We start from the raw sequence: 273,761 nt of genomic DNA, 5'->3' as shown, positions 1-273,761 counted from the left end.
GGCTCTGTAGTGGCCCTGCCTCCATTTCCCCCTTCTAGAGGCTCCTTAAATAAAGTCCACACCGGCTTTTTTTGTCCACTAATGCCCTTTCTCCCGGGGTCTAATTTATTGGCATAAAACACAAAACAATGCTCAGTCCTGGGCCTTCTCTTCTCCCTGCTGAATCTGCTGTCCCTGGCTCTCAGCCTTCTTCAGCCCTCTGGCTCTGGCTTTCTGGACCAAACCCTTCCCCATGGTCAAAGGGTCTTCCAAGAGATGTATAACTCCCGCTCACCCCAGCGCTTCTAAAATCTCTGCTGCAGCTTCCTTTGGTTGTCTCTTCCTCAGGATCCCTCCCTCTCTGCAGCTTCCTGCTGCTTTTATAAGGGAGTCACCAGATCCCTACTCAGAGAGGCAACTCACCCTTTTACAAACCACCATATTTTAATACACTTAGAGATTGTCCTTTTTAGGTAAGGGTGAGCTGAAGGTGACTTTAAGCAGGCAGTTCTGTATTATTCCTAGATTCCAGATAAATGAGAGTGAACTTTAACGGTATCAGTGGAATTTGGTTTTAGCAATCACAGCTTATTGTCACCACATAGCTATCACCATCAATATCAAATAACAAAATCCAATTCTTATTGGAGCTGAGTTTGTTTACCCTCATTTGTACTGATCAGTGAGCATTTTGGGAACAGAGAAGAAGAAACACATTTTGATTACTTTTTCCTGTGATGTTTTTGAACATAGGAAAGGATATCACACATCTCTGAGCGAGACCCTGCAGCAGGAATCTTTCAGAACAAATTAGAGCAGGATGAAGTTGCCTTTGAAATGCTGAGATCACTGGACTTTCTACTGACTTATAAATGGGCTATTTATAGTTTGATAGATCTTATGGCCTATCAGGACTATTGTGATTCTCTAGGCTGGCCTTCTGCAGAAAACCATGCAAAAACATAAAAACATAAAAGGTTGTTACAAGGAGGAGGGAGAAGAATTGTTCTTCTTAACCTCTGAGGATAGGACAAGAAGTAATGGGCTTAAATTGCAGCAATGGACGGTTTAGGTTGGACATTAGGAAAAAATTCCTAACTGTCCGGGTGGTTAAGAACTGAAATAAATTGCCTATGGAGGTTGTGGAATCATTGGAGATTTTGAAGAGCAGGTTACACAAACATCTAGCTAATACTTAGTCCTGCCATGAGCGCAGGGGACTAGACTAAATGACCTCTTGAGGTCCTTTCCAGTCCTACGATTCCATGATTCTATGGCACAGGCCATAGAATCTCATCCATTCTTCTCTATTTAAGTACATTTAATACTGAAAAGTACAGCTAAATACTAAAAGCCAGATCTCGCAAAGATTTATGTACCTACTCCGCATTATGCACTATGTGTGGTCCTCTTGATTTCCATGGAACTACTGCTCCTGCTGCATAAAATTAAGCATGTGTATGTCTTTGCAGGACAGGGGCCTACGATTGTGGTATATGTTACTAGGAAACTCCAGCACTCAGAGGACCCCACTTTTTTCAAAACTTAGCTGTTGTGCAATTTTCCTCTAGGGATTGGCCCTTTCTGTCAGCATGTTCTAGAGAGTGAGAAGACGCACATACATCAGAAGCCCAGATCATGTAATGCTTATTTTGGAGAGATTAGTTTTCAAGCCTGAGTTAGTCTGTGCTCAGTTATTTCCTTCTCAATTGCCATTTTTTCACTCAAGTGGCTAAGCTAAAAAACATCCTGCAGCATTGCAAAAATTTCAAACAAAACATATGGGTCACCCACCTGGGGACTGCCTGATGTTTGAGCTCTTGAAGCCTCTGGATGGAATCTAAATCCATCTGCCACTTTAAAATAGGCACAGAATTTGGAATGCAACCTTGGGGTGATTATTACTTCCAGTGGAAGAAGAACAGCACTTAATTTATAATGACAGAGGTGCCGGGGCTCAAGCAATTAGGTGCTGGGGCTCAAGCAAGTTTTTTACATTCATAGCTGATGCAGCAAGCCCAGATGTGCCGGGGCTATGAACTGCCAAGCCTAGAGGTGCCAGGGCTCATCCCTGGCAAACCTTGGCACAAATTAAGCAGTTGGAGAAGAGGATTTTCTGCATCCCATCAGAACTACTGTCTCCATGGGTCCCAGTCTCAGTGGAAGTGGAAGGTTCACCCCAGAGGCCTTTCCCACTGAGGGTCTGTCTACATGAGGGATTACTGCATAGCAAGCCAGGGTTTGACACAGAGTAACTCATCGTGTGGACACTGCTGCAACTCACTGAACATCCTGGCGTGTGGCACACAGATACATTCATTGCAGGTAGCAGCATGGACCTGATTGAGTTACCACATGGCAAGCTACAGCATGGTAGAGTGATACCCTCACTTGCTATGCAGCAACTTGCCATGTAGACAAGTCCTAAGTTCCACTATGAATAACACAGCTCCTAAAGGTGTGAGCAGCATTTGCAGGGAAACTAAGAACTTCAGGAAATAAGTTAGAGACTATCAACAGGAATCAGCAGCCTCTTTCATAAAGACCAGAGAGGCCAATCTCATACTTCACAGATGACACTGGCAAAACTGGCTGAGAAGGCTGAGTAGGCAGAAGAGAGATTGGTGAGAGAGGATAGGGGAATAACCAGGGACCCTAATTTATCTCTTAGAAAAGAAAAATCAAACAAAGGGTTAGCTATGATGCCTTAAAAGAAAAGTGTGTGGAAAAATCAATATAAGGATATTGAGCAGGCATGGAAATACAGAGGGGGAAAAAACCCTGGATAGATTTATATATATTTAAATTAGTGAACAAATCTCTGGACTTGATAAAACATTATTTTAAACAAGGAAAGGGCCCAAAGAGATCTTCCACAAATGACGAGGGAGCCTGGTTGAATATATTCTCAGCAAACTGTTGATCTCTGAAAGATCCTCCACAAAGGAAATCATATGGTTCTAAGCTTGCCATTTCAAATGGAAATGAATATGGCAAAGGGTTAACAACTAAGAGCACTGTATTTTAAAATACTCTTCGGCTGTATCTTTTACCAGCCTCCTTGTCTGTATGTTGTTTACTTTGGCCTGCACAGGGAGCCACCGAAGCTCCCACTGGGATGTGCATCCCCACGTACCATGCGTTCTATCTGGATTGCCAAGCCCAAATGCTCAAAAATCATGAGATTGCCTTCAAAATCATGAGTTTAAAAACACTGATAACAAAAAGTGCAGTTGCTTTTCTTTGCCTTCTGGTTTCTGTGTCTTTAGGGCTTTTCTCTATGACTGTGAGCACTAGGAACTTTCTTTTTAAAAACTGAAAGCTGAGATTCTCATGTTATCTTCTGACTCCAAGAGATGGGGCTTTAAGAAAAACGCCAAATATTGCGGGACTCACATGGGCAACACTGCTTTGTCATGAGCAGTGTCTTATGTGGCCCATTCTTGCCTATAGTGTCTAGTGATAGGAAAATTCTCTCTTACTTGTTATTTAGATCTTGCCTGATGTTAAAAAACTAAACATGATGTTTCAGTAATTCATTCCTGTGAAACAGTTTGCAGCAATGGAAAGAGAAGGGTATTTGTTTCATAATGAGTTCCTGAATTGCAGATAGGGCTAAGATAGATGTGCTGTAGCCCCCCACTTCTCATTGTGGTTGATTGGAGAAAGGTTGTGCAGGAAGACATACCATAACCTCTGTATGTGTGATCATTGTGACTGACGATGAACGAGCAGGTGGTATGTGACATCTTGTGACACCACAAGGAAAAATACAATAGAGAATCAGTCATAAAAATCAGTTTAATCTACTCTGAGATTACAATCACTAACATGCTTTAATCATAAACTATTGCGTGGGGATACTACATTCATAGTAGTTGAATGTAAGGTTAGCCTATTAGGATGTAAGGTTGTTTAGCTGTCCTAATTTTGGACTTCTGTACCTTAACATGTATGGATTTCATTTGTTTAACATTGACTCAGAATACCCTGGGTTTATTTATCATGCTTGTTTCTGGGATTATTACAGCGTTATTATAACAAAGGTATTTTACCCTAAAATACTGATATACACTCTCAGCCATAACTCCACCTTTTTTCTTTGCGAGCAATAAAGGAGAACATAGATTCTAACATTACCATTGTAGCAGGGTCCTGTAAGTGCAGCTCAACACAGCTGTTACAAACAGGTGGACCCTTGAAGGGATTTTAAGACAGCAAACTCCAGATGGAACACATGCTGGAGAAGGGTCATGTGAGTGAGGATCATTTGACTACCTTCTGGGGATGCAAGGCAAAGCTCTTGATGCTATCAGAGAAATACAAAGGTGAGAGACAGAGACAGAGAGACTTTATAATAACTCTGGAAGTAAGTACTTGGCAAAAGTAGGTACTTATTCTGGGCAGAGGTCAACAGAGTCATGAGGTAGATACTGAGGCCTGACCACTTACTTGAAGGGAAAAGTTAATGTGAAGTCCTGGAGAAGAACCAAAAGAGTTATTGAGTCCTGGAATACTCTGCCTTTGAGTTGGTCTGTAAATTCACATCAATGAATCCAGACCCCAGAAAAGGAGATCTTGATTTGCAACCTGACTTGTGTGATTGCTAGAAGGAGAAAAGGAGGCAGCAGTGCACCCAGAGAGGGAAGGGATGGTGAGAGTTACAATGATCTTTAAAGCCTGCTAACCTGGCAGAATCCAGAAGGACTCATGTAAAAGATGTTGTTAGCCTTGGAGAACTTAAAACACATTAAAAAAGGATCAGTTTGGTAGTAACAAACTTAAATTATCTTATTCTTTAATGGAAAGCTCTATGAATCTGTGTTATGTGCTCAGTGGATGGAGAGAGCTGAGGTCATTGCACAGGGAGTGTTATTGCTTTCTGTGCCCTTTGAGCATTATGGAAAAGACTTCTGTAACAGTGTTAGATGCCTGAAAAGTATTTGAGAGGGTGTATTAATAGACCTTGCCTCAGATAAGGAGTAACAGTGGGCAGTTGAGTACATTCAGCGAAAGCTCTCAGTTAAGGACTTAGAATCCAAGAATAAACAAACTTGGTCAAGTGAAATGCCAAGAGTTAAAATAGCAGAAAGACTTGAATACTCTCTTTAAAGGAAAATAAGGAGGCAAGCAATACTGCTTATCAAACAGAGCTTACTATGAAACACAGCCAGTAGAGTGCTTTTCAATTAAGAAACAAGGATGATTTAACTGGGAATTGGTCCTGCTTCGAGCAGGGGGTTGGACTAGATGACCTTCTGGGGTCCCTTCCAACCCTTATATTCTATGATTCTATGATTCTATGAATCCTTTGCATGACCTAATAGGCTAATGAATAAAGCTGAAGTGAGCACTGAAGTTCTTATACACTATTGCCAAACATTCTGTAGTGGAACAGAAGTTACATGCAATGTGGGACATTGTGTTGGAAGGATTAGATTTTTATTGGTCAGTGTCGGTAAATGTTGATTTCACCATACACACACAAACCAACAAAATATTTCCATCAATAACAACTGAAATTTACAGGTAGGCATAGTAAGAAAAGTACTGCTTGAAAAATCCCTAGTGCTAGATTTAAGGATGTTTGCTTTGTATATTTTGACATGTAATTGTTGACAAGTTGTGTTTTAATGGTTATAAAGATTTAACTTTTTGAATCTTATCATCTACCGTCATTAAATAATTGTGTGACCCCCTCATAATTTCTCACAAGTGTGTAAATTTAAACAATAAAAATAGAAAAAATGCTTAAAATAAATATCAACATTGTCCATTGAAATTATATTATAAAAAAGAAAATTGAATTCTGCCAAGCGTAGACATACATTACAAAGAGAACAGGTCAGCAATCTTTTGCCAAAGGAGTTTTTCAATGGAAAATATCAGCTTTGACAGAACTTTGGTTGGGAAGATTTCTTAGGAGCAGGATGGAATCTCTGGGATACGAGACAAAGACTGAGCCAAACCAGGCAGAACAGCGACTTGAACCATGGTTTCCCACTCCCCAAGGAATGTTCTAACCAGTGGTTTACTGGCTATCCTTGATGGAGCTCTCTCTTTTTTTTTCTCCTCACCCCTCCTGTGGAAAAAAAAGTCAAAAGATCTTTATGTCGTCCTGTTGCAGAATAGGAACATTCTTAATCTTAATTTTCATGAGATGGGAAAACTATTCCACCAAAGCTCTAACTACAACATGCTAGGTAAAATTACCGGGCTGGTTTCTGAGCTTCTGAAGTCAGTGGGATCACTCATGAAGCAAAGTTCTAGTCAAGCCAAGTCAAGGTATTGGAATATGTCCCCAGTAATGAAGTCATAGGGCCCTGATCCTGTGAGGTATCACACATCTTGACTCCCAGTAGGAGCTGGGCCACTAATTGAAAGGCTGAAACATTGAAAGAAACCTCACAAAAGGAGAACAAGAGGAAGAAGTCAATTATTAAAACCAAATATGTCACTAGGCCCCAATGGGTTTGAGGCTGATTCTTAAAAATCATTTTCTCCTGAAAATGGATACCAGCTTCTGCAGCCATTTTTGTGTTTAACATAGATATGTTTACCACATCTGTGAGACCTTATTTTGATTTGACCCAAAGAGAGCAAAGCTAAATATTTATTCTTTCTCTTCTAGACACCGACTGACAGGTTAGGAGAAAAGTAGCTTGTGATTTCTCCGGCATACTTGGGCCAGCCCAAAAAAAAAGGCGCTGATCAAGAACACATGGGGCTCAGGTAACTATAAAAGGGAAATAAAACACTTTCAGAAGAAGGCCAGTTAGATGTTGACAAAGCCTTTGTCTGGGGAGGTGTCCCTAAATTGGCCAGAGTCTTAGAACATAGGAGCTTTAATGAAGAATGTCTGGATTTGATAACTCTGTCTGGGACTCTTAAAAGAAGCTAAGGAAGTTAAGTGCTCAGATCATTGAACTTCCTTACCCTCATTTGACAAACCCAGTCACTTTGGTCAAAGCTAAATGGGTCACAGTCTGCACCAAGGTGAATGCCTTCAGAAGTGTCCAGAGCAAGGCTCTTTAGCTCAGTGAAGTTCCAGTTAGAGGCTAGGAAAGGGGGTGATAGTAGAGTAGCTGTGCAAAGGGAGACTTAGTTCTCCCAGTTGCATGCTGCTGGGCAGAGGTGTTTGCTCATCATAGGCTGGCACAGAGCAATGTACTGGGGGCAGAATCCAATGGCTTGGACACATTTTGCAAGTGACATGGATAGGCTGCAGCCAGAACTCTAGCACACAGTTGGGACTAGTGGCATCTGTTTGCACTGCAGCCCTATGACCTGGCCACAGGTTGCAGATGCCATGGAACCAAGGTCTGGCTAGCCCACAAAGGGGCACAAATGGTGGCCTTACTCCCTCTGACTTCCCTGTGCAGGCATGTAACCTGAATCATGACACAAGGCTTATAAATCAGGATGGGGGCTCACCTTTGATTGAAGTCAACATGTTGCATAAAGATAAGGGCCTTTAAATTTACCCAAATGGCAAGGTTCCTCTCTATGATGCTGCTCTGGCTTTCAAAATCACAGCATTGCCTTCCAAAAGGTTTTGGCCTTCTCCTTCCTATATTCCCATCATGAGCCTTCAGCAGATGGTCTCCAGTGATATAATATGCAAAAGTCTCCCTTAAGTAGTACTTTGATTAGCTGTTCATTCAGAAGCACACCAGTGGTCACTCAAAACCTAATCCAGTAAGTGGCCTGCTGCATAATTAACACCAGGAAAGACAATATTTAGTCCACTAATTAATTTATTTTTAAAACACAGTAAAAGGGGCTATTGCTAATGGGCTAAATGGTGAAAGTCACACAAGGTGAAATTAAGCAGAGATGACATCAAGACACAGATGGTCCCTTTATTACTAGAAAGCTATTTCAGCAATACCATGAGTTGCTGATTGTGTTTTTCACTTGGAGATGCAAGATGAGTCTTTTTTTTTTTTTTTCATGAATGACTTGCTCTTACCTAATGTGAATAAATTACAAAAATCAAGTAATTTTCAGAGCTACAGACAACTAACTGTTTGCCACTCCAGTGAGCTTTGCTGAGCCATCTGGTGATAGCTGCTTTCAACTACCTGAAAGGGGCTTCCAAAGAGGATGGCTCTAGACAGTTCTCAGTGGTAGCAGATGACAGAACAAGGAGTAATGGTCTCAAGTTGCAGTGGGGGAGGTCTAGGTTGGATATTAGGAAAAACTTTTTCAGTAGGACGGTAGTGAAGCACTGGAATGCGTTACCTAGGGAGGTGGTGGAATCTCCTTCCTTTGAGGTTTTTAAGGTCAGGCTTGACAAAGCCCTGGCTGGGATGATTTAGTTGGGGATTGGTCCTGCTTTGAGCAGGGGGTTGGACTAGCTGACCTTCTGAGGTCCCTTCCAACCCTGTGATTCTATGATTCTATGAAAGCTTTACTTAAGGGTGGGATCCATAAGGGAATAAAGAATTGCAACACTGAGCATCATGGCCCCATACTATTATGCACCTGGAAAATCACAGGAACACACTGTGATCCACCAAACCAAGTTAGATGCCTTCAGGAGAGGAACCTAGGATTGTGATCCATAAAATCCAGCATGCTAGGCAGGGAGCTGCCTAAACTAGCCAATGAGAGATGCTGATTAGAGGGGCTTGTGCCAATCTCTGCTCTGCTCTTGGAGATAGGCACTTAAATCTAGGCTGCAGGGAGGCACCTATGCCAGTTTACAGATCCATGAAGAGAGAGAGAATAGAATGACTCTGCAGTTCAGGGGTTAGGACACCCTCTGGGAGGTGGGAGACCTTGGGTTCAGGGATGGTAAAATGGATGTTGTTTAGGGACTAGAGCTAGAGTAATAGCAAATATATGTCACTTCATCTATTTTTCTAGATAGGTAAGCTGGAGAAATGTGATGTTGGTTGAACTACCATTAATGATATGGTATGTAATCCATGGATATATAATTGGTTAAACAACTGCAAACAAAGAGTAGCTATTACTGAACAATGTCAGATTGGAGGGAGGTCTCAAGTGGGGTTCCCCAGGGATCCATTCGGGGCCCAGTGCTGTTTAACATCTTTATTAATGACCAGGTTGTAGGTATAGAGACGATATTGATAAAATTTGCAGATGACACAAAGCTAGAGGGGATTGCCAGCCCTTTGTAAGATAGAGCTAAAATTCAGAGGGATCTTGATAAATTGGAGAACTGGTCTATAATCAACAACATAAAAAGTAACAAAGACAAATGTAAGGTGCTACACTTAAGGAGGAAAAACCAAATGCACAAATACAGAATGGAGGATAACTGGCTTGGCAGCGTCATTGCTAAGAAAGATCTGGGAGTTGTGGATCACAATCTCAACATGAGCAGCTATGTGGTGCTGTTGCAAAACCCCCCAAATGCTGTTTTCGTTTGCAATAACAAAGGCATAGCATGCAAGTCACGGGAGGTGATAGTACCACTCTACTTGGTGCTGATTAGGCCTCAACTGGAGTACTGAATCCAATTTTGGTCACCAGTATGAAAGGATGTGGAGAAACTGGAAAGAATCCAGAAGCGAGCGACAAAGATGATCAAAGGGATGGAATAGAAGCCATATGAGCAAAGGCTGAAGGCATTGGATATGTTTAGTTTAGAAAAGAAGATATTAAGAGGGGACATGATAGCGGTCTTCAAATTCTTGAAAGGCTGTCATAAAAAAGATGGAGAAATATTTTCTCTTGCCACAGAGGGCAGGACAAGAGGCAATGGGTTCAAACTACAGCATAGCAGATTTAGATTAAGTCTCAGGAAAAACTTCCTAACAGTAAGAACAGCAGAACAATGGAACAACCTAGGGAGGTTGTGGAAGCTCCTTCGCTGGAGATTTTCAAAAGGAGGCCAGATAGCCATTTGTCTTGGATGATTTAGGCACAACAAATCCTGCAGCTTGGCAGGGGGTTAGACTAGATGACCCTTGCAGTCCCTTCTAACCCTGTAGTTCTCAATTAATAGATATTATATGCCTAATTCTCATCTACACTAAAGCCCCTTGACACCACTCTGGCAATATAAAGGGCCTTAAATGGCCACAGATTAGTTACATCCACTATGAGTCTCCTTTAAACTGTTGGAGTGGTGTAGAGAGGTCTTAGAGCTAGATTCACAAGGGGCAATTAGGCGTTTCAGTGTCTAACTTGTAGGTGCTCTGTTGCCTATTGGAATTCATAACCCCAAGTTAGGCACCCGGACTCCCCATTTAATGCGTGGTGAGAATTCGGTGCCCCTCCCCCCCAAAAAAAGGAAACCAGCGCCCTGAGTGAGAGTCATCTAAAATAACCAGTTGGAAATGCTGAGAAGGGTGTGATCTAAGCCCCACCCCTCAACAGTGGGCTGCAGGGAGACTCCTCCCTCCCCTTGGGATTCACAGCTGTGAACCCCTTCCTGAAGTTAGGCGCCAGGACCGGTCAGTCCTTTACCATGAAAAATAATGGTCGTGCTGCTGCCCCTTCACCCCCAGTGGCCAGACTATTAATATTAACATGGCATGTGGAAGGGCCAGGTTCAAATCGCCACTCTGCCTGCTTGGAGCAAGGACTTGAACCCAGGTCCCCCATGTGAGTGTCCCACCCACTGGCCTATAGAGTCATTCTCCCTCTTTCTCCAGCCGAATGAGTAAGTGTAGCAGGTTCAACAGGAAAGACCAGGAAAGTGCTTAGGGGATTCGCCTGGGAGGGGAGAGACACAAGTTGAAATCCCTGCCCCAAGTCAGACAGAATGGGGATTTAAACCTAGCTCTCCCACACTCCAGATGAGTGCTCTAATCACTGGGCTCCTGGATGTAAGTGTGTGTTTGTGTGGGGGACAGGCATCGCCACCAACTCCTACTCAGCAGCTGTCTTTTGTGTACGTTAAACATGCTCAGAGCACAGCTATCAGATCAGGCCCCGCAGCTGGGATAGGCAGGGAACACCTACCTTGTCAATCCTGCTGGAGCTTAGGCGTGAGTTAGGCACTGAGTAGCTCAGCAGTGTCAGGATTAGGTGGCTTTGCTCACTGGCAGAAATGTGGGCACCTAGTGGATGTTAGGTGCCCTCCGAGCTAGGCAGCAGCTGAGCAGTGCTTTTGTGAATGCCCAGTGGTGTTTAAATGTTGGACTTGTTCCTGTAGGCACTTTAGTCCCCTTTGTGAAACTAGCCTTTGGTGTAAATGAGAATTGGGCACGTAATATCCAGTAACTTGAAAAACAGTCAAGGTATCATAACCCTCAAGTCCTACCTTTATATAAATATTTGCTTGCTAATCATTTTAGCAATACAGAGAACCAATTTCCCTTACCCATATGAATCTTTTGTATTTTCATAAAACACGCCTATATGCAGTCTGTTCTAATCCTATTTTACCTCCCTGGTTACAGTTAGTAAATATTTTTCTTCATTGTCCATTTCACCTTACAGAGTTGTAGCTGGAAAACTTCACATGATTGTTTGAAATCAGATCCTGCTATATTCATTTTACACCCTCCCTTACACATATTTCTTTTGAGATTATTATTTGCCCATTAGCATCAGGATAAATATTGCAAGATCTTGTGTTTGTATTTCATTGCACATCAGTTAGATAGTAAATAAGACATGTGAATACATACTAATCTGCAGATCTTTTATCAATTTCTTTGGCAGGTGTCTCATATCTTCCAAGCATTGCGGGCCTTTTATTCTGCATTTGGGAGTCCTTTAGGAAGGATTTATATGTGATTAGCTAACTTTGATTTATTTAGTGAAAATACAGCAATAATGTGTCTAACACCAGCAGCTATTTGACAGAAAGCACTTTTGACGTTGTCTTCTCAGCAGCACCAAGTGTGGGATGTCACGTGGTCTGCCATTATGACCCATCAACAGACAGCTTCCAAGATTCTTTAGTTTTTGCCTGTGCTTTTATTTTGTCTAGTTATTACTGTAGTTTAAGGCAGTGGTTCTCAAAGCCGGTCCGCTGCTTGTTCAGGGAAAGCCCCCTGGCGGGCCGGGCTGTTTTGTTTATCTGCCGTGTCCACAGGTTCGGCCGATCGCGGCTCCCACTGGCCACGGTTTGCTGCTCCAAGCCAATGGGGGCAACGGGAAGGGCAGCCAGCATGTCCCTCGGCCTGCGCCGCTTTCTGCAGCCCCCATTGGCCTGGAGCAGCGAACTGCGGCCAGTGGGAGCCCGATTGGCCGAACCTGCGGATGTGGCTGGTAAACAAACTGGCCTGACCTGCCAGGGGCTTTCCCTGAACAAGCGGTGGACCGGCTTTGAGAACCACTGGTTTAAGGTATATTGGAATACCGTCTGAGTCAAGCTATCTATGGTAGAGACTGTCAGCAAATTTGCAGTGGGAGTTGGAAAGAAGTTATCCAGAATTAGAGAGCGGCATTGGAGCATGGATGAGGCACATTCTCATATAGAAAATTCCCTCTTCACACCCTGGTTTAAGGCTATCTCTTCACTGCCCCGCAGTTTAGACTATGGGGGTGCAAATAGCAGTGCGCCTGCCAAAGTGCTGTGATGTAACTCCCTCAGGTGGATACTGCAGGCACAAATTAAAAGGTTCCTAGTTCACATCAAACAGGACTATATTAATATGAACTAGGAAGCTTTCAGTTCATGCCCATAGCACACTGCTATTCGCTCGTTCGTGGTACTAACCGTGGGGCAGTGTAGACAAGCCCTAAGTGTTAATATTGGCACATTTGAAAGAGAAGTAGCAGTACTGTAGGCTGGCAATAAAAATTAGCAGAACTGGGTGAACTTATTCACTGTGAATAAATTATCCCATGAACTTAGTGCTTTCCTGTTCTCTAAGTCACCTTGATTTCTAGGAATGTATTGTTGTTAACTTCAGTGTGGGGGGGTTCATGGAAAACCATGAGTTGTTTTTTTCATGAACCGCTCAATCCGGATGTGCATTATTTGTGATGTGTGATTGGTTGCCTAACTTGCATAGTATTGTTCCTGCTCCATGATTGGATGATGGCAATTTTATAAATATTTCTTTATTGAAATGATCATGGGCTTGATATAAACGCTGCCCTTGGCCCCTGATCAGTGAAGTACTTGAGTGCTGAGTTATGCATGTGCTTAAGTACCTTGCTGAATTGGGGCCTAGTCAGGGGTGTTGCATAGCAGAAAATAAGCTAAACTCACTGAGTAAGGTACTGGCTGAAAATTATTCACTCAGTTCTAATTAAAGTGCAGCATCTGTTCTAGCCATTTGCTCTTAATAACCTCTGCTCCAAGTACTAGTTTAAAACAAGAAATGATGTAGCCAAGGGATGTCTAAATAAGGGTATGTTGGCAGAGTGTCTCTCCTTGAGGAGAACAAGCCTGCAGATGGTGCTAATGTCCTAGACACTGAACTCCTCTATCCTATCAAACAAGTTCTAGAAGCTGCCTTACAATTTGAACTAACCATGAGAGTCAGGCTCTTTGTATTGTTCTTAGACCTCTTTTTCCATAGCAAACTATATTCCACCTGCTGTTTCCCACTGTGGGAATACTGTAGACAGTGACCAACACACCTTCTTGATAAATGCTCATCTGGGAATCATGGCAATGAAATGTTACACGAACGGGAATGCAATATTGAGAAGCCAGCACATTTTTTTTTCTTTCATTAATACGGAAATAAAAAGACACATAAGAATAGCAGCAAAACATTCCAGCATATGCATTAGAATGGAAATGTTGTACTGCAGAGATATCTGCAGGTATCTTTCTTCCCTTCTGTTTCACTAAGGTAAATAATAAGTCCACTGTAACAAAGGGATTTTTGTTACTTCAGCAGAATCAGGAAGTGATGCATTTTGATTTCTGAGTTGAGCTTGCTTCTTAGTGACACAATTGTATTAGGGCTCTATTCCAACTGACGGATTTCAAACTTCATCTGTCGCTTATTATGTAATGTGGGGGAAAAAAAAGAAATGATGCAAAAATAGTGTATCTAAAATCCAAAAGGAAAAGTTATAGATCTGACATGGCTATCTGGGTCTTTACAGATGTGTATTTCAACTTGCTTTGTTATATTGATACATATGTTTTACAATAATACATTGACAAGTTGAGGCTAGTATTAATAAAGAGAAAATTTCTACTACTAAATGAACTTAGAATTGAAACGGAATAGAATTACCATATGTTTCCCTTTGTTTGTTTCTTTAGAGCATCTGTTTCTTTCACTGAATCTGTGCCATCCAAAGTTTGATAGCTGGATGGATAACATTCGCCCCATGCTGACTCCTGTCCCTGTTTTTCCAATGTCGCCCACTGCCTGAATCTTCAGAGATTCATGCAGATTATCAAGGAACTTTCACTTAAAATGAGTGATCTCCTAAAATAAACGATTAAGGCACTGGAGATCAGAGTTGAGTTTCCAGCTCTACCATAGGCTTCCTCTGGGATCTTGGGTAAGCCACTCTAGGGCTTAATTCAAAGCCTAATGAAATCAGTGTAAAAGGCAGCAATCGATCCAGTGGGGGTCGATTTATCGTGTCTAGTATAGGCGCAATAAATCAGCCTCTGATCACTCTAGCATAGACTCTGGTACTCCTCCTCAACGAGAAGCTCAAAGGGAATCGACGGGAGAGCGTCTCCTGTCAACACACCGCAGTGAAGACACCGCGATAAGTAGATCTAAGTATGTCGACTTCAGCAATGTTATTCACATTGCTGAAGTTGCGTAACCTAGATCGATCCCCCCATAGTGTAGACCAGCCCCTACTGCCTCTCAGAACAGAAGCTGTCCCACAATACCCCACACTGACAGTTAAATCGGTGCAAGCGCTCCTGGTGAGGACACATACCACCGACACAAGGAGTGTAGTATGGACATGCTAAAGCAGTTTAATTACTTAATTTTGTAGTGTAGACTTGCCCCTTGTCTCTGCCTTAGTTCCTCACATCATGTGAAAATGGGATAACAGTACTTGGGACTTTTCTTACAATAGTATGTATCTGTATAGTGCCTAGCACAATGGGGGCACGTGATCTCAGTTGGAGCCTCTGCGCACTATTACTAAGTTAACAGATAAATTATTTTTAGCCCTGAATAACATATTGTATTAGATATCTCTATGTTTACCGATGTACACTTACAGAGGCAAACCCCCTGTACATATCAGTGTCTCTCAATACATAAAATAGATATAGGGAGCTCACAATAGTGTGACACAAAGGTTTATTCCAATTTACACCAGCTGAGAGTTTGGCCCACATTTTGCTCAAGAACTCAAGGCCAATCAGACCCCACAGGAGAAAGGCAGGAAAGGTCATATGGGCAAAAAAGAGAAATGCCCTGGTGATAGAGGACTCTGCACCCAGTTAGTATGGGCTGAGGTGATTACCCAATCTGGGGCTTTTCTGTAAATCCCCTGAGCAATGGAAGCCTTCCAGGGGAGAACTTTGGCAGCCTGAAAGTGTCTGGTTTGGGATGTTACCCACTCTGACTCATTTTACCTGCTTACAGTCGTTGTTGCCTGGCATAGAGCCTTGAGGGAAAGGCTGTGCCTTAATTCCTTTTTGAGCACAGAAAGTGAAATATCGAACAATTAGCTAGAGCTGTGCTGCAAAACTGTCACCTATATTGATACTGTCTTAAAGTAGGAAACTGGAATTATGCTAAACATCTGCTGTTCACTGGTAATACGGCTTTGAGCAGGAAGCATCACCGAGTAGTGGTAAAGGATGACTGTCCTAACGGGCAGGGGAAAGGGTGTGTGTGTGTGGGGGGGATTAGGACTGAATGCTCCTCTCGTCAGAGTAACTCAGTCCTTAGAGATGTACTGGAAAGAGGGTGTGAAAGGAGAACTAGGCTTCTACAAAGGTTATAATTACAGTTGCCTGCAGATTAGCGTCTCCTCTGGTTGTTGAATTCCATGAAAAAGAAACAGAATATGGTGGCTGATAGTAAGGCACTGAGGTCACGAATTGGTAAAGTTGTTCTTACACACACAAAGGGGGGGCGGGGGCAGTGATAACTGTGACTTCTTGCCTCGAGCGTCTTACTGTGACCTTTGCTGTTCTACATCTTTGACGTCAGATCACAGGCTATTGCTAGGAGTTGAATCAGGAGCTGGAAAGGTGGTGACTTCTATGCTCTAACCACAAAATAAGCCCCAGGCACACATCACTAAACTGAGATGCAACTCACCATAGATTATGTAAATGTCCAAAATATGATCATGTGTGCTCACTGAGATCCTCTGGCTCCGCCTCACTGGGGCTTCAGTGTGCCCACGGGGTCTCCTAGGCTCCTTGGGCTTGGCTCCTTCTTGATTTGGGCTGGGGGAGGGGGAGGAGTGAGCAGTGGGATCTCCCAAATACCACCCGCTTGTGGCACCAAAACGGGACACCCCTCACAGTACACTGGGGAGGTCTGTGATCCTCACGCTCCTTGATTAGATGGGGAAGGAAATAGCTCATTTAAATGTCCATGCCGATATCACTGGGGCACCTGAGTCAACACTTCTTATTGAAATGGATGGGCTGGTCACACCTCTGACAGCTATTGTTCCAGGCTGCTGGCAGACTCCTGTAGACACTGCAACATTGCTTAACTTCAGAGGTGAGCTGAATATTTCACGTAACAGCTAGAGACTTTTTTTAGTGCAACCTGGAGAACAAGAGAATTACTTCTGAGAGGTGCCAGTCTGGCAGTTGGGTGCGTATTGGTTGTTTCCAAGCTCTGGCAATTTCTCAAACAATCTAATCTCACAAAACTCTTCCCTCCACAACCTTAAGTATTATAGCACTTCATAGTACTTCCTAGTCTGTGTATGCTACACAGTGTCCATTACAAACTTCTGTGGATTGTACACAAAACACTCCCCATTTGCTAGTATATTTGTGTTGGGTGCAGTATACACCACATCAATAGGTATTATGCACATGGTATTAATATATGTCGAGAAAGATATTGGAAAGATATGTTAACTGAATATATTATGCTCTTCCCACAATTCTATTTACCCATCTCACAACACTTTGCAAAGCTGAAGTCAACTTTGGCATGAGAAAATAGGAAGCCTACCTAAAACAAGATACAGGAATGGTGGGTCCTAGCACAGGTCCCTCTATGCCTGAATGGTTTGGTATCCAAAACGCAGATAAGAAAAGGTATGCCATGGTACCAGAAAAACAAGGTAAAAAGCTGACTGGTGAATTTTAACTCTGTGTGACATATACAGTGCTTTCTAGCTTATAAATGACCCTCTCCTAGATAGAGGAACTTTTGAGGCTGTATCTTTGAAGGACACCTACTGTATATGGTGAATATGCTGTGAGATAAGAATTGCTTCTCAAAAGGAGGCGTATGTCTTCTTTTCATATCGCACTGTTTTGTCCTGGGCAATAAATTGTCTAAGCTTGGTTATTTGGTCTCTTGAACATTTTTAATATTGAATTGCAAGTGTAATCAGTTAATCAGCTATACGTTGTAATCAATAACCCGAAAGCAAAGTAGACATCCAGTGCAAAAACACAGAAAACACTCGGCTCAGTGTGATAGAACATGCCCAATGCTTCACCTTCCTTGTGTCAATGAAGAGCCTCCTTGTTGGGCTCCAGTGCCGTCTTGCTCTTCCTGCTATGCACTTTGCAAGGACTTGGATTATAAAAGCCATGCTAGAGATTTCTGTTGGAGAAGCAGTTCCCCCATGCAATCACAGACTGCTCTGAGAGAAGTCAGAATATAAATTGTTTAAGAGCAGATCTATTGGCTTCTGCAGAGCCTTGCAAAAAGGACTCAACCCAACATCTGTTGGGCCTCTAGAATGGTGCAGGATTTAAGAATTGGCAATGTTGATATTCTCTTAGAAATGATGCCTGGGTTTTTGGGCTGACATTCCGCTTGTGTAAGAAGTGCAGGTTTCATCACCTGTTCAGCAGAATTACTTTCAGTCCAGTACCTATTTTATTTTTAGTCCTTTAGGAAACTGGGTTTGTGATAGGAATTGCAGAGTGGAGTGGGAAGAAGGAACTAGATCTAAGCTGAGAAACACACGTCAGGAATAAGTAGAGGTGACAACTCCTCACTTCATTTGAGTTGGAATTTATATTTGAGCTCCTATGGTAAGCAAAGCAGAAGTATATAGGTCTCAAAGCCTCAATGCAAATCAGATATAACAGGCAGCCTGAACTGAAAGAACTTGAGAATCAAAGGCCAAACTCTGCCCTCTTATATACATGTGCAGTTTCCACTGAAATAAAGGTTAAAATATGTTAAAAGAGGAGTGTAAGTTCATAAAGGGCTGGCCTAGTCAACCGTTAATCATAATGGTGAGCACTTGCTTTCATGAGTAGTTCCACTGGTGTCATCATTGCTCACCAATGTGCGCAAATGTTGCCCAAACTTGAAAGTCAGTGTTAACTCGCATTGAGATGTTACATGGTACAATGTGCCATCTCTCATGCCAAGGATGGGGCATGGAGAACAGGCAAGAGACAAGAAATACGCTTATCTGTAGAGTTATATAACTATCAAAGCCTGTAACCAGATCTGGCTGAATTATTAGTTATAATTTTTGGCTTTTTTGTCAAACTGAGTAAACATCTTCCTTATTGCCCCAATTGTGCCTATAATTATTCAAGCAAAATCTTCCCAGAGTGTTCCTTTTCCTTATGGCTATCTATACAAATGCCAACATAAACTTGAACACTGGGATAACTTAGAAAAACATGTAAGGAGGTGTGGAGGTATTTGAAATACCAAGTGTAGCTTCATGCACTCGAGAAGACTAAGATATTCCTTCATGTTATAATACTAAATAATCCTCTGTTTTAGGCTGGCCTCATCAGAGTATGTGAGCACCTCACTATCTTTAACATATTTATCCTCACAACTCCCCTGAGAGGTAGGGAAATGCTGTTATCCCCATTTTCCAGATGGGGACACTGAGGCATACGGACACTGGGTATGTATACACAGCAAAGAAAAACCCACTGGGACCCTTCCACCTCACAGAGTGCTAGAGCCTGGGCTTCAGCCCGAGCCCAGGAATCTACACAGCAATGAAACAGACACACAGCCCAAGCACCGCGAGCCCAAGTCAGCTGGCACGGGTATCTAGTTGCTGTGTAGACATATCCTAAGTGACTTGCCCAAGGTGACATGTGGAGTCTTGTCTCCAGATATATAAAATCAAACATTCAACTGCACTACATCATAACATTTTATCATCAGTTTTTCTTAAACCATTTTTGTCTTGCCACATCTTGGTTTTTGGTTTTCTTTTACTTCACTCCTAATTTTTTGTGACTGCTTGTTTCTCTTCCTTATTTTTAGCTTTCTCTTCTACTTGTTCTCTTCCCTTCAACATTTCTCTCTCCTTCCATTCAATCAGCATTTGGTTAGTGATAGTCTGAGTGGTAGCTACATTTCATAACAATATTTCTTTTTGGACTGGAAAAGATCTATTTGTTTGTTTCTTTGATGCCAATAGACTTTTCAGAAGTGTGTGCATGCAAATGGACATTTAGATTTGTAACTGGTCACTTGTGCATAGAAACATACAAGAGAACACACTTCAAGGTGTTGTAAAGCTGTTTTTCTCTCTATCCAGGTTAAAGTTCATTGGAACTGTTCAGATGAACTGGTGAAAGGCTATAAATAATGTTTAACAAATGTGCCAACAAATCTCGTTTTCCTTCCCAGCAGGGAGTAATAAAAGCATAGTTAGCTTCCCCATGATACACAACTTATTTCTTGAAAATAGGTTTGTATTTGGATCTGCACACAGTTAGGCTTCAATAACAGTGCCAATAGATTTTAAAGTCTCAGTAACTTACTTTTTTCCTATATATACAATATAATCTTTGGTTTGATCACTGTTTTCCCCATAGCCAATGTAATGTGTGTGTTAGGTCCTCATGATCATGTTAAGGTCTCTTACCATATATTGATTTTGCATATCTCTGAGCTGTGTAGGACTATGGTCTTGTGAGGGCACGTAAGAGCTGGCTGACAAACTTTGCATTAGCGGACATGCTTGAGGGGCAGTATAAACCTATCCCAGCAACTTTTGTTTAACTGAATTACTGGGGAAGATAACTTGATTCCTCCTCACTAATTTTCACTTAGGCACAGTTAGATTTACCAGTTTCTATGTTTGATTTCTCTTCACAAGCAGATGAGGACATTAGAATTTCCACTTTGCGCTACAAATTTGCCTCTTAAGGAAAGAGAACCCAAGAATGTGGGAAATCATTAGAACATGGCCTCCTTGACGGAACAGCAAAGGGACCACAAAGATCCCAAGGTTTCTTTCTTCAGCTCTGTTGGACCCCGTTCCACACTCAAAGCCTGCCAAAGTCAGTGCAAAGAGTTCAATTGAGCTCAATAGGCTTTGGGTCAGGCCAATATTCGGGAAGTTTTCATCTTCCGTTGGCAATGACTTGTGAAATCAGCCAGCCTGAATGGGCTTTGATCCACCTCCCCACTGTTTCATTCTAGCTAGACTGTATTTCCTTTCTCTCCATTATATAATCTTCTCTTCCTCCCTGCACATCATTATCAGGGGACACTCAGCAAAGAGCTGGCACTGAGGAGGACAGGCAGCCTCCTATGTGATTGCAGCCCTGCTCTCTGACCAGCTGTGTGATTTCTGCCTTTGAAAGGAAATAGGTTCCTTGATGTTTTGTTATCTGCTGCCTCAGTCTTTCAAAACTGGAGACAGCTTTATCCATCTGGGTCTCAGCTCCTGCTGTATTTCTCTGGGGTAAAATGGAACTTACTCCACAGAGGCACATCCCTGAACAATATTATATTGCATGTGGAACATTTCGGTAAGCTATGTGGGGTTGCTTGGTGGATCCCTGAAACAATAGAAATGAATTTTTTTTGTTTCTCTTCTACAACAGACCGGTTACAGGAGATTGCATGACTCTTTCCTTTTTGTTGCTTATAAATCTAAGACTGAAAACTTCAGACTGTCAACTGGGGAGTGGATTTCTGATGTCATCCTTCCCTCGCTTTTTCCAACTCTCATAGTCCCTTCTTTAAGGCCTGGGGCAGGACTGAGTGCAAGGTCTGCTTGAATCAAGTGGCACTGCTGGTGCTGAAGGGGGTCTGGCTCATAAAATCCATGGGGAGGCAACCATGGAAGCTGCCTGCTGATGTCTCTCAGAGGAGACTATCATGGCTTCATTAGACTCAAAAGGCCATCTCTTCTTACGTAGAACCCCTCCAAATTATTGCCCATTTCAAATCCCCATTTTGGGTAAGATTAATAAAGTTAACACAATAATAATGTTAACAAAACAACTCTAGCAATTAGCTGAACTCTTCAGGTCTCTCTTGCTCCTCAGTTTGCTCTATTGGTTTTGGTGCTTATTATCTCATCCCTGCAATGGAAAATAAAGGGGTGAAATTTGGCTCTACTGAAGTCAGTGGGCCAAGCGCAGATGATTAATATGATTCTTCTAGATTTATGCATTGATTTCACCACCAACAACACATCTATTAACTTTAACAGTGGTTGATAGGTCTGCTCTTGACTGAGTCTGTTTCTTTTGCTGTGAACTGCTGGCTGACTACATCTCAGTGTCTACACTAAGTTGGAAGTGTGCGCACCGACTATCTTCCTTTTTAATCTGAGGTACATAGGGGCCAGGCAATGCCTAAGTTAATGCACATTTTCAAAGCAAGGAGAGGATGCAATGAATATCCTTTCTTCTCACTGCATACCTTATGCTGGGGCAGGGCACAGATGCACTCCTTTCAAACTTATTTTCTTTTTCCTATGTTACCAATACCACCTTAGATTTTTAGAATAACAAATATTGCATCATGCGCTTCATCCACAGATCTCAGTGCTTCACCAGGCTGGGTAGATGATTGTTATTATGTTATAGATGGAGTTGGGGAGCTGAGGCAAAACAGATAAATGACTTGCCTCAAGTCACCCTGCCACTTCACAGCAGACCTGGGAAAAGAAGCCTGGTCTTCTGAGTCCCTGTCCGGTTCACTTGGCCACGCTCAAGTAAAGTAACTTAAAATCCAGCTAGTCACTATTTCTGATCTCTGCTTGCCTTTTTCCCTTCCCTGTTACAGTTAAGGTAGTTCAAGTACACGTAGTAATTAGGGCTGGGATATATACGTAGGTTTACAGCAACCTAAACAAACTAAACAAAATCTGGCCCTATTTCTCTTCTTGCTCTGATGACGCATCTAAGCTGCTGCCCTCCAGTCAATTGTGCTGAATGTATACCAACTTGAAGACTTATGCGTTTTATCTGTATCTCTTTCCTCGGGGAATTGTGGATTGGATGATGTGTTATGATTTTTGGATGATGTGTTATGCTACAGGGATGGGTTTCCTTTAGAAGTAACTTTATAACACATGAAACTGTACTCGTGCTGTTAAGGTGAATGCAAGGTAGGATGTGCTGTTCCTAGAGAACTGCAGTTTAAAAACATTCATATAGCCGCTTGAGCAGCTTTGTAAACTGGGGAGTGTGCTTCTCAGTGACCTATTCAACGTATTGGTAGAATGAGCTAGGGTGCTCACTATCCGAAAGAATTCAAACACTCTGGCATGTGTTCTAGTTCTTGTGAAATGTATTTGAACTAAAAGCCTCAAGGGAAGTTCCTGAGCTAGACTCAGAACAGTCAGTACAGGGAAAATCAGTAAATGTAAGCTTCCCGCACTGCCCTGTCCTGCAGAGGCCATCTCCAGGCTAATTTAGGGGTAGATACCCATGTGGGAGTAAAAGAATCTTCCTTTATGCCCTTATCTGGCCTATACAGAGCACTGGGACGGAAACATAGAATAAATGGGTGTGGTGTATCCAGGTGGTCCCTCCCTGCAGCAGGTGGGTGGGGAATGGGCAAGGAATTGACAGAAACTTGGTTCTACGTCTCCTGCTTGCCAAACAGCACAGCTAAGCTAGCACGGGAGTTATAAATTGCTACTGGTACATGGGATATTGGCAACCCCAAGCACTGAAAAGTCACAAATCCAGGCTTATTAACATCATGTGACTGGCTTAAATGTAATACAAGGCAGCCACCTCCCAAGCATCCCCTCCTAGGCAGAGGTCATTCTACAGTACTTACCTCTGTTTCCCCCCACCTCTTCAGGGACCTTTAAGAACTCACTCGGATTAAACAATCCCCTCCTGGGGTCCAGTTTGAATCCTCAGGTGCATTCTGACTCTCTAGGCCCCAACCCCAGTTCAGTTTCTCTCTCTCTCTCTCTCTCTCTCTCTCTCCAACTGGTCCAAAATAACAGTCTTTGAAACTAGAACACAAATTATCAGTCTTTATCCCAGTTTCAGCAGGGAACAGCCCCGCCTCCTGGATGGATGGTGGGTGCATCTGACTGTCTGCATCTCAGCCCCTTCTGCCTGGAGATGTTTCTTCTCTACAGCTTTTCTTAGTTGGTGCCTTCCCTCTTCTTACTACTGTCTACACATATAGCTTCCTAAGGGCTTTCTCCCTTCATTACAAGGTCCTGTTCCTTCTATATTGGAATCACCTGATTCCTTTCATGTGGGGCTCCTCCTGTAATCAGTTTGACTTAGGCCCAGGATCTCCAGCCCATGAGGCAAGCCTTCCTGTTACAATTAGTTATTTAAAAATCCAGTAATATTGGGTTCTTTTTCTCTGCCCTCCTGTTTGAGCATTTAGAGTGCACTTGGGTCAGATTTTCAAGTGTTTCTCCAACCACAGAGGCTAAAACATTCTTCTTTTGTTTTTTAGTTGAGATTCTCATACAATAACTTGATTCCAGAATCTGGGGCTTTAAGAAAAAACCCAAATATCACAAGAGCTGACAACATTATATAGGCCAGTAGCTAATTACTACCAGCAAGGAGGAAACGGGAGGAACTCTGATTTCAAGGGCTAATGGAATTCCTCCCAGAGCTACTTTTGGAGTGGTGTCATTCATACATCACCCTGAACTCAGGGCTGTGCCTAAAATCTCTCCAATGGATACTGCGCTCAGATGGTGTAGAGAGGGGTGGTCTGGGTGGCTCCTTGAGTCAGGGTCATCAGGTCATAGCACATTCACAATTTAAGACATTCACAATTTATAGGACCTTATTGCTAGTGGATGATGAGGTGTAGCAGAGCTCCGCCTTCCTGTGCTGTACCCCCCGCCTCTCCCGATGCTGCTCATGCCCTCCCACTAGAATGCCTCCTTTCTCTTACATGCCACAGGTGGTACCTGGTATAGATGTTGGCAGAGCCACCTTCACCAGTAAAAAATTCCCCAGTGCAAGGGGAACTTTGTACTGGCCTTCTCTGGCTGCTTTCAGGCCATGGATAATCCTGCCCTCTTCTGGCAAAAGGTCACTGCCTGGGATGGAACTAAAGAATGTGATACTGGATATCTCCAGTTGCAAGTGGCATGAAGTTGTATTGTAGTGGAAACATTCTGTTGCTTTATCCCTCCCATGTGATAAAAGGCTTGTGTCAAATAGCCCAGTAATCCATGGTTCTTTTGGGGATTGCTTCTGCTCCCACTGAAGTAGAGCTGCTCAAAATCTATTGAATGGGAAGCTCATGGCCAAAAAACCCCACTTTTCTAAAATTGGTTATTTTTTTCCTCAATAGTATCTCTTTTCTACTTAAAAAAAAAAACAAAAACAAAAATCTTAATACCTCTTTCCAGTGTTTTTAACAGAATATGATCCTGAATGAGTATCAACACTTGCTTACTGAAAACCTGATGATGTGTTTGGATTTTGTGGGAGAGGGAGAACTTCTAAAATTTCAACCCAAAAGAGAAATGGATTCTGAAGCTTCCATTTCAAATTTCTTAACTCTGAATTCCTTTCTCACTTTCAGAGAGACCCTTCAAGAGTGACTGCTAGAATATAGAGTTTTCTCTGCATTGCAAGCTGGCAAAATGGGTTTCATTCCAGCTTCTGTTTTTCCTCTGCAGTTTTCCTTGACTATTCTGGTAAATATCAGCCCTGGTCTACACTACGAGTTTAGGTCGAATTCAGCAACATTAGATCGATTTAACCCTGCACCTGTCCACACGATGAAGCCATTTTTATTGACTTAAAGGGATCTTAAAATCGATTTCTGTACTCCTCCCCGAAGAGGGGATTAGCACTGAAATCGACATCGCTGGGTCAAATTTGGGGTAGTGTGGATGCAATTAGACGATATTGGCCTCTGGGAGCTATCCCAGAGTGCTCCATTGTGACTGCTCTGGACAGCACTTTCAACTCAGATGCACTAGCCAGGTACACAGGAAAAGCCCCGGGAACTTTTGAAGTGGTATGTGAGCAGGGAAATGCAGTGCCCCTTCCAGCAAGTTGTCTTCCCTCATGTTTACCAGCAATGAAATCACATTGAACTTGTGACATCTCAGTCATTCCCATGGTAACAGACAGCCATGCCACCAGTACAGGATTAGGACTTTCCACTTCACTAGCAGCAGATGAACTAGCAGCAGATGAAGCTGGAGAGTCAATAGGGACTGAATACTTCAGACACCTTTCCTACTTTTCTGCTCTTCTGCTGTCTTTGAACTGGAAGAGGTTGTTGATGCATCACCAAGCTAGAATTTTTCCTTCTGCGGGAGAAACCCTATGGGATCATCTTGCCATTCCCTGCCCCCTCTAATATCAGGCCTCATAGCACAGTGACACTCTTTGGAAGAGAAGAGCTGGACAACCACAGTTTATCAAAGCCACTCTGAAAGGCTGGCAACGGAGGCTGCTTGTAAAGAAAAGTAAAGTGCTTCTCTTTTTTGGGGGGTTGGGGTTAAGTGTTTTTGGAGGGTTGCAGTATGACCCCAGGCTGGGGAGTGAGGGACAAAGTTGGGTCCCAAACTCTGACCATCTCAGTAGGCACCAGTTTGAGCTTAAATGGTTGGATATCTTAATAGCTGCAATTATATCTGTTCACTATGGATGAGTACTGTGCATAAGGCTAATAGGATTTGGCACCTCCAAGTGTATAGAGCTTGTAAAGTCCTTTGTGATTTTTCTGGATGAAAAGCACTATGCATAGAAGAGGATCTTAATAAAAAGAATACAAAAGATACCATAAATTTAATCTAAAAGTAACGCACAGTGGAGAGTGTAAGGAATACTTCTAGCAGCCTTGCTCACAAGGTATAATGGCAAATGATACAGCTGCATTTGGAGTTCACCCTGTTCTAATGCTTCCTTCCCACCCTTATTTTTTTTCCTTTTCCTGTAAAATATGCCATTGATCTTCCATCTGAGCTTTGTACTCATCCAGCAATTTCTGCATGTGGTGCCAACTGCTGGTAGAGCACATGAAGCTCAGTGTGCACTATACCTTTCCATGTAACGTCAGAGGTTTTCCTTTCAATCAATTATTAGCTAAAAATTGCCTTGTTTCCTCTCTGAGATAAAGAGAAGGTGAAAAACCTGTTCTATGTCGCAAGCACACTGGCCAAAATACATTTATGTTCAAGCACCTGACAAAGTGGCCTGACTGTCAAGAGTACATTTTACAATAAGGTTTTGTTTTTTTTTCAGAAAGAGACTAGCCCCAGTGATCTAAATATTCTATGGAGATTCTACTTGGGCAAAATCTGTGCCCATCAGCTGAAACTTCCCTAGGGGTCTTTCTTTGTATCCCTGTCATATCTGTGCCATCGCACATCACTGACAATCTTACCTTCTACTTGTGTATTCACTTGTGTATTGTACCCATATGGGAAATTTAGGTAGATTCTTAATGAGAGAGTTTCTGTCTTACTGGAACTGATACAATTAGCCTCTGTTAATTGACGCACAGGGAGAGACTCTTAATAGGCAACAGTAATACAAAGAAATCAATGCTTCCTTCCTACAAGGGTACCCTCCACTCATGTCTTCTACTTCAGTGCTGGCTTGTTTCTCCTAGGTGAGCTCAACCCTTCTGTAGAGGCTTGCCAAAAGCCAAAGTATTATAATTAGACTATGGGGAATGTGTAACTCAGCCAGGGTTATTCACTTCCTTCCTACCAGCTCATTACTATCTAGGATTACCCAAAGTTTTGACACACTCTGCTCAAGACTTTAAAAAATTAGTGCCTAAAACTAGGCATTGGCTATAGCTAAGCACCTTGGATAGGAGTCTCGCAAGAAAGGCCAACACTGAGCACAACTCCACTGCCATTACATTGGTGGTAAAACTCCCTTCACCTTCAATAGGAGTGGACCTCAGCCACCACTGAGCACTCCTGAAAAATCAGCAGTGGGGTTTTTCGAAAGTGCAGGACACCCAGCAAAGGCCGCAGACTTCAGGACAGAGTGGATCACACTGAAGTCAATGAATGCTGCATGCTTAACACTCAGACAGCTTGTTTAGGTGCATAGACATAGATTTAGGCACTGTGGGCACTTTTTTATATATATATCTTGGCCTTTTATTTTGCTAAACTGCACAGCTTTCAAAACACAGGTAGGCTGGTTTGCTCTACTGGATGGAGGAGAGGGGAGAGATTTGTGGAATTCTTTTCTTAATAAACAGACTAAAACGCTCGGATTACTGACTCTGCCAAAGCAACATGGACTACATTAACCAGTTGACTGCTGCTGACATTTCCAAATGCACCCAGGTAGAGTCTCCTGCTGTGCTGCACGATGTACTAGCTCCATCCTCACACGCCACTGATTTCGACAGGATGTTGATGGATTATAGCAATGCAGCCCATGGCTAGCTGAGGAGGAACGAGCAGGGTAGCAAATGGATTCCATCACAGGTATTTCAAACTACAGAGCAAGGATGGAGCTGGTCAAGCAGAAGATCATGCACAGCCTGCAAGTTAAAGGGTAAAAGGTGGGAGGAGGTTTCCCACAAATCAACCTTCTATGGGATGCTGTCATCTTATATTTGGCAAACCCCAGCAAATCAATGTTAGCAAGAATAAGGAGGAAGTAATCCACCTTAAATCCAGGATTCCTGATTATGATAAATCAGTGATGATAGCCGTGACATTGCTCACAGCAAATTATATTTATATTCTCTCTCTCTCTTTCTCTCTCTATTTTTATATAGGTAAAGGACAAAGGGTTTTACATATCTATATAATCTACAAATGGACAAAGGGCTCCCAATATTTGGCATGTAGATCACAGCCAATATGGAAAGAGTGTACAGTATTAATTGTACCTAACTGCTGCAAAAAGCTAATGGTCCTATTATATTTATGGTTGCAATTCTCCCTGCTCATCTCTCTTTATTCCAGAGAATGCCTATAAAATTCTGGAAAAAAACCATTAGCATTGGCATACAAAACTTTATGTCCCAGCTTATGTTGGAAGAGAGGTCAATACCCCAGAATGATTCACAAACCAGGGGATGATAGGTGTTCACTTACGCCATAAGTGCGGCCAGCTCCTGTAGATGTGCTCAAAGGTCCCCTACTGGAGCAGGCCTCTCAGGTGAGTTCACACAAAACAGCAAGAAGACGACTTCCCTCGTAACTTTAATCTAGAGTGCTCACCTGGGATGGAGAGACCCCTAGTTCAAAGTCCCCCTCCATCCATAGGTAATAAGGGTTTTGGACTAGGATCTTCTAGCTCTCAGGTGCATGCACTAGCCATTGGGCTAGAGAATATCCTGAGGTGCAGCTCCCTTAGTCTCTCCAGTAGAAGCTGTTCCATTGTGACAAAATAATTGACCATCATTGGAGCAGGGGGATTGGCTGGAGGAGATGGGGGGAAGCAGGCCCCTGAACCCTCCTGCCCCTGCCCCTGTCATTGCCCACCCACCCAAAGTCAGGGCCCACCCAAATGTCCCATGCTGCCTACACCACTGGCGTAAACCACCAGTCTATAAAGCAATTTTCATATGTGCGCACTCAAGCTCTGTCATTCTCTCTCTCTGACCCAAGTGACTGTAATTAGTGAACCAGAGTGGAACCCACTTCAGCAGGGGAGATCGAGAATATCCTATAGCCCAATAGTTGGAGCCTTCCCCTGAGTGCTGGGTAGATCCCTATTCAAATCCTGTCTCCCCACAGGCGGTGGTGGTGGGGCCTCCCCCACCCAGGTGAGTGCCCTAATCACTGGCTTGTGTGAATGGCAGTCTGAGGCACTATCTCCCCAGTCACTGTACAGGGAGCCTAGGCACCTAACTCAGGCTTTGTGAATTGCAGTGTGTTCTGGTGATTAGTCAGGTGCCTGAAAGGTAAGTGACAGCACCTAACTTCTTTGTGCTCCCAGGCCTAAAATTAGAAATCTTAAGTAAGCATCAGTGACACTAAAAATACAGTTCTGCTCTGGAAAGGAATGATGTAATAAAAGCCTCTTGTGCATGGGTCCTACTAGCTCTGTGTGTACAGCTTTCTGTCTGCTTACTGTAGAGACATTGGACCAGGGCAGTCTACCCCTTTCAGGGCCTGCAGAGCCAGGAAACAGCAAGCCCAGGCCTAAGGAGAAGCCCAACAGAGAGTTGTTGACACCAGCTGATCCAGCTGAGCAACAGCTAATGATTGGTTCTGATTCCCAGCTGGAAGATATAAGTAAGGACCCAGCTGGTGGGGGGTAGTGCTGTATTAGTCAGAGTAGGGATAACTCAGCCACTTTCACTGAGACAGGCAGGCTGTTGATCTCTTAGCTGCGAGGGGAGGGCTATGAACCTTGAGATAATGAGGGGTGGGGGGGAATGGAGGACCTGTGGTGCCCCTCAGGTCAGGGCTATGGTTTGTTACTTTTCAATATTTCTTGGGGTTTTGTGTGGTAGAGGACTAAAAGAGCCTGTGCTGAAGGCTAAAACAGAGTTGGGTGTGGCTGACTGTTTGTCCCTAAGCCTGTGGAGAGGCTCACCAGATTACAGACATAAATTGTAGTGCTTTCTTCTCCTATTAGCCCTGCTGAGCCAGCACAACTATGGGAAAGTGAGCTGGATTCTGGTCCTTCTTGAGCATCTGCAACAAAATTAATAACTTTTCAATCAGTTATATCTGTGCAAGCACACTGAGAACACTGTCTTGCACAAGTATAAATAAGGTCATAACTTGGCCTGCATCACCAGCAGTAATGGTTCTGCATAAGAATGAAAGAGTTCAGCTTGACTGTACAAATAGCCATATTGGGTCACCCCAAGGGTCCACGTAGCTCAGTATTCTGTCTCTGATGGTGGTCAGTGCCAGATACTTTAGAGGGAATGAACAAAGCAGGGTTTGAGGCTCTTCTTGCTGGCAGCTTGTTCCTGTTTCTTCTTCTTGTGCTCTAGAGATGGGTTCTGTATGCCTTGGAAGACTTGCTCTCAGAACCTATAAAGCTTCATACTGGCCACATGCCCTGCAGGTATGATGATGGAAGGTCCCAGCATTGTGTGTGAAAGCACTCTGCTGCTGAAGGTGCCATTTTTCAGATGAGAGAGAAAGCTGAGGTCCTGACTGCTTGTGGTTGTTACAAATCCTGTGGCACTAGGATCGTTAGCCTTTATGTCCCTGCCAGATTATTTGGGTAATTCAGTCTGCCCACATGTAACCCCTCCTGCATGTTCAGATAAGGTATTAATTACATCCTATTCTGTGATGTTGCTGTGTGCGGTTAAACTTGTCCAAATTTCATCCAGGCGGTGGCTGATGTGATAATCATGTATAATTTGTAAAGCACTTTGACATTCTTCCAGGTAGATTACTATAAATACAAACCCTTTTTTAAACAGCAACTACTGCAAGTGACAAAACACATACTGTGTACAAAATATTTTATTCAACATACAGTCTGTATGTACAGTCTATCCAATATTTTAAATAGCTTATATGTACAGGAGGACATATTGTCTACTTTCCGGTCCAGCAACTCCCATTTAGGCTATATATTACCTTCATTTGGGTGAGCAGAACTTCAGCTGTTTATCACTAGCATGTGTCTACATAAATCTAACGGTGATGTGGCCCTTTGTTTCTGCACTGATGCTAGCTATTAAATAATAAGAGGAGGTTAATACCAGATAAATAGTGACAAAGAAAGCATACTTTGGAGATCTTGCATATTGGACAAAATTCTATTCCCACTGACAAAAAATGGGCTCTGTTCTACTGCTTGTGCTTTCAAAGGGAGTAGGATCTAGTCATCACTTTAGCTGAATACGTGACGTTCAATGCATCTCTTATCTTGTAAGAAACACCAGTTATAAAGCTTTGAAAGGCTGCTGGGCTATCTTTCTAACGCCCATAAGCAGGAATAGAGCAACACAGATGAGCAAATTCAGCATTCCAGCTGCTGTGGCCCCAGGAGTCTGATATCCACATAGATGAAGCAGGCAGACTGCGGAAGTATTTAGGGATGACAACAGTTGTAGACTGGTGGGTTTTCCACTGGACACATTGACTGACATAGGAACAAGGAAACAGCAGCTCAGAGTCCACTGGGGCTGTCAGCAGCTGCCTTGGAGTGCATGTGTGTGGCAGAAGGGCTATCTGAAAAGATCCCCGGACCATATACCCTGAGTAATTGGGCTATCTTGGGGTGGGATTTTGCCCTAACTGTGTAGCTCTTGTTTATCAACCACAAAAATGTGCAGAACAGGCATTTCTCCAACTGTCTAACCACTGCCCAGTTTGCCAAGTAGACCCACACTCTGTTAATCCAGTGTATTTTGACTTTTATAGATCAGATGTGGTTACACATTAAAAATTGACTTAAATTGGACTTGAACATATGCTTAAAATCAAACTCATGCTTTCCTGAATTGAGACCTTATGTATGGGCACCCAGTGTGGCCTTCCATAGCTACATGCTTAATGAGTGTAATGCAAAAATTCTGTACAAGAGCATGGTTCATATTAAACTGACCTGGGCATGTGCAGTGTGACGTTCAAGGGGTCATATCCCACCAGATCAAAACCAGTCTTTGCTAGAAAACTTGGAGGTGTATCTCCTCCATAAAGATGATAGTGGGGACAAATGTCACCTTCCTATTCCTAAACCTACTTTCTGCTAGAGCTATTCAAAAATGGTCAAAGGTTTTGTTTTGTTTTTGTTTAGAATGGAGAGTGTATTTTTGGTCATCCTATACTCAACAACAGCTGCAATTTCCCCTTCCCCCCACCAGTTTGCAGAAATTCTCACCTATGAGCAGTGTATAACCTATGGACAAGTTATACTGGGGAGGAAGGTTCGTACATAAATGAGGCTGATCATAAAAAAAAAAAAAAGGTTTACTTGTAGTTTCAGAGTACTGGATCCCCCAAAGACATCACTTCCATCAGCCACTTGCTGCAGAATCTTTAGATATGCAACCTTTTGAAATGGCATATGGAATTCCCGGTGTACGTACAGTAAAGTTTGTCTAAATAGAAACATCAGCTGAGATGTTCCAGGGCTTTGGAACATCTTAACTTTAATGGGAACTAAGTCACTTCTGAAAATGGCATCCTAAGAGAGTTAGCCCAATTTTCAATGGGAGTTGAACCCTTTCGTTGTTTTATTAAAATCCTATCCCATATGTCCAAACGCATTACATGGTTCTGAAAATCTCAGCTGTCACTTTAAGTCTTAACAATTGCGTGAATTTGACATAGGATGAACAAATTTCCTGCTTAATTAGCAATTTCTGTTAAAAATTAAAACACAAGTTAACATTTTTAACAGCTCGAGAACATACACTGAAGCTGAACTGTCAGAATGCGAGAAGAAATGATGGAGTCACAGGAAGTACAGAGCTCATAGTCATATGTATGCAAAAGCCATCACGAGTATGGAATAACAAAGTCAATAGCTAAGTAGAAACACATTTGACACTTAATAAAAACCATTTATAGACAAAAGTTCACGCAAAGGAAAGAGGTGCATGGAAAACTTAATGAAGAGAATTGCAATTTAAAAAGGACAAAATACCATTTAAAACATGAGCAGTATTGGCAATTAACGTACAGTATTCATTATCAGTGTGCACACATATTAACTAACAGTTTGCTTTTGACGTTTTCCCCACTTAGACTTCTTCCACTTTAAGCTGCCTTATTTTGTTGGCTCCAATTCTGTTTAAAAATACCAGGCATCATTCAAATACTTACTGATATTCTGATCCAAGAACAATAAATTATAAAAGAAATGTAATTGCAGTTTGTGTCGTTATACACATAACAAGAAGGCTCGCAATAACAAGGGTAACAAGAATACACTTAAATAGTTACAATGAAACTTTAGTTTACGTTCTACCCTCAAGATCAGGAAAAATGTGATCTAACTTGAAAGGTGACTTTTGTACAGGCCTATATATTTAAATTGGTGAATAAAAAATGGAGGAATACAGATTAAACCATCTGAACTATAAAGTAACATTGTACTGTATTTTGTCCATGTTTAAAGCTCCCCAAATAATCAGCTGTTTGCTAATATTCTCAGAACTGTACTGACATGCTACTCCACACATCCATGCTGTATCACCTGTGACAGCATGAGCAATGGAACAAACCTGCTTCTGTGCGATATTCATTTTCTGTCAGAAGCTTGCTTACCCTGCCATCAACATTACACCATCAGGGTTTCACGATCTTATGCAGTTCAACATGTTTGCTGTATTTCTGACTTCCATCAGGAGCCTAAAACCTCATTACAAGTAACAGTCTGTTGCATTGTGTAGAGCGGGAGACTGAGGAAATCAATTGTGACGCTTATCCGATAGCTTGAAAAATTTGAAAATGCATTGAGAATTATGTCAGCCTAAAGGGTAGCGGGAGAAGGAGAAATTTGAAGCTGATTTTTTAACTCTCATGCCTCTTAATAATGAACCAAGCATAAGAAAAATGCAGGCTTCTATGATGAACTTTGTGCAAAAAACAACGGAACTGAAAAAACGTTATTTCTGCCTGGGAGAATGGTGGGCTCATGGCAAAGTTAACAAGGGATGAAGCCACTCCCTGCAGCTGAGGCTGATAGGGGCTGTAAGTCGTTGCTCTCTGCTGGCTGTTTGCTGGCCTGCCGTATTTGAATTGAGTTGACAGTTTCACTCAATTTCCTAGGAGGCAAGTGAGCACATCACAAAAAAATTACACTCGCAGTTGGTGCTGGTTGACTCACTTGTTGGCAGGCTCAGCAAAGAGGCCAACGATTAAATGGACTTAGAGAACAAACAACTTTTCCTCCCTGGAGTTGTTCCCTCTGTGTCAAGGCTGGAGGTGGTTTGGGGAAGTTGGCACTGATCTCCATGCCATGTATTTTAAATGAAATTCATTTTTCATTGTTTGTACTTTTCCCAAGTAGTACATTTAATATTTAAAATTATCTGAAAAAATAGTACTTGATTGTTATAATATTCTGGTGCTCAATGTCTATACTTCCAGGGCAGACATGAAGTGCATATTTAGTTTCTTTCTTCTAAGCAATAATTGAAATTTGATGGTAGAGGACCTCTTGGGTTTCTAGCCCAGCTAGGGATGGGTATACTGTTCTGGATAAAGAAAGATTTAAAATGGACAACTTGAAATGAACCCATCTTAACCACTTTTAAAGATCAAAAATGCGTGTAATTCTTTCCTAACATTACTTATTTCTGTGTTTCTTGGTACTTCCTGATTCTGTCTGGGATAATACATGGAATTTCTGAAGTACCATGAGAGATACTTCTCTTGAAAGTTTCTGCCAAGTTTTGCAGGATCAAGAAGCTTGGGATTGTCTGGATAAAGTTCAGATGAGTATCTGAAGGCCAGTGATGCATCTCCCATTGACTTCAAAGCGTGCAACTAATGGGATGATCAGGCCCATTAGATAGTTGCTTTCCAAAATGAATCCCTGAACCTTTTTGAGTAGAGCTGGACAGGAATTTTCCACTCATGTTTTTTCAACGGAAAATAGCTTCCAAAATCAAAACTTTCCACAAGAAAACTTCATTGGCTGTGAATTTTTTCAAACTTTTTATAGGAAAATAGAAACAAAATGTTTGGTTTTGGGTTGACCCAAATCTAAACACTTTGGTTTGGGACACTTCAGCATTGAACTGCCTGAGCTGTGATAGTGTCTCATGGGAGTTGTGGTTTAGGTGTTTCATTTTCCCCCACTCTCTATGGGCTGGGTTCCCTGGCTATACTATTACTTCCATGATGCATTGTCTCCCCTCTGGCTGAATTGCCATTGTGCATCCTGGGAGATGTAGTCTGGGCAATGCACGTGGAAACTGGCATTGATGCACTGAAGTTGGTATGGCCACACTGACTTACACCAGCTTCTGAATGCCACTTTCATCTGCCTGTAGAGTATGCCAGAGGTCAGTTACATTACAGAAAACGGATTAGGAGGAAGATCCACAACATGGTATTTCCTGCTTTTCTATAGGGTATGTCTACACTGCATACTAAGCCCAAGGTTTGATACAGGTTTAAGCCCAAATCCCTCTTCTGTCCACACACCAATTAGTCTGACTTGGGTCAGCAAGCACTTGGGATCTGGGTCCTAGGAACCTGCGAAGGTGAGTGGGTGGGTCAGCGCCTGAGTCCTGCTGTGACTCTGATCCAAGCCCTGTCACTTTGCAGTGTGGATGCAGCTCAAGCCACAGACCCCAAGTCAGAAGGTTTGCATAGTGCAGCATAGATGTGTTAGCACAGCTGTAAGACCTGGCTCCAGCAATTGTAAACCCAGGTTTATAATGCAGTGTGGATGCTCAAGCATGGGTTTGGAAATACCAAGTCTACAAGTATCATTTTACACCAGCTGATGCTCTAGCCTTTTGTGGGTCCTGAAATATTCATACAAATATATATCTTTTTAAAAGTGTACTGGTGACTCCCACTCTCTAACTTAACAGTGACAGTAACAGTGACAAAGTTGAGGATTTTTTTTCCAGTAGCATAAGTTTCCTGAAACTCATTCAAAATGTTAAGTGCCATTCATTTTCACTTTGAGAAAAAGAGCATTTTTGAGTGTCTGCACTTTCAAATCTTCACATTACAGTGAACGCTGGACTGTTTGTTCCTGATAAATACTGAGCAAACTCTTCTTTGTATGGCAATATGTTTTGAACACTTTCGACTTATAAAAATCCAAGCGTTTTGAAACTGCCAAAATGGGACACTTAAGTGTCCTGAAAGAAGTTCATTGGACAGTTTATGAAAAACCAGAAACCTCCAGGTAAAATAGAGGCATATGCCGACTTATATATTGATGACTTACAAGGAAACTCTTCAACGTATTTGTGACTGTGGACTGGGATGACTAACTTCTTCCACTGGAATATGTCAACACTTGTGCCTCTTTGTAGATCGAATTACACTGAATGGTTGAAGACATGGTTGGTGTGCATCCTTCTCCCATCCTGAAAAGCCAAGAATATGCTCTCCAAAAAAGAGCTTAATTTTTACAGATCCAGGCATCAGTGCAATGATCTGCTGGATCAATCATCTTCATGCTCTGAATAAGGATGCTCTTCTGAACTCGTGCTCAGTTACACTAGTTTGAATTTATTTATAGATCCATGGCTCTGGAAAGAGGCAAGATAGATCTCTTTGCTGCCTCGTTTGCTTAAGCAAGTGAATAGATCTCTACCAGCTATCCCCACAATAACTGTAGCTTAACTTTCCCTCTTCTCCCAAAATCAGAATCCTTCATGAATCCTACAAATGTGTATTATTTTTAATAGTTTATCTAGCAAGAATTAACCTTTGGCAAATGTCCAATATGTATAGCTTAATTTCTGAGTGGCTCAAGATATTAAAAATTTATTATAATGTATGCAGGCTTGTACTGAAGAGTTAAATGAGTTTAAGATACAGTATAATCCAAAGCACGTATTTACATAATTTGAGAAAAGGACAGGCTCTGTAATACTGCTGATGTTGCATGCCAGTGTAAAATAAGTTACTCATTTGCTGGGCTTCTATTCAGTGCTGAAATATTCTGACAAATTCCAGGATGGAACACCTGACACTTATAATGGGTACAATAAGAGGCATCAGACCTCTTTCTAGCATAACAAAAATCTTTAGAATGTGTTTAAGTGTTGTGGGTTTTTTAATTTACCCCTCAACACACACACATTTTAAGAGGAGACCCTTGTTTAATTAACCACCACCCAAAGATTCTGAAATTCCATTTACCAGGATCTTCAGGAATGACAGCAACAGCTTGTTGGTGGATTGAACATACATCACTTTAAGCGGTAGGCAAATTTTCAGCAGGTGCAACACTGTGACCTCAGCTTATTACACTAAGCTTTGTGTCCATCCTTACCTACGGATTTAAACTAACAAAACCAGTTGACAGTTGTTTCTCCTGTCCACCAACACCCTCCAAATCATGTAGTATAAGTCTGTGGTTGCCTTGATTAAGCGCTATAGTGAGCTATAAGTAGCACTTCTCGTTTTGCCCTTGGGCCATTGTCCATGGTTGGCTCTGGATTCTGCAAGCTAACAGTGGCCTCCTGCCGTTCTGAGGATGGTGGTCCTGCAGATGCAGCAACAAATGTGAAGTTGTTGTCCTGTACCCTTGGTGCAGTGCGGCACACTCGGGTGGACTTTGAAGAAAACTTGTTGCTGGTGGTAAAAGATGTCCTCTTATCGCATTTCAGAAGTGCACAAAAGCACCTGTAAAACTAAGACACAAAACATAAGCAATGAATGAGAATATTATTTACTCACACCATCCTATTCTGTGTAAAACATTTCACCCAATGGTACTCCTGGGCCCTCCTTTGGGTACAGCACTTAATTTCCTAGAACAATAATGCAAAACACATTGGGTGGGTGTGATTCAACTTGGTGGTTTTTCTTTCTTCTTCTTCTTCTTTTTTTTTTTTTTACAGTAGCCATCAGAGGCCCCAGCTGAGATCAGGACCCTATTATGCTAGGGATTGTACAAAACCATTTATTGCCTTGAACAGTTTACAATCTAGGGCACCCATCCCAGCATGTAGGTGGACGGCTGTGCCTATACAAAACCCCTAGACACCATGGGTTCTGCACAAGTGCAACCGTCGGTTGTGTGCAAGATGTTGTAGGATCAACTAAGCTATGATGCAGTAGTGAGTATAAGCAATACGAAGGATCAGAAGAGGGTGGATAAGGGAAGCAAGTAAAGAAAATGCTTAACTTAGGCCATCTATGTGCACAGCTAGATTGTTCGGAGTATCCTCTCTTCCAGAGCTCTGTAGTGTTCTAGGCTCTTAGTTATTTATAGAAAGATAGAGTCCTTACTCAAAGAGCTTCCAATTTAGTTTCAGAAGTAATGTAACAGGAGGGTGAGAAACATGGCAGAAGGCAAGGGAGGAACAAAGATAAGACCAAGATCATGCCATGACTTTGATAGGGAATTTGCACATAATGGGTTTCTATTAAATATAACTGATATTTTGCATGGTTCACTATTTTCTTGTTGACAAACAGCAGAAGTGATTTACAAGGAGGAGTTTAAATAAGGAGAGGGAAGTGGCTTGGCCAACATAGAATCATAGAAATGAAGGGCTGCAAGGGGCCTTGAGGTCATCAGGTCATACATGCTCCACACATATGCATGGGAAAAGGTGCAGGGGAGGATGCGGAAAGGGGCATCAAAGCTGGAGTTGCTGCAGTTGAGGGGTTGAAGTACGGAAGGAGATTACTACAACTCATTCCTTTGCTGACTATACAGACTATTCCATTGTTTTACCTCACAAAGACCTTTACATTACAATGTCCCGTTGTCCCATTAAGGTTTTGTTAGTTGTAAAAGCCTTCATTTTTTTCAGAAATGTTCATCATCTATTTAATTACAAGTCTGAGGAAGAGCGATCATGTTGAGTGAGACAGTCCACTCCAGTAGGCTTGTGCAGTGTAATAATCTAAAGGCATGTAGGAATGTCTGTACTGTCTATCTGCCTATTACAACCTAATTCATTTCATTACAACCTAATTCTGACTAAAGAGCTGTATTCCTCAGATGGGAGAACTCATGGCTGCTAGCTTAGTAGGCTTTATTATAATGACTGTGTAATCATAAGCAAAATGCATTAATTCAACCATGGTTTAAAAGGCTGCCAGAATCTGCTAATGGTATTGGCAAATCAATCGTACTAGCCTGTGGCTGGTTTATTGAAAATATGGTGGGGCTTCAGTTAACTGAACTTCAGAGCAAGATTGTCTGTCTAACTGAATCTATTGGGGGAATAAAAAGGAAATTAGGTAGGTTGCTGGAGTTAAGCCTTCCAGACAGACTTTTTGTTAATCAAGCATCTGTTATGGAGTGGATTTTTCAGATGTTCGGCAAAAAATGGAGTGCATGGGAGATTAGAATGTGTCTATGAAGTGAGAGCTGAGGCAGTTAGTACCTATTAATTAAACAAACAATTACTCAAAACATAGCACCAGTTTGTTGGAAAATGATCATTTTAATGGGATTTTTTAAAGTCTGTAGTTCTCTATGAAATTCTGGTTTTCATTTAAAAAAAAATCAGTTTCAACCAACAGGAAAATTTTGTTGGAGAATTTTCATTTGGTCAAAAGAGCCATTTTTCATCAGAGTGTTTTCATGCTGCATTACAGAGGTCAGCTCCAAATGCTGGCCTTCTCCGCAGTTTCTATAGTAATCCCTACTAATAGCACTCCAAAGTCTGCTCCCTATAAACTAGAGATGAGTGAATTCTGAAATAGTAAATTACCCTTACGCGCACTGAAAAACTCTCAGTTGCTTCACTGTGGAATATTTCCTGTTGTTGTCTTCTTCTCCTCCCCCACCAAGGTGGGGGACAGGGTGGAATGGTGCATTGCAACTGTCACAGGGTGATTGGCCCATTTAAGAGAGTTGGTCCAGCTCACCTGTGGCTAATTAGCTACCTGAAAAAAGGTACCTGGTGTCTGAAAACCTAAACTGTGTTAGGACAAGGAGGAAAAAGAGGCAGGAAGCTGGAGGTGAGAGTTCTCTGGAGCAAGCTGTATGAGCTTCTCTTGATTTCCCCTAAGAGAGTACAAGTTGGGAGTTTCTTGGAGGGGAAGAAGATCTGGCCCAGAAGAAGAATTGGGCAGAGTTGATAGTTCAGGACTGACCGGAGCTGGGGAACTCCACCAACTGGAAGTCTTATGAGGCATCTCTTAGGTAAAGGGGAATATCTGTTTCAGCCAGGGGCAGAGGATGATTCTGGAAGAGCTTAGTAGGGGTGAAGGAGGCCTGGGGAACAGAACACTGCAGGAGCCCTGAGGTCAGAGTTGCCATGGAAGAGTTGTAAGAAATTTGGAGACAGGTTAGTGGGGGTGCAGAAGTCATGGAGTAGGGATTGTTGTTTCAGGTAACTAGATGATTTGGAGGCGTGTGCGTGTGTGTTAGGACAGGCACAGGGACAACAGATTTGGTGAACTGCTGCCTCTTTAACTTTAGGGTTTGTGAATTGTTTCAGTTTGAGGGACCTGGGAGTTGAGGCACACATTAATAAACGATGTGCCAAAACAGAGGTCCTGTTAGACTGTGAGAAGAACTGCTTTCCTTTCCTGGGTGGGTGAGATGGCTGTTGGCCTTGTCTGTGAGGAAAGGAGGGGCAACTCAGTTGCCCCTTGGGACTGAAGAAGGGGAAACTGAGGCTGGATGCACATGTTGCACCAGGTCAGCCATTTGAGGGTGTCTTGGTGGGGATGGACCCTGTGACAGAAATAACTGTCATCTCTAGATTTTTCACAATTAACCTCTCCACTCTGGTTCTTAAGACTTGTAACTTATTCAGATTAAATTATGTATTTTCAGCTGTTATGACTACAGGTCATCCACCTTGAAGTTAGTGCAAGAATCTGTGGTGAATAAAGGGAATAACTGAAGAGTTTAAGGATGTTAGAGAAGCTAAATGACTTCTTTGTATTAGTCTCCACTGCAGAGGATAATGGGGAGATGCTTTCTTTTTTCAGATAGTAGATGAAGCACTGTCGGAGATTAAGGTGTCAAAAGAGGAGGTGGTGAAACAAATTGATGAATAAAGAACAACAAGTCACCAGGACCAGTATATAGTGGGACAATTCCTTCTACTTTTTTAGAGGTATTACTGGTTCCTGCAGCATTTCCCATCAAGTATAGGGAGTATGGTTCTTGTCTTCTACTTGTACTGTAAGCCCTATAGGATAGGGACCACATTTTGTTCTGTTTGTACAGTGCCTAGTACTAAGGAGTCCTCATCCATGACTCCTAGGTCCTCATCCATGACTCCTAGGTGCTATGGGGATACAAATAAAAAACCTTCTAAAACTGGACTGAATCTCTTCGTATTTCCACTGTACATCTAAGAGTTCCAAAGGAATTTTAAGAATGAAATGGCTGAGCATCTAAGAGAATGTACAATCCATCATTTAAAAATCAACTACTGTACCAGAACACTGGTAAGGAGAAAATGCCATAGTTATGCGTTTTGAAACTCTTAGAAGTGTTTCTAGAAATTACAGAGCAGTAAGATAACTTGATTGAAATGATCACATAGAGATAACCATGGTGTGATTATTTTTTTTCCCTTAAGTAAAAGACAATCATGCCTTCTAACCTACTATACTTTTTTGTCTATGATTTTGTTGTCATATTTAAAGGAGAACCAATGAATATAATTAATGAGGGAGATTTTTCCAAGCAATTTAGGCCCCAAACTTTCATTGAAAGTCAATGGAAATTGGGTGCTTAGCTGCCTTCAGTGGCCTTTGAAAATCTCCTGCTATAAGTCCCCGACGGGGCTCTTCAAGAAACGAAGTAGTCATGGGGTGAGAGGTAAAATACTGTAATGGATTAGAAATTAGCTCAGAGAAATCAGAGTAGAAATAAATGGTCAACTTTCAGCAGGACTAAAGTTAATAGTAGGGTGCCACAAAGGCTCTGCACTTGTACCAGCATTATTTAATCCGAAAAGGGGGATGAATAACGAGGTGGCAAAACTTGCAGAAGACGCAGTCACTTCTTACTGCAGCTAGAGCTGGCCTTGAGAAACTTCAGGGGGAGTTGTCAAAGCTGGGTGAGTGGGTATTATGCTAGTGCTGAAAAAGTCATCTTTGACAAATGCACATAGAATGGAATTCTTTGAACTACTCATGCACACTGCTGGATTCTAAATAACTGTGACCACTGCGGGGAGAAGGGGTGGAGGCATGGCTGTCACTGTGGACAGGTCAATGACAGCCTGTTCAATGCAGATGATAAATTGAGTTGTGGATGTGTAGGTCATGGGACAGAACTTAGTACTGAAAATATTTAATGCCATTCTTGGAACTGATGGCATACCCTCATTGGGAATAATTTATACAGTTCAGGACATTCTCTTAAAGTTACAACAGAACTAGAAAGGGTTCAGAGACATTAAATGGCCTTAAAAAGCAACACAATTTAAAAAAGGTAAATTGTATTATTCTAGGCATAGACCAGTGGAGCTTAGTGCCTCAAACTGCTATTGAGGCTCAGAGTTTAGCAGGGTTCAGAAAAGGATTAGAGATTTATGTTTTTATAATCCACATCTCCAGTTAGATTGGATGGGATAATGGGGTTTAAGAGAGGAAACCCTCATACTTCAGAGCATGAGCCAATCACTAACTGATGGGGTGTGGGGGGGGGGGGGGTTGGAAGAAACTTTCCTTATGGGCAAGTTATTCCATAGTTGTCCATGTTGGGGGTTTCTTGGATCTTCTCCTGAAGCAGCTGGTTCTGGCCACTGTCAGAGACAGGACATGGGATTAGATGAACACGTGTTCTGGCATTGCAATTCCTATCGTGTTCCTATGTAACCATCACACTTCGTGAATCTGAGTGTCCCTGAAAAGCTACCCCTGGTGGATTTCTCTTGAATAAGGATGGTATTTTCAATCTAAGATTTTTGTCAATGCCAGGAACACTCCAATTCCTTTTCTGCAGAAAAGACCAGTTACATCAGAGTGACACCTCTGCAGCCTTGTATCTTTGAATTTCTCAAAGAATAATGGAAAGTAGATGACAACAGGGCAAGATGACAGCTTGGTGAATAGTGAAATAGTATCTTTGTACATTCTACTGAATTCCTAATCAAGTGGATTTGAATAAGCTTGCAGCCCCTCTGTCTTTCTGGAAAGAGGCATATAAGCTACACTTATATTTGTACAACTGTTTAAGGGAAGCTTCTCTTTAACAGGTGTTTACAAGGGACAGTTTAGGGCATGTCAGCACACTCTTCAGAAACCGGTCCATGCACATACAGGTGTGCAAAATTAAGATCCGTGACTAGGGGAAAGAAATTGGACTAATAAATACAGCTTCATGGAAATGTCCAAGGCCATTCTTATTCCTGTAGAGGGGCAGATGTGCAGTGTTCCCCAAACCCTGGCTAGAAGTGAGTCCCAGGATCTGAGCCAAGCTCAAACCAAGGCCCTGCTTAGGATCCCAGCTGCTCGAGTCACAGAAGAGCAGTGTCTCTGCTTTCTTTAATAACTAACAAACCCAGGCCTGTAAGGATGCAAAAATAGGCTCAAAAATGTGACCCAAAACTAAGGCTTTGTAGGCAAAAGCATCAACCCCCTAGTACAGGCAGTTTAGCTTATTCCAGTTCAGCAAAAAAAGCTATAGTGTTATGAAGTGCCTTATACGGGTACAACTGCATCCTCACTGTGGCTTTGACTGGCATAGCTCTGTTGTCAGAAAATAACACCCCTTACTGACATAGTTATGCTAGTGAAACTTAAGTGTAAACGTAAGGTTTTTCCCTACAGTCTTGGCTAGAGCTCTGGGAAGGAAGCAAATTTCACAAGACAGGCAATATGTAGCTACACTTTTCATAATTAGGACTAGCTGGAGCCCTGACAAATAGTCGATTCAGTGACTCAGACAAGGATCTACTTCCCCTTGACAGTTGCCCACACCACATGCAATTTACTGTATGGTGAGGTGAGAAAACGAATTCTAAATCTTTGCCATGATAGTCATGGCAAAGGGAACTGAATCCTCCATTGTAGTGTGTTGGTCTTGCTGCAGAAATTGTGACAGAGCATAATAACTGAAGCCACTTAGAAAACGTTTGTTTTATAGTGTCCTAAATTGTCTCCCATTGTTTATTACCTAATTATTACAAATACATGAAATGTAGATCGCTCTAATCTCCAGAGGCAAAAGGGAGGCTCACTAATGTTGTTGAATAATATGCGGTCGTTAATTGCTCCTTTGAAGAGTTTTCACAACACAAGCACTTCAAGGTCATTACCAAAATGTATTTTTGAATACAGTGTGGCTGTGCTTGGGCTCAACCCACTTAAGGTGAAGGACTAGGCCAGTCTCTTCTCACTCTCAGGAAAAAGTACAATTAATCCTCAAACAGGGAACAAAGTACATTGTATTCAATGAAACCTAACACTAAACAACTCCTTTCTGTGCCCTGCTTTCCCATTCCCCCAGAGAATGGCACACAATCAGCAGAAAGAGACTTGTGTTTGAAGTTGAGCCCAATCCTGCTCCCTTTTATGACTGGGTGTTTGGCCATTGATTTAGATAGAAGCAGGATCAGAAAGACACTTTCAAAAGACATCTTAACTGCTGTACTGTTTATAAGTGTAACTGTTTCCATAGGGAAAAATCATAGAATCATAGAATATCAGGGTTGGAAGGGACCTCAGGAGGTCATCTAGTCCAACCCCCTGCTCAAAGCAGGACCAATCCCCAATTAAATCATCCCAGCCAGGGCTTTGTCAAGCCTGACCGTAAAAACTTCTAAGGAAGGAGATTCTACCACCTCCCTAGGTAATGCGTTCCAGTGTTTCACCACCCTCCTAGTGAAGAAGTTTTTCCTAATATCCAACCTAAACCTCCCCCACTGCAACTTGAGACCATTACTCCTTGTCCTGTCCTCTTCTACCACTGAGAATAGTCTAGAACCATCCTCTCTGGAACCACCTCTCAGGTAGTTGAAAGCAGCTATCAAATCCCCTGTCATTCTTCTCTTCTGCAGACAAAACAATCCCAGTTCCCTCAGCCTCTCCTCATAAGTCATGTGTTCCAGACCCCTAATCATTTTTGTTGCCCTTCGCTGGACTCTCTCCAATTTATCCACATCCTTCTTGTAGTGTGGGGCCCAAAACTGGACACAGTACTCCAGATGAGGCCTCACCAATGTCGAATAGAGGGGAACGATCACATCCCTCAATCTGCTGGCAATGCCCCTACTTATACATCCCAAAATGCCATTGGCCTTCTTGGCAACAAGGGCACACTGCTGACTCATATCCAGCTTCTCGTCCACTGTCACCCCTAGGTCCTTTTCTGCAGAACTGCTGCCTAGCCATTCGGTCCCTAGTCTGTAGCTGTGCATTGGGTTCTTCCGTCCTAAGTGCAGGACCCTGCACTTATCCTTAGTGAACCTCATCAGATTTCTTTTCGCCCAATCCTCCAATTTGTCTAGGTCCCTCTGTATCCTATCCCTGCCCTCCGGCGTATCAACCGCTCCTCCCAGTTTAGTATCATCCGCAAATTTGCTGAGAGTGCAATCCACACCATCCTCCAGATCATTTATGAAGATATTGAACAAAACCGGCCCCAGGACCGACCCCTGGGGCACTCCACTTGACACCGGCTGCCAACTAGACATGGAGCCATTGATCACTACCCGTTGAGCCCGACAATCTAGCCAACTTTCTACCCACCTTATAGTGCATTCATCCAGCCCGTACTTCTTTAACTTGCTGACAAGAATACTGTGGGAGACCATGTCAAAAGCTTTGCTAAAGTCAAGAAACAATACATCCACTGCTTTCCCTTCATCCACAGAACCAGTAATCTCATCATAGAAGGCGATTAGATTAGTCAGGCATGACCTTCCCTTGGTGAATCCATGCTGACTGTTCCTGATCACTTTCCTCTCATGTAAGTACTTCAGGAAAAAAAAAAAGCCCTAATTTAATTTGCAAATGAGCATTCCAGAGTGCAACTCAGGTGCACCTTTTGCACTTACAAACCAGAAACCTTTACATCTATTGTCGTTGCACTTGTGGATCTTTTAAAATCTGGTACACACTTGAAATTAAGGGTATATTTATAAATAGTTTATAAGAGGTTAATAAATGATCAGTAGAAGCTGTAATGAATGGTTAACCCTGAGCTGGTGTAAACTGGAATAGCTTCATGGGTATCAATGGAACTACTCACTGACAGAAATGTTTGGAACTTCAGTTCCAACTTTTGTATTCAACTCTTAATTCAGATATGCACAGCCAGATCACACGTTTTTCAGATGCACGTACAAGGGCATAATGAATGCATCTGAACGATAAAAACTTGTATTTGTGAATAATGTATTTGACTGAAAGTCACTGTCTGAGTTAATTGACAACCCTTATTTGTACATGCAATCAATCCTTTCCCACGCAAATAAGGGCTCGCAGGATTGGGCACTAAATAATGCTCCATAATGCAGTTTGGGGCGACACAAGCCAATGTACAATGCCAAATGAGATGCTAAGGGAACAACGAATGAGCACTTTTATGGAGATGCTGGACTCGCTTAGAGTTGGTATTAAGAATGTTTGTACATTGATAGATTCCAATATTCTCATCATGCTTATGTAGGTAGGAATAATTGTATTTCCCATATAAACTGTTACTTAGTGTAAACAGCCTTGAGAAACTAAAAACTTATTTATTGATTCTTGTGTCCTTGAGCCAGTGCCTTTTCTTTGCCCAATATTTCATAAAGGGAAACAGATCATGGAAGTGTTACTCCAGCAATTGCTTGAGGTTATTCAATTATGAAGCAAACTAATGAGTTTTCTTTTTTTCAGTCGCCTGGCCCAGTTTCACAAGTGAACAGCAATAACATTTCAACAGACTGGTCTCTCTACAGTGATGGAGCTTCAATTTATGATTTTTTCCCCCCTGAAATAAGCCAAGAATTCAGCATGGAGTTTCTAGCAGCAGTCTTGACTGGGGCTCAGCAAACTGAGATTTGCCTGTGCTGTTTTGAATCTGACACAGTATGAACTGTTTTTTCAATTTCTGATTAAAATTTCTGAGTATATCCCTACATGCTGGCTTAGCCTGCCTCAGAAGATGCTCAGATGCTAAGGTAATGAGTGCAGTACAGGCATCTGGATAGCATACATTGATAGAGCTCTCATCTGTGGTTAATGAGCACCTGATATATATCTTAATATAACTTCTTAGACACCTCACGTGGTCCCAGAGTATTCTGTGCTACAGAAACATACCATCTTCAGGACCAGATTATCTCACCTTTGTGCAGGTGCACTGAAAGGTTGGGAGACAAAGGGCTACAGCCCTATATGATCCACAAGAGTCAGGCACGGTTATGGTCCCTGTGTACACTCAGTCTTCCTTGCGGCACAAGCCACCTGCAGAGAGGCAGGGATGTTGCCCCATCTCTGACTGAAGCAGTGATGGAAGAGCTGGCCAGATATGCTAGATGGAACATGCCACTCCAATGTACAGGATGATGCTGGAGGCACACTTCCTCTGTGCTCCCTGGACCTCCATATGAGAATGTCTCCAGGTAGCACAATTCTTCTGATAGCTCCTCCAGGTCAAGCCAGAGTCTTCAAAGCACAATCTGCCCCGGGCCTCTCTTGTGCCATGCCACCAGCCCTTATTCAGGGATGGAAGTGAAACCAAGGGGGCAGTATCAAAGGGCATATTTTGAAAGTGACATAGTTCACCATGAAGAAGCAATCACATTTACATGGACATTACCTTGCATTATATACTAGTATCTTGAGATGCTGGCTTCAGCATGTGCTGCCACGGTGGAGGATTTTACTTTTTGGCAATATGAGCATATGGGACTACGTTCTTTCCTTTATAATGTTTAGTATGTCATGATTGCTATGGACCTGTGTCTGCAAACAATATCATTAGGAGTTTACCCATTGACTCCAGTGGAAACAGAACTAGTTTCCTTAGATAATCATTTTTATATCATTTGTGTCACTCTAATATTCATTGTCCATTTGATGCTATTCCCCCGGATTTCCCCTTGATAGCTCTCATTTTGTCATGATGGGGCCAGAGCAGTCTGATCTAGTGGTCAGAGCAGGAGTCTGTAGTCAGGCCGGGTCAGATACCAGGCAAGCCAGAAAGCCAGAGTCCAACGCAAGTCAGAGGGCAAAACTGAGAGTCGGGTGTCAGGAGGCAGGTAGGGTCAGGTGACCAGGAGAGCGGTAGCAAGGATCAGGTATTGCAGAGGAAGCAGTCCTAAGCAGGGAAATCCCAGTTGCATGGACAACTTCCTGGTCCTGTGCTGGGTTTATATGGAAGTGGTGAACTAATCAGGACCCTGACTCTTCTGCCGGTGGGATTCCAGGACTGGAATGCTCTGTCAGGGTTCAGCTTCTATTTTGGCAACTGTTAGCAGGGCCCTGGGTACCAGGTTGGAACTTGCTAGCTCCTAAGAGCTCTGTGGACCCCCAGTTCCTGACACATCTCCATTATTTCTCATTTTCACTTGCTTCTGTATAGTGGCTGTCACCTTCTTCCAGTGTGTGAGAGAACATGCTTTGTCTTATTTTTCTGTGTGCTCTTGCTGAGAGCTTTTGAAGCTACGGCCATCTAGGTGTAGAACCCTTTGAAATATGTGGTGTATTAACTCCAATGATGGAGAAAAATCTTTCTGCCAGACCACTTTGTGGAGATATGGTACTATTCCTCAGCCTAATCATTTCTAACTGTGGTTTGAGCTGCATGGATAGGTGTGGATATCTGACTTTTAATTTTGTATTAAACTTCATTGAAACTTTATGTAACTTCAATATGAATAATTGCCTTGGGAAATTCTGGGGCTGAACTGTTCACACATGTGGATTTGCCTAGCTAAATGTCTATCCAAGTATTGGAAGTCATTAGGGGAAACTGAGGCCTATCTCAAATGTGGTTTGGAGTTTTTTAAGACTAATGACTAGTCATGCAAGACTGGAAGGAGGTAATCGGTGAGGAAACTGTTTGTTGTCTCTTACCTGATATAAGCTGGGATGAAGGATGCAATCCACTATGCACAAAGACAAATGAATTTCTACTATACAAAGTAAGTGGTGTTCATATTAGGTTAGATCAAATCATCTAAATTCTGGGGCTGGCTTAGTGGCACTTTTTTTTGTAGAGAAGTGCTACATAAGTATCAATTTGATTAACCAACTTTTATGACTTTGGTTTCTACCCCTTGCCAAATAAACTTTGCTTTTAAATAATGTAACTGGAATGGGTTACTAACATAATAATACATACATAAATAATGTAACTGCAGTGAGTACTAACAGAGTGGTTTACTCATTGTTACTGGAAAGCCCCAGGAAAGGGAAAGGGAAACCAGATTTCTAGCCCTTAAGAGGCTGAGTCAAAAGAATACTATGGTGACTGGGCCCTTTAAGAGGGGTCAGGGCCAATGCACCTTTGACTGGTCAGCTGACCCAAATTAGGTTTAAAAGAGGGCACCTGGACCTATAGGGAAGGGAGATCTAGTGAGTCAGAGTACTGCAAGGGTGTGGTGGTGCCTCCAGGGAGAAAGCCCTGGGTGATAGTGCTCTGTGAACAGAACCCAGAAGATTTCTGCAAAGAGCTCCTGGGAGGTAAAGAGGAACATCCTCAGGAAACTGTAGCCCAGAGTGGACTGAGGAGATGGATTTTATTAATATTGCTTATTTTTGGAAAACAAAACTGCCTGGGAAAATACTCTGGGGCCTGTACTGGTGGGTTCTCTGTGAGCTGTGGAGAAGGCCTGCTTGTTTCATCTATCAGTGTGAGTATAAGGATTAAGATTTTCAAAAGTGACTAATTTATATTGGGTGTCCAATCTGAGACACCTTAAAAGGGCCTGATTTTCAGAGAGAAGGTGTTCAGCACTTTCTGGAAAGTAGGTCCTGTGATTGGGATCCTTGGAGTGCAGCCTGGGACTGTGCAGAGATCATTATCTTGGTCTATCAGTTTAACCATATCACTTCTTCCACACAAATATGAACTTCTTGTCTTTTAAGGCCCTTCTCTGGGTACCTCACCTTACCTATTGCCTTTGACATGCTGCTGAGATGTCAATTCCCTTCTTCGTTGTAAGAAAAGGAGTACTTGTGGCACCTTAGAGACTAACCAATTTATTTGAGCATAAGCTTTCGTACAGCCCACTTCATCCGATGAAGTGAGCTGTAGCTCACGAAAGCGTGCTGTGCTGATTTTCCACATCCGGGGCAGCGGAGAGGTGCAAACCATGTGGGGGAGCTCAAGATTATGCACACCACATGCCCATTGCACCAGCAGGAATGATGTGAACATTGTACCTTTAAGGAACATATATGCAGAACGGTAGTAATTAACATCCTCAGTGGCCTAATGGACAGAGTGCTGGACTGGGACTTGAAAGACCCTGGATTTTATTCCTGGCTCTGCCACTAGCCTGCTGGTGACCTTTGGTAAGTCCCTTCTCGTCTCTGAGATTCCATTTTCTTATCTGTAAAATGGGGTTAATGATCCTGACTGACCTCCTTTTGTACAGGGCTCTGGAACTGACTGATGAAAAGCGCTATATGAGAGCTAGATATTTATGCAGCAGAAGTTAGTGGGTGCTAGGTAAGGTCTCTTCACTCATGTGGTGGTTGAAATGTGGACCTATAGAACATGCTGAGATCTCCCAGCACATGAGAACTGGGGAGATGGAATGTCAGTATGAAAACTGAATACGAGTATAAAAACTGCAGTCACTAGCTTTCCTGTCAAGGACAGCATGTGTGTTTGGAACAGCTAAGAGAATGTATTGGCTCTTTCACAAGGGACTTCTGGATGCTTAAATTTGTAACAGTCTCATTAAAAGGTAAATGAACTCTCATATTTTAGAGGCTGCCTGAACTCTCAAGGGAAAGAGCAGCCCCTTTCCCCTAATACATTTCATAACTGGAATATATTCCAAGTGACCTTTAACACCTTCTACTAGGAGACTGCTGGCTCAAACAAATAGGAGGGATGTTTAAATAACTGGCTGTGAGAGAGAAATGTTTCTCACCTCTGGGTCCTGATTGGCAAGTCACTCGGGTCGTTCTTGTGAATTTGAGAGAGAAAGGTAATGGAGATGTGATGCATAAACACCTCGTTTAGAGTGAAAAGTAAGGAAGCAGCAGGGAATTCCTTTTGATCCAGACTAGCACTCATGAGATGAGAAGTTTCTATTCATAGCCCTGCACCAAGGGGGTAGCGGGGATTGCTCTCGCGCTTGAGGGAGAGAAACTGGACCAAGGATGGTTTGTCAAACTGTTTGTTTTGGTTCCCTCTTCTGGAAAGGAGGGAGTTTTGGTTTAGCTGGAGATCTCTGTTTGACTACCATTGAGGGAAACTGAGATGAAGACCACATCTATTGGGGGAGCAGTAATAAGCCTTGTCTCACTTAATTTGATTTCTTCTCAAATGCAATGAATAGCTGGGATGGTTTGTGAAAGGTACTAGTGCCATCAAAGTAGTAAGTGGCAGCCCTTTATATGCAGAACAACCCTTACTCTCCCGCAGTACATCTCTGGCTGTCACACCCAGAATTTTGTATGAAGAATAACACACCACATCCATGAAATCAGGAAATGCACTTGACTGGCATGTGACTTCCCTAAAAGGGAAACTTTAGAGGAAAAACAAATACATACTAGAAAATATGCTTTTGCATACTATTTTTAGAGTTGGACTGGTATAAAACTTAGTTGGTTGAAAGATAGTAAATAACACATGTTATCAAAGAATTGAACCGTTTTTTAATAAAATCTGTTCATAGCATTTATCCCAGACCCAGAAGATGAATTATGACAATAGTGTTAACACTGAGCATAAGCCTAGCATCTGTACTCGCAGTGAGTACTAACAATGACAGCAATAGGACTATGCATAGAATTTTAGGGCTGAAAGAAACCTCACGTGGTCATGTAGTCTATCCTCCTGTGCTGAGGCAGGTTTAAGCATATCTAGACCATCCCTGACAGGTTTCTGTCTAACTTGTTCTTAAGTCTCCAGTGATGGGGCTTTCACAACCTCCCTAGGTAACGTTAAACAGGTAAGGCCTGCTCTATTCACAGATTTGTACTGATGTAACTATTACAGGTACATGCATGCAGCAAAATAGCTATCCTGGTATAACCTGTAGTGTGGATGCAGTTCTACTGATACGAAGGAGCCTGACCAGAATAGGCTACAGTGGTATAAGTGCTTTTTATACCAGTGTAACTGTATCCAGACTAGCAGGTTGTACCGCTTTTAACTATACCGCTGTAGTACCACAAGCCATAAGAATGGCAGAATTGGGTTGACTGAAAACTTAGTGGTTCTAATTTGCATAGCTCCCCTATGATTGCATCTCCTACTGCAATTTACTCCCTGTTTAGCTAAGTAATCACAGGCCTGCCTGTTGTCTATGGGGGGGGAAATTTGCAAATTAATGTGAAATGTAACACATTTCAGTCTGACAAGCGTGTTAATACCATTGTGTTTCTGTAGATTTTTTCCATTGGTTCATTTGTTAGGAATTGTTTTGCTCTAGTTCATGTTTAGCTATCACTATACTGTATCCCATGGTAGGATTACAAATAAGAACCCTACGGTACTGGTTATAAAAGGAAGATGGATCCTGGCATTTATTATGCTGAGGCACTTAACTCATTTGTTATGAGTCAGGGAAAATGATGAGATTACGTAACTTCAGCAAAAACCTTTTTAAACAATGCTTAGCTGTTCAGTGAAAAGCTGTTTCTCATAGCTGGCAATTTTTGTTTTGTTACCTAGAACTCCGGAGTCATACGCTGTAAAGCCAGAAGGGATTTTATGATCACGTAGTCTGACCTTCTGTGTAACACAAGCCATAAAACTTCATCCATGGTTGCTGTATATAGCACAACTTGTGGTTGAACAAGAGCAGGGGATTCTCAACCTTTTTCTTTCTGAGGCCCCCCCAACATGCTATAAAAACTCCATGGCCCACCTGTGCCACAACAACTGGTTTCTGCATATAAAAGCCAGGGCCGGTGTTAAGGGGTAGCAAGCAGGGCAGTGGCCTGGGGCCCCATGCCACAGGGGCCCCTGTGAAGCTAAGTTGCTCAGGCGTCTGCTTCACCCCCGGGTGGCAGGGCTCAGGGCCCCAGGGTTCAGCCCTATGAGGCAGGGCTCAGGCTTTCTGCCCTGGGTCCCAGTGAGTCTAACACCGGTCCTGCTTGGCGGACCCCCTGACACCTACTCGTGGCCCCCTAGGGGGCCCTGGACCACTGGTTGAGAACCACTGAACTAGAGCATCTTTTATGCTGTGTCTACACTGCAAACCTTACAATGGCACGGATGTGCTGCTGCAGCCACACCGATGTAAGGTGCACTGTGTAGCTGCCCTTTGTCACCCGGCGCAAAAACAACCACCCCCAATGAGGGGCGGTATCTTTGTCACTGGGAGCACCACTCCCACCGACTAAGCACGGTTCACACCAGCGCTTTTTGTCATTCAAAACTTGTGTTTTGGTTTTTGTTTTCCCCCCACACCTAGCACATTTGTCTCTCTCTCTCTCTCCCTTCCTTCCCTCCTCTCTCCTTTTTCTCAGTCTTTGGCCATGTCTAACAAGCACTTATGTTAGCAAAACTTTTGTTGCTCAGGGGTGTGAAAAAACACTCCCCTGAGTGACACAAGTTTTGCTGGCATAAGCGCTCATGTGCACAGTGTTACGTCAGCGGGAGATGCTCTCCTGCCACCATAGCTTCTGCTGCTCGTTGAGCTGGTTTTATTATGTCGACAGGAGAGCTCTCTTCCATCAGCATAACGTGGCTACACGAGCGCTCTTACAGTGGCACTGCTGTATTGGTACAGCTATGCTGCTGTAAGCGTGTAAGTGTAGACACTGAGTCTTTTCTGTCCTTCCCTATAGCAACTCCCAGTTTCCTCCCCCTTAAGGCCCCTCCCTTTTCTGTTCCATGTGGCACCAAAAAAATCCACAGTGGGATAGTTAATGTTGAAACTGAAGTGTCATTGAGCTTTAGAGGTCTGGCTCCAAGGAGATTTGGAGGGGACATGGACTCGGCACCCCAGAGTCACTGTTTCAGGCTGTGTGCAGATTTGAACAAACATTATGACATCTGTTTACACTCAGTTCACTGTTGGAAGGTTATCTCTGCAGCTGTGAAGGCTAGAAATTTTTTTTAAATGAAAGCTAAGATTCTGTAGAACACAAGTATATAATGCAAGTCACATAATTATGCCCACAGGCTGTGAGTTTCACACCACTGATTTAAAGACTCCAGGTGATGGACAATTTATCACATCCCTTAGCAATCCATTCTCATGGTTGAGTACCAGTGCTGTTAGCAATTTTCACATTATCTCAAGTTTGATCCTTGCTGACTTCAACTGTCAGCTGTTGGATGCCTTTGTCTAAAGGGTGGTTTTACTTCAGGTTTTTCAGAGATTGCATCTGCCATGTGAGTACAAATCAGTCATTTGTACTGTTCTGCCAGGAATACACTGAAGAAAAGTTGTTGGAGGAATGTTCCAGGTTACTGAAATTGTTTGTTTAAATACTGAAGTAGGAGCTGCTGGTGCTGAGCCACTCTAAAATTAGGCCACTTCTTTAGGTTCCTAATTTAAGGCAATCAAGTTTGAATATCTTGGCTGAAATCTCTGGGCTTGAATTTCAAATTTGGCCACCTAAATTAATTTACCCAAATCTGACATTTGGACATCTAAAGGCCCAATTGAGTGTTTACACACACACAATGTGTGTGCCTCACTTAGGAGCTCCAGAGTGAAAATTGGTCGTGTAGCAGTAAAGAAGAGCAAGGAGGCTTACTGACTGTATCCAGGCCTGCTGGTGAAGGGCTACCTGGAGCTGGCTAAACTTTCAAAGTGCCCTGCTTTACAATAGATCTGGCAAACCTTGGAACACCAAACTGTTTCATTACAACGCAAACAGGAGACCATTGATCTAAAAAGAGTAATGTTTGATTCACACTCATTTTAGTAGCTGCCTTTAATGGATTTTTAAAAGGAAAATAAATATAATGGAATATTTCAGCTATTGTGCTATAATAGGACATGTCACTGGCAGTAGCACATCTTAGTAGTGCATGTTATGCACTAGTACCAACACGTCAGGAAACTAACAATTTAGATCCAAAACACAACTCTGAAATTTTCCAAAATAAAAATTTCCTGAAACTGAAAACTTTTCTATTCCAAAATATATTTGTTTTCTGTGGGAATGTTGGACAAAATACAGTTTTTCAAAATATGCTTTGATTGAGATGAAAATGGCATTTTCTGTCAGTTTTGATAGAAAAACTTTCAGCCAGCTGTACTCTATAATACAAAGGGTCTTAAAGTAGTGAACTTTTGCAGTAGTTTCTTTCCTCTATTACAAAGTCAAGGGGAGGGGTGCATGTGGAATTATTCCAGGATTCATATCCCTTGTTTGTTTCCAAAACCAGAGAATGTATTTTTTTACTTTCCCAGTTATCTTTGCAATAACAAACTTGTGCAGTTTTGGTACAGTATCAGTTTTCTGTTTCATCTACACACAGTGCCCAAACAGTGAATGTCATGGGTTTAGTGCCATTCACTACTTCATTCTGAGTCCAAATGTGCCCTTTATAACATTTTCAGGATTTTGGACCGTGTTCCCATGCATCAATTTGGCCCTCAAAAGTACCTCCTTAGGGCATTTCTCTGTAGTTTTGTTAGTGACACTGATGCACTGTGTGCTAACACCTCCATTCTGCCAATGAAAACAGGAAAGGAAAGGATTGGCGTAGGCCACAAACTTCAGCCTTGATTTGCCACTGCACTGGGGTTGCATTATGCTCTAGCATTTGAGCAAAATAGCTTTGAAGCAGGATCACCCTAGTATTTGGAATCTTCCAGTGGTTTAGAGCCAATGCAGCCATACCACTTCCTGCTGGCATAGGGATGTGGCCAGAACAAAGGGAATGAGGCTTGGTCCTATAACCAGTTGATCTCTAGGTTACTATACTGGTGCCTAGTGGTCACTGGTATCTGCTGCAGGGTAGAACAGCCTTCAGGTTGTTCTGTCTTATACCTGGGTCTTGTCTGTTACATGACACTTCAGAACTGCAGGAGCACAAGGTGAGCAATATGGCACCTCTCCCCCTAGCTCCCCAGTGCTGCATTCTCCTTACTGGCAGCCAAATATCTTACCTTGAGTTTGGTAGAAAAAGGATTGAGCAGTGGATAAGTTGGAAATTAATGCCTTAAACAGTGATATTTGTTTTTGTATTGCTGTAATGCCCTCCTGTCCCCAGTATAGCTGTAGTGTTGCACGGAGAGACTGGGTAGGTTAAATAAGTGTGCAGGAAACTACTATGGCTGCAGCCATGTTGCTCTTTGAAGAAAAGCAAATGTGAACACTTGGTAGCCCAAGCTTCTACACACTGTTAGTTGTACAGGCTGCTCTGGCTGGGTGTTGCCAAGTAGCAGTAGCCGTTTCCGCCCCAAGCGGTGTTTTCTGGGGTGTTTTCTTTTTTTTTTTAAACGGAGAAAAAACCTCTTACAAATACACAGCAGCAAGTACAGCATTACAAATGGACTTGCCTGTTGTGGGCATGCAAACAGCAGGTGGGCATCTATGCTGGTGCCCTGCAGCAGAGTCTGATACAGATGGTGTTTGGTCAACTTGGATCCCAGCAGAGGATCCCAGTCTCTGACCCTGCCCAATGTCTGGGTGAGACTCCTCACGGCCAGAGATGACACTCCAAAGTGACATGGATCTGACGTCCAGCTGCAATGGGGAGAAATCCTTTCAAATCTCCTCTTCTATCTTTGCAGGTCACAGTTCTACAAGTGACTTGTGACCGATGAGGCAAGGTGTAATATAGCTGAAGTAAGGGGGACGGGGTGTATTTTGGTCTGAGACCAAATGATTGCAGTGTAAAGAATTTATGAACTAGTAAGCCATGGTTGTGCAGGAGACAAGATTTTCTTCACCTCATCAATCACCCTTGCTGTTCCAAAAGGTGGACAGCTTGGTCCACCCAGTATACCTCTACTCAGGTAGACTTTTCAGTCTTCTTTGTGGCTATGGTTGTTTGGCTTTGAATGGATTTGTCTGCTTCCTGTGGTGGCAGAACCATATCTGGGTGCGATGAAGTCTTTCTGAGTTTCAGCTACCATCAACCGCTGAAGTTCTGGAAGTACTAGGAGAGCTTTGGTACTTGGTTGAACATAAATAGGCTATTTTACTAACTGTCCCAAGGACAACATCTGCATCTCATGCCACCTTGCTGCAGTGTGCAAAAGTTAGTAGGGTTGCATGTGGTGTCCAGTCTAGAAACAGCTGTATGTATTACTTTTAAGAAATGAAGTGTCGTTCACTATTGTGTATTGTTTGTGTTAGCTTTAAACTATCAGATATTCAGTTCATTTATTAAAGCTCCCAAAATGTTTAGTAAGTGCTTGATACCTCTTAGGAAGTTCAGTAACTCCTCGCTTAACGTAGTTAGTTTTCAGGAACAAATGTTAAGCAAATCCAATTTCCCCATAAGAATTAATGTAAATATGGGGGGATAGGTTCCAGAGAAACTTTTTTTTGCCAGAGAAAAGACATTATATACATATACAGTAAGTGTTTTAAATTTAAAACAAACAATTTAATACTGTACTTACCAATGATGATTGTAAAGCTTGGTTGAGGCAGGGGTGTAGAGGGTTTGGGGCATGGGGGCTTACCCCGTTCCACCCGCCCGGCACTCCTGCCAGGGAGTGGGCAAGCCCCTTACCCTGCTCCCTGGCAGGAGTGCCGGGCGGGCGGAATGGGGTAAACAGCCTTATAACGGAACATTGCATGACTTTAAACATGTCTGTCTGTTCTCTAATAGATCATCAACCTAATAACAAAACAATGTTAACCGGGACAACTTTAAGTGAGGATTTACTGTAGCTCAAGTGAAATCATCTCTGCTAAACTGGTATGTTCAGTCCTTAGTACTGGTACCTTGGTAAAGCCAGGTGAAATCAGACTTGATATATCTGCATCTGAGCAACATTCTCAACTTCCTGCTCCAGCCATATGGTACAAGATAGCAAAGCTTCCTACTTGAGCTATGATTCAATGGGCTGGAGTCCTGACTTATTTTTACGTATGCAGTCTGTCATCTTATCTTATTTGGCTGTATCAGTCTGTCTTGGGTATAGATTACAATGGCTCAGAAACTAGAGGAATAGGGGGTAAGGTGGAGGGGAATGATTCTCCAAGGAATAGAGCTGTAAGAATAATTGAGGTTTTGGGTTTTTTTCGTTTTTTCCTGGGCAAATTTGGGGGAAAATTTTGGGGTGAACACAAAACAAAATGGTTTTGTTTTGAGTTTTAAAAACTTCCTTTTAAAAAAAAAAGGCAAATTTTAAAACAATCACTGAATCAAAACATTTCATTTTGAAAACATCAAAATGAAACACTAATTTTTTTCAGAATCTTTTTTTCTGGTTTATAAAAAAATTGGTGCATTTAACACACACTTTCAAAATCTTATGGTTGACTGGAATCTGCTTTTGGGGGGGCACGAGGGAGAATTTGGCTGAAATTCCTCCTAGCTCTGATAAGGAATAGTGGTGTTTTGTTTTTTTGTTTTAAATACTCTAGCATCCCTTCTCCCATTTTATGTACTCTTTGTCACTTCCTCAACACATTCCACTATGTGTACACCATCATCCACTTCCAGTGTTTAGTGTTCTGCTTCTGTGGGCTCAATTTTTGCCATCAGTTTTACACAACTGATTCATTGTTATAAGGATAGCTCTTGGTTTATGAACATTTGCACCTCTGTCATTAATTAGCAGCATCATGGACTCCGAAAATGGTCAAATCCTCCCTACCAATGCATTCCATCGTCCACAGACAAGAGTGATAAACAAGTGTACAAAAATCTAATTTATACTCCTAGAAAAGAAATGTTAACTTTGATGGCTGGTCATTAATTCTTTTCCATCCTTCCATTTCTTGTCCAGTTACTGAATTCTTGAGTGAATTAAACAAGCTCTGACTTGCAAATCAACTATGCTGTACTATTCATGAGAATGAAATTTGACTCTCTAATCTGGAATCAATTTTGTATAAAAGCTCAGTTGACCTTAAAGCTGAATGTTGGCCTCTCCTTATGTGCATATGATGGTTGAGACTTTCAGATTTGCATTTCTGGTGATTTAGATGCATCATTCATCAATTTTAATGGAAGATGTTTCCAAAGCACTTTGGTTGCTTTGAAAAATTCAATCTGTAATCTTGGCATGCAGTCTATTACTTATGAGGGAGTGTAGTGGGGTGGTCACCCCGCTCCAGCTCTGAGGGGATTAAAGGCCAGCCCTGGGAAGGGCTGGGGCTCAATCAGGGCCAGGGTGGCCCCTATAAAAGAGCTGCCAGGCCAGAGGGCAAACAGAGTCTCACTCTAGCCCTGGAGTGGGAAGGGCTAACTGCCTGGGAGCAAGGTACCTGAAGCAGAGCAGTGTTGGGGGGGAAAGGCAAAGGGAGCTGGGGAGCTCCAGCCTAGTAATCCCCCAGGCTGCAGGCCTTGTTGAAGGCCTACGAAAGGTACTGGGCCTGCAAAGTAGCCTGGGGATAGGCAAAGGCCGCAGGTCCTACCCCCTTGCCAGTGATGAGTGGCCATTACAGACTGCAGTTTGCCCCAGTGAAAGGGGGTAGATGACTGGCAGTAGCCACTGAGGCAAGGTGGGCTTAGAGGGTTGGGGGTTCCCCTGGAAGGGGAGACAAATTGTGGGGGTATGCTGGGGCAGAACCCCAAAAGAAAGGGACACCAGGGTCTAGGAGGGACATGGGGGCCTGAGGCAGGCGAGACACCAGCCAGCAGAGGGTGCTCCGAAGCTGGAAAAGAGCTAATTCCTGAGCTAACCAGCAGGAGGCGCCATGCCGGTGAGTACTCCATCTGCTACAGGGAGTAAATAGATATGTATAATCTGCTTGGGTTGAGATTTTCAAAACCGCCTAAAGGATTTGGAGGCTTGATTAGGCCTCCAGCTCCCTTAGAGAGCTTTGAAAAACTTCAGCTCAGCCATCAACTATGTATAGAAAGTTGTAACTGCCTTTCTGTGAATGATTCAATGCTGCTGCTCCAGTAGAACTAGATTGGAGGGTGGAGAGGGGTCAGAGAAAATGGAAAAAATGTACTGGGTTTAAAAATAGACTTTTTGTCAGAACAGTTTGGACACAGTTTTCATCCAACCCTTCTCTTCAGTAAATACCTTGTTTCCATGCATGCCAGGGAAGAACAATATATGGAATGCATTGTGCCGCCTTATTTTACGTCATCTGAAATGAAACATTTCCTTTGTAGTAGGGGGTGTGGGAACCTTGCACAGGAAGCATTTTCCACAATTATGCTATTTTATCTCCTTTCCATTCCTCAGTGGATCTCTCTCCAATAAAGTGCACGTCAAGGTTCTTCTAGCCCTTTGGAATATCTGATGGAAATGCATGTCCTGAGACACCTTGACAATTTTCAAACTATTATCCAATTTAATTCAATGGGAGCTATGAATGCTCATAACTCTGAAAACCAGATCACTTTTTTAGGAGTCTTTGATTAGGTTAAAGTTCCTAAAATCTGGCACTTGTATTTGAACGTTATGGGACAAAATCAGTTCAAGTATTTTGAAATCTATTTTTTATCTTTAAAGAATTGGAGTGGTGAAGTGAACATCAGCATTTGGGACTAAATAATAGCATCAAATAACTCAACAAGGTTTTTCAAACTGTGTACCGAGAAGTGTAGATTAACAGCTACCAATTTGACCCTTGCCGTGACTTCATATGTTAACAGAAGTTTCAGGTAAGTAGTCCTCAAATAGTATTTGTTAAAAGAATTGGACAAACAAACTCCATATACAACTGTGTGGAGGGAGCAGGACCTAGAATAGATGCTAGGTATGGTCACCAGGAAGGAATTCACTTCTGCCCAAACTGGCCTAGTGTAGGCATAATCCTGCATGATAGTGACTGCCTCCTGAAGTGTTAAACATCCCCGAGTCCTAATGAAGTCGATAGGACTTGAAAGCACTCCGCATCTTTCAGGATCAGGCCCTAATGCCAGGAGCCCACAACTGCTATTTAAAAAGGCACCAGGATGTTTAAAAGAGCTTCATGCTCCCTGCAAGAAGCCCAAATCTCTCTCATTTAGGTACTCCGTTCGCAGCAGGCTTTAGGCAGTACTGCACACAACTTTACTGACATCAACTTGGCCCACAATGACCTGTGAGCTGGTTCCGTATGAGAGAGAAGTCTGATGTGTGTTTGATGCAATCTGGACATTGGCAATACCAGGAGGGATGAGCTGGAGTGCCAATGAGAAGCACAGTCAGGAAAGTAACAAATACTTTCCGCATGGATTGTATTGTCTAAATAGACAACCAACCTAATTCTCAATTATTGAGGGACAGTCTCCACTCATTGATATATTTTGCTTTCCACAACCAAATCCCTGTACAACTTTTTATGAGTGATGTACCCAAGTATTCAGATTCTAATATCTAAACTGTATTGTTAAATCTATTCATCTAAATTTGGGTTATTGCTGATAGTTTTTAAAAAAAACAAACTTTAGATTATCCACAAATATAAACACTATACTCAGATGTACAGACACTCTTTTCCCAATGTATGTATTATATAATTTTTTAAACATTCACTTTAATACAATTTTAAAATCTCTACTTAGCAGGAAGCCAGACAGGATAGGGCTAGAAAATTTTGGGAAAAGTTCTACAAGGAAGCACACAGTGAGTAAATGTAGGGAGAATTCCTTATTGTAATATAGTTCTTAGTTTGCTGTCAGAAGAAAGTGACTCTTACCATTGTCACATAGTAGAAAAACTCAATATCTGCTTGCTATAGCTTTGTATTAAATAAATGGAATGTCTATATAGCATTATCTAATTTTTCAATGTAATGAACAGTTTTGGAAATAACTGCCAAAAAATTTTCCTTCAAGAACCAACATTGTCATAAATATAAAGGGAAGGGTAAACCCCTTTAAAATCCCTCCTGGCCAGAGGAAAAATCCTCTCACCTGTAAAGGGTTAAGAAGCTAAAGGTAACCTCGCTGGCACCTGACCAAAATGACCAATGAGGAGACAAGATACTTTCAAAAGCTGGGAGGAGGGAGAGAAACAAAGGGTCTGTGTCTGTCTATATGTTGCTTTTGCCGGGGATAGACCAGGAATGGAGTCTTAGAACTTTTAGTAAGTAATCTAGCTAGGTATGTGTTAGATTATGATTTCTTTAAATGGCTGAGAAAAGAATTGTGCTGAATAGAATGACTATTCCTGTCTGTGTGTCTTTTTTGTAACTTAAGGTTTTGCCTAGAGGGATTCTCTATGTTTTTGAATCTAATTACCCTGTAAGGTATCTACCATCCTGATTTTACAGAGGTGATTCCTTTCCTTCTATTTCTATTAAAAGTCTTCTTGTAAGAAAACGGAATGCTTTTTCATTGTTCTCAGATCCAAGGGTTTGGGTCTGTGGTCACCTAGGCAAATTGGTGAGGATTTTTACCAAACCTTTCCCAGGAAGTGGGGTGCAAGGGTTGGGAGGATTTTGGGGGGGAAAGACGTGTCCAAACTACATTTCCCAGTAAACCCAGTTAGAGTTTGGTGGTGCCAGTGGATATTCCAAGGACAAAGGATAAAATTAATTTGTACCTTGGGGAAGTTTTAACCTAAGCTGGTGAAAGTAAGCTTAGGAGGTTTTCATGCAGGTCCCCACATCTGTACCCTAGAGTTCAGAGTGGGGGAGGAACCTTGACAAACGTCAAGGAAGATGTCATTTTTTTGTGAGAACAATGTTTCTCGAAGTAACACTTGCTATCAATTCAAACTATTTATTGCATTTCAAAAACAGGTAATTTAACAACTAGAAATGCCACATATTCAATACAATTTGAAAGATGAAGTGTTCTCGGATCTTGTTCATAGTCTGCAAATCTGCGATTAGCATAAGCAAACTAATTCCAAACAGGGCAAATTCATTTGTGAGATAACAGAGAAAGTAGAGAAGAAGGAAAAAAAGTTAGTAAAACTATTAATCAGACTCCATTACCAGCCGATACAGAACCAGAAAATAAGCACTATCCATTTCCTCTCTAAGTGATAACTCTACAAGAAGCAAATGAACATGTCAGCCATCCAATCACTAATAAAGTGAGCACCAAGGACCACACTGAAACAAAAGCAGTAATCAAAGCATTCCGTGAACCCTCCTACAGCAAATGCATGCAGATTAACATAGTACTGCCAACCCCGAAAAGGTAAAATATCTCAAGTCAGACTCCAAAAAATCCTGAGATTGGCCCAAAAGTCCTGAAGTTGTTTAAGGTTATATTGGTTTTGGTCTTTCTTTTAATTTTGTTTTTTTTTAAAAAAAACCTCCCCCTGAGCATCCCCAATGCATGTATCCATTAGTATTGTCAACTCTCCCAAATTTTAGAGTAATGCCTTAATTCTGTATCCTCCCACTCCGTCCCACATCTGCCCATCGTGTATCCCAGCAATTAATTATGCTCCACGTGGGCCGGGTGACCTCCCTGCACACACCTGCTCCTTCTGTAGGTCCAGGGATTCTTCATCCCTTTCTCCCAGTTCTGGAGCACAGAGAAGGGGAGAGAAGCAGCGAGCACACTGACCCCTCTTGTGGGGGGAGGGGGAGAAGGAACATGGGGGAAGAAGCGGAGTTACTTTGAGCTGCAAGGCTCTTTCTGCTCCTTCCTTCCCTCCTGTGAGAATGGTGGCAACTGCTCCTTCTTTCTCTCCCTGACCCAGAAATTCCTCTGTGAGGCGGGAGGGGGAGGGACAGTTCCGACTGCATCCTGTTGCCACCCTGACTGGCTCTCTTACCCACTTTCCCACCACCTGGGGAAGGGCAGCCTATCAGAGGGGATTTTCCCTTGGGCAGGGCTAGAAATGGGGTGAGGGCTGGTGCTTCTCACAATTCCCAAACTGGCTCCAGCAGGGGTCAAAATCTCATTATGCAGCATGAAAAATATGCAAGAATTGGCAACATTATAAAATAATAGCAGAAAGATCTTCGCAAGTAGAAAGCTGGCTTATACTGTGGCTCAAAAGAGACCAGCTAGAAAAGTGCGATGAAAGTTCAAGTTCCCCTAGAACTGAAGGCCCCATTTATTGTATGCTTAGACTAGGGATGATCCACAGTGGGTGACATGTACCCGTTTGCACTGTGGAAGCTCCACATTATCCCAGCAGAGGTGAATGGTTGTGGATGTGGTTGAAGCAATCATACAAATGTCTGTGCATTCTGGAAAGACAGATACATTCTACTTCCACTCTGAGACCTGGTCTACACTACAGAGTTAGGGTGACATAAGGCAGCTTACATCAACCTCTAAGTGTCTACGCTAAAATGTAACCATCAACTACACCGATTTAATAACATCACCTCCACGAGAGGCATAGTGCTTAGGTCGACGCAATGTCATTGTAAACACCACATTGCTTGCATCAACTGTTGCTGCCTTTCAGTTAAATCAGTGCAAGTGCTCCCAGTGGGGATGCACACCTCCAATACAAGGAGCAGAGTGGGGGCATGCAAAAGTGATTTAATTACTGTGAAAAGAAAAGGAGTACTTGTGGCATCTTAAAGACTAACAAATTTATTTGAGCATAAGCTTTCATGAGCTACAGCTCACTTCATCGGATTCATGCAGTGGAAAATACAGTGGGGAGATCTTATAGATTTTTACAGAGAACATGAAACAATGGGTGTTACCATACACACACTAACAAGAGTGATCAGGTAAGGTGAGCTATTACCAGCAGGAGGGGGGGAGAACCTTTTTGCAGTGATAATCAAAGTGGGCCATTTCCAGCAGTTGACAAGAACGTGTGAGGAATGGTGGGGGTGGGAATAAACATGGGGAAATAGTTTTATTTTGTGTAATGACCCATCCACTCCCAGTCTTTTCAAGCCTAAGTTAACTGTATCCAGTTTGCAAATTAATTCCAATTCAGCAGTCTCTCATTGGAGTCTGGTTTTGAAGTTTTTGTTGTTGAAGAATTGCCACTTTTAGGTCTGTAATCGAGTGACCAGAGAGATTGAAGTGTTCTCCAACTGGTTTTAGAATGTTATAATTCTTGACGTCTGATTTCTGTCCATTTATTCTTTTACGTAGACTGTCCGATTTGGCCAGTGTACATGGCAGAGGGCATTGCTGGCACACGATGGCATATATCACATTGGTAGATGTGCAGGTGAATGAGCCTCTGATAGTGTGGCTGATGTGATTAGGCCCTATGATGGTGTCCCCTGAATAGATATGTGGACACAGTTGGCAACGGGCTTTGTTGCAAGGATAGGTTCCTGGGTTAGTGGTTCTGTTGCGTGGTTGCTGGTGAGTATTTGCTTCAGGTTGGGGGGCTATCTGTAAGCAAGGACTGGCCTGTCTCCCAAGATCTGTGAGCATGATGGGTCGTCCTTCAGGATAGGTTGTAGATCCTTGACGATGTGCTGGAGAGCTTTTAGTTGGGGGCTGAAGGTGACGGCTAGTGGCGTTCTGTTATTTTCTTTGCTGGGCCTGTCCTGTAGTAGGTGACTTCTGGGCACTCTTCTGGCTCTGTCAATCTGTTTCTTCACTTCAGCAGGTGGGTATTGTAGTTGTAAGAATACTTGATAGAGATCTTGTAGGTGTTTGCCTCTGTCTGAGGGGTTGGAGCAAATGCGGTTGTATCGTAGAGCTTGGCTGTAGACAATGGATTGTGTGGTGTGGTCTGGATGAAAGCTGGAGGCATGTAGGTATCTGCTCCGGGGTGGTGCTTATGTAACCATTGCTTATTAGCATCATCCAGGATCTACAACCTATCCTGAACATCTCTGGGGGTGAGATTACCTGTAATCAGTTTCTTAATGTATTAAGCTTAGACTTGAATGGTTTTGCTTTATTTTGCTTGGTGATTTACTTTGTTCTGTCACTACTTGAAACCACTTAAATACTATCTTTATGCTTAATAAAATCACTTTTCTTTATTAATAAACCCAGAGTAAGTGATTGATACCTGGGGGAGCAAACAGCTGTGCATCTCTCTCTATTAGTGTTATAGAAGATGGACAGTTTGAGTTTACCCTCTATAAGCTTTATACAGCGTAAAATGGATTTATTTGGGGTTTGGATCCCATTGGGAACTGCAGACCAGTAACCTGCTAAGCTGTCTGCAGCTTTGGGGGGCATGGACCAGACCCTGGGTCTAGTTGCAGCAGGCTAATGTGTCTGGCTCAACAAGCCAGGGTTCTGGAAGTCCCAAGCTGGCAGGGAAAATGGGCTCGGAGGTAATTTCAGCACATCAGGTGACAGTCCCAAGGGGGGGGTCTCTAACCGAACCCATCACACACCACCTTCAACTTGCCATAGATGGATCTGATATGCGTCTGATGTGTATGGATATATTATAAGCACACATGGTGTAAATATTTACATTCACACTGTATATAAATATAATACCCTTGCCAAACATTCAAATTGAGTACTATGCTCTAATAGCTTTATGCTATTGCTCCCAACTAATGTATAAACTGGTTAATCCTGAAACATATCCCCCATAGGGTATGTCTTCACAGCACAGTTAGTCTGAGTTATAACTTGAGTGTTACCCCCCCCACGCCCAATTTGACTCCTCTCCACACACAGATCTCTGGCTTGGGTTAAGCGGTGCTAGCTAGCCTGTTGGGAGAATGGGACTGAAGCTCAAGGGGTGCTGATGCTGGAGCTAGTAATGCGGTGGGGATGCAGCATTATCAGCCAGACCAATAATTCTGTGCTGCTAATCCAATCACTCCGTTTAACTCCAGTGTTTTGCACTGTGGTTGCTCTCACTTGAGCTAGCCTGGCCTGTGTAAAATTGAGCTAACTGTTGCAGTGAAGGCAGGTCCGTGGTCACTTCCTTTTTCCTTCATTAGGCAATACTTTTAATCCTTCAACCTCAACTCTAGGCAATATAAATTATCACGTATGTGTGGTATTTTAAATTATCAACAGAATCTTGCCATTTTTGGTTTTTTATCCAACTATCCAGTCAGCAAAATATACACCTTGCATATTGTCTCTGATGCTTATTCTTCGATGTAAAAAAATTCAATAAAATCTTATGAGTTACAGATCTGCCATTTTAAAGTGTACCATAAGATTTAGGTGTCAGCCTTATCAATTAGAAGGTTACACATCAATCAACCAGACAATGAGGTTTAAAAGAGAAATGGTAGCTCATTACATTGGATGCTGTTTGTTGAATCTAGGTTGTCTCCAAAAAGAGGAAAGTTGTTCATGATCCGTAAATGAAGACTGTAGTTTAAAATTGGTGTGAGGAAAATTCCTGAAAGATTTGACTTTCCTCAGTTGTTAATAGCAAGATGTTAAAGAAATATCTCTGATTTGCAAATGAATTTTAGGTTTGCAAGATCAAAACTTTTTAGCCCTTTAAGGAGGAAGAGCAGTTGAATAGTAGGGTATTGGTGGTTCTTTTCTGAACCACATACTGTCTCAGCATGTTGACTTTTCAGACTTGGCATTATATTAACTGTCTGTCAATCCCAAGAACTGTCAACTTCATGGGATTCAAGTGTACATCTAAATCCAGAGGGAAACAGGTTCTGGTTTCAGTCATAAGAGAAATCAAAAACTTTCAGGATCTGATAAGCATTTGATGTTAGCATCTGCCAAGAACAGATGGTTTTTAAGCAGACATCTGTCAAATTATTTGGCAGGGAGTGCTTGGAAAGTGCTGTGTCAAAGGATGGTCAGTTAGCAGAAGATGGCAGGAATTGTAGAATGGCTTCCACAAAAATTCTTTCTGGCAAAAACAAGACAGTAAGGAGAAAAAAAAACTTGTTGGGGGAGGGAGGGAAAATATAAGAAATGGAGAAAGGAAGACTGGCTGCAGATTTGGGTCACAGATGGGTCCAAATTGGTAATGTTTGGGTCATTAGATGCTGAGTCATGAGAATCCATAAGTGATATCTAAACCTCTGCAACCATAAAACTGCAAAGTAGCTAATTTTTTGTGCTGAATTGCTTGGAATAACTAAATTGCTAAGATACTTGGGGCTTTATCCATCTCTCACTGAAACAATGGCAAGACTTCCAATTCCCACTGAACTCCACTCTAGTGTCTGTTAGCCAATGACCATGTTTTCGCTGATGTTGGGAATTTAGAGACAGATTTTCTGAGGATCATCCTGTGACTCACTGTACCTCAAAGTAGCACCCTGTAACCCCAATATTCATCACTCCTATACAGTTGTGATATTTCATACAAAGCAAGCCATGTAAAATATCTCATGAAAGGTCATGATCTGCTGAAACCCATTGTTCTGTCAATAGATGTATATCGTTAGTTGTATGAAGTTGAGATTTTGTTGTATGGTTATTGAAATACATTGTGAGTTTGGGAGTTGGCCACTGCTAGTTCTCCAGAGACGACCAAAGAGGTGACCCACACCTTTGTGGGCGTTAAACAACTATTCATCAGCGGGGAGTTGTAAACCAGGGATTTACAATTCTGTAAGCGTTGCACAAGCATCACACAATGGGGATTGCTCAACTCTGTGACTCGTCAAGGTCCACCAGGACATGTGCCTGGAAAATACTAGCCCAGACATGGACTGAGGGTATAAAATAAGGGACAGTGGCATCATGCAATTACCTCTCTCCTCCCCCACCTCCGTTGAAGGCAACAAGAATGCTGTTAAGGCAAAGACTTTGAACTGAGGAGATTGGTCCGAGGCTAAGAAGGAAAATCAGCCTGTGTATTAAGAACTGTAACCTACGTGCAACATCCAGTGGGATGAGAGAAACTGCTTGATCCCAATACTGCTTAGTCTAATAAGGTTTAGCATTTAGACTGCGTGCTTACATTTTATTTTCTTTGGTATCTATCTCTGACCTTTATGCCTACCACTTATAATCACTTAATCTATGTTTCTGTAGTCAAACTTATTTTAATGTTTTATCCTTACCAGTGAGTTTGTCTGAAGTGCTTGGGAAATCTATTCAGGTTACAAATGCTGGTGCATGTCCCTCTCCTTTGATGAAGTGGCAAACTAAGTTTGCACTATTCAAAAGAAGGTCTTAAGCAGTGCAAGATGGTATATTTCTGGGTTGCAAGACTGGGGGCATGGGAGACACACAGGGAAACACCAGCAAATCGTTCATGAATGGTTTGGAGAGCATTCATGCAACTTAGCTGGGTGTACCTCTGCATGCTGGTGGCTGAATGATAAGTAGCAAACCCCTCCAGGCACTGTTCTCACTGGCAAAGCATTGTGAGGGCCAGCCCAGGCTGGAGGGTTAAGGGGGCACAAGCCCCCCGTTTCCAGGCTGTACCCTGGGGATCCCGTCACGCATCTTCAGTTGTGCACTAATCTTGTGTACCTGTTCTTGATCATGCTGCTGTGTACAAATTATACAATTTGTAACTGACTGCATATATGTTGACTTGTATTGATGACTGCAGGCTGCTTGGTTTCTAGTCCTGTGTGGTGTCCTCAGCGCCTATTGACTTTAGTGAGCATTGTGAAAATTGTGTCCTGAGTGTCTACAAGGGCTTTAGAGCTTAAAGCTTCCATTGTCTTCAAGTGTTCAGCACCTTTCAGGCTCAAATTGAATGTACAGGAAGGTGGTGCACAGATTGAGGCGCCTCTGAAAACCTGACTCTGAGCTCATTTAAGTCAATGGAGTCTTTCCTTTGATTTCAGTGGTCTTAGGAGCAGGTCCCTTTATGCTTAGATTTACTTGTGCTTCTTAAATATCTACCTGAGGGTATTGCATGACATATTAACTGCTCAGTATAATAATGACTTCAGCTCACCAATACTTCCCTGAATAAGGAGAGAGATAATTGGATCCTTCAAAACATGGGCAGCTAACTCAGGGCCTAAATCTTAACATATAATTCTAGTCATGATCTTTTTTTAAGGCCTGAAAGCAAAGACATTCCCAGAAGGTTGGAGTTACAGGAAGTCCTGCAAGGGATTTAGGATAATTCATAACCAGCTTCTCTGTAGCATAGAAGACCATGGGATTGCTTTTGCCAAAAAAAGTCATTGGACATTTCTGTAATATATTTAACGTTTGGCAATGTTGAAGGCTATATCCAAACTATGCCTGGGGTGAATCCTGGCCCCAGTGACCTCAATGGCAAAACTCCCATAAACGTCAATGGAACCTGGACTTGTAATATTTAACATCTTATTTCACAGATAAACCATACCTAGTTTTACTAATAACATTGATATCCTGTATTTAACTTCACTCTCCATCTGGCGAGCTGGAGTTACACTGAAGCAATGGCCATAAGAAAGGTTGAAAACACACATGCAAACATATTGAGGATCCTTTGGAAACTAGGAAGCATTATACAGTTTGTATTAGAACAAAATATAATGATGTTCAGGAGTAAAGACACCGGGACTAAAACACAGTATCCGAGAAAGGAGGAGACTTATGATGTCTCTCCTGGAGACTGTACTTCCTAGAGCAATGAGGAAAAAACTGTGGATAGTTGATACTAAGGTAATTTCTGCATCTTTCCAGCTTGGCTCTGACAACCTGTACAAACGTAAACTCTCTCCTCCTTTCAAGCCATAAAGCCCCCCAAAGGAAACGAGGCTTACTAGGCCTCTCTCCTCCTTTCATCCGATTTATTTGTTGTGTCAGAAGAGCCAGAATATTTTACTGTTTCACGTGGATTCTGAACTCTTACCAGAACAATTGCAAAGGACAAAACTGAACATATTCTTACTTACCTTGCATTCTATTCATGAGTGTTCCATGGGCTTCCTCCAGAGCAGATGTTCTTCAGCAGAGGAAACATTACCTTGATTCTGCACAGCATTTTGAGTCTTCAACTCGCCTCAACTCTGTTTCCATTTAACGGGCTGGGAGGAATTGAAGACTGAAAATGACATACAGGGCAATCAAATTCTGCTTTTCTGAGATGACCTAGTCCTGACACTGGTGTGTGTCTGTGTATGGCTCTACCTGGAATTTTTATGGGAAGAAAATAATGGTGAAGACCGCAGAAGAGAGATTTGTTTATACTGAAGAAAATATTTTCGGGTGCTATAAATAACTTGGTCTGTGACAGTAATTAGGAATTGCAGCATGTTTGCATGATTTAAGTCTTCAAAAAATTGCATCAGAAGGTGAATGTAGAAGATGAGTTTTCAGGAAGTAACAAATTTAAAGATTTGCCAGATGAATGGTAATATTTACATGATCTTTTTTGAAGTCCAAATCTTCTTCTCCCAACTGACTTTTTTTCTCTCTCTCAACCTACTGTGTGAGCTGTAGTTGTGTGGCACAAGAGAGGCAGTCAGGAAATGGCTATGGTACTAATCCATCTATTGCCAATTAACATTCATTTTCTCAAAGTTGTCATTTTGCATAACCAAGTTTTTTATATACTCCAAACAGCACCTAAATTCTTTGACCATGAATCTGTATTTGTTCGTTTGTTAGAGATTTGAATAATGACTTGTTAACACAGTTCACCAAGGCCATTGTCCTGTACCTGTGTCATGCAGAGCAGCAGTGCCACAAGCCCACGTCTGTATTATACGGGCAGGATGAAATACACCACTGTGTGGAGAGCCAGCATGCATCCCAGGCACCACTCATGTCCCACTTACGCCCTCAACATAGGGCTAAAGCCTTGTTCTGGCTATGTGCTAGGAGTGAATTTCATCTGCAGTGAAAGTCTCTAATATGAATTCTAGCAACTCATATTACTGACTGAGAAAGCAGATGCTGTGTATTTTATCTGCTTATTTTGCAATATGCTACAGCTGCAACACAATTTTAAGATAGTGTCAAAGTGTGGTAAGCAAGCCCAAGAAAACTTGGGAAAGCTTGAAAAGCCAGTGATCTCCCCTCCATAAGACTCAGGATTGAATGCCTGGTGTGAGCTAAAATGGATAGATTTCCATTCAAAGATTCATTGCATGAGGCCAGTGGGATACCAGTTGGGGAGAAAAAAGAACTGAGCCTAGAATTAATAATCTCTGTCACTTATGTTTTTAATTGGAGAGTGTCATCTATTGTTTTTTTTAACAGGTGTTCATCATCCTACCATCCAGGCACTAAGCAAAGTTTTTTCTGAACAAAAGTTTAGAAATAGCAATAAATTCTTCAAGAGGGTGGGGGCAAACTTGTCACTGGTGGCACTGATGCATTTACAGAGCATCTTTGCATTCACTTCTTTGGGGTTTCGATCAGGCCTCTAATCACTCAGTAAAATGCTATTGTATTTCAGCTTGAATGCACACCTGTTTCTTTCCCCCCTAAGTGCCTTGTCTATGCACTGGATGTCCTTGTAGAAACCAAATATCTGCGAAGAATGAACTCCTTTTTATTACTTGGGTAGCAAAGGACCTGAGCATGCAGCCCCACACACTGATTAGACTTCAGCAGGAGAACTCCCACTGAAGTTTTGCCTGAATAAGATAGAGGTTCCAGATGAATGATCAGTAGGAAAATACACATAATTAATGCAAAAATCCAGGATAGAGGTTCCAGATGAATGATCAGTAGGAAAATACACATAATTAATGCAAAAATCAAAGCTGTTGGTGTTTGTTACCATAGTAGTCCCTCCAGTTTGTCAAACCCACTTGTTACATTTGTATTAGAACTAGATCAGGGGTTCTCAAACTTCATTGCACCGCAACCCTCTTCTGACAACAAAAATTACTACATGACCCCAGGAGAGGGGAATGAAGCGTGACATCAGGGCTCGCATTTTCAAAAAGGGCCCACTGATTTTTGTGTGCCTCAGTCTTGAATTTGGCCTTGGTGGGAGCTATGTTATCAGTGTTGGGGGATGGGCAGGACAAATCAACCCATGGGAAAGCACCAAAAATATATAGCCCCTAACATGAATGGAAGTGTTCAAAAATGCGTGTTGGATAGGCTACTACCCAGCTAATCTAATAATTCAGTGGCTGCTGGTTGTGCCTACTAGACTTAAGGTTCCAAAACAGTTCTTGTCATAATGCACTGTGCAAGCATGCTCATCACTTTCTGAAACCTCTGATCTTTTGGAGTTGAAATGTCCCATGCTTTGTCTCCCTAAAATAATTTGAGGGGGAGGGAGCCGGTGGTAGGAGATGATGGAATTTGGTCAAAATCCTACCAGTCAGATTTGAGTTATTTGAAAATGAAGACACTTTTCTCAGAGTAAAAAACAGACATTCTAGTAACTTGTTTTTAAAACAGGACTCCAGTAAAAATGGCTGAAGCCTGGCACTTTAAATGAAGCAAGGGCCTGATGGAAATCAGTGGGAATCTTCACGTTGAATGTAATGGGTACTGATGAGGCCCTATAGTCCTTATCAATGTGAGAGAAGGGAGTATACAAAGACTCTTCCCCCACTTTGGGCTGGGCACAAGGGTCAACCACAATATGGGTGGGAGTTCCATGTCTGACAATGGATAATGCTGGCAGTAACTCTCTCCTCCCGAGAGAGAGAAACAGCATGCGGGGCAAGCCAGCAGACTAAAGAAGGGGTTGCTCTTCGGGCCCTATTTGAGACAGAGCATGTTCAATTCTGGATGAGTCCTCAAATATTCCTCTTTGGGGATCCGACAGCAGCATGGGTCCTGCTTGCCTCCATCCATTGCAGGCTGGAAATGCTGCTGTTGCTGGAGTCTCCTGTTGCGGTCAATGTATCAGGGTAATTTTTTTTTGTCATCTTTTGTGAATGTAAATGAGGGATCCGCAGATATGTCTGCATGTTGGGCGGACATGGCCATATGTTTTTGCCACATCCTGCTTTCTTCGCTCACACTTTTTGGCTTGTTCTGTTGGTCTGTTCTCAGTGGCTTCAGATGCAGACCAACAAGATCACTACCAGCCTGATCTGTCAGCAGCAGCAGCTTCCCATGCACATGGCCGGCCTTTAGATGAGCCTTGATGAGTGTCCTTGTGTCATCTTTGTTGGCCTCCCAGTGTATATGCCTCCCAGTGTATGTGCTACCATTTTCAGCAGTCTTTAAAATATGGGAAGTTGCATGTCATCCATATGTGCAAGGTGACAAGTCCAGCAAAGTTGGTCCTGTATGATTAGGGATTCAACCCTAGTCATGTAGCACTGTGCCAAGACTACAGTGTTTGCTAGCCTGTCCAACCACTTGAAGTTGCAGATAAGACTCAGACAGCACATATGAAAATGCCTTAGTTGCTTTAGTTGCCCGCTGTAGCGTGTCCATGTTTCATGTCCACAGAGAGGATTGCTTAACTCCATTGTATACTAGACATTAATCTTGGTGTGAAGTCGAATGCCTCTCACCTTCCACAGACAGTGACAAAGTCAACCATAGATAGACCTGGCTTTAGAAATGTGCTGTCATTTCATCGTTGATCCCGGCATTCGTAAACAAGCTGTGGCTTATTTTTCTACCACATTAAGCAGTGTGTCATCAGCTGCGATTTCCAAACAGGCTGATAAAGCACTTCAGTTTTCTTGAGGCTGACAAATAGCTTTGCTGATCTTGAAAAACAGTCAATTAGATGCTGCATGTCTTCAATGGCATGTGCTAAGAGTACACACTCAACAGGAAAAATCAACTCCCTGATGAGCAACGAAGAATCCAACAAATCGTCCTTTGCATCCGATGAAGAGGGTATTCACCCACGAAAGCTTATGCTCCAATACGTCTGTTAGTCTATAACGTGCCACAGGACTCTGCCGCTTTTACAGATCCAGACTAACACGGCAACCCCTCTGATACCTGTTCAGTAAGTTGATCATCTTAGTGCAAACACAAAGATGCTGGAGATTGAAGGTGTTAACATATGTGCAGAATTGCATGTGAATACCCTGGTTACAGTCTTTGAAGGAATCGAGCAGCATAGCACCAAAGAGAATGCTAAATAGCATAGGTGTGAGCACACAACCCAGCTTAATGCCATTTGGACAGAGGGTCTGATGAAGCACCATTTTCCAGCACTCTAGCCAGCATGTCATCCTGGACAGAGCTCACAATGGTGATGAATTTGTGCAGGTGCCCGACTTAGTGCTAGATCCTCGAGAGATCCTTTCAACTAACAGTGTCCAAGTCCTTTGTCAGGTCTATAAATACCATATAGAGGTCACAGTTTTGTTCACAGCACTTTTTTTCCTGTATTTGGAGAGCAGCAACATAGCACATCCGCTAATCCACGTTATGCGCAAAAGCTATGCTGAGTCTGAGATGATATCGGTGATGGTGGACAGTCTTTTGAGAAGAACTGGACATGTGTCCTGCTCAGCAATGGAAAGAAGCAAGGTACAATGGTGGTTGCCACAGACTGCTTGGTCGTTTTTTGTATTTGTATACATGGACAACTGAGACCTTCTTGAAGTCTGGAGGCATAATGTCCTGCTCCCAGATGATGGTGAATTACATGAGGATTCGAGACTTGTGATCATCACCATGCATGTAGACTCCTGGCAGGGAATGCAAGCCACTGTCTAGCCCTTACTGTTGTATTAATGTCCTTTTGTTCATTACAACATGCCTTGCCCTGAAGCACTGTATGGGACTGACTGAGAAAGGAGGACTCTCTCTCCCAAGGGCAGGCAAAGGTGTCAAAATAGTTGCCTTACACATTACCAGAAAGTGTTAATAAGCTTTGTTTAGTTAAAGTCTCTATAGTGCCTACCTAAGCACCAAGTGTTGGCAATTCTAATGCTTATCACAAATATCTCATGGTGATTGGTTTGTGGGTGGAGAAAAGAGTGGGGTGCTGGTAGAAGCAGAGATCTGGAACTTGATCTTTGTAGCCTGCAAAACATTTTTAACTGACTTCTTTTTGTAAATCTGATATGTATTTTCAAAGAAGGATTTGGGGTGGAACAATCTTCCAAGTTTCCCTTATTTGTCCCTTCCTGGATTTGGACCTCAGTGAGAAAATATTATTATATTTGGGGCCAGATTCTCAGCTGCTGTAAGTTGGCATCATTCCGCTGAAGTCAATGGGACTGCCAAAGATGATCTTTCCCTTATGTCATAAAGCTGTAGGAACGTTGTAATTGAAATATAGTTGAGCTAAAGGCTCTCTTGCAGTCTCTATCCTGGACATGTTTTATGTGTTGGGAACTTTTGTCTTCCCCTCTCTTTTCCTGGTGAGATGAACCAATTGAGAAGAATATGGCATGGGCAATTTAACCATAGTCAGAGTAACTCTTATATTCTGGGCTGGTGAAAAGGGCAAGCAGAAATGCAACTACAGCTTACACACTGAGCTTCAGCTCCAAAATTTTACAAAATAGTTCAAAATTCCCCTCACTCTTTCCAGCTTTACCAAATTCTTCTCAGCACAGGATCCTGAACAACCTTCTTCAGTACTATAGCAGGCCCCTTACCCTCCAAGAGTAATGTGATATCCTTGCCCTTGATGATCTTCCACTCAAGAGGTGGTAAGTGACTTAGGTGTGAGGCATTCTTCCTGCGGGACTCTGGTTTCCAAGGTCAAATCTGTGGGGGATCCACAGGTCGGAGACTTCCCAGAATGGAAGGAAAACCCAAGAACTAAACCCTAATTTTGCTTTCAGAAAAGGCAGGAGGGCCAAAGGGAGTGGGGGATATATCTATTTTCACTTTTAGCCATTTGAAATGTTCCTAATATAATGCATGTTATGTGGAAGAAATACCTTAAACATAAGGAATCGAGGCCTAGATACTCAAAGATATTTAGGCACCAAAATCCCACTGAAATCTACCTTTGAGGATGCAGCCCCAAGTAATCTGAAGAGCCCATGCAGAGTGACTTACTGGGGAAGGAATTCCTGATGCTACATGAGAACTGGATTTGTTTGGTTTGTGATGTCTTGGGAAATGTAAAGGAAAGCAAGGAGATTGAAACATGAGTTTGCAATGATTCTGGCGGCTTTTTCTTAAACATGGCCTTTCTCCACTTCACTAAAATCTGCATGCTAAGAAAGAAAACTCATCTAACTGAACCCTGTTGTCTAACTGAACTTTTCTGTAGCCCCCATCAGTTTAGTACCTGTGTGCTGTAATGTATAGAAATAATGACCATCCTGCCTGCTATTACTGCAGTCTATAGAGCTCTCTGGGATCTGCATCCCATCAGAACGATCAGCCAAGTCAAAATAGTAAATCCTCCAGGGTTCTTTTTGAACATAGATATTTGGCATTCATTTTCAAGCCATGCCTTTTTGCGTTTTTTTTTTTGTCTGTGCTGAAAGCTGACCGAGCCTGTGTTTGCAGGTCAGGGCCTTGGATTGCAAGCCTGTGTTCTCCTATGTAGGTGAAGAGCCTCGCACAATTTAGGGGGCTGTAGTACATGGTAACTAATCATTGTGTTTAGGACCTCTAATATCTGAGCAAGTTAATTTCCAAGTTATTCTATATGTCCCAGATTCCAGAAACGCATCTTGTTCCACTTCCAGCCAATGATACCACCAGATGTATCACGTTTTTCCTTCCTACCAGTTACCTAAACCCAACAGCCAAAGAGAACTAGCTCCTAGCTGTGGACATCTAGCTCTTTGTGATGAATGTGCACAGATACCTGTGGAAACCTCTAACTTCCTGCCTCAGCCAAGAACCCTCTGCCCAAACCTCAGTGTCTGAACAACATGTGATTGATCTATGCTCTGAGGTAAGTACATGTACTTACATCATTGCCTTCTACTAAACAACCCGTGTTATGCTATGAGATGAATTATGTCCCCTGCTTACACTCTAAAATCTGAAAATAAAATTTATGCTTTACAACTTCAGGAAGTTTTGCTGCTTCCCACAATAAAATCTCTAGGTTAGTGACTTGCTGTAATGTGAAGACTTGTTTCTTCCTGATTGTTGCTATTATTTCACCCAAGCATCAATTTTAACTCCATTTGTTAAATGCTTTTGTTAAAGTCAGTAAGTACTGAATGCAAAAAAGGGCAGAGGAATTTTCCTCCCACTGAATCACTACCGGGGGAAAATTATGGTATAACAGTAACACATGAATTTTGAAATTCTGCTCCCATGCTGTAAAAGGAAACCAGAGATGAATATCTGACCTCATTAAACATGGGAGTTCAGGTCAGGAATTGTTTCTAACCTCATTTGATAAGATTGTTTAAAAAGATGTTATGTATGTCTTTCAAATTAAATCCTCAAATGCATTAATCCTAAATCCCAAATACTTGTTGCTATAGCTGAGAAACAAGCACCTCTATCATCTTCCCATGCTCACATGATTGCGAAATGCATGGATAAGATATGCCTTCCTGCTGTAGTTAAGGTTAATAACTTTTTCAGGATAAATGGAGCAGTGGTGGAGCAATTACCTCTGAAAGCAGCAAACTGAAGTAAAACTTGAGGAGCGCATGCAGGTCATGAACAGGAACAGACATACTGTACAGCTGCTCCATTATCAATTTCAGTGCAATTGAGATTTTGTTTTATAACTATCCCGTCCTGCAAAGAGAGACCATTAACAAGCGAATTTGAAGGGTCCCTATCAGACTTGATAAAGGGTCTGTTGTCAGATCCCTAGTAGAAGATAACAGTCACTCCCTAAGCCTTTCCTGCCAAGTCTGGGGGATGTGAATCAGGCAGGGAAGAGTTAAATATCTGGGGAGCAGATGTAGGGAGAGCTGTTCCTTTCTTTGGCAATCCTATAAAGTGAACAGAACAAAGGAGTCGCCAGTCTGGGCGGGGAGAGATCTGATTACATTTAGGAAAGCAGAAGGATAATTTTCCTCTGGGTCTTCTCTGTACTCTGAAAAAGGGAGGGGAGGGGGTGTTAGAGTTTATGGGTTTGACTATCCACTTCCTTCTCCCTTATTTAATCACTTACCACATGGGCAGAAGGAATATACCATGCTCCCAGCCTGATATGCTAATGCAAACCATTATAAGTGCAAGGCTCTGCTCTGCTCTAGCTGTGTGCTGCTTGTGTGCCAGAGGAGGGGAAGTCCAACTCTGATACTACTTACAACCATATCTCCATCTTAAGAAAGATTCATGCCTGGGTATTAGGCTCATTTAAATCTTCGGATTTATTCCATATTCTAAAAATTGGCAGTAATTAAACAATTTTGGGCAATCATAAATTATTCCTCCTGTAAGACTAACACAAACTAAAATATTGCGCTGAATGTGCTTGTTATAATACAGGGCGATTTTCTTAAAGCAAGAAGGGGAGATATGATTAAAAGGACCAGAATGGGAGGAAAAGCCCAGGGCCCAGATCTTCAGGCATGCTGATTTACATCTGAGCATCTAGCCTCAGGGATTTCTACTTATAATGGAAAACCTGCTGAAATGCTCTCCCTGGGGTAGGGTGACCAGATGTCCCGATTTTATAGGGACAATCCTGATATTTGGGGCTTTTTCTTATATAGGTGCCTATTACCCCCTCATCTCCTGTCCCGATTTTTCACACTTGCTGTCTGGTCATTCTACCCTGGGGCAGTATGTACAGTATCCCTACGACTGGCTATATATATTTGGCTGGTTATTTTCATATGTTAGATACATATGTTGTACAAAGTGTCTTTCATTTCACAGTAACCTCACAAAGTGCACTGACGACTTACATATAAACTCCCCAGTGAAATGCTAAACAGCAGGGAAGAAACAGATTTGTTAGTAGTTTCTGTAGGATTGGTCCAGGCACAATGGACACCAGTTTAACTTTGTTACCATATTGCACTGCCCACTGTTGGGTCACATCATCCTAATACAAAAGAAGAATGAGCAAAAGAGATAAAAATGACTCTGGAGCACTGGGCAGAGCGGCAGCACTGTGTGACTGCTGTGCAACGGTATCTTAAGTGCTGTTTAACCACTGACATGGATTATTTGGCCTAGACACAGTACCGCTCACCAGTCCTGGAGCTGCAAGAATAACAAGACCACTTTACTCCATTTCTAATCTTTAGTTTTAAGCCATTCTCAACAGAATGGCTTTAGGCATTTTGAGGCCTCCTTGCTCAAGACTCCTACCTCCATCTCATGCACCTGCCAGGACCGATAAAGATTGAATGGGACCATTCTTTTCCCCAAACTGACACAGCAATTTAATGCCACTCACATGAATCCCCAGGGGAGGAAGGGAAGAACTTTTGCTAGGAGGATGTGGCATAGGCTGGAGGTGGTATGTAAGTTTGGCTTAAACTCAAGCAGAGTGGCCTCAACATCTGTCCACCTCAAGATACCACTGTCCCTACAGTCCTAGACTGCTCTGATCCAAACTAAATAATCTTCTCCTAAATGACAAGGAAATGCTTCATAGGGAGAAAACTTGACTTTTTTTTACTGAATGGCAGCAGCCCAGATTAGCTAAACTATCAGCTGCCCATTACAGGTCTGTTGATCAACACACTGCAGATGTCACAGAGTGCCCAGATATATATGCTCAAGCAACTATGAAAGTGTGCATGAAGACCTCATAGTGTTCTGGCCATAGTTGAGGACTGTAAACACCAGTGAGTACGGCTGGCCAGAGGATGACAATTCTGTTTTGTGACAATTTTTGAGGTTTCAGAATTAGTTTTTGTTCTGCATGGGCATGAAAATAAAACCATTTGAATATTTTTGCAGGAGTGGGTCGATGCGGTCCTGCGATGAAGAGTGCCCAGTTCAAGCCCCCATTCTGCCAGATTTGGAGCAGAGTTTTTCATCCTCCATTACTCCAAATCGGGCCGTATGGGGACTTAATCCTGAGTTTCCCACATTTTAGGCCAGGACCCTAACCACCCAGCTATAGACAAAGTCTCTTTATGACCCAAAAATCTTCCTGATAAAAATTTTATGGAAACAGATTTGTTTCTGTGAAATGTTTTGCTTGTGGTGAAAAAGTTCCTATCAGGTCTACCAAAGAGAGTGAAGAACTATTTAAGATGGCCTATGAGAGGGTGACACGATATAATGGATGACATTAAGGGAAAAATTAAGATGATTATCAATAAGTCTCCTGACAATGAGACCTAGCTGGCTGTGGAATACTTTGTTAAGGTAAGTGGTGGAAGTTCCATCACTTGGGAAACATAAAACCTAGACTGATCAAGACACCAGAAAATGTACTGTAAGAAACAATCTTTTATTGCCATAGAGATAGGAGAGATTACCAACAGGTGCTTTGCTTCTCTAATACCTACTTGATTTGTTTCTAGGAAGAGAATATACAGAGCACAGCCCAACCCTTTCGTGGAACTCAAGGACAAAGGAAAATGTTAGCTCCTCAAGGGTAACAACCACATCTATAAAAAGAAAAGGAGTACTTGTGGCACCTTAGAGACTAACAAATTTATTATAAGTCTCTAAGGTGCCACAAGTACTCCTCTTCTTTTTGTGAATACAGACTAACATGGCTGCTGCTCTGAAACCAACCACATCTATGTACACATGGGGTAGCTGGAAAATACTCTAGATAAAATGGAGGGATTGCTCTAATAGGCTGCCTCCTAGGACATGCATCTTTAAATTATTTAACCTGGTGATGCATTTCCCTTGAATGCTCATCGGCACATATCTGGCTGCTCTCTGAAGAGGACAGCTCTCTTGTTATGGTTTCAACAAAGTGTGTTTTTTTTTTTTTTAAATTGCAATTGAGAGAGGCAGGCTACATGTGACATGTAAAGCTCCAGACACAATTCTACACACAAGGTATACCACCTTCCCAAAGCAAGATATCCTATTATTCAAAAACAAGCCCATATTCTTCAGGACATGACCCACAGATTTTACTACAGTGGGGCTATGAGTCATAATTAAAATATCTGACCCAACTGGCTGATCCTGAATGATCCCCCTCTCCCCCAAGCATGTGATGCGGAAGACATAACACCACTTCAGTCACAAAAGTTCCCAATGAAATCGAAGAGCTTGATTTTCATTTATACTAAGGCCCTTTTACATCCCTCCAGCATCCAAAGGGACCGCAAAGTAAATGTAACTTGCACTCAGTTTAAGCCCCTTTTTACACTGCCCGAGTGGTGTGAGTGAGAATCGGGCTCCAGAATTTTAGAATGAAGGTGCTATTTTGGTTCTGAAGCTACAGTGTCTTCCAAGCAGCATTGTTTCCCTTTAAGCACTTATTGGATGGGACAGGCATTCTAACACTTCCCAGAACTCTGACAGATAACGGTAACAGTTTAACATGTCTTCCGTTGTTGTTGTTGTAGCCATCTTGGTCCCAGGATATTAATGAGACAGGGTGTGTGAGGTAATATCTTTTATGGGCCAAACTTTTATTGGTGAAAGAATCGTAGAATATCAGGGTTGGAAGGGACCCCAGAAGGTCATGTAGTCCAACCCCCTGCTCGAAGCAGGACCAATTCCCAGTTAAATCATCTCAGCCAGGGCTTTGTCAAGCCTCACCTTAAAAACCTCTAAGGAAGGAGATTCTACCACCTCCCTAGGTAACGCATTCCAGTGTTTCACCACCCTCTTAGTGAAAGTTTTTCCTAATATCCAATCTAAACCTCCCCCACTGCAACTTGAGACCATTACTCCTCGTTCTGTCATCTGCTACCATTGAGAACAGTCTAGAGCCATCCTCTTTGGAACCCCCTTTCAGGTAGTTGAAAGCAGCTATCAAATCCCCCCTCATTCTTCTCTTCCGCAGACTAAACAATCCCAGTTCCCTCAGCCTCTCCTCGTAAGTCATGTGTTCCAGACCCCTAATAATTTTTGTTGCCCTTCGCTGGACTCTCTCCAATTTATCCACATCCTTCTTGTAGTGTGGGGCCCAAAACTGGACACAGTACTCCAGATGAGGCCTCACCAATGTCGAATAGAGGGGAACGATCACGTCCCTCGATCTGCTCGCTATGCCCCTACTTATACATCCCAAAATGCCATTGGCCTTCTTGGCAACAAGGGCACACTGCTGACTCATATCCAGCTTCTCGTCCACTGTCACCCCTAGGTCCTTTTCTGCAGAACTGCTGCCTAGCCATTCGGTCCCTAGTCTGTAGCGGTGCATTGGATTCTTCCATCCTAAGTGCAGGACCCTGCACTTATCCTTAGTAAACCTCATCAGATTTCTTTTGGCCCAATCCTCCAATTTGTCTAGGTCCTTCTGTATCCTATCCCTCCCCTCCAGCGTATCTACCACTCCTCCCAGTTTAGTATCATCCGCAAATTTGCTGAGAGTGCAATCCACACCATCCTCCAGATCATTTATGAAGATATTGAACAAAACCGGCCCCAGGACCGACCCTTGACAAGCTTTTGAGCTTCCGCAGAGCTCTTCATGTCTGGGAAAGGTGAGTTACCTATCTTCTGTCTGTAATGTAAGAGTGAGTCAAGTGAACAAAATACCCTACAGGCTTTGGCTTCTAAATACCTGAATATTGTCTCCATGATTTTCATCATGTTCAATTCACTTGCTAAAAGGAATCTCAGTGAGCAATTAAGTAGTGTGATGGGGTGTGAGGTGAGCATAAACTTGGGAAGTGTGCATATGACTCCTTGCCAGGGAAAAGTTTCTCAGCAAAGCACATCTTTCCTCTTTTATTCATCCTAATGCAGTCCAAATCTTAGTACTTTGTTGCTGTCTTTTAACTCCCACACCAATGCCCTTTTATGTTGTCTAGTTTCATAGATATTTAGGTCAGAAGAGACCATTACGATCATCTAGTCTGACCTCCTGCACAACGCAGGCCACAGAATTTCACCAACCACTCCTACCAAAAAAACCCCTCATACCTATATCTGTGCTATTGAAGTCCTCAAATCATAGTTTAAAGACTTCAAGGAGCAGAGACTCCTCCAGCAAGTGACCCGTGTCCCATGCTACAGAGGAAGGCAAAAAACCTCCAGGGCCTCTTCCAATCTGCCCTGGAGGAAAATTCCTTCCCGACCCCAAATATGGCGATCAGCTAAACCCTGAGCATATGGGCAAGATTCATCAGCCAGATACTACAGAAAATTCTTTCCTGGGTAACTTGGATCTCGCCCCATCTAATAGCCCATCACAGGCCATTGGGCCTATTTATGAATATTTAATTACCAAAACCATGTTATCCCATCATACCATCTCCTCCATAAACTTATCGAGTTTAATCTTAAAGCTAGATAGATCTTTTGCCCCCACTGCTTCCCTTGGAAGGCTATTCCAAAACTTCACTCCTCTGATGGTTAAAAAACCTTCGTCTAGTTTCTAGTCTAAATTTCCTAGTGGCCAGTTTATATCCATTTGTTCTTGTGTCCACATTGGTACTGAGCTTAAATAATTCCTCTCCCCCTCTGGTATTTATCCCTCTGATATATTTATACAGAGCAATCATATCTCCCCTCAACCTTTTTAGTTAGGCTAAACAAGCCAAGCTCCCTGAGTCTCCTTTCATAAGACAAGTTTTCCATTCCTCGGATCATCCTAGTAGCCCTTCTCTGAACCTGTTCCAGTTTGAATTCATCCTTCTTAAACATGGGAGACCAGAACTGCAAACAGTATTCCAGGTGAGGTCTCACCAGTGCCTTGTATAACGGTACTAAAACCTCCTTATCCCTACTGGAAATACCTCTCCTGATGCATCCCAAAACCACATTAGCTTTTTTCACAGCCATATCACATTGGCGGCTCATAGTCATCCTATGATCAACCAATACTCCAAGGTCCTTTTCCTCCTCCGTTACTTCTAATTGATGCGTCCCTAGCTCATAACTAAAATTCTTCTTATTAAGCCCTAAATGCATGACCTTACACCTCTCACTATTAAATTTCATCCTATTATTATTACTCCACTTTACAAGGTCATCCAGATCCTCCAGTAGGGTATCCCTGTCCTTCTCTAAATTGGCAATACCTCCCAGCTTTGTATCATCCACAAACTTTATTAGCACACTCCCACTTCTTGTGCCAAGGTCAGTAATAAAAAGATTGGTCCCAAAACCGATCCTTGAGGAACTCCACTGGTAACCTCCCTCCAGCCTGACAGTTCACCTTTCAATAGGACCCGTTGTATTCTCCCCTTTAACCAATTCCTTATCCACCTTTCAATTTTCCTATTGATCCCCATCTTATCCAATTTAACTAATAATTCCCCATGTGGCCCGGTATCAAATGCCTTTTTAAAATCCAGGTAAATTAGATCCACTGCATTTCCTTTGTCTAAAAAATCTGTTACTTTCTCAAAGGAGGAGATCGGGTTGGTTTGGCACGATCTACCTTTTGTAAAACCATGTTGTATTTTGTCCCATTTACCATTGACTTCAATGTCCTTAACTACCTTCTCCTTCAAAATTTTTTCCAAGACCTTGCATACTACAGATGTCAAACTAATAGGCCTATAATTACCTGGATCACTTTTTTCCCTTTCTTAAAAATAGGAACTATGTTAGCAATTCTCCAATCATACGGTACAACCTCTGAGTTTACAGATTCATTAAAAATTCTTGCTAATGGGCTTGCAATTTCTTGTGCCAATTCCTTTAATATTCTTGGATGAAGATTATCCGGGCCCCCCGATTTAGTCCCATTAAGCTGTTTGAGTTTCGCTTCTACCTCAAATATGGTGATGTCTACCTCCATATCCTCATTCCCATTTATCATGCTACCATTATCCCTAAGATCCTCTTTAGTCTTATCAAAGACTGAGGCAAAGTATTTGTTTAGATATTGGGCCATGCCTAGATTATCCTTGACCTCCACTCCATCCTCAGTGTTTAGCGGTCCCACTTCTTTCTTTGTTTTCTTCTTATTTATATGACTATAGAACCTTTTACTATTGGTTTTAATTCCCTTTGCAAGGTCCAACTCTACTTGACTTTTAGCCTGTCTCACTTTATCCCTACATGTTCTGACCTCAATAAGGTAGCTTTCCTTGCTGATCCCTCCCTTCTTCCACTCCCTATATGCTTTCTGCTTTTTCTTAATCCTCTCTGAGATGCTTTCTCATCCAGCTTGGTCTACAACTCCTGCCTATGATTTTTTTCCCCTTACTTGGGATGCAGGCTTCCGATAGCTTCTGCAGCTTTGATTTAAAATAATCCCAGGCCTCCTCTACCTTTAGATCCATAAATTCTTCAGTCCAATCCACTTCCCTAACTAATTTCCTTAATTTTTGAAAGTCAGCCCTTTTGAAATCAAACCCTAGCTGCAGATTTATTTTTATTAATCCTTCCGTTCAGTTTGAACTGAATTAGCTCATGATCACTTGAGCCAAGATTATCCCTTACAACCATTTCTTCTATGAGGTCCTCACTACTCACCAAAACCAAATCTAAAATGGCATCCCCTCTAGTTGGTTCAGCAACTACTTGCTGAAGGAATCCATCAGCTATCGCATCTAGGAAAATCTGAGCCCTATTATTATTACTAGCACTCGTCCTCCAGTCTATATCTGGGAAGTTAGTCTCCCATGATCACACAGTTTCCATTAGTATTTACTTTATTAAAAATATTAAAAAGGGCTCTATCTATATCCAAATTAGATTCCGGCGGTCTATAGCACACCCCAAGCACTATCCTAGGGGAGGCTCTAATAGATTTTCTTCCCCAATTTAATTTTTGCCCAGATGGACTCAGTCACATCCATTTCATCGCTTCTTATTTCTTTACATTCTATCTCATCATTGATCTACAGTGCTACTCCACCACCTTTACCTTTATTTTGGTCTTTCCTAAACAGCACATACCCTTCAATACCTGTAGCCCAGTCATGACTACTATTCCACCATGTTTCTGTTATCCCTGTAATATCTGGTTTCACTTCCTGCACCAGTAGCTCTAGTTCCTCCATTTTGTTACCTAGGCTCCTCGCATTAGTGTGCAAACATCTTAATTTTTGCTGTTTGGCCTCACTCACATTCTGTACCCTATTAGGCACGGTCATTTTACTACCAGTATAACCTATTAGACTTGTATCTACACTGCCCTTCCTCCTACCCATGGCTGTATCCACTCTTACTTCATTTTCTTTCCTCTCAATGCTAAATTCTGGCGTGGAGATTACCTGGACATCTCCCCCTAATTCCTAGTTTAAAGCTCTCTTAATCAGTTGTGCCATCCTCCATCCTAGAAGTCTATTTCCTTCCCTACTCAGATGAAGTCCATCCCAAGAGAACTGTCCTCTATCCATGAATGCCTCCCAGTGGCCATACATCCCAAAGCCCTCCTTATAGCACCACTGCCTAAGCCATCTGTTGCTAGTCATAATCTTGTCACACCTTTGCCCTTCTCTAGGAACAGGCAGAATCCCACTAAAGATCACCTGAGCCTCAATTTCCTTAAGCGTCTTCCCCAGCCTAGCATAGTCTCCCTTAATACTTTCCAGCGAGAATTTAGCCGTATCATTTGTTCCCACATGAAGGATAATTGGATTCTTTCCCGCTCCCTTTAGAATCCTTTTCAACCTCAGGTCTACATCCCGTGTCTTAGCACCTGGAAGACAGCACACCCTCCTATTCTCCGGATCAGCTCTGGTTACAGGCCTATCTGTTCTTCTCAGTAAAGAGTCCCCAGTCACATAGACCTGTCTTTTCCTAGTGACGGTGCTATTCTCCAGTCTATCCCCTGTTCCCTCTGGCTGCAAGTTCTTTCCATTCCTATTCTCCCTTGTAATCCTCTTTAACCCATCCTGTATCCTCCTGGGGCTCATATTTGGTGTAATCTCCATTAACTCTTCCCCTTTTCCTATAGGACTAGCCGCTCTTCTCTTCTTCCTTGCCCTTCCCCCTTCAGTGACTACCTGCTGAGCCCCTTCTTCATTTTCCAACTCTGCATACCTATTCTTGAGCTCTTTCTCCTTCACTAGCCCATCTTTTCCTCTGCCTGGTTCTTTTAGTCACATGTTTCCACTGACCACTTTCCTCACCCAGTCTCCCCTCAGAATTCCTCAGTCCTGCTTCCATCTGCAAGTCTGAGCTTTTCCCTTCAGATACCTCATGTCTTTGCTCCATAATCTGCTCAAACCCCTTCCTAAACTCTACCAGACTTTCCACCTGCATCTCCAAACCTCGGATCTTTTCCTCCATCAGCTCTATCAGACGGCACTTCATACAGACAAAACTCTTACCAGGTGCCCCCTCCAGGATCATGTACATACCACAGCTTCCACATCCAGTCATCTTCATTGTGTCTTCCGCTACATGGGTCACTCCCACTGCTACCTCTGTATCTGTCATTGCCTTCCTACCTAAATCCTGTTAATCTGGGAAACACAAACCACACCAAAACACCACCACCCACAGCAAAAATCAAGCACCACAAGACAAACTCCCCTTACAAATTCCCACTCAAACTCCCCTGTTTACAGCTCTGTTTGCTAGCTCCTGTGCCGCTGCAGCTGTCTAGTTGCCTCAATCTGTTCTGTGAGCTTTTCTTACATTTCATTTTTCCACTTTTATTTGAAAAAAATGACAGCCATATAGATAGAAAATATTTGTGGTAAAATGCCCATTTGGTTGGAACTTAGATACTTATAACTATTTGTACCTAAACAATTTTACAGTTTAATTTTTCCCCTCTGATAAAAGGGGTAAGTCCAACTTATTGGCTGGCCAGTGTCTCATACCGCATCAGAAGATCAGAATTATATCAGTTGTTACCATCTGTGATAGATGAAGGGGGTGGGGGGAGGGTTGGCTCCCTTTTATGGACAGCCAGGCAGTTAGCTCTAAGTCTCTATTAGTGGCTGTTCTCTGCTTGCTTTACCTGTAAAGTGTTAAAGTCCCCCAGGCAAAGGAAAGGTAGTGGGCACCTGACCAAAAGAGCCATTGGGAAGGCTAGAACTTTTTTTAAAATGGGGGGGGGGGGAGAACTTCCCCTTTGTGACTGTGCCCTCTGGGAAAGAGGGGAACAGGGAGGAGTTATGCTTGAGAAGCTTTAAGACAGGTATGATCATAGATCCCACCCAGAACTACTTATTTGGAACCCCCAAATGTGTAAGTAGATCAGAAATGTTTACAAAGATGCAATTAGGTTTATTTATGTTTATTTCTTATGGCTAGTGGACTCCTCTGTGCTAACCCCAGATGCTTTTGTTTGCTTGTAACCTTTTAAGCTGAACCCCCCAGGAAAGCTATTTTGGGTGCTTGATTTTTGTTATTGATCTTTTATAATCTAGCAAAAGCCTAAGTTCCAGATGCATTTTCTTTCTTGTTTTTGTTAAAATTTACCTTTTTTAGGAACAAGATTGGATTTTTGCTGTACTAAGAGGTTTGTGCATATGTTGTTTAATTAGCTGGTGCCACCAGCTAACTCCTTTATTTTCTTTCTCAGCAATTCTCCAGAGGGGGTGGTGAAAGGGCTTGAGGGTACCCCACAGGAAGGAATTCCTAAGTGCGCCTTTCTGGGTTCCCAAAAAAAGGGATTTTGCATTTGGGTAGTAGCAGCATTTACCAAGCCAAGGTCAGAAGAAAGCTGTAACCTTGGGAGTTTTAATACAAGCCTGGAGTGGCAAGTATTAATTTGTAAAAATCCTTGAGGGTCCCCACCTTCTGCACTCCAAGTGCTAGAGTAGGGAATCAGCCTTGACACCATTGTATAACGCCGGAATAATGGAGAGGTAAATCAGGCCCGTAGTATCTAGCCTTTGATGCTCTTGTCAAGTTGTTCCATGCACTTGCTAATCCAGGTCAGTAGTAATTCCTCAGGGTCCTGTTTGCTCTTCATTAAATAATGGTAGGTTGTACACACCGCCCTGCATCTATGCAGAACATTTTCTCTCTCAAAATCAACAAACGCATTCCTAACTTTCAATACATTTTAGGTCACTATGATGGCTCTTCTTCCCCAGTGGGAAAAGCTGTCAGCTGCTTTGGCCTTCCCTCTTTACAGATATTATTAAAATGCAAAATCATTCAGCTCTGTGCTGCATCCCCTTCACAGCAGGAATATTGTTCCAAGAAGGTGGCAAAAAGCTGAATACAACATTCTAGATCAGGCATTTCTGCTTTCAGTAGTCACACATTGTGTTCTTTCTTCTCTTCCATGCTGATAAATTCCTGTACCCATATCACAGAGAATTGTATGTCGCTAGTAATTTTGGACATTAGTTAATGAGTGAAATTTGTTAAACACTATTTACCTACATGCTGAATGGCCTATATTTTACTACCAAAAAATGCACAGACTCAGTCCTGTTAATATTTGAGATGACTGCATAGACTATAACATTTGTATATAATGCTACTTCCGTCCATCTGTTAAAATCCTCATTCCGCTCCCCTTCATTCCAGCCAGAAATTACTTCTATAAATAAAAATAAACTGAGTTTCTAGTGTTGAAACATTAGTTAAGAAATGTGACTATTATGATTGGGGGAAAAAATCAACCTGTTTTCGCATCTATTTAACAGTGCTTGAAATTCAGACTATGTAAAGAAAGACATTGCCAACTTGGTTATGCCGTGTGTATTTCTCCTCAGAGTGTTTTTTGAGCATATTTTGTGATGAAGTTGCACAACTGAAGTTCTCATTGGCTTGCAGGGCCAGGAGTTTTGGAGATTGTGAAGCAGCCAAAAGACAAATACATAATGAGAGCAGTGTTGAAAGAAAAATGCAGTGGAAACGACTAAGTTTGAGTGACATCAGACGAGTAAATGGCTTATGAGCAGGGATTGGGCAGAGTTAAGTGTGTGGGTGAGGGAGAATGACTTCAAGATAGAGTAGAAGGAGGGGAGAGGCAGTGGATGGGAGTAGTGGATGTGGCGTGGTGGAGGGAGGATAGGAATATTCATTGTTTTGTTTTTTAAGGCAGAAGCAACCATTATGATCATTTGAGTCTGACCTCCTGTCTCCATTTTTTACCATTCCATCAATTTGTGTCCTTTGTAAATATTACTAGGATTTTAGCAATGATTTTATATTCCCTTTCACTGTTGTGAAAGAAATCAAACGGCATTGGGCCAAGAGCAGATCTCTGCAGGGCCCCCTTACAAACACCCCACTGGATGATGATTTCCTGTTTACAGTTGCTTTTGACGAGGAGCATATGACAGAAGTATGACTGAAGGATTTGAGAGGATGACAAGAAAAGTGAAACGGGAAGGAAAAGGCTGTGGAAGAAGAGAGTAACCATATCGGTGTGCTCGTCATAATGTGGTGGAGAGCAATGTTCCCTCTAATTTTTGACAAGCCGTGTGAACAAAATATTTCTTCTGTGCAAATTTTTGTGCACGCGGTGTTTTGCTGTGTGCGCGGGGGTTAGGATCTCTGTGCACACACACAGAGCTCAGAGGGAACAGTAGTGGAGAGTAGGTAGAATGGAAAAGCGTAGGTTCGTTGAGATCTCATATACCTGAGAACTTCAGACTGAGGTAGGTTTCTGAGGAATCTGGTGCCAAGCTTGCTGACACAATGATTTCCTCTGTTCAGTCTCTAACTCTTAACTCTTTGTTTGGATGGCAAATTATAATTGACTAAGAGAAAGGAAACTTTAGTTGGTTGTCCAGGTAGTTTAATGCTCCAGACTTGCCAGCTTCTTTATTTAGGAAGCTGGTCTCCATGCTCACTACCTTCTGTCACACACATTTTTAATCTATGTCCTTGGCATCCTCCTTATTCCCTTGGTGAGTTTCACCATTTGCTTTTGGAGGATTAGAGCTCCATTACTTTTACATTTGGCATATTTTGCATTGTTGAACCAGATCCTCAGTGGGTGTAAAATAATGTTGCTATGCAGACTTCAGTGGAGCTACACCTACTGAAGATCTGCTCCGTAGCTGTTTTCATTACATGGTTATTCTAAAAATGTCCCTGTTACAAAGAGATTTGTTTCTACAATGTCCTGACACATACTGCATCAGAACAAACTTTAGGGATATAACTTTACTTACTTGTTTGTTCAAAAATATGTAGATGACTGGATTGTAGACTGTACTACTTTTTGCAAGGACTGACGGAATGATGCTGGCGGACGGCGTAATTAGACCAGGTTTTCCAAAAGTAGCTATCAGGGCCATGATCCCATATGGCAGCCAGCACAGGAGAAAACAAATTACCATCACAACCACCATGATCAGTACACGTTGCTCTCTTGTCCGGCCTATTCCTTTAGTAACACCACTCACCTGAAATAAAGAAAACAGGATTGTGAAAGAAACATTAACAGCATGTATAATTATTAATGCTGAAAATAGGGGAAAATATGTCTGAGTTACTTGAACTACTGCATTTGCAGTTGTGACAAGTGCCTAATGCTACTGTAGTGGGTCCTGTGCTTTTCCTTGGTGTGGTGGGTCAGGGTGCCACCCCTCGCCCATATTCTTGGGCGTTGAGGGCTCCGCTGGTGCCCTGGTAGAGGAGAGGTGGGGAGCAGGGAAGGGACCCAGGTCCACCCCCTTACTCCAGGTCATAGCTCCTTCAGCTTCACGGGCTTCTTACCCTCTTTCCCCTTTGGTAGGGTTTCCCTCAGTCTTCTGTGCCAGGGAGTGCCTCTGCTCTGCTTGAGCAGGGTTTCCCTTCCTCTGGTTAACAGTGGTACTCCCCTAAACTCTAGTCAGCTCCCCTTCCCTGTCTGTCTTGGGTTCATTAGAATTAATGATGGCCTCTTTCATCCTGAGGAAACCAAAAGCCATCTGCAAGCTACATTTGTGTGTTGAATGTGTGGTGCTGTTTGTTAGTAACATGCTTTAGGGGATAGGAAAAGATGCCAACTGCTCATCTGTAAGTGCATGGAGATGGGGAACACAACTAACTACTGAAATGCAGCCTTCTCAGGGCAGAACTGGGCAAATGTTGGCAGCATAGAACAATGCTAAACTGCTAGGACCTGGAAAATACTTTCATCTGGAGTGGATGGATGTACAGGGGTAATTTTAGAGAGGCGCAATGCAATTTTCCTACTTGGAATTTGACTGGGGTACCCCAGCTAGCACTCCAATGGGCTCAGTCATCGGTTGGTGTAAGTCTGCAAAGCTCCATTGACTTCACTAATTCAACAGAATTACACTGGCTTACATTTTTAGGGGCTTGAGGCCACTTCCATCTGTGGCGAGTAGAAGGCCTTTGAAAAGGATCACAAGTGGTCAGTTCTAAAGCTTTGCAGTCCCACCAGCATAGAATCAATCTTGTACTAATAGTGTAGTACTGATTGAAAAGGGATCCCTACTACTTTCCCATCATTGCTTCCAGGCCAGGGGACGTTGTATCATTTTCTATTGCCATTGCTGGAATGATGTACAAACTTGTAAGAAATGAGACAGTTCATTCTGGATACGCTGTACTCAAGATCCATTTTTCTTTGCCACTGGACTGCATATCTTGACAGTGCAGTTTTTGAGCTGAAGGCTATGACTGCTCTAAAGTGTATTTGATCACAGGCAACTGAGTTAAAAGAGGATATAAAAATTATAGACTGCGATAAGCTCTGGATGAGACCCGACAAGATTTGAATGATGCAGTTAACCACACCATTGTTGCTTAAGTACTTTTTAATGAGAAATCTCAAGTGATTAAGCCAGTTTTCCTGCTTACAGTAAAATGAGATTTAAAACCCCCCTAAAGCATTTTTTTATTTTATTTATTTTTATTTATTTACTTTGGTTTATATTTTAAGCCTATAGCTCTGGCAAAGTAGATCAGATGCTTCTACTCAGTCTTTCTCAGGAGACAAGAACAAAAAGACTATCAAAATTGAAAGATGATTAACTTAAACCTGATAAACAGGAACTCCAGGGGTGTCTCACCTTAGCATGATTGAAATTCTCTCCTGTCACTTGGGACCAGATGATAAACCTCCCCATTTTTTGTACATCTAATAACCCTTCCCGTAGACTCCCAACACCCATTCAAAAAGCCACCGGTTCCCTGTACTGCTTAGTTCCCTATTGATAACTGTCCTGTTGTACACCCGCCCAAAAAAAATCATAACAAATTCCTGTTCTAGATTTTCCTCTAATCCTTTGGATCTCACACCTCCACATCGGACAGCCCTGCCCCTCTGAATCCACTGGCGACAAATTCCATCCCTCATTAGTCTCTCATCCCTATGTGAATGAGCAGACACTGTTCAACCTTCACACAGCTGCTGCCTTGATCAGATTAGGTAAGGTTAATGAGACATAGGCTACATCTACACTAGGAGTCAGGGTGGTGTTTCCCAGCTCGCATACACATACTTGCTCTAGCTCTCATTCAGCTAGCTTTAGTATAAATATTAGCATAGTCATGGTAGCGGCAGAGGTGCTGCTTAGTTGTGTCGAGTACAAACATCCCCTGAAACTGCCCTAGCTCATAGCTACAGACTAAAATCAAGCCCATCCCATGGACCTCTCAAACTTTTTTACACAATACATGAGTTTCTTCCTCTGTCAACAATAAATCTTCACCACCTCGAGGGGAAAAAAATATTTTGTTACTTATTGGTGTATATTTTCCAGATGAGGCACAGACATTTAGCCATGTAACTTCCACTGATGATGGGAGCCACAAACATGAGTAATGCATCTCTCCATGAAATGTACCCTGTAACTAGAGTGGACCCTCCATTTTTATTTATTTATTTATTTTGGAACACCAACCTTATGAACAACTAGTTATATGGACCATTTTTCCTGACAGGAAGGGGCGTGGGTGTGTGTGAAAGTGATGTCAATGAAGAACAAGTTAATATCCCTTCATATGTTGATGTCTCCAGTGCATTAGAAATTGCTTTGTAGTGGTGTGAAAGACTAGAAGAAAGTGATGCAGTGCCCCATACCACAACTTGTGTGACATACCTATGGTGATTTTAAGAGAGCCTTACATTAGAAAAGTTCCTAAAATAGAACTCCTTAGTGCTCAATCAGTTTGTTACAATAGGGGTTCTACTGATATTAAACCAAATGAAGGCACTTGGCCAGATCCTCAGGTGTGCCATGAAATCTATGGAACCAGATAAATTTACACCAGCTAAAGGTCTGATCCCACTTTGGGATTTTTTGCATTTCTTTTTTGAAACCTAATCTGTTGCCTAGTGACATTGTTTCTAAAAAAGGAATCACGGTTAGGCATGCTTAAATACTATAATTGTAGTGTGCAACTATGATTAGTCTATGCTAACAACCATTCTAAGACATGCAAGAAATGGATGATTCTAGTCTTTTTTTCTTAAAAATGTAATATAGTTTCAGGTCACACATTCCATCAGAATTTACCTCAGAGTGCAGTAGGTTTTTGAACTGACAATTAGATTGCTAACAACATATATCAATCTAAAACTTCATTTGCACTCTAAAGGCAAGGATCAGGTCATTGCAGTGGCTTGAAGGCTATTTAGTACTCTAACTCAAGTTAGAGTGGCTCACACTGGTTACAAGTTCAGGCTGTAATTTGTAGATGCCAATATTCACAATGTATTGTACTTTAGTGCCAGGCTTACTGAATGCATTAGAACATGGTAAGGGACCTGCTAAGCTTGACAGAAGCAAAGTCTGATAGACATACAGCCCTTCTCAAGGAACAAGCCAAGCCTTACAACTTGGTTTACTGTATTCAAGACTGAAAACACATTAATTTTACCCTGATTTACTCCTTACCTTCTCTGGTGCAAAAATGATCAAATAAAAAAAAATGCTAGTGTATATCAGGTATTTTGATCCTACAAAATCATTCAGAACTTTGCTACCTCAGGACAGAAGACAAGGAAATGCTTGAATAGGTTTGCCAAGTATACTGACTGAACCCCATTCTGCTTGCCAAGACTAATCTGAACTGCTTCATGAGCTAGCTATTATAAGTCAAGTGTGAAGCAGGTCAGCTCGGCCCTGCAGTGCTGAGAGAAGCAACTGCAATGTTTTGTAAGAGAGTGAAAGGTAAAAATCAGATCTGGAAGTCAGAGAGGAAAGAAGAGACCCCTCAGAGTAATGTAGGGTCCTGCACATCAACATGTTCACCAGCGTAATACATTTTTGCTTTGAGGCCAGAGCCTAGTCCCATTGTAGTCAATGAATTTTGCATTCAGTGTCACTGGAGCAGGAGCCCCCTCTTAGTTTAGCAAGGCCCCTTCCTTCAATGATATCCACTTGAATGGATCCCACAGCATCCCTTTATCTTCAGTGGGACTCCACACGGGTGACTGTGAGCATCTCATTGCAGGATTAGGGCTTCAAGGCTTAAGGCCTCACACTCACAAAGGAAGCTGCTTCTGAAGATCCTTACATGCACACCCATCCCCGCAGGTGGATTGCTTTTCAGGGTGCGTTAGAGGCCTTTTACTTCTCAGCTGAGAAAAGCCCAGGGACTTGGCAGGTCCAGGGTTACTACTGGCATCCTTTGCATGGAGATCTGTCTCACTGAAATGTTCCATCAGCAAACTGTCTTAACAGCAGGGACAGGAGTAAATTCCAGATACAAACACCATATTACAATCTTATGAATTCAAGGGCTAATCGGCATTTTTTGTGGCATTCCGCAAACTGGAAGCTTTCATTAACGAGGAAGTTAACCACACTGTCTCCATATTGTGGTATGCTGCTGAGCTGGTAACCCAGTCTTGCAGGAAACTGTCTCTGGAGGCAACATTTAAGAGTAGCACAGATGAGAGATCATCCCTCCATTTCTCTGTTCCCATCAATAAGCTGTGAGCTTTAAAGCTTAAATGGGACCACTTAAAAGCTAGTAAGCACAAGAAAGTTCTTTCTCCCCTCCGCATCACACCTAACTTTCAAAACATGGAGGAAATTAAATGTAAAAGGCTCTGTTAATGCCATGTGATGGATGCACAATTAAAATTGCAAGTAGTAAGATCATGCAAAAGGTTTAAGAAGCATAATTTGATTGTATTCCACATACTTTCCATTCTTTTATCATGTTTCTGGATAAGGGGGTAGTCATGGCCTGTCCTGTGCACTGGTGAAAAGGAGCAGAAGAGGGTATAAGGTTATACCTTTGCACTAGTATGGCACACCTTGCTTTTTCTGCCCTGGGAGGGGGAAGGCTCTGCAGAGCCACTATATTCCCCCCCTCCCCCACTTTGGACAAGTGGATGAGAAGAGGCAGGGACGGGAGTGGGAGGAGTCTTGACTCAGTCCCTGCAATATGCCCAGTGCCTGTCACACTGGTGCACTGGGGAGTATATGCTGTGATGCTAGATGTGGTGAAGTTTATTCTCTCTCTGAAGCTGTAGGAGGGAGGTACTGACTCCTTGAACTTCCTCCTGGCTGCTCCAAGGGCAGCCCTTTGTTTTGGGCTGGCTTACAAACTTATGATTTAGCCCAATGTGGTATTTCTGTAAGATGTGACGTGGCCAGAACCTTGCCCTGTGTAGAGGGAATCCCTGGGTGGTGGAGAACCAGCTGAGTGGCTCCTAATCTAGCTCCTATCTGGGCCCAGAACAATAATCTTCATGTCCCAGAACAATCTGTTGTTGGGGCCACAGGCAGGCAGACATGAGTTAGAGCAGCCCTCAGGGCTCAGGAGCTGAACTAGCCCCAGTAGTGAGGGGGAGAAGCAAAGGTGCCAGGAACCTGTGGTGTATTGAAAAATGTGCTTAAAATTACAAGCTTTCACTTTAAATTTGTAAGGGGTTTCCTGGTTCTGCATTTCAAATGTGCTAAAAGGTCTAACTCTGCTCCCATTTACCGCAATGGTGGCAAAGTTAGATCAACGCTGAGAGCTTTTGAAACTCTGAATGCTCAGAGCAGGTTCAGCAGTGAGATAGACAGCTGGGTCTCCAACCTGCCTTGGTAAATGAGGCAGTACACAAAGACTGTACATAATTCCAGCTCCTATCCAAATGGCTGCCTGCCTTGTTTGTTTGGCTTCAGGGAAATTGGCATCGATGGTCATGTAAATGTCACGAGTCATGACATGTTGACAGCTCAGATTTGTAAACTCTATCTCTTTTGTCAAGATACTTTATCTCCCTAACGCTTTGTGTTTCTGCTAAGAGAACAACTAGGCAGGTTGTCATAAGAACAGCCATACTGGGTCAGGCCAAATGTCCATCAAGCTCAGTATCCTGTCTTCTGACAGGGGCCAATGGCAGGTGCCTCAAAGGGAATGAACAGACAGGTTATCATCAAGAGATCCATGCCCTGTCACCCAGTCCCAGCTTCTGGCTAACAGAGGCTAGGGACACCATTCCTGCCCATCCTGGCTAATAGGTCCATCAATGGCTATCTTCCAGGAATCTATCTAGCTCCCTTTTGAACCCCGTTATAGTATTGGCCTTCACAACACCCTCTGGCAAAGAGTTCCAGAGGTTGACAGTGCATTTGTGTGGAAAAAATACTTTCTTGTGTTTGTTTTAAACCTGCTACCTATTAATTCCATTTGGTGGCCCCTTGTTCTTGTATAATGAGAAGGAGTAAATAACACTTCCTTATTTACTTTCTCTACATCACTCATGATTGTATAGACCTCTGTCATATCCCCCCTTAGTCACCTCTTTTCCAAGCTGAAAAATCCCAGCCTTTTAATCTCGCCTCCTACGGAAGCCATTCTATACCCCTAATCATTTTTGTTGCCCTTTTCTGAACCTTTTCCAATTTCAAAATATCTTTTGAGATGTGGCGACCACATCTGCACACAGTATTCAAGGTTTGGGTGTACCATGGATTTATATAGAGGCAATATGATATTTTCTGTCTTATTATCTATCCCTGTCTTACTGATTCCCAACATTCTCTTCGCTTTTTTGACTGCCGCTGCACACTGAGTGGATGTTTTCAGAGAACTATCCACAATGACTCCAAGATTTCTTTCTTGAGTGGTAACAGCTAATTTAGACCCCATCATTGTATACGTATAATTAGGATTATGTTTTCCAGTGTGCATTACTTTGCATTTATCAACATTAAATTTCATCTGCCATTTTGTTGCCCAGTCACCCAGTTTTGTGAGATCATTTTGTAGCTCTTTGCAGTCTGCCTGGGATTTAACTATCTTGAATAGTTTTGTATCATCGGCAAATTTTGCCACCTCACTGTTTACCCCTTTTTCCAGATTGTTGTCCCCTAAAGGTGGATTCCCATAATTATAAGTGCTAATATACCTCTCCATCAGTTAAGCCCTTTGCTCACAGCTAATATATGCAACAGGAAAATGTTGATAATAATACCGTAAAAGACCGTTGGGTCTGACTCCTGGTAGGAGGAAGGATGTTAAATTGTGGTTGGAGGAAGAAAAAGAGGAAGAAATGATGGAAAGGTAAATTTAAAAGCAAAAGAGAAGTAAGGCAGAATTAAAAATACAGCTTTTTATTGTGTGCACAAGAAAATAGCATAATGCTCATGCATGCTTTAAAACCAGGGTGTAAATTCTTGAAACTGGGGGGAGGAAAGGAGCAGAAAACAACCAGGCACCTCATCTTGCCTAAATTATGCTTTATGTCTTCTAGGACTATGTGAATAAACTGTGTTAGTGCACAGATTTAATTGTATTGGAGAAGAAGAATATTTGCCCCTAATTACTAGAGACAGTGGAAGAATGGGAAGAAGGAGTCACTAAAATATTGATAAATTTCTAAATAATTTTCAATCTGCGGGTTTTGAAATTTGGATAAAAACTTGTTTTTGGTCATCCTTCCTCCCGCACTTCCATTCCCTTCTTCTGTTTTGCCAATGAAAAATGGAGAGAAAAGATGAGGGGAAAAGGGAAAAAACAAATACTGATTTCGTTTTGGTGTTTGGGTTTAGCTGAGGAAAAAATACTTTTTTGGTAAAAATTTCCATTTTTGAAAAAAAGCTATTTCATGATGACAAATTTCAACTAGCTCTCCCAACTATCTACTACTCTTAGCTCCCTGTAAATAGCAATATTGTTGCCTATTTTGGCTTAGTTTGTCTACATGTAAATAATCCCAGAGCTTCTTGTCTCAGAACAAAAGGCATAACTTGAAACAGTGCCCCTTCAAGACCTGAAGTACCAGTATACTACGATGTGTGTGAATCTGTGGTATGTCATGTAGGTTTGTGAACCACTAAGCCAGCCTCTCACAAGGCTTGTTTGTGTTTTGTAACCACAACCCAGAATGAGGGGAGCAGGAATATCACCCCACACACAAGGGAACGTTCAGAGTTACTCTGCTTGGTACCTTGCAGGTCAGAGCCCTAAGGGTAGAAAAATCAGGTGCTTAATGTTTCATATCGAGCTGATCGGGAATTTCCCATCTGAATGATTTTCTGACCAAAAATGCAGTTTCTGCAAACTCAAAATTTCCTGTGAAAAATTTTGATTTGCCAAACATGTTCAATTTTCTGTCAGGAAAATATAACTGAAATATTTCATTTGGGGTTGGTTTGACCCAAATCAGAATATTTTTCATTTGATCCAAAATATTTAATTTGGAATCGGTTAAAAAAATCTTTAATCCTTCATTTACTTATGTAATATTGGCTTATGGGAGTTGTGTTCCAGCTCCCATTCTCTCTTATGGACCAGGCTCTCTGGAGGACTACTTCTCCCATAATGCATTTTGTCCAAGTGGTGGATCATGCAGAGTCACATGATTCTGTTTAGTATGGAAGATCTCATTCCAGTCCCCATTCTCTCCTTTGGCCCAGGCTCCCTGACTGGACTACCTCTTTCATAATAAATAGTCATGTGACTCTGCATGATCCACCACTTGGACAAAATGCATTATGGGATAGGTAGTCCTCCAGAGAGCCTGGGCCAAAGGAGAGAATGGGGACTGGAACTACAACTCTCATAAGGCAATAGGGAAATAAAGTTCAAAAAGTGAGTCAAAACAGTCCTATTTGGGGAATGTCAAAGTTTTGTTTGTTGAAATGAAACATTTTGATGTTTCCAAATAAAAAAAACATTCAGAATTTCCTTTCCACATAAACTGTCGGCATTTAAACTCCTAGTCCCACTTCAGGACACAAACGAATGTTGACATGTCTGAAGGACGGAAACTCTGAATTTTGTTCCACTTTAGTTTGATGGGACAGTTTGAGTGTGATTACTGCACATATTGCAGAGCAGTGGTTCTCAAAACCACCACCTGAGCTGAAGGGAAAGAAGAGGCTAAAGAATAACTTTTCTCAATGATGAGGAATTGATCCTGATCCTGCACCCTTAAAGTCAGTGGGCATTTTGTCACTGACTTCAATTGTAGCAGAATCAAGGCCTTCATGTGGAAGCCCTGCTTCTCTGCAATACGCAACCAAAGCTTTCTTAAAAGACAAATTATTAGTTGGGCTCCTGCTTGACCTAACACAAGGGCATTTCACATTAACCAAACATCAGCCCTGATCAGCAGCAACTGTAATCTGATTTAAAGAGCTGTCATATCTACACATGAAAATTAAAGAGTATTAGGGGCCAGCATGTGGCAATAGCTCTGCTGGTCAATCAGGATGAAAGGCACCTGTCATAGAGTTATTTCTGGTTTAAGAACTATATTTATCCTTCAAGTGTGTCATATTTACCCTTCCCAAGCTCAACAGAGATGGAAATGCAAAGAAAAAGAGAAAAGTTGGAGGAAGAAGCAATAGGTAAGATGCTATGAACTGTAACATGGATTTCACTGAGTTCAGTACCTGGACTGATTGCAGGATTGCCAATGTTGCATTCAATCTGTCATCATAGTGTTCATTCACTTAGCAGGGTTAAGTCCCTCTGAAGTTGCTCATGCTCGTCTCCTAAATAACCTAAATAAGTGTGTTGTATATGGATTTTGCTATCTCACTGCTCATGACACTTTTCCAGGTCTCTAATAAATATATATTCAACACTCATCATAGTATAGACTCCTATAGCGCCTCACTGTTAATTGCATTGATGAGAGTTTGAAACTCACCAATGTGCAAGTGCTGTGTGGGTAATATTGGCATTGATGTTTTAGTCCATCTTTGCATTCTAGATGTTACCTTGAGGTTATTTTATAAAACCTTGCTTCAGAAAGGTGATGCATACCTGTACTTAAAGGTGGAAACGTCACTAAAACAAAGTATTTCATAAAATCTTGATTCCTAAATGGAATTTAGGAATGTTTTTTCTTTTTTTGATGATCACCCAGGATTAAAAAATGATTGCAGTGGATCATAGCTCTGATGCCAATAAAAATGTGAATCAAAATATTTCCATTTGTAGTAGGGAAATATTCGTGAAGCACACCCAACAGTATCAATAATTTGTTTGTATACAGCAGTATTTTAAATGGTTTAAGAGTATGCCCATTTGTTTATCTATGGGGAGAACTCCTTTCAAAATTCGCAAAAAGAAAAGGAGTACTTGTGGCACCTTAGAGACTAACCAATTTATTTGAGCATGAGCTTTCGTGAGCTACAGCTCACTTATGTCTCATGTATCTTGTTTAATGTTTACGCATTTCATTAAAGTTCTCTTGAGTTCATGCTCTGTAAAATGTCTCTGCCATAGTCTGGCAACCTTTAAAAATGATCAGTCTGTATAAGGGAGAGGAATGGGGACAAACTGGGCCAGGAAATTTTTTTGGAAAAACAAAACAAAAACACTTTATATAAGGTTATGCATTGTGGCTGGAATTTTCAAAGGCTCCTAAGAGAGTTAGGCACCCATATTACCTTGAAAGTCAATGAGAGATGGGTACCTAACTTCTTCAGTCACCTTTGAAAATACCAGTCTGTATGATGATCCCTAGTACAGGTGTGAGATTTTGATGTCGTCTTCAGTACAGATTCAAAGAAACAAACCTGAATGCTCAGAAGCATGATCCAGGGTGTGTTTGTACTAGTAAACAAAGGCTGCATGCTAAGCACTCTTGAAAATCTGGCCTTTATTTCAGGCCCTACATGTGAGCGGCTCTTCTGAAATCTGCCTCTGATTGTGGGTGCTGGGCCCTTGAAAAGCCCCTACACCCTTTTTTTTTCAAACTTTATTTCAAACCCAGATTTATTCAGATGAGGCAAAAACTCCAGCTCCATTCTGAATGGTTCACATCTGAAGTTTAAAAACCCAAACTTTTTTCAAGTGAACCAACCACTGGAAAAATTTCCAAATAAATTTTAATAAAGGAAACATATCTTTCTCCCCCCCACTTCATTCAAGCAACTCAAGAAACGACAAAATGTATTCTTGGTTCCTTTCCAAACCAAATTCATTCTGTGTTGAGACTAAGCATGAGAAATCGGTTGAGAAGCTTATGAGCATATGAAGATTTTGTGTGGGTTTGTTACCAGGTAACATTTAGGTCACGTGGCAGTCTGCCTCCACATCTCTCCCCGCACTACACTGATGCACTGTGACACACTGCTAAAAGGAAAAATAGCTGCTTTTTCACAGTGGAATAAACACTGACATAAAATGAGTACAGTATTTCTGATGGTCCATATACTGTAAGCTCAAAACTCCTAACACCGGCGGCCGGAGCCCCGGGCCCTTTAAATCAACACAGGAGCCCCGGGTGGCATGGGCCAGGCAGCCTGGAAGGGCTTGCTGGGGGGATGCTGACCCCCCCAGCCCCGCCCTTCCATCTGAGGCCCCGCTCCTTCCGGGGGCTGGAGCCGCCACGGCCCCATACCAGTAAGTGTCCTCAGTTACTTTCACCCCTGTGTGAGGGGATCGTAAGATTATTGTAGGTGGGCGGGAGGGTTTGCAGTACTGCTACCCTTACTTCTGCTGGCGGCGGCGCTGCCTTCAGAGCTGGGCAGCTGGAGAGCTGTGGCTGCTGGCTGGGAGCCCAGCTCTGAAGGCAGAGCCACCACCATTAGCAGCGCAGAAGTAAGGCTGTCATGGTATGATATTACCATCCTTACTTCTGCACTGTTGTCTGCAGAGCTGGGCTCTCAGTCTGCAGCTGCCACTCTCTGGTCGCCCAGCTCTGAAGGCAGCACAGAAATAAGAGTGGCATGGTATGGTATTGCCATTCTTACTTCTGCGCTGCTGCTGGCAGGGCGCCACCTTCAGAGCTGGGCGCCCGGCCAATAGCCACCACTCTCCGGACACCTAGCTCTGAAGGCAGCGCAGAAGTAAGGGTGGTAATACTGTGACCCCTCACCCCCAAATAACCTTGTGACCCTCCCCCCGCCCTGACCTTCCTTTTGGGTCAGGTCCCCCAATTGACGAAACTCTGGTCTCCACCATTAAATCAGTATAGTATAGGGCAAAAGCACACAAAAGACCAGATTTCATGGGGGGGAGACCAGATTTCACAGTCTGTGACGTGTTTTTCATGGCTGTGAATTGGTAGGACCCTATCTATTGGACAGTGATGTTCAGATGTGTCTCAGTGAAGTTAGTTTTTAGATGAAACACAAAAAGTTTAGGAATCTCTGCAAACACTCAGAATGAAAACCATCAGTTGTCTCCCGCTGGGGTTTTGACTAGATTCCTTTGCTACTTTATTTTTAATTCTGAACCCATGCCGCGTACGATTCTTAAAGCGAGAAAGAGATTGTCATGGGAACCACTGCTCACTAATGAGAAGATACTTTAATAATGGACTGAAGTCACATCGCAAGGCAATTTAGCCTTCTTTCTACTCACATAATGTATTAGAAGTTTATGACTTGGTTATGTGATGTCTGATTTCTGAGCACTTACAGTGCAGTCCACATAGCATTGTTTGCGTATCAAGATATGTCTGGGGTTTGATTCTGCAAGCTGCTGGCCATTCTCACCCAGACCAATAAACCACTCAAGTACATGCTTCAATTTAAGCACAGGAGTCATCCTGTTGAAGTCAATGGAATGCTTAAAGTTGCCCATGTGTTTAAGCACTTGCTGGCTCAGGCCACTGTGCTCACAGGGTTAAACTCCCCTGGGAGCTGTTGAGTCCCCCTGACAATAACGGGAGTTCTGCGGGCAGAGCAGGGCAGTATAATGCCCCTACGTGTTTAGATGAAAGCAAGGATATTGTCTCATCTTTCACTCTAACCGCATTTTTTTAAAGTAGACTTCAATAGCTAAATTATTTATGAAAGCAAGCCATTAGACCGGATGCAGTCACAGAATATCTATCTGCCCACACACACACGGAGCAGCTGAATCATGGGTTACCATCTTTGTCAGTTAATTACAATATTATATTAGGAGATGAAAAGAGGGAAACAAGACATTACAGACAAGCAGGGATGAGAGAATGAGGTGGGAAGGGAGAGCAGCAGGAGGCAGCACGTGTGGCCTAGATGGTTTAAAGATGGCTCCCATATTTCATGAATTCGCTTGAGGTCTAAAGATGGGTCCCTCAGAAGAAGCTGGGCTCATTCTGTTACTGAGCAATCTTGCATTTTCTAATGACAGTGAGCTACTGATGCTCATCTTCACCCATCCACAGTCCATGTCGCTCTTCTGTTGTGTGAGAATGGTTCATGTGTCTAAAAGGATTCCTGTTATCTATGATGTAAGTGTTAGATAGCCCCGGTGAGTGAGTTAAAAAAGCTTCTTCAAACTTTGAAACAAGGAACAGTTTGATTAAAGAAATTTTGCAAGTAGAGACAACAGAACAAATAGTTTACCAGTACGTCATAGAAACTCAGCTTAAATGTGCCAGACAAATCAATATTTACTCACTGTTTAGCCTACACCGTATCAAACCATTGTCTGCTTTAGCTACCTAGTACGAGACCTTTCTCAGGGCTTGTCATAAATATAAAGGGAAGGGTAAACCCCTTTGAAATCCCTCCTGGCCAGGGGAAAGCTCCTCTCACCTGTAAAGGGTTAAGAAGCTAAAGGTAACCTCGCTGGCACCTGACCAAAATGACCAATGAGGAGACAAGATACTTTCAAAAGCTGGGAGGAGGGAGAGAAACAAAGGGTCTGTGTCTGTCTGTATGCTGGGTCTTTGCCAGGGATAGACCAGGAATGGAGTCTTAGAACTTTTAGTAAGTAATCTAGCTAGGTATGTGTTAGATTATGATTTCTTTAAATGGCTGAGAAAAGAATTGTGCTGAATAGAATAACTATTTCTGTCTGTGTATCTTTTTTGTAACTTAAGGTTTTGCCTAGAGGGGTTCTCTATGTTTTTGAATCTAATTACCCTGTAAGATATCTACCATCCTGATTTTACAGGGGGGATTTCTTTATTTCTATTTACTTCTATTTTTTATTAAAAGTCTTCTTGTAAAAAACTGAATGCTTTTTCATTGTTCTCAGATCCAAGGGTTTGGGTCTGTGGTCACCTATGCAAATTGGTGAGGCTTTTTATCCAACATTTCCCAGGAAAGGGGGGGTGCAAGTGTTGGGAGGATTGTTCATTGTTCTTAAGATCCAAGGGTCTGGGTCTGTAGTCACCTAGGCAAATTGGTGAGGCTTTTTACCAAACCTTGTCCAGGAAGTGGGGTGCAAGGTTTTGGGAAGTATTTTGGGGGGAAGGACGCGTCCAAACAGCTCTTCCCCAGTAACCAGTATTAGTTTGGTGGTGGTAGCGGCCAGTCCAAGGACAACGGGTGGAATATTTTGTACCTTGGGGAAGTTTTGACCTAAGCTGGTAAAGATAAGCTTAGGAGGTTTTCATGCAGGTCCCCACATCTGTACCCTAGAGTTCAGAGTGGGGGAGGAACCTTGACAGGGCTGATTAGATATGGGCTGAAAGATCGACAATGGGTCTGATCCAAAACCCCTTGAGGTCAAGGGAAAGACTCCCTTTGACTTCTCTGGGCTTTGGATCCGGCTCAGTGGCATGTTGTTACTAATTAGGGTCTGGTTATGCATGGGTGGAAATCCCACTGAGTACAGCAGGAGTTCCACACATTGCAGGGTCGTGGCTTTACCTATGGCCCTTCAGTGTGAGTGGTGTTGATTCAGCCAGAGGACTTAGTGTTTTGATTCTGATGGCTGTGCTGGTTTTTTTCCTATTCATTTTTTTTAAACAGCACTAAGAAATGTGTATTGTCCCATATGTGCTTGTTCTTATCAAGAAGAAATTGAGCTAGATATCTAGGCAGTGTGGCCTGGTGGATAGGGCATGGACTGGGACTCAGGGGATGTGGGTTCAATTCTTGGTTCTGCTGTTGTCCTGCTGGGTGACCTTGACCAAGTCACTTCCCTGCCCAGTGCCTCAGTTTCCCCATCTATAAAATGGGGGTAATGTCACTCACCTCCTTTGTGTAAAGCTCTTTCAGTCTTTCTTTCCAGTACCTTTTCTAAGTGTTCACTTTATAGGTTAATGGAAATCAAATCAAAACAAAAATTAACACCTACAAACCTTTAATCTTGTATGTGGTCTCAAAAAATGCTCAACAGTCTTAAAAAATAGTTTCTTTGAGGAAACCCAAATCGTCAAAGAGCAATATTTTGAAAATATGATATGACAAAATATCACAATATCCACTGTGAAATTAAACAATCCACTATTTTATTTCCCTCTTTTCAGCCCCAGTCCAGCAAAGAACTTAAGCATGTGCCCAGCTTTAATGATGTGTGCAATCTCATTGAAGTTAGTGGGACTACTCCCTTGCTTAAAGTTAGGCATATGCTTAAGGACCTTGCTGAATCATCGCCTTAGGCCTTCATCCTCCAAGCTGCTCAAGGGAGAAAGATCCTTGTGTTGGTGTGGAACCCTGTTTATGTCAATGGGACTTTGACAGGGTGTACAAACACTGCACTGGATAACAGGGGGTTAAGGAGCTGCTCTGGACTCAGCCAGCTCTGACCCACTATACCTGCAAGACATGGACAGGATGGAGGAGGAGTTAAAAGGGAAGCAGAGAAGTTCACTTGTGGGCAGACCAGGGAAGGGAATACTTCTTCAGTCCCTGAGAAAAGGTCTGGCTGAAGCTAGGAGCTTCCCATACAGCCCTTCCCGGAGAGTGTCTTCCCTCTATCTCTCACTAACTCAGTTTATCTGTGTTAATTTCCCTGGCTTGTTGTTAATGGATTACCCTGGACGGGGAGAGACTTTGGAGTGACCTGGCTTGAGGGCCAAGTCACAGGAAGAGGCAGGCTACCGCAGAGGTTGAGCAGCAACTGTCAGGAGACCCCCCCCAGTGGAGAGAGAGTTACTGTGCCATGCAGAGACATCAGTGGTAAGTTGACCTGTTCACAGACTCCTTGCTGGTACAGGGCTATGCCTGAATTCAGCAGCTTGTAGGGTCAGGCCTTAGGCTGTATGATCCTTATTGCATATTCTCACAACAAGTTCTCCCCCCGCCCTTCAAACACACACACCCTTGGCATTCCCTCTCTCTCCCTCACAAAGTAAAGATACTTAAAATTTAGTTTAAGCCTCCAAATGACTGATTTATCTTCAATATACAGTCTTTGGCTACTGGCAACTGCTACTTTATCAACCAAATCCATCTTATGGAGGCAAGTATCTAGAGACAGCTAGAGCAGACAAAATGAGCTTTCAAGCAATGTTCTAAATCCAGCTTGTCCTTAAGTATTGCATTTGGAGAATAAACAACTTCCTCCAAGTAAGACAATGTCCAGCTCATCTAACCTCTGTCCTTTTTAATACAGTAGTACTAGGCATTCCTGGGAGCACAAGTGAGGTACAGAGGGCCAAGGGTTTAAAAGCAATATCAGGTGGTTCTTCTGTAGGCTATGTTTTCTCTCTTGTTTGGAATTCAACGAATAATGTAGTGGAGTAGCTCCTTTGTCAGCTGCAAAGAGAAACATTAGGCAGCAGCTAACTGATTGATTGATGTGCTCTAATTCCACTTGGTACTAATTCCTGTAAGGTTACAATGAGGTAGCTCGCTTAAATGGGAATTTTTAACAAAAAGAGGAAATAAATCAATAGAATGGCTTTATCCAGGTATGGGGAAAGATACTCGTGATCCAGGCTGCTGTAATTTTTTGGGTACCCAACTTGAGGCATCTTAAAGGGGCCTGATTTTTCAGAGGAAAAGTAGACTGTACTTTCTGAAAATTGGGTCCCCTTAAGGGGTCTCATGTTGAACCCCACCCCTCAACTATTTGAAAATATAGGTCCTGTTTCCCACATTTCTCGGAATGCTGTATATAGATGTGCTCTACAGTATGTGATGGCACAAAATGTGGCATTAAGATAATTGTAATTAGTCACGACTCAATCTAAACTGCACCAGGCACATCAAGTCAGAAAAGCAGGTGCTGCACATTCTAGTGCAAGCACGGTCTCTGGTTTCATAAAATCCAACCACGGCGGCGCTTGGGGAATTGCTACAGTGATGTGTTAATGATGATTTCTACTACAGTTGGGTCACTAGGCATGACGTAGGATCTGGATTGGGGGCTGTGGTGCTTGGTACCATACAAACACAGAGTAGAAGGATAGTCTTAGCCCTGGAGAGCTTACGGTCTCATTCAATATGAGATGTAACAGTTGGTATAACAATCAGTCGGAAGGTTGGGGGAAAGAGGACAAGGTAACAGGCAATAAAAATGGGTATTAACAGAGGCCAGTTGTATATGCAGCTAGGTAGGTCCTATTTTGATATTGTTTATCTCCTGTATGTCTGTGTATATAATATATATAAGAAGTCCCTAATTACCACATTGCTACTATACAATACCAAAGTATATATTTCATGGTAATTAATGAGTAATCCACTGGATGCAATGGTTGAGATTGTCATAGTTGCCTAGTGTTTTAGCCATGCAGGCTACATTGACAAAGGGGATTTAGACTGAGCGCTGCACCACCTAAAGTTTAAGCACCCTGCTACCTAGTGGAGGTGCCCAGAAGCATGAGAGGAGAGAGATACCTAATGGGATCCACAAAAGCCAGGTTGCTGAGAGGGGAGCCACCTGAGACAGCCAGCAGGAAATATTGAGGAGCAGGGTGTGGCTTAATCCCCGCCCCTTGTGACACTTCCCAAGGGTACCCAGGGTCATGAGGCACCTGCCCTCAGCATGATAGAGTCTTGTATATGCCTGCTGTAAATCAGCTCCCTGAATCCACCAGCCTCCGGTACCACAAACCTGCCCTCCAGGCCTCCGCAGGCCCTGCTCTCAGTACGGGTTAGTGATAGATGCAACCCCATATCCTTGATGCATCCCTCTGTTAGGTGGCCTCAGAGCACATCCACCAGATCAGGCCCCACAGGCAAGATGGGCAGGGAATGTCTAGTTTGGGAACCCTGATGGGTCCTAGGCATGAGCGTCTGGATGTAGGTGCTTGTTCACACACCCAATCGCAGATTTTTAGGCATCTTGGGGACTTTATGGGGAGAAACATAGGTGCCAAGGGAAAGTGGGCACCTACAGGGCTAGGCAGCAGTTCAGTAGGGGTTTTGAAGATCTAAATTTTGGACGTAGGTGTTTACATTCATTTGTGACGCTAGCCCCCAAATCTCATTAAAATTTAACTAATGAATCCCGCTATTTAGTTTTGAAAATCTCCTTCAAAGAGATGTTTGGCTGGCTGGCTGTATTTTTCTGGCTTGCTTTGAATCTGCTCAAGTACTGTGAGTTTGAACATTTGACGTGAACTCTAATGTCACTGGGATTGTGTTCCACTGAGGAAAGACTGAAAAATCAAGTGTAGAGAAATTCAGCAAATTATATATACACTGACATACACATCCCAGATATAGGCCACCTTGTTGTATCAGTCTCACTTTTGGGGTCAGTAGATTTCTCTCCATATCAGGCAGCACAAGCATCCCTTCACCTATATTAAAAAAAAACAACAACCACCTTTTGACCCAGACGGATGCTTGAATCATGTGGGGGAATGTATACACATTCAAACTATTTTTGTCATCTGGAAATAGTGTGTGAAACTCCAGACTCCCCAGGATTCACCTAGCCATTGTAAAGCAATAGCTCAGTTGCTTAAATGTGAGAGTAGCAGGCTGTAATCCAATAATTCTGCAATTAAGTTGTGTTGTCCGTATACTAAGGGTCAATCCAATGCTCGCTCAAGGCAGTTCGAGTTTTTCCATTGGATCAGGCCCTAGGTGAGTTTCAATTCTTCACATAGGTAAGCACAAATATATTTACTGAGGCTGATTAACAACTAGAGAGAGTACTTGCAATGAGAGCTGTACAAATAACAGATTTTTTTCATTCACTGGCAACTTCAAAAATATTGGAATAGTCACTTCTGGTTGAATCAAAAATAACTAGTCTTTGAAATTTTTGGTGAATTAAAAAGTTGAATGTAGAATGAAATGTTTTGTTCAATCCAAACCAAAATATTTTGTTCTGTTTCATGTGTCTTTTAATGTTTTAACTTTTTTAAAATTCGAGGGGAATTTCAAAACAAAAAGCTGCTTCATTTTGAAAGAGTCAGAATGAAATATTTCAACTCTTCTGGAATTTTATTTTGTGCGTTTTTTTTTTATTCTGACATGAACAATTTGGCAAAACTGACACAAACTCACAAAATGTTGCTGAATCGGCATTTCTCACCAAAAAAGTTTCACCTCCAAAATTCCACCAGTTCTACTTGCAATGGATGTTACTGTGGACATTGCCAATCCTTTGAATTGTTAGTTGTGATCCTAATGTCTTATGCTCAAAATCCAGGACAGAAGAGCTGCAACCATGCTTCTAAACAAATGTGCATTGATTGACAGGACCTGTGGTATCCTTTGGGTGTGTACACACTGCTGTAAAGGAAAGGAAACCTGCTGTGGGTCTGCAGACTCTTGCCTGATAAATAAGGTGGCACATACACAATCTATCGCTGGGACCACAGGCTCACTAAGGAGAGTGAGGAAAAAGAAGGCCAAGGAGGAACGTTCAAGCAGTATGTGAAAAGGGTAATATAGGGAAAAAATGTAACAGAAGTGAAATATCAGGATGTGGGCTGACACTCCCTCTCTGGTTGTGAAAGAAAGGGAGAAGAGCAGAAGACGCTATGAACTCTACTAGGGTGCTTCCTTTGCTGTTCTAGGAGGCACCCTGATACAATGCTAAGAGAGCTCATTAGTCCCAACACAGATAGAGGTAATCTCCTCTCTGTTGTATTCCTTTTTAATGGGAACTGGACTAGATACTCTATGGACTTTGCCACATAATAGAAACATGAGGATATTTTTAAACAATCAGTCACTTTTCTTGATGGAACAGTCGCTTCCAACAGTCCTCTATGCTGTCCCGTATACTGTCCCACACTTTCTCTACAGCTGCAGGCCAAAAGATTTTAGAACGCTGCTTCTGAGACATCCTTTATAAATCATTTTAAGGAATGATCTCTGATATCCACTTTCAAACTGATGGGAGGAAGAGGGGCATGTCCACCTAAAGCTCAATGGCACAATGCCAGCAACTAACACAGGTGTGTGAACCTTGCTGGCTTTGATTTGTATGGATTCCAATTTTTTTCCCCATCTCCCCCCCTCCCCCCCCGAGCTTCACTTTAAGTTTTGGGTTTGAAATGAACCTGGAGAAGCTGAAACTCAGTGCAGAACTGGTTAAATCTGTGTAAGAGTACTTTGCTGGATGTTAAGCTTTGTTACTTGCTAACTTTTGCTCAGTGTTGGCTAGGTATTTCTTAGTTCTAAGTTTGGAATAAAAATGCATAGTAGACTGTAGATCAATGCACATTTGTTTAGAATGCATGTATTTAAATGGTTCCTAGAGGGTTTGTTCTGTAGTTAAGAGGGGAAAAATATCAATTGCAAGTAGAAGAAGAGGACACAAAAGATGGACTGCTGGATTACATGGAGGCTTGGAAGTTCAGGAATCTGGGTTCCATTGCTCGGTCTGCAAAAAACTTCTTGTGTGATGCTAGGCAAGATACTTAACTCTCTGTGCTTTGAATTCCCCATCTGTAAAATAGAGATGATGATGATTGATACCAACCTTCTAGGAATGCTGTGAAGCAAATTCATTTATGTTTGCAAAGCACTTTGAAATTTTCAAATGCCAGGTGTTATCGACATGAAACGTAATTATGAAAGATCCATTCATAAAAGATCTAGTTACTCTCATTCTGTGGCCCATGGTAACATATTTTCATTAACACTAAGGCCTGTTGACACCACTCTGTCAGTGTCAAGGGGCCTTAAAGTTGGTGTGGATGTAGTTTATTCCTATTTCAAGGCCCCTTTACACTGCTAGAGTGGTGCAAAGGGGCCTTAGTGTAAATGAGAATCTGGCCCTTAATGTTGTTTCTGGCATGAACAGGATGATCCCAGCATTCACCTGGTTCATCCCACAGAGAGGGAGAGAGCAACACAAGACTTTTAGGGATCAGTGTGTTACTTTTTCATTATTCACTGTCTCACCGTGACAGCAGTAGCAGCGGAGTTGATAGCTCAGCACCATGCTAATCAGAATACCAGAGACACAGTTGTTTGAGTTTAGCAAATTATGGTGACAAAACGTAACATAGCATCAATAATGTGAGCTAACAGAAAGGAATACCGATGCTCCCATGCATCCATCTACAGATGAGTGTTATGTTTAAAAACCAACTGATATGTCTGTGACATAATCAAAACGAAATCTAATAGAGGGAAAAAGTATGAGGGGCTACCTGTCTCTGCTCCTCTCTGGCCTTGACACCAGCCACTTTACCCCACTGCAGGTCCATTAAAATCACTGCTGTGCTCACCTTCCCAGCTTCTCATTCCAATCACGTCCCTTCTGTATAGCCCTCCACTCATTCCCCTTGCTCCACCACATCACACACTCCTGTCTTTACACTAAAGGCTCTTCAGCATGTATCTTGCTCCGTCTATCAGGGCTATTAGGTTATCAAGCTGTAAATCCTGCCTGGCCAATGACTGATTAACTCCCTGTCCACTTCCCCTCAACTACCTCCAGGCTTTCTGCCCGTGCTAGCCTTCATGCACAGGAGAAACTCCCTGTCAGTATTTGTACAGCTGCTACCTTATCCTCTTTTAAATCTCTCCTTAAAACTGACCTCTGCCATGATGCCTACAAATCACGCCCATCTGGCATTAGGGAGGCCAATGCAGAGCTGTTTCTCTGTTCATTTTGGTACCTCCTGCCCCCACCATTTCAGGTTGTGCACTGTCTGAGGCAGGGGCTTCCTTTTTTGCACCAAGCGTTTTACAATAAAGTAACTGAGGCCCTGGTTCTTGATTGGGGTCCCTAGGCTCTATCATAAGATATATGACAGGTGGTAACGATGAATAGGCACACCCAGCAGCTTGGCAGAGTGTTATTTATATGGAGTCCTACATTGCAGGGTGGTGTGGCTCTGCACCGGCCAATGGAAAGCACTAAAAGGGATTGTGTCTCAGGAGCGTCATTCCCTTTCAGAACCGCCCACCATGCGGGATATTGCGAATGCTGCTCCAGTCCCCTGAATGGCACAGCTTGCCCAGTGCTCTGCGTTGTGCTAGTTTGGAAAGGAGGATGTGGAAGAGACTTCTTCCTCATGCCACCTGTGTTGGTGCTGCTTGTACCTGAAGCCAAAGAGAAGTCTTCTTCAGTGGGCTGATGAAAGGGATCACTTGACTAATGGCCTCACAGTTACCACTGAGTGGCTTTCTCCAGTGGGGCTCAGGCCATGACCTGAGAGTGTTCACTAGAGCCCACTCTGCAGGAAACAGGTGCAGGTTGGTGTCCAGCTTGGAGAAAAGGTAGAATGTTTGAATGTCCTGCTTCTTTAAGTCTTTGTCCCAGTATATGGAGCATGGAATTGTACCATAGCACCCTGCTTCAGGTAGAGAAAACCATCCTGCACCTCAGCTCCCACAAGATGGATTGTAATGAACATGTGTAGCTTAAATGGCTACTGATTTTTTACAAGCTATTGTAAACATCTTCTCTAATTTCCTGGCCTTCTTCAAGAACACCAGCAAAAGCATAGTCACATTGTACAAACCAGGAGACAGGGATAAACCCAGCGCCATGACATTGTCAGATGTCATAAACTCAGGATATAGAGGGGAGCTGGATGCATCACTTCCAAATTGTGCAAGAGATTCAGGTGAACAGAAGGTGATTTCTCAAAGCTATACCTCTACAGTGTGGCATGCTGCTAATGGCAAGTGCGTTGTTCTTCTGCTTAGCCAGCTTGCCTGCCCAAAGCATCTCCTGTGGTCCTTACGTTCATATATGCATGTCACCTCAGGTCCACAGAAGAATTCGTCTCCCACAGTTGAACCTTCCGTTTTCCCAGGACCTGTGGAACTCTTTGCCAGAGGATGTTGTGAAGGCCAAGACTATAATAGGGTTCAAAAAAGAACTAGATAAGTTCATAGAGGACAGGTCCATCGATGGCTCTTAGCCAAGATGGGCCGGGATGGTGTCCCCAGCCTCTGTTTGCCAGAAGCTGGGAATGGGCGATGGGATGGATCACTTGATGATTACCTGTTCTGGTCATTCCCTCTGGGGCACCTGGCATTGGCCACTGTTGGAAGACAGGATACTGGGCTAGATGGACCTTTGGTCTGACCCAGTATGGCTGTTCTTATGACATCTATGAGAATGCTCCTGTTGAGAAGCTTTGGCATTTATAGAGAGCCCTGGGGTAACCATCACCTTATAGGATTTTGCCATTGGGTCCTGTGCTTGATCCCAGACCCTTCCTGACCTTTCCTAGGGACAGAAGACTTGCTGCTGCTTTGCTCTGCTTTCTTAACAGTCTTCCCTTGACAGACGGCCACAAAACACCTGGGTCAAAGACAGAGACCAGAAGTGGCTTATCCTGCTCCCATAATTTGTATAACAAGAGAGGGAAATGCTGCTGCTTTTCACAGTCAACCGTATGGTTCCCAGAGCCCTGATTTCTCTGATGTGTTTGCTCTCCACATGTGCAGCTAAATCAGAATGCCAACATGTTTGTGAGACAAGGTGGGTGAGGTACTACCTTTTATTGGACCCACTTCTGATGGTGAGAGAGACAAGCATTCGAGCTTACACAGAGCTCTTTTGGTTTGTGAGTGAGACTCTCAATAATCCTCTGCCGTCTTAAGCAACAGTCTATATTGTTGGATGACTTGAGTCCTCATTTGAGTCCACACACTGATGTCTTTTGGACTTGAACAGCTGAGGGGCTTCTTAATGGTAATGTAGAATTTGGCTCCGTCAGCACGCGACATTGTCAGAAAATACCTTGAGAAAGCATGAAAGGGAACAGGATCTGTATTGTCCCTATTCTCCTTTCTCATCCTACATGCTCTGTGTTCCCAGTACCTACGTAATTCCCTGCCGTTTCCAGTAACTTGACTAGATCTAATTAGTGATGCTTCCTTTGAAACAGGACACAGCATGAGAAGTCCAGCTTCTGCAGGGCCAAGGTATAAGTTGTTATTCCTGGGAAATAATGTTTTATAGCTCCCTCCATAGACTCTAATTTGTCCTTATTAGCATTGCCCTCTCTCACCTCGTCTGTGCTTGTGCCATCGTCAGCTTCAGTGACTAAAACCCAGCTAATTTTGATTCAGGACAAAAATCCACAACCATCTGACTTTTGTGAAGTTTTGGGTTTCATAATCAAAGGTGCAAATAACTCTGCTAACAGAGCCTTGATTCTCACTGTGTCCTGTCTTTCTACATCATAAAGAGATACAATGGCAATGTTTTTTCAAGGCTGTATATATGTAATAGGGGGTATCATGCATCCAGGTAGGCATATCACATCAGGCATGCAGTTAGATCAAAATACAGAGTAGGCAATGAGGGCACTCATTTAGAACTGCAAAGAGAAATATGAATGTGCAAGTACATAAGGCTTTATTCTACTGGGTGCTGGCAAGACTTTTGACTGATGCATTTAGATGCTAAAAACTGAAGATGATGAGCCTGATTCTGGTCGGTCTTAGACTGGTCTAAATTGGGATTAACTCCATTGAAGTCAATGCAGTTAGACCAGTGTAAATGAGAAGAGAATGAAAGTAAATAGAACTATGCCATCTTGCACAAGTTGAGGATATGCATATCCTCACAATCTAAGTTATGTCCAAGTTGCTGTGACAAAAACTTCTGAAAACGATGCATATCATGGGAGAGCTGAAAAAGGTAATACATCTTGTTGGGTTTGTATGTTTCACTCCATATTCTTTATGAAAATATGCTTATGATATGAATAATATAACAGATCTACTTTATGCAAGATGGCTCATGTGAGATAACCTTTCCAATGATATGATTTACTGAATGTGTGTCTGTATTTCAAATGTGTTACTTTGGGTGTGTGTCTCTCCACCCTGGTACTGGATACTCCTTCTCCCCTTTTGCAATGCCAGTGGCTTTCCACTAGAAAACAAAGGGTTCCCACACTACACAAAATCTATATGAGGCAGGGGAGTGATGACATCGTGATTCTCCTCTGCCTCCCCACCCAGAGAAACACTGAAAAAACACCTGGAAGCAAAAACTGAATTGATGGGAGAAGGGTTGAACCCAAGCTGGAAGGGTGTCTAGCTTGTGAGTAATAATACCTCAGGTCTCAAGAGGGAGACCAGTGCAGCTGCCTTTCAAGACTTTCTGTAATTGGCCTGAAACAATATCTAGGGTGAGAAATACTATTTGTAGCCAATTTCTTTAGTAAAAGTAGCTTAATTTGTCTGTTTGGTTTCATTTACTTAGTAATCTGCTTTATTCTGTCTGTTATCTCTTATATTCACTTAAAATCCACCTTTGGTAGGTAATAAACTTGTTTCTTGTTCATAATAAACCCAGTTTATGCAATTTCTAACGGGGGAGGGCAAGATATGTACACATTTCTTTTCACATTGAGGCAGAGGGTAGATTTTTATGAGCTTGCGCTGTACAGATTTTTCTATACAGCACAAGACAGTATTATTTTGGGTTTATCTCCCCAAAAGGGGTGTGCACGTGAGTGCTGGGGGAGTCCTTTCACACAGAGCTGACTTCAGTCTGTATCTGCAGTGGGGTGTGGCCCTACCTGTGTGTGTGTGTGTGTGCTGCAAGAGGCCAGAGAGCCTAATTCAGCAAAGCAGGGAGAGGGAACCCAGGCTGATTGAGCAGGGGAGGCTCTGTGAAATCCTAATACATCAGGTGGCATCCCAGAAGGGGGATCCAACCTGTCACAGGGTTAATCTAGCACTGTGCAAAAAGTCTGTCATGAAATCCCAAAGCATGCACAATCTGCCTATTTTGGTGGTGTTACAAACTAACCTCAGCTCTGATCCACTGAGAGATTTGCTAATATTACCAGCAATCCTGGGCCAAGTTTCGAGTCAATATGGGCCAATTTATTGTTTTGACAGCAGTTGAAATTCAGCACTTGTATGATTCCCCCCCCCCCTTTGGATTATTGGATTCATTGTAACCCAAAGGGAAAAGCAGCAATCAAGGAATTTGAAATGAAAGCAAAACAGTTTGTACTAACTCCACAATTCAAACTAGTGGGGTTTTGCATAACTCTTAAAACAACATTGTGTCTGCAAGGTCCATTTTCAGGTTGTGCCAGAATCTCATTTCGTTGTATTTTAAATAATCAAGAGGAAATGTAACTTGTCTGAGGAAGCCTGTAGTCTCTGCTTTCCATTGTAGACAGTGGGGTTGATTCTGCAAACATGCATATATAATCACTGGCTCCAATGTCCATTAAAGTCAATGGAAAGAATCTATTGACTTAGACAATGTTGATTCAGGACCTGTATTGATTCCCAGGTGGTAACCCACAGGACGCCAGGGAACTCAGTGCAGCAGTAACTGGCTATACACACATGAGTAATAGTTTGCAGGATTGGGCCCTAGGGGGACTTAATTGATTTAGCCTAAATATCTCAGCTGATATTAAGAAAAAATATTCAACTATAAGTTCGCAGAAAAGAATTCAGGGTTAGAAGTATAGTCTGAAAAAGCTTTTTCCAAAAGCTTAAAGCACTTTGATTTGTAATGTTACCAGTTTTACTTATATACTTAGAATTAGATGGCAAAAATCTTTCAGGTAAGCATACAGGCAATAGAACACAATAGAAAATCCATTTAAGAGCTATATTGCACCATAACTTTAAACAGAACTCTCCGTTGAAATCAGCCATTATTACTGGAGTGGCTTCTTCCCTATAGAGATACCCCAAGGTGCTGGAGTTATATGCTGTGTGAAGGAGGTGTGACTGACTGTAGTTGTTCTCAGATCACAGGCACTGGAGATGGAGGAGGGGGTAAATGGCTATTGTTCCCTCACTTTTTAAATAGGGGAGCATGCACCCTCACTTTTGAGAACTTGAACTTGGTAGGAGCATAACATGGGGGGAATCCAGGGGCCTGAGATGCCCCTTGACCCCTGACCAGCCCTGGGCAGTGTAGTGGCCAATCTCCTTCCCTGCTGGCATGATGGAGGGGTGCCTGAGCCAAATTTGAGCGAGTCGTAATGTGATCTGTTGCACAGGGTTGTAATGCCACTCAAATTTGGCTTGCTGTGTTTGCTTGCCATCATCCGCCCTCCTCACACTTTGCTTTGCAGTCCTTCCAGCATCCCTGGTTCTGAACAATTCATATCCTTGATTCCAGCACCATGGTCAGCTCTCTCAGCCTTTCTTGGACTATTACTGAGCTGTGGATACACTATTTCAAGAGCAATGGTGTTCAGTTATTGAAATTAGAACTTTAGAAGCAGTAATAATTTTTAAAGAACACCTTCTTTAGTGTAAAAGGACAAAGCTAATGCTCAAGTACCAGGGTGATGAGCTTGATATTAAAAACATAGATAATCGTAAACTCAGTGGTTAGGAAAGACTATGTTTTATAGGAGTGAGGAAGGCAGAACTTCCCAGCAGTAGTTCCAGTGGAACAAAGAACAGGAAGATTCTTTTCTTCTCTATCAGTATTGTCTTGGTTTCCTGCTCTTTGAGTTCTGATTTCACAGTGAGCTAGGGAAGGGTTTGGGGATAAGCAGAGTGGGCTGAATTCTGCTATCATTTACACTGGTGTCAGTGTGGAGGAACCTCATTGCTTTAGTGGAATTACTGTAAATTGATACCTGAGTAAGTGAGAATAGAACTTGGTGGGATCAGTTCCATATGGTATTACCATATACTGTCACTAAACCCTCCTCCCATCAATACAAATAAAGTTTGCTGCTGATGCTAAATTAAAAATCCATACAATGAATGTTTAATGTTTGTTTGCAATTTCAGGTCCCTCTGGTTTTTGCCTGCTTGTTTTGTTCAGCAATATCCCTGCTCCTTTCACACTTGTCTGCAAATTTCATGTTAACCAATGTATGTAGTATATATACATTCCACAAGAAACTAACAGCAAAATTAAACACGTTCACAGCTTCTGGAGATTTACCTCATATGCTGGAGGCAGAACCACCCCATGTTCTGCTGCAGAACTGGATGAATGTGCTGCAGTGATGGCTGACATAAATCTAAAGTCCCAGTGAAGTCATTTACTGAGACTTCACATCTAAAAACCCCCGATTCAGTGTGTGACCCTCAGATTCCTACGCCATAGAAGTTGCTTGAGTCCTATGGTGGATGAGAAAGGGGATGATAACTGATCTGCTGTGTGTTTTATTTTTTCTCGAGGGAATTAGGATGTAGAGCGGGATGAATAATTTCTTGTTTGTTTGTTCAGCAAACAATCCAAAAAATCAGGGAAGATATTTGTTTGGCTTTTGCTGGCAAATTGGGAAAAATACATTTTGGGCCAGCAAAGTGTGTGCACTTTCCCCTTTATAACCTCTAGTCCAGTGGTTAGGGCATTTTCCTGGCATGTGGGAGACCCATTCTGGAGCAGGGATTTGAACTCTAATCTTTCCTCTTCTACATGAGCACCCTAAACAATAGTGTCTATGTTATCTTTGGGTGGGTTGCTCTCCATCTCTCCTGTTGAAGCTGTTCCACTTTCTATCAATACTTAAATATTCATTGTGCCAAAGAAAGAACAGCTCTGTAGCCTGACCTTTAAAGCACTTACCTGAGAGGTTAGAGATGTGGATAAAGGAGGGGGGACACACACATGCCCAGAGTTTGGTGGCCCTGAAAATCTCTTCCCCAGCCAAAACTATTGAGTCAGATTCGTGAATGGTTTTTGGTTGACCAAAACTGCATTTTTGATGTATAAACTATTTGTCCAAAACATTTCACCCAGTTCTATTAGGGTATGATGCATGGAGATTTCCTCTTAAACAGGAAGATGGGAAGAATCTGATGTGTCCCAGAGTGGTATGATGTATGATGAGGGGTATAGAAATCCCATGCAGATGGACAGTACTGGAGGGTTAATTCAGGCCAGGTGGAGAAAGGAATTGCATCAGCTGTGAAAAATCATGAGTGTTTTCTTTGAGGAGGGAAGGAAGTTCCTCTTAAGGGCTTATTGAGAGGGTTCAAGGTGATTATGATGCAGGATCTGACTAGCAGTAGCCCCTGGATCTGAAGGAGCTCAGAAGATGTGTCTCATTTACAGGCAATTTATTTTTTGGGCTGGTTAGAATGGGCCACCCCCTCTTTTTTTCCCCTTTGGCCTGTGCTACAGAAATGCCTAAAGTACTTCTTACTTTGCAGAACTCTTATGTACTCTGGAACAGAAGGACTTTTTCCAGTTTGACTGGGGGGCCAACCATCTGCTTGTTAGAGAAAACCAGTGCTAAACCAGAGGGGAAACTGAGGCAGAAGCTCCACCTGACAGAAAGAAGTCACTTGTCCACATGCAGATTTCCTGCTTTCAATAAGCTGTTGATTGGAAGCTCACTAGCAATGTGAAGCAGCTTGCACTTTACACCAGGTGCTGCCACAGTCTGAGCAGTAAGTATCATCCCAGCTTTGGTGAGGACTTGATGATGCAAGGGTCCCTGCATCTTCTGAACTGGCCCTGGTATGCTGGAGGAGAAGGGGTGACGTGCAACTTGCAGTTCCAGTTATAGTTATGCTTAGAGTAAACTACTGTGTCTGTGCATGGAGACTACTTCACTATGAGTATAAACCTGAGGGCATCAGAGTTTTTACTTAGGGTATGTCTACGCTGCCAGCAGTGCCGGCAGTTACAGCGCTGCTCAGAGCGCTGACGGAAAACTGCTGTTGTGTTTTCACACTGTCAGCTGCCTGCACAATAGCGTGTTCACACTGGCAGCGGTATTCGGAGCGGTGCACTCTGGGCAGCTACCCCACAGAGCACCTCTTCCTCTTCTGCTGCTAAGAGTTGTGGGAAGACAGAGGGGGTTGCGGGGCATCCTGGGTCCTGTCCCAATACCCCGTGATGCATTGCTTTGCATCCCAGCATCTCTGTGCTTCCATCTACATTTGGCGCCATCTTTCAACAGTTTGTGTAGTGCACGCTCTGCCTCTTCAGGCTGCAGGAATGGATCCTGAACTGCTGACCAGTATGCTGCTCGCTCTGACTAACACATCACAAGTGGCAGTGGAGTTATTCCTTAAACTACAAAGGCAAGACGAGTGCGACATTGATCTCACCACACATACTACCTACGACACAAAGTTGCTCGTGACATTCACTGAGGTGCTGACCACAATGGAATGCCGCTTCTGGGCTTGGGAAACAAGAACTGAGTGGTGGGATCACATCATCTTGCAAGTTTGGGATGACGAACAGTGGCTGAAGAACTTTTGGATGAGGAAAGCCACATTTGTGGGACTGTGTGATGAGCTCGCCCAAGCCTGCGGTGCAAAGATATGGGAATGAGAGCTGCCCTGCCATTGGAGAAGCATGTGGCAACTGCACTGGGGAAGCTGGCTACTCCAGGCTCCTATCAGTCGCTAACCAGTTCGGTTGACTGTTGGACTTGTGTTGATGGAAGTGTGCAGGGCCATTAATTGCATCCTGTTCTGAAAGACCGTGATTCTGGGCAACGTGCATGACATTGTGGCTGGCTTTGCACAAATGGGCTTCCCTAACTGCGGAGGGGCGATAGGTGGGACGCATATTCCAATTCTGGCACCAGACCACCTAGCCACCAAGTACATTAATCGGAAGGGATATTTCTCAGTGGTTCTCCAGGTGCTTGTGGATCACCGTGGGTGTTTCACAGACATTAATGCAGGCTAGTCCAGAAAGGTGCATGACGCACGCATCTTTTGGAGCACTGGCCTGTTCAGTAAGCTGCAAGCAGGGACTTTCTTCCTGGACCAGAAGATCACCATAGGGGAAGTCAAAATGCCCATTGTGATCCTGGGAGACCCCGCCTACCCCTTAATGCCGTGGCTTATGAAGCCATACATGGGGCACTTTGATAACAGCAAGGAGCAGTTCAACAACAGGCTGAGCAAGTGCAGAATGACAGAGTATGCTTTTGGCCATTTAAAGGCCTGCTGGTGCTGCTATATGGAAAGCTGGACCTGGATGATGACAATATTCCTATGCTTATAGCTGCATACTGTACACTCCATAATATTTGTGAGGGGAAGAGTGAAAGCTTCACTCAGGGCTGGACCGCTGAGGCTCAGTGCCTGGAGGCTGAGTTTGAACAGTCAGAGACCAGGGCTATTAGAGGGATGCAGCGCGGGGCCATAAGGATCAGTGATGCCTTGAGGCAGCAATTTGAAGCTGAAAGCCACTAATATTTGTTGTATGCTTGGAGTGTCATGCTTGTAATGCTAGGAGGTGATTGTGATTGGTGCAGACGATGCAATATTAAGGTTTAAGATAATTGTCTGTTGCTTTGCAGGGCTCTGTTTGCTTTCAATTAATAGAATAAAGATTGCTTTCAAACTAACAGAATTCTTTTATTAAAAAGCAACAAACGGATGAGAGTCAAACAAAAAACCACATCAACATTGAGGGAGATGGGGGCGGGAAGGAAGGTTCCAGGAGGAGGTGGGGTCCCGGGATGTCTAAAGCTTTGTGCATGGCCAGGGATCATATCCAACCTTCCCCTTTGAAGTACAGTGCAGTGGGTGCTGTACTTCAGCAGGGCCAAACTGCAGAGGGATGGGTGTTGAGTGCAGTGGGTACTGGGAGTCTGCAGGGCTGTCCTGCGACAGGGGAAGAGCGGAATGCCACTGGTAAAGAGTGGAGCTAGGAGGTTGATAAGAGTGTGTTGGCAGTGTCTGGGGGGTGCATAGGAAGGAGTTTTGCGACAGTGGCTGCTGGGGAGGGCGGGTGTGGAACTGCTTGGTTTGCAGTGCTAGGAGCCCCTGGAGTGTCCCCGCTTGGCGCTCTCTAACATTTAAGAGCCGCTCTGTGGCTTCATTCTGGCATGCCGCATTCTCCTTTCTGTCCCTCTTCTTGCTGTCCTGCCACTCCTTCAATTCCTGTTTTTCGGGTGCGGAGTGCATCATGATGTCATACAGAAAGTCCTCCTTAGTTGTTCATGGCCGTTTTCTAATTCTGCGCAGCCGTTCAGCCAGTGATAACAAAGAGGGAAGCTGGGCTCCCAAGGTCATCTCTGTGAAGCCAAAACGCAACATTTTACAGCAGAAGTATTGTTTGCAACACACACAACACTGATTCAGTGATTTAAAACACAGCCCGTATTCACATACCTGTCACTAACTGGCTGACCCCAGGCAAGCACACATGAGCCACAAGACTCCCAAAATGGTGAGTAGCTACAGGGGCACGGTAAATCAGTGTTCTCAGACCCTACTGTACACTGGGCACTTGGGGAGAGCCAGCACTGGGGGGGGGGGGCTGATAATCATTCCTGTCCCCACACTTTCCACAGACTGTGATCATTATGGAAGATATCTCGCTGCTGAGGGTGAGCAGGGAATCAAGGGAGAGTCTTCTCCAAGACTGTGGCTTCCGCCCTGGCCCTTATGCAGCTTGCCTGTGTGCAGCAATGGTCCCCCCCATTCCTGCCCCCCATGACAGCACAGTGGCACAGGAAAGTTACCGTTAATGGGGCAAGAAACAAAGCAGCTCTGCCAAAGAACCTGTGGTAGTGGATTGCCCAGTATCTCCATGAGAGTTTCCTGGAAATCTCTGAGGCAGATTCCCATGAAGTGAGGGAGTCAATCAACAGCCTGTTCCACCATTCAGACTCGGCATGCGGTGGGACACAAGCCTGCTGTTTGCAACCCTTCTGCCCCCAACAAGTCACTTCAGCGATTCGCAAAATCAAACCCACTTACCAGGGGCCTCCTCTCCTGTTTTCACTTTGCCAAGCTCCGACCGCTGTGACTGGCCAGCCTTCTCCGGGGTAGAAATGAGCTCCTGATGGCATGTATCTCTGAGTCATCCTCTGCCTCTCTGTCCCTCTCCCCCTCCACATCCTCATCCAAAATTTCCTCCTCCTGGCTCGGTCCACTCTCGACTGGTAGGTGAGCCACCGAAGTATCCACAGGGACTTTCACAGTGGAGGTGGGGTTGCCTCCGAGTATCACATCCAGCTCTTTGCAGAACCAGCAGCTCATGGGCATAGCACTGGAGCGGTGGTTTGTCTCCTGCGCCTTGTGGTAGGCGTTCTGCAGCTCCTTCACTTTGATCCTACACTGCAGCGTGTCCCGGTCATGGCCCCTTTCTGTCATGCATTGTGAAATCTGTCCATAGGCATCATAATTCCGATGGCTGGAGTGCAGCTGGGACTGGACAACTTCCTCTCCGCAAATGCTGATGGGATGTCTACCTGCTGCCTCTGTCTACCTGTGGGCTGCCCCCTTGCAACCGCAGTACCTAATAGGCCCTAATCTAGGCCTTGCAGCCTGGGGTTTCCAGGCCAGAGCTCCCCTGCTCCAATCTAGGTATTCTCTCAGGTCCCTGCAGTCAGGCCCTTCCCTCTCTGAATGCAGAGAGAGACTGCCTATGCTTCAGCCTAGCAGCCCCTTTATAGGCCCAGCTGTGGCCTGATTGGGGCATGGCCCAGCTGCAGCCATTTCCCCAATCAGCCTAGCTTCCCTGGCTCTCTCCGAGGGCTGGCTTTTAAGCCCCACAGGGGAGGAGCAGGTAACCACCCCACTACATGCTCAACCTTTTTTGCAGCTGAGTGTTTTGTATTTATGTGAAATGCACCTATGTGTTTGTGCAAGGGAGTAAGAATTCCCCTGGGGCTGGTCTGTGAACCTGATCCCAAAGTCTGGGTACCAAGTAGCCCTGCTTACTCCTTCCCTGGAGCATATGTGTGGGGAATGGAAGTGCATGGCTCCACCTCTGCAATCACTGGCCATGCTAATTGTCACCTGCTTCCTCTGGTCACCCTTGTCAAATAAATATCAAGAGATTTTGGACACAGTCTGAAGTTGGCAAAAGGCCCAAAGTGCTGAAGACCAAAAGATCTGGTCATTTACACCTGTGCCAGAAAGGTTTAGAAAGCTACCATCCGCCAATGTGAATGGGTGGAGAGTTCTGTCTTAGTAGCATTTTGCATCCACTTTACACTGGTATGAATGACTAAATAACATGCAAATGAGTGGTGAATCAGACCTTTTGATCACAGTAATCATTCTCCATGAATTAAAATGTTAGAAGTGTGCAATAAATTACTTAAACCTATTTTTGATGAGTTGCTTGTGGAAAGTGAATGCGTAATTGCATCTTTATATTTAACGTACAATTTTGCGGCAAATTTGTTTGTTTGATTTATTAATCTATTGTCTGACTTATGTTGGCTTGAACTGGCATGAGTAAGAGAGGCTTGTACTTAAGATTCCTTCGAGGATAACGAAACGTAGAACCACAGTAATTTGTGGCTATAAAACTGTTATCAGATTGGAGGGGATAACATTTAGAATCCTGGGAGAAACTTGTGTTTAGGATGAGGAGCCCAATCCTTCATTCTTCATGCATCCAAAACTCCCATTGATTTCTGTGCTGTGTGGCTGAATGCAAGATCGTCTGTGAAGCATGAAGGATCGGAGGAAAAGATTTCTTCCATAACCTAATATGCATTTTATATCCTTAATTTTCTTACTAGCTTCAGGCTAAAACTGTAATTGTCTGATAGGACACTGGAGTGATTGGATATTTCCTGATATTACCATCCGATACTAGAATAGTTGGGAAAATTGGGCTGTGCAAGCTTCTCATTGGGTGAGGCTTTTTGTGGGGGGGGGGAGGGATCTCAGGAGAAAGGGCTTCTAAAAGAGGTATCTGATGAAACCGAATCTTTAATCTTTGGTTGAATTTAAATAATCTGCAGCCTAGAATCAACCTTGCAAAGTTCTACTTGCCCACTTTGCATAGAGCAATGTTCGTTCTTTCTCTTTCTTTTCTTTCATGGTTAACACTTACCATGGTAAAGGGGGACTGACCAGATGATTTTTTGAGTTGCGGCAGTACATTTTCATGATTCTGCAAAACTGGTTAAAAGGATAGTGCAGAACTTAGTCTATTAGACTGTTCAGATAGTGTCTTGAAGATATTCAGCCACAGGAAGCAAGAGAGAAATTCATGTATAGAGTTAGAATGAGTGGTCCATTGAAAGCAGTATATCCTAGATAACACACAGTTGACCTGTACTGGACTGCTCATATAGGAAAGGCATTACTGGGACTCTTGCTTTTCTGAATGGGATTCTACAATGCAAGAATCCTGTTTGCTGCTGCTCTGATTCTGCAATGTGCTGAGCACCCTGAAGTCCCATTGTAGTTAATGGGAGTTCAAGGTACTCAGCACCTCGCAGGATCAGACTCTCTATAGAGCTTCAGCTACTATAAAGTCCTTCATACACAATTACAACATAGCTCTGATTTGAGCTATAGGTAAATAAATCATTAGCTCTCCTTAAAGAGTTTCTACTGACCAATTTCTTTCTTATTCCCTGTAGGTACAAAAAGCAGATTTTTTTAAAGCCAGTGTTACCTTTTATTTCATTATTAACAGGCACAGGAGAATTCTGGGGGAGGAAAGAAGGGAGGGGAGAATCAACCAACAAAACCCCAAGTAGTGGTGAGACATGGACAGATTCTCATTGCAGGAAGCTGTTACATGGGATAGATAGTTACCAAAACTGATATTTTAGTTATGATACAATCTCTGGTTTTGTAGTATGCAATTTAAAGGGATGTTAGCAAAAGATAAAACTTGTACGTGGGCAAATCAGCCTTGAACGTCATCATGTGCTTTTTATTGCTAATGCATGTTCTGTGGATAAAGTGGAGGGCTTCAGTTTCCAAGGCAGTTCGTGTTTGCTTTGCAAACCACTCATTTTCTAGCAGAGCTTTCTTTATCCTTCTGTTGTTTTTTTCTGATATTTTTCAACCTCTGCAGTGATCTCAATGACCCAGATATGGTATGTGATAGGATTAACACTGTACTGTCCTGTATCGGGAGTACGGGGTAAACATTTCAGATTACAGTAAATCCCCTGAAATACAGCATGAAAGGGGGACTGACCAGACTGACTGTGGCAACTGTACACCTGACATCACAGCTGTTTAAAGTGCTGTATATGAAGTTATTTTCTAATTATCATTATACCATATTTCTGAGCTCATGATGCAGCATTTACCTTCCCCACCTGTTTTATGGCCCTCTTGTTTTGATAAAAAAAATGTACTGTTTCTCTGAAAGAGGTTTATTGTAATTCAGTGTTACGTGATTTGATTTTCTAAAAACTACATTAATATACAACAACCTGTCTCTTCCGTTACCAGGCTGTTCAGATTCTCATGTGGTTGATTGGACAAAATAGCCTGTGCTGTTTTTGCTTCAGTTTCTCAGAAATTGGCCTTATTCTAAATTATGGCATTAGAATCCCAGTTACATACCTAGGTGGGAAAGAAGTCTGAATGTCATTAGTTCAGAATGTATTTAGTTCTTTGACATTTAATGTTATAATTCTGGGGCGGGGCGGGGGAGGGAATGACACTAGACAAGCACCAGAAAAGAAGTGTGGATGAGAAACCCCTCCTATCTCAGTCTTCAATTACTTATTTATTGTTTTCATTATAGTAGCACCTGACTCCCAAGAAATCAAAGCCCCACTGTATTGAGGCCCTGTGAAAACTCAGTCTCCACCCTGAAGAGCTTAGACTAAAAGGATGAGACAAAGGGTATGTCTACACAGCAGAAGCTTTGCACGGGCTAGCCTACCCATGCTAGCATGAATACAGCTAGCATGGGTAATAGCAGTGAAAACAGCAAGCTGCGTATGTATCCATGGTTGGTGCCGGGTCATGCTAGCCACACTGAAGCTTGCACTGCACTGTCTTCATTGCTATTGTTATCCAGGCTAGCTGGATTCAAGCTAGCCCATACACAGCAGAAGCTGTGTGACTTGCCAAAGAGTGATCAGAAGAAAGCTGAGAACAGCAGTGACTTGTCCAAGGTCACCCAGCTGGCCAGAGGCACGGCTGGAATAGGTTTCATGACATATCATCTAGTTCTCCATCCACTAGGCCACACTGTCTCAAAGAAACTCCCTCTTCAGACCCTATCAACAGTGTCTGATGTGAACCCTGCAGTGTAAATACACTGTAGTGTAGTGAACATTTAGTGTGCAGCAGGCTAGTGCTATATATATATATATATATATATATATATATATATACACACACACGCATCCAGCTTGCCAATTCGACCCTGCTCCAGTGCCCTAAAAGTTTCCATAGTGCAATTTGATCTATTCCTGTTTCAAAGTGGGGTACGGATCAAGTTGTGCTACAGAACTTTTAGTGCGCAGCAGCAGGGTCCACATGGACACCTAGTGTGTGGGAGGGCAGTGCAGGGCAGATTTATACCCCAGATTGCCACAAACTATTTATATAGACTACCCCTGACAATGCTAAAAACTAAAATACCAGTGGTACAAGACTTGGTTAGCACTCACTAACTCAAGGGAAGCTACCATCCTGCAGCTCCAATTCAGAGGCCGGTACCCCCAGTTTTCCCTTGATTGGAACAAAGTCTGGGAGTAAAATATAGCATAAGCTGGAGGAATTTAGAATTGAACTGGTTGGTCGCAAGGTGCTATGGAGCCACGGATACAAAACTGAGACTAGTACTGCAGAAACCACATGGAAGCTTTGGAACAAGCATTCATGCAGGTTACAACTGAGCGTAAGCTGCAGAAAGATGGAAAAACAGCTCCTCAGAATATATTGGTATGAGCAACAATTTAAAGAAAACTGTTGTCACCTCTGAGACTGACGCTTCAGAAAATACAGCCTGCAAAAATGTGCAACTGCTGGAGGTTCCACCAGACCTGGAGGGTGAGCACTTAACTTAACTTTTTATTTCTTCTTCACCTACTCCCTCAGACTGTCCTAAACACTGAGGAAAACTCGTTTTACACCCCTTTTTTCTACTGGTGCCTCTGATAGGAGCCTTGTCTTATAACAGGCTTAATCAAAAGTGATACAAGCTACAAAAGTGAGATCGTAGAAGAGTGTTGCTGTTTTCATAATGTAATAAAAATACTGTAATGATAAATAATTATTAATAAATAGTGTGTAAAAAGCATGTCATAAAAACTAATTTTATATATTTATATTTATATTTCCAAGATCACTGCTTTTATAATTTATGCTCAGGTAAGGGAGAAAATCCCTGGAAATATTCATTTTTAGGAGGGGGTTCACGAGACTTGACATTTAAGTGAAAGGGGTTTGTGTGTTGTTAAAGTTTGGGAACTATTGGACTAGATGATCAGGGTTTCCTTCTCTCCTTTTCTATAACTTAAGAAAATTAAAATCTTCAAGAGGGGAAAGACCCACAGATTTAACTCTCCCTGGAGTCAGATTCCTGATACAGAAAAGCTTTGCTGTCCAGGGTTTGTTCTGTTCTAGAGAAGATTTTACATACATTTTATATTGATGAAATTTTGAAAAGTAAAACGAGCTGACGTGGCATTTGCTTCTGGTATCTGTGCCTGTCATTTTGTGGAATGACACTTTTATGCTATCACATCCCCCCACAATAACCACACTTTAAATCCAAACTCTAACAAGAGTATTTTTAATCTGCTATGTCTTGTGTGCATGATACCAGGCATAAGAAGGTTCACAGTAGGGAGCTGTTCAGTTCATTACATTTGGCTTAGTTTATTCTCTTGTATGCCAGCTCTTTCCACTGCAGAGGTTTGACAGCCAAGGGTTTGAAACTAAATTAGTGCCATATCTCTCAGCACTGTGTCTAAAGGCTGATGGAGAGGCCGGGCAGCTCAGGCAATGCTGAAGGAAGTTGTTTGGTTTTGAACGCAAGCCGCTTTTTCTTCCATATCAAAAAAGTTTTGAAACTTAAGAGAGAAAACCCTCAAACAAATGTGAAAAAAGGCAAAAATAATTTTCTTTAATGTTACCTTTCTAAGGCCCTGGTTCTACAATGAGCTCTATGCAGGATGACCCTGCATTTGCACAGCACACTGCGGTCAACAGGACTCCATGTGAGCTCAGGGGTCAACCTGCATGGAGTGTATTGCATGATCAGAGCGTCCATGAGCACCCGCCCCTTATGCTGACACACTGTGCAACCTTGTCACTTAAAACTGGGGCATGGTTTGGTTGGAAAATAAACCTACTTTCTGGAGTTGAAGAATAACACGTTCTAGGTGGGCCCACTGTCAATTCATCTTTTTTTATATACATATGAGCTTAACTACTTAGACTGACTGCGTCTTTTCAAGCTGTGACAGTAACCAGCGGAGAGAATAAAATTCAAAATGAAGGCTGGTACTTTTTACTTTGAATGTGTCTCTCACACTGCTGTGGGTAGGACACGCACCACTTCTTGGTCTGGGACCCGGCAAATATAAAATGACGAGGATAACTAAAGAATGGCATATCAAATTTCACATGCCTTTTGTTTGCTTGTCATGATACTGATGTTATTTTAATGGGAGTGTGTCTTGTGTCTTCTACTATTTAGAGAAAAGGGAAAATCCCTTCACCAAAGATCAGAGCAGATGGTTATGATAGCTCCTAACTAATGTATACCCTAAATCAGTGGTTCTCAAAGCCGGTCGGCCGCTTGTTCAGGGAAAGCCCCTGGCGGGCCGGGCTGGTTTGTTTGCCTGCCATGTCCGCAGGTTTGGCCGATCGCGGCTCCCACTGGCTGCAGTTCACTGTGCCTGGCCAATGGGGTCTGCGGGAAGTGGCGGCCAGCACATCCCTTGGCCCGGGCCGCTTCCCGCAGCCCCCATTGGCCTGGAGCGCCGAACCGCAGCCAGTGGGAACCACGATCGGCCGAATCTGTGGGCACAGCAGGCAAACAAACCGGCCCGGCCCACCAGGGGCATTCCCTGAACAAGCGGCAGCCCTAGTTTGAGAACCACTGCCTTAAATAGTTCTGTAATATAATCACTATTCAGTGAAATAATAAAAGTAATATACTTCAGCTGTGTTTATGCCCCTGCCATGGTTGCTTTCCTCAAATCTTCTAGTGGGTCAACTTATTGGCAGAAAAGTTCTTGTAAAGAATAAATTTTAAGACTAGGTTTAATACAAATCCAAAAATATTAAGTGAACCTATTTATATGTTCTGCTTAATTCGCAAAGAGTGAAGTAAATGCGGATAAGTTGAACAAATGGAATTCTATTAAATGCTGTGCACTGTTCTGTCCACGTGGCTGATTTCCTTCCAGCCCAGCTCCACCCATTCCGTTTTCCTGGTAACCAATCACAGTCCTTCCAGGGAACGTGGGCACTATGACTCCGGTTCCACTTACGATACCCTATGTACGCTTAATATAACTTGAAGAAGAAGAAGAGAAGGCAAAGCACTAGAGAAGGCAAAGCACAGGGTCTGGTCTCTTGGTCAGAGCTGCTGGGGACGTCTGACATTACATATGACTTGCAAAGGAAAAGACAACTAGGCTTTTGCTGTGTACAACTCAAATATATGACTTCAACTTTTTATAAACGAGCGTGCAGATGAAACAGAAATGCAGTTGCTGCTGAAGCGTTTATTTTTCATGTTATACTGTACAATGGGGTGGGCAAACTTTTTGGCCTAAGGGCCACACTGGGGTATGGAAATTGTAGCGTGGGCCATGAATGGTCACAAAATTGGGGTTGGGGATCAGGAGGGGGCTCCGGGCTGGGGCACGGAGTGGGGGGGGTGAAGGCTCCAGCCTTGGGGTGTGGGCTCTGGGGATGAGGGGCTTGGGGTGTAGGAGGGCAGGAAGGGGATCAGGGCTAGAGCAGGGAGTTGGGGCATGGGGGTGGTGAGGGCTCTGGCTGAGGGAGTAGGCTCTGGGGTGGGGCTGAGGGGTTTGGGGTGCAGGAGGGTGCTCCGGGCTGGGACCAAGGGGTTCAGGGGGCAGAAGGGGGATCGGGGCTGGAGCAGGAGGTTCGGGGTGGGGGTCAGGGGTGCAGGCTCTGGGCGGCACTTACCTCAAGCCAGTGACTCTGCTGTGTGCTGCCCTGTCCGCAGGCGCTGCCCCTCCAGCTGCCATTGGCCGCGGTTCCCAGCCAATGGGAGCGGTGGGGGCAGCACTTGGGGTGGGGGCAGTGTGTGGAGCAGAGCCTCCTGGCTGCCCCTACACGTAGGAGCCGGGGGAGACATGCCGCTGCTTCTGAGAGCCGGCCGGAGCAGTCCCCGACCCTGCTCCCTGACTGGAGTGCCAGAGCGGGGCAAGCCCCAGACTGTGCTCCCCAGCAGGAGCTCGAAGGACATATTAAAATGACTGGCAGGCCCGATGTGGCCCGCGGGCCGTAGTTTGTCTACCACTGCTGTACAACATAATCAGAACTCTTGGTCCACGGGTTTTATGCCTTGGTGTTTTTATGTTCATTTTGATTTAAACTTTGTAAAAGGAGTCAATCCCACGTCTTAGGAGCCCTGACGTCTAGTTAAAATACAGTCCTTAACAATAAAAGCAATAACAAAACAGCAGCAAATAGTGACTAACAGAAATGATCCAGGCACCAAAAAATATAACATAACAAGATCTCCCTACCCGTGAGATTCCCAAAAGAGACCTCACACTTCAGCCTTCCCCAAATGCCTACCCAAAAAGAGGAGCTTTTCAGTCTGTCCTGGTGCTCAGCAAATTCAGGCTATTTCAGACCAACAGGGAGAGTGAATTCCTAAATCAAGAGGTCCTAAAAGAGAATCCCTGCTACTACAATTACTTCTCATAAATTACAGGTGTTCCAGCCTATGTGCCTCCAGAGATGAAACTGTGGTGGTGTCATAGAAGGGGAGAGAGGTGCTGACATAGGATCAAGAATTTAACATCCCAGATCTTGTGTTGCTTCCACTGATATTGGCACAGGTCCATGCCTCAGTATGGTAAAGGCTTCAATTGCTTTTCAGTCTGCAAACAGTGGAAGAAGCACAAGCGTCATCTCTACCAGCTAGTGGACCCAATATTTATAAAAGCCTGATTCTGCCCCCGCCCGCCCCCTGCGCCCATGGTGAGGAGCACCTCACTCACTTGAACAGTCTCATGGATGTGCCAAGCCGAAATCCAAATGGTGTTGGGTTAGTGTATGGGATTTTTATATAGCCATAGATTAACTTCATTCCAAGAAGTATTCTGCTTCCCAGCATGCAAAGGGGGTAGGTCTTCTGCAATGCCTTTTACTGAGCACAGCAAACTGCCCTGCTGTGCTGGCCCTGCTCCATGGGCTGGTGTTGAGGAAGGAATGTACTGGCATGTACCCGTATGGGAGGTACAGAGGGTGAACTATGTGCTCCCAGAGCAGGAGTAGACACTACATAGGAGCTGTTTTCAGAGTAACAGCCGTGTTAGTCTGTATTCGCAAAAAGAAAAGGAGTACTTGTGGCACCTTAGAGACTAACCAATTTATTTGAGCATGAGCTTTCGTGAGCTACAGCTCACTTCATCGGATGCATACCGTGGAAACTGCAGCAGACTTTATATACACACAGCGAATATGAAACAATACCTCCTCCCACCCCACTGTCCTGCTGGTAATAGCTTATCTAAAGTGATCATCAAGTAGGAGAGTGAATTTGTGTGGGGGGGTGGAGGGTGAGAAAACCTGGATTTGTGCTGGAAATGGCCCAACTTGATGATCACTTTAGATAAGCTATTCCCAGCAGGACAGTGGGGTGGGAGGAGGTATTGTTTCATATTCTCTGTGTGTATATAAAGTCTGCTGCAGTTTCCACGGTATGCATCCGATGAAGTGAGCTGTAGCTCACGAAAGCTCATGCTCAAATAAATTGGTTAGTCTCTAAGGTGCCACAAGTACTCCTTTTCTTTTTACATAGGAGCTGTAGATTTGCCTGGCCCTCAGACATTATGTACTATAGTAAGGGCCAGGCAGAATCTGTCACTTGAGTTATTAGTTAGGGAGGAAGATGCTGCCTGAACACTGCGACAAGCATGCAATTTGCATACAGAGTGCTTAGTGCTGTCAGACTGTCACCTTTTTTAATTGTTCCATTGTAACTGTTCTTGCACTGATTTTTAAATTAGCTCTCTTCTATCAGAGAACTGGCTTGGTTAGTGAAGACCAGAACAGGCAAATCTAGGAAATTAGTAGTGTCAAGCTCTAGGAACTCACTGTTCTCTGAAAGGTCTTCTCTGTATTGAGAGGGTATAATAGAGCCATTCTTCTGGCAGCTGGTGTGGTATCTGTGCCCACAACTACTTCCTGAAACAGCCAAAAAAAAAATGCAAACCCAGCACAAAACCGATCTACTCACAAGCTGCTAAAATGGAGGAAAGCAAGAAATGAAGAACGAAATTCGTTAAAAGGGGCCAGATCTGGCACAGGATGCATGAGGTGGGCAGCACAGGTAGCTTTACGTCATCTTCATGCCCTCCTGATTCTGAGACTACGGTTGGCTGGGACCGTCTTATTGATCCCAGCTTGCTCAAGGCCCCAAGTGGCTGTGCCAGTGACCTGCTGGATGCAGCCACATCATGGCCATTTTCCCCTGCACGAGAGGCTGGAAGGGTCTGGCACAGGAGCAGCTATAACTGACCTCTAGCACTGGGAGTTGTAAGTCTAACCCAAGGCATACTGGCCTACAAATCACATCATTCCATAGTAATTTTCCAATTACAGAATAATTGTTACAATGTCTGCTTGTATGAATTAGAGTATTAGCTCTGAGATAAAACAAACATACCAGCCACCCCCTGGAAAAAGGGTACAAAATAAAAACCTTTAATTGTAGAAACAGTGTCCTGGAGAGGGAGACAGAGCTTTTCTACTACTCCAAACTGACAGAGAAAAGGATCTGAATTTTGCCAGAGACCTTCGTCACCATAACTGAAGGAGCAATTTCTTCAGAGGTCCATGAGTGAAGCTGTGACTTGACTCCATGCAATCTACTGTTGGTGGGAGTAGTTCATTAATATCCCTAACCCCTGGAGTGGGAAAACAAATTCTTCTCTTATGGGACTACGTTGGAGTATGGACAAAAAATTGAATTAACAGTGCAGTAGCCAGCTTTGTGGCGACACAGTATGGTGGACCAATGGCATACTACTTTCCAGGCTGGTGACACTGCTTCTTAGAGGCTGATGTACTTGTGTGCCCAACTGCTGTAAACTTTACTAGTATAACTTGATAACTAGTATAACTTGCAGTTTTGACATTTTTGCATGTTACTTCCCGGCCCTCCTGTTTGGGGAGGCATGATGAGTGCAAATGTCTGGAAGAAAGAGATGAAAAGTACCATTCAACCCAATGGTACTCCACACAATAAAGGGATGATGAAAGCTTAAAGCAGAATATCAACTTGTCTCTTGTACCCTGTCCAAAAATTAACTCTGTCAGTGGCTTCAAAGGGGCTCTATACAGGTACGGGGATCTGTCTGTATGGAGCTCCCTGGAGCTTGGTGAGGACAAAGCTCGGTGAAAGATGCCTACCCTGTGATTAACTGGAAGGGTATAGGGTAGGGGAAGAGTACTAGTAAGAATATAAAAATATAGAGGGGGTACTTCCAATGCATTGCAAACAATTGCAAGAGACTAGTTCTTAAAGTATGGTACATCCAGCACTTGGACTGAATGCCTCAATTACAATTTAGTTATTTATGTTGTAACTTATTTTGGTAGGTTCTTACTGAAACTGGCACTCAACTCCATAAGGGCAAAAAATTCTGAACACTGAAGGTTCTGACAGTGTCGGACAAATACAACTCCCTCCCAGACACTCTCATCTGCGGGAAATATTTGCATTTTAAAAAGCAAGTGGTTTCTACCTGAGGCTGAAAGTGACATGCTAAGGTCCACTGACTTCGTAAAAAGCTGCACTGACAGATCAATCTCTTTATGAAAATGTATGTCAAATGTCTTCTCTAGATGAGAGGTTCTTGAAAGGATTTGGGTTCACGTTTGCAGCTACTTATGCACTTATTAAAGAATGATTTTGGGAAAGATTGGCATGTGAACTAAAGCCGGAGGTGATATGCCATAAAACCTATGAAAATAGTTGGGTCTAGAGTCATGGAAACAGTATTGAATGTTAATGAAGGATCGTTTGACTGATTCAGGCAGCATAAAGACTTGAGGACCAATACTTGTCTGAATTCACAATAAGCTTAACTAGGCGAAGGGTTATTGTAGTCTATTATGTAAACTCTCCCATGCTTTAAAATGAGAAACCTTATCTTAAAAACGGAGCTGATTGTTTATTTCTTTTGTTTGTAATGCATGGTTTCCCTGACTGATTGCCTAGCTTTTTCAGCCCAACAGTGGAATTTCATTAGTTTAGGTGAGGAGAAAAACAAAGCTCCCAAATATTGTGAAAAGCTACTCTGATCCTATAGTGGCTCTAGAGAACCAGCATGTGCCAGACACTTAATGGAAAAAATCTGTTACGAGATTTCTAACCCACCCGTTAGCCCAAAGATATCTGAAATTTTGGGTGTTAGCACCATTGAAACATTTTGAGCCTTGATGTATCTCCAGAATGAAGCCCTGCCTCACTGAAGAAGGAAAGAATTCATAATGCAACTAGCCATTTCTATAGTGCTGTACCTAGTGGGAAACTTCCTTCTGACTCCTGCAACTGATCAGCCCCCAATGTAAAACATGAAAGATAATCACACTAATCTTAGCTTGTATAGCTACAAATATCTGTCTTATGTCTTATGCAAAAAACATAGTAACTATACTTACCTTCACTCCACCAGCATTAGAACCTTGCTGTGCGTTCACTTATCAGCATGATGAAATTAAGATGTCCGCTATCAAACAAAATTTGTCTTTCCTTAAGGATGTAGACTTCTGAGGTCCCAAGAGGAGGCAGTGCTCTGAGCCACTGTCTGACATCATGGGCCAGACTTTGAGCCCTTTCCTCATAGGGAGAAGCACCTTCTTCCACAAGTGGTCCCACTGACTTCCATGAGGCTATTCACTGAGTAAGGTACTACTCAGTATAAGGAACAAAGATCAGAAGCTGGACCAACAAGGAGGTGTTCAACAATGATGGTTAGCGCTTGGGATGGATGCTTTCAATAAATCCAAACTAGAGAATTCCATATTCTGTGTAGAGCAGTGGTTCTCAAACTAGGGCCGCCGCTTGTTCAGGGAAAGCCCCTGGTGGGCTGGGCCGGTTTGTTTACCTGCCACATCCTCAGGATTGGCCGATGCGGCTCCCACTGGCTGCGGTTCGCTGCTCCAGGCCAATGGGGGCTGTGGGAAATGGTGCAGGCCAAGGGTTGTGCTGACCGCCCTTCCTGCAGCCCCCATTGGCCTACAGCGGCGAACTGCGGCCAGTGGGAGCTGCGACTGGCCGAACCTGCAGACGCGGCAGGTAAACAAACCGGCCTGGCCCACCAGGGGCTTTCCCTGAACAAGCAGCAGCCCTAGTTTGAGAACCACTTGTGTAGAGTGCATTTCTGTCACAATTTTGGTACATGTGGCAGGCATATTTAGTGAAGAGCAAAAAAAGGAATGCTTCATTTGTGGCTGTCCCATGGAAGCTAACTTTTACCTTCACTGTGTCATAGCCTGGCTGGAAGATGGGTCGCATTCTTGTCATTTCACTGACATGCATCCAACTTGCTTCAATGCTGCAGTCATGACTGCTATCTTTGGGTTCCTGTCCTCTTGGTGATGGTAAATATGGTGGGTAGATAGGAAGTCAAACGGTGAGTGTGGCTGCTAAAATTACTGAGCTATACCAGATGCATTTTAAGAAGCCTGATTTTTTTTCCATGGGGTAATGCTCAGCATTTTCTGAAAATCAGAGCCCTTTATCATGTTTCAAGTAGGGCAATATCACTAGTCATTTTTGAAAACTTAGGTTCTCTTATCCCCATTCTCTGTCCTCTTTCATACTCTTAGATAAGAATATGGAGCCTGATGCCTTTTTTCTTGCACTGATTTCACTTAACTGCCTTCTGTGAAGTTTCTTCTGATTCCTACCCTCGGAAGAAATCCAAATCAGGCCCATGGTAATGAACCCTAATTCAACATAACTTTAGGTTTGGTATATCTTATACATAGGGCTTTTAGTAGTTTACTTTGAGCCTGGTTCAACTCAATTTCACCTTTCTTATTTTTATATAAAACTTTGCTTTAGCCCCTATAAATAAATCCACTTTTGTTTCCTACCTACCTGGCAAAAATGTCTTTATATTTCAATGGAAATCTTGTGTATAAGAACTCCAGGGTCAAGTCCATATTCTCTCTTCACTGAAAATGGTAAAGTATTCTACAGAGACTTTCAAAGTCTGACCTGTGTGAGAGGTGTTTGTTTGTTTGTTTTGTTTTTTGCTTTGTGCTCCTGTAATGCTGTGCTTATTTATTGAAGAGGATTCTGCATTTGTTCCTCAAAGATGTGAGGATACCCAAATGCTGCCAGTGCCTGACATAAATAAAAACCTAGCCCAGCTTTGAGTCATAGAAGTTTGAATTAATGTAACTTGGCACCATGTCAATAGGTCACAAAATATGTCAAGCTGTTTTCTTCCATACAGTCACTAGTAGCAATTCAGGCATTAGAAATGCTCACCCTATGTTTATGTGGCTGATTTGCAAGTCAAACAGCAATCCACAGAAAGCAAGTATTTTGAAGGTGCACTCAAGAGGCTCCTATTCAAGTAGATCATAACTGCAATATTACAAATGGAAACAGATGTGAGCCATGCAACATACTCAAAATTCTTGTAGACACTTCAGTATTCAGTGTAACCCAAATTAATTGGCTCTACCTCTAATGCATATGTACTTTCATTAAAATGGCAGATTGAGCCTGCTGCCTGTTTGCCTTATTCCCATCCATTCTGAGGTCTATCTCATGTAATTCTGGCACAGCTTTATTTAATAAAGAAAGCATGTGCACTTTTGGAGTATGTGACAGAAAAGATAATGCGGTTAGGAAAGGATATGCCTACTAAATATTAACGCTCCTAAGGGAGAACATTCACTTGTGTGCAACAGTGCATCTAGGGCCAGAACTTGAGCCCTATGTGAGGGAATTGGCTATGACGGTCACACTGAAGTCTGGCTTGTACCTGCGTTGAAATGTTGGCACTGTGGCTGCACTGAGTTCGGACTTGCCTGTTATGCTGCATTCCAGACTACTGCCCTGCCTGGGAAAGTGTTTGAAACCTCATTGAAGGGCCATCATGGCAGCCTTGATGGCTCTCAGTCTGGGCTATTTACTTTGACTCTCAACTCCTTGCCCATCCCCCTGGAACAATGGTCTTTCTACACAGAGTCCTGCAAGGTGGCGGGTGGGGGGGGGGGGGGGCGTAAAGGGAGATAAACACCAGTGGTGGATATGGAACCTCACAGTCCAAGCATGCAACATAGAGATGAAGGCCCTGTTTAAGAGCGGGATTCAGCTCTGTGGTGTGGGGGCCAACTTTTGCGATCAGGAAGGACTTGCAGGAGGGATTCTGTGCCACCTGTATCACTGAGCCATGGGCTCTCAGAAGGGGTGAGCACAGACTAGTGGAGGGGACATCTGAGGACTGCTGTTTGCAAAGCCTTGTAACTCTCAAGTGCTCGAATAGTAAAGTCAATGTGGTTACGAAATTCCTCTGCTAAGCCTGTGTTCTGGGCTCACCTGCCATGCTGTCTCCAAAGGGTTTAAGTGAGCAAACCCAGAGTGCCCACAGCCTAGGACTATCTGTGTGAAACTGCAGGGCTTGGGAGGTCTTGGACCTTGATTTCAGAGTCTAGTGCAGCTCCCCTACCCCAGGCCCACGCCCCCCACCCCCAAAGTCTCAAGGAAGACCGTCAGACAAAAGGTCTGAGTTTGTGAGTCCCAGAGCTAGACGTGGGACTAGACTCGACCCAGACCCAGTTGGCTTAGAAGCACATGGGACCCAGTGGCTAAATCCATTTGCAGCAGACTGGTGACTGCACAGTGGGTTGCTGGGCTAGTTTACAACGCCCTGTGTCTCTCCTGAGTTGCCAGGATGTGCCAGTGCAGGGGTTGCAGGTAAAAGAAATCTCCCCTTGTCTCAGAATACAGAGCAATTGTGATCTGCTCTACAGCAGCTATTCCAGCCCGGTGCCAGATCCTCCAATCTTGTCCTGACTCCCCTCTATCCTACTCCCATTGAGTGATGTTCTTCACCATGCAGAGGTGCACTTGTCCTGCATAAACTCTCACCCAGATCCAGTCCCCTCCTTGTGCAATGGCACATCAGAAGTCCTGCTCCCTGGGGGAGCATCTGCAGTCATGAGATAGGGAGCTGAATTTGCCCCTTAGAGAAAAGCTCTATGGCATACAGTTACAACAGTGATGTCAAACCTCAGCTCCTTGCTCCACATGTGACTTCTGATAGCCCTTTGTAGGCTCTTCTCTGGTTTGAACAGACCTTGTTTAATGTCCTGACGCTCATCTGACAGTGGCTGTGGTTACAAAATGACAATTTAAAACAGACTGTCACAGAGGATTTGGGTGGCTGTGACATGGAGCTAGACTTACCTAAATAGGTGACACAATTTGAATGCCAGATTGGTCATAAAACCTTAAACAAGAGGGCTCAAATAGAAATCTGTAATTAGCTGGTATAATGAGGAGACTAGCTGTGGCGTTGTAATAAACACATAAAATATGCCTTGTTGTTCTGCGTCTGTTTATTTCATGGGTGACAGTCTGCCTTCAACTCACTTGATTACCTGTTCTGTTCATTCCTTCTGAAGCAACTGACATTGGCCAGAGTTGGAAGACAGGATACTGGGCTAGATGGATCTTTGGTCTGACTCAGTATGGCTGTTCTTATGTTCTTAAGTGCCAAAGTGTCTCTTCAGTGATTTAAAGGATGAATGCCACTGCTGGTTACACACTACATAGGGGCTGTGTGGAATAGGGGCTAGATTGTATTCTGGCTCTACAGGGCCAGGCAGAGAAGTCAGGACCCACTCTGTACGACTATGTAGGATATTTCCAGAGGTTGGAAATTGCAAAGCAAGTGCTGTACATCAGGTATCCCCCTTACAAGCCAGTGAAGGGGGAATCATGGCTCACCCCAGCTCCGTCAGTAGAAATGGGTCAGCACAAGGGAGAGTTGTAAGATATACCTTTTGGAGGACTGAAGTAAGTTACCAATTCCTTCTCTGCCCCCCTCCCCACACCCCTTTCTCCTCCAATTGTGACCCAGTCCATCCCTTCCTGGGATTCCTCTGTTGCACATATCCCTTATGGATCAGCTTAACCCTAGGTGTATATATATATATATATATGTGTGTGAATGCATGCACACACCTTATACATGATGTACTGTGTTGCAAAGTTTATTAGCATGAGTTCTGCATTACTCACGAGCACTCATGCTACAAATGAGTTAGCCACGCCATACAAAACAGATGCCCATACAGCCTATAATGGGACTTTCAAAAGCACTTAGCATTGTGCTAAATCTGTTCCAGATTACTTAACTGGGAGCAGAGTTAGTCCAATATAGCATGTTGGAAAATCCCCCACCCCCATGCTCTGAGCAGGGTCTCTTACTGACATAAATCCATCTAGATGGAGAAGAAAGATAATGTTCCAAGACTTTTGACTCCATTTGTCAGTGAATTCTCCTTAGCTGTGCTCATGCCCATTTAGTGCTGGCTTTCTGGGAACAGTCATGCCAGCAAGTTTTATCAGCATGAAGGTTCAAGAGCCAGTTTCAGTCATAAAGGGGATTATTTGTGGAAGCCAAACTTTAAGCAGGCCTGAGTATTTGTGCTAGATGGGCTTGCTCGTTCATCCAAACAGCAGGAAGAATCATATGATGTTTGTATCTTTCCAGCCCAGTCATGACTAATAGCAAATTCTCAAAGTATTACAAAGATTATATAAGGATGCTCTTTGGTTACTGCTGTCATGGGAGACCTCAGATCCACAACTTTCAGATGTTTTGTACATTGACACTTTGGGGATATTTGCATGTAAGCAGCATGGGAGAATGCAATGGTAGAGGAAAATGTACTGACACTGTGCAAAGGCCATACCCAAATGTTGTCCCTAGATCCATCTTACTGCAGACTCTGCTCATGGTCTTACTTTTCCAAATCACCCAAAGAGGGCAGGGAGGGGCACTAAGCAGAGAGGCAATGTGCCTCCCCAGTCAGAAGAGACAGCATGTCATAAGCTGGAGTGCCAGCATGCTTAGGAGCTACATCTGCGTGCTTAGGAGCTCTCCCCAGCTATTCCTCCTGCGCGAAGGTGCACAGAAACCCACAACCCACCTATACCCAGGTCAGTGTGTGACAGACCCTGTCTAGTTTTAAAATGAGGGTTTCCACCATAACAAGACTAGCATAAAAATGCTAAAGGAGAATTTCTTTAAATATATCATGTGCGTAATGTCAAGACACTTGGGAAGCACGGTGACTCCAAAACCTTTTGAACTGCTAACTCGTGGCATGATTAACACAAATACACATTTTTACGCAATGTGATGGTATCTGAGAAATGTGGTTTGCAATGTACAGAGAACTACATATTGTCCTGCCTGTGGAATGTCTGATATCAACACAAGTTCTAGGCATAGATGTAGGCCAGTATATGGTCCTAAGACTAGTGACTATAGTAATAATAAATACAAACAGAGCTACTGTAAATATATGCACATACGCAAAACTACTCCCAGATGCACCATCCATACCTGATACAAGCTACCTGCACAAAGTTAGCCACCCCCCCTCCAGTGAAGGAACCTATAGCAGGTAGGACAGAGTGGTATCCCTCAAAGTTGACTTCTTGACATTTCCAGGGAATTGTTTCCATGTGTGAGAGAGATTTAGAGGCATGCAGACTCAATGAGGAGCACAATCTCACAGGCTCTCGGTTCCCAGCAGCTGAGGGACAGGAACCTTCGGCTGTGCATAGGGAGGAAATGACCACAGAGGCCTTGGTTGCCTCCCCCCTTCCCCTCTAGTAGATTGGCATAATTAGTGGAGTCCCCCTGAAAATGTACAGTAGCAGTCACAGACGGGCATTCCTAGGAACTTGTGTGTGCAAACTCCTGAGATGCTCATTAAACCATCCAGAAGCAATGCTGTTTGGTCCATAGCTTCTGCTCCTTTCTCCAGTTCCTCCCCAATTCCTTATTGGGCCTGCTGTCTAACGTACACTTATGGGGAGGCTTCCTTGTGGTGACAGAGTTTGGAGGGGACTGCCGCACTCCAGGAGAGTTCAATCTGAGTTGAGTGCCTGCTAGTTATGCAAGTTGAAGGGATAATGTGGCCCATCCTGTAGCATACATCAAAAGGAATTAATTGAATTGTGTTGAACATGGTCACTTGCAGTTGTCAGTTTTGTGTGGCAAGTTTGTGTTTTAAATATATTGAGAGAAAAGAAGGGTTCCTGTTCTGATGTAATCTAACCTTGTTTTGCCTTGGGGAGAGTTTACCGATTGCAGAAGTTTGATGGAAACATAAAATCTCTGTTCTTTACTGGGGGAATGGGGGAGGGTTAAAAGACTGGAAAAAATACAAAAGCAGATTGTCCTGGATTAAGGTCACCATGGGACTGCATGCAGCATATACTGGAAGCCAACAATACACTTCTGCAGGTTGAAAGACTCTATTGCAGTGTGAATACAATTGTATACTGAGGTGTTCAAAACTGATTCAGTCTCTGTTTGCAATAAACCATATAAATAAATGTGTAGCTAAATACAGATGTTAGATAAAATGAATGTTTTGCTAGTGAATTTCTTTTGCTCTGAACTGGAGAATTTCTGATTCGCAGATTTCTCCAATGTAGGCTTTCTCCAATGTAGCTATCTCTGTCAACTGACATTTATAGAGAACTAATTGTAGTGGCTAAGCACCAATTTTACAGCATGAACCACAATAAAATAGTAGTTTGAGTGCAGGACCTCATGGCGTTTCTGCCTAATTTATAGAGGAGAAGATTATTAAAAAGCAGCAATGAACAAAGTAAACATGAAGTTAAAATTACAGTAATGTACTTTCCATCAAACTAAACTAAATTATGTTCTAGTCTATTGATCTTTCATGTGAAAAACCTGTGAAACTATCCAATGGTAGTAAATAAGCATCTTTGCCAGTGTTTGCACTCAGCAAACCATCTGTCACTTTCAGTAAAATAGTTTATGGTGTGTTGAGCTGACTAAAACCAGCTTTGGAATCTGGAAATATCACGTCTGACCCTTGCAAGGGCAATTGTTCATAATATGATGGGGAGGGAATTAGCTGCACATCAGCTCCCAAGGGGAGATAGAAGTGTGATCAATTACCTATGTACTGGTGGCTGGGCATTTACCCTGCAATACTTTGCTGGTTAAGAAGAAAAAAGCACTATGTAAAAACAACATATTTCTGCTTCAGGACTCTTCTCTGATTTTAATGGGATAACTACTCATGTGCCTTATTCATCTTTGCTGCTTTCAGTAATCCAGTCAGTAAAATTTATCCAAACCTGATCACTTGACTAGTCATTTGATGGCCCCAACAAAGTATTCTATAGTAAATAGTCAATGTAAGCGCAGAAGTGACGGTTCAAACACCTCACCTGAAAAATGAAGTTAGGTCTCCTGGATGATGGGCTTTTTCTCCAAGACCTTTTCCACTCGGTTCTCAAGAATTTAGCTAAAAGAAAAGGAATACTTGTGGCACCTTAGAGACTAACCAATTTATTTGAGCATAAGCTTTCGTGAGCTACAGCTCACTTCATCGGATGCATACTGTGGAAAGTGTAGAAGATCTTTTTATACACACAAAGCATGAAAAAATATCTCCCCCCACCCCACTCTCCTGCTGGTAATAGCTTATCTAAAGTGATCACTCTCCTTACAATGTGTATGGGGTTCCAGGCGTGTGTCTGTGCGGATTAGATCTTGTGCTTTTTCAGGGAGTTTCTTGAGCAAATGCTGTAGTTTCTTTTGGTAACTCTCAGTGGGATCAGAGGGTAATGGCTTGTAGAAAGTGGTGTTGGAGAGCTGCCGAGCAGCCTCTTGTTCATATTCCGACCTATTCATGATGACAATAGCACCTCCTTTGTCAGCCTTTTTGATTATGATGTCAGAGTTGTTTCTGAGGCTGTGGATGGCATTGTGTTCTGCACGGCTGAGGTTATGGGGCAAGTGATGCTGCTTTTCCACAATTTCAGCCCGTGCAATTGTAGCCTCAGGCCCTACGCTACCAGCACTCCCAGCTACCTTCGAGACACCACTGACTACCTGAGGAAACTACAATCCATCGGTGATCTTCTTGATAACACCATCCTGGTCACTATGGATGTAGAAGCCCTCTACACCAACATTCCACACCAAGATAGACTACAAGCCTTCAAGAACACTATCCCCGATAATGTCACGGCTAACCTGGTGGCTGAACTTTGTAACTTTGTCCTTACCCATAACTTGGGGACGATGTATACCTTCAAAACAGCGGCACTGCTATGGGTACCCGCATGGCCCCACAGTAGGCCAACATTTTTATGGCTGACTTAGAACAACGCTTCCTCAGCTTTCCACCACACGATCCATTGTCTATAGCCAAACTCTGTGATACAACCGCATTTGCTCCAACCCCTCAGACAGAGACAAACACCTACAAGATCTCTATCAAGCATTCTCACAACTACAATACCCACCTGCGGAAGTGAAGAAACAGATTGATAGAGCCAGAAGAGTTCCCAGAAGTCACCTACTATAGGACAGACCTAACAAAGAAAATAACAGAACACCACTAGCCGTCACCTTCAGCCCCCAACTAAAACCCCTCCAACGCATTAAGGATCTACAACCTATCCTGAAGGATGACCCAACACTCTCACAAATCTTGGGAGACAGGCCAGTCCTTGCCTACAGACAGCCCCCCAACCTGAAGCAAATACTCACCAGCAACCACATACCACACAACAGAACCACTAACCCAGGAACCTATCCTTGCAACAAAGCCCGTTGCCAACTGTGTCCACATATCTATTCAGGGGACACCATCACAGGGCCTAATAACATCAGCCACACTATCGGAGGCTCGTTCACCTGCACATCCACCAATGTGATATATGCCATCATGTGCCAGCAATGCCCCTCTGCCATGTACATTGTTCAAACTGGACAGTCTCTACGTAAAAGAATAAATGGACACAAATCAGATGTCAAGAATTATAACATTCATAAACCAGTCGGAGAACACTTCAATCTCTCTGGTTACACGATTACAGACATGAAAGTTGTGATATTACAACAAAAAAACTTCAAATCCAGACTCCAGTGAGAGACTGTTGAATTGGAATTCATTTGCAAATTGGATACAATTAACTTAGGCTTGAATAGAGACTGGGAGTGGCTAAGTCATTATTCAAGGTATCTTATTTTCCCTTGTTTTTTCCTACCTTCCTCCCCCTCCTCAGACGTTCTTGTTAAACCCTGTGCTGGAAATGGCCCAACTCGATTATCATACACATTGTAAGGAGAGTGATCACTTTAGATAAGCTATTACCAGCAGGAGAGTGGGGTGGGGGGAGATATTTTTTCATGCTTTGTGTGTATAAAAAGATCTTCTGCAGTTTCCACAGTATGCATCCGATGAAGTGAGCTGTAGCTCACGAAAGCTTATGCTCAAATAACTTGGTTAGTCTCTAAGGTGCCACAAGTACTCCTTTTCTTTTTGCGAATACAGACTAACACCGCTGTTACTCTGAAACCAAGAATTTAGCTCAAATTCAGATTCATCACTGAGGGTTGTGTTTTATATTCGTGGCATACAGCAACACCCTGTTGAGGTGATCCAGCTCAGACACAATGGGGTGGGCATAGGGGTTTATCACAACTCCAAAAAGCACACCATAAATCAGATAGACTTACGCATGTGCATTGCATAAACAAATCCTGAACTGTCTACAAGCTATAAGATATGCAGGTAAACAAAGCTGCAGCTGCATACTTATCACACATCACTCTTCTTACTATTTCTTTATCTATTAACTACATGTTATTTATAAGACCGCTTGTGAATTCATGCTTTGTCCATTGTTAGCCTCTGTTTCCTTACTTCTGTTTTCTTTCTTTGTTCATGCAAGGCCCAGGCTAGAATGTTGCCAAGTACACGAATAGCATCATAGAGGTAAATGTACTAATTTCATAGATTCATAGATACTAAGGTCAGAAGGAACCATCTAGTCTGACCTCCTGCACAACGCAGGCCACATAATCTCACCCACCCACTCCTGCGAAAAACCTCACTTATGTCTAAGCTATTGAAGTCCTCAAATCGTGGTTTAAAGACTTCAAGGAGCAGAGAATCCTCCAGCAAGTGACCTGTGCCCCATGCTACAGAGGAAGGCGAAAAACCTCCAGGGCTTCTTCCAATCTGCCCTGGAGGAAAATTCCTTCCCGATCCCAAATATGGCGATCAGCTAAACCCTGAGCATATGGGCAAGTTTCACCAGCCAGATACCACAGAAAATTCTTTCCTGGGTAACTCAGATCCCACCCCATCTAACATCCCATCACAGGCCATTAGGTCTATTTACCATGAATATTTAAAGATCAATTTAATTAGAGATTCTGCCCCAAGAAAGAAATAGCTCTCTCTCTCTCCTCTCATATTTCTCAACATGTTCTCTGCAATTCATCCTGAAGATGCAGCCATCCCAACAGATAATTATCTATAGGCTTGGCAGTGTTTGGCTTTTATTTTTTATAAATATGATGATAATGTCAATGTTTGCATCTAAGCATTTTATTTTTATCTATTTAAATTTTCACGGTTGTGGGAAATTATGAGGGGGTCAGACAATCTATTCAATGGCAGTAGACATTGAGATTCAAAAAGTTAAAGTTTTATAACTCTTGAAACACAAATTGTCAACATTGCATATCAAAATATATAAAGTAAATATCCTTAAATCAAACTCCAAGTTCTCAAGCAGCATTTTTCTTACTTTGCCTCTCTGTAAATTTCAATTATCGTCCATGGAATTATTTTTTTCATTTGTTTGTCTGTGCGCTGTGAAATCAATATTTATCATCTAATAAACGTATCCTTCCAAGTCTATTTATCTAATTTCTGTTGGTATTGGACGCTCTGTGCTGAATGTCTGAGTAGGATTCCATTACTTTCTTTTTAGATTCTGCTTAACTGTGTCAAAAAACTGTCTACTGTCAAATTAACAAAAGGTGTTTTTACAATGGACACTATTATAAAGTCAATACTTACCAACAGTTACCATGCAATAACTTAGAATAGGACACACTTAACTTAGGAAGGTATTTCAGTTACAACTGTGTGGCAGCTGTTGTCAAATGGTGACCACTGTATTTAGATGGAGGCAGTTCTTTATGGGCACATTACTTCACCAGAGAAAAAATAAACAGGCTCCAGATAACAAAAATGAGAACTTGTCATCTATTCTCTCCCAATTCCTACAGTCTCTGGGAAAGGGTTTCTCTCTATTAATATATGTGTGCAGTGCCTGGCATATGGATGCCCTGATCCCCAGTTTAGAGCGTCTAGGCATCACCACAGTACAAATAACTAATAAAAGTTGTCAAGGCATGATCTGAGTCTCATTTAGTGGGTTTTTGGATCTGGCTCCAAATGCCTGACTGTGCTTCTACTTTCCTTGCCTGGGGAGTGGTGTAAACAGAGCACATGCTACTCTTGTCTACTTCCCAACCAATGGCAGAGAAGCGACTCAGCTTTACTGGAACTGTGTGAAAAGTTCTACACATGAAATGAAACTTTTGGCTTTTAATTGTTTTCAGCAAGAAGGCAAGAAGTCCTGTTTTTTGCCAGTGTAATTTTAAATGAGTTCTCCTCTGAGAAAATGCATCCTGTGTCACAGCCAAACCACAAGGCTAAGGTGAAAGGGTCAATTTCATCAACACATTATTGCAAGCTGAATTTTATTCTTAGCCGCGCTCAGGCTCATACTGGAAAGATTTGCAGGGAGAGCAATTTTAGTAGGATTTTTCTGGGTCGGGGAAGACATGTAGAAGTGAAATAAAGTACTGTGTGAAATATGCATTAAGTGGGCAAAAGTTTCTACCCTTGGTTCATTTAGTGCACTGTGTGTCTTGCTTTTTTCTTTATCAAAGTTTAAAAAAAGACTTGTAGATTCCGTTTCAAACTATTCATTGTGAAGAACATTAAGCTTCTATCTTGGTTAGTCAGTTGTTTGCAATTGAGTTCTGAATCTGTGAATTTATTTGTAAGTATTTGCCAGATAACTTGGATACATTTCAGACTCTTTTCTCATGGACTGTTTGCTTAGTTGAGTTGGTTGTGTTGTGTGGATGGCTGCCTAAATCACATGGTATTGCTTCAGCTCCCTTATTGGATAATTGAAATACTTTACAACAGTGATACAGAATAATGAATAAGTTTGAGATTTTTACAGCAGGCCAGGGATTTTAGATGCCTCCTCTATTAAAATTTAATATCTCAACCCCAAATAATTTTGCTAAAGTTGGTGTTTAGGTCTGTAAGATCTCTCCCTCAGTTAAGATTGATCTGGGTTTTCACTTCTGTGTCTTGTAGGTATGGTTTCAAAGTGAAACTCAGCTGACAGTAATTGATTTTAAAATAGCTTCATATGAAAGCCATGCATTTTCCTAGATTTGCACAAATCTGCGCTTTGGCTTATTCAAAAGCTTCACAAACCTTTCAAGGAACCCGGTCAGGTTTTTTTGGTTTTTGTTTTAATTTAGTCTTGCCTTGGGTTTTGTTGTGGACTTTTTACACAGCTATAATCATATAAAGTTGTATGGCTCAAGTATGTACTATGGCGTTTTACAGCATGAAATATTAGACCAGATCAAGTAAATGTGCCTGTTACCTTTTGGTCACTGGCCTACGTACAGATAGAATATAGGGCCAGATGCTTAGCAAATATAAATCAATGCATCTTCATTGAAGTCAAGGAGCTATAATTATCTGGCCTCTATATCTTAATACACTTTTAGTTTAGCTATTGTAGATTTCTCCTTGAGCTCAAGAGTAGAATTCTGTGTTTTTCAAGCAGGACTGTAATGCTGTGTGAAAAAGTTAATAATGAATAGGTTGTACATGCAACCAATAATTTGTTAAAAAATTACTTATTTTCCTTTTCATTTCATAATTAATTCGCTCAGCAGAATTTTTAACCTTAAATCTGCAGTAAATTGATACATGCAGGATACACGAGTCCTGCTGATTTCCTGACAGTGTGTTTAGATAAACTGTACATTTTAATTAAATTTCTTGGAATACTGATGTGATAAGGAGATCCTATCTTTGAAAACTCGTGGCAAACGGGGGAAGCCCCGGATGACTGGAAAAAGGCTAATGTAGTGCCAATCTTTAAAAAAGGGAAGAAGGAGGATCCTGGGAACTACAGGCCAGTCAGCCTCACCTCAGTCCCCGGAAAAATCATGGAGCAGGTCCTCAAAGAATCAATCCTGAAGCACTTAGAGGAGAGGAAAGTGATCAGGAACAGTCAGCATGGATTCACCAAGGGAAGGTCATGCCTGACTAATCTAATCGCCTTCTATGATGAGATTACTGGTTCTGTGGATGAAGGGAAAGCAGTGGATGTATTGTTTCTTGACTTTAGCAAAGCTTTTGACACGGTCTCCCACAGTATTCTTGTCAGCAAGTTAAAGAAGTATGGGCTGGATGAATGCACTATAAGGTGGGTAGAAAGTTGGCTAGATTGTCGGGCTCAACGGGTAGTGATCAATGGCTCCATGTCTAGTTGGCAGCCGGTATCAAGTGGAGTGCCCCAGGGGTCGGTCCTGGGGCCGGTTTTGTTCAATATCTTCATAAATGATCTGGATGATGGTGTGGATTGCACTCTCAGCAAATTTGCGGATGATACTAAACTGGGAGGAGTGGTAGATACGCTGGAGGGCAGGGATAGGATACAGAGGGACCTAGACAAATTGGAGGATTGGGCCAAAAGAAATCTGATGAGGTTCAATAAGTGCAGGGTCCTGCACTTAGGACGGAAGAACCCAATGCACAGCTACAGACTAGGGACCGAATGGCTAGGCAGCAGTTCTGCGGAAAAGGACCTAGGGGTGACAGTGGACGAGAAGCTAGATATGAGTCAGCAGTGTGCCCTTGTTGCCAAGAAGGCCAATGGCATTTTGGGATGTATAAGTAGGGGCAAAGCGAGCAGATCGAGGGACGTGATCGTCCCCCTCTATTCGACATTGGTGAGGCCTCATCTGGAGTACTGTGTCCAGTTTTGGGCCCCACACTACAAGAAGGATGTGGATAAATTGGAGAGAGTTCAGCGAAGGGCAACAAAAATGATTAGGGGTCTGGAACACATGAGTTATGAGGAGAGGCTGAGGGAACTGGGATTGTTTAGTCTGCAGAAGAGAAGAATGAGGGGGGATTTGATAGCTGCTTTCAACTACCTGAGAGGTGGTTCCAGAGAGGATGGTTCTAGACTATTCTCAGTGGTAGAAGAGGACAGGACAAGGAGTAATGGTCTCAAGTTGCAGTGGGGGAGGTTTAGGTTGGATATTAGGAAAAACTTCTTCACTAGGAGGGTGGTGAAACACTGGAATGCGTTATCTAGGGAGGTGGTAGAATCTCCTTCCTTAGAAGTTTTTAAGGTCAGGCTTGACAGAGCCCTGGCTGGGATGATTTAATTGGGGATTGGTCCTGCTTTGAGCAGGGAGTTGGACTAGATGACCTCGTGAGGTCCCTTCCAACCCTGATATTCTGTGATTCTATGATTCTATCTTCATCAAAACTCCATCAGACTACTAATGAACTCTTTTATTAGGATTTCATTTGGCTTCTATCACTTTTCTTCATGAAGCTTAAATTCTATCTGCTGTAGAGTGATCTAATTTTCCTGGCCTGTTCTTATTTTAAGTTCATGTAATATTTATGACAGAGGACAAGTTCATACTGTAAAGTTCCATGATCAATGTCTTAAGGCTTTGTAAAGTAAACTAAGGCAACCATTGAGTATTTTGAACTTTGTACCAAATCCTGGTCATCCATTGCCACAAATAGTTCCACTGAAAAGAATGTGACTACTCGTGTGACTAAGAAGGGTGAGTTCTGTTCATAAATACAAGCACTGGAGAGGAGGAGTTAATTACTAATTACAAAATGTTTAATTGTCCTGATCAAAGACTCACATCCTCTCAGCTTAATTTTGTCTGCCATGTCATACAATGAAATTCCTGTTAGGCACAGTGAATGTCTTGCTTTCTTCTAGAACGTTATATAACCAGGTGAAAAAGGAAATGAGTGTTTATTGAAAAGTGCTCGAGAGACGACATAATTAAGAGGAAAGAACAATGTGTTCAGATATTCACAAAAATCTGAAGATTCATGATGTTTAATATTTTTCAATATTCTTTCGCTATCTAAGAGACATTGTTAATTACTTTGAAATAGTTGCAACTTGAGCTTTTAATCTCCTTTGTATCCTTTTCTAAGAGGCTCAGAATTAACATTTTTCTCTTACTGATATTGCCTCACTTCCACTGGGCAAATATTCGGACTAAAACTGGCCCTTTAGTAACAAGGACTATTTTAAAAACATTCTCAGTGTATGAGATCAGTTTAAAGAATACTGTACTATTGTTAGCATCCAGATGACATTTCCTACCAAGTTATATCAGTCTTTAAAGTGTCTGAAACACTGGGCTTCAACTACACTATTTTAAGCATCCCTGGAAAACAACTGTAACAATTAAAAATGTCATGAATCAGAGGAAGAAAATACTAAAGTTAAGCAAAATTATACAGTTTCCCCTGGCTGGCTCAACATTAAGGTCCTGATCTTTCAAACACTTAAGCATAAGCATAATTTTATTCCTATGAGTAGTCCTATTGAATTCTATGGGGCTATTTTTTTCAGGATGTTAAGAAATGTAATAAAAGTCAATATCTATTGTTAAATCCCTGAGGCCTGCTGCAAAACAACATGCTGTGCTATAATCACAGTTCAAACTCCTAAAACTTGGAACAGTAAAGATACAGCTGAATTTACGGAACAGGTCACTGTGGATTGTTTGATTTGCTATAAACAACATTAATCCAATCTTTTGCAGATAGGAAGAAATGTCTTTCGTGATAACTGCAGTACACATGGATTTTCACAGTAGCTGTCTGGTAACATCTGGAAAGGACCATGAAGTTTGTACTGAACACAAAGATGTACTAGTCTATAGCAAGATAATCCACCCAAACACACAATATTTTCCCCCATCCACCTCAAGCAATGTGAGAAAACATAAGTGGATGGTAACTGCTCTAGATGGATGGAACGCCCATCTAAGGTAATATTGTGTTGGCAGCTGCAGGGACAATAAGTCTGTAGGATTTTGAGAGGAAATGGACTAGGTTTATATTACAACAATATTTCAAATTGTAATAAGCCCATGCCACTCACAGGCTGAAGGCCCATCCTGGCCCACCAAGCGATTCTCACCACTATCGACTGATTCTTCATTAGCTGGACAAACTCCCCCCAAAAGAGCCTCAGCAAGCAGAAATCATCATGTGACCATTACTGTCCTCTCTCAGGGTGTGCAAGCTTATTTTCTCTTTGCAACAAAAATAAATATTTTGTGCATGGAAAGTGCATCCTCAGTGGCCCGTGTGAAAGCAGCGGGTGGCCTCTGTCTAGTTCCCAGTGGACACATGTCCACGTTGCAAATGGCCATGATCAAGTTGAGGCACTGTGGAGTTTTGGAGGCAGGAAAAGTGTCAGATTAGCAGAGGTTGCCCTGTACAACCCTGGTACCTAGCAAATCAGCAGATATCTGCATCGTAATTAATGCTCTGCAGCCTGTCGTGCAGAACTGGGAAGTTTTCTCCTCCTCCACCTGTACACACACAACCCTCTTCATTTACCTAGCACTTGAGATACTCTTATAGAGTTGAGCCACACCTCATCCTCCCTCCAGTTACCAATCACCTGTCAGGTTTCCCATGACTTCAAACTGTTTTGTTTTGTTTTACCCCCAGCTGCCAAATTTTGTGCAGCTGTATGTGACATTTTATGAAAACTACTGAAATAATTTGTATGTTTATAAATTTGCATATGACAAATTCCAGGTTACAGCCAATATCCCCTGTCCCAAGCAGTAGTACATGGAGCTCTTCAAAGCATGGCAGTGGTAGCTGGGGAGGCAGCAGGGAACGGAGGCAGTCGGTAGGCGGATGGGTGCGGGGGTAGCTGGAAGTAGCGCTGTCACTGTAGCTGCTGGGGGATGTGTGTTGTGTGACTGTGGCTTCCAGGATGTCTGTGGTTTGTTTTCTGGCTGCTAAGAGGGTGCAGAGGTGGCTGGATCCTGGGGTTGGTACTGGGGGGGAATGGGGGTGGATGACTGGGCGCACAGAGGGGGCAAGAGGGCACAGATGGCTGGGCATTCAGAAGTGAGTGGGTGGCTGGGGGTTGTTCAGGGCAGTGGGGGTGGATGGCTGGGTGCTAGGGGGAAGTGGCTGGTCAGTGGTGGTAAGAATGGGGGGACATATTGCAGAAGGTCTGGGGGAGGTGAGGGAGCCCAGCCCCAGTACTTGACCCCTCCCCTTGTGCTGCAGTCACCACCCCTTGCACTGCTCCTTTCTAGCTGGGATCCAGTAAGGGAGGAGGCACCCAGCTGCCTATTCAGCAGGCACCACAGCGGCCTATAGCCACCAGAGGCTGAAACTGCAGCTTCTGCCCACAGCTCAGCCTAACGGGGTGAGATTCCATCTGTGCCCTGAGCAGGTGGGGCTGCCAAATGTGTGTCATGCAGTCTGCACGTCACTAGGTCAATGTGATGTTAAACTCCATCACTATAAGCCAATCTCCTCTTTTTAGTCCCCCCCCCCTTCAAATTCTCTGAACGGGCTACAAGGAATGAGTTGATTAATGATTCAGAGGAAACAAGCTACCTTATGCGCTCGACGCTGCTGGAAGCTGATTCTGTGCTGGGCAACGTGCTAAGTCAGCACGAAGCAACATTTTTGCAGGGATTTGAGGATGGAGAAAAATATTTATCGGCCTCACAAGGATGCCGTGAGAGTTAATTCAGAAGACTGTTTAAATGCCTTGAAATCCTCACATGGAAGACACTAGTGAACATGCTAAATAACCATTGATGTGTAAAAGTTCTAAGTGTTACTAAAATATAAACAAAGGAAACCGGTGACTATAGGATAAACTAGTACCCTCACGTGGACAGTCGGCTAATACAGGGGTGCTGCTTAATTATTTTTGCCTGTTTGTAGAATATCCAAACTTGTTAGGTGGGAGCAAACAGATACATCAATAAATGACTGAGTGAGTAATACGGTAATTCTCATGGGTTGTTTTCAGGATTTTTCTATGGCTTCAGTCATGTTATGGGAGTCAGGTTGAAGTGGTACCCATAATCAGCTGTTCTGGGCGTTCTTTTCCTTCAGTGCTTACACCACTCTACCTGCCAAGTCAGATGGTCCACAAAGGAAAAAAAAAATAAGTCAGATGAATTATGTTGCTGAGGTGGCAGTTGACAGGGGCAAAAAAAAGTCCAAATGGGCCCCCACTCATGTAACTGAGTGGTGAATTACAGCTGTGAGGCTTTTCCTTTGAATTTAGACTGAAATTTTAGCCTGTCCTTCCTCACTTCAGCTTCCTCATTTGTCTAAGCAGTATCTCCATTTATAATTGAAATCATGAAGCATAATGGTCTCACAGTGAGGATTGTGTCATAATCAAGTTCATTGTAAGAACATAAGAAAGGCCATGCTGGGTCAGACCAACGTTCCATCTAGCCCAGTATCCTGTCTTCCAACAGTGGCCAGTGCCAGGTGCTTCAGAGGGAATGAACAGAACAGGTAATCACCAAGTGACCCATCTCCTTTTGCCCATTCCCAGCTTCTGGCAATTATAAATTACTAAGCAGAGGATGGCTTTTGCAAGAATAAACATTGGAAGATTTTCTAGTCCAACATCCTGGGCCAGATTCAATAGTGCGGCTTCTGGGGATACAATTTACTCCCTTTGGCTTCCTTGGGAGCAGCTGCAGTGGACAGATTATTTGCCAGGTGAGGTCAGCAATCATCTCTAGCCAGGGCTCCTAGAGGCCTTGCCAGCAGAGGCTGCTGGGGACTGGCTTTGAATCATCCTCTCTTACAGCTGGCCTGCTGTGGAAACCTCCCCATCCAAGGAGAGCCCTGCCCAGTTCTGGTGCTGGGAAGTCCAGCTTCAGGCCCGCTAGTGATGTCAGATTGTAGACTGTTTATACCTTTGCTCCCCCATTCCTGGGGGTCTTACCATTTCCGGTGTCACACAAGCCCATTAGTTGAAGTTGACCTAATAAGAGAATTTACCGGATCAGATACATACCAGAAACAAACAATATAGGAACTGTAGGCACCCACTCTACTATACCACCACCTTTACCGATGAGACCCAATTAATCAAATCCTACCCCCACTTATGTCCTACACAGCCCTACTGACTTGAATGGGGTTGGACAGAGTGTAAATCAGGCAGGATTTGGTCCATAATGGAATAAAAGGGGCTGTATATCTTAGCTCTCACAGAATGTGAATCATTTAAAAACATGCATTTAAAAAGTGACTGTCCTCTCAAGTATAAAAGATTCTGTCAGACGCACAGCATGGTGGATGCACTCTTTTGAATGTCACTTAGCAATATTGCAATGGCAAGTTAAAAAAGGAAATTGTATTTTAAATTACTTTAAAGCAACATACTAGAACAAATGACTATGGAATTACCGGTCAGTTATAATCTGTTAGGCCCACAGTACATTTATAGTAATTTAATAGTGGCTGGTTTTTTAATTCAATTTTGAATGATCATAATGTATGTAGATTTATTTGTTTTGGACAGTGCAATTTGTTTGGAAAGGGAATGTGTTCTTCTGAAGATAATAGGACCTGCCATTACAGAATAGATGAAAGGTCCTTCCTGAACAGTTTCCTGCCTCTAGTAATGGCTAATGCTGGATGTCTCAGGGGAAAGTCTAAAACTAACAATTTACAGCTGTAGAGAAGAAATACAGTATACAGCTGTAGAGAAGAAACATTTCTTACTGGTTGCAGATGGTGTTATGCTTATATACTAAGGTATATTAGGGACTAATAACCTCACAAGTGCATCCTAGCTAATGTCTTCTGAATAATGTATGGCTAGTCTTATTAAACTGTTTAATGTCCTAATATTATTCCATGTAACAGTGATTTCTGCAGTTTAATTACAAAATTAGGCTCTTTTCTGTACAACTGAAATCTGCTAGGTAGCTGGGTGTAAATCGGTGTGGCTTCATTGACTTCAGTGGAGCTAAGATGACTTACCTCCACTGAGGATCTGGCCGAATGACTTTCATGGGGTAAGTTTTCAGACAAGTCTTTTTTAATCTATGACAGGACTTTATTACTCGACTCATAGTTACTAAGATTTCTGATTCCCTCTATGAGGGACTTGTGAACAGCTAATTAAAACATATTCACTGATTTTCTTTTCCTGGTTTTTCATTAAATCTTTCAAAGAATACTAATAGGATGGATTTATCTTTTCAAAAAGCTTCTGAAAACATGTTTCTCCATTTCCATGCTCACCTCTCCTTTCTCTTTCACCTTCTCTGTACTGCCTTTCCCTCCCATCACACAGTTCTCTTCTCTTTTCTCATACTGTCCCATAGGTGCAGGAAGTCTCAGTGCAGGGGAAGCTGCAGCACCCCCCAGGTTTTATGCGGGCCTCTGGCCCTGCGCCTGGGGCTCCACTCCCCGACTCAGGTCCCAGGGGCCGGCCCCACTCCCTGCTCCCCAGCCACTGGCTCCACACATAAAACTTGGGGTGCCTATACCCCGCTCCCGGCCCTCCGCCCACACTCCGCACCCCAACCTCTCCCCTGGGGCTCGGGTCCCAGCCGCTGGCCCTGTGTCCACGCCCAGGGCCACACTCCCGGCCCCACACCTAGAGCTCCCCGCACCCACACCTCTCAGCCACAAGCCTCACTCCCTGGACACTGGCCCCGTGCCCGGGGCCCCCTTCCCATCCCCACCCCCCGCTCTCAGGCCTCCGCTCCTGGGGTCATGTGCCCAGGCCCCCACTCCCAGGGCTCCACTTCCCAGGCCCCGCACCCAGCCCCATGGCCAGGGCTCTGCTCATGTTCCCACACGTGGGGTCCCAGCTGCCGGCCCCTGCCCATGTCTCCACTCCTGCCCCCATGTGTGCCCCCAGCTGTGGCCTCTGCCCCCTTACCCCTGTCCAGGTCCCCCCTGCTGGAGACAAAGCCCTGGCCCGAGCCTCAGCTGGGGGCAGGGGCACGGACAGGGGTAAGGGGGCTGGCTTTCAGCACCCCCACTACTAAAAATGTTCCAATGCCACTGTACTGTCCCTGTCCCTCCACCTCCGGTCCCAGGTGTAAGGCTACCTATTCTAATTTCCAGTATCTCCTTTTGAAAAGATAGATATAATATTGGCTGCCATCCAGTCATCTGGAATAGTAGCTGATTTTTAAAGATTTTCCTTACGTAGATCTTTGCAGATCTTACGAAGCTGAACTATTCTAAATTTTATTTCCTTCTGGACTTTTGGGGTCCACAGTCTTGATGATTTAGCACCATTTGATTTTTCAGGTTGCTCCACTGCATCTTGCTTTGATCTCTCTAGTGCTGACAAATTGGTGCAGATGAGGTATTTTCAAATGTATGTTTTAGACAGAGAGAATCTGACTGACCCTTCTGAATGGAAGTACTTTCAATATATTTTCCATACAGGAGCATGACTTTGTTATTGCATTGTCTTACTCTGCACAGCATCAGGTGTAAAATCTGATATTCCTGTAAGGGATGCTCTTCTGCATGGTGCTGGACAGGTAGCATAGCCAGAAAGGTAGGATTTCAACCTCTGCTTCTTAAAAACAAAAACAAGACTACTCTTCTGAAGTCTAGTCACAGCCTTAAATAATGCGGACTAGATCCTCAGCTGGTGAGAGCCAGAATTGTACCATGGATAGGGCATTGTGCTGGGAATCAGATTAGATTGCTTGTTTTCAGGGCAAGGACTGTCTCTCATTGCTTGTTCAGCTGGATGTCTCAGAGTCCCAGATGTCATCCGGGGCCTCTAAACACTGCTGTAATAAATGTAATTCATAATGGTGTAAATTGGCACAGCTGCACTGGCTACACCAGCTGAAGATCTGGCCTTAAATCTGTAGTGTATTTTATTAGTATGGAAAAATCACAAATAAAGTAGACGCTTAGGGTAGGATTTTCAAAAACACATTGCAAATATAATGTGATGGTGTTTGCTTAGCATCAGTGAATGTCAGAAAGCTTATTTTGAAACATGATAAATTCCCTGAATCCCATTATTGCAAGTTGGTTTTGTAAAAAACACAGTAGAAGGCTTATTTCCTACCCGACTGAGCTTATATCTTACATTAGACAGCTGGTTCAGACCTGTAATATACCAGAGACAAATTGGATACTGACCGAGCTCTCACTTATTTAGTGTTTTTCTTTCTTTGGTGCTGCATGAGTAGCAAGCAAGAACATATAAAAGCATATTACCAATAGAGTGCATAACAGCAATGAAGCCACTGGAAGAGAAGCAGGAGAGATTGTGATTGGTGTAACTAGCAACAACATACCATTGTGTCAAACAAGCTTCAAAGTCAACAGAAAGGAACTCACCTACACACCCCACGCAAAGGACAGCTGTCTCCCTTTGTATGCCATGGGTGTACACGTCACTCCAAAAAGGGCAAAATGTCCCTTGAGCATGGTGGAGCTGTGCATCATGCCCAACACAGACTATTGGGTACAAGACAGTGAGACTATGTGGAGTGTGTTCTGTATGAGTTTGTGTATACCAGATCAGATTAGAAAGGCCGAGCAGAGGACCAGGCTCAAGAAAGATCGGGGTGAAATTTTTTCACCAAATAGATATTTCATCGAAAAATGCATTTTTTTAGTACTTTGAAACGATTTGTGAATTGAGATCAAATTTCACTAATAGTTTCATCTGAGAAAATAAAGTAAAACATGAAAAAATTGTAAATGTTTTTTACTGACCATTTTGACTTTTAATTTCATATTCAGATTTGGCCAATTTAAAAACGATAAAGCCACACACACACACAGGGAGAAAATTGCTAGAAAATGGCTGAATCTAAATGAAAAATTAAAATTAAAATATTTGATTTTGAATCAACCTAAATGTTTTGATCATCTTGAAATTAATTGAAAAAATGGGAAAAAAATTAAATTAACACAAAATGTTTAGGTCTATTGAAAACAAATTTTCTCAGATGTTTTGGTCTGATTTTTTTTTTTTAAATAAAAGTTTCAGTTTGAACTGAAATAGATTTTTTTTTCAGATGTGCAGGTTCAGAGATCAAACTATATTATTCATTCATCTCCAATGATAATAACAACCTCCAATATGAAGGTGGAAATAGGGGTGTGAGGGAATATTGGTGGGATTGACTGGGAAATCAGCAGTCCCCACTGCACTTGGGTAAATCTCCATGAGCATGCAGCTTTGGCAGTTATTGAACTGTTTCACTAATGTGCATTTGCCTGAGAGCAAATACATCATTCTTTTTAACTTGACTGACTTTGTTCTAAGGATTTCTTTTAAAATCAGAATTGAACATGTGTGAATGGGGAGGACTAACCGCAAGGCTTGAGCCCAGGTGGGGCTGTGATGCACATTGTATGGGCACAGCAGAGCTCAGAGGGGGTGAGTTGCCTCCGTACTTGTTGGGCCCCAAATCCTTTTTATATAATGGAGCACCAGAAATAGATAAGTCTAGCAGTGCTGTTGGTCCTAGATTTTCCAAAATGGACAGAGAGCGTCAGACAGGGACCATACCCCTCAATCCACCAGAGGAAAGTGGATGCTGCAACTCTACACTAGTTTATCATATTGCCAGATCTCAATTTTGTCAAATATAAATTCATATCATAGACATGTCTTCTTCTGTGCCTAATCCCAGTGCATCAGCCTTCCACCCCCTCCCCCACAACTCCTTTTTTCTTGGCCAGATCCTTCCTCAAGACTCACTTCAACATCTATCTAGCTGCCTTGTAGGAGATCTGGCTAGACAAAAGGTCCACAATCCCTAAACCACATCCATTAAATGCCTCCTCCATCCCAACATTACATTTAGGACGATGACTGATGATAAAGAAGTAACCTTTTAAGTTGCACTGAGCTCTTGGAGACTGTTTAACTTGTCTTTTCTGTGTCTGTCATTTAAGGATCGATGCTGAGCGATAGGGATTGAGAGCACTACGCACTTCCCAGAAGGCATTTTGTGCATCTGTTGTAAACTCCCTGTGGTAGTGGGGAACTCTCTTTATTTGCAGATGATCTAAACTTCATAATTAATTATAAGCATTAAGAGAATTCATCTGATGTGTTGTGATTGAATGTTTGTTATATGTTGTGCAGTTTACTTGTCATGTGAGCAGGAGACAGAATGGAGAATACACATGTGCACAGGAAAAATCTCAGTGGAAAACCCACGTATGCAGCTTTTCTAGCTTATCAGGTGACAGTCAAATTTCTGCTAGCGTAGGGGGAAGCAACCCACCCACCTTCATACAGGATGTTACTCTAGCCTCACTGAGGGAGTATTCTTGCAACACAATTAACAGGTGATTTAAGGATTTGTGCAGCGGTAGAGTCATGAGCCCATCCCCCATTCTGCCCCCATGCAGGTGGGGTAATGACTGTATCTTCTAAAAGCCTGATGCTCCTGCATAACTGTCAAAGTTCAGCTGCTGGTCAGGTCCCCCTGCAGCCAAGGCGGCGGGCACCAGTGAGTTGAGGCATAAGAGAACTGGCCTACATGGAGGAGAAGAGCATAATTTGGCTTTCCCACTTGGCATGATGTTGTGAGTTTCATTACTTGTCTGAGAGCTGTGAATCAGTGTGCAGACAGGGAATCTAAAAGTCCAAAATCAAATCCAGCATCTGGTCCTCTGTGACTGAAATCTAAGCACGGCTGATTGTCACAACAGGGAAGAGTTGAGGGGGAGAGACATGCTGCTGGAGACAGGAATGAATGAAAATGAAAATGTAAGGTCAGATTCCCCACCATTGACTCCAACAGAGCAAGGCTACTGCCACACCATTTCCCTTCTACACCCATCATAAAGTTAAAGTTAACTTTTTTCATGTTTTTTGGTAATTTGAAGATAGCAAAAATGTGATGGGCCGGGAGGGATCAGAAGAAAAAATATAATCCCAGAAAATAAAAAGAAGCACAGTATGGGGTGAAGTTAAAAAGAAAACTGGACAAATTAAACGTAAGGTAATAACCAGACTACGCCCCCAGCATGTTCCCCAAAGCTTTCCCTCTGAAAGGAAAAGAGCACAGAGTATAAGCAGATCGGATGCCAGCTGTATCTCTTCCACTTGCCAACTCATTAGGCAGGAATGATCCTTAGTGGTAACAGGAGGTGTGAAAGTGAAAAATATATGGACCATGACAGAGATACCAGGTTTATGTCCCTGTAACCTCCTCCTTGCTGCCAAGGAGGGTAAGTGTGTATGTTTGGAAAGGGGGGTGACAATGTTTCTCAATGAATCCAAGAGTAGTATGATTTGCCTTCAAAAAGTGTTGGCCCTAACTGAGACCACAGACTTGGTCCTCACGAGTGGAGCTGTATTTTGTGACAATTAAGGTTTTTATCACATCTGGGTCTGAGGCCCAGCAGAAAGACCTGCTTTTCACCTCTGTATTTGCTCGTTCCTGATTCTAGCCCTCCTCTTCCAAGCTGCTCTGACTAGTGAATAAAGCTGCATTCGAGCTGAACTCCCCAATCTGTTGATCCCCTCCTTTTTCCCATCACACATTTCCCATACCAACCTGGTGCTTTCACTCCTGACACCCAACCCATATAAAAGCCTTTCCCCCTTCACCTCATCTAAGTTGCTTGTGAACTTAGGACTTAAGTGTAATGTTTATTAATTCTTTAATGATTTTATAATAAATATGCCAACAATAACCAAAGCCAGAGGGCCCCCAGCTTCACCAGGTCTAAGATCAGTGTGTGTCAGCATAAACCCTGGCAGAGATCTATTGGCAGACAGTCTGCTGGCAGACGAAGTTTCAGCACAAAGAGCCTGCAGATTCTGTTGTTCTGGGCTGGCGGAACAAATAGAGAAATGAGTGGGTACCAAACAGTGGGGACTGTCTGGAAAGGGGGCATGGTCAGGGCAGCCACTTAAGGGGAGTCAGTGCATCCCCTCGCCTGCTTCCAGTGGTGGTGTGCCTGTGACAGGAATCAAAGATACCCATTGTAAGGACTGCAGCCGTAGCAACACTACCTGCTTTCCACCGGGGTAAATCTCTCCACCTGGTGCAGGAGGCTTAGCTGGCATAACTTCCTGCACCAACTTTTCCAAATTTGGCCTCGAATGCATATTCACAGGTTTATTACCTCTATTGTCCTGTAATGCTCTTTGTGCCATGGATCTGAGCTACACTGTTTTGTATCCCACCCATACTGAGGAGTGGCCATGAATATTCCTTAAATGCTGGATCCAAATACCAAGAGACACTATGGAGTGAAGGAACTGGACAAGAGGATGGGGCAGGTGTTGGTACTATAGAAGGAAGTGGCAGAGCTGGGCTATAGGATGGAGAAGGTGGGGGTGGTCTTCAGAAGCAGGGACGATAAGGCAAAAGTACCCGGGATATACATAAAATGACTTTCTGCAAGTGTTAACCTTATTTTATGTGTTTATATTTGGGCATTTATATTTGTCTTCTCAGTGTTGGATTTGCATGAATATGAGTAACAGCAAATGGCAAATTGGTAAACTCCATAGATGGAGAAGAAACAAATTTCAGATTTCATACTTCTTCCCTCTGTGCAAAGAATGACAATTAAAAACATACCTACAAACTGATCTGTGAGTTTTGAAATGAATTTTCCCACTCTCTCATTCTTAAAGTTTCTGTGTTACACTGCCACTGTATAATGATTCCCACTTTCAGCAAGGTCCTAGTGAGTCTAGTTGAATGTCTGAAGAACTGGCATCTGGGTGATGGTATAAACATTTTTGGTCCGTTTTTGAGAATTTTGCACAAAAAATAAACCTTTTAGTGCTGTTGCAAAAACATCTCTTCTGTAGAAGTTGCTTCTACTCCCAAATTATAGGCTTGTTGGTATTTACTGTCACTGAGATTACGGTAAGCTGTGGTAACAAACAAGTTATTTAATTTAAGCAGTTTATAACTCCAAATAAATCCATGATGAACCCTCATTATAAAATCCAACATCTACATCATCAATAAAATATATCTCACTCTCTTGTCCCTGGATTCCACCAGTGCTACCCTTCCTTCATCCCTTAAAAAATAATCTTAGAGTATGTGTCACATTTGGATAATGTCCTTTTAGTTGCCTCATTGCCTAAAAGCAATCTTAACAACACAGTTGGTCTCAGATAAGGGACACAATACTGAGATGCCTGAGGGAAGTGGCTTTGTGCTTTCAATATGTTTAATTTATTGTTCCAATGCAGACTTGTATCACTTTGCGAGAGATCAGCAGTTAGTAACAAATTGTTAATAGTGCATGTGACATGCTCTGAGGTGGCTAGGAAGCTATTGCAAATACAGTCTGCTAGAGAATTCTCTTTGTAGGGTCCTCTGGGATCATTTTCTGTTCCTCTTTTCTGTTCTCCTTTTCACACTCCAGTCACAGACCCTGTACAGCAATAAGTTTCCCTCTAGCTAAGAATATTGCCTCCTCTGGAAACTCTCAGTGCTGCTAGAAACATAGGCTAAATGGGTCAGTCATGAGTGAGAAAGCGCTTCCTAGGGGCTTATTACCGAATTGCCACAACATTTACAGCTTCTGCGGACTGACGTGTCAGGGAAGAAGACCGTTCTCCATCTGACTTCCCCAGCCACACCCCACAGAGCCTACATACTTAATAAAGTCTCTAATTTTGTATGTTGCACACAGAGTGAGGGCTTTCCTTTCAATGAGCGTGGCAGTGGGATACATGTATTGCTGTATCTCATTTCTGAAGAAGATTCACAAGCTTTCATGCTAGTTCACAACTGGCAACATTCAACTCAACAACAATTAACGTTCTAGCAACCATATAGGATAGCATGTGCTTAGGAGATAATGTACAAATACCACTAATGTGCTAGCTTCACTGTATTGCTATTTGTGTGCTTTATCTGGGTTTTTCCTCCGAAGTAATTCAGATTTTTGTCACTGACAAAAAATACTCAGTATTGGGCCTCCTTTGCTCGGGATCTGGGTTATATAGTAATAATTCATTGATTAATAGGTTGCAGATCTTTTTTAAATACCAAAGTCAATGGAGCAATGCTGATTTACACCAACTGTGGATCTAGCCCCTTGTGTACAACCAGTGACTAATGCAGACATCTGGTAGAGTGAGGTGTCTAGCCCTCTGGGCCATAAATGGAGGTGGGATAAACGATCTGGCCTCTCATTATTTCTATTGCAGTAGCAGTTGGGGTGGACCAGGAACCCCATTGTGTGAGCCACTGTACAAACACAGACCAATGAGTGTTGAAAATCATTTTGCCCCACCTCCATTAACTGTTAAAAAAAAAAAAAGGCTGCATCTCAGATCACCATTTCCTGTACTGAGAAACTCCACAATTTTCACATTGAAGTTGAACTCAGGTGGCTTTAACAGTTAATTTCCCATTGAGATGAGTGGTGGTGGTGAAGGCTTCATAAGTTGCTGCCAGGATATGCGTGCTGTGAATACTTGATAATATCTAAATAAACCACTTGCAATAACTAATTCAGGAAATTAATGGAGCTATGCCACCTTACACCAGCTGAGCATCTGGCCTTGGGTGTTTAAACTAGCAGCCAAACACTTTCAATCCTGGTTGAGCAGGGAGCTTGTGGAGTGTGTGAGAGAGGGGCTGTTTCTGACATCTTTTGTTAGCGAGTTGTGTTCTGAGAACATACAGAGCTCTTCTGTATCTGGCCAAATGCCTACCAATAGTAGGGCACACAGAAGTGAATCTGCGGGTGTGAGAATGGCTTAAGGAGTTCTCAGCACTGGATGACAATCAAAATGGTGCCTCTCCATGAAAGTAACTGGTCTCCTCCTCCAAACTAACTGCACACTTATGGAGGGAAAACAAAACTGCAGTGCCCATTACTAGCATCTGCCAGTGCACTTCAGGCTCTGAATGTATGGCTGTGGGACTTCAGTAAAGAACACGGCAGAGTGTGCTGGGCAGTGAAATGTCTTAGGTTTGTTTTGTGAATGTTTGAACTGCTTGAAGGTTAATCAAAGGACAGCTGCCACTCGCACAAGAGTATCAATGATTTAATTTCCTGTTTTTTGGGGAGGGCAGTGGAGTATGAAATGAAAAACCTATCAATGTACTTTGAAAAGGTGGGTTGTGGCTGGGGGGAAACTATTTAATTAAAATAGTAATGGCCAGCCTGTATGTCAGGAACCAACAAGCTAGCCAGGATTGAGCTAAGGGATCTGCTCCATAAACTGTGTGTGCAGCTGCTCACCTGTGACATTTTTGGTCTGTTAGATCTTTTGCTTTTCTTTCCCAACCCAACTTCTCTCTTTTATCCAATAGTTATGGTTGGCTCCCACAGCAAGTATCTTCCAGGATCCAGCACCCAAAGAGTAGGATATTGATTGATTTTTAACCAGGGTTGTCAATTAATCACAAAAAGAAATTTCCATCCCACCACCAACCTCAGCCTGGTCCAGTCCACACAAGAGATCCACTTCCTGGACACTACAGTGCTAATAAACAATGGCCACATAAACACCACCCTATACCGGAAACCTACTGACCGCTATTCCTACCTGCATGCCTCCAGCTTTCACCCTGACCACACCACACGATCCATCGTCTACAGCCAAGCTCTGCGATACAACCGCATTTGCTCCAACCCCTCAGACAGAGACAAACACCTACAAGATCTCTGTCAAGCTTTCTTACAACTACAATACCCACCTGCAGAAGTAAAGAAACAGATTGATAGAGCCAGAAGAGTTCCCAGAAGTTACCTACTACAGGACAGGCCTAACAAAGAAAATAACAGAACGCCACTAGCCGTCACCTTCAGCCCCCAACTAAAACCCCTCCAACGCATTATTAAGGATCTACAACCTATCCTAAAGGATGACCCAACACTCTCACAAGTCTTGGGAGACAGGCCAGTCCTTGCCTACAGACAGCCCCGCAACCTGAAGCAAATACTCACCAACAACCACATACCACACAACAGAACCACTAACCCAGGAACTTATCCTTGCAACAAAGCCCGTTGCCAATTGTGCCCACATATCTATTCAGGGGACACCATCACAGGGCCTAATAACATTAGCCACACTATCAGAGGCTCGTTCACCTGCACATCCACCAATGTGATATATGCCATCATGTGCCAGCAATGCCCCTCTGCCATGTACATTGGTCAAACTGGACAGTCTCTACGTAAAAGAATAAATGGACACAAATCAGATGTCAAGAATTATAACATTCATAAACCAGTCAGAGAACACTTCAATCTCTCTGGTCACGCAATCACAGACATGAAGGTCGCTATCTTAAAACAAAAAAACTTCAAATCCAGACTCCAGCGAGAAACTGCTGAATTGGAATTCATTTGCAAATTGGATACTATTAATTTAGGCTTAAATAGAGACTGGGAGTGGCTAAGTCATTATGCAAGGTAGCCTGTTTCCTCTTGTTTTTTCCTACCCCCCCCCCCCCCCCAGATGTTCTGGTTTAACTTGGATTTAAACTTGGAGAGTGGTCAGTTTAGATGAGCTATTACCAGCAGGAGAGTGAGTTTGTGTGTGTATGGGGGTGGGGGGGATGTGAGAAAACCTGGATCTATGCAGGAAATAGCCCGACTTGATTATGTAAAGAGTTGTCACTTTGGATGGGCTAGCACCAGCAGGAGAGTGAATTTGTGTGGGGGGGTGGAGGGTGAGAAAACCTGGATTTGTGCTGGAAATGGCCCACCTGATGATCACTTTAGATAAGCTATTACCAGCAGGACAGTGGGGTGGGAGGAGGTATTGTTTCATATTCTCTGTGTGTATATAAAGTCTGCTGCAGTTTCCACGGTAAACATCTGATGAAGTGAGCTGTAGCTCACGAAAGCTCATGCTCAAATAAATTGGTTAGTCTCTAAGGTGCCACAAGTACTCCTTTTCTTTTTGCGAATACAGACTAACACGGCTGTTCCTCTGAAACCAATTAATCACAGTTAACTCACGCGATTAACTAAAAAAAATTGATTAAAAAAATTAATTACGATTAATCACAGTGTTAAACAATAGAATAATAATTGAAATTTATTAAATATTTTTGGATGTTTTTCTACATTTTCAAATATATTGATTTCTATTACAATACAAGATACAAAGTGTACAGTGCTCACTTTATATTAGTTTTTATTACAAATATTTGCACTATAAAATAATAAACAAAAGAAAATATTTTTCAGTTCACCTCATACAAGTACTGTAGTGCAATCTCTATTGTGAAAGTGTAACTTACAAATGTAGATTTGTTTTTTTACATAACTGCACTCAAAACCAAAACAATGTAAAACTTTAGCGCCTACAAGTCCACTCAGTCCCATTTCTTGTTCAGCCAATTGCTAAGACAAACAAATTTGTTTACATTTGTGGGGATAATGCTGCCTGCTTCTCATTTACAATGTCACCTGAAAGTGAGAACAGGTGTTCGCATGGCACTTTTGTAGCCGGCATTGCAAGGTATTTGTGTGCCAGATATGCTAAACAGTCATATGCCCCTTCATGCTTTGGCCACCATTCCAGAGGACATGCTTCCATGCTTATGATGTTCATTAAAAAAATAGTGCATTAATTAAATTTGTGACTGAACTCCTCAGGGGGAGAATTGTATGTCTCCTGCTCTATTTTACCCACATTCTGCCATATATTTAATGTTACAGCAGTCTCAGATGATGACCCAGCACATGTTGTTTGATTTACAAACACTGTCACTGCAGATTTGACAAAATGCAAAGAAGGTACCAATGTGAGATTTCTAAAAATAGCTACAGCACTCAACCCCAGGTTTAAGAATCTGAAGTGCCTTCCAAAATCTGAGAGGGACAAGGTGTGGAACATGCTTTCAGAAGTCTTAAAAGAGAAACACTCAGATACAGAAGCTACAGAACCCAAACCACCAAAAAAGAAAATCACCTTCTGCTGGTGGCATCTGACTCAGATGATGAAAATGAGCATGCATTGGTCCACTCTGCTTTGGATCGTTATCAAGCAGAATCTGTCATCAGCATGGACGCATGTCCTCTAGAATGGTGGTTGAAGCATGAAGGGACATATGAATCTTTAGCGCATCTGGCACGTAAATATCTTGCTACACCTGTTACAACAGTGCCATGCGAACGCCTGTTCTCACTTTCAGGTGATGTTGTAAACAAGAAGCAGGCAGAATTATCTCCTGTAAACGTAACCAAACTTGTTTGTCTGAGCGATTGGCTGAAGTAGGATGAGTGGACTTGTAAGCTCTAAAGTTTTACATTATTTTATTTTTGAATGCACTTATTTTTTTGTACATAATTCTACATTTGTAATTTCAACTTTCATGATAAAGAGATTGCACTACAGTACTTGGATGAGGTAAATTGAAATATATTATTTCTTTTGTTTTTTACAGTGCAAATATTTGTAATCAAGAATAAATATAAATTGAGCACTGTGCACTTTGTATTATTGTAATTGAAATCAATATATTTGAAAATGTAGAAAAATCCAAAAATATTAAAATAAATGGTATTCTATTATATAACAGTGTGATTAATTGTGATTAATTTTTAATTGCATTATTAATTCCAATTAATGATTTTCATTGCACGATTAATCACAATTAAATTTTTTAATCTCTTGACAGCCCTAATTTTAACTTTACAGTAGAACTTCAGAGTTACAAACACCTCAGGAATGGAGGTTGTTTATAACTGAAATATTCGTAACTCTGAACAAAATGTTATGGCTGTTCTTTCAAATGTTTACAACTGAATATTGACTTAATACAACTTTGAAACTTTACGATGAAGAAGAAAAATGCTGCTTTCCCTTTATTTTTTAAATAGTTTACATGTAACACAGTTCTGTACTGTATTTGCTTTTTCTTTTTTTGTCTCTGCTGCTGCCTGATTGCATATTTTCATTTCCAAATGATGTGTATGGCTGACTCGTCAGTTTGTGACGCTGATGTTCATAACTCTGAGGTTCTACTGTACCTCTTCATCACAAGCAACCTTTTCTCCCTTCAAATCTTTGTCTTCACATATCACTAAGTATTTTTCTCAAAGGAAGGAGCACAGCGCCTTTTACCCTCTCGCAACCCCAGGGATAGCATCTTGTCTCGCTCTGTGTCAGACAAAGACTGTTTCAGGGTTCTCTGGGTAACATCCATCCACCTTTTTAATCATCACTCAAATTAGCCAGTACATGAAAACACAGCAGCAGCATATGGCACTGCCTGTACTAACCTTCCTCTCCATCCTACTCCTCACTGCACCAAAGATTTAAACCACAAATTAAATGAGATAATCTATCTGTACATACCATATTAACTACCTCGGTGAGGGGAGGCTTGTCCAAAATATAACTGCCAGGTGAAGTGAAACTGTTTCAAGTTAATAGAGAACTTTAAAGTTAAAGATTTTTTAGGGGTTAAGCCATAGTAGTTGGGGAAAAAATAATACTCACAAAATGAGCATTCTTCGCTCTCTTCTACCCCTGCTCCTCAAAACACCAACGCCTTCCCTCCTGCCCCACATACAGGCAAACCCACAGATATATTTCCATCAGCAAGATATACTTGAGAGCTTATAGAAAGGATGTAGGGTCATTCCTTCTCCACTTTGCATTGCAGTAGATCTTTTCTTAACAAGCCACTGATCCAGTTCCAGTGCAGTGAAAACCGCGTGATCTGCCTTTCTCCACTAAGCAACCCCTTATCTTAAACCATCACTTTACTTTAAAGTATTCCCAATGTGTCTTGTACTATTTTGTTTGACCTTTCGCTAAAGATTCCACCTGCTCGGCAAATGTTTTCGCTACCCCCTTAGGGAGGTTACTTGAGAGCAACCCCGTTTCCTGTTACTTTTAAAAATACAGTAGTCTTACTGCAGTTTTTATCATTCTTATTACAGTAACGTTTTGTTTATTTAAAGACAACAGGAATCAGGATCCCGTTTGCAATTAAATTAAAGCAGAGGTTTCTCATTTCTATGGTTTAAAACTGACTTGCTAACATCTCAAGTTGATTTGAAGTTGGATCCTGTTGTACAATTCAAACCTTTTTGGATACTAAGCGCTTTTCCAGAAATCACATCTAAACACCTGAAAGCTAAACTAGCACGAAGTATGAAAGGTGCCCTGGTCATACAGAATAAAAGGCCAATAAAATAACCAAGTAAGATTCTTAAATAACTTTAGTTAAACAACGTGGAAATGCCAAATTTTGCCAACAACTGAAATAAAAAACAAGTTTGCTTTTTATAGTCACAGTAATGTACAACATAGCAACTGTATATACACAGGTATGTACACAGATTTTTCCAGTACTTTGCTGAGTGCAGTCCTTCAGACTGACCTATATAATTTTATAAAGAAGGGAAAAATACAAAGGACAAGAACAATCCAGTTAATGGGATTTTCACAGGTTCACAGGGTGTTATTTTAATGCCTCTAAGCTACTTAGGTTTTATATATATATTGCAACAAAAGGTAGAAGATTCCTTAGTGAAGGTGTCAAAGAAACTTTAGTTATGGAATTGGTCAGGAAAAAGTATCATTGTGAATACATTTACCTACCTGGCAGTACTTCATATAAGCATCAAGGCTCTACACAATGATTTAGCTGGACAGGCCTGAACTAAAACCCTGAAAAAGTTCCAAGCTCAAAGGTTTTTTTGGGGGGCAATTCAGTTCTGGATCTGAATTTTGAGTTCATGCCCACCTGTAATTTGAATCCCCAGGATTCTAGTTGATCTGTGTGTCATTATGGAGGCTGGATATTTTCCTAGACTGTCAGTGTAGGGATGAAGGAGGGTTTACAGCAGCCAGAAGGAAGGTACCTCCGTACTCACCTGAACCCCTTGAGCTTCTAGCATGTATTTGGGTACCTCTGGTAACATTCACTGGGGGCATTGCCATGTTCTGGAGCTTAGAAAGGACTGAGGAGGTTGATGGAGTCCTTACATGGCGAAAGGGAAGTGGGGAAGCAGGAGTCCTGCTGTGGGAAGAGGAAGGTAGCATGCAAGAATACATTAACTAGAGCTGTTGCATAGCTTTTTGTTGGAAAATGCCAATTTGCTGAAACAACAATTTTTTGCAGGAAAGGGACACTTTTTGTCAGGAAAGTTTCTTGGGTCTACAATAGAACTGAGAGAGAGAGAGAGAGGGAGGCCCTAGCAAGTAGGGCACTTAACAGGGATGTGGTAGATCTCGGCTCAAGACTTTGCTCTACCTGGTTGGGAGAAGGGACTTGAAGCTGGGTCTCCTGCGTCCCAGGTGAGTGCCCTGACCACTGACCTACAGTCAATTGTGTGTCTCTGACCGCATGAATATTTAATTACAAGTGGAACATCCCCAGCAGGAGCCCATGACCCACCACAGAATAGCCAATATCCTTATGGCTAGGGCACTCTGCAGAGATTGGATGGGGCACAGAGAATGAAGGCTACACTGTAAGAGACAGAAAGAGCACAAAGGCAGCAGCTGGACAGATGTCCTAATCTGTCCCTCCCCCGAGGTTTGTTCACCCCAAGAATTCTCCATCCTCCTCAGGCTGCCCAGTCCCATTCACTCCCCTCCTCTAGATCTCCCAACTCCTCCCCTTGTACCCCAGCTGGCCTGGATGTCCCAACCTCTCTGCCTACCTGCTTTTAGGGATTGTATATGGGGGGGTTACTAAGGAGAGGATAAGCTTCTGCCTCCTCCCACACCTGCTCCCACATCATGGGATGAAGGAGATAGACCCTGAAGGGGAAATAGTGATTTATTCTTATAATCAAGAAATGGCATGCACTGAACTGCACTTGGCTGCTTAGGGAATTGACTGATCTCCTGAAATTTTAGTCTGTAAAATACTTGGCAATGGATCTGCCTTAAATCAGGAAAATAAGTAACTCATGTACTCTGAAATATAATTATTACCTCTGGGAAATGTGTGCTTTTAATGTTCCACAGGGTGTATGTTCTTTTCTAGCAATGTAAACAGCGAAGCTACTGTTGCCTCGACAACACCCTGGCCTTCCACCATTTTCTTATGTTTTTGTATATGCCATGTAAAATTCATCTCATTTTAATCTCCCCTTTTCTACCAATAGGGAATTTTCTTTTCTTTGAGCCTGAGTCTGGGCATAACACAAATCTCTCAGGAGATTTCTTTTGTTCCTAACCTCTCATATTATGTAGGCTTTTCTGGTTTATCAACCAAACCTCTGTTGAGGTGAGTTATTGCCCTATTTGTCCACTATCTCCACAATGTCCATCAAAAGAACACTGCTCTGAAAACAGCATCAAGTCCAGGTCATCTGCTACATTTATGGACAGCAGAAAAAGAAAAAGAACCAGGTTAATAATTTACCAAGAGGACTGTGCACTGAGAATGGTAAAGAGAGGAATATATCATACCACCTTTCCAAGACAGCGTAAAGAAAAGGAATTGCTGACAAGAAACTGGATTTATTCCCTGGTTTAAAATCTAATTTCTATCCTCATGGCTTCCACTAATCCACCTAAAAGAAGAAAGATTAGTTTGAAAAAGTGAAAGGTCTTTTAATAAGTAAGTCTGTGTTATTCTTTTTAAATCACTTTCTCATTTTTCAGACTAACTTGATGGTGTACTTGATAGGGAAAATGAATGGAGCAGGAAATGTTTTCAATCTGTTTGGCCCGAGGAGCAAAGACACCACATAATGTGTGCTCTCACATAGTTATTATCAGTCAAAAAGAGCAGATTTAGAGAGACTGATGTTCTTTAGAAGATCCATAAACACCCAACATTCACTGATGATTCTAAGCTAGTCTCCAGAGATACAATGGAGGAGGTGCAACTCAGTGAATTGTAGGTTGACTTGAGGACTCACCTTCTAAGAAAGACAAAATTGTGTGAAAGGCAATGGTGGTGGCTATGCACAGAGGTTAGAGGGAGATGAGGAAGAGGGAATGTTTAGCAAGGTCCCATTTTTGGACAGGACTAGTATTCAAAGAACACTACTAAGCAGCAGTCTTCCATGCATATCCAAGTGCAAAATTTATCCCTTGGTGGAGATTGGGTAAATTGTGATGCAGCAGCATCCACAGTGTCCATATTTTCTGTGTATTCAAAATATGTATACATATTACTTATTTACTATTGTAAATATATATGTAAACACAAACTTTAAATTGAAAAACCCGATAGCTCCACAGTGCATTTACTGGATGCGTTCAGCCCAGACACAATTACAGAGGAAAAACATTAAGCATCAGCACAGAGCACATTTTGTTGAAAAACATCTGACTCTACCTCTGATCTCAGTGTGTTGTACATACCATTTCTATTTGTAAAACGTAGTTGCTTCTGAGGGAGCTAATTCTGCTGCCTCCCTGCTCTTCCTCAGCTGCAAAGAAACTACTTCCACGGTACTAGTCAAGCGGTGACATTTAACCATGTGCTTAGGCCCTGATGCAGCAAAGCACTTACGTCACTGTCAAAAAGAAATCAAGTTAAAATGGACTTGGTGTCCAGTTCAGTGTCCTTCATAAGTTTGTGATGCCTACCGCTGTAATACCTAACAATGAACATTAGCTATGAATTTTAGACAATGTATGTTGGCTTCTGCTCATGTTTACATTAAAAGGATATTTAAAAATGTACTTACCTGCTTTATAGCACATAGCAGCTTCCCATAAGAGTAAACAATAATGAAAAAAGGAATTACAAGGCAAAAGATGAAGAGACATATGATGTACGATATATTGTTAGCATCCCTTGAATGCCAGTTTATTGAACATGTTGTCCCTGGTCCTTCCGGTCCATAACTACTCCATCCAAAAAGGGGTGGTAAGGTCCAGAATAAAGAGTACATCCATGACAAGAAGATTCCCATCCATATTTTCCTATAGTTTGTGGCATCTGCTTCTGTAGTTCCCATCATTGTACAATAGCGTTCATAAGAGAGCACAGCCAAAGATATAAGTGAAACTGTACCTGTAATAAAATATATGTATTTTTATTACCAAAAACATCTGAATGAACATTTAATTTTTGCTGGTATATATTGTCACAAAAGGTATTAAATCAGAAATCATGGACTAAATTAAAGATGAGGTTGAATCCCAATGTTTTCTGGATCAACATTCTCCAAGAACTGGGAGTATTCTGATTTAATCTGGCCAATTGTAATTAGGAGCCAGCAGTGGAGTTTGGATCCAGATCCACATAGTCTGAGATGTTCAAACAAGTACCTGACTAATATAAACATATACTTTTTTTTTTTAGTGAGCAGGGATTCTAAAATTTTCAGTCTCTGTAAGAATCAAGGCTATAAAACTTCTACGTTTCAATTTTTGTACAGTCACTAGGATTTAAATCCTGATCCCGTGTAAGACAATAAGAACTCAGAAGCCATTATGATGGGTGACATAAAAATGTAGACAGACAGATTTTGTCATTAACTGCAGTGGAAGCAAGATCAGATCCCTAAGGTCTGAAATTTCAGCTCTTGGCCATGATTTGTGCCTGCACATAATAAAGCCCGCACTTTCAAGTGTAGTTTTTTACCTACAGAGTAAATCCTAAAATATTACTCAAGACACATCATGATGTGTATGCAGGTACTAGGATTTGCACTTATGGACCTCAAAGGGGCAAAACCAATTGTGTTCACATCATTGCAGGCTGTCTACATAAAAGTTTATAGTCCCAAGGTATTAATAAGATCAGTCTCTTCAAAAAACCCAGAAGCATATAATGATCCCCAAAAGTGTATGAACAAAGCCTTGAAGAGAGACAGTTTTTAATCCTTGAATTGTCTGCCTTTGTTTTTGATGGCATTTCAGAGGTAACAGAAGTGAAAAAAGGATGCATCCTACATCTCTCCTTCATGGGTGAAGTTCTGAACTAGTTAATAAATCACTCTTAAGAGGGGGGAAGCCTCTAAAATGTCATAGCACTGACAGCTGAAGAACGGACAGATTGGTCATGTTAGTGAGTGTAACGTTTCAATATATACACACCCCATGAAGCTGTCTCTCTCCTTTGGAAAGAGAGCTTAGTGGTTATGGAGAGTGTCAGATGGATGGCACTTGAAAATTAAGTCCTCTATTTATCTGGCATTGTTGGAGACAAGGACATTTGCTCAAAGTGAGCAAAAGAAAATAGATTAATGATGGGGTGTTGTCTGGGCACCCACATTTGAAATGCTAACCCCACTCCCCTACTATGTGTCTGATCTTCAGGACATTTGCATAGCAGCCAATGGGGGTCAGAGCATGGAAAATTCCCAACAGAAGAAGAGAAACAGAAAAGGTGGCAGAGATTGCTTTTAAATGTGATGTTCTTCAGCCAAGAGCGGCTGTTCCCTCACCAGAGGAATCCCCACTGGAGGAGTAGAGCCAGAGGGGCTCCCTCCAAGGACATTGACCAAATTAAAAATATTCTCAGGAGTGCTGAGGGCTCTGAGGGGGAATTGCACTGAGGAGTTGGTCATTCTGTATAGATGACTCTATTGTGCAGTCTAAACATCAAAGAGTGTGTGTTTAAGAAGTTCCTGTAAAAAAGCCTGTTTTTCTTGCTTTAAAATGGTATGTGGTCCCTGAGGGGTTCAACTCTAAATCAGAGTGATCACAGTGGGTCTCTGAAAGAGTGTAAATCAGAGGCTTGGGAGGTCTCAGCACTGGATTTGGGGCTTAAGACAGTTAAACTGTGGGGGTCCCTCTTCCCGCAAAGGGTTCCAGATCAAGAGGTCTGACCTCGGGAAAGTGCCTTAGGAGCCTCACAGACAGAAGCAGTGACTGGACTCTGCCCAGATGCAGATGGCTAGCGATCTGCCACTAGGGGGACTTTGCCAGGTCTGTGACCCATTCTGTTAGGGCCTGATCTAAAACCCACTGAGGTGAAGAGATCTTTTTCTATTGACTTCAATGGACTTTGGATAAGGCCTTTAAAAACAATGTTTAAGATCCCAAATCATTAACATTTTTCCCTTTATCTCTTAGATTCTATTTTACGGGAAAGGCCCATATAAGTACCTCCACCTTTTTCTACTTTGCAATGCCTTTTGATTTCAGTGGGTACTCTGCATGTAGAATAGCTGCACAATCAGAGCCTAGACTGTCAACAAAAGACAACGTGAAATAGATGGGTGATTGAAGCTAATGCACTTTAAAGCTCTGCTCTGATTGAAATAAGCACTAGGACATTTTTATATATCTATGCCTTGATATCAGATTAAGCAAGCAGATGGAGCAGATGTGGCTTTGATTTAAATATATCTTTTAGTGGAAATAAAACGAACGGCATGACTGTGATCACACAAACAGCAATAGAAAATTATCCTCTCATTTTGTAAAATACCAGTCTGAAAATTTTGTCTTCTAGCTTCTGCTTTGTATAAAAGATCAACTGGTTTTTATTCAGCTGTTTTATGCCATGCTTCAGTTTACACTTTTGTAGGCATTTTTAAGCAGCCATGAAGCACAGAGGCTAACTCTGTTGATCCATAAACCTCCTAAAGAGATGCATAACATGTGTCATACTGAGTCTCTCACTCTCAGCTTGAAAGTGTCTAACATCAACTCCACCAACTTCTGAGATGAAAAAGGAAAACACAGAAATGTGTGTGTTTGGAAATTCTCTCCAGGCCTGAGGCTCCCCTGCCTTACACCTTCTATAGTCATTTACACCTGGGAAAAGTAAGCATCAGATACTACCACCTACTTAACAGAGCAGAGAATTTTGTGTTGGTAGCGTTCCCCCATTCCCCCCACTTTGCACGAGATGTCAAGCAGTGATGATTTAAGTCCACTATCTACAATACCTCAGATATGTACGAGCACAGTACTACCTGCATACTCAGTCTCTTTCTAGCTGGGATATCATTCCCCAGATAACTTCTCAAGAAGTCCATACTTTCTGGGACTGTCTGCAGAGAACCAGCTAATCAATGTTAAAACCCTCCCTGCCTCCAATAGGTGGAATCCTCGTGCTTTATTGTAAAAAATATAGAATTCTAGATTTGTTTCTCCCAATGCTGAATTAACACTATTACAAGCTGTGGTATCTGGGGTCATTATTGCCGAACATGCTAGCTGAGTACTCTCTTACTCCATAGAAGCACAGCTGTCACTTAGCCTGCACATGGATAAAAATATTCCAGTGTTCAAAGATGTCCAGATGTTTGGAAAGTAACTGCAACATGGTTGATGCATAGGTCCAAAACTACAATAAGTAGTAATACTCAGCACAGTTCCCCCTGTGGTGGGGGTAATCTTTGCAGCTTCTCAGTCCAAATTTACCTTAAAGCTCTTGGTCAACACAGAGTTTATAAATACATATATAACTTCAATATCCCCAACATGGATAAAGGAGATCTTACAAAAACATGATGTGACCCTTAAATAACAAGAAAATAAACATGGACTTCGAAGAAAAAAGATACAAGCAGATAAAATATATTCCAGTATATATATGGATTTCCCAAAGCCTTGGTATACTCCTGGCAGCTGTAACACATACTCTGCCCAGGACGTCGCTGAAAGCTGTTTAGAGCTTTGCTTGCTTGAACTTTCTGATAGATGTACAAGGAGAGAACTATCTCTGTCTGAGTACTCTCAAAATGTGACATAGGACTTTGCTCACAGCCCTACCCCACTCAGAGTGGACACTTGGACTTCCTTGGTATATACTATAAGAGAAGCAGCAAACAGCCTCTCTAGAATCAATCTCAGCATACAGAACAGAGAAATAGTATCTTATCTCTTAATACATCTTTTGCAGCACAGACAGGTGAGTGAACAGGGTGAGAATACATTATGACTCTGGAAATCGTCAATGAAGTAATTTTAATTCAAAGGAACCTAGAGGGGTTAGAAAAATGCAGAAAATAGCAGAATGAGATTGAACTTGGAAAAATGCAAGGTTCTACATGTGGGAGGACACAAACACAGATGGAAGGAGGGAGATCCTGGAAAGCAGTAATGCTGAAAGAAACACAAAATAATAATGGACATCTTGTTGAAAACTATCTGTAATGTGATTTGGTAGCACTGAAAGGACAATGTAGTTTATGGTTGCATGTTGTCTTCAATGGGAGTAGAGTTAGGCCAACACTGAGTGCTTTGGAGACCTTGGCCCATAAATCCCATCATCTGCATGCCCAGAAAATGTGTATGTATGCACAATGGTACACCTACAAGTGGAGCCCAGGTTGGCACCATTTGGAAATCAGGCCCAAAAGAAAATATTTCGCTAAACTGTTATTCCAAGAAAAGCATATGGCTACCACTTGCTGCTCTTTTCACTGAAGACTTTGGCTACCCACCATGTCTGTTCTCAAATCCAATCTAGTTTTACAGGACAAGATACGCAAGATTGGCATCAGAAAACATGGATTAAAAAATACCTTAATCTCACCATTTACACTACCAATTCCAGTCTTTCAGAAATAGATTTTGTTTGTTTTTCTTTTGCCAATAAGCTTGAGGTTTCTTTATTTCAAATTAAGTTTTTGGCCTTTCTAATACGCTTAGGGCTTAAAACATTAACATTATTCCTATATACTCTGGATATGTATAGAAACTTTGAGACCTACACAAACTTCCAAACTTTAGGAGTGTCACTGGTATTTACTGAACAGTCTAAATTGTCCTGATTTGTGTTTTTCTACTACATTGTTTTTGCTGGACAGGAAATTCATTCCCTGTCTCTTTCCCCTACTGGTCACTTCTTTGGTCTCTCTGGAGAACTCTTTTCCATGGTCCTATTTTGGATGGAATGATGGAATACAAATAATGACTGATGAAAATACAAAAATCTCTGCAGAATTTTCACAGGCTGTATGCTCTCCATACCTCTTTCAAACTTTTCCTAAAGATATTTTACACGTAATCATGTCTTGCTGGCTGTAATAACTATTTTTCATGGTTTCACGGGTGATTGTCTGCTATGACTCATCAGCTCAGCCATTACTTGCAGGTCACCTCAAAGCTTTTTCAGATCATTAACCAAGGTGAAGACATGATTATCTTCATCGTCACACAGCTCTTACAGGATGAGGAAGAAAAAGCTGTGCTTCCAGAACAGTAAGGAAGGACTTACTCAGCATTGGCAGTACCTGTAATATTGAGTATTTGGGTTTGCATGGGCTTTCCCCTCTTTTGAGGAGCTCTCCAACTCCCCAATGCAGCATTTTCAGGGGGGTGGAAGGGCCTTTTGGACTTCTGAAGGATATGTTAAGCTGTCCCTACACCCAGGGACATGGCAATAGGCCTGAGTGGACAGAAGCTGGGTTCCTCAACTGTTGTAGTATTTACAGAGTTGCCAACCAGAATCAAGCCCCTCCCCTCCAAAAATCACAGAATTTCCTTAAAAATTATGAGGGTTTTATTTTTTTAATAATAATACATTTTAGGTTTTTTATTTGCTTTCTGAGTCTTTAGGGAGCACTCAAACCATGTTTTCAAGCTTTTCTACAGAACCATTACATGATACATGATAATTTCGGTATTATTTTATGTGAAGTAATCATCAGGATTCCAGGAGCTGGTCCTTTAAGAAAAACACCAAATATCGCAAGAATTGTGATAAAGCCATGAGAAAGCGAGATTCATAGGAAGATCCACTGCTCACAGATGGAGTCTGCTCATGAGAGAGGAGAGTGAACATTAACAATTCCTGGTCGAGTGACTGTTTGAATCTCAGATTTAAGAGACACGATAAATATTCTAGCAATGACCCTACAAACAAAAAAAGGTGGACTGTATGGAACGCAACATCCTTATTTCCCAATTTTGGAACCTAGTGTCACATCTAGCAATGAAAATTGAAGCTAATAATGCAATATTTTACCATTTGAAACATTAAGACATCTTTGTTTTCCTCTCTAATTTGAATTTTATCTTTGCTAGGTATAATAATCTCTCTTCTGAGATGTAGGTAATACAGAGGTCTTACTTGGTAAGTGCAGTGCAGTGTTATATAGATGTAATTGGAATTAGAAAATAACAAATAGGAGGTAAATGGAGCATATGATTGTTGTTTGGTTTTTGCCATGTGTATTGCTCCTGTGAGGAGAAAACAAACTATAATGTTATCATTAAATTGTGCTAAGGTATTTTAATAGTATGCTGGCACAACTGTAATTAAGAGCATAATTTGACTGAACACAGATAACTGGTACTGACATGCATAAAACTGAACCTTTTTCTGTTTTTAAAATCGAACCACATGCATTTGAGATACAGCTCATACCAATATATACTTTTATTAGAGAGAGGGGCTACAACAACTACCCTGAATCCAAACTGCAGATGTGAACTTTTTATCTTTAAAACCGCCACAACCAAAAACTTAGTTCAGAGCATTCCTGACATTGGCGATTCACAGTCTGGATCTGATGATGGGCTGGTTTCAGTGTTATCCCAGCTCATTATTACTGAGCCTCAGTAGTGAGTCCATGGTTAAGGTTGTGTCCAAGCTTCTATTGTAAGTCTTATTTTTTTCTACCCATCTCTAACCTTATGACTGGAAATAGTGAATTGTCTGAAAATGTGTGTGGTTAAAATATTTTCAGAGAAAATTGTTCCAGAGAATTTTGAAACCAGAAGATTTTAAACAAAAATCCTTAGGATACTTAGTTTTTGTTTTGAACTTTACCAGTATCTCATGATTCTTCAGGCACCCTTTTTTTTAACCACAGAAAGCATTTAAGAATTCCATATTTCACTTGAGTAGATAGGTCTCACCACACTCAAACGCAGAGTAGTTTCCTCAGAGAAGACAATTTAAAATAAGTTACTCATGTATCATCTTTATTATGCACTGGATCTCCACTAGCTGCCTGGTGATAAAATGTTGGGGGCTTTAATCACCTCTTAACAGGTGCACAGTACCTATTACAACATGATCCAGAATTGGGAGCTTTGGCTGCCGTGGCTAAGAGAGCTTCAGGCAAGAAAACTCTGGGCGGTGGGGGGAGAAAATTGGAATTCCCTCCCCCTATTTTTCAAACCAGCACAGCTCCATTGACTTGACCAGAGCTATGCCAATTTACACTAGCTGAGGATCTGACCCCACAGTTGTTGTTATAAAATGAAACATTTAAGTCTCCAGCAGAGCTTTGGTGATATAGCTTTTTGGGGCCTGACACTATTCATACATCCAAAAATCCATAGCAATTAACTTGGATTATAAAGTTAATAAAGTTCTGACCTTAATAAAAATATCCTAAGCACTAGATCTCATCACGGGCTCTTATGTTGATGCAAAAAAAGCAAATCTGAAGTTTCTAGGTCAAGCTGCTTTTGAACTTAAGACCTGACAAAAAAAAGTATTAGAAGAATTTTCAGAGTAAATTACTTCTTTTTTTTTTTTATTCTATCTGTATCATAGCAGTAGCATGTCTTATTCACCTTAGACTCTTCCAAAATATTCTCCTGTGGCCAAAATCTTCAAAATTTTAAGCATATCAGTTTTGACAGGGCTGGGTGTACGTGTTTATGACTCCAGCCAGGCATGTGATGGTTTGTAGGCAGGACACAGATGGTTGTACTTTAGGCTGTTCTCTGCTTGTTGACCAGAGAGTTGAGGTAGATCTCATGATCACATTTTGCCACAGCTCGGAAAATGTCTTTCAGACATTTACATTCTTGGGCATATCCCTCCTTGCATACTTCTGCCTTTTTTACTAATATATCAAAGTCCTCTTCAAAAAGACAGGATTCCTTGTACAATGGTCTGAAGCCAATTGTTCTAGCAGCAGTATGTGACATAGCATGACGTATACAACTCCAGGCAACATCCATGTTATCCAACGGATATCTGAGTTACATATGGCATCATTGTCCACAGCAATCAGGTTTCACAGTTTTGTGATCAACAATAGACTTTATCCTTCTCTTTCAGCTTCTGGCTGAGCAGCACTTAAAATGTAACCATCAGCTTCACATGGCTTATATTGACATCAAAGTGGATTTTGATTTGGTTGACAGGTAAGCACTTTGGTTTGCACTGAAAAGAGTTGGCAGTGCAGATGTTCTGCTAAATCTAGTGCATGATCTTTATGCCATTATTGGTGTGGGAGTGTGCATTGGTTCATGGTTTTCACCGTGTTTCTACACAACCTCAGGTGCATGACAGGGATGCACTCTCACCTCGGAGCTATTCTGTTGAGCTATTGACTGGATATTAGGACTTGCTGCATTAAAAACAAGGTTGGTCAAGAGGTGTTCCTCAACCAAGACTACACTGGTGACACTGCTTTGCTTGTGGAGAAGTCAGAGAATTTCAGCCTTGCCCTTTAAGGTCTTCAAGACACCACCCACGCTATGGGGTTGAATGTCTCATGACAGAAGACCAAGGTCCAGAACCTTGGAGCTGGGCCACCAAAACTCTCAGTGCAGGTGAAGTCAAACACTCTGAAAGGTATTGATGAGTTCATCTCTCTAGGCTGCATGCAGAGTTCAAATGATCACCGAAAACCAGACATTCTTGGATGAATAGGTCTTGCTGCCTCTGGCATGAAGTTCATGTCTTGCTTAATGGCACAAAAATTTCTTTGCACTGAAACAAAGATCAGGATCTATCAGACCTGTGTATTACCTGTATTGTTATACAGGGCAGGAACTTGGACCTTCCTACAGGCAGACTTGGAGCCACTAGAGGGATTCCATATGTGTTGTCAGTGCCAAATCCTGAGCATAAAGTGGTTCAACTTTTTGTGCGAAATGCCATACTCTCACAGAGATCCGGCTTTCCTGCAGTTGCGCACTACATTCAAAAGTGGCGTTGCATGTTCTTCAGCCAACTGCGATCAGAGCCCCATTGTCACACACAGTGAGAAACTATGCCTGGTGCAAAGAGTTTGCAATCTAAATTGTCTAGACAGACAAAGGAACTATTATCCCAATTGTACAGAGGGGAAACTGAGCCAGAGAGAGACTTAATGACTTGTTGAAGGTTTCACAGGAAATCTGTGGAGAAGCAAGGAATTCAACCAAGATCTCCCTGAGTCACAAGCCAATGTTTTAATCACAAAACCATCCTTCCAGCTGCAGCCTTATCTGTGGTAGCACTCTAGTCTCTCCGTAAAGATGACTGCTAAGCTTTCAGATAATGGGTCAAATCTGCCTTCCCTCACTTGTGCCATGGGTCTGTTCAATTTGTCATGAGAAGAAAGTAAGCAACACCTGGCTCACCCTTTACAACAACCAAGCTGTTGTTGGGGAGGATAGCTTAGACATCTAGGCTTCAGGGGTCAGCTTTTGCTCCCCAAATGGAAATTTTGCCATTAGCTTCAATGAGAATGTGATTGGGCCCCATATTTCAGGTACTGAAACCCACTAGAAGAACAAGTTCATACTCCAGCAGAGACAATTCCTCTTTCATAGGTAAATAAATTGATCTTACTTTATGAGAATCTTTCAGGTAAGACCTTAAAAATTGAAGCCCTGCCTATTCTGTGCGGGTACTAAAAATCCCTTGGGTCTCTTGTAATGTTATAGATTTGCACTAGTTATACTGGGTCAAAATTCCTTCTCCCTAGCACTTTTGTGCAGTATATTGAACACCAGTTGCTTTCTACCCTCCACACCAGTGCTGGCTGTATTTCAGTGATGCTATAAATATCTAGCTTGTAAAGCACTTTGAGATCCTTCTTCACTGCAGAGGCTCAAGAGCCAGCAAATAATTTTGTCTTTTTCTAATTGCCTGCCTGTCTCTACACACACACACACTTTAGAAAGCAGTCCTGATTGTTTTTGATACTTTCAATTGATAACAATTGAATACCTTAGCTCTGTCAGAATGGGAACATGTTTAGAAAGTAAACTGCCCGTTCTTTAATATTGTCTAGGATTGCTGCTAACATATTGGCTGGAAATTTAAACTGATTCCTGTTTCAATGCATCTTGGCATTTGTGCAGATTGTGCACTGCACCTGCCTCATGCTCCAAGAATATGAAGCAACATCAGTATGCAGCTAATTCCAATGCTCCACATCATTCTTTCCACAGTAAAATGTGAGATCTAGTAGATTCTGGATGAAAGGCAGGGAGGATGGAGCTATGGCTGTGATGTATGGTGGCCCCTTTCTCCCCACGCCTTCTAGGAACTATTCTGTTGGCACTCTATGGAGCATTGTCTCCATTGGGTTTTAGGGTGCTGACCGGGCTGGAAGGCAGTGGAAGACAGGATCAGACGCCTGTAAGGCATCATATGTGCTGAGCCAATGGATTTCCATTCAGAAATCCCCTCGGGGTCAATACTGCTTGAAGCAGTACTAACTCTTGGCAGCTGCTTTTGAACAGCCATGTGAGATTTAGTCAAAGGAGGATGATGCCTGAATAAGTCGTGCTAGCAGAGAGGAGCCACAAACTTCCCTGTCTCCCTGGTTCTCAACCTTCCCTTCTATGCTGAGTCCCAGGATCCTCTGGGATTGGAAGCCACATCCCCCTGCCCACTTTGCACCCCATTAGTCCCTCCAACCTCAAGGGATGATATCCTGAAAACTCCATTCTCCTGGAGCTGTTTGCCACCATTGCTCTGTTTTGTGGGAAGGGACAATCTAGTCCAAATGTCAGTCATAGAGACATGTAAAGATCTGTGGGTTAGTTTGCCGACCCTTTCCTAGAATAGCATAGTGGCACCATTAGATAGTATCACTTTTATCTTTTAAATATAACCTCTTTTTCGTTATTGGGTTGCAAAATTCCCCCCACTCGGAACATAAAAACCTCACCAAGTATTTTTTTATTTATTTAAATGCTATGAATATTTAACTTGAGCTAGGACTTAATATAGCAGGTTTCTATGTAGCAGGAATTTTTGTACAGTAATTACAAATCCATGAAAACAAATATTTGTTTGAATGGTACCTTTATTATGTGTTACCAAACATCATTCTAATAATAACATGGTTGGATTGTGCACCCGATTAACAGTTGTCTGCAGATAAATTATTACTGATTGCAAAGGAATTCTCTAATTTGACTCTAAGCATATGCTTACACTGCTGTCATGGGGTGTAATTGCAGCATGTGTAGACATACCTAAGCCAGCTTGCTTGGGTACCAGAGTAGTGAAGCTGCAGTGGTGTGCAAGTAACTAGCCAGGGTCCAAGGTAGGCTTGTATATCCCACTGCTCTGACATCGAAGATAGCTACAGTAAGGCTAGATTAGGTATGTCCACATGATCTGCAATCCCATCCTGAGATTGCAGTGTAGACATACCCGTAGTGATCCGGCACAGAACTCACATCCCAGGGGCAGGCTAAGGTGGCTTGAAGCTTTCTTTCCACCCTCCCAGTCTTGGACTGCCCCAAGCAGCCGTGGCATACCACAGACAGCCCTAAGCGCCCATCTAAGTTACAGATGCCTCACTGCTTGGAATGACTTTGAGTATATCTACACTGCAGCTGGGAGCAAGCCTCAGAGCCTGGGTAGACAGACATGCGCTAGCTCTGCTTGAGCTAGCCCACTAAAAATAGCAGTGTGGACGTTGCCGTGCAGGTGGCAGCTCTGGCTAGCCACCTCAGTACAGAGCCAGGGTTAGATGGGCTTGTATGTGGACACCCAGCACAAGTCTGTCTCAGTTTAGGGCAACTGCACCTGCATTCCCCCGCCATGCGGGGCACACCCACTCTTAGGCTGCTGGCTCCCAGCTGTCACCTGTCTTGGGTGGAGACATGTGTGTCTCTCGCTCCTGGCCAGGGTGATTCCAGACTGCACAGTTCCCTGCCTACACTGTGAATTCCCCAGCAAGACATTCTGTCTTATCAGGCCAGTTTGCCCTTCTTTCTCAGAGGCTATAAAAAATGTAATTGCTCACAGTAAAGTTCCCACACAGCTCTTTCAAAGCAAGTATGGTTATTCATAAGGTGAAAGCATTACAGAGAACACAGATTAAAAACAATGAAAGAACCTCCATGCATGCTAATAAGCTTACCAGAGATCACCCCAGTTTTAACCAGGGCTCTTTATACCCTACCATGGGGTTGTTTGTGGTCATATGTTCATAACGACCTTGTCTCCAAAGCTGTGAGTCCCTCCTTGATAGACTTTGGGTCTTTGATTTGGGAATAGGTAATTCATAGACAATGGGCCGCCTCCTCCTCAGGGCAAAGGTTCATAGGGCTGATGTCCTGCGTAACTGGAGAGGTTATATTCACATACCCCTCCCCCAAGAGATTTCCCAGAAAACCCATTTAACTTTAAGCACATTGTTTCAATTAGTCCTTTTGAAGCTCATTACACTTTCCAGGGTTTACATGAGTCAGGTCCCCTCCCTAGGGACATTACATACAATCCCACAATAATACATAAACATTTGCATTTTAATACAATGAACTGAAAGGATACTTAAACTTAATTCAATAAGGATTATCCAGGATATTGCAGGAAATTGCCATATTTATCACACCATCCACCTCCCTTTTGGGGAACCTCTTTCCTGGGGTCTCTCTCTCTCCCCTCATCCCTCTAATTTTTGCAGGTCTGCACCCTTCTCTCTTCCTCTCCTCTCCCTACAATTGCCCTGACTTATCCCTGGTTTGATGAACTGCGATTTCTCTGAGAGTTTCCCTCAGTACTGTGGGAAGAGATGATGTAGCTCTCCTGAATCTCCTTTCCTACTTTGTAGGTCTTACACTTCCATCCCTCCTATTTCTCAGTCCCCTAACCCCTTCAGATCTCATTGTCTTTAGCTCCCTCCCCACAATCACATGTAGAGTCCTTACTTCCACCTCACAGCACCCACAGCATTTCAGTAAACCCCTTTATGTTGACAGCCCAGCCTTACAACCCCCCAAAGCACTCTTCAGTCCACTCTTCACCAACATCCCCCAGACTCTCCTCACACAGCATTTTGTCACCCTCAAGTACACAGCTCTTTAGTGTCCCCCTAACACAGAGAGCCCCACACTCCTTCCGCCTTTCCTCACACACACACACAACCCATTGTGCTCTCCTCAGGTTTCTGCACACACACTCTTCAGTCTCCACTCAGGTGCCTTCACACTCCTTCCTCTCTCTCTCCCCCTCACACAACGCCTGCTTCCTTCTTGCCTTCTCTCTTTTACACCCTCCTAGTCCTCTCTCTCTCTCTCTCTCACACACACACACACACACACACACACACACAGAGCTTCTTCCTTCCCCATCCCAGTATTGTTAATCCCAAAAGTTAAAGAAAATTATGTTTCCGGTCCCTAAAAATTATGAGGTTTAAAACAATATAATACATTTTAAGTTTATTTGCTTTTTGATCCTCTAACAATCATGTTTTCAAGTTTTCACTACAACCATGAGGGCTATAAACTTCCTCTTTTAAAAAAAAAAGTGAAAGTTGGGGTTTTACTTACTTGCATGACTCCAGGAGCTGGAAATTTAAGGAAAATGCCAAGCGTGACAAAATTGTGAGTGGGCAAAACTGCCTCCCCTCTTAAACACATGCAGCACCACAGCCTTTAACTGCTCCACACAAACATAGTGTCACAACCTTTTATCACCCCCCAAGATGTATACAATTGCTATAGCTCTTTATCCTTTCACACACTTTCTCAGTCCCACAACTTTTCACGTCTCCTCCAAAGACACATGCAGTCACACTGTTGTTCTGCCCCATGCAAATGTCCCATAGCCTTTCAGTTCCCTCACCACACATGTAAAGTTCCACAGCTTTTCACCCCCACACATATTGTCCCATAGCTCTTCACCACACATACACACAGTCCCACAGCCTTTCACATATCCTTTATAGAGACATATACAGACCCACAATCCTTCAGCTCCTCCCCCTCCCCCCAGACACAAAGAATATCTCTTCACTGCATTGAAAAGCTTGGGTCTGTGGGACCTGGTCCTGAAGACTCAGTGTTTCCAAGCAAGGCTTGAGAACTCACACTGCATAGTAACCTGGGTTTACAATTGCTTGACCTGGGTCTCTCAGCTGTGCTACTGTGTCCATACTGCACTCAGATCTATGGCTTGAAGTGTGTTCAAATTACAACATGACAGGGCTTGGACCCGAGTTGCAGCAGGACTCAGCTCCTTAGCAAGGTTCTGGGACCCGGGTGCCGAGTGCTTGCTGACCCAAGTCAGACTGATTTGTGTGTGGATGGAAGCGGGGCTTGGGTTCGGACTAAGTCAGAGCCCAGGCTTAGTGTGTGCGGTAGACATATGGAGCCCTTCACTCTTCCCCCCACCCCACCCCCAACACACACATATAGCCCCACAGCCCTTCACCTCCCCCCCGCACACACACCTTCCCCACACATCACCCTAATGTGAGTCTGTCATGTCTGGGTGGGGAGGTCTGTGCTGGTGCTCTCTGTCACTTCCTTTTCCACACTGCAGTGAGGGGCATAAAGTCTGACAGGAAAGCTGTGAGCCAGGGCACAGGTAGTGAATGGGCTCGCTGCTACCTGGTGTGTGGAGTTAGATGTGGGCAGCAGCTCAGCACCTCTATTTGAAGGGAGGCAAGGAGTGCAGGGCTTTCTATGCAAACCATGTTCAGTGCTGGGAGCTCTAGCTGGGGAGGCTGTGGGGGGTGAATTGTGTGGTGAGGTACCCTAGCGCCTCCCTGTGTGCACAGGCCTGGGAGAGGCTCTAAACCATGCAGGAGGGGAGGTGGCATGCTGGGCGCACACCAGAGCAGGAGGATGCCACTTACCAAAGAGAGTATTGATGAAGCCATACCAGATGCAGCCACCTGGCCCGATGAGCCAGCGTCCCTGAGTGCTGGCGGCAAAGCTGAACGGGGTGCCCATGATGCACACCATCATGTCGCTCACAGAGATGTTCATCAGCAGCAGGTTAATCGGAGACTGTAGCACTTTATTCCTGCAGAAAAGTATCAGGACCAAGAGATTATTGAGGAAGCCCAGGGTCCCGATGATGCCAAGGCAGATGGCAGTGATCAGGTGGCCAGTGGGACTCAAATTCTGCTCTTGTCCATGTCTCTGGTTGCTGCTGTTGCTGCACCAAACACTGTTAACACCACTGCAACTGTGGCTGATGTTAGGCACGGTCATCTCAGTAGGTCTCTTTCCAGATCTGCTCCAGCTGCTTGCCACTGCAACTGTGGCTGATGTTAGGCACGGTCATCTCAGTAGGTCTCTTTCCAGATCTGCTCCAGCTGCTTGGATAAGCATTGCAATATCAGCAGAGTAAAATCTCTTATGCACATACCAACACACACCCACAACCCACTAAAAAGCCCTCACTCTCTTACATGTGTGTGTATATATATATATATAAAAAATATATAATAGTTTCTACTTAGGTAAAACTGCAACATCAATGAGTTAAATGTAGAAAGCATTTGTTTCTTTCTTTAATGCTCCACCATGTGGCTGTTAGGAGCTGGCTCTTTCTGTCTTCCTCATTTGTGCCTGGTGTAGAGTATGAAATAAAAAAATGTAACCGCAGCTACCTGATAATAAAATGTAGGTCAGGAAAACGTACACAGAAAGGGGCTGATCCTAATCCAGAAGGCCAACAGACTACTTACCATGCAAAAATGAGGGAGTGAATTAGGTGCCTGTTTTACCTGCTGTCTTTTATTTTTTTAAATCTTAATGGGAAGGTGACAGTACTCTGGATTGTTACAGTATCAAACCAGTTTTCAAAGAGTTCTATAAATTGCAACATCTGGGGAATAAAAAAGAAGCTAGAATGATAAGTCGCAGGAAAGTCTTTAGCATTTAAGTGCCAGCTGAAATGTACCACTGTCACAGAGCTATATAATACAAAATGCACGTAGCTGTAACATAGACTACTGTAAGGCATTTTTTTCCTTTGGAAAAATGTTTGTAATATGTAAATCAAAGTCCTAAAGAAAACTGATTGATCAGTGACCTAGTCCTTATTAGTAATCAGCAGGAGTTAAAGTATGAACTGTTTGACACAAATACAACAAATGTTTTCACGATGAGTTTTGATCTCTGAAAGTACAGAGAGGAGCTTGCTAATGAGTATCCAGGTTGTCATCATATCCAGATCCATCCAAAAGGAGAGTATGTGGCTCATGCTTATTGCTTAGCATGCAGTCCTAAATGATTTATATCAAGTTTGAGGAAATTGTTTTTATTTTAAATAGGAGTGGGTATTCTCCAACCATTAAAAAGGTATGAAAATATGGCAAACTTCATGCAGCTTCCTATCTACAAGCAATTGGTGTTGAAAGGACACTGTCAAAGGTAATTTTTTTATGTTTCTAACATTGAATCTTGTTTTTAATAGAGAGGAAACAATTCTGTTGCTCTTAGGTTTAATTTTTTTACAGCTTTTTTTTTTTCTTTACAAAATGTTAAGTTTTGGACTTAAATTAACTTGAGAACAGACATTAACCTGCCCCCAGTTACATCAATAAGAGTGTGGTTTTAAATAGGTTTAACAATGTACTAGAGCTTTTGTACAATTGCTTTCTAAGTGATACTTCAAAGTATATGAATGCCGCAAAATGTCTAGTTAACTGGATTACCTAGTAACTTGAATTCAAAGGAAAAGTAAGGTAAAAGAAGGACTATTTTACGTCTCACCCCAAAAGAAAAACAACCTCTAAATGGTTTTTCTGCAAACACATGTGCACAGGAGTAGCAAACCCCTTTGGACTGCTCTCAGTTATCACTACAGTGGGAAGAGGTAGGTACTAGAGGTAGACAAAGTTAAGCCATGACAATTATAGAATAATATTTTTCAGTATTATTCCTTTTCTTACCCAAGGGCCCAATCCTTTCAAAGGCTTACACCCATAAATAACTGTACTGATGTGAGTAGTTCATCAGAATTATGCAAATTGACATTTGCTGATCAATTATTATTGGTTTTGCTGTGGTTAATTTTATAGCTGTTGGGAAGTGGTTGTCTGGTTATTTCTGATAATATTGTGTTACATTCCCAAAGAGAATTATTATCAAACACTTGTATTATTGTAGCACTTAGGAACCCTAGTCATGGACCAGGACCCCAGTGTGCTCGGTACTGTATAAATGCAGAACATAAAGACCATTTGTCAAGGTTCCTTCCCCACTCTGAACTCTAGGGTACAGGTGTGGGGACCTGCATGAAAGACCCCCTAAGTTTATTCTTACCAGCTTAGGTTAAAAATTTCCTCAAGGTTCAAACTTTGCCTTGTCCTTGAACCCTATGCTGCCACCACCAAGCGTGTTAAACAAAGAACAGAGAAAGAGCCCACTTGGAGACATCTTCCCCCCAAAATATCCCCCCAAGCCCTACACCCCCTTTCCTGGGGAAGGCTTCATAAAAATCCTCACCAATTTTCACAGGTCAACACAGACCCAAACCCTTGGATCGTAAGAACAATGAAAAAGCAATCAGGTTCTTAAAAGAAGAATTTGAATTGAAGAAAAAGTAAAAGAATCACCTCTGTAAAATCAGGATGGTAAATACCTTACAGGGTAATCAGATTCAAAACATAGAGAATCCCTTTAGGCAAAACCTTAAGTTACAAAAAGACACAAAAACAGGAATATACATTCCATTCATCACAGCTTATTTACCAGCCATTTGAACAAAAGGAAATCTAACGCATTTCTAGCTAGATTGCTTACTAACTTTTTACAGGAGTTCTGAAGAGCATTCCTGATCTGTTCCCGGCAAAAGCATCCCACAGACAGACAGACCCTTTGTTTCCCCCACACCTCCAGCTTTGAAAGTAACTTGTCTCCTCATTGGTCATTTTGGTCAGGTGCCAGCGAGGTTATCCTACCTTCTTAACCCTTTACAGGTGAAAGGGTTTTGCCTCTGGCCAGGAGGGATTTTATAGTTCTGTATACAGAAAGGTGGTTACCCTTCCCTTTATATTTATGACACCATTCCTGCCCTCAAGCGCTTTCAATCTAAGTGTTAGACAAGAGAAAAGAGGTGGATACAGAAAGACCAATGGAGCAGACAAAGGAAACAGTGAAACAGTATTGGTTAACATGATCAGCAGTGGTGTTAGGACATCAGAGGCCCAACTGTTGCCAAGGGTTTTTTTGTAGGCATCATGGCAATGGAGAATTTTAAGCATGGATTTGAAGGAGGCTGATGAGGTACCTTTGCAGATGTTTACAGGTTGCTCTTCCCAAACATGAGGGCCAGCATGGGAGTGTGATGGTGTGCATACCCCACACAGGCAAGAAATGAGTTAATGTGAGCCCGAGAGACCAGTTAACATACTGGGCTGTACTTAGAGGGTGGGCCATGCTTAACTGATGATGCAGCCCAGCTGTGGAGGGACTCGGAGAGGACTACATACAGGAGAAGTTTAGAGCAGAAGGGGGCTGCAGGGAGAGAGTGAAGAACTCTGCAGTCACTTCTATGGGACAAAAGACTGGGGAGACCAGGGTTGGGGGTGAAGCCTAGGGGGAGAGTTGGCCCTGGGTTCCTGTCATAAGTAGGTTTCAGAGTAACAGCCGTGTTAGTCTGTATTTGCAAAAAGAAAAGGAGTACTTGTGGCACCTTAAAGACTAACCAATTTATTTGAGCATAAGCTTTCGTGAGCTACAGCTCACTTCATCAGATATGAAGTGAGCTGTAGCTCACGAAAGCTTATGCTCAAATAAATTGGTTAGTCTCTAAGGTGTCACAAGTACTCCTTTTCTTTTTGTCATAAGTAGAGAAGTCTGGCAAGGGGCCAAGAGAGACTAGAAGTGGCCACTAAGGTGGAGCAGGCTCCAATAGTGAGTCCTGATGTAAGGGCAGGACTCAGACTTCCAGGGAGAGAGCCCTGGTAGGCATTCAGTTGAGGAACAAAAGATCATGTCTGATGAGGGCAGAACTTGGTTTTAAGATTGTGTTTTTGCTCTGGGATTTATTGAGGGAATGAGGGGTAATGGACCCTGAGAATCCTGGCACTGAGTAAACCTAGAGAAGTTGTGGGGAAAAGGCCACAGTAGGAAGAAGCCCAGTAAGGTAGAAGGGGCAGGTCAGATAGACAGAGCTTGCCTGGTCACCACAGGGTTCCTAGTCTGGGACCCAGAGGACTGGGAGAGCCTGGATTCCCATCCCAGCCACTGGAAAAGGTGTTATGAAGTCCGATGCCCCAATAAAAGGGGATAAAGACATTCAAAGCACTGAGCCAAGAGGCTACACAGACCATGGGGCCAGAGTTTGGTCCAAAGGCCTGTTGTACAGGCAATGGCCTGCTTGTGTGATTTTTGTTATGCAGAAGGGTGCTCTTAAACGTGGCCTAGCTGCAGGGCCAAGTTATGGGAAGAGAGACGGCTACAAGGCCAGACTTGCTGTTTACACAGTGCACCAGACAACAAAGATCCTCCTATGCTCTTCCTAGCCACAAGGGGGCACACCAGTGGTGAGTGCAATCTTTTGCAGAGAAAGTAAGAAACTGCTTCTTTGAAAAGTTTACACGTGGGTGATGGACATTTAACATCATTTCAAAAGTTAACGTAATAATAAATTATAGATAATAGGTGGGGGAGGGGAATGACATAAAGGGTTTGAAAATGAAGACAAATAGTTTTGTTTGATGCCATAGAGCAGAGGTCCCCAAACTGTGGGGTATCCCTCCAAGAGGGGTGCACAGTAATGTTTTTGGGGGGGGGGGTCAGTTGTGGTCTGAGCCAGATGTAAAAGGAAACTTAGTTTGATAGCATCCTGTCTGGAAAGAACTCACTTATCAATAGCTGGGATGTGAAATCCTCATTTCTTTGTTGTTCTATCACTGTAGTCCCCATTTCCCTATTGTTTGTCTGTATAATCTCTGTCTGGTTCTGTGATTGTTTCTGTCTTCTGTATAATTAATTTTGCTGTGTGTAAACTAATTAAGGTGGTGGGATATAATTGGTTAAATAATCATGTTACAATATGTTATGATTGATTTGTTAAATTTCAGTAAAATGATTGGTTAAGGTATAGCTAAGCAGAACTCAAGGTTTACTATATAGTCTGCAGTCAATCAGGAAGTAAGGGGGGAATGGGAACAGGGAATGGGGGTGGGAAAATTGGAATCATGTTTTGCTAAGGGGGGAATGGGAACAGGGAATGGGGGTGGGGAAATTGGAATCATATTTTGCTAAGGGAGGAAATGGGAACAGGAACACAGATAAGGCTCTGTGGTGTCAGAGCTGGGAAGAGGGACACTAAGGAAGGAAACTGGAATCATGCTTGCTGGAAGTTCACCCCAATAAACATTGAATTGTTTGCACCTTTGGACTTCGGGTATTGTTGCTCTCTGTTCATGCGAGAAGGACCAGGGAAGTAAGCGGGTGAAGGAATAAGCCCCCTAATACATATCAGAGATGGTTGACAACAGAGACAGGTTAGCTGAGAGGGAGACAGTTATAGGCCTGATGGGTACTTAAGTTATTTGGACCAGCTGCAAAGTAGGATGCACCAAGAGGAGGGGCTGGAGGTAGATCCCAGTAAAAGACAATAGTCCTGCTGATAGGCCAGGTCTAAAGAACTGAATCCTGGAAGACTGCCTGAGCCCCAGGCCACCTTTTGCCTTTCTTTGCTTTCACTTGGATTTCCCTCTCTCGTAAGGGAAAGAGAGGGGCGAGGACCTTTTTTCTGTCCGTTTGTTTTACTTAGGGAACACCCCCACCCCATGCTATGAACTGAGGGCAAGGACACTGCAAACAGCTCAAAGAGGGTCTGAAAGAGACTCAAGGGAGCTGCTGCCCCCACCCCCAGGCTTCTGTCCCTGTTGTAGGATCACCTATTTCTGTTGCTGTTTCTATATCATTTTGGCAACTCTTAACTGTTGACAGGACCCATTTAACCAGCCAGAGTACCTTCCCACTGCGAAAAAAAGCACAGCGGTACAATTGTCTTTAATGGGGTTACTCATATGGGTAAAGATACCTGTGTGGGTAAATGTTTGCTGAATCAGGGCCAGTTCTAGGGACAACCAAGCAGCCAATTTCAAAGGGGCACTGTACCTCTGTGCTTTTTTTCGCGGCGGCAAGATACTCTGGATGGTAAAATGGCTCCTGTCAACAGCTAAGAGTTGCCAAAATGGCTGCTTGGTTGTCCCTAGAACTGGCCCTGATTCAGCAAACTTTTACCCATACAGGTATCTTTACCCATATGAGTAACCCCATTGAAGACAATGGTTTTACTCACTTTCATAAAGTTATTCATGTGCACAAGATTATGTAGGATTAAGGTCTCAGGGAGCTTCCTAAAACAAATGAAAACAGTGGGAGATAACTGTGACGTTAATGACATGAACTGTGACTGTATAGATCATTGTTGCAACCAAGGTCCTATAGTTGCACCAAATCTTGTACAAAGGAGGTCGAGTAAGGTGTTTATGGAAAGGTTGTAATTTGCTGCTTCTGATTATGCTGTCTGTATGTGTGTATCATTTTTTGTATTTGAAGTTATGAATATTGGCTATGTACTTGTATCTCAATGTGTTTGATTCTAAGTAGCCTCAGTGAAGCATTTGGTCAGCTTCTTGAAAAAGGACTATTCTCAGTAAGTGCCCAATCAAGAAACACTTAACTGACAATGGACTTTGGGAGACGCCAATCCACATCTGAGCTTTCCTGGGAATATTCAAACTAACATGTAAACAATGGCATTGGCCTGCAAAAAGCTGAATCATTCATGGACATGTGACTTGCCCAGGTGGCTACAAACTCCATCTTGTTGCTGGTATTTTTGCACAGAAGAACAAAAGGGTTTCTACCCACAAGAGAGAGAATATAAAAGGCCCTGGAAGCCTCTCCATTTTGTCTTCAGCTGGCTCAAGAGATGGCCTATCCACCCCAAAGAGATGCCTGAAAGAAACTGGAATGAAGGTCTGTAACTACGGGGAGTGGGGAGTGATTGCTGGACCCAGGCTATAAGACACAACATTAGTCTGAAAAGGATTGGGCACAGACTAGGAAGGAGTCTAGTCTGTGAAAGAAGCTTATTGGGACATCTCTGAGGGTGAGATTTACCTGTAATCAGTTTCCTACTGTATTAGGCTTAGACTTGCGTGTTTTGTTTTATTTTGCTTAACTTATTTTGTTCTGTCTATTATTACTTGGAACCACTTAAACATTACTACTTTTTATACTTAATAAAATCACTTTTGCTTATTAATTAACCCAGAGTAAGCAATTAATACCTGGGGGGGGGGGCAAACAGCTGTGCATATCTCTCTATCAGTGTTATAGAGGGCAGATAATTTATGAGTTTACCCTGTTTAAGCTTTATACAGAGTCAAACGGATTTATTTGGGTTTGGGGTTTGGATCCCACTGGGAGTTGGATGTCTGGGTGCTGGAGACAGGGGCACTTCTTCAGCTGTTTTCAGTTAAGTCTGCAGCTTTGGGGTGCGTGGTTCAGACCCTGGGTCTGTGTTGCAGCAGATTAGCGTATCTGGCTCAACAAGGCAGGGTTGTGAAGTCCCAAGTTGGCAGGGAAGACAGGTTCAGAGGTAGTCTCAGCACATCAAGTGACAGTCCCAAGGGGGTCTCTGTGTCTGAACCTGTCACAATAACATCAAAGTTTGCTGTGGATTAGAACTGGTTACATTCTTCACTGCGAAGCATGTTCTTTGTGAATTTTTTTCTCTTTGCAAATCATTCCTGACCTGATCTGGATTTTTCAGAATATATTATTAGAGCTGAGTGAATAATTGTTTTTTTCTGATTCATTGGCTGAAGCAACAAATCAGGGGTAGGTGGAAAAAGAAGTGTTCCAAACTGAATTTTCGTGGTTTTTCTTATCAAAATGAAAACAAAAAATTCATTCAGCACTTCAAAATCTTCTGACACTTCCTGCAAAAATATGTTCTGTTTTTTCAGCTAAAACTATTCACCAAATTTTGACCCAAATACGCTAATTGTTTTGGTGCCCCCCTAAAATGCTTTTTTGGCAAACTTATTTGCTGATAAAAAAATCACCCAGGTCTATATGTTATTCATAAGTATTTGCTGAAGAGTATGGACCAACAATTTTCCATCTGTGAGTTATGGTGTGGTACTTGTCATTGCAGTCACATGGCATTGTTATGTGATCTCATGGTCTATTAATGTGCGGGCTGAGACAACATTTCCAGAATGACAGCTGTGAACACAAATTAAACCAAAAATTACAAAGGCAGATCCTTCCTCCCACTGTAGGTGCTGCTGTTGTGCAGTTTCCGTGAGGCAGGAAAAGCAGACACACCCAGAAAATTATTCCATCCATGGAGCAGGGCTCAGCTCTTTAGCAGCTTCCCACTACACCACTACTGTAGCACTGCAATATCCACAGGACATCTTTTACAGTTACAGGTGTTCCTTGTCCCAGTGAGTGTTTTGCAGAGGGGAGTGACTTTGTTTTTTTTTTAAGTTTTTTTTAAAATACTATTGAATCATATTACTAGATTAGAGGACCCATTATTACAGTATTGGAGTTACTAATCCCAACCTGGTCTGGCTGTCCAAGTGAGTCAGCAGGTGTGCTCAGCAACTCTATATAGAGTCCTATCACAGGTAAATTATATTGTGTGGGAGAGAGGAGTGTTTGGGGGGTTTTTGAGGTGAAGAAATGTTATGACTTTTTTCTGCCATTTCTGTCCCAGCTTTTTCGTCAGTCTCTTTGCTTCTCTCATCCCCTTTCACATTCTCTCCTTCCTTTGTCCCACCAATCCTTTCTTATTCCATCCAAGCCCCCCTTCTGGACATCCTCTAGCTCTCTTCATTTCAATTTACCCAGGGCCTTTTGGCTCATAGGGAAAGGGGATCTGCTGGTAATAGGATGCCCCTTCCACATGTTATCCAATGGTTGCAGATTGCCAAAGAGAAGTGTATGGGCAGGTGGCGGCAGATGGGCACTCTCATCTGCTTCTCCTTGCAGTTGTACTAAAGGATGGGAGAGCAGAGCAAGTATATTGACTATTGGACAGTAGTTTTAAAAGGAAACACCCTTCAAACCTCCTTTTCTCCCAGCCCACTGCAAATACATTTCCCAGACTCTTGCACCAGTGGCATCAGTTCTGGTGTGGTGGCCATCTCCCAGGCTAATACTGTGTATTACCACAGTGGATTGTGTCAAATGAGACTATGGTTGCTCTGCCATTTGACTGAGTTCTATGCCAAATCCAGTATTAAGGACCACTTGATAAAATTTTCAGAGATTTAATATCACTTTTTTCTACTTCATGGAGGCAATAGCTTGTTGCCACGCTTGTTCATTTGGAACCCCTGAAAACCACAGAAGATTAACAAAGGAGCTTGGTGTAGAGGTGTTAAAGCAAATGGTGAGCAGATGGATTGGCCTGCAGTTGTGTGTCTTCCATAATTGAATCTTGGACAGCAAAGGTAGATTACTCCTTTAATGTCTATGTTCTGATGTACAATGAGGAAACATTGAAAGCCAGTGGGATTTTTGCCTAACTAGTTTAAGCAGAGTCAGGATGAGCTCCACCCTGACATCTGGTGGTGAGGTGTGGCAAGTTGTGGAAAAGAACTTCAGGGGCTGATCTCATTTGCATAGGCACACCCACCCCACCTAGAATGGGGCCATAGCTGCCCAAATGGTCACTTTGGCTGCTGTGGGATCCCCAGTGTCTCTGTTATTGGGGCAGGAAGAATAAATTGTTATTACCCTGATTATGGGAATCAAGGACAGTGGAACTGTACTTGGCCTTTTGTTATGATGGAGGGACTCGCCGTCAACTAAGTAGCACTCGCTAGGCAAGGGACATGGGTTCCAAAACTCTGTGAATTGAGAGAGGCTGGGAACAGGTATTAATACCTGGTGGTATGGGCTCCCTGGTGAGGGCTTTATATGCTAATTGCACTTCCTCCTCTCTCCACTGTGGAATATCAGAGCTAATTTTGATTCTATTAGGAGTCGAGTTACAGGCTGCTGAGCTGAATTCACTTTGGGCTAATGGTGCACCAGCACTGTGGCTCCCCTACGACAAGCTGAAATCACAAAAGAGCTGAAATCACTGAGTGTTGTGTTAAGTAGTGGGGGAGCCTGAAGCTATATGGTAGAGCCGTTTGCAGCACGGTGAGCGGAGTGGCTGGCGGAGCAGTTTGTGGGACGGCGAGCGGAGTGGCTGGCGGAGCAGAGCAGTTTGTGGGACGGCGAGCGGAGTGGCTGGCGGAGCGGAGCCCCATGGAGAGGTGGGGCCATCAGTGTTGGACCACGTAAGGTGCCCCTTAACACCCCCCCCCAATCTCCACCCAGGTTGGGAGGTAAAAACTCTGCAGATAAACTTTTGAACTCTGGGGCTGCCCTGACCAAGGACAGAGACTTTTGGGTCGTTGGACTTTTGGGACTTTGGGTGATTTTGGGTTGCTGGACTCAAGAACCCAAGGGAAAGGACACGCCCCAATTTGCTTGGAGTGGGTTTTGCTCGTGGGTTGTGTTATGAATCCTGTTGGTGGTGTTTCCCCAACCTAATGCCACATTGTTTCTCTCTGTTATTAAAAGGCTTTTTGCTTGCGAGAGGGGAAGTATTGCCTCTTGGAGGCAACCAGCGGAGGTGGTATATATTTGTCCCAGGTCACTGGGTTGGGGCTCGAGCCAGTTTTGCATTGTGTTATTGGAATGGAACCCCTAGATACTGAACCTGGCCCTTGTTGCTGCCAACTCTGACAGGCAGAAGGGTTACACTAGTATAGAGTTCTAAATCATAACCTGCAACCACTTCTCCCTTCGGTCTGCCACAGAGTTAGATGTGCACCACATAACCATGTATTTGCATAGGTAACTAAACTAAAAAGCCAACATAAATGCAAAAAATAATGATGACTTGAGTAAAAATAACAGGCAATTAAACCATTTCTCTTTGTGTATTATTCCCTTTTGTAAGCCATATGCTTAAATATTTAACATCTAAGAGACCTTATATGTTTGTTATGATAGCTTTGGTTTCTCTGTTGTATTATTGACAACTGTCTGTATATTTATAATCCTGAATGTTGAGCATTCAGATATTGTGTGTGCTATCTCATGACCAACTGAAAGAATAAGAGATGAATCAAGACTGTTAGTTGAGGGAGCTCACCTTTAGCTCAAGTGCATGAGGCTTGTGGTTTTGGAGCTAAAGTGTCAATTTTCTATTCCTGGCTTTGCTGAGGCATGTGTGATTTATCCTGTCGTTGTCTCTGTCTGTTGCACATTTGTTGCAAAGTACAATGGTGAGATCCTTCCATTGTAACATATTTCTGTACCAGCTAGATGCAGAGTGAGTGATGGCATTTAATCTTCCACACATTTGTTTACAAAGAGGACTACAATGCTGATTTATTGAGGATCTACCAATATTCCTGCAGTCTCTGATGTTTAGATAGGAAGATTAAGTGGTGTAGGTTAGATATTCATCCCACATCCCAATAACTTAAAATTGTCCGAAACTTGGCTGTCTTTGATTTCATAATCCAATATTAATGTTCCTGGAAATAGAATCATAGAATCATAGAATATCAGGGTTGGAAGGGACCCCAGAAGGTCATCTAGTCCAACCCCCTGCTCGAAGCAGGACCAATTCCCAGTTAAATCATCCCAGCCAGGGCTTTGTCAAGCCTGACCTTAAAAACCTCTAAGGAAGGAGATTCTACCACCTCCCTAGGTAACGCATTCCAGTGTTTCACCACCCTCTTAGTGAAAAAGTTTTTCCTAATATCCAATCTAAACCTCCCCCACTGCAACTTGAATACTTTATTTAGACTGCACACCCAGAGAAATGGCAGAATGGTAGCATAGAGTATAGGGCTATGTTTAGCTAATATGTGGGATAGAACATCTAGATTCACGGGAGGCAGAAGTGGGTACAGGTTGTGATTTTTGACTGCCATGCTGCCATGCGTGTAATTCCCACAGAAGTCATTGTGACTGTAGCGTGAGTAAAGGGCTGCAGCTGGAGTGGAGGAAGTTAATCTTTTCATAAGGGGTTATTTGGTGTGCCTGTCAGATGAAACATAGCGATTTGGAGGCAGTCTATTGAGTACAAGTACCTGCTAGTGCTTGCTAGAATAACATTTGCATAAGAGTCTGTCTTCTAGAACAGGTCTGAGACCAGCTCCAAAGTCCTCCCCAAAAACATCAGAAGAGCCTTTATAGCACAGAAGTAGTAAACCCCCCTCTTTCTGGGGAAGTGACCTGGTTAATTATTCTAGAGCCAACATAAAAATCTCTTCATAAAGACCCTTAGCTCCTCAGGCTGCTTATTCAAACCAGGGTCATAGAGCAAAATAAGCAAACAGTAAAGACCTGGAGATAATCCCTTAAAGAGTGGACGAGCAGTTTTCTCCTAGCAACAGTCCTCCTGCCTTCTTTGCTGCACTGTCTCCTTGAGTTCTTGAATGAACTTTTCTGAGTCCCAGCTTTCCACTTAGTTGGTAGATGTTCCCTTCCTTCACCAGAGAAAATGGGATGAGACATGATATCATTACAACAATGGCCTTCTGTTGGGCCCTGAAGCATGTGTAGTACTCATCACATGGCAGATAACCTGTTGGGGACTCACCTCTGGCTGCAAGGGTGTTATAAATAGATCTTATAACTAGCACTTGGGGACATCATGTGAAACTGACCCTTTTATGTGTTGGTTTAGGGACACAACCCTTTGACTACCACAAGCCATGTATATAGTTTTTTCATCTGTGACAGATGGGAGAACACACCATAGTGGAAATTGCTTTGCCAAAATACGTTGTTATCTATATTCATCAGGTGTATTTTTCTGCAGTGCTTTTAAATTTTCTGATTCTAGCAGTCCCAAATACCACACTGGGAACAATTACAGTGTAGAACATTTCCATATCTCATATATGGAGATTGGCTAAGCTCTTTGGACCCTGCAGTGTCAGCCAAAGATTTGTTATTTTGCAATTTAGTTCTGTTATACATACAGGAAATCCAGAATCAAGGGTGAGATTTCCCTCTTTGGGCAGCAGACTCCTTTTTGTCTCTTTGAAAATCTCCCCTTAAAGCCCAAATTTTAAGGGCAACATCAGTGAGTAGGCTCTGTCCCCAGGACAGGATAAGGACTGCAATTGTCCCTGTGTAAGTGTAAAAGGGAAGGAAGGTGCTTGGTACTCTCAATATTGCCAGCCAAAAGCATTCAAACATTCCCACTCAACCTGCTAAAAAAAAGCTTTAAAAAATCACAAGATTGGCTTAAAAATAACAAGACTTTAAAAGAACCCATCATTCATTATTTTTAATTTCTTTTCTGGTTTTTGAGCTCTTAGATCAGGAATTAAAATAAGGGCTCTCCCTCCTTTTTTCTTCTCCCTTCCCTCTCACTCTCTGTCCTCAGTGACTACTGTTGCTCTAGAGCTGCATCCTGCTGATAGCCACCCTTGATGTGTGACCTCACTATCAAAATTCACTGGGGAGAGGCAAGAAACAAGAACAACTGGAATCAAGGTGTAGAACTGGTTGGAAACACTTTTTTCCCCATGGGATTGGGGGTGGGAGGGGGGAAGAAAACCAAAAGGTTTGACTGAAAACTGAAAATTTCAATTTGGAAATGCCACCACGGTGCCTTACACCCCCTTTTTTCTCTAGGGGCAGGGCTCCCTGGTACAGATCACATGCTGCACATGGTCTCCCCTCTTGCAGAGCTGCTGCAGTGCATCAAAATTCTTGGCCATAGGGAGATATAGAGCACATTTCTTGTGGAAGAACAGATCCCTTCCATGGGTATTATGAAAGTGGCAAAGGTGATGAACTTGGATATTATGCTGAACAGTCTCGTTTTAAATGTTTACTAGATCTCCTACTCAGCAGGTAACATAACTGAGATAATGCATCACACCCACATTAGCAGACACAATAGTCAGGTGAGAGAAGGAAGGGAAAAGGGGTTTCTTGTCTACTTTGCAAGTTACAATTCTGAACCTTTCCTCACTTTTAGCATCCAGAACCTTTTGGTTGGTTGGTTTGAAAGAACAGCATATGTAAGAGTAATTCCACAAATCTACTGATTCATTCAGTGCCTGTTAATTAAGATAGGCATGTAAAGCATTTAACCCTTTTGCTAAATGCCTTTTGGGGGTCAAATCACACCAATTCATACAGATTCAGAAATGTCCATGGCATGTGTACAGATAGAGCCTCCGTTCACAGGAGACGAAAAATATGAGTGAGATATTAAAATGAGAGATGGACAGAAGTTGGGATGCATAGTCTATTCAGGGGTTCCCAAAACACACCTCTTTCCTACTGCAAAAAGTGTTGCTGTCATTTCTAATAATTTCACGAGTGGAACCTTGAAAAGTTTATTTAGGGGGTGGTCTGCACTTGTGGCAGAGAAGCCACCATTGATTCCAATATAGGTTGGCTTAGTATATGTGGCTATTGGAACACTTCAGTGTTTAGCTGGGTCCTGTGTCTGCAGAATCACAACAATTCTTGTGTTCAAAGCATCCTGGTTGCTGTGCTGAGCCTCCTAGCACAGAAGCAGTATAACAGTCCTGTCCTGTGGGAGATCAGAATTTCGAAGCAAATTCAGAGAGGTCACATTTTAGAGAGGAAGGGTGGTCCAGCAGTTAGGGTGCTAGCCTGGGACTCAAGTTCACTTCTCTACTCGGTCACAAACTTTGTGTGTAACCTCAGGCAAGTAACTTAGCCTCTCTGTACCTCATTCTCCTTCTGTAAAAGGGCAGTGCTATTTATCCTGAATCTCACAGGGGTAGTGTGAAGATAAATGAGTCACTTAAACACAATAGTGACGGGGGCCATATAAATATCTATGATAGAAAGAATTGACATGATTGGCAGTTCCTCTTCTTGCAAGCTATTTATAATTAATACCCTTAGGAACCGCACTGGGTACGGTGCAGTGCTTGGGAAAGGTATGTCTGCAAAGCTTAAAGGAATTGAATATGTTGGAAGAAGAGCGTTGGCTCCTGCATTACTGCCTTCTCTGCCCCACTTTGATTTAATAGTTTGAAATTGCATAGAAATATTTATATCATTAAATTGAGATAGATTTTCTTGTATTTTGCAAACTGGGTTGCATAGATGTCTTGATCAGCATTTGCTTGGATATTGGACAACAGATGTCAGTTTCAAGACACATGATCACCCTGCAGCAACTTTCATATGTAATATTGACAGGTCAAGGTAATACAGTACATTTAATCTCCTGGGAGAAGTGGCAGAAGGATGGAGGAGTCCTGAGGGGCAGGGGAGAAAGCAAGCTGCATGATTTCTTAATGATCAGATGGATGAAATGCCAGAGGCATTTGCTTCATAGAAAGCTGAACTGTGAGCAGCCACCAAAGATTAAGGCTGAAAGGCAGTGTGGTCCAGTGATGAGAGGCACTGGCTTGGGATTTCAAGAGACCTGGGTTCTATTCCTGGCTCTTCTGGTGATTTTAAGTCACTTTTCCTCCTACCTTTTCTCTGTTTAGATTATAAATTCTTAAGGGCACAAAGCACAACAGGGCCCTACGTAGGGCTACTGCAATGGTAGCTATAATAGTGAAAGTGTGTGTCACTGAAGTCTAGCTAATACCCCAAAATATTACATCTGCCATATAAAAATTCAACAACTCTTTAAAAATTGCCCAGTTAGAATGTCTGGAAATGAACAATAAAGAGGTTCAGGCAGCTCCCTGTTGTCATTATCCTTCACTTCTCTCAATTTTTACTGACCACCCAAGCTTAATTACCTGCCTTTGTTCTGTAAGGGAAATGTACTCTTAGGTGTGTACTGTTGATTTCATATGTTTATGAAATGTATAGTGAAGACTCTGAAAGGAATGAAGTCCCCAGGTGCACTACATTGAGGCTGAGTTCTCAAGGTAGCGTGCTGGTGGAGTAGAAGAATGGTTGATTGTAGGAAAGATTGAACTATTTAGTGTTCTGTGGTTTGCAGAAATGTTTGTGTAAATCTATGCCAAGCTTATAAATTTGTATTTTAACTCTGTTATGTAGCATCACACACACATGGGATTTTTGAAGGGAATAATGTTGTAGTGCTGGATGCTAGACTATATTGAAAATTGGTCCTTAAAATAGAAAATGAGAATTTATTAATCCCTAGTAATTGGTGTGTCTGGCTCCCCTCCTGCATACTCTGGCAAGTCCATGGACCAGGGTGGCGGGGGGGATTGAGTGTGTGTGTGTGTGTGTGTGTGAAACAACCAAGATGGCTGACACGGGATTCAAGCTTGGATTTCTGGAGCTGAAAGTATGAGTCCTCCATAGGCTGAGCTAAAGAGCCAGGCTCTCAAGTTGAGATCTGTAATAGACTTGTATCTTCTCTAGATTGGGCACAGAGAGGGACACATAACACATACAATGGCTTAAATATGGTCTAAATAAGTGGTTCTAAAACTAGGGCTGCCGCTTCTTCAGGGAAAGCCCCTGCAGGGTCGGGCAGGTTTGTTTACCTGCCGTGTCAGCAGGTTCGGCCGATCGGGCTCCCACTGGACGTGGTTCACCGCTCCAGGCCAATGGGGGCTGCGGGAAGCGGCACGGGCCGACGGATGTGCTGGACGCCCTTCCCGCAGCCCCCATTGGCCTGGAGTGGCAAACCGCGGCCTGTGGGAGCCGCAATCTGCCGAACCTGCGGAAGCAGCAGGTAAACAAACCGGTCCAGCCTGCCAGGGGCTTTCCTTGAACAAGCGGTGGCCCTAGTTTGAGAACCACTGGTGTCCTCTGTACCTGATCCAGCTCCTATTGGAATTGATGGGACTCTGTCCATTGACCCCCAACAGGATCTGGACTGGGCCTCCTTTTCCTGATCAGGATCCCTCCTGGTATATTTGTAGTGTCATAATACAAGACTTGCAGCCACACTGAATATTTTGTCAGAAAAAAAAAATAATACCAACCAGACTTTTCTCCTTTATAGATCTTTTATTGACTCTTCCAAAACAAGCCTGCATCTTCTGTTTGTTTCAATTTTCTTTCCAATTTTTTCCTAACTTTTTGTACTCCTGTCTTTAGAGGATATATCACACTGTCTCCCCTCTGGAAATGCAGATAATTTATGTAAAAGGTGCTTTCTATTCCCCTGAGTGTTTAAGAGATTTTGCTCACTGTTACATTTTATATTAGATATAAATATATAAAAGAACTGCTTGCAATTTTTAGAATAGGTTTTATGTAGCGCCAAGCTATTGGTTTTTATAATTTCATACACTGTTTTACTTGATTCAAACATCTTTAGACAAATGATCTAAGTGGGGAACATATTTTTGAGTAAATCGTGCAAAATATTTCTTCCACTGTCAATATCAGGTACTGTTTACCACAGACACATATGCAAATCTGCAGGAAAATTTTAGTTATTGCAAAGATTATCTGTTCAAAGTGCATTTTATGAACTATAAGCCAGTCTGTTCTTTCTTAGATGTAAGGTACATTTAAAGTCCCATAACCAAAAAATATATATCTAGCACATCACAAGAATGTTGTAATACAGTTGCAAGTACTATAGACTCATAAGAAAATATATATATTTATAAAGTTGTGTGTAATTCTTTCTCCCACCATCATTTTTCATAAAGTCACTTTTCTAATTGCTAGATAATGTCACACTCACTTACTTCTTGAGTAGTCCCATTGATTTTTAATGGGCTTAGTGGAGATTCTTTTCTACGTGATTCTCATTTCTTTCTGAACCTCTCATTTTCTTTTGATGGTCACTATATCTGGAGTGATCAGTGTTCTTTTTCCAAAAACAAAACACAGATAAGCTTCAATATCTTAGGACCTCTTTATTGTTGAGAGCTGTTCTTTCATAGTTGTCTTGTTTCTGTCTCAGCTGGTTTCTGTTGTGTGTGAAATGTTCTCTCACTCCATGATGGCTTTCAGTACTAACAGGGTTTGCCTGACTTTTAATTTCAAACTAGCCAGTTCTTACCGCTTCCAGTAGGTATAACTAGAGGGTCTCCATTTCTTTAGAACCTGTTTTTATTCACACCTTGATCTTATAGTACCAGCAGGAGAGTGGGGTGGGAGGAGGTATTGTTTCATGGTCTCTGTGTATATAATGTCTTCTGTAGTTTCCACAGTATGCATCCAATGAAGTGAGCTGTAGCTCACGAAAGCTCATGCTCAAATAAATTGGTTAGTCTCTAAGGTGCCACAAGTACTCCTTTTCTTTTTGCGAATACAGACTAACATGGCCGTTACTCTGAAATCTGCTTTCAGTTAACTGGTGGAAATTCAGAGGGACTTCTTTGAGGCAGTGGTCTAGTACTGAAAATGTTATAATTCCCTTAAATAATCAATGGTACATCTCACAATGAATGTCTAATTCTGGTTACCGCATCTCAGAGACACAGCAGAAAGACAGCCATAAAAAGACTAAAAGAAAAGGAGTACTTGTGGCACCTTAGAGACTAACCAATTTATTTGAGCATGAGCTTTCGTGAGCTACAGCTCACTTCATCGGATGCATACCGTGGAAACTGCAGCAGACTTTATATATACACAGAGAATATGAAACAATACCTCCTCCCACCCCACTGTCCTGCTGGTAATAGCTTATCTAAAGTGATCATCAGGTGGGCCATTTCCAGCACAAATCCAGGTTTTCTCACCCTCCACCCCCCCACACAAATTCACTCTCCTGCTGGTGCTAGCCCATCCAAAGTGACAACTCTTTATATAATCAAGTCGGGCTATTTCCTGCATAAATCCAGGTTTTCTCACATCCGCCCCACCCCCATACACACACAAACTCACTCTCCTGCTGGTAATAGCTCATCTAAACTGACCACTCTCCAAGTTTAAATCCAAGTTAAACCAGAACATCTGGGGGGGGGGGGTAGGAAAAAACAAGAGGAAACAGGCTACCTTGCATAATGACTTAGCCACTCCCAGTCTCTATTTAAGCCTAAATTAATAGTATCCAATTTGCAAATGAATTCCAATTCAGCAGTTTCTCGCTGGAGTTTGGATTTGAAGTTTTTTTGTTTTAAGATAGCGGTTTTTGTTATTTGTTTAAATCAACAAACAAATAATGTTTGTTGATTTAAAAACTACTATTTGGGTGTAACCAGTTTTCTATTTCTCTTCCTCTGGTATTTATAATGCATCAATAGTTGTAGTATTAAGGTGCTATTTTTTTTCATACTTGGTGAGCAGGATCTAGCTTAATACTGATTCATTTTACTGGACTTCAGAAACATCTGAATGTGCTAAGAGACTTTTGTTAGAGAAGATGAAGAGAAAAGTTAGGGCTAAGAAAGATATATACAATCTCACGCTGCAGAAGTTACTTGTGAATGGATTTTTCTGTGTTAAGTATGGTCTATCTTACTCAAATCTATTTTGCTCACAGGTTGGGGGTGAGGGAAGAATCTTTCTATGAAGATGAAGTCAATCAGTATATCAGTAGTTTGCTCTAAAGATCTGAAAAGTAATTGTAGGTCCATTTTACAATTTATATACCTAGAGAATGTACTTTACATTTTTCCCAAGGCATTTATATAAAGTGATAGAAGTACTGAACCAAGAACATGTGAACTTCTGACCCTTTGATTTCTGCAGTCTGGTTTATATACTTGTCTCATGATACTGTATTTTATATATAAAATAAATAGTATATTACAACAAAAGTAGGGTCTTAAATCCTGTGATGGCACCCATGGCTGACCTATGAATTGATTTTTCAGTCTTCTGAGTGAATTGAGGTCCTATTGAGCACACAGGGCAGCTGTCTTCCTTGATAGGAACAATCTGTCCCAAGAAACTGATTTGAGGGTCAGGAATTTCTTGAACTTCAATTAATTCCTCTGCAAACATGTTGCAAAATATGAATTAGCTGTTGCTTTACCAACCTTGGCATGAAAAATGTTAAAAAGTTAGCTGAATAACTAAGGTGTATCTAGTCCTCAAAGACATGGTCGGATAACTTGCTCTGGTGATGTTTAAGTTCATGCAGTGGGAGGCAGGGAGCTGATTGTCTGATAAGAAACCTTGGAAACCCTGCAGCTCAGCATATTACAATGGAAATGCAGTGTTCTCTTAGGCCCTGTAAGGTTAACAAGCCACAACTGCCAGAATCAGGTCAGCAGAACATAGCGAAGCTCTCCGAAATTCTAACTCCTGCTAACAGAGTGGGTTGGCAGAAGAACCCTGTGTGTGGGATTGTGGATTTTGCCTCCAATTATACCAAGAGCAAATTTCATCAGTAGGAAGGAAAAATAAAACCGATGTACTACAGTGAAGGAGGAATTGGTAATCAAAGAGTTACCGGCTGTAACACTCTTGAATTAGGCTTGTAAGATGCAAAGCTACCTGGCCAAAATTCAGCACTCTCCATGGATGCAGAGGCTCCCCAGGGATTGGGACTGTTGTGGCTCCAATGGGTGGAGATAGCTGGAAGTGTGGGAGCTTACCACCCTGAGAGAATGCTGTCTCAGTAGCTTTCAGGAGATGTGATGGGCCACTGGGCAGGAATGGGTTGGCTGAAGCTGAATGAATCCCTCTACAGAGGGGGTATGCAAAAGGGCTCACCAAGACTAATCCAGACATGGAGGGGGCATGTTTGAATAGGGAAAAAAAAAATCTCATTTTGTAGAATAAGTTCATTGGTATTAGAGCTGGGCAGGTGTGGTTTTGTTTTGTGAATAGTAAATTTGCCCAAAAATCAGTTTTGAGGCAACGAAAACTATTTGCAAATTTGGGTCCAATTCAGCAAATAGTTTTGGCCAAATAAAACAAGAGGAAAAAAATTCAAAAAAGTCAAACGGGTTTGTTATAACATTTCATTTTGAATTGACATTTCAAATTGATTCAAATGAAACTTCAGTTTTTCATTTTGGTGAGGAAAAATCATTCCGTTTCAGTTCGAAATGAACCAAATACTTTTATAGATTTTTTTTCTTTTTCTTTTTGGGATGTGTGTGTTTGGTTTGGCCACTGAACCAAAAAATTAATTATTTCCTCACATTAATTGTGATGAACTGTCTCTTCAGTTCCAGTCAAGATAGAAGATAATGGGTAGGAATAGACTTCAGCAGACATCAAGCCATTGTAGAACATGAACAGTGCTTCAGAGGTGATCATACAAAGTAAGTTTACAGACCTCTGAATTCTTGGGGCAAAAATGGATTTGTGAAATAGGATCTGAGTGTTGCCGGCACCCAGTGCCGAAAGGCAAAACAGCAGCAGGGGTTCGTTACCCGGTGTGCTTCACTCAATAATCACAACGGGGTGGAGAAGCAGAAAAGTTTATTTGCAGCTGCAAACAAGGTACAGGGAGAATAGAATCTCAAATCTGCACACCAGAGCAGGTCATTACACACACTTTTATATTCCTTAATGCTACTGCACTACACATTAGCCAATCAAAACTTTACACAAATACTCTGCCTTCCTTATATGGGTTACTACAATGTTTATTTCCTGCAACCTCTAACAAGCATTCCTAGCAACTTAAACAACCAGCACATTCTGTCTGGCCTTGTAACTATCTCCTATTATCTTTAACTCGGCGTCAGCAAACCTTACACTATAAGGCATTATCTGCGGCTGCAACATTGTTTTAAGAGCAAAAGAGCTTATTCAAACCAGCCAGGCCTGAATTCTATTAAGGGGGGTTAAGAAGAAGCCCTTAGGCCTTCAGCAGGGAGATCTTCTCGACCCTTATGGCCTTCCATCCCCTTGACTTAACTAGTGGCCATGCCCTGGGGTCTCCAACATGAGGATAGTGAGAATTAGTTTTAAAAAATAAAAACCCACAATAGATGGACAATGATTAGGCCACTGGTATGCTCTGACTGCTGCTTATCATGCTTGGGCTTTCACCATCTGTTATGTCAACCTAACTCCGTATTGTAGACCAGCCCTAAATCTTCAGCACCCTAACCCAGTAATTAAAATTGATGCCTTGGTCAACAGAATCAAATGAGTCACTGAGGTCCAATAAAACAAGCGGAAAGATCAGGGAAGATCCCATGATAGATACATTCTGTTGCTTACTGACACTCTTAATTACTGTTCTCCATTCTGGGAATCCCGCTTATTTTCTGCACATGCTATGACTGCGTGGCAGGTGCATGATGTACAGATGAGTTGTTGCTCTTACTGATCTTGAGACTTACCAGAAGTTTCTCTGCTACTGAAGGTTTGATCAGACCAGATAGACAGCAGTGAAATAAACTTACTTTCAGAGCCTCCAAAATCAAAAAATTATGCTGCAAGTAAATGGTGGGGCTTTTGGTAGTGCTTAATTTCAGACTTTTTTTATAATTAAGCATAGATAGTAAATGGGAAATGTAAGAATGTTGCCTTCTGGTTCTCTCTGGACCCACTGCAAAGCTGATGGGATTGGGAACACTGGATATATACATGAATGCCAGATCATAAACCGGATCAGGTGCTTCATAGCGTATTTCCACTCTTCACTAATTGATGTGCATTCTCTTTCAAGACAAATGCAAATGTTTTAAAAGTTAGGGTCAAGTAATTTACTGGCAGTTGGACTGAAAAGAACTTCAAACTCACTTAACAGAATTCTTTCCCCGAGTCCTTCACAGCTTTCATGTCTAGGCAAGATGGAAGGCATTTGAGAGTGAGTGTGGGTTGTTTTAAGGCTTCAAACTTCCTCTTATTCTGACAATATTAGGAATCAATTAAAAATGCTACAGGACATTAGAGCTGGGTTCATGGCTTCACCTGCAGCCTTCTGTCCAAAACATAGGGCTTGTCTGGATGGGGACACTGAATTAACAAATGCTACCAATTTAAAGCAGAGTAGTTAAACAACATGAAATCTCTGTGCATACATTCTTATTCAGAATTAAAGTGGCCTGAATTCATTTCTAAAATGAATTAAGCTAAACTAAATTCAGGCTACTCTAATTCTGAATGTATGTGTCAATTTAGGGGTTTTATGCAATTTAACTAATCTGATTTACATTCACACCTTTAGTTAATTCGGGTTGATGTAGATAAGACCTTAGAAAAGGATTGAAAGAGATCTTGTTGCAATTATACAGGCTACAATCAAAAGAACAGGTAAGGGGGAGAAGCAGCTGACGTTCATTTATGTGCTAGGTTTCTTTAGACAGCACGTATGAACTGATTAGCTTGTCACACACTGCTCAGAATAAATGGCTTTTGATTCCCAGAGCCCACTTTGCTAATGGACACACTTTGTGACAAAAGGGTTATTAATAATGCACGTTCCCATCCAAGCTGAGTCACAGTGACACTACAGCAGGTGAAGCTGTTTTGTAAGAAAACTCTGCAATAATGAAAACAATTTTCTCAGGTTTAAAAAAAAAAATCTGAGTTTCGGACTCCATATTGGGGAAATGTTATTTGATGACACTTTGACCTGGGCTAATGTATAGGTTTAAATGCCTTTTTAAAATGGGGACACTTAAGGAAGCTTTGCCATGACTTGTATAAAAGAATTAATACATCAGATTTTGACTTTCAACAATAAAAAAATATTCAGCCCTGCTTTACTTGTGCACTGAAATGGTACGGCGAGTCCTGTGCGCTAAAGTGAACTTTACCCACTGTGCATGAAAATACAGATCACTGTGCCCCAATCTTGCAATCACCTGGGCATGTAATTTATCTTTACACAATAAATGGGGCTGCATTAATGCAAACCAATGCCCTAGGCAAACCCCACATGGGTGTCCCACAGCCCCCACTCATGCTATTGCCTTACCTTTCTCAATAGTGGCAGTAGATTCCTGATTTAAGATAAGTGGGCCAGCTTGTATGTCTTGGAGCTATTGCTTCAAACAGTCTGCAGGCTTGGGCAGACATGCATCACACTTAGGTCATTGTTTTCCTTGCTTCCCAGAGTGCTAAAAATCTGTAGATCTGTTAAAAAAATGGGACTTTAGTGATAACGCCACTTCTCACAGAAACATCACTTCCATAAAAATTTGGGTTTTGACAAAATGTAAAATACAAAAAACAATTCTAGCAAATCTCTAGAGATTTTCAGTTTGGAATGGTGGGAAAATAGTGCTTTTCCTGGAACTTTTTTTGGCCTCCATTCTATTGGCAATGTATGTGAGAAAAAGTAACACTTACTTTCGTAACTCTTTTCAGTGGCAAGAAGTAAATAAGTGTGTGGGATGGAAATCCACTTTCTCTCCCTTCTTTCCAGTGGGGAATTTGCAAAGTAAAAAAGTGAGGGGGAGGGGAACCCAAAAAATAGTTTAAAATTTTGATTTCTCCCCCCATCCCCCAATGGGTTGGAGGTTGGGGGGAACAAAATTCCTGACACTCTGAACAGAATGAGAAATGTTTTTCAAATATTTCACTAAAGAACTGACGATCTTATTTTTATGAAAACTCAGATTCTGATGTAATCTCATACTCTGAGAGCTGGGGACCTATCCACAGGCCTATACTGCTTATGCCTTAATCTGGCCCTGCATGAGTAAGGTTAGACAAAGATAAATGGTTTTAGGCTTGGGGTTTTAGACTATACATTCTCTGGAAGGGGATATATTTTACTATATGTCCAATGCCAGGCACAGTAGGGCCCTGACCTGATAGTGTTCTAGGTGGTCTTGTAATATAAATATCAGAAATACTAACAGTACCATTATATGACATTAATATTTTTCAGCTGTAATTTTAATATGCTCAGAGGTCAGTGAACAGAACAATACTAATGGAAAAAATTAATGGGACTTAAGAACATATTTGAGAGCCTGATCCAAAGCCTGGTTGACATCAATATGTGTCCTTCAACTGAGTTTAGTGGGCTTTGAATTGGATCTTAAGCCCTTTGTCAGACAGAGAAGAACTTAACAATGAACAAGTTCTTTTCTTGAACTGGGGCTTTAGTGCACATGAACCAGTCAGGGTTCAAATATTAAGGTTTTATTTTTTTTAAAAAATATTCTCCTCTCACATTCATACTAAACCTTTCTTCAAAACTGTTGTAAAATCAGCTCACTTTGCAAGTTGTTAAACCTGTTTGAGAGCATTTAAGGTGGTGCTAGTACAAAATACTAAGTTTTCAACATTAATTTTAAAGATCTGATTCTGATCTGGATGATGTTCCTCTAAATAGTGCTTCCTCTTGAAGTTTTGGGTGGTCCAAAGGAATAATTAACAATAGAGCTCACTCAAAGCCAATGCAAACAGACTGTCTTGGGTAAAATCAGGGTGCTAAAGTGCAGTCACAGTTTATGGAGAACAAACCATTGTATTCAATTATAGGGAATCAGTCCAACCAAATCAACCATGCCTTCTGGGGCAGGGGGAAAGGAGGAGAGAGAGACTGGGAACAAACAAAGGCTCATTGGATTGATTTTTAGTAAATCATGAAATAAACATCTTAATAGGTTTGAAATGGAAAGTATAAGAAGTCTCAGTTTCACTTGCTGGCACAATATTACTTACAAGCTAAAAAAAGATACTCTTTTTTTAAAAGTGGCCCATATTTCGATCTATGTTACTGCAGTGTAAATCCAGCTGCATTCAAAAGCATTACCCTGGACTTATAATGCTGTATATGAGATGTGAATATGGCCCAAATTTTGGCTCAGCTCTGTGTAGCTCACTGTTTCACCAAAATTTCACCAAAAGTCACAAGAAAACCAGTCCTCAAGTAAACCAGAATGAACTGACATTCACTAGAGCTTTAAGTATTTTCATGAATACAAATGCAGGGTCTACCATCTGGGCTTATTTGTTGTACTTGAATATTGGACAATTACTACATATTCATATATCTCATGAATTGTGACACGAATTATTATTCATGAAATAATTAACCCCAGGAGAGTGAGCATGTCTGTGTCTCTGTGTATTACTTTCTACTTACCATTTGTTAGTCTCCTCTTATTTTTACAATGTCATCCACTCAGAAGTGGAAACACCACCAAATAGCAAATAGCCAGAGTAAACAAGAGCTTAGAAACTATTCATCCAAGCTATTTTTATATGCATTTATGAATAGCCAACTCCTTGAAATCAGGGTTGGTTCATGAAAACAACAAAAAAGTGACTAAGTTTGTAACCAGTGATGTCTGTGATGATTTCAGTCGGCTCTAGTTCTAGAGCCTGATCCTCAGCTGGGTAAATTAGCATAGCTCACTTGACTTTAATGGAGCTGCCAGATTTACATCAGTTGAAGATTTGGCCCTTAGTGTTGATTCTTAGCCAAGGTGCAATTCAATTTTCAATATAAACAGCAGTTGCAGGCTAAAGGGAAAAGGAGTACTTGTGGCACCTTAGAGACTAACCAATTTATTTGAGCATGAGCTTTCGTGAGCTACAGCTCACTTCATCGGATGTATACCGTGGAAACTGCAGCAGACTTTATATACACACAGAGAATATGAAACAATACCTCCTCCCACCCCACTGTCCTGCTGGTAATAGCTTATCTAAAGTGATCATCAGGTTGGGCCATTTCCAGCACAAATCTTTTTGCGAATACAGACTAACACGGCTGTTACTCTGAAGGCTAAAGGGAGTAGTTTGACCTGAATTAAGAACACAAATTTTTTCGCAGTATAGACGTTCTCTAAGTGTGAATTTCCTGTATGATCATGAGAGATTCCCTGTCCTGACTCTGCAAGGGGTGAATGTATAGGCAATTTACACTGTGTGCCATCATACAGGGGCAGATCCTACCCGTGTTGTGCACTGGAGCTGCTTGGATTCTTGGACAGTACACAGCATGCTCGTGTAGATGCCTCTGACACTGCCCCTTCAGATTACTGCTGCCATTAGGTCCTCTGCTTTTATGACCATGTATGGTGCTTGGTGATGGGATTGCTCATAACTCTGCATCGTTGCATGACTAATGTTAAAGGAAAGCTTGTTTGTGCTTAGTACTCAGAAGAAAAGTGTTCATTATCAGATCATCCATGTGAAAATATGACCCCTGCAGGCCTGTCAAGATCATGGAGGCCTATGGTAATGTGCTGACTCAGTGCTGTCTGTGCAGCTTAAGGTCGCTGTAGTGCTGGGTTGTTTAGTCTTAAATCCCTTTCTTTATCATCAGTACATGGTTTTCATTTCAAACTTCTTCAAAGCCATACAGCTGTGTTATGAAGTGTCTATCATCAGGGTTGACCTTGCCTTTTTCTACTGTAGAAATAGTTAGTCACGTTCTAAAGATTGCAATCTTGAATGAAAGGTCTTCTGGTGAACTCCATGGTGTTGACAGCTATTCCATTCTGGTCTGTTGAGGTTCTTATACCATGCCCATCACTGTGTATCTGAGCACTTTCCAGTAGCATCTTGTGGCTCTGATTCAGCAAACCATTCCGTTTCAGCAATGCACTTATGCACAATCTTAAGTGCTGTGCTGAACCTGGGGGTCTACACGATGTGCCTGGCATCTGTCACTTGTGGTTCATTCTATCTCTCTTCCTCTCCCCAGAAGGAAAAATTGTGTGGACTTATTTTTTTAAATAAGTTCTTATTTTAAAGTTTTATGTATGCTTTAGCGAAGGCAAAATCAAAGAAGCATCTTGCACTTGGAACAGAAATTTACAAGATCTGTGGTGATTCTTGGATCCTGAAGGAGTGCAGTCTGCACTCCTGGACTGACCCCCATCTCCTGCCAAACAAGCTTTACCTGTATGGTAGACCATTGTGTAGTGCCACTCTACGGTGGAGAATCACTCACAAGATGTGCATAACTTCTTAACTCCAGTGACATTCATTTTAACTATTATCCAGGTTTAGCCATTTTAATACCCTGAAGTCTCGGTAACACTGATTATTTCTTGATAATGCTGTTTATTTCACATTTAATGAGATGAAATACTGTTGCTGTTTCTCTTAAAAATAATAGACTCCAATGAGTTAAAATGTTTTGCTTTATGTTGGTTAAGATGCAAAATAATTATCACATCTGTACTGGCAGCAACATTCTTCCCTGGAAACATTAGAATAGATTTGCTACTCTCTGACCTCCTACTTCAGAGATGAGAAGACCTGTTAGATCATAGATACCATCCCTGTGTAAGAGGAGAGTTGTATTGTGTTCTCATGGACAAATCAGACATTATAGTGATAAGAAATTTTTTTATTACGGCTTATGTGAAAATTATCTCAGACATGGATTAATGAAAAAGTTTCTATTCATCTGGGTATAATGCTTAAATTATCCAAAAGTAGCAAGTTTGGTTTAAAAAATCATTAAAATGCATATAGTATATAGTCCTAATTTGGAATACTGCAGATTAATAAATTTAACGAGGTCAGAACTGGTGGGAGTCTACTTCCTGCAAGTCAGTGAAGACCAGCACTGATAAAGATGTTCTCTGCTATCCCATAGAGGAGGGTCAGGAGACTCATCTGTTCCTACCTCCCCAGCAGGCAGGGGATTGGTGGTTAAGTGCCTCAAACAATGCTGGTAACAGGTTTGGGCTGTAAGGCTGCTGGAGCAGGTGGAGTGTTGCACAGTGCCTCTAACTTGGCACTGCTGACAGTACCAAATAGATGTTGTCAGCCAGAAACTAAGGTGCATGAATAAAATAACACCAGGCAGCTAAATATTGTCCCACTGATATCTGGAAATATTTCCTTGGCTGAATATGGCCAATATAGATGTTACACAGCAAATTTGTGACTTGATTTGCTAGTGCTGGTTACAGTCACTGGGACCGAGCCTCAGAAGGTTTCAGTTAGCACAGCTCCATTGAAGTAAATGAATTTATTCCAGAAGAGAATCTGGCTCACTGCTCTTAAGTGAAAAGATTCTTCTGAGCCAGGAATTGTGCTGTTCTGTGGTCACAGCTCAGAATGTTTATTACTCAGTCACATCACTTTATTTCCACCTCTGCAGCTATTAACAAATGTCTCATCCCTTAATTATTTATGTCTCCTAAGCCCCTAGAGACCTGGCTCCTGCAAGGACCACATTTGGCTGTTCCCTGGTTCCCTGCTTCCTTCATTTGTCAGCCCTTGGGCACTGCAGCCTCCCGCTGGCCCCTGAGTCACTGCTGTTACTCCCTAACCTCCTAACTGACATTCTTGTAGCTCCTGTGCCAAGCGAGGGTATTTATAGCCCAGATTCACCCTTCACTGGAGATTCCATCATCTGTCTTGGGGGCTCAGTTTCCTTGACATTCTATTTATGCAAATTACCTCCCCTCGTCATGGAAAAACCATGGGGCATTCAGAAAGGACAAGTGAGAGACCCTGTCAAGGCTTTCTGAAAGTCCAAGTACATTTTATCCGCTGGATCACCCTTGTCCACATGTATGTTTGACCCCCTCAAAGAAGTCTAAGAAATTAGTAAGCCATGATTTAACTTTACAAAAGCCTTGTTGACTCTTTCCCCCAACAAATCATGTTCATCTATGTGTCTGATAATTCTGTTCTTTTCTATAGGTTCGACCAGTTTGCCTGGTGCCAAAGTTAGAGTTAATGGCCTGTAATTGCCAGGATTGCCTCTGGAGCCGTTTTTAAAAATTGGCATCACATTGGCTATTTTCCAGTCATCCGGTACAGAAGCTGATTTAAGTGATAGGTTAAGTTATGGGTTAGGAGTTCTGCAATTTCATTTTTTAGTTCCTTCATAACTCTTGGGTGAATACCATCTGGTCCTGGTGACTTATTTCTGTTTAAATTTATTAGTTTGTTCCAAAACCAACTTTATTCACACTTCAGCCTGGGATAGTTCCTCAGATTTGTCACCTAAAAAGAATGATTTAGGTGTGAGAATCTCCCTCAAGTCCTCTGCAGTGAAGACTGATGCAAATAATTCATGTAGCTTCTCTGCAATGGCCTTATTGTCCTTGAGTTTTCCTTTCGCACCTTGATCATCCAGTGGCCTCACTGATTTTTGGCAGGCTTCTTGCTTCTCAGCTATTTAAAAAACTGTTGCTGTTTTTGAGTCTTTTGCTAGTTGCTCTTCAAATTCTTTTTTGTCCTGCCTAAGTATACTTTTACACCTGCTTTGCAAGAGTTTGTGCTCCTTTCTATTTTCCTCAGTACGATTTGACTTTCAATTTTTAAATGATGCCTGTTTGCCTTTAACCGCTTCTTTTACTTTGTTGTTTAGCCATGATGGTACTTTTTTGGTCTTCTTACTATGTTTTTTAATTTGTGGTATTCAGTTAATTTAAGTCTCTCTTATGATGATTTTTTAAAAGTTTCCATACAGCTTTCAGGCATTTCACCCTTGTGATTGTACCATTTAATTTCTGTATAACCAGCTTCCTTATTTTTGTGTAGTTCTCCTTTCTGAAGTTAAATGTTACTTTGGCAGGCTGCTTTGGTGTTCTCTTCTGCCCCCCAATTGTATTAAATTTAATTATTATTATGATCACCGTTACCGAGTGGTTTGGCTGTATTCACCTTCTGGACCAGATCCTGTGCTCCACTTAGGACTAAATCAAGAATTGCCTCTTTCCTGGTGGGTTCAAGAACTAGCTGCTTCAAGAAACAGTCATTTATGGTGTCTAAAAACTTTATCTCTGCATCTAAACCGGATGTGACAGGTACCCAGACAATATGGGGATAGTTGAAATCCCCCATTATTTATTGTGTTGTCTATTTTTATAGTCTCTGTAATCTCAGGAGCATTTCACCTTCACCATCCTGGTCAGGTGTCAGTAGTATATTCCTACTGCTGTATTCTTATTATTCAAGCATGGAATTTCTATGCATAGAGATTCTATGGTACAGTTTGGTTCATTTAAGATTTTCACTATATTTAACTCTGTTTTCTTTCACATATAGTGTCATTTCCCCACCAGCATGACCTACCCTGTCTTTCCTATATATTTTGTACCCTGCTATTACTGTGTCCTATTGATTTGCATCGTTCCACCAAGTTTCTCTGATGTCTGTTATATCAATATTGTCATTTAATACCAGGCACTCCAGTTCAACCATCTTAGTTTTTAGACTTTCAGCATTTGTGTACAAGCATTTATAAAATTTGACACTTTTTAACTGCCTGCCATTGTGATGTACTTGAATGGGTCTCTTTTTCATTTGACTGTTTCTCTTCAGTTCCTACCTGTATTTTATCAACTTCAATCATCTCCTCTTTACTAGAATATAGAGAATCTCCATTAATAGATCCTCCCATATGGGATGTCTGTGTCCAAACCCTGTGCTCTTCCATACCTGTCGGCTTTCCCCCAGCTCTTAGTTTAAAAACTCCTCTACAATCTTTTTAATTTTTCATGCCAGCAATCTGGTTCTGTTTTGGTTTAGGTGAAGCCCATCCTTCCTGTATAGGTTCCTCCTTTCCCAAAAGGTTCCCCAGTTCCTAATAAACCTAAACCCCTCCTCCCTACTCCATCTCATCCACTCTGGTCTCCAGAGCCCATCCTCAGTCTCTGAGGGCCATGAGCTTCTTGCACCAAATGCACACATACCTAGGTTGACCAGATGTCCCGATTTTGATAGAGACCGTCCCAATATTTGGGGCTTTGTCTTGTATGGTGCCTATTACCATCAACCCCCATCCCGATTTTTCACCCTTGCTATCTGGTCACCCTACATACACCATCTGCCCCTGCATTCAGTGCAATAAATCTGATAGACCCCATTCTGCTGCTGGCCTTCTGCCTGCATTCTTTTTACTTCTGAAGCTTTTTTGGTTTTGTCAAGGTTCCTCCCCACTCTGAACTCTAGGGTACAGATGTGGGGACCTGCATGAAAACCTCCTAAGCTTACTTTCACCAGCTTAGGTTAAAACTTCCCCAAAGTACAAATTAATTTTATCCTTTGCCCCTGGATCCACTGCCACCACCAAACTTTAACTGGGTTTACTGGGAAACGTAGTTTGGACACGTCTTTCCCTCCAAAATCCTCCCAACCCTTGCACCCCACTTCATGGGGAAGGTTTGGTAAAAATCCTCACCAATTTGCATAGGTGACCACAGACCCAAACCCTTAGATCTGAGAACAATGAAAAAGCATTCAGTTTTCTTACAAGAAAACTTTTAATAGAAGTAAAGGAATCACCTCTGTAAAATCAGGATGGTAGATACCTTACAGGGTAATTAGATTCAAAACATAGAGAATCCCTCTAGGCAAAACCTTAAATTACAAAAAAGGTACACAGGCAGGAATAGTCATTCTATTCAGCACAGTTCTTTTCTCAGCCATTTAAAGAAATCATAATCTAACACGTACCTAGCTAGATTACTTACTAAAGTTCTAAGACTCCATTCCTGTTCTATCCCTGGCAAAAGCAGCATACAGACAGACACAGACCCTTTGTTTCTCTCCCTCCTCCCAGCTTTTGAAAGTATCTTGTCTCCTCATTGGTCATTTTGGTCAGGTGCCAGCGAGGTTACTTTTAGCTTCTTAACCCTTTACAGGTGAGAGGATTTTTCCTCTGGCCAGGAGGGATTTTAAAGGGGTTTACCCTTTCCTTTATATTTATGACAGGTTTTTGTTTTGTTTTTTTGGGGGTGGGATGTGTTTATTGGCCTAAGTTTAGAGAATGTTAATCAGATATCCATCTCTCAGACTCCCTGTTTCAACTCCCTCACAAAGCTCCTGTTTGCTAGCTCCTCTTGTCACCAAGGACTTTTGAAACCCCTGTTCTCCCTGGATAGCCCCACCTCCTGGTTAAGGGTTAATGGGTGCTAAAGGGATTAGGCATCAAAGCCTTGTTAAGAAGCTCTCAGCCTTGCCTGCTTTAAAATATTCTTCTCTAGCCAAAGGACAGAAGATCTCTCATTTCTTTGTGAAATTTGAAAAAATGCTTATTACTCTACAGCCTTATTATAAAGAGACCTTTTCTATCGAACCCCTATCTAAAGCCCCTTGTATACTACGAACTTAGTACACTACTATATTAGAAGGAAGGATGGTCTTGTAGCACTGGACTGAGTCTTGAGAACTGGGTTCAATTTTCATTCTGCTACAGATATTTTGCATGACCTTGGGCCTGATATTGCAGTGGAATCCACATGGGCAGATCCCTCCACTTAAATTGAGCCCCATTGACTTCAGTGCTGGGCCTTCCTAAGAGAGCTATTTGCAAGATAGGGCTTTGGGGAAGATTTTCAAAGGCACAATGGCAGTCAGATGTGTTCATCCCATTGAAAGTCAATAAGGACGAGGCATCTACTCCCCTCCCCCACCCCAATAACTCTTCTTAAATGCTATTGAAAATTGAAACTATTCATTTATCCATAGGTCTCTTTGGTAAAATTAAAAATTCTGATTAAAAATGTTTTTTTATTAATTCTTGGAGGAGAAGAAAAATGTCTGTTTCAAATGCTTCAGAACAACAAAGCTGTACATTTTTTTTATGAAAATAGGTTCCTGTTTTTCAACCAGCTCTAGATAAAATTTACTAAGAGTTAAAAGCACTTGCTGGCTTGGCAGAAGCAGCAACCAGTTTCAAAATGACAGGTTTCAGAGTAACAGCCGTGTTAGTCTGTATTCGCAAAAAGAAAAGGAGTACTTGTGGCACCTTAGAGACTAACCAATTTATTTGAGCATGAGCTTTCGTGAGCTACAGCTCACTTCATCGGATGCATACCATGGAAACTGCAGCAGACTTTATATACACACAGAGAATATGAAACAATCCCCAAACACCTGGAGTATTCTGTGTGTTGATACTGTTGGTCATACCTTCTTAGGACTGTGGTGTATATGACTGGGGTGCATCTGAGCACTCCCAGCAGGGAAATGAAAGCTCTATGGGGTTGCCTCTGCTGATGCGATATGAAATTTCCTTGCACAAAACTACGTGCACATGAGCTACTTCTCTGGCAGAAATTGGTATGGGAAGATCTATGCTTACAACAGCTGTACACAATTTTTTGGATTCTTATGTTCAAAGATCTCTAGATGCTGCAGAGCTGTGAGAAAAATGAATTGATTTTTTTATTTTGAAATTTCCTGAGGAAAAATGTCTAAATTATGTTTGGAAAAATCTTGTTACTTTAGGACACTGCTTCTTTATGAAATTTGAGGACAATTTTGTGTGTTTTTCCCCACATTTTGCATCAAATAATATAAAACTAGAACTGCTTTGCTCCAAATGTCATGTCTGTAACATGTCTAGCCAAACTGGGATATTCTGTTCTGATATTAAAACCAGTCTGTGTTGTCTTCTGGCTATCCTGAACATATGGGGCAAACTCCAACTGTTAGGGGACCTAAAAAATAAAAGTGACTGTGGTCATATGACAACTTCCACAACCTAGCTGTAGAGTCATAAAAGCACTAAATTGATCACTGACATCCAGACGGTACAAAGATTTTCACACCCAACTTCTATTTAACTTGCACTGAAATCTATGAGAAAGGGATGTACATAAAGGGTATATGAGTAACGTTTATGTATAATTTCTACCTACAGATAAAATGCATGTTATGTAATATGCAAGCTTTATCAGCACAAGTTTGGGAAGGCTGTACTAAGAGTGGTGAATGTCATTCCACAGTGTTCCATGTGGCTCTGCAGTTTATCACCTCCACACATATGGTACATCTGTATAATGAAAACTTCTGCATGTGTATATACACACAGTGCTGATGAAGAGACTAAATTAATACATCCTTGGATAGTAATGAGTGATCTCAGTTCTGTTAACCTCTCTTTCAGTAGATTCAGTTACCTCATTGGGTCTTCAGAAAATATTGAGGTCAAATGATTTATTCCTACAATCTTCTTCATCTTTCATTTAGGATAATTTCAGTTGTCAGATAAAATATCTGCTCACAAATCTCCTCCTACAGAATAATTAACTTTTATTTTGTATGTATCATCTTCTTGGATAATGTAAAATTACTTTGAATCTAATTTATCTGATTTTTTTTCAGACTGCTACTAGATATTAAATGATGGGACATTTTTCCTTCTCCTTCAAATGGGCCAGGGTTTATGAAAAATAGAATGAATAAAGTGATCATATTAGCATCAGTGTCAAGTTTTTTGTTGACAAATTTCACATCAAGAGAATAAGATCAAGTGAATATGTAACTGATTTCCCCACCCCACTTATGTCAGAGCTGTTATTCATTGGTATCCTTATTTTTGATTGTTTGCTTAGCAAAAAGGACAGCGTGGGCAGATACTGTGAAAGTTCCCACTGCCAAAGCTGTGTTGGTAGCTTTGCATGACCTGCAACTTCTGCCCTTTTACTGGAATACTATTGCCCCTTCTTCTGCCAAGCAATAGCAGATTTCTGTGGCCATGCAGGTCAGCTTCCCAGAGAAAGAGAAATCAGGAATGTGGAGTCTGGATATGTGCTAAATGTAACATGAATACACCAGTCCTGGAACAGAGGCTGTCACAAACAGCATGTAGGAAATCCTCTCTTTCCCAAATCTCAGCCCCCACACCAATACACGGTTCCCAGAAAGCTACCCAACCCCAGGAATTGCCTCGACATGTTGAAAATAAAGCAAAAGGCAAGCACTCCTATCTGCCACTGCTCCTCTCAAAGGACTCTGCATGGAAGTTCTACTTGCAAATCTAGGGCAGTATGTGGCTCTTGATGATGATCCTGTGACAACCAAAAGGGCAGTTTTGTTAAGTGACCATCATTAATTCAATCAGTGCTTTCTTCCTTGCCTGATAGCAGCATTTCGCACCTGCCCTGGGTTGTATTGCCCAGGGGGAGCTTAGGAAGGGAGTGAGGCACAGTCTTTTCCCTGAGTTCCTTTATGCATGCACCGTCATCTGGGATGCAGGTAGAACTGGAGCTGGGGGTGGGCAGGTTGGCTATGACTCTGCCTCCTTGTTACCCTCTGTGGGACAACCTCCTTACACCTTCCCAGCCTGTCTGCGTACACACAGAAGGGACAGGGAAAATCTTACCACTTGGCATCTGAGAAGAGAGTACACTCGATTGGTCATATGTCATTTATTGCAGATTTCCAACCTAACTGAGGCCTAAACAGTGTACAACTAACATCCAGAAAGGCTCCTGCCTAAGTAAACGCTGGGTCCTGTAGCACAAAACAGGTTTGTTCAAAATAGTTGTTCAGAGTGAAAATTTAGCATATAGCCAAAACAAGCATTGCTGACAGTGCTGGAACTATCCTCTGATAACCTCTCTATCCCTACATATTCTTCAGGCTTTCATCTTCACAGATAAGAAATATCTACGTGAAGCTGTTTGCAGCTGTTCATTTCAGTGGGTATGTTTTGCCAAGATGCCATGTTCTATCCCTGGATATTGGAGTTCCGGAACTTTGTTGCAGAGGATCATAAGTAGGGCAGGATGAACAGAGGGGAAATTTTTCTGAAAACATTTTTATGAAGCACAATTCAGTCTATGCCCATCCTCTTCCTAATTTGTTTTTCTGAAAATATGTATGCTGTAATGGATTTGAGATCATCAGATCATGCTGCTTTGTGTAGTGTTACATATTTTACTTAGAGGGATAATGTCTGGTTGGAGCTGCACAAGGGAAGCAATTTCACATACTTAACTGCAGAAACTCAAATATTGAATTTGAAAAATTGATGAATCTGGATGTCCTTTTGCCCTGTAAAGTGTTCTTAAAAACTTTTTAGTTCCCTTCGTCATCATTCTTGTTAAGTCTAAACCAGAAGCTCTGCCACTCTCTGGCTATTAATAACTTAAGTGTTTCAAACTATATTTTAGTTCATTTGTGACTTGAAGTCATGTCATAAACAGAGATTATGCTGCCAATCAGCTGAATGTAAAAATTGGTACTGCCTTAAAAATCTATAAAGTACTAGAAATAAGTTGAAATGGGATCTCCAAAATGCATGTTTAAAAATGTTCTCTGTTTAGTTTTGTTCATATTTTGTGTAGCGTTCTTTAAATGCACTCAGACTTCAGAAATGCAACTCTCTGGTTTGAATTAATTTTTCATTGTGTTTCATGTTCTCTGTAAAATCTATAAAATCTCCCCACTGTATTTTCCACTGAATGCATCCGATGAAGTGAGCTGTAGCTCACGAAAGCTTATGCTCAAATAAATTGGTTACTCTCTAAGGTGCCACTAGTACTCCTTTTCTTTTTGCGAATACAGACTAACACAGCTGCTACTCTGAAACAGACAAGGTAGGAAAGAATAAATACGCTGCATATAGTGAAGAAATCAACAAATCTGACTAAGCAAAGGCTGATTTAGCATAGTTTGTTGGGAGATCTAATCTTTGGATTTCATAGACATAAATATGCTGTAAAGGTGAGTAGGTAGCAGTGCAGTCTGGGGGCCATATTGTACCCTTCTTCAGAACCCTGGGCAGGAGAGACACAGAGGGTCCAGGAAACTTGCTCATATATCCCCCTCCAAGAGAAGGGTTCTGCGGGTGGTGGAAGGAGGAAAGAGTGATTTCCCAGCGCTGCAGATACTGTCCCACAGAAGGCCAGCTCCTCTGCACTGTTCTTATAGACCCTACCACTCCTGCAGCATCTCAGGGCTATCTGGAGCCCAAACTGATGCTTCTAGAAGCATCAATTTAAGTGCCAAGTGCCAATTTAAGTGCCATCAATTTAAGTGCCTTAGGAGAGAGATCAGCTGCTCCTTGCCTCCATCCCACTCTCACATCCATCTTTGTGGTACCCAAGAGCCTCAACATTTTAGGCTCCACACACCACGGTGTCCCAGAGAGGATGCTGCTGCAGAGATAGCACCTGCTTTGGTCCTCTGCTGATGGGAAAGGTGATAGGACTCCTGGCATCAGTATTCATCATTTAATTGTGAGAAATTTTTTCATCATGGGAATATTCATCCACTCTGATTCTCTGCTTTTGTTTTCATGCCTTGACAATTACATTTTAGGGTGCTGGATAATATGTCCACAGACTAATTTGTAGTAATTCAGCACCAGAAAGTTTAGAAAGGAGCCCAGAAGAAATTTTGAAGTAAATTGAAAGGAAATGCCCATAATTCTCATGATAATATCATGGATCCAGTGCTAAAACAGAGTGGTTCAGGGGCATGACCACCAAAGACGAAGAAAGGAGTTTTGTTTTGACTGCTGTTTGCAGAGCTAGGGCTAGACCCTCAGCAGGTGTAAATCAACAGTTTAATTTAAGTCAATATGCAATTTACACAAGCTGAGGATTTGGCCGATAGTGTTTCGCTTATTGTATTGACTTAACACAGTAAGACAGCAGCTTACCAACTGTTACCACAGACATCTCCTATTCTAATTATGAGGTGGGAATAGATTCCAGAGTGTTACAGCTAGAAAGTAGGGGCTAATGGGCAGATTTTCAAAGATATTTAAGGGCCTAAAGATTCAGACGGGCTCATTGTGGGATTTATACAAGTGGCTAAAGAGGGCTAGGTACCTAATTTCTATGGGAGTTAGGAACTTAGCCCTCTGACGTGGGTTTGTAAATCCCACCAGGTGCTCGTCTGCCTCTGAGTTCTTGAAAAATCTGGCCTTTGCTTCCTATGTCCTCCTCTGTGCTGTTATGGCTCCATGGCCAGTCACAATTCTCACAGAGTAGGAGTGCTGTTAAAGTGCTGCTACAGTGGGAGACTGACCCTAGTTACTAATGAAGTTTGCCCCTTTTTGGTGAGTTCTGCTTCCTGGTGCACTGACCAACCTACCAACTCAGAGCCTCCTTTCAGTACTTCATGGATGTATCTTACAACCTCCTGTGCATGTCAATAATATTACTCATGAACGTAGTTTTGCTGGTTTCAATGGTGCAAGTAAATATCCTTGTGCATAAGCGTATGCAGGAGAAGGTCCAAAGTCAGTGAAGAGGGCACATGTAAATGAGTTATCAACTGAAAAGTAAAAGATCACCTGTATTTATCGCCGCATTTGTAACTAACTTAAACAGATCTATCCAGCAGACCAATTTCTTTTCTGTATACCTGAAGTTCCTTTTTTCTACACTTGCAAAAAATAACTAGTGCATGAAGCTTGTAAGGACTACTTTCTACCAGTAAGGTCCTGAATAAAAGCTATGCTTGGGTGTTCTGTTATCAGTTCCCTGCGCACACCGCCCTCCCCCCCCCCCCAAGATTAGATGCTCCCCCTGGAGCACTGTTAGATATACATTTAATTGCCTTCTCTATCTTCATCTTCAAAACCACAACAGTCAATATTAATATTGAATTAATTATAATATCAATATAAATAAAATCAATGCACAGTCAAATCCTTAATGTTAATAGGTCAGATCCTCAATGGAGCTCTCTTTACACCAGTTGAGAATCTGTCCCAATATTTGTTCCCCACTTATAATTGTTCCCCGTTGTCAAACTTGCTTTCCTCATCTCACTTGTAACCTATTTCCCTTTTTCTCTTTATTATGCTTTCAGGTAGAAGCCATGCTATCTCCCAGTTCAGGGAATAGCCAGTTTCTCTTGCTCCTCGGGTCCCAGACAAACTATCCAGACCTCAGCACTGCAAGTTAAAAACACAAATCAGGAGTTCTCCATGATTGGCTCCCAAGAAACTGTTTAGGGTTGCGATAATATAACTTACATTTAAAATCTCTAAATACAGGAAAATTTGAGGCCTGGTTGAATTATTAATTTGACATGGATAATCCAGTGAGTTTAATCCTTTTTTATTTTCTGTTCACAAATCAGTCTTGGTTTCTGCAAATGTTCTTTATACATCAGTGTTTGCTAACTAGTTTCAGACACGTAATGATAACCCTGTGTGTTGTTCATGAAGTGTTCAGTTTGAAAATTCACTTTTTGTTTCACATGATGGGTTATTGGTCACTCTAACCACGTGGTGTTCTTCTACTTCCTGAGTAGATGGCTGAAACTCTTAAAATAAATAATGATTGCCTAATAGTGATTAGTATGTAACCAGTAGTGAATTCTCTTTATTGCCTCTATATAAATCAGTGGTACAACCACATCTTGAATACTACATGCAGATGTGGTCACCCCATCTCAAAAAAGATATACTGGAATTGGAAAAGATTCAGAAAAGGGCAACAAAAATGACTCGGGGTATGGAATGGCTTCTGTATGAGGAGAGATTAATAAGACTGGGACTTTTCAGCTTGGAAAAGAGATGACGGGGCAGGATATGATAGAGGTCTATAAAATCATGACTGGTATGAAGAAAGTAAATAAGGAAGTGTTATTTACTCCTTCTCATAACACATGAACTAGGGGTCACCAAATAAAATTAATAAACAGCAGGTTTAAAATAAACAAAACAAAGTATTTCTTCACACAACGCACAGTCAACCTGTGGAACTCTTTGCCAGAGGATGTTGTGAAGGCCAAGACTATAACAGGGTTCAAAAAGGAACTAGATACATTCATGGAGGATAAGGTCCATTAGTAGCAATTAGCCAGGATGGACAGGGATGGTGTCCCTAGCCTCTGTTTGCCAGAAGCTGGGAATGGGCGACAGGGGATGGATCACTTGATGATTACCTGTTCTGTCCATTCCCTCTGGGGCACCTGGCATTGGCCACTGTCGGAAGACAGGATACTGGGAAAGATGGACCTTTGGTCTGATCCAGTATGGCCGTTCTTATGTTCTTATTTTTTTTTTTAACAATGAATACCTTTGTAGGTATATGATTACAGGTATGTGTACCAAGCACATCTGTTTCCCAAGCATTTATATGAACAAAACCCATTTGCATGTGTACTCATCTACAACAAATAATGAGTTTGAACATGGTCAAACAAAACAATCATTCAAAAGGCAAATACTTGTGAACACAATTTTTTTCCAGTGTTCAAGATACTATAATAATAGCCCTGACCAACTTTTCCTGTTCTCCAGATTCCTTTTCCTGTTTTCCAGATTTTCCTTCAAAAATAAGTTCCCTTCTGTAAGAGGCACACTCTTGTGTATGCACAAGTGACACACGGGTCCTGATTCAGCAAAGCACTTAGGTGAGACGTGAATGGGACTATTTGCATGCTTAAAATTAAGCACTTGCTTTAATGTTTTGCTAGATCAGTGCTTACGTCAGCCTTTACCAAGCCACTGTTCTCTCTATCATAGTTCTAAAGTACTTATCTTGGTATCTAATATTCATTTGTTCCCTAGTTACTTCCTCAGTGATTTCTTATTTGATTAAAACAAATCTCTTGGGAAATTCCAGTACAGTCAAGAAATTAAATTAATTGATTTTGAAATGTTGTTCTAGTTTAGTCACTGGCTTGTTTCTATTTTATTTCATTTTGACTTTTATCCTAATAAATTTTTTCAGAAAAATAACTAAAAGTAGTCATTTATTTAAAAAAAAAAGAAACAGTCATTTATACTTTTTTAAAGTTCACACTATTTCACTAAAATATTTCCCTATCTCTAAACATAAAATGCTTCCTTATAATATAAAAATTCCGTTGTGTATCCAAAGGATACACGTCTCAACAATCTCTGAAATCATGGAGGCGTAGCAACTCTTGATAGGGAAAGCTATTTTTCTGCATTCTTTGTATTTTCCTCTTCTGTTTTTTTTAATTTTCTGGTAATGTGTTATTGATTGATTCTTAGCTTTGTGCTTGAGCTATAGCATGTTTCAGGGGATGGGATCACAACTGCTGAAGCATTATTAATTGTGGCTGGAGCCTACCTTATGTACCGGGGAACACATCATCTCCCAGAGCTCTCCAGGGAACAAAGGGCTGCATGGCCATTGCACCACTGCTTAAAGGGATACAGCTTGCATTTTCCTCTGCCACCAACTGACTACTTGCCAGTGCAGAGAAAAGGGCCTGGCCTCCTCCCTTCTGGTTTTGGGTTGACTAGCAGCATTAGTACAGGTAATCTTGCACAACTCTTGGGCTCAAATGGGGATGCAAGGTGGAGGCTTCTTACACCTTCCCCACCCTTATATACCCACCTCCACAAAATGTCACAGCTCTTGCTCCGCCAGAACCCTAGTCTCCTTCCCTGCCATTTCGTTTGTAAACCAGAGTGGTCTGTGAGAATGATGCTCTGGATCCCCAGACCGCTTCCTCCCCTCATGCTGATGGCTGCAGAGAGAAGATGGCTCTAGTATTCCGCCAGGCTATAGTGGTCCAACAACTGAACAGAAAGTTTTAGGACCCAGCTGAGTGTAATAATGTCCCATGATGAATCATAAAACAGGTGCTTACATACCTGTCTTGTTTGAGATGGAAGAACTAATAGCCCTTAATATCTTTAAGACCTGAAGAAAATGATGAAAAAGTAACATTCACTGTACTCTGATGTAACACCTGGCAGGTTTATGTTTGATCTTTCTCCCTATTAATTAAAAAGGACTTTCAAAAACTCTCATTTTTTACAAATAAATATTTACAAAAACTCAGGGTAAAAACTCCCATTGACTTCAACAGGACCAGGATTTCATCTTCACTATCTGTTGTATTTTGTCAATGCAATAATCAAAGTGGTCAGTATTATATTTGGTGTAATTATGTGCAGGCCTCTCTATTTTTAATTGAAGTTTTATTTTTATTTGGTTATTTTTTCTGAAATGTAATAGGGTTTTTTGCTTATTTTTATATTAAAAAAATAAAAATAGATCTAGTAACCTGACAGGACCATGTATCTTCCTAGGGAGGTGACAATGTGACGTTTATGACCGTGCAGTTGCTATATCTTCTGGCCCACGTCTTCAGCCCCTTCTTGCTCAGTTCTGCATCACAAAAAGATGTGTGTGACCCAGGGACCTCTTGGTTCAAACTGACAGAGAGCGCAGGGAGCACATAGGTCTGTACAGGGATACCCTTGGCCAGCTATCTGCATAATGGTTCACCAAAGGGTGGCATCTGAGGTTTTTATGAAGACCCAGTCACCCATTGGTCATTTTGCAAAAATGTCTCTACAGATAATATTTAAGGAGTTATGTATTTATACTGAAAATTGTGGTCTTGTAAGGTCTTAGAGTTAAGGCAAGTCACCAGGAGATTTGCAGATAGTCAGATGAGCAATATGTCAGAGATATTCCCTTCAGGCAGGATGTAACTGGCACCTATCTCCCTGTCTGGCCCTCTGGGAATTGTGTATCGTATGCCTCACCCTATATGCCTATTTGCATACTAAACCAGGTGCAAACTGAGAGTTCATGAAATCCACAGGAAGAAACAAACCACTAGGGGGTGCCATGCTAATGACTAAAGACAAAGGATTGGTCATACATCTCGAAGTGCAAAGAGAGAGACTGAATCCTTCACCTAGGAAGCAAACTGACAGCATGCATGTCTCATGAAAGGAAGGTCATAGTTAGCATGGCTGGAAAGCACTGCAAGGTTTGGGGGTTAGCAGTCCTCTACTAGACATGAGAGTATCTTGTGAATTAAGTCTTTTTTCTAAAATGTGTGTTATGATTTTAATTGCTATCTGCTACTACTCTGAATCTCTTTCCTGTGTTAAATAAATGTAGATTTGTTTATAGTGAAATCAGATCTAAGCGCTGTGAGTTGGGTGGAGTGGTGATCTGAGGTGTGGAACTGGTAAGCTGGGCTGTACTGTTTCTTTGGAAGCAGCAAATCAGTAGAACGAGCTGGACACACCAGGGAGATGCTCAGAGGCTTGAAGTCACTAACCTGTAGGAGGACACTGGGCCTGTAAGGCCTAGAGGGGAATGCTTGAGTTGCCCATCAGAGGTGGAGTTGGGGAGCTGACCCACGGCAGGCACAGACAAGGTTTCCTTATGCAAAAAGCAGGTGGTAGCGAGGTGCCCACAGCTCTGTGTACACCTGGGAAGCACCACAGTATCCTATCCAGAGATCTGGGGGATTTCCCTTGAATACCCCCGAAGCATATGGAACATGATGGGAGCCCAAAGGGCATGGCCAGAACACCTTGGAATCTGACAATCCTGGACCAGCAGAACAGCCTGGGGTTGCAAGTATTAAAGTATCTCACAACTGCAAGAATTCCTGCCCAGTTTCTCATCCAATGCAGTTTGATATACTCAGGTAACCCTCAGCAAAGTATCTACATTTTTAGGTGCATATCCAAACCAAATCCTGAACAGCTCATTTCTACTGTCCCTTTTAGAAACCCTGCTTTGGGGGTGTACAAGTATTAAGGGTTACACTTTGCAGTTAGTCAAATGAGGTAGAAATAAAGGGTTAAAAGACTATTAGACTATGGACTGTGACTGACAGAAAATCTTGCAACACTACATAATAAAGGTAGTAGGTTTCCTAATATAGCAAACAAGCTGTTAAAAATTGCATATCCCCTTCTTGCAGCATTCATAAAAGATCAGATCTCATCTAATTTATCTACATAGACTGTGTGTGGAATGAATAAGAACAGGAGAAAGAAAGCAGCAAGACCTAAGAAAGTCAGTTTTAAGTAGGCTTTTCTTTCATTACATTAGGGCTTTTTTCCTAAATAATGTTTCTTAAACTGTATGTACAAAAAAAAAATGTTTTCTTGGTATACTCAAAGCAGATAATTGGTATTCTTCCATTTTTCTCAACCTACCACTTTGAAGATAGTGGTGTGCTGTGGATAGCTACTCTATAGTGTATAGATTTGGAGGGGAGAGCTAAGCAGAAATCCTTTGCTCTTTCAGGCAATAGGAGAACTCACAGAATGTGTATTCAGATTAATTCATGAAAAGACATCTGGTTTATATCAGGGAAATCTTGCAAATTGTTCTTTAGCCCAAAACTGGTGTTGCAGCCAGAATCTATGCTTTGCTTTAGAAAGGTTTCCTACCTTTACCAGGTCTTATTATTCTTGTTACCCCACGTCTCATAATCCTCCATTCCAGATCACATTTTTTGTTGGTGTTGGTGTTGGATCAACTGCATGCAATATCTTTGGGGACCATATTGTATTAAGATTATGAATGGTTTATGTATTACTGTGGGCCTGGGATTTCCTGCAACTCCAGTGGGGAGATACCACAGTGCATTCAAGAATCAAAAACTGTGTGTGTGGAGGGGAGGGGAGAGATGAAAGTGAATCTGTTAGGTTGTAAACATCTCCACAGAGAGGTGCTTGCATATACTAGTTCAAACTGGGATTTCCAGAGACCAACAGACAAAGATAGGGCTTTCCTGTTCTTTGTTCAGGGAAAGCCCCTGGCAAGCCGGACCGGTTTGTTTGTCTGCCACTTCCACACGTTCGGCCGATTGCAGCTCCCACTGGCCGTGGTTTGCTGCTCCAGGCCCATGGGGGCTGCGGGAAGCGGCGCAGGCCAAGGGACATGCTGGCCACCCTTCCCGCAGCCCCCATTGGCCTGGAGCGGTGAACCGTGGCCAGTGGGAGCCGCGATCAGCTGAACCTGCAGATGCGGCAGGTAAACAAACCGGTCCAGTGCGCCAGGGGCTTTCCCTGAACAAGCGACAGACCAGCTTTGAGAACCACTGCTCTAGAGTACACACACGTATGACAAAGCTGCATTAACATCAGCAATGTTTTCTAAGATTTCTATATAGACAAATTCAGACCAGAAATAAAGTGTAAATTTTTAACAATGAGAATAATTAACCATTGGAACAATTTTCCAAGATTTGTGCTGGATTTTCCATCACTGGAAATTTTTAAGTCAAGGTTAGAAGTTTTTTCTAAAAGATTTGCTCTAGAAATTACTTTGAGGAAGTTCTATGGCTGGTGTTATACAGGAGATCAGATTGGATGATCTCAATGGTCTCTTTTGGCCTTGGGATTTATGAATATATTTCACTGCTGTACAGTCGATTTCTGCATTGGGTTGGAGAATTCCATTGCTTCTGGAATTGAGAATTAATTTCCCATAGAAAGCTTCTCTAAGGTCTTGCACAGGACAAATTTCAATAGGTTACTAATCACACTGAAATGGTGGTGATTAGGTCCTGATCAAATACAATCAGTGATGTGGTGTTCAACGATCATTCCATTCAAGCTACAATGGCATGTGGCCCCTTCAAGATTATAGAACAGATAAACCCAGTGGCTTTCCAATTACAGCTGCTAGACTCCTTGAAGATCCACCCCATCTTTTACATCTTTCCTTTAAAGCCCTACACCAAGAACCCATACCCACACCACTGTAACGCACCACCGCACATATAACATTCAGCAGACATGAGGAGTACTTTGTCTACCAAATACTAGACTCTCAGTGAGTTGGGGAAGGCTCTGGTATCTGGTGAACTGGGAAGGCCATGATTCGGACAAGCAGTCTTGGGAACAGAGAGAGAACATTCAAGCTTCAGACCTAATGTGAGACTTCCACTGGAAGTACTACGAGAAACCAGGCCCCGACATCCATGGCGGGGATCCCTCAATAGGTAGGTCCTGTCAGAAATCAAGGCATGCAGCACAGTCAGTCTCCGGACAACCTAAGGAATGCAGCTGGGCTGTAGTAGACTGTGTGATCGGGTACACTGCCTGATTGGTTTGAAAAGTCAACAGACCAGCTCTTAAACTCCAAGCATTTGCCCACAGCTACAATCATTTCTGTGCCTGCTTGTTCCCAGCCATGCTCCTGCCTTTTCTCACTCCAGGTAACCCAGTTCTGACTCTCAGCTCTGGCATTTGGCCTTGGACTCCATCTCTGACCTTGGGCTCCAATTCCTGACTACTGACTCTGGCTCCAACCACTAGGCATGACCTCCCACATCCTGGTCATGTGACAGGGGCTATGTTTTCATTATGTTTGCACAATAGGGCCCTGATCCATAACTGGGCCACTAGATCAGCGTTTTTCAAACTTCAGGTCGCGACCCAGTACTGGGTCGCAGCAAGTCAGGGACTGGGTCGCTCTGGTCAGCCCCGCCGACCAGGATGTTAGAAGTCCCCTCGGTGGTGCTGCCCAGGTAAGGCAGACTAGTGCCTACCTGTTTCGACACCGCACTGTGCCCCAGAAGTGGCCAGCAGCAGGTCCGGCTTCTAGGCAGGGGGGCCATGGGGCTTTGCGCGCTGCCCCTGCCCCGAGCACCGGCTCCACACTCAAGGGGGCGGAGGGCGGCACCGCTGCCTGCGGGCGAGAATTGCATGCAGTCGCTTGTGCGCCTCCACCTAGGAGCTGGACCTGCTGCTGACTGCTTCTGCCTCTGCACCCTGGCTGTGCCACTGACTGGGAGCTGCCAGAGGTAAGTCCGCACCCCACCCCCTTACCCCAATCCCCTGCCCCAGCCCTGAGCCTGCCCCAAACCTAGAACCCCTTCCTGTACCCCAAACACCTCATCCCTGGCCCCCCTCCAGAGCCTGCACCTCCAGCCGAAAGCCCTGACCCCCTCCTGGCCCCACCCCGAAGCACTCACCCCCACATCCCAACCCTCTGCCCTAGCCCTGAGCCCTTCCCACATGCCAAACCCCTCATCCCCAGCTCCACTGGGTCACGGGCATCAACTATTTTCAACTGGGTCCCCAGAAAAACGTTTGAAAACCACTGTACTAGATGCTACCAAATATAAATAATATCATAGCAATTAAATGTAATTTACATATGGAGGAAAATTATAGTTTGTAATTGTAGTTTGATTCTGAGGAATGGTGACTAACCCCAAGCCCCATTGAAGCCAAATGGAACAATGGGTGCTTAGCACCCCTCAGGATTAAGTCCTCAGCAAATTGTGCTGTTAGCCTTGTGATAGTGTTATCATCTCACATAGAATAGATTTTCTAAAAAACAAAAACCTTAAAGGTATTTTCAAGAAAGCATAAATATCTGAGCATGAATAAAATGCCCACCTCAGTAGACACAGTGTCAGAGCAAATCTTAACAACTTACAGTCACAGTTTCAGATGTTGACTAGAAACTTCAGCACATGCCTCTGACATCGCCACGCTTTGAAGCCACCTACAGCATCCATAGGGCATTTGGACTAGCGTCAGTGTAGATTTTGGGGAGCCTGTATACATGTTGGGAGACAGATTTTCTGTTGTTGTGAATTAGTGTAGCTCAACTGAAGTCAATGGGAATTTTTCCATTAACTTCAGTGGTCTTTGGATCAGACCTTTAAGGTGAAATCCTGGTTCCATTAAAATCAGTGGCAAAACTCCCATTGACTTTAATGGGGACAGAATTTCACCTCTTGGCATTCATCTGAACTTCTTCCAAACTATACTCAATTTAAAAAACAGGGCTGGAATCTTTCAGAAAAACAATTTATCTTGTCAGAGTTTAGGTAATTCTTGCTTCTGTTTAGGCCAGAAAATACTTTTATTTTTTTAAGTCCTCTTGTGCTATTCTAGGTTTACATCTGCTTTTGGTCTGAGCCAAAACCAGGAAGTTCAGAGGCAGATATAAATAAAACATAACTTTAATGTTCATACATTATTTATGCACCTCGTAAAAATTCAGATCCATTCATAGTGCAGACTATAATTTGTTCAGCTTCTTATTTTGTTTGATTCTCCCATCCATAATGATGTAAATGTTTTCTGAGGCTTTATGTGTAAGATTCATAGGAACTAGAGCTGAGCAAATAATTGATTTCAAAACAAAACAAAAATTCAGTTCTTTTTGAACCAAAACTGAATTGTTTGGGTGCGGAGGAAGGTTTTCACTGAAACAGAAGACTTAAACTATTATTTGGGTCAGATAAAATGTTCTGATTGTTTATTCAAAATTAAGTGTCTCTTCAAAATACTTTAACATTTCCAATTATTTTTTAGAGTTTCTGTTTTTAGCCTAAGCTATTTCCAAATTCACCCTGAATTCATAAATAAAGTGTCGTCCCTCCCCTCCCCAGCCCCACCCCCCAATTCATTTTTCATCAGGTAACAACTCTTTCTGCAATTTATTGTATATTCATCAACTTTCCTGTTTTAAAAAAAATTGTCTTGTATTCTGCAATCTGGAACATAATAGGATAATCAATAGCTTTAAAAATCTTAATGATGCCTTTACATTCTTGATGAAGAGGCCATGTCATGGTGACAACCATTCTAATGTTTCTCTTAAATACTGTTATATTTTTAATATGTTAAGGAATGTAAAAAAGCATAATGCCTCCTTGCAACGTAAGAATTGAAAAATGAGGCTTCCTTCCAGATGAGAATTCTTTAACATCCCACTCTTAAAGTATTCCAAAGACATATATAGTAAAAGTGTGCGTATGTGTTTTTCAATGTATTACATTCCCAATTCAAGCATTAGACACTGGTACTGTAGCTATAATAGGATGTGCTACTATAGGGAAACAAATACTGCTCAATGAGTATAGAACAGATATGTCTGTTTAACTTTATAGAAATATAATCCAGGCACATTTCCAAGCACACGATTGATGAAATGTGGTTTCAGCAAGGAAAATTGAACAGGGTACAAGAAAAAACTGTGATATAGTGTGTTTTGCTCCTCTAAATTGACTTTGGATAAGACAAACTACCAGAATGTACAAGTCAATGCACACATTGTTTAAATATCTTATTGATTTCAGACCAATTCTCTACTTTATTAAGGTTATTTTGAATTCTAATCCTGTTCTCCAAAACACTTGCAATCCCTCCCAGTTTGGTGTCCTCTGCAAATTTTTAAGCATATTCTCCACTCCGTTATCCAAGTCATTAATGAAAATCTTGACCAGTGCGTCTACTTTTCCATACAGATAATGCCTGTAATCCACACGTCTCCAAAGTGTCAGCGAGGAGCTGTCATGCCTGAAAGCATGGCTCTAAAAAAGTAGCTAGGCTGTAGCAGTCTGCTTGCTGCCTGTGTTGCACAGTTGCTGACATTCACAATAAAACCAAAAATCAAGCTAATCCCATTTCAAAACCAGGCCAAAGCAAGCCAATCCCTAAGAACCCCAACTCTCTGACTCTCTGCCCCAGGGCTGGCCTTACCATGAGGCAAACTGAGGCAACCGCCTCAGGTGCCAGACTGAGGGGGGCAGGAGGTGCCACTAGGACCCAGAGTGTAGAAAATTGTGTCTGCTGCTGGTGCATATGTATTCTCTCTGCTCTAGACGCACAGAGATGATGGAGTGCTCTGCTGGAGGAAGGAGGGCACAAGAGACAGGCAGGCAGGAGAAAAGGTGAGAGGGAATAACAGAAAGCAGAAGGAGCTGCAGGGAGAGAGAGGAGGAGGAGCCTCTTATGTACCTCTCTAGCACCTCCAGGAGCCTGGAGTGATTAACATCAGCTTCTCAGGGAGCTTCCTGTTTCCTGCTGCTTGCCTGGACCCACTTGAGGAGAACAGGCAGTCAACTGAAGTAGTGGGAGCCACTTAGGCTTTTAAGACGCTGATACCTTCCCTCACTCAGGCCCCGTTACCAGCCTGCTTATTTGTCCCCTTCAACTGAGTGTTGAGACCCACTATAGCTGTCACAGAACAGCAGTCATGAGTGAAAGAAGAAAACACCCCTCTGGGGCAGCATTCAGAAAAAGAAAGAAAGCAAAGGAAGCTTTTCTATCTAAGCAGGAAGGAGCTGTCCTGAGATACATAGACACAAATGTTCACACTGAGCCTCCTGGCCCCAGTGAGAATGTGAGTGGTGAGGAGATGCCTGATTTTCCAGTTAGTCAGAGTGCAGGTGGCCTGGCAGCTACTGCAGCATCCATATTGCCATCTCAAATGGCTGTAACCATGCACATTCCTGAAGAAAAGTGTAGCTCAGAGAAGAGTGTGGTGGAGGCGCAAGAAACAGCTGCTGCTGATTTTAGTTCCTTAAGTTGAGATGATCCAGGACTGTGAACCCACTTGAGCAGTAGCCTGAGGGACTTCCTTGTACTGCATGGGCCCCAGCAAGTGAAAAACTTCATGTTCCCCAAAGACAATGAAAATAGAAGTTTCCATCCAACACATTACTGGCATGAAATCCCCAATGGTGACAAAGTGGAGAGGCCATGGCTTATGTACTCAAAAACCCAGAATGCTGCATCCTGTTTTTGCTGCAAACTCTTCCAATCTGATGTTCCAGCCACATTGGGTTCTACAGGAACAAAGGACTGGAAAAATCTGGCATGCCATGAGAAGGCAGCAAATCACCAGAGAGCATTCCATAGGTGGAAAGAGCTTGAGATGAGACTAAGGTTAAAGGTCACCATAGATGATCAGCATCAAGAGAAGATTGCATCAGAGTCTCTTTACTGGCAAAATGTTCTGAAAAGGCTCATTGCCATTGTGAGAATGCTTGCTACCCAAAACCTAGCACTGCGTAGCACTTCAGATCAGCTGTATGTGCGAAGCACTGGAAACTTCCTTAAAATTGTGGAGCTGATGGCTGAGTTTGATGCTGTATTCCAGGAGCATCTAAGAAAAGTCACCACCCAAGAAATGTACACACACTGCTACCTTGGAAAAACAATTCAAAATGGGATCATACAGTTACTGGCAACAAAAGTCAAACAGAAGATTGTGGCAGATCTGAAGTCAGCAAGATATTACTCTGTTATTCTGGACTGCACACCTGACATCAGCCATACTGAACAAATGACTTCAATGGTGCATTTTGTAACAACAACAGAACCTAGTGAAAATGTCCCTGCAATGGTGACTGTCAGAGAGCGTTTTCTAGAATGTATTGACATTGATGATACTACAGGAGCTGGTATGACAAATGTGCCTCTTGAAAAGCTGGAAGATACGGGAATTGCGATAGCTGACATGAGAGGTCAGGGCTACAATAATGGTGCCAACATGAGAGGAAAGAACAGAGGAGTGCAGACACGGAACTGAGCGTTAACATAAGAACATAAGAATGGCTATGCTGGGTCAGACCATAGGTCCATCCAGCCCAGTATCCTGTCTACCGACAGTGGCCAATGCCAGGTGCCCCAGAGGGAGTGAACTTAACAGGTAATGATCTTGTGATCTCTCTCCTGACATCCATCTCCACCCTCTGACATACAGAGGCTAGGAACACCATTCCTTACCCATCCTGGCTAATAGCCATTAATGGACTTAACCTCCATGAATTTATCCAGTTTTCTTTTAAACCCTGCTATAGTCCTAGCCTTTACAACCTCCTCAGGCAAGGAGTTCCACAGGTTGACTATGCGTTGAGTGAAGAAGAACTTCCTTTTATTTGTTTTAAACCTGCTACCCATTAATTTCATTTGGTGGCCCCTAGTTCTTATATTATGGGAACAAGTAAATAACTTTTCCTTATTCACTTTCTCCACACCGCTCATGAGTTTAGATAAACCCTTGAGCTTTTTTTGTCCCATGCAGTTCTCATTCATTGAACTTGGTGGTCAGTGATGCAGCAACAGCTTCTAGTGAGGCTGCTGAATTTTTTAATGTAATTCAAAGCATCTATGTATTTTTCTCTGCATCAACTCATCGATGGCAAATTTTGAAGCAACATCTAGGAACATCCTCTTTGACACTGAAACCACTGAGTGCCACACGATGGGAAAGTCAAGTGGAGGCGATAAAGCCTATCCAACACCAAATTGGGAAGATAGATGATGCCACAGTTGCCATTATGGAGGATAATGCTATGACAGGAACTGTTCATGGGAGAACAGTGGCAGAGGGAACTGGAATCACCAGAAACATACATAACTTCACATTGCTGTGTGGCTTAGTGTTGTGGCATGACATACTGTTTGAAATAAATGTTGTAAGCAAGAGACTCCAACGTGTTGACCTTGATATATCTGGAGCAATGGAACAACTGGACAAAGCAAAGTCATACCTACAGTCTTACCAGTCAGATGAGGGATTTCAAAACATTCTGAAGAGTGCACAGAAGTTGTCAGAGGACCTTCACACTGAAGCTATTTTCCCACCCATTCAAGAATACAAGAGTCACCGAAGAAGACACATTTTGATTATGAAGCATGGGATAATCCCATAAGAGACCCCAAACAACAATTCAAAGTTGAATTCTTTAACCAGGTGCTAGATTGTGCAATACAGTCAGTTGAAGAACGTTTTATGCAGCTCTAGGAACACAGCAGTATATTTGGGATATTTCAAAACTCCTCACTATACCTGAAGAAGACCTAACACCAGCAATGCAGGGCACTAGAGACAGTGTTGACACATGATGACATGCACAATATTGATGTGAGTGATTTAGGTGATGAACTGAAAGCCTTTTCAATCTACATTTCAGCAGGATCAACTCCAAAGGCTGTTCTGGAATATATGTGCACAAACAAGATGACCACCGTCTTTCCAAATGTTTTTGTTGCTCTGCGCATACTTCTAACACTTCCTGTAACAGTTGCCAGTGCAGAATGCAGCTTCTCCAAGCTGAATTTAATAAAAACATATCTACGCTCCACAATGACACAGGAGAGACTGGTCGGCCTTGCAACCATCTCAATAGAGCATGAGCTGACCCAGACTGAACCTTCAGGAAGCAGTTCAAATCTTTGCAATCAAGAAGGCACAGAAAGCACCACTTTGATTATTCAAACAGATAAAAATGCCAGTGTTTACTATGCAGACAAGAAAAGTTACATTTGCTGTCCAGGCGTTTGAAAGTTAAGTGTTACTTAAAATTTTTGAACAAGGCATTTTAAGTTGTTAATTCTCCTATAGTGGGGTAGGTAGCAGAGCAGTACCATGAGAGGATTAGAACAGGAAGAAGGCATAACTGAGACCTTTCAAAGTTTTGGCCCAAGTGAGGGAGCATGGGGGCGTCATTTGAGCTCCCCACCTCAGGTACCAAAATGTTGTGGGCCGGCCTTGCTCTCCCCTGCTTGCCCTCCCTTGTCCCTGCTTGCTGGGAGCCGATTGAAAAAAAAAAAAAAAAAGAAGCAACAAGCTACAATAAGCTTCAAGCCAAACAAGCAACAAGCTGCAAGTCAAAAACTAGCCAACAAGCAACTCACAAGCTGATTAAGCCAAAAACAAGCCCAATTTCTGCGTTTTTTCCCGCAGGTTTGGCACATCTGTTGTGTCAGCCTACTTAAATCAGGCACTGGTGGGGTTTTGTTGTCTATGTTTTTAACATGTAGTTGGTGGCCCCCTCCTCTGTATATGTAGCCCTGTTCCTGCTTTTGAATTTGGAAGTCAGTGACTTTGCTCACTCAGGAACACAGTCTTCCTGAGCTCCCCTGACATGGCAAGCAGCCATGTGTTCAAATAGCCAAGACTCTTTTTGTGCTATTTGCTTTTCTGAGCTGTAACATGTTCTCTTCAAACCTTGAAAGATAGCATACTGTCAGGAAAGTAGCATTTTAAAGGGCCCTTAATTGGCCAGCCATCATTTTTCTTACAGTTCCCAGATCTGGTCCAATGTCTCTTTTAGAATGTCATATCCCAACCTGGGAACAGAACATTATGCAGATAAAGTAACTTTCTAGAAGTTAAAATACTCAGGGGTGGTCTTTTCTTAAACCCTTACTCCCTTCATGCTAATGAAGCTGTTACAGACTTGAAAGATAAACTAGGACCTGATCCAACACCCCTTCACACACTGCAAAGGCTTCCATTGACTTCAGCAGCATCAGGTGCCTGCTGCCTTAGTGCAAGATTAAAATGTGCTAATGGATTTGTAATAGTCTATTCCCATCAGTTCACAGCAAACAGGAGTTTGAGCTTTGCTACTTCAATATTTCTCACATAAACCTCTTATTACCGCAGTGTAATTTTCTTTAATGTGCATGATCTATGCTTATCTCTTTATGATTATCTTTCATTTGCAAACAAATTATGGAGGCACACTGTAGCTTGTGCTTATCATGTTCTGCTGCCAGGGCCAGAGAGAGAAGCTCAGGAGAGATGAGAAAGCTCTTTTGGCCCCCTGTTGAAGTGAGGTTGGGGCTGGAGGAGGGGGGGAGATTAAATGGAAATACTGTGCAATTGGAACTGTTAGAGCCATTCTGTGATAAGTAACATTTTAATTCAGCCTCAAACCCCCAGTATTCAAACATCAAATAAAATTATACATTTGACATTTCTTCTTTCTTTACAAAATTTGTTGAAAGGAGGAAAAAAATGTTATCCAAGCGAACAGAAAGGGCCTGTCATTATACTAATTATCTCCACTGACTGGATGTGAGTAGAATTTGGCCTAAAAAACCCAACTAGGCAGAATAAGTCTACAATAGATATATTTCAGCTTTCCCCTTTTCCCCCTTTCTTAATGGTAAGCTTATTACTGGTTCTAATGGTATTTGCCTTTGCAAATTTCTAGGTGAAATTCTATGGCGTATGCTGTGCAGGAGGTCAAACTAGATGATCAAAAAAGCGTAGAAAAGTAGGAAGGGACTGTGAGAGGTCATCTAGTCCACACATAGCCTCCCTTGGTAACCTTTTTCAGTGCTTAATGATCCTTGTAGTTAGAAGTTTTTCCGAATATCTAACATAAATTTCCCTGGCTGCAGATTAATATGATTACTTCTTGTCCTATCTTCAGTTGACATGGAGAACAATTAATCACCATTGTTTTAGCAACAACCCTTAACATATTTGAAGACTGTTATCAGGTCCCTTCTCAGTCCTTTCTGTCCTAAGCTGTGTCCAGTTTAAAGTTCATATAATTTATACAAAGTCTCTCCACATTCTTTGTTGCTCTTTAAAGTTGTTTTAACAGTTCACTTCAAGAACTGTTCTCCAGCAGGCCAGAACAGCTGTATAAATCTTCCATTTCTCTTCTCCATGTTTTAACAACAATGGTGGGACCTTGGTAGGTATTGGTGAGCTGAGCCTATGGATTATTAATCAAACAGTTATATTTCTGATTATTCCACATGGTGTTCAAGTGTCCTTATACATACACTATTTGGTTTTAGTTCCCTGTATTTACTGCCTCTTCCAGCACAGATGTATTTCACTAACTTGATAGCATAAGCTGCTTGATTGCAAACATTAACTTGCTTCTTCACTTAAACTAAATCAGTGTGAACACAACCCCTTTCTTGCCTAACAGGATTCCTCATGAGGTAAACCCTGTCATTAAACATTACAATATTTTTCCCACAGCTTATCACTCACATCTGACTTCCATTTAATACACATTTTAATGATAATGTTAGATTACATCAGGTTCCCCATTTCACTACCGTATCTGCACAGCATATAATATCAGTGTTTGATATTAATGCAATATGATTTTAAATTCACAGAATGGGAAAGGAATGGAAACTGCACCAGCGGTAAGAAAAGGAGTACTTGTGGCACCTTAGAGACTAACCAATTTATCTGAGCATAAGCTTTCGTGAGCTACAGCTCACTTCATTGGATGCATTCAGTGCATTCACGTATACGCTTGCTGAAGGCTGCAGCAACTCTGAGGTTCCTCAGACTATTGAAGAAATCTAGCAGTTAGACCTTGGATTTTTATTCTTTTAGCTTCCACTCTCTCTTAAAAAGGCCTTCATGCCTGGGCAATTCTTAAATACTAATAGCCTTAGTTACTACATCAAGCTTCTGCCTATTAGCAGCAGGAAAAGGATTGTGACCTCTAGTTTACCAAGCACTTCCTCCAGATAGTGCCCATGATGTATAACTGAGAGTTGCTGGCATGGGATTTTCCATCACCGCCCTCCTCATAAGTCAAAAATAGAACTTTTAAAACTATATGTATCACTGGCAAATTATTTTACTCAACTCATTGGTGACAAAATCAACTACAGAAGTTTAGCTAATAGAGTGATAAAGGCTTCATAGATGAGGATCTCAAAGTTTATTATCAGTGTTTATATCTAGTTATGATTCCTAATGTCCCATATTGAATAAAAATGTTTATCTTTGGTATTTGATAGTAGGAGACAGAAATAAGATTGACTTACCTGCTTGGCAAAGGAAAAAATAACTATTGTACTGATTATGTTAGTGGCAGCTTTGCAGGTGAACCAAGGGGGGGTCCTCTTCATTCATCTAGAATTTCCAAGTCAGACTTCCCTAATTAAAACACCTTACCCAGCTCTGTTTTTCATTGTGTTATTCATAATGTGTTCTAAGAGTGTAATAAAGCATTAATTAATTGCTTTGAATGTTTAAATTGCTGGTTAATATTTCTGCAGTAGGAAAAATTCAGTGCATTCAAATAAAAGCACCATGTCTGCCCAAGTACGTATTGCCACGGTAAGGGTCGTGTAGTTAGGCTTAGGCAAGCTGCAGATTTCCAACAGGCTCTGGCAAGGTAAGGATTCCCAGACTGTAAGGTTGATCAAAGGTGAGATATTGGATGGAGAATTGTGTTGGTCAGTTGAAAGTGATATTTTTTGCTTTTTGTTTTAGAAAATAGAAATACAACTGGTTCAAAACTTCCTCTTGAGAAAATTCTGTGTAAATCTAATATGGACTGTATTTGCAGCCTACTGCTTGAACATTGCACGATTAACTGGCTACTAAAACTTTCATTTATAAAAAAACATAACGAGACCACATCAGAAGATGAGTTAATAGCGTATTGAACAAAGTTAATGTTATAAATTAGAAAGAGGAAAGCCATGAAACCACTTAGACTTATTTTTCAATTTGAAACAATGAGGAACCACACCAGAGACTGCAGTAAATATCATTCAGGCTTGATAATGGGAGTTTACGTATACGAGGAAAAGTAGATTTTATTTTTTAAAGTAAATTATTAAATTTTCTCTACTAAAAATAGTAGCAATATATCGTACTGTGTGACTGCACTGCTACTTGTGTCAAGGCTAAAGGACTGATACACCAAGGCTATGGGATCAATAATATTGTGCTATATTTGTCTCCTGAGTGTTCTGAACTTTATTGCTTTTTACACTTGAAAAATAGGTTTTAATTGGTGCTGGGTTTGCATGCCACAGGTGCCGATCGATTAGGTTTAAAAGTTGCCTGTTTGTCCTCTGTTGGGAATTTTGCTGTAGTAAATCTATATGAATAGTTATTAAAAATATAGGAAATAATCAATACAAATGCCCCTGAAGTAGACTGATTTTTACAAGAGCTTCCAGGGGTCTAAATGGCTCCTGAACCCCTGCTGGAAGTCGCTCCCTACCCTAAACTGAAATGGTGCCCCTGCTACGTGCTACTGCAGTATAAATAATTATTGCACAAGTGCAAGATTTGATTTCTCAGTACGTAAAACTAGGCCAAATTAAGGCCAGTTTTCACCAGAAATCTCAAAGGCATTTCTTCTCAGAGAGAATGACTTCTCTCCTTAACATCAGCTTTCTGCCCCCAGCCACTTCAGCTCTAGAACTGCTGACTGAGACAAAATGTTTTTTATAGAGGGGAAAATATTTTCCTAATACTCAAAAGTGTTTTTACTCAAACATCCCCAAAGATTGAACTTTGAACAGAAAACAGGCCTAGAATATGGTAAATGGTCTGGAAAGTTATCAGTGTCTGAAAGCAGGGGCTTAGAATGGAAATGCTTATGGAGCCTTAAATATAACATGTACAATGCTCAGGTTATAATAACTTCATATCTGGAGAGGAAAACTGGAGGAAGAATCCATCAGTTTATGCAAGACTATTCACAAAGCAAAAAAGGGGAGAATGTTAGAGAAAAAACATAGTATGCAGAATATACTTTACTACTACTACTACTACTAAGCTACAAATCATATCTGTCAGTTGTTCTAAATGCTATGGTTATTATTTACTGTGACAACTGATGTTCTGGTAGAGGCACGGCTACCCTTGCAGATTTAATGAACTGACATAAATCAGGAAAGAGAGCCCCAGTTTGTCATTAAATCTGCCACAAACCCAGAAAAACTCAGCCTTCAGATGCATGTGCAGTACATACACATCAGGCTTAGAATCTGGCTCATTGTGCTATAACCTTCAGCCACTGATTGATTAGGTCTCAGTTCTCATTCATTTATAATGGATTAAGGAAATGTGGGTTTTCTTCATCACTGTCTCTAATAATCAGTGTTTCACTGGAAACCATTCATTAGTTCAGCCTTTTCATCAAAGGTGTTAGTGTAGCTACAACCAGTCCTGCAGCATCTCCATCCCAGTAGAGACTCGCTGTATATTTTGTTTTTCCACAGCTGTTGTTCTCATTTCCCTGAGATTAAGCAGACAATATAAATGCCCTCTATGGCTCAAAAGCTGCTTTTCAAAATCCATTTCTTTCTGGTGTGTATCTGGCCTTACCTGAGGGGTCACTCGATTGCTGTGCTGCATCAAACGATTGCAGACAGTTGTTAAAACACAAGGTGCATTATGAGCTCACAGGCAAACACTAGACTTTTCAGCCTATGTGCTAAGTTCCAAATAAGCATTCACACACTGAAGCCAGTACTCAGTGTTCAGATCCTGTGTCAGGAGAATTGGGGGCAAGGTAGTAAAAGCAGAGTGAGAACCAGTGAGATCCAGCCCATAACATTCATTTTTTCATAGCACAAGTACATAATGCAACTGGATTTGTTCCTAAGAGGTGCTGTGCAACTCCCATTGAGCCAAATCCTGAGCCTGTGATGCACGGCTCAAACTGGTCTTAAGGATGCTTAGTGAGCACAGCTGGATTTAGTCTACTGATTTTCAGTCAGAGCTTCTGGAACTCAGTACCCCTCAGGATCAGTGCATTAGTTGGAAATTGGATTGCATTCTGCAGATTTCCCATATATTTCATTATTTGGTTTTTGGTCTGACACAGGGCTAGAAAGGGTTACGCAACTAGCAGGCTAATTGACCCAGATTTTAGAGACATATTAGTAGATAATTGTGTTTTTGTGTGTTTACACATATATTGCTAGAGGTTGATGATGTAACCAAACGGTTCCTGTATTCTGTTGCTGTATTCTGTTAATTCAGAGATCAAAACATTGAGATGAACTGTGATTGTAGTAATATCACTGTCTTGATTTCTCTTTGAAGTTCACAGTAAACTACCTGTAAATGGAAAAGGAGTACTTGTGGCACCTTAGAGACTAACCAATTTATCTGAGCATGAGCTTTCGTGAGCTACAGCTCACTTCATCAGATGCATACCGTGGAAACTGCAGCAGACTTTATATACACACAGAGAATATGAAACAATACCTCCTCCCACCCCACTGTAAATGGTGGGAGATGGGCAGTTGCCTTATGCTAATACATGCAGCTAATTACCAGTGGTGCTTAGGAAAAAGAAGGTTTTTATTTCAAAGACACAGTGTTTCACCCAAGGAACACCTACTGTCAATAGCCTGTCATGAATCTATAAAAAGAATTTTTGGGCCCAGATTCTGTATCTCAGATCTGCTTAAGCTTCATTGGAGTAGTTTGAGTTGCAAGACTTAGGTCTCCAGTTCCATTCTGGATCTCCCTGACATTGGACTATGACCTTATGAATTGATTCTGGAAAGGACTCTTTGCAACTCTAAAGCTCACCATCTCTGCTATGAAATTGACCTAAGAACTTTATTCATATCTGTATGTATAATGATCTTAGTCTAGCTTCTCTCTCTCTTCTTCTTCTTCTTCTTCTTCTTCTTCTTCTTCTGTGTCTTCCTCAAATTCCTTTAGCCCCCTGGAATTTTTTGAGTGTTGGGAATATCAGTCATTCAGAGTGTTGTTCAAGCAGTGGGCACAGTGTGTACAACTGGTGAATTCTCTGTAATTTAAAACTCATGATTTGAGGACTTCAGTAACTCAGCCAGCGGTTAGGAGTCTATTTCAGAAGTAGGTGAGATTCTGTGGCCTGCAATGTGCAGGAGGTCAGACTAGATGATCACAATGGTCCCTTCTGACTTTATAGTCTATGAGTCTATTGTTTCTTTGGCACTACGCTTCTAAAGAGCGTACGCATGAATCTCTGGTGTTATGAACTGTGAACAGATACAGACTGTAACCTCTACAAAGGTCCCCGGACGGTGTATTATCTCTCTTTGTTGATCTGTATTCCTCTGAGTGTCTCCACTCGTTTCATTTTTATTCATGCTTTCATCTTCAGCTAGAGTGAAATTCAAAATAGGCTTAAGTGATGCATTGTGCTAGTCCTTGACACAAGAGTGAATTTCTTAGTGCTTTTTATAATCTAAATGTCTCCATTTGGTATCTCAATTTAAAAGCAATTGCACATTATGTCCATTTTCACAGCATTTGTGTGAGGATATTTAGTATTTGTTTTGCAGTTCTGTAAATTAAGTTCCTTAGTTTGAATTCAACATCTATTCATGAGTATTAATTTAGTCCATGATCCTGCAAAGACTAAAGCACATTCATAATTTTGCATGCTGTGATTAGTCCCATTGAAATTAATGTAGCTACTCAGAGTGCCTAGAGCTAAGCATGTGCATAGCTCTTTGAAGGATTAGGCCCCAAGGCCCCAATCCTTCAAAGTGACAAGTACATCCTGTATGGAGCAGAGTCACTTCCATGCCCATTAGAGACATTGGTGTAGCTGTATTGTGCACATCTGACATAATATAGAGTTGGATGTCACTGGCGTATGGCTTGTTTTGAAGAACATGGGTTCATGAGTGCCTCCATAAGGTCTGACATATATATTGAATATAGAGTAGACAAGACTGAGTCCTATGGGAGTCTACAGGGGAGAACTGTCAGAAAAAAATAGGGAAGCAAATGAACCAGTCATTGGGAGGAAAAAAAGATGGTCCTTGTGAGAGAGATGGTATAGAGACATCCTCAACCATTGTTTCATTAAAGACTTGGCCCCAGAAGCCTGGTAGAACAGGTGGGGCAAGACTGCCGTCTCTCCCAGTCAGTGCAGACAGCTGTTTGGAATTATTAAACCCACCTGGGAAAGGTCAAGAGACTGATTCATTGACTGGGCAGGTAACTCAAAATGAGGCTCAAAGACCAGACAAGTGGATAGATGCTAGAGAAGCTGCTAAGTGGGAAGACCTCAGAAAAGCTCACTGCCCCAAGAATGAGGGCTATGAAACCCCTGAAGCTGAGGTGGAGAATCTACAGGACTGGAAATACAGTCCCAAGAAGGAGGTGAATCTGAGAGGTGAACAGAAAAAAGCCTTTTTGGGAACTGAATTATATTTACTAAATTAGATTCCAAGAGATAGGGGAGATTGTTTCAAGGATGTTGGCTGTGACTGGATTATTCTGGGAATTCAGAGGGAAACTTGAGGCAGGGTGTCTGCTGGGTCACCCCAGGACAAAAGGATGTGCCCTGGGATGGCACCTTTCTACACCAACTTAAGGTAGCTCCATTCACCACTGCAAGAAAATGATCGCATGTCCTGAAAGTCAAAGCACCTGTTTAACAAGCTTGAAGCCCTTCCCTTGTTATCTGCCTTGGTTTGAAGGTTATTCTGTACAAAAATAAATCAATTGTATTTCACACGTTCGGTAAACAACAACTAAAATAAAGAGCCAGATTCTCCAGCCTGAGCAGTTTGCTTTGGGATTCTCAAGAAGCACTAAAACAGTCCCTTAGCATTTTACTCTAGTATTTAAATACCCTGTGACTAATTTAGTGTGTCCCCTTTTCAGAAGGAAAAAATGCAGTAGCAGTATTGTTTGTATATCATTACATTCAGCTCCCAACTGGAATTATTTTAAATTGTCTTTGGATGCGACTGTTAAAAACATTCATCGTTAGTCTTATTCTGCTTGCCTCCAAGTCAGTGGAAGGTCTACCATTGACTTGAGTGGGAGCTGAGAAATTTGGAAAAGCCCAATCCTTTACATTTGATACTGTTATTCTTTCTCCATGTATATATGTGGCTCCCCCATCAGTGTAGTAATAAAAATATCCTTTCCTCCTTCCCAGCCTAAAGGAGAAATAGTTTGTTTACATTTGTGTGTCTATGTGAATCAGTGCATGTGGTGTGGATGCTTGCAAAAAACAATTGAGGGAAAATGAAGTAGACAAAATAACTTTGCACTGAATTCTAAGAGTGGTCCGTTCAGCGGCTTTATATACTAGGACAGCGATTCTCAAACTGGGTACTCCAGGGAGCCAGTGAGTCATGTCCAGGGCCACCGGCCCCGCTGATCAACTCCTCCCCCTCCCTCCCAGTGCCTCCTGTACGTCGTGGAACAGTTGTTCAGTGGTGTGCAGAAGGCACTGGGTGGGGGAGATGGGACGGGGCGTGCTTGGGGGAGGGGGTGGAAAGAGGCAGAGAAGAGGAGGGGCAGGGATGGAGCAGGGGTGGCAAGAGGTGGGGTGGGGCCTTGGGAGAAGGGGTGGAGTGGGGGTGGGGCCTGGAGCTGAGCAGGGGTTGAGCACCCTGGGGAAAATTAGAAGCCAGCTTGGGGGTTCACGAAAAATTTTAAATCAAAATGGGGCTTCTCAGGTTGCTAAAGTTTGAAAACCACTATACTAGGACATGCTAATGTGCTGTGCCAGTTCAAAATGAATGAATGACTCATCCATGATGAAGGATTTACAAGGATACATACACCACTTTGGTGTTTTTCAACTAAGTTAGGTGCCTCCATTTTGACGTGACCAAAAGCCTGCTTTATAGAAGTACTGAGCATCCACAATTCCACCTGATGTTCATAGAAGCTAAAGGTGCTCAATACCTCTGAATTGCAGGCCAAAGTATCTCAGGTAGAGCATCCAAAAATAGCAACACTCAGTATTAATAGTCACCGCTGATAATGTGGCCCTTTGATGCCTTATGCACTGTGAATAGGAAAGTTTACTTCATACTAACTTGAAAGGACCAGTGAATGCATCTATAAATAATTTTCTTTTCTGTTACTCACATAATTAATAAATGAAGGATACCTTTCACAGTATCTCTTTCTCATCTACCATGATCTCCACTAAAATGTATCAGCATTGGCCAGCAGTTCACACACAGTGATATCCAAGATAACTACACTTAGAATTGTAAAGAACTGTAGTAAATCTGTGGTGGGAAATATTGAGCTGTTAACGGTGATGTGTATATGGTAGAGAAGGATCTGGATGTATTAAAGTAAGGGAAAGAAGTGGGAGAAGAAATGGAAGAGGGAAGACCTCACAAGGCTTGAATAAGTTAAGAAGCGGCGCTTTTTGAAGAGTATCCCCAACTTAATGAAACCTTCAGACTGACATTCTCCTATCACTAGTTTCAAAATAGATCAAATATGACCCCCTAAGGTTACTGGAAATTGTTAAACTTCTTAAAATGATGATCTACAAAACCTGAATTTGTCTATACATCACCAATTCAGCTGTGTTATGAATTCCATTTTGTTATTCAAAAGATTTTAAAGAGTTTGCAGATACTCCCATGTCTAAGCCTTGAAGAAAGGCTCGATGGACTTGACTCTGATAAAAATTGCTATGGGAAAAAGCAAAAGTAATGAGTTATGAAATATGATATTAATTTGCTTCCAAAAATTAAGCTAAATGTTTCTGATATCAGCTATTCTCACAAAGACCCCGGTCATGTTTCCAGGGCACAGAGATATTTAGGCATGATCTAAAGCGTATAGATATCAAAAAGAATCTTTCCATTGACTTTCATCAAGATTTATATAGAGTTTTATTGAAATTATTGTGGAAAATCTACAGAATTTAATAGACAATATCTTTTCTATAGTTTTTTATAACTATCCTTATGGTTCACAAACCCTATAGAAAAGAGATTCACTACTAAATTCTATAGGTCTCTTCCTTTCCATAAGGCTGAAATCAAACTGAGTTTTACCATTGGTTCTAATGGGAGGAGGTTCAGAACCAAAGATGTCAGAGTACAAATAATTTTTAATTAAACAACCTCCCTCTCCCTCATTCAGCCTGACACCCACTCTCACACATTCCATCTCTCTCACTTTGGTTTGGACACAAAGAACTTAAATTGAAACAAATGGAATAATGTCAATTTTTTTATAAATGATATTTGAGAATGTGGTAAAGACTAAGTACTTTGTGTTACCAGAGTACATACATTTTTACTATATGGGAGAGGCCTGGACAGTACTGAAAAGAAAAGTACTCCCCACTTTTTTGGGGAGAGGGAGGGAATCCAGAACTCTCTGTGTGTTGGGGTCACCCTGCATGTGGTAACCCAGGTTGGTGGAAGTCAGAGTATGACTGGAGTGTACTGGCAAGCTGCAGCTATACACAGACACGCAGGATGTGACTTGCACGCTGAAAGGCTGCTTGTGAGCAGCCCAGGTATAAGGAACCCAAAGTTGCAGGGCAGGGGTGACACAGACCCTCACTGGTCTGGATTGCATCCCAGAATATCATAGACTGCAACATTAATTTTCAAATTCATCTTTGAAGTATTCTCAGTGGAGAAGTACAAATAGGAATCAGTACCCTTTAATGTCGTGCTTTAATGTGAGCATCTTTGTGAGTGGGGATAACAGTAAATGCCATTCTTTTATAAACCCAGTCTCCTGTAATTTTTAAAAAATAATGCTTTCTCAATTCAGAAACTTTATTAACATCTTCTGTCACCTCTAGTTTGTGTCCTAGTTTACTCACCATGCTCAAATGAGTTTTATTGGGTTAATCTGAAAAGCAATTATACATCCTGCTCCTATATAACATGAAGCATCAATTGAGAAATGAAAAGAAACTGCATTCTCAGAATAAAGGAAACTAGGATTAAAATCCCTTTTCAGAGAAGGCAATTATGTACTTTTTTTATTTTGTTTTTTGTTTTGTTCTTTAATGGAAGTGTAGAAGCCTGTCAAAAACAAAACTTGACATGTTTTTTATTGACTACAATGTGGGCCTGTTCTTACCATTAAGTTAAAAGGTGTTTTGCCATTGCTGTCAGTGGGAACAGGACCTGGTGCTTGTCTGCATTACTGCATAAGTGCTTTGGTATTGCAGTGATGAGCACTATAGAAAATCTTAGATAGATAGATATTGCTGATATCTGTATCTGCTTTCTTTCATCCCTCCACACACTGGTTCACAAAGCTATTGTGTTCTCCTTCAAATCCCTCCTCAAGTCCCACTTCTTCTATGAAGCTTATGGGAAGCTGCCAACTGATGCTGGAGAGGAAGATGGCCAATAGAGATGTTATATTTGTTTATATCTCTTCCTTAAAAAGAATTAAGGAACTTGAAGCCATTATGCTGGGAACAATTCTGGACAAAGTTAACTCATATTCCTATTTCTTCACAATGATTGTTACACTCGTTTGTTACAGCTTGTCGTAGTGTGTCAGTTCTTCAGGGCAGGTACTTTTGTTTGCTTTGGAGATTGTACTGTGCTTAGCTCAGTGAGGCCCCAACTCTGGTTGAAGCCATCAGGCACTGCCATAACACTAATAATAATAAGGTTGCTGAACTGAGAGCCAAACAATCGTGGGAGATTTCTCTGAAAAAGGGCTTGCATCAGCAAGGCTGTTGGTATAATCATTCGAAACATATTCTTTTCAGGAAGTTTTTGTGACACTGCAGAAAAGCAAATTGGTCCTGCTGGTCCAGACCCTCAGCAGATAAAAATCAATAAAGTTAATAAAGCTATGCGGATTTACACCTGCCAAGGATCTGGCCCAGTTTATACTTTCAACATATTTTCATTTTGTTTTCAGAATGGCTTAGCTTCAAGGGAGGGTTTCAGGGAATAAATCTTGGTTTTTAGAGCAAAGGTCGATTCCATTCATAAACATGAGTCCTGGTGGTTCCAGTGTTTTTACATAGTTGAAGCTCCTTCAGAAGAGTGGGAAGGAAGTGAAGTATGGAAATGTTTCTAACTATTCCTACCCTTCATGACCTGATGAGCTATACATTTCCATAATGATTCTTTTGATTAAAACAAATGATTTGTACACAAAAGTTAAACAAGAGGTCAACAAATTCTTAAGGGCTATTATACCCATCTACACCCTGCATCAGTTGGGAACATATTCTCTGTGCATGCCCAGGTCAAGTACATGGCTTGAGCACCAAGACAACTGCCAGGCAGGAAGGGAAGGAATGCTAGAGTACCCTCTGCAGCTTTGTGACCGTGTGTGGATGGTGGTGGTGGGGTACTGCCAGCGGATCTGTGTAGTTCTGAATTCACTGGCCCTCACTCTACCCAGGCCCACAACAGTTTATACCGCTCCTTCTCCCCCAAGAGCCCTCTATGCCACGAAACTTGTAGAGCTGGGCTATATGGCATGAACGGGATGTGCTCCCCCTGTTCATACTCACCAAATCTTGTCCTTCTTAGTGAAGCAGAATTACACAAATTAAACAGCGAGAGGACCCTCTGCCTCAAAATCTCAGGTTTTGTGCAATCACACGCATTTCCTGTCCTTGTAAACCACATAGAATAAGCCACCCTAACCAAGGCCCTATGTACTCCATGGGATGCTGGGCCTAATTTCTGTGGCTGGGCTGCTAGTAATGCAAAAAGTTGGAAAATCTGCAGCAGCTTCATTTACGTTAAAAAATGGTGTGTTGTGCTCACTTAAATATGAAAATGAATAATACACTTTCCTTTGTGTTACTTATGTTGATATTAAATTCCATTTAGTTTATTCTGCCCTACCATTTTCAGCATGCCACAGGTATACAGTGACAATGCAGAACCATACTATACAAGTTGTCTGAGGGAAGCTGAAGGTTTTGGCATCTGGTTATGGGATGTTTTGGGCTTTTAGCATCAAAGAAGGCATGGGAGTGGCTAGAGATTGTGGAAGAAGATAATTAGCGGGATGCTTCTGCTTAAGTGTTCTCCAGAGGAACAGTTAATAAAGTTGACATTTTAAATATCATCCTTAGGATTCAGAGCGAAGACCTTGTTATGAGGAACGGGAAAAGTTCACACCCTCCCAAAGTCTTTCTTACAGGCTGCCTGCAGATGCTGATATATATCATTGCATCACATTGCATTCCATTCGTGATTTTTAGGGTTTTCTTTGTAAACAGCCTAGAAGAAGGAGGACAGTCTCCTGGATAAGGACTTGACCAAGGACTTAGAATATGTGAGGTCAGTTCCCAGCTCTGTTTCTAGCCTTTGCAACCTTGATTAAGTCACTAGGCCAGATTTTTAAAGGTTTTCACATGTGGCTGTACTCAACATTGCAAAGCCTAACTGTTATAGGAGCCTAAATCTCACTTTCAAAAGTGACTTAGGGACTTCAGAGTCTAAATCCCATTGCCTATCAATGGGAATTCGGCTTCCAAGTACATATATCCCTTCTGAAAGAGATTTAGGCTCCTAAACCAGTTGGGTGTTACAGAACTGAGCACAGGACTTGAAAAGGTTATTGTCTCTTACTATGTGTTTATACTGTACCTAGTCTCAATTGGGGCTTCTAGGTGCCATCATAATTAAAAATTATTAATAGAAACTTTACTTGCATGAAAAGTCAGATTCTGGAGCATAATTCTGCAGCAAGAGATGGCTCTTGCAGAAAATTTCATGGCCACTGAATCACATAATAGGAAGAGCTTCTCCTTTATCCCACTCAATGTATGTTGTGCATCTTTCTGCCCCATTAAAATCAGTTCATTAAATCAGCCAAAGTTGTTAATTTTCTTTTTGTCAATCTTGCTAGAAAAATTCTGAGCCTTGTTTCCACTTTTTCCCTTGATTTTAATAGGACCAAGACTGGGCTTATGCATTTTAGAGTACTGACTGTTAGCAGCCCTCCCTCCCCTATGTATTGGGATGTGCCTGTAATGAGAACATATCTGAATTCAGGGATGAAAGCCAGCCTTTCCATGTGGGTGTTACACTGTTTGTGAACCGAATGAGCTAACTGAAAGGAACTCTACAGATCTAAAGGTGGGGCAGGGGAGGTTTGTATCATCAATTGAATTATTCTTATCCACATCACTTGAGTTAATGTCGTTTTAAGTGCACATATAACTTCCTGAACATTTATCATTTTCTCTTTCTTGACTTCATTTTTTGAGTATTTTATAGTGCTCATGAACAGGAGATCTGATGACTCTGATTAGACATCACACATGCTCCAACACTGTGCTTTGCCAATTACTCCTCTTTTCTGACATGCCACAAAATACTGAATTGTTGCATCTTCTTCAAATGTAAATCCCCAATGTGTCATGTTATAAGGATTGCCTGGGGTGCTCTCTGTCTGGCGAGATAACCGCAACCTGAGCAGAATACACCCCAAGCTTGAGGGTGAGCTGTTTATTGTAGAGGTAGAAACCACTTAAACTTACAAACAGCTTTCCATTCTAAGCTCAGTTTTGGCATCCTCTCTAAATTCCTTGCAACATGTCCTTTCTGTTTGAAATTTTGACTGGTCTTTGGTCAGAGGAGAATTTTTATGGAATTTTTGGGGGTACTCAGACATGTTGTTTCTGAGATAGGTGTCTTAGAAAAAAGAGGTGTGATTGGCTTTTTGCAAATTCATCTAATGCTTTTTTGTCACATCAGAGCTTAAAAAATGACATGGCCTAGATTTCAAGTTTGTTTTAGTCAAGAGGCCTTGGTGAGATCTAGTGCAAAGTGTGGGTTTGGACAGGATAGATCATTTCACTTTGGAGCTATTCATGAGTGATTTGTTAGAATTTGGGAACAGCACCAAAGTTCCAACAAACTTTGGAACTACACCAAGACTGATGAAAGTTTGGGAACTGATCCTAAGCTCTGATGTGCTTGTACACATGTACAAACACACACACACACACACACCCTACACCTCAGTTGCTATCAATAAAACATACCTTGTAGGTTCAGCTGGGAAAGTTAGGAAACTTTCATGTATACTTCTGAATTAACCTATTTAACTAAAGACTATGAGAAGTCTGCACCTTTATTTACATTGCCAGATTTGGAAGATATATATGATATAATACTCATGTTGTCTTCTGCCAGCAATTTCCAGTAGCGAGGCGAGTGTGAATGGTAAGGGGTTAAAACGTGTGCCGAGACTCTACTGTCAGGTATGAGGGAACAGTTTTTGAAATCTCTGAAGTCTGGATAGGCCTGTGATGTGTATTGTATGGTGTCAAGCTTCCTTCCCCACTCTGAACTCTAGGGTACAGATGTGGGGACCTGCATGAAAACCCCCCTAAGCTTATTTTTACCAGCTTAGGTTAAAACTTCCCCAAGGTACAAACTATTTTACCTTTTGCCCCTTGTACTTTATTGCTGCCACCACCAAGTGTCTAACAAATATATAACAGGGAAAGAGCCCCCTTGGAAACGTCTTTCCCCGCAAAATCCCCCCAAATCCTGCATCCCCTTTCCTGGGGAAGGCTTGATAAAAATCCTCACCAATTTGCATCGGTGAACACAGACTTAAACCCTTGGATCTTAAGAACAAGGAAAAAGAAATCAGGTTCTTAAAAGAAGAATTTTAATTGAAGAAAAAGTAAAAGGATCACCTCTGTAAAATCAGAATGGTAAATATCTTACAGGGTAATCAGATTCAAAACATAGAGAATCCCTCTAGGCAAAACCTTAAGTTACAAAAAGATACAAAAACAGGAATATACATTCCATTCAGCACAACTTATTTTATCAGCCGTTTAAACAAAACAGAATCTAATGCATATCTAACTAGATTGCTTATTAACCCTTTACAGGAGTTCTGACCTGCATTCCTGCTCTGGTCCCGGCAAAAGACACACAGACAGAGAGAACCCTTTGTTTCCCCTGCCCTCAAGCTTTGAAAGTATCTTGTCTCCTCATTGGTCATTGTGGTCAGGTGCCAGCAAGGTTGTCTTAGCTTCTTAACCCTTTACAGGTGAAAGGGTTTTTCCTCTGGCCAGGAGGGATTTAAAGGTGTTTACCCTTCCCTTTATATTTATGACATATGGTGTATAACTAGGGTTGCAGAGTCTCCAGGAATTAAAGATTAACCTCTATTTAATATCATGACATGTGATGAAACATCCAGGAATATATCCCACCAGAATTGGCAAGCCTATGTATAATGTCTACATGGTGAGGAGTTGGTTAATCTGCCTTGCAATGTCCAACCACTCCTCCCTCCTACTGGGGTATGTTTCAAAAGACAGGTTACTAGGTTTAAAAAAATTGGTGCCAGATCTTTAGCTGGTGTTAACAGGCTTAGCTCCACCTACTTCACTTTAGATGAATGTGGGTTGTTGGGACAATTAAACAACTCTGACCAAAGTGATTTTTTCCAAGTACCTTTTTGCATGGTTTGATCTATTGTTTAAGTCATATTGGAAGACTGTTTGTCTGGACATTTACCAGAGCTAGTTGGGAATGATTTATTGAAATGTTTTTTCCATCGCAAAATGTTGTTTCTGTGAAATCAATTTTCTGCTTGAAAATTTTGGTGTTCTTTTTTTTTTTAAATTTTCCATCAGGAAAATCAAAATGTAATATTTCATTTTTGATAAAGTGGAGCTGAATTGAAACATTCTGGACTGTCTAACTGTACTGAAACATTTCATTTCATGTCAATTTGACATTAGGCTATGTGCAGCTGAGCTGCTGCAGTGTCTGTGGAAATTATATTTTGGGTACCTCTCTCCTTTCTCATTCTCCTTTCTGGGCCAGACTCCCTTGCTGGACTACAATTCCTATGGTGCACCATGGTGTACCCTATGCAGTGCATTATAGGAGTCATGATCACAGTGCATCGTGGGACCAATATTTCACTGCCTTCCTTGAAAATTTCTTTAGCCTGTCCTTGCACCTTGACCGCTCCCTCTGCAACATTGCTTCTTAAGAAAAGCTGATGTGTATCTAGAATATCAGGTAAGGTGGACTTTGCCTGAATTGTCCATTTTAAGTATTTGTTATGTCTCTGATACTCATTTCAAGGAGGAACTGGACATTATTTTTGAGGCTGCCTGGGTTTCTTACAGGGCACAGCCGCTAGCTGTTTCTGTACAAAGTAAACAGTTAGAATTAAAATGGTATTGTACAGTGGAGGTGGTCAGGAATCTTTCAATTAAACATTCTGACATTCTTAAAATGAAAAATTTCTGTTTGTTGGGTTAAAACAACTTTGTTTAAAAATTTAAGTTAATTACTAAGAACAAAGAAGAAAGTAAAAATATAAAAATAAAAGGTTGACATTGAAATGCAATGTTTTGATTGACACAATCCATTTTTTAAAAAATTTTGTCCCAATCAGAAGGGGAAAAATTTGTCATTATTGCAAAAATTCTTGCAGGTCAGGAAAACTGTTTCCTGCCAAGCTCTGTTGTACAGGGTGGACCTGGATGGACTATGTGATGATTTTTCTAGCTCTTCAATGTTGCTTGCTTTTTACAGTCTCTCTTCCTTTTTGTCCTCAGTTTTCTCTGTGATGACCTTAATGTCAATGCAATAGTAATAGGATACTTCACACTTTGTTTTGCTTTTTCGAATACAGACCCTTATATAGTGAGAGAAGTGTAAAGCTATGTGCCATCCTGGGATTCAGATAAATTCTGGAATAAAATGTTCTTGATATAACTCAAGATACTTGGTCTATCGGGAGTATCTTTGATGGTTCAGAGGAACAGCCGTGTTAGTCTGTATTCGCAAAAAGAAAAGGAGTACTTGTGGCACCTTAGAGACTAACCAATTTATGAAGTGAGCTGTAGCTCACGAAAGCTCATGCTCAAATAAATTGGTTAGTCTCTAAGGTGCCACAAGTACTCCTTTTCTTTTTGATGGTTCAGTTATAGTTTCTGCTACAGTAATGCCAAATGGCTTGGAAATAATAATAATAAAAGACTGCAATAATTACCCCAAAAAAAGATTTTCTGGTCTCATTCCTATGTTCCCTTTGAGTTTTACTGAATCTTTTCAAACTACTCTAGAACTGAATAACAAATCTTCTGGGGGTTTAATGAGTAACGGTTTTGTTGCCATTTACACTTTTGCTGCTGTGACCACTTTTTTGCAGTAGGTGTTTCTCTACTTAATGCTATTAATGACCTTCAGAGAATGCTGGATTGAGAAAGCTGGTGCCAGATTCACCCATCCTATAATTGCACTTGAAAATAAGAGCAGAAGCCCATGGGCATGACAGTATTGGAAATAACTTGGAAATCTATTATGAGAATCCTGCACTTACTTACTGCCCCAGATTCATTGTGACTTTCAGCAGGTTTTTTGTTCTTTAGTTTCCTGTCTGTAAAGTGGAGATACAACTTTGTGTTTCAGAGCACTCTGAGATCTTTGAACAAAAGAATCTAATATATTTACAAAACATGAGCATTTAGGGCTAGACTAAATACAGCCCTGAGTAAAGGGGTGTGCAAAGCTACATTGTCCTATGTGGAGTTCAGGGAGCATTTGTGCCTCAGGAAAACCCGGTCCTCTCCTTGAGCTCCACAAACATGGGGGTGCATGAACTGCACCACCCTTGGGGAGGGAGGGAGCGAGTAGAGCTGGACAGGAACTGGATTTTTTTCTTTTTCAAGAATTTCAACAACTTTGAATTATTTTCTGTTCTAAAATGGAAGGGAAAAAATAGAAATTTCCTACAAAATGAAATTCTGAAAAATAAATTAATTTGGGGTTAGTCAACAGATTTTGTTTCAATAAGCTCTTAATGTTTTGTTTTGCTAGAATTTAAAAGTTTTGTTCTGATTTCCACTTTTTAAATTTTATTTTAGGTAGAACAATATAAATTAAAGAGTGCTTTCCAAAAAGGTTGAAACAACATTTCAAGCTATGGTAACACAGTTGCCAAGCGAAAAACGGAACTTTACTGTCCAAGAACAATAATCTGGAAAAACTGGTTTCACTGAAGATGGGAAAAATTTAGTTTAATCCTCTCTTCAGGCTGATTAGCTGGCGCTGAGCTGCTCTGCCAGCCATGGATTTTAAGAGATCTCAAAGATTATCTTGGGGAACATGTTAACTTGCATCGGGTAGGGTGGCTTAAGTTAAATTCTAGGTCAGGGTACACCAGATGAAGATCTGGGCCAAGATTCCTGGACCTGATTGCTCATTCCTAGGAATATCTGCACCCTGATACTGAGAGGAGACACCAGAAGAAAAAAGACATTTTTGGAAATGGGTGTGGACGTGTTCAATCTCCTTATATCTGGCCTAGGGGTTAGTGTCAGGTGTGGGTTGAGGTGCCTGGGCCAGGAATCAGGCCAGGTTGGAGTGCCCAGAAACCAGAATCAAGAGACAAACCAGACAGCAGGGATCAATAGTCAGTTATCAAGAGTCAGGCCGAGTCAGGATAGCGGGAGGTCAGGATCAGGTGATGAAACTGAAGGACAGGAACCAGGAGGCAGTTACAAGGGTCAGGCTATGTGAAGATACCAGGAGGTCAGGATCGGAAGGCAGGAGCTAGCAGTCCATGGTAGAATGAAGTCTAATTTTATGGACAACTGCCTGTTTCCTCCTTTGCTTAAATAGGGGCTGCAGCCCAGTCAGGAGCCTTGGATCTCTCCCAATCAGGGTGTTGGGGATGGGGTTTGTGCCTCAGTTGTGCTTCATGTACCCTGGTCCCAGCGACTGTCTTTGAGCTTTAGGATGGAGGATTGGAGTGTGATGACTCCCAGACCCCCACGAACCCACTCCAAGACTTGTGGAGCCTGACAGCAGGACATAGTGGATGGATGTGCAGGAATGGGGTTCCTGAACTGTGGCAGGGTGATAGACAGCACACCTATCTCTGTTTTGGCACCAGCCCACCTTGCCTCAGAGTACATCAACAGAAAGAGTGACTTTTCTATGGCTATGCAAGCATTGGTGGATCAGTGGGGTCACTTCACCTACATCAATGCAGTCTGGTCAGGGATGGTGTATGACGCTTGCATCTTTAAGAACTCAGGACTGTTCAGAAAGCTGCAAGCAGGGACATTTTTTCCTGACCAGTAGATTACCACTGGCTATGCTGAAATTCCAGTAGTGATCCTGTGGACCCAGTCTATCCCTTACTCCCCTGGCTTATGAAGCTGTACACTGGCCACCTTGACAGCACCAAGGAAAGATTCAACTACGAGATCACCAGAATGACAGTTGAATGTGCTTTTGGTAGATTGAAGGGGCATTGGTGATGTATACTCACAAGTTTGGATCTCAGTGAGAAAAATATCCCAGTGGTTATAACTGCCTGCTATGTCCTGCATAATAGTTGTGAGGCAAAGTTGCCGTCAGGGTAGAGGGCCGAGATGGAGCAGCCATCTACTGAGTTTGAACAGCCAGACACCAGGGCCCTTAGAAGAGTTAAATGAGGAGCTATGCAGCTGAGGGAGGCCTCAAAAGAGCACCTTAACAGTCAGCCACAGTAATATGTTGTGATGGATTGTGCTTTGTGTGGCCCCGAAGTTCTGGGGGTGTTAGAAGTTGTGTGCAGCTTAGGGTACATTTATGAATATTACACTCTCTGTTAATGCACCTGTTAATTTTGTGGTGCATGCAGTATATTTATAATTATTACACTGTGTATGTCACTGATCCTATGAGTTCTTTCACCCTGTACAATAACAAGTAATGGGTGCTGCTAGTAGTGCTAGGCATGTTGAAGCATGTGTGATGAAGTAATAAAGATGAATTATTTTCCAGAAAATAGATTTTTATTGTGTTCCAAAGCCAGTACAAAAAACCCCCAATGTGCACTTAATAAACAAACACAATGACAAGTTCTGAAATAAATTAACAGAACACAACATGAGGAAAGTGTATTCAAGTCCATTTCAGTTCAAGTTGGCTATACATACAGCAACCACGGCTCTCATGGATCAGTGTACATGAAGCTGTGGTTGTCCTTACAGTCCGCCAGCATGGAGTGGCAGGGGTAAGGATGCAGCCTCTGTTGTCACGTGGAATGATGGGAGGTGTATCGGGGGGGGGGGGGTGCTGAAATGGAGCTCTACACTGATTGCAAAGGGAGGCCAACTTCTGCTTGTTGAACCTGTAGGTCAAGAGTCTGCAGCGACTGTGTTTGCTGCCAGAGAAGCCTCATTATGTGCTGGTGCATCTCCCACTCTTTTCCTCCTCAGTCTTCTGGGCCTTTCTCCTGTCTGCTCTTTCCTGCTCCGTAGTGTCTGGGATGTAAACCCTCCAGGCCCTCTGTCCGCAGTCCAATGCAGCACTGGCTTGTAGGATCTCACTGAACACATCCTCCCATCTCCTTTTCATTCTCCTCCTTATCATGGCTGGGTGTTGAGGGAGGCCTCTCAAGGTTGCAACAGCAGCATCTACAAATTAAACCACACAGATTTGTACCATTGTGTATCTAGTCACAACAGAAAGTGGAAGTTAAGTTTCAGAACTCTCTTCTCTTGCTCCCCTAACGTTTTAAACAAGATGTGCTTGTTAACACTTCAGCCTTGGAGCATCTGTGCATAGCACTGCTCTCCAGCCCCAGCCATGGTGAGCATGGCCCAGCAGTTGTGTGGGGAAGGTGAGAATGAGGAGGGAATTGTTTGGTTGCATGAAACAATACAATTTCAGTCCCTATGTTCATAGGTGTGAGTTCAGGGCAACGGCACTATTTTCCTTAGACAGTGGTGATTTTGACTGATGTCTCACTCCTGAGGATAACAAAGGTACAGAAAGCACAGCTGCTGCTGACATCCTGAAGCCGGCAGGACCCATATGCCACCAGCCAGCTTATGCAATGGTGCCTGCTGAAGCTATCACTGAATAGTGTGGGAAAGTGTCCTGCGGCAGCAGAAGAAATAAGGCAGCCATCCCTAGAAACCTTTGGGAGAGGATTGCAGAGTACCTCCATGAAAGTTTGACTGAGAGATCTAAGGAGGATTCAAAGGGTACCCTGTGTACAAAAACGAATTGCTCCCCATGCCCCCTCTTCCATGTCTGGCTAACTTTACAGGGGAATGAAAAGCAGATAACAACTCTTCCTCTGTTTGTTGTACTGCTACCTCTTCTAATATGAGTACATTAATGGAAAGTTGATACCTGTGTCCTGCTACATTGGTGTCAGGATCCATCTTCCCATTTAAACACAGTAATGGGAGGTGCATTCACACACTTACCTGAGGTTCCCTCCCCTGCATCAGACTCACCTGTGCTCAGCTGCTGTGCCTGACTAGACTGCTTTGGTGTCTCAAACAGATCCTGGCTTGTGGCATAACTGGAACCCTGGTGTTACGTCTCTCGTCCTCCTCCTCTTCTTCCTCCTCCTCACTATTCATACCAGGGATCTCTTTCTTGGGCTCCTCAGAGGTATCCATGGTGCTCTTCAGTGTTCCGGTGGGATCTCCACCAAGAATGGCAAGCAGCTTGTTGTAAAAGTGAAAGCTCTGCAGCTTGGCACCAGATCAACTGTTGGCCTCCCTGACCTGCTGGTATGCCTGCCGCAGTTTCTTCACTTTAACACGACACTGCTGCTGATCCCTGGTGTACCCCTTCACCTGCATCCCCCATGAAATCTGCTCATAGATGTCCACATTTCTATGAGTGCTCCATAGCTGTGCATGCACAGACTCTCCTCCCCAGAGGCCCAGGAGATCCAATCTCTCCTGTCTACAGCAGGCAGAAGCCTGTCTGGAGCATGTAGCTAGTGTGGTCAGCTGGGCAGTTGCACATGATGAGGGAGGGCTGCTAAGTGTGCTCACCAAGCTGGGCAATCGGGAAAAGACATTTCAAGAATAGATGGGGTTTTTAAAGGGGCCCTGGCTTCTGTTCTCTGTGGCCCCTGGGCACTGGAGTTCACAACTGTGACCAGAGCAGTCAGTATTGAGCATTGTGAGATAGATGCTGGTGGACTGTTAGGGTCAACACAGGTCACACTGTATCTACACTTGTACTGCGTCTACTGCAGTAAGTCAACCATGGCTCAATGCCATTTAAGAAGGTGGGATTACTGGGCACTTACCTCAGTCGGAGACAAATTTGAATGTAGACACATACACAACTAGGTCAATGTCAGGCGACTTATGTCAACCTAACTTTCTTGTGTAAGACAGGCCTATAATCCATATGTTTTACATGAAAGTTCTATGATTCATCTATTTTATGTGAAGTTAAGTGTCTAAGAAAGAAAGATCATGAGTATCTAAGAGACACACAAATAAATAGCTTTTCAGCTCTGCAACCTTAACATCCCTTTAGCTATGTGAGTCCTCCACACTGAAGAAAGGCCTCCTTGTACACTTCATCCTGACTGTTCCTTAGATAAAAAATTACTTCTGCATTTCCTGAAATGCTTGTGATTGTCTATGTTAGTGAATTAAATAATGCAGACTCCATTGCTTGGTAGAGTTTAGAATGACTGCTGATCCTCCATTAGGGACCAGTCCTGTAAGCTGCTCACCCCCATCAAAACTCATGATTCCAACTGGTTCAGGTGCTCAGCACCTGGCAGGATTGGGCCCTTCCCCTGTAGCATTGAGGTCAGGCAGGTTGCACAACGCAGACTGAGTGTTAGTACAAAGCAAGCTAGACAATGTTATCTAAAAATGTTTTTCCCTAAATCACAATACTAATTTTTGTGGGTTTTGGATGGGTACAAGCTACATGGGTAATTTTTGGATGGGTACATTCTATAAGCCATCTTAACTGCTTTATATATGAACATCTTTCCAGTTTGCAGACTGGAAATAGGCTTTGTTCCACTGATGCAACTCCAGTTTACATCAGCTGAACATCTGCCCCAAGATATCTGTGGGTTTTTTTAACTCTGGTTTAATTCTCACTTCCTTTACCTTTCAGTATGGCATTAGACTTTTTGACCTCACATCAATTATTGATTTCTATTGTACATCTGTTGTGCTGTAGCAACCATAGCTGTGGCAACTTTTATACTACAGTAATGGACCAAAAGAGTAACACTAAAATGATATGGGCCATTACAGTAGAATATTTCCTTCATTTTCTAAGGATAACCTGGGTGAAGATTGCTGTCATCTCTAACAAGGAATTTGCTGGCTATTATTGGCTTGTTTCTCAGCCTAAATGCTATTTTTATGCAGTTTTTTGTGTTTAATATGCCTGCATGTGTACTTAGGTCATAAAAAATGAATACCCATTACAGGAAAAGGGCCATTTGCTATTTAGTTTGCCCTTCAAAAACACACATGGAAATTGCTAAAACCATGCTTTCATATTGGGATAAAAATGCCACACCCTCCCTTCTATACTTATCTGATGGCTGAATGCGCTCTGATCTTGGCAGCTAGCAATTCAGGGGCAGAGAGCATGTCTTACCATGTTGTAAATTTTGGCCATGTGGTGGAAGGAGAGGGGAAGTCGGACTCTCCCATGCCATCTGTGCAAACTATATCAGAGTTGCCCAGAATCTCGGCAACTGGACTTAGGGTTGCCATCTGGCCAGGTTTTAACCAGCCTGGTCAGTTTTCTTCTGTCTTGACAGTTAAAAGATTTAAGGTGCTGTGTTGTGTTTTATTCACTTGAAATAGTTAAGCAGAGTGATCATACCAGAGTCCAGACTGTAACTTTGAGTTAGGTGTTAGGTTAATATAAGTCAAATGATAAAATAACATAAAAATACACACATTGGATGTTGTGTTGTGTTTGGTGTGTGTGGTGTGTTTTTGTAAGAGTGTTCTCTAAAGCATTTTAGTAATAATTAACTATAATCAACACTAGGACCATTTATGTTTGTTGCGGGGAGTACTCAATGGCCAGTTTTTCTGCATCTTGGAGATGACAATGCTAACTTCACTTGAGGCTGTGCAAGACGGTAACTGAGCTGCTATCCCTTCTGGGAGTTATTCAGTGCAAAGGAGGACAAAGTAGGCAGCAAGTAGGTATTGGTCAGCTATGCCAGGGAGGAAAGTTTGCTGCAGTTCTTGAAGGGGTGCACCAAATAATGCCCTAGACCTTTAGCTTAACCAGCAGAATGTCTGTAGGGTGGCTGTACATACAACAGGCTGTGTTTAGCAGGCACAATGTAGCCCTTTATTTGTTAAATCCTGTGTGAATTTCTGACACTATATAATTTTTCATAATAACAGGAATGATGATAACCTGCTTGTGTACTTGTAAACTACCTTGTGTAATCACATGAGACAATAATTCCTGACTGTTGAAAGAAATAGTTGGATAGGCCACTGTCTATAACTGATACCTTGGCTCATGTTTCTATGTTGCAGAGTAAAGAAAGATGCATGGAACTGTTTGAAATTTATTTCAGTGCTTCACATCTTTTTGAATGTTCAATGCTTTGTGAATGTATTTGGAAAGCAAGTCACGCTTGATTACACAAGGTAATGGGATACATCAGAGTCGGAGACATTGTCCCTATACTTCCAGCCAAAGAACTTTATAAAGGGCAGTCGTTACTCTGGATAAAACCAGTGAACTTCAGTTAAACTGCTTCGAAGAACTGAAATTTAATTAGTTTAAATTTGTTCTGCACTTGCAGTGTCTGGGTCATTGGCCATCTCCAGGTTCCAGAATTCCTATGGAGTGAGTCTTCACATGACGGGCAGTAATTTAGCACATCTTCAGGCAAAGTGTGTCATTTCATGTGCCACACTTCATTGCATCTCATTTGGGCTTGGCCCAGTGAATCAAATGGGAAATATGAAATATGCAAAAACATCTTTTCTAATACAACATTGCTTACCAATTAAATTGCAGGAGGCCTTCCTGATAATCTCATTAATGTCTCTTACAGCTCATGTTCTAGTATGTTTCAATATTATTTTAAGCAAAAGCAATTTGTTTGTTGGACATTACTTCACTTGAGAGTTATAGTCAGCCATCAACTTTTTTTTTTAAAGTGAAATCAGAGATGGAAATTTACTTATGGGCTCTCTTACAGTAGCTACTAATGGAGACCTTGGGGAAATTGTAATTTAGATATTAACCCTTTAAAATGTTACTAGTCTTTTTCTGTTTCCTGCATTGTGCAGTCTCCAGAGAGACTGTGAACATAATCCATGCAAGTTTCACCCCCTCCTGTTCTAATATTCTCAGTCCATACAAAAGGCAGATAAAAGAGAATAATGGTCCAATACACCCAGATTCAAACACCAGACTTTTCCTTTGGTCCATAGTAAAATAAGGCAAAAAGGGAGGAAAATATACATAGGAGCAAATCCTGCTCCCTGTCCCGGAAATATACATGGTTAAAGCAATGTGCAAACATAAACCACTATGGGTGAAAAATTGGCTTTGCGTGTGAGGTATAAATAACAAACATGCCATTAGAATGCATAAATTTTGCTATAATCCCAGATTCTCTCCTGTGTCAAGATTCACTCAGGTTGAGAGTTTGGGAACCTATTATGACTTTAACCTGTGCTATCCCAGCCATATATTAGAGCCACCATGAGCTGCTGCCCTAAACTACATTAGTTGGCAATGGCCACCAAGGGAATTGCTGGAGTCCACTATGCTCCAGCTACGCTGCATTCCCTCCACCCCCATGTCCTAGTGGCTACACCAGATCTTTGCTCTCTGGGGAGAAATGGAAACTTTTAATCTCCTGTAGTGCAAAGGGAGCTGAGTGAGGCCAGTCGTACTTGTCTCTTGTGCACTGCCTAGTCACACTGGTAGGTGCTATAAAATAATAATAAATGTAAACCCTCAAGATAATATATTTAGACAAAATTATTGGAGGCATAAAAAGCCCTCGGATATCAATAAATCCAGGTAAGCTGTATCTAAAGCCATAACTTCAACTAGCATATTTGAAAATTGGACACCTGCACCCTGATGAAGAAATGCCGCCACAGACAGCCCAGCATCCAGGCCAGTCTTTGTGCCATTACAAACTTGAAATAAAAATATAGTCCTCTGATGGCTCATCCTTCCTTTTTGTGGGATAAATCAGTGACTGCTCTAGTAAGTCAACAAAATTCAGTTTTCAGAAATGCAATTTTTTGTTGTCAGTGTTGCCTTGCTAGAGGTAACTCTAGCAAAAATAAATTCTCTCTCCTCCTCTGGGTCTGTATTTCCTTCTCTGCTCCAACAGCCTGCAGAACTCTATCACTCAGACCTGAACCAAGACAATTGTCAGGGAATCTGCTAGGAATACTGGAGGCAACCTACAGTTGCCTTTTAAAAACATATAAGGGCACGGTGTCTCATACAGATATTGGACTGTCTGAAAGAAGAACTTCAGTGCCCAAATGAGCCCCCAGATTTACCCTGGTTCTTTTTAAAACTATTTCTGAATTGTATTCCTTTTGTATTCTGAATTGTATTCAGGTCTCATACTCAGTACCTGCCAGTAAGTCAAAAATCCTTGGATTTTGAGGCATTTTGTAGTCTCTATTTTCCTGTGGTGGTGTTAGTACTATATTACAGCAATGTCTAGAAACCTCAACCAAGAATCAAGTGTACACTGTACATATGACTGCCCATGGAGGAAAAACAATCATCGTGCATAGACTAGAAGCTATTCAGGCTGGGCATCATGACATTAAAAAGCATATTTGGCGTATGCCTGTTTATACTCATGCCTCCATGCACCCAGCACAGGAGACAGAACTCTTCAGTATTTGTACTGCGTGTGTGTCAGTGTGCACTACTCTCTGCCCCAAAGGACACCGTCAGCAGAGGTTTCAAAAGGCCCCCAATCCGCCACAGAGCTCTGGGGAATAAGCGATAGAGACCCCAGTGGCTCAGTGCTACAGCACGAAATATCTCCACCTCCTCCTCTCCTACAAAGAGAGATCTCACAGGGAATACAGTAGGACAAATGTTTCCCTGGCGTAACTCTTCTGACTTCTGTGGCATTATAACAGGAATGAATTTGGCCCATTGTGCTTTAGTTTTCTGCAGAAACCACTGGGAATTCCATGTGGAATTGTCATATAGATTACATTTAGTGTGTTCAGGCCCTCTCAGAGGTCCAGAGAGGCCCAGGCCACTTCCAGCTTTTGAGGCCCCTAGACATAATAAAAATAAAAAATGATGACACATGGAAACAAAATAAGGCACCAAAAAAAAAGAGTGAGACATAATATGAATACCTTTTTTATTTAACAAATGCTTTTCTAGCCTTTCTCTGTGCAAATGCACTAATTATTGAGGAAAAAACTAGCTTTCATGCAATGTCACAGTTGATATTAAGCATAGTGAGCCCATCCAAATGCTCTTGTCCCATAGCTGATGCTTCATCCTGATTGATGAGAGAGAACTGATGCATTTGCAGCACTTTAGTTCAAAATGAATCAGGGTGCACAGTACAGAGATTGTTTTTCCAGACTCCAGCATAACCAGTCTTTTGTGCAGGTCTCACCATTTGGAAGAGTTTTTGTCAGCAGACAAGTAGGGAAAGCATGATTATCAGCATCTTGTGGAATGTTACTTGGAATTTTGAAACAACTAAGTTGAAGAAAAGATTGCATTTGTGCAGCGTTGCTCTTGTCCATAATTCCAATGTCAGTCACAGTCAAACCTGTAGTACTCATGAATTGCTCTTGCTGCGGAAGAGCTACATCTTCCTGTTGCTGTTGAGTTTCTTGATTGTACACAGGATCTTCTGCTGCATCTGTTACTGTTGTCACATCTCCTTCTTGACTAATGTTCTCATGTTCAGGTATTGGCATTGAAATATCACCTGTTGCAGTTGAGGAGTTTTCATTATCTGTAGCATTGTTTATTGGGTAAGGTGTGTTTTCCAGTAGTTTGAGAAATGAAGTTATTGGCTTTGAGCTCTTAGCTGCTGCTTCACTCAGTTGTTTTCACCCCTATAAAACTGGGACATCTGGTCACCCTACCTGGAAGTGAGATACTAAGCTCTGGATTCCAACTCAATTGCACCTCATGATGATGCAATTAAACCACTAGGGCAGGTCTATTTAAGCATTTTTACTAGTGTGGGTGGTGGAGGAAATGTGCATTTGC

At 42.2% G+C, this 273,761-nt stretch overlaps 1 protein-coding gene across 1 annotated transcript; it reads right to left on the bottom strand.

Annotated features, from left to right (window-relative positions):
* Nucleotides 1-30,618: 30,618 nt before the first annotated feature.
* On the bottom strand, nt 30,619-191,038 carry LOC125642919 (pinopsin-like). Its single transcript, XM_048864875.2, has 4 exons — nt 190,408-191,038; nt 175,402-175,730; nt 91,525-91,758; nt 30,619-37,436 (listed from the first exon to the last, which is right to left on the bottom strand). Exons 1-4 carry the CDS (start codon nt 190,766-190,768, stop codon nt 37,170-37,172), a joined length of 1,191 nt encoding a protein of 396 aa, XP_048720832.2. The 5' UTR covers nt 190,769-191,038; the 3' UTR covers nt 30,619-37,169.
* Between the last annotated feature and the right edge of the window lie 82,723 nt (nt 191,039-273,761).

This window comes from Caretta caretta, chromosome 9, assembly GCF_965140235.1.
Source record: "Caretta caretta isolate rCarCar2 chromosome 9, rCarCar1.hap1, whole genome shotgun sequence".
Lineage (NCBI taxonomy): Eukaryota > Metazoa > Chordata > Testudines > Cheloniidae > Caretta > Caretta caretta.
The sequence above is the reverse complement of the archived record's forward strand: the minus strand, read 5'-3'. Positions and strand labels throughout refer to the sequence as shown.

Excerpts from the sequence above, each read along its gene's own strand:
- LOC125642919 (XM_048864875.2), bottom strand. The coding sequence starts at position 190,768 with ATGACCGTGCCTAACATCAGCCACAGTTGCAGTGGTGTTAACAGTGTT. Across the intron at positions 175,731-190,407 it reads CTTCATCAATACTCTCTTTG|GTACAGTTTCACTTATATCT; the intron begins GTAAGTGGCATC and ends ATTTTATTACAG. Across the intron at positions 37,437-91,524 it reads ACATATTTTTGAACAAACAA|TTTTACAGGTGCTTTTGTGC; the intron begins GTAAGTAAAGTT and ends TTTGTGTCTTAG.